The sequence below is a fragment of the Mustela nigripes genome, chromosome 10 (assembly GCF_022355385.1).
Source record: "Mustela nigripes isolate SB6536 chromosome 10, MUSNIG.SB6536, whole genome shotgun sequence".
Taxonomy (NCBI): Eukaryota; Metazoa; Chordata; class Mammalia; order Carnivora; family Mustelidae; genus Mustela; species Mustela nigripes.
In genome coordinates, this window is record NC_081566.1 from 42,405,870 (window position 1) to 42,680,752 (window position 274,883).

Below are 274,883 nucleotides of genomic sequence, written 5' to 3' on the forward strand. Positions count from 1 at the left end.
AGAGGGTTCCTCTCAGAGGGTGGGAAGGGGGCTCACAGAGCCCAGGGTCTGGGGCCTGGATCTCTGGGTCCTCCTGCTGCAGGGCCCAAGACCCTTGCCCAGGCCCCCAGGTAGGGGGAACAGGGGTCAAGAAGGAGTCGGCTCTGAGCCATGCTGCAGTTCGAAGCCCACGAGCACCTGGCCCGCATCACTTGCGTCTGGTCAGCAAACTCCCTCTCTCCCCAGATCCCAGGCTCTTCGCACCCAGCATCAAGGCCCGGTTCCCGGCAGAGACCTATGCACTAGTAGGGCAGCAAGTCACCCTGGAATGCTTCGCCTTTGGGAAGTGAGTGGTGGAGGAGGGAGGGGGCAGGCCAGGGCGCACCTTGTCAGAGCCCCTTGGGGGCCCACAGGACCCCAGGGAGAGGGCAGGCAGGGTCTAGCAGAGAGGGGGCAGTGGGTAGGGACCACCCCTCATGAGCACAGTCTGTCTGAGCAAAGCATCATGATGTCAGGGGCCTGACACACACTGGATGCTCCCAGCAAAAGGGCACGGGCTCAGGGGACAGCCTGAACAGCATCCCAGGCTGAAGGCAGGGAGCACCATGCATGAACCCCAACCTGGCCTGCCTGGTTCAAGTCCTGGTTCCGTCCCTGGCTGGCTGCAAGGCCATGGGTAAACTACTTAACCTCTCTGTGCTTCTGCATCCTCATTTGTACATGGGAACTGTTATAAAAAGTACCTGCATCGTAGGGTTGTTCCAAGGATTAAGTGGGTTAACACATGTGACATGTCTAGAACAGTGCCTGGCATTTAGTGAGCGTTCTACGCATGCTGACAGTTCTCTCTCTCTCTTTTAAGATTTTATTTATTTATTTGACAGAGAGAGAGAGATCACAAGTAGGCAGGGAGGTAGGCGGAGAGAGAGGGGGAAGCAGGCTCCCTCCTGAGCAGAGAGCCCGATGCAGGGCTTGATCTCAGGACCCTGAGACCATGACCTGAGCCGAAGGCAGAGGCTTTAACCCGCTGAGCCACCCAGGCACCCCTGACAGTTCTTTTTATAAAAACTGCAATAGAAATCCTGCTCTCCCAGAGAAAGGATTCACTGGAACAGGGCTAAGCAAATAGCAGGTGCTCAACAAATGTTTGGAGAACAGTGTGATTTGCACACTGGTTCTGTTTCCTCATGTCTCCTGTGGATACCCAGGATGTCCCTGTTTTGTGAAAAGCTATTGGGCTTCCAGAAAATTCATATTTAAAGCACATGGGGCCGCCTGGTTGCCTCAATCCGTTAGGTGTCTGACTCTTGATCTCAGCCCAGGTCTTGCTCTCAGGGTCCTGGGTTTGAGCCCCATATTGGGCTCCACACTGGACATTGGGTGTGGAACCTATTTAAAAAAAAAAAAAAAGTACATGGACGATTAATATATTAACCCTTTCAGACTCACTGATACCTTAGTCCGTTTTAGTACACAAGTTACTAATAAGTAGAGCCCTTTTGAAAAGTAAAGGCAAGGTCTGTTGGGGAGAAGGGGAAGGGGACCCACTGAGCCCCAGGTCACAGGCCACTGCTGAGGAAGGCTGTCCCAGAAGAGGCTCAGTGGCCAGTGCAGGGTGGGGGCAGGGAGGGCAAGCCAGCTTCAGGGTACAGACACAAGGAAGGTTGCTGGTATCGAAGTACTGCAGGGGAGAGGAGACGAGAGGAACCCTACTTTCTGCTTCTCCCCTGCCTGAGCTCTGAGCCTACCGGCGAGAGGCCCCGCCCTCCCCTCTTGCCTCTCTCCCTCCGGCCTCCTCCCCATCCCCACCTGCCCAGCACCTCCCAAGTGCGGGAGAATCTGCGGGCACTAGGGAGTCTGCCTAGCGCAGCCCACCCGCTCTGGCTTTGTTTCCTCTGCCAGCCCCGTGCCCCAGATCAAGTGGCGCAAAGTGGACGGCTCCTTGTCCCCCCAGTGGGCCACCGCCGAGCCCACCCTGCAGATACCCAGCGTCAGCTTCGAGGACGAGGGCACCTACGAGTGTGAGGCGGAGAACTCCAAGGGCCGCGACACCGTCCAGGGCCGCATCATCGTGCAGGGTACACAGCCGGGACACCCCTCCCCCTGCCTTCACTCTTGCTCCCCTAGGAAGCAGATCCGAAAGTCAGGGAGGGGCCCCGGGTGGCCCCTGGCTTAAGCCTTCCCGCCCCAGGATTGCACTGGGTGTGGAAACAGAAGAAACAGACACTCAGAGCCTCACTTAGGGGTGCAGAGAGCACATGGAAGGCTTTGGAATGCTTTTAAGTTGCTCAAACAGCTCCGACACAGACGGCAAGGGCCCACTTTCTTCAGCCTGCTTCTCCCGCGACCTTGTTGTGGAATGCCGAGGGCGCCCTCTGCTGTCTGTCACAGGAACTGCAGCCCTCAAATCCGGGTCCATGGTGAGCAGGAGGCTCCATCCAGCTCATCCCAGGCCTTTCTCTCTCTTGCTGCCCCGCAGCTCAGCCCGAGTGGCTGAAGGTGATCTCAGACATGGAGGCTGACATCGGTTCCAATCTGCGTTGGGGCTGTGCGGCGGCTGGCAAGCCCCGGCCCACAGTGCGCTGGCTGCGGAACGGGGAGCCTCTGGCCTCCCAGGTAGGAGACTGGGGACTTCCCACATGTCAGCTGTGCTCCGCTCATCCGGTTCCCTCACCTTCCGGACTTTACTCCCTGACTGCACCACCCTGGGCCGTCTCTCTGGGACTATGAAGGCACCACGGGCCGGGTGGTTCTAGGTGCTTCTTTCCACCCCAGATTCATATGGCCACAGGATGGTCACCCAGATAGAGTCCTGACTGAAGGGCCCAGAGACCTGGATCCAGGCACAACTGAGTCACACAATCACTGTGTGGTCCTGAGTAGGTCACCGTGTCCCTCTGGCTTCAGCGTGCTGATATCCAGGGGCCCAGGGGGACCCGAGTCCTGGGATTCCAGGAGGTCCTGAGATGGGACTGGAGGCAAATGAGTCGCCTCGACAGGGGAGGGGAGGGAGTGGCAGCCTCGAGTCTCTACTGCAGGCCCCCCTCATGCCCTGCCCCTGCTGTCTTTGGTACAGTCCCGTGTGGAGGTGCTGGCTGGCGACCTGCGCTTCTCCAAGCTGAGCCTGGAGGACTCCGGCATGTACCAGTGTGTGGCAGAGAATAAACACGGCACCATCTATGCCAGCGCTGAGCTGGCCGTGCAAGGTACGGGCCCAGGGAGGCGGGGGACGTCGGCAGGGACACTCAGGCAGGGGCTTTAAGCCTTCTGAACGGAAGTGTTTCTAAACACACATATGCAAGGGGCAGCTTGCCTTCATTTTCCAATGACTTTGGAGCAGAGCAGAGGGATCGAAGAAAGGAGATGAGACACTCGACTGCAAGCTTCCAGAAGACGGGTCTCTGGCTTGTACCGTGTCTGGCACGATTAGCGTTAAGCGTTGGCTGCCGCAAAAACAAGGGGGCAAAAATCATTGGCAACCAACTCAATTAGATTTGTGTTTAAACCAGCCCTGTCTGCTGTGCAACCTTTGGCAACTTAATCTCTTTGTGTCTCGGTTTCTTGATGTATAAAAGGTGGGCAATAGAACTTCCACCCTTGTGTGGCTGTTTGGAAGAGGAAATGAGATAGAGGTAAAGCAGAGAGGACCTGGCCCTCACCGAACAGGTGCCCAGTAAATGTCAGCTGATGCTAGTGTTCTTAGTTATATGATTTGAGCGCTTGGGGCCTTGGTTTTCTCATCTGCAAAATGGGTATAGTGATACCTACCTTGTCAAGTTGTAGTGAGCTTGACTAAGACTCATTCGTATATTCGTTCCTTCAACCAATATTTATTTTTTCAACACCTTCTAAGGAGTGAACATGAAAAATAAGGTCTCTGCCTTCCAGTAACCTACAATCCAGTGGAGAATGAGGGACAATCACAAAATCATGTAATTAAATAAGTTTGGACAGCTGAAAGAAAATTATGGTATAAAGAAACCAGCAGAGCGGTAGGAGGATGGTGGGCCAGTTAGATAGGGTGGCTCGACCTCTCGGAGGAAGTCACATTCGGAGTGTGACCTGAGTGTTAACAAGCAGCCAGCCATGCAAAGATCTGAGGGATTTTTAATCGAAATGTATGGCCAGTGCAAAGGTCCTGAAGCTGGAAAATCTTCGGTATCCTCGAAGGAGAGAAAATGGCCCAGATGATTGGAGCATAATAAATGAAGGAGAGAGGGGCACCTGGGTGGCTCAGTCGTTAAGCGTCTGCCTTTGGCTCAGGTCATGGTCCCAGGGTCCTGGGATCGAGCCCTGCATTGGGCTCCCTGCTCGGTGGGAAGCCTGCTTCTCCTTCTCCCTCTACCTGCTACTTTGCCGTCTTGTGCTCCCTCCCTGTGTCAAGTAAATAGATAAAAATTCTTTAAAAAATCAAAGAAATCGATGAAGGAGAGTGACGTGAGACGTGGGTGGAGAGGTAGGGTCGTGTCTGTGAGCCCTTGTGAGGGGCTGGGACTTCTTCCTGAGTGTGTTCGAGTTTCTCCCAAGACACGCCAGCCCGCAGAGTGGAGGAGGAGACTGGAGAGAGAAAGTGCAAACACAGGGAGACGGACTAGGGGGTTTTCAGTAGTTCTGCAGGAGATTCGGTGGCTTGGCCCAGCATGGGGGCAGTTGGGGGGCGGTGACCCGCCGGGGCTGGACTCCGCATGTATTTTGGCAGTGGTGCTGCTGCAAGTCACTTGTGGATTGGCCTCGACGGATGCGTAGGGTGTAGCATGGGGCCGGCGGACCTCTTCATCCAGGCAACGGGCTGTGTTAGGATTCCCTGGGTGACTGCAGGACACTCCCCTCTCCTTCCAGCGCTGGCCCCCGACTTCAGGCTGAACCCCGTAAAGCGTCTGATCCCTGCGGCCCGCGGCGGAGAGATCGCTATCCCCTGTCAGCCCCGGGCAGCTCCGAAGGCCGTGGTGCTCTGGAGCAAAGGCACCGAGATTTTGGTCAACAGCAGCAGGTACAACCCCTCCTCCACCTGAACCAGTCCCTGGTCCTCCTCACCCACCGTGCAGGCGAGTCCCCTTCCCGTGATGACGACGACAGTGTGACCCTAGTTGGCCAGATCTGCTTTGTTCCTGCTGCAGAGTGACCGTAACTCCGGATGGCACCTTGATCATAAGAAACATCAGTCGGTCAGATGAAGGCAAATACACCTGCTTTGCTGAGAACTTCATGGGGAAAGCCAACAGCACGGGCATCCTCTCTGTGCGAGGTGAGGGGCGGACGGCAGGTGGCTCAGCTGCCACAGGGTGCCTGTCCCTCCTGGCCACCATGCTCTTGTCTTCCCACCTTCCTCCACGTTCGGTTTTGAGGCTATCCTGGGACTGGACTTCGTTTGGGACCACCCCTTGCCACCATCCAGAATCTACTCCTGCCTCCCTCTCACACACTCGTGAGGCTCCTGGGAGGTCAAGATCCTGGTGGCCATGCTGCCTCTTCTCTTCCTCGGGGCTTAGAGACCAATGCTCTCACCCTGCCCTGCTGCCCCTGCCTGGGCCTCTTCCCTCTCCATCTACCCCGGGATGTCGTTTCTTTTGGCAGATGCAACCAAGATCACCCTAGCCCCCTCGAGTGCGGACATCAACTTGGGGGATAGCCTGACCCTGCAGTGCCACGCCTCCCATGACCCCACCATGGACCTCACCTTCATCTGGACCCTGGATGACTTCCCCATCGACCTCGATAAGCCCGGGGGGCACTACCGGAGGGCCAGCACGGTAAGGCCTGAAGCCAGACAACACTTAGCTCCTCCCTCCTTCTGGACAGACAGGGGATTCAAGATGTCCTTAACCGTGACTACTCCAGAGCCTTTCCCCATTCCCTGAGGAATGCCATGATGGCAAACTATCCTAGGATTCGGAGGAACCCCCTTCCTTGGATGGGCAGTTCCCTGGATCCCACCTGAAGATGACACATTTAGAAGAGGATTAGGAACAAACCTGGAATGCCAGGCACCCAGCAAGGCTCCTTCCCCATCCTGACCCCAAAGCAAATGACATCATCAGCTTGGACCATGGTTGACTGTCTCCATAACAAACTGTTGTTCAGTCCCGTGGTACTAACAGAGGAGAAGCGGATTTCTTCCACTGAACAAACCAAAACCCCAAGATGCCGAGGGGGTCCATGGACATAATGGAGCAGGAGACTCCAGGCCCCACCTCATGCCTCACTGCACTAGCAGGGGCCCCCTCCTCTGACCTGCCCCCCCAATTTCTGTCCCCCATGTGCAGAAGGAGACAGTTGGGGATCTGACCATCCTGAACGCCCAGCTGCGTCACGGCGGGAAGTACACGTGCATGGCCCAGACGGTGGTGGACAGTGCGTCCAAGGAGGCCACAGTCCTGGTCCGAGGTGATGGGGTTTCCCACCCCGGCCCTGCCCCCACTCTCTCAGGGGCCGGCTGGGCTCTTCTGACCTGTGCTCCCTAACTCCCCTCCTCTCCCAGAAAGTTGTGGGGGAAGGGCTTCTGAGAGAGAAGGGCTTCTAAGTCCCCAGAGCCGGAGCCAAACTTATCCCATGGTTTTTTGAAGGTTCTAAATAGAATATTCCTCCTCCAAAGCCACAATTTTAAAAATCCCCTTCCTAAGGCGGGAGAACTCTGCTGAGGCCAGCAGTTTTCAAAGCCTGGTGGTGGCAGGCTTTGGGATCCATACACATCTCTGCACGAAGGCCTCTGTGAGCCCCTCCAGCCTGGGACACATCGCTCCAACATCCCAGACTGCACCTGCCACTCACTGCTGTCCCCATTCCTGGCCCTCCCACCCCATGCGTGTTTAGTGCGCCCTCTGCTGTCCACTTCTGGGTATTGCACCAGCCCGAGCCCACCTGAAGGAGACTGGTTCAAATTTGGAGCAGCTGAGTTCTGACTCCCTGTGCTCTGACCCCCTGATGCAGGTCCACCAGGTCCCCCCGGAGGCGTGGTGGTGAGGAACATTGGCGACACCACCGTCCAGCTCAGCTGGAGCCGAGGCTTCGACAACCACAGCCCCATTGCCAAGTACACCCTGCAAGCCCGCACTCCACCTGCAGGGAAGTGGAAGCAGGTTCGCACCAGTAAGTGTGAGGCTCCACCCAGGTCAGTGCTGATAAGGCCTGGCTGAGCCTGGAACTTGAGAAAGGGAAAAGCTTAGGTCCTCCGCCTGCAGGGAGTTCCCTGACCCTTGGGAGAGGCGGTCCCACGGGCGGTAAGAGAGTGGGGAAAGGGCTGGAGAAAGCAGCACTCAGTCTGTGTCCTTGGAACGTTGACAGACCATCTCTGGCATTCCCACTGATGCACACAGCATCAGCAAAGGTCCTGGGATAGGGAGTTCTAGTAGTTTTCCCATCCTTTCTAAAAGAGGTGCTGAGCACTGAGTATGGCAGGCACCACCATGAGGGCCGGATACAAGGTGAGTCAGGCCCAGTCCCTGCCCTTTCCATATCGACTAACTAACCAGTGCCAGCACACTGATTCTGGGTCCTTTGCAGATCCTGCCAACATCGAGGGCAACGCTGAGACCGCCCAGGTGCTGGGCCTCACGCCGTGGATGGACTATGAGTTCCGGGTGTTAGCCAGCAACATCCTGGGCACCGGCGAGCCCAGTGGGCCCTCTAGCAAAATCCGGACCAAGGAAGCAGGTCAGACTACTGGGGTTCCCAAAGAGAAGTCATGTCTGGGCACAGCCCCAAGCCCTCCTGGAAGGGAACGCCAGGGGAGGAGCAATTATGGGAGTTCCCACCCTGCTCACCAGGCTTCAGATGAGAAAAAGGGACACAGTCAGGGCAAGGCCCCTGCTTCACGCGACGCACTCTGCCCTGGGCCACAGCCTGGGCCTGTCGGGGCTAGAAGAACCATCCAGTCCAAACTCCTCATTTTAAAAAAAATGAGTCAGCCTTACAACTGCATATGAATCTAGGATGATCTCAAAATAAAAGGTTTAAGTGTATTTTTTAATGGAAAAATCAAAGTCTGGAGGAGAGTCTGGACTTGAACTCAGGACCATGGGGGTGGGTGATGGGCAGATGTCCTTCCTGGCAGTGCATGAGCTGCTGAAACCAGTTAATGAGGAAGGTGTGTGTGTGTAGAGAAGCAGTCCGTGTCTCTAAATCCTTTAGAGCAGGTGGAATGTACTATCTTCCCACAAGCTTCCCTGAAAGGCAGGTGGTATCACATCTTAAAAGGGGAAGGAAGGAGAGAAAAGCCAGGAGGGGCACCTGCCCACCCAGATTTTCACAGCTGAAGGTCCAAAATGAGAGCCTTGGGGTTCTGCAATGGGCAAATGGAATCAGCCCTCCCAGGCTTCCCGCCTCCCATGTGTAGTAAGGGTCTGCCTTCTTATGTCCTTTAAACACAGCTTCCCATAAGCCCCAGGCTAATTCTCCAATCAGTCAACATTTTTACCTGGTACCTCTCCAGAGTAAGGAATTCCAGGAAAAGCCCCTTCTTTGGTTGAACTTCTTAGAGAGACAAATGAAGGGAGGGGAGTGATCTCCTTCATTCGGGTATCCCAGGTGTTGGTGAGCAAAAGACAGCCAGGATGCAGAATTAAGATGATGGGCTTTCAAATCAGAAGAGTTGAGTTCAAATTTGAACTATTCCATTTATTAGCTGTGTGACCTTAGGCACGTCACTTAACTGCTCTGGGCCTTGGTTTTTTGTTTGTTTTTTTTTTTAAGATTTTATTTATTTATTTGACAGAGAAATCACAAGTAGACGGAGAGGCAGGCAGAGAGAGAGAGAGAGAGGGAAGCAGGCTCCCTGCTGAGCAGAGAGCCCGATGTGGGACTCAATCCCAGGACCCCGAGATCATGACCTGAGCCGAAGGCAGCGGCTTAACCCACTGAGCCACCCAGGCGCCCCTGGGCCTTGGTTTTTCCACTTGACAAGGGTGATGAGAACGCCCAGCTAACAGGACCACGTGGGCAGTGTGGTTAAGCACCCCTTGCACATCACAAGACCCTAAGCTCCTGGCATCAGAATCAAGTGATAAGTTTCCCATTGCTGGATTCTCTGTAGAACTCTTTTGACACCCAGCCAAGTTACCCCCTGCCAAGATTCCTGATCTAATTAAGTAGAGTCTTGTTTTAATATCAGCTTTGTTGAATACTAGAGACAATTAGGAAATTAAATCTGCCATGGAGAGAAAAATCATAATAAAACCCCCTGCAACCTGAAAGAAATTTTTTTTTTCATTAACTGCAGTTTCAGATTATTTATTCCCCTCGTTTTAGAGCAAACTGGAGTAGGTCTCTGTTATTTAGTTTAAACTGACAGAAGATGACAAAGATCATTGTGGAGCAGCGACTATAACAGAGCAAGGACTGGTACACGAGCTGGGCACCATCGTCCTTGAATTTATTCTTCTGAGAGCCCTTGGAGAGAAACATTATTATCCTTATCTTACGGAGAGGGCAATCAGGCTCAGAGAGGTTAAGTAACTTGCCCAGGGACACACAGCTAGTTAAGTGGCAGAGGTGGGACCTGATGTCAGGTCTCCCTTGACTCCAGAGCCCACATCCAGAGGTCCTGTTGGAGGACAAAACTAGGGGTGTCCCCATGCATCTGCTGCACAGGCACAGGCGCGAGGCTGCTGCCCTGTCACTGCGCATTCACCAGCCACATCTGTGTCCCTTGGCCCTGACAGCCCCCTCGGTAGCACCCTCGGGACTCAGCGGAGGGGGTGGAGCCCCTGGAGAGCTCATCGTGAACTGGACGGTAAGCTGCATGGACAGAGGCAGAACTGTGCCTCCAGCTCTCTGGAGGGACAAATCCTGCCCACCCACCCCCTGTCCCCACTCATCTCCAGATTGCACCGCATGTAGACAGGACCCAGACTGAGCCGCTGTGCAGCCCCGACTCCGGGTGAATGGCACCCCCTTCCCTCCCCTCGCATCTACTGCAGGAGAAAACTTGCCAAGGCCCCCGAACCCTGGGGCTGCCCCTCTTGGCCGAGGCTGGGGTGGGGGGCGGGGAGGCCGCGCAGGGAAACGCACGGCGGCCCCTCGCCCACGCCACGCTCTCGCCCCCCAGCCCATGTCGCGGGAGTACCAGAACGGAGACGGCTTCGGCTACCTGCTGTCCTTCCGCAGGCAGGGCGGCAGCGGCTGGCAGACCGCCCGGGTGCCCGGCGCCGACGCCCAGCACTTCGTCTACAGCAACGACAGCGTCCGGCCCTACACGCCCTTCGAGGTCAAGATCCGCAGCTACAACCGCCGCGGGGAGGGGCCCGAGAGCCTCACGGCGCTGGTGTACTCGGCCGAGGAAGGTGGGCCACCTGTCCTGGGGTGTGTGGGGCAGGGCGCAGCCCACACCCCAGCTCAGTTCCACGTCAGGGTGGGGAGTACGGGAGGGGACAAGGGGGCATCTGGCCTCATTCCCTGGCTACCCTGTCTCCCCACAGGCCTGGGGGAGGGGGAGGGGGGCTCCATGGGAAGAGGAGTGGCCTGGGGGAGGCTGTGGGAACCCCCAGGTGACCTTCTTCCAGGGCCCTGGGTTCTCAGAAATCCTAAGCAAGGGCAGGCCCCTGTTGGCAGCTTCTCTGCAGGACACGGGGAGGCCCTGGGGAATCCAAACCCCTTCTGTATCGGTCCCCAGAGCCCAGGGTGGCCCCTACCAAGGTCTGGGCCAAGGGGGTCTCCTCCTCAGAGATGAACGTGACCTGGGAACCTGTGCAGCAGGACACGAACGGCATCCTCCTGGGATACGAGGTGAGCACTGCCCTGGGTCCTGGGATCGGAAGGGGGGCTAGGGGCACCTCAGAGCTCACTAGTCGCTCCTCCTGGGATTACTCATTCACTGCTGTCGTCGTCGTGCAGCCCTGGGGAGGTAGCCTGAGCCAAGCCCCTCCCCAGGTCTAGAGCGAAAGACTGACCTGTGGATAGACTTGAAGTTCAGTGCTTGCCTAGAGCCAGCCCTGGAAGCTGGGAGAGCTGCACAGGTTCCGGAAGGGACATAGCCTGTCCCTTTCACACCAGAGCCCAGTTAGCTAGCATCGTCAGCCTGCAGAGGAGAGCATGGTCCCCTCCTCGTGCCCGTTGGTCGTCCTGTCCCTGGGAACGGTGGGCCCAGCAGTTTCCGGCCTGAGCTCTGAGCCCCCAGTGACTTCATGCTGGAGCACCTTGTGGAGTGGACAGAGAGCAAGAGGGAGCAGTAGGAAGAGCAAGAAGGGAAAGGAAGAAATGTCACCGCCTAGGGGGAAGGATCAGGCGAGCGTAAGGGCAAGTTTGGACGTTCCATTCCAGCAGCCTTAGCTCTGGGTCTGAGCGCAGTGGGACAGGCAAGCTGCACTGAGGAGGTAACACCACCAAAGTGTCCTTCTTGTGGATGAATATGTAACCAGTCCTGCTAATATGATGATGGTTTGCGTCTTTACCCGGCAGCCGTCATCAGCTCGCCGGTGGGGGCGGGGACTGCTTTGCAAGTACAGACACTCGTTTCCTTTGCTTCAGCACAGCCCCCCCCGGGATCCTGGAGAGAACTCAGTGGGGTTGGGTTTCTCCAGCCCCCCACCCCCGGGAGGAGTCTGTGCCCAGCCCCACGCGTCCCCTGGCCCCTCGCCGCTTCATTCCACCCAAGTCTCCATGCTGCCCCTGGACCAGGCTCTCTGTGGCTGCCGAAAAGGCAGCAGCCCCCTCCTCCGTCCGCCTTAGCTCGCTTCCCTGGCACTTCTTTCTCCTCTCAAGGAAGAAGAGAGGCTGGGAGCCTTCTGAGTGGGTGTGAGTCCAGTGGTCAGATGGTCCTTCTTACCCAAGGTCACCTCCTCTTGGTCCTCGGGTGCTTTGCCTCCCAGTCTGCGGTAGTAACATCCCCTCACTGATCTTGCGGTTTGTCCAGAGGCTGCTAATGATAGTGGGAAGCACGTGGCCCTGCTGTCTTGGAGCACGTGGCCCAGTGTCCATGTTATGAGACCTGAGACTGAGTCACGAGGACCAGAGGGAGCAGGAGAGGAACAGAATGTTGGTGGTCAGGGCCAGGGTCAGGGTCCCCCCCTCCCCGAGGTGGGGGCTTGGCTGCTGATCCTACAGGTTCCCCTTGCCCCCTCCAGATCCGCTACTGGAAGGCCGGGGACAAGGAAGCAGCCGCCGACCGCGTGAGGACCGCGGGGCTGGACACCAGTGCCCGAGTCACTGGCCTGCACCCCAACACCAAGTACCACGTGACCGTGCGGGCCTACAACCGGGCAGGCACTGGGCCCGCCAGCCCTTCTGCCAATGCCACCACCATGAAGCCCCGTGAGTCTCTCCCGAGGGTGGGAGCACCTCTAGGACCACCCACTCCCGGGTGAAAAGACCAATGTTCTAGGCCACAAGCCCGGGCCTGGACAGAAACAAGGCAGCAAGACTAATGAGATTAGGGGCATGTGGGTGGCTCTGTTGGCTAAGCGTCTGCCTTTGGCTCAGGTCATGATCCCAAAGTCCGGGGATCAAGCCTCGCATTGGGGTCCTTGCCTATCAGGGAGCCTGCTTTTCCTCTGCCCCTCCTCCCACTCAGGCTCCCGTTCTTTCTCTAAATACATAAATCTTTTAAAAAAAAAAAGAAGAAGAAGAAAACTAATGTAAATAGGGCGAGCATGGGGCGCCTGGGTGGTTCAGTGGGTTCAAGCCTCTGCTTTCGGCTCAGGTCATGATCTCAGGGTCCTGGGATCGAGCCCCGCATCGGGCTCTCTGCTCAGCGGGGAGCCTGCTTCCTCCTCTCTCTCTGCCTGCCTCTCTGCCTGCTTGTGATCTGTCTCTCTGTCAAATAAATAAAATCTAAAAAAAAAAAAAAAAAAATAGGGTGAGCTCATGGGCTCTGAAGCATCTCTCTTCTCCAGCCTTTGGAGTTTCCTGAAGTTTGTTTCTTAGGCAGCTGTGATGGAATGTTCTGGGTGTAATGGCTGCAGGCCGACTCATAGAAAAAGACTGGCTAAGGCAAGGGGGTGGCTGGGGAGGAAACACTGGGAACATTTCTCAGTCTTCTCCCTCCTCCCGCAGCTCCACAGCGCCCTCCTGGCAACATCTCGTGGACTTTCTCAAGCTCCAGTCTTAGCATCAAGTGGGATCCTGTGGTTCCTCTCCGAAATGAGTCTGCGGTCACGGGCTATAAGGTAAGGGAAGGGCTCCAGCAGGCACCGAGTGGCCGGGCCCTGGGCCTCTGCGTTTCCCGCGGCCACAGGGAGCTGCAGTGTGGAGCAAGTCCGAGTCCGACGGAAGCAGAATTTGGGGTTGTTGGCGCCAAAAGATACAGAGAGCTTGTAGCAGAGACAGAAGAAAGGGGGCTGAAGGAAGGATGGCGGGAAGGCAGGGCTCGAGGGGCCTAGGTGAAGTCTGAGGGTCCTTCCAGCCCTAAGGAGTCTGCAAAGATGGCTCAGCTCCTTGCAACCTGTCCTTCCTCTAATGAGGAGTTTATTTAAGGGTCTGCTCCCGGTCAACAGGTAACGGGAAGGGTGAGGACCAGCACTGAATGGGCACGTCCCGGTGCCCAGAGCTGGGGAAGAGAGAAGAACCAGCCGGTGTGAGTAAGCTCTACCTTGGCTGCCCTCCTCCCCACAGATGCTGTACCAGAACGACTTACACCCGACTCCCACGCTCCATGTCACCAGCAGGAACTGGATAGACATTGCCGTTCCGGAAGACATTGGTCATGCCCTGGTGCAGATTCGGACCACAGGGCCTGGAGGAGATGGGATCCCAGCGGAAGTCCACATCGTGAGGAATGGAGGTGCTGGCTCTCCCCCGCCTTATTCCCCAGGAGAATCAGGGTCCATGCAGATGCCTGATGAAGGAACCATTCCCACACAAACCAACCCCAACTCAGCCAGACCCCCAGGGCACAGGGGAAGGTGGGCAGGAACCGAGTGTAACCGAGTCCCAGCACTGTGCCACCCCCTGCCATCCCCCCCGCCCCCACGTCCCTGAGGGCCAGGGAGGAGCGAACGCCCTTCACCGGGTACAGAGCCAGTCTTTAGACCACAGAAGCAAAGGTCTTACAAAATCCTGTGGATCCTGTCCTGGGGGTGGGGCAGGGACAGGCTGGCCCCAAGCCCAGCGGACACAGCCCCACTTTTCCACCTGCTGGTTTCAGGCACAAGCATGATGGTGGAGAACTCTGCAATCAGCCCGACCCCACATCCCGGCACCATCCTTGCCCCGTCGATGGCGATGCTGGTCCTCGTAGGCTACCTGGAGCTCTGATCTTGGCACCCTTCCCTCTCCGCCACAGCCGGACCCCCGCCTCTGACAGACACAGCCAGCTGGCCCTGGCCCTGCCTGATGCCAAGGTGGCCCAACACTGTGCCTGAGAATGGCTGGCTTTCAGTACCTACTTTAAACAGTGCCCTTTTTTGTAGGAGGTAGGATATTTCATATTCTGCCGCAGGATAGAACCTGTGCAAGGATTTTTTTTCTTTAAATCAAAAGACGCCAGGCAGTAACTTCCATGATGATACTGAACCCTACGCCTGGGCCCTCTGGGGCGCCTGGACAGAAGGAACAGGCCCATGGGAAGAAGGGGATTTGAAACCACGTATCGGCACATTGGGGAAGATGGCGCTCCTGTCCCGCAGATGGACTCCGCCGCCTGAGCAGAGTGCCTGGCCCAGTGGGAAGACACCAATGGGCCACAGTAGGACAGAGCATAAACATCAATGTCCCTCAGTATAAGGATAGAGCCAGACCCAGGACCAAGAACTCCCCTACTTTCCCAAGGGGCTGTACAGCTGGACCCTGACATTGTCTTCAATGCCCCTAGGGGCCCCTGCCACGTACCCAGGTGGCTGAAAACCAGTGCCCCAAAGTCCAAGGCCAGGAGCCTGAGTCCCTGCAGCTCTGGGGAAGGGTCCTCCAGACTGCCAAGGGTGGGAGCTCAAAGGGGTTGAGAAGCTGGGACACTGGGTAGAAAGGGGCACCAGACTTGGCCTGAGGCACAGCCCAAAGGCAGGTGACGCTGCTGTCTTAGCCAACACTGCCAACCTGATCCTGTCACCCCCAGAGTGACAGAAGCCACCACTGGTGGCCGAGTGCAAAAGGGCTTATCTTGGGGAGGTCCCCCACTCCACCAAGACCCATCCTGCACGGCCCCTCCAGGGTGTGGGCAGGAGCCGGGAGACAGGGCTCACGCGCCCACCCTCTTCCTCCTGCTCAGCCTGCAGGCTTCGGGCCGCCACTCTCCAGCACCGACTCCCGCAAGCCTGGGACAGGAAGGTGGCATCTGTTCTATGCGTTCTGCAGTCGGGAGTCTTCTGAGAAGGGCAAAGGATACCTACGGCCCTGCCTGCTCCCAGGGATGCCCTGGGCCACCTGGCCAGACCTGACCCCCAGCTGCCTCCGACTGCTCTTTTGCATTTCCCCAGGAGAAAAAGGCATTAATAAATCACGCGCTCTGGGTCCATTCCCAATCATAGGACATCAGAGCTGGAGGGGGCTTTCGAGCTAGACCTGCCCCAGCCCCTCACTTTACAGACGAGGAAACGGAAGGGTCAGGGACCTCCCAAGGTCACACAGCCTGTCCTACCTTCCTATTCCGAGCTGTCTGTCCAGAGGAAGGGGGCAGCTCTGAATGGCTACGGCCTGGTTAAGAAGGTCTTAAGAAGGGCAGGGAGCTATGAGGAGGTCCAGGTGGGTGATTGTGGGGTGACTGGCATGGCTGGGTCCTTCACCAGGAGGCAACGATCCTTCGCCTTCTAGGCCAAGCTCCTGCCAGGCCCTGGACATGCGGTGCTGGCTTGAGGCCTCCTGCTGCCCTTACCCTTGTTCCAAGTAAAGGGGCCAAAGCAAGGACAGGGATTCCCCAAATCCAGGCAGCAGTGATGGCACAACCAGGAAACCTCCAAAAGCCCACGCTCTAACAGGTAGCCCTTCACATCCGGGAGCAGCGGGACAGGCATCTCATAAGGGACAGACCCGTGGAGGACCCCAGAGCCTGGCTTCTGTAGTTTACAGTTAGAGCTCTATTTTGTTATGGGTTTTTAACTTTTAAGTCCTGCTCTATTTTCCTGGGCAGGTTTCTGTTGATGTTTACCCGCTACGATTTTTTAAAAACGTTAGCTCACACCCCTTGTCCGGGCTACCGCTGCACCCACCATCCCGCCCCTGGCCCCGGGCCTGGAGCCCCTGAGCCGCTGACCAAACCCTCCGCACCTGCTCCTGTCCTTCTGCCCCCTCCCCCCGCGAGGTGCTGGGGGCTCAGCTAAGTGACCGCACTCTGAACGCAGAGACCCCTTCCTGGCCCCCAGTTCCATCAGAAAGGGGATGCCGAGGGTAAAAATCAGCCTTCCTCCGAGGCTTAGCTGAGGCTTTCCTCACTGCCTGGGGCTGTGGCAGGGGAAGCAGGGGGACAGGATGTGTAGCTGCTGGCGGGAAGGCTGAGCCAGCACAGGGCTTCACCTGGAGCGGGACGCTGATGTTCCTGAGCTTGCTTGAGGCAAAAGACACTCGCAAGTGAGAACCTTCGTTCTAATGAGGCCCCTTGGCAAAGGAGAGGAGAGCAGACTGTCTGGAAAACCTAGCAAGGGCTTTTAACTAGAAAACTCAGCCCAGAACTTGCCAGGGGTATGAGAGCTGCGCCGAAACTCGTGTGCCGGCAACCTCAGGTGTCAGGCCGGGGACGGATGCAGGTCCAGTGAGACAGAGGGTGACTGGAGGCCATGCAAGTGTATAAAACAGAACAGTCCTCGGCTGAGGTGGCTTTATACAGAAGAGCCCCTGCCTGCCCGGGGGGCGGGGGGGCCTCTGATTTCCACCTTCTCTGCTCGCTCGGGCTGAGTCTTGCGCCTGCTGTGGTCAGTACTTGATTCTGGATCTCTCCTCTCCCACTGACCAAGCCTGGGAGGAGGCGACAACAGGAAGAGCCACAGACAAGTACTGCACTGCACAGCTTAGTGGCCAGTAAGTGCCTTGAGGACTAGGGACAGAGACAGCCTGCAGACGCCTCAGGGCCGTGGGGGACAGTCTCTCTGTTCTGCATACGTTCAGGCTCAGCCTGCAGGGCCCTCTGCCCCCTGGTCTTGGCTACTTGGTCCCCGTTGCTCTAACAGTCTCGATGTAAACCTCACCCTCAAAGGGACAGGATCTCTCTCCTGCTAGGGGCTTGGGGGCGAGCAAGGTCAGGTTATCCATTCCCATTCAGGCCGCCAAATGGCAGAGATGGGCCAGGAAACAGGAAAGGCCACGAGGAGGGGCTCTTTTTGTTTTGATAGAAATAACAGGAGAACCTGAGGTCAGACATCAGGAAGAGCGGCTGTAACAAGAGCCCGGGATGAGGGATGGAGAGGCTGCTCCCTTTCCTAGGGAAACGCTGGGGAATTCTGACGGCTGTCGATCTGGGGTCTGGGCCCGCTGAAGTCTGGAGGGTGAGCGGATGCCCTTGAGCGTCCTTCCAGGACCACGATTCTGAGGTCAGCTCAGGAAGAGTCTTGGCGCTCCGTCCTGCTTCGGCCCAGTCCCGGAGGGGTAATGACCCCAGTCACCGTCACGAAGCATGTTCTCAGCAGCCCCAGGGGCCACGGAGGCTCCTCGAGGCAAGAATCCCAGCTGGCTAAGGATGTTTCACTGCCTTATCTCCTCCCCACCTAGAGGACTCTTTTCTCTCCCGGGCTGGAGGGGTGGGCTAGCGCTGCCAGACGAGCATTAGCCTCAAACCTGGTTCCGAGGCCCGGGTGTGGTGCCCTGTTTCCCAAGGTCAGACCTAAGCTGGGTGTTGTCGTGGGATGCAAGAGGTTGCTGGAGAGGCCCCTGGAGGGGTGTGAGGGATTAGGTGGGCAATTGTACGGCACTTCTAGAAGCTCCATGGAAAGAGGTGTCCGGTAACTGTATATAGGGCTGTAGGCTTTGAGAAGGCAGGAGAGTAAAGGGAAACTGGAGCAGGGAGGAAAGATAGGCCAGAGAACTGCCCCGAGCCCCAGGGAGCCTAGCGCCCTCCGATGGGGTACACCCTGGCTCGGCCCCCAGACTCCCAACTTACCCAACCCCATCCAGGGCCTGCAGAATTAGGCTCACGGCTGGGCGAGGGCTAGGGCTCCATCAGACCCTCCTGACCAGACCCCGTCTTTGTTGGATGGGAACCACTTTGGCCAGCCTGTTGTTCGCCTCTCTTGTACATGTTGTGACGGTAGTTATTTATTGGCTCTGGTAGCGGCAGTGCTTAAATAAAGATGATTTCTCAGCGTGCTGGGGCAGCTGGCTCCTGCCGCGTGTGGGTCTTTATCGTCCGGCTAGAGCCCACGGCCTGTCCTGTTCTCTAACCCAGGCTGTGGCCGATGCCCGCCCCCTTCACACAGTCAGCTCCAGGGAAGTCCCAGCCACTGTCCCCTGCTGCGTCGTGCCGGCCTGGGAGGGGGAAGCATGAGGCCGTGGGAGAGTAAAGCGGGCCACGCAGGCCAGAAGCAGGCCTGTACCAGCCCATGCTGCCTTCACCTGCCACCGGGCGTAAACGGTGTTCATGGACGGCACCTCTTCAGGCTTCCCTGGTTGTTAAGACATCTGACAGCAGTGACTCAATGGTACCAAAGGGAAGCCCTCCTCCCGCGGGCACACAGTGACTGACCCCCACCTAGCAAGAAGGTGCCTCTCGTCTCCGCTCTCAGCAGCCAAGAGGATGGGGATTCCTACTCCCATTTGACAGCTGCAGCGACCTCTCCTGCATTCAACAAACACTCGTCGCGGACATACGTGCACAGCGACACACATGCACACAGACAGCCCTGTGAGTGTTTGAGTTCTTCGGTGCAGAGCGGGCAGGGCTCCGTGTCCAGGAAGACGGTGACGAAGGCGAGCAGAGCCCCTGCCCTCAGTGCTCAGCAGCAGCCGCCCAGGCCCACGGGGATCCCCCCCAGGGTGGGGGGCGGCTCGGGTAGCAGGACAATAGGCTAATTCCTTCCCCCTTGGGAGCACTGGCCAGTCTAGAACCCAAATTTTACTCAGCATGTCCTTGACCCTCCCTCCAGAGGAGACCCAGAATTCAATGAACTGAACGGAGTTCTTGTCTTTACTGACACATCGGAGGGTTTGGTTTTTATTTCCCCCCTTTTCTGTTCAATCCCTTCACATTCGAGAGTCAAAATTTACGAGCCCCCAGCACAGAGGGCTGTGAGCCCAGAGCTGCACAGTCTCCCATCCCATGCGTCCCTGCCGGCTTGCCCCACGTATCAGACCAGCTCCGTGGCTCCTCGTGGGTCTGGCTCTTCAGCTGGAAAATGCACTGAGTGCCACAGTGCCTCCCTTCAGCTGGAAAATGCACGGAGTGCCTCCCCAGCCACACTGCACTGAGTTCATTAGATCAAAGATACTGTTTATCATCAAGACTAGCAAGCTCTCTCCCGCGTGCTTGAGCAAAGCGCCCTGTGCTGCACTGAGGTCCTTGGTGACCTCTGCCCCCTCCTGCCCGGTCCCTCACAGCATGCAGCATCCCTCCAGGCACAGCACTGCTCCCATCGGACCCTCCCATTCACGGGAGTCCGCTTGTCTGCTCCACTACGCGGTCGACAACAGAACCGGGTCCAGAATCCGGGTCTGCTGAAACCCAGCCCCTCTGAGTTGGGGGGATGGGGGAAAGAATGTGTGGAAAATCTAAGATCTCTCCAAAATAAGATTAGTCGTTAATTGTAAACTACGCATGGGCCGAGGCCAGTGGTCCTCCACCTCCACTCTCTAGCAGAATTACCTACAGAACTTCTGAAACACAGAGACACTTGGAGCAGATTTATGTGGATCTGGGACACTGAAAGGGCCCAACAGTATGACTCCCTGGCGGCGGCGAGCACACTTGCCTCCCGAATGCTACTCCCCACACTAAAAAGGGAACTCAGAAGCCCTTGGAGAAACTGCAGGTTTGGGTTTGGAGAAAACAAAGTCCCAATGTGGATGTGAGATGTCTTGTTCTAGAAAGCAAGGACATGATCCAGGTCAAGCGGGGCCACAGAGGAAGGACAAGAGCTAGCTTGAAGGGCTCTCACCAGCCCAAACTGGAGACGATTTCAGCATCAAATGTAGGACAACAGGCATGGATTATACATGATTTGCTGAAAAAGATAATCCATGGAGATCACACAAACAACAAGGGCAGCTCTTTTATAGAAAAGACGCAGGCTAATGACCAGAGCAGGGCACATTAGCATCACCATTCTACAGCCCCCCCCCCCCCCGGCAGGCAATACACAAGATCATGAATGGATCCTAAGGCATTAGTGATTATTAGGAATGTCACAAAGTACCCCCCCAACAAATGACTAATTACAGAGGAAAAAATATACACCTTTGCAGAGACCTAGCAGTCGGCACCTTAACTAAATCATCACACTTATCAGGAGCAAGCCAGCCCAACGCCAGGTGCCTGAGGCTATGCAGGGAGCACACACCGTCTGTGGGGGGCTGTGGTCAAACTCTGGAAGATCTGTTCCTCAGGAACCTACTCATGTGACCATGACAAACCTGGCTCATGGGTCTCTACCCAAGACAACCAGCTTGATTCTTCAATAAAATCAATGTCAGGAACAACAACAAAATGCAGGTGGTCTCTTGTAAAATAAGACTCAAGAGAAACCACCAAACATGGTCTGTGAAGCTTCCCTTGATCCTGGATCAACAATGAACAGGCGCTAAGATTTCAGAAGCCATGAAGATGAGGTATCAACCATAACTAAGATTAGGGGCCTGTTAATTTTCTCAGGTGGGATGGAGACACGGTAGTCCCACAGGAGAACGTCTTTGTTAGCAGACGCATATATGATTTCGGAGTAAAGGCTCACAAAGTCTGGGACTAACTCACAAGTGGTTCAGTAAAGTCAGCATCAGTAAAGTCAGATAAACGTAGAAAAACATTCACAATTGGTGAGTTTAAGTAGAGAATCTATGGGTCGTCATCAAATTTTTCTTTCCACTTCTCTATGGGGTTGAAATTATTTTAACTTTTTTTTTTTTTTTTAAGATTTATTTATTTGACAGACAGAGGTCACAAGGAAGCAGAGTGGCAGGCAGAGAGAGAGAGAGGGAAGCAGGCTCCCTGCTGAGCAGAAGGCCGGATACAGGACTCCATCCCAGGACCCTGAGATCATGACCTGAGCCAAAGGCAGAGGCTTTAACTCACTGAGGCACCCAGGAGCCCCTATTTTAACTTTTTTAAAAATTAAGCTCTACGCCCAACATGGGGGACCGAACTCACAATCCTGAGATCAAGAGTCACAAGTTCTGCCAACTGAGCCAGTCACGCACCCTTGAAATTATATTTAACGGTAGACCAACACACAGCCATCAGCCACAATTCAAAGTGATCCTATTAGCATCCTTGGAATTGGGGTTCAGGCATCTCATTCTTCAAAAGCTCATCCGGGTTGACTCAGACACACAGCTAGAGAAGACAACCGCTAGTCCAAGTCCTCTCGTCCACTGCCACATGTGCAGCTGGAGGAAAGTGAGGGGGAAGAAATGCTCCAATTCTCTCACAATTAGCTCAGCTGGTGGCCAAGAGCCTTTGCCCCGACAACCCCACAAGCCGATTATCTCACACAGTCTGAATGGCCTCTGTGGGTCTCGGGATTGATTTCCTATGGAGGTAGGAAGGTCTTAGTCCTTCCTTTGGTGGCCTTGGCGGCTCTAAGAAACCAACACACTTGAATTCTCTAGGAACACACACTTGTGGGCACTGGAAGAGCGAGGAGAGGAGGGAGCAAGTCCAGGAACCGTCGGGGGAAAGCTACCGCACGGAGAATCCAGTGCTCCACCAGGGATCGGCTTAACGCTGAACACAGATGGTTTGCCCAGGGATTACAGAAGGGGCAACTTGAAACATTTAGTGACCGTTAACATACCCAGGTCAGATGCCTTGGCTCTGCCACATGAGGACATACGTCCTTCTCCAAAGCAATGTGGGCCATGTCTGTTCTGAGAAGTCGGAGGAAAAGGAAAGCTGGACTGATCAGGGGGCCACTCACACAGTTGGAAGAGATTTTTAACTAAAGAACAGAGGTGGTGAGGTCTGCAGGCAGCTACTGTGAATGATTTTTATTGAAGAGGAGAAGAAGGTTTCCACTAGGAAAGCTGTTTACATGTCCTTCTACAAGATTACACAGCTCAGAAGAAGGGTCGGAGGCGGAGAGGCATCAAGTTGTGAGAGGTAGTGAATGCAAGCTTGGAAGCCAGAACTCTCCCCAGGAGCAGCGGCGGGGCCTAGGGTTAGGCTTCTTGGGGGCCCAGTGGCAGGAAGATCAGGAAGAGATCCCTCTGGAACGTTGCCCAGCGCACTCCCATGACGTTGCCCCTCTCCATGTGCCCCACTCTTGGGGCAGTGGAAGCCCTCCCTCCTAGCCAGGCCACAATCAGACCGCCAGATATTCCTTTAAAAAGCTAGCCTGGCTTCCTAAACTGGTCCGGGTTCTTGGACAGCCAGCCTTTCCAGAGGAAGGCTTTGAAGGACTCGAGGCCGTCACTGCCATGCATCAGCCTCAGCCCGCTGCCCAGGGCAATGACCAGCAACACGCCACCTACCACTCCACTGGAGATTCCTATTCCCAAGGCTATGGCCACCTTCTCTTCCCACAGTGGGTGCTGAGGCTTAGAACTGTTGTCCAGATTCACTTCCAGGCCCTGATCGACTAACTTCTGATTCTCGGTAAGGGACTGATGGAAATCCAGGTTCACCAAGTGAGGGGGAAGGACCCGCAGCCCGAAATAGAGCCTCTTGACAAATTTCAAGTTCCTTAACAGCTGCACATCGCACCGGTATGTCCCAGAATCATACTCCTGAATAGACTCAAACTTCAGCAAGTGCGAGTTGGCCCGGAAGGGTCTGAAGATTTCATCGTCAGTTGAGATGATGCCGCGAGCCAGCCTCCAGGTGAACCGGAAAGCCTCCTTCCCCACCTGCAGGATGTCTGAACTCAGGCAGCTGAGCTCGAACGCCTTCCCTCTGCGGGTGGTGAAGTGCAGCATCCCACAGATCCAGTTCATCAAACACTCCACACGCCGAGACACACACTTCCTTCTCGCGCCATCAGGGCCCACCTCGCAGACCGTCTCTTCCTTATAGCCAAGGCCACAGGTGACTGTGCAGGTGGTGGCACTGACAATAACCCGCCCCACGGCTTGCTGAAGTTGCTTTGGGATGGCCAGTGTTTTCGGTGAAGTCACCACCAAAGGCCGACCAAAGGCCAACACCAGGCTCCCAAGGAGGAAACCAGCGGCCGAGGTCCTCATGTCTCCCCACCGTCAGCCGGCACCCGAGCTGTCCCCGGCGAATCCTCTACATCCTCACTCCGTTCCTTTGACGCAGGATCTCCCTCAACATCAAAAGATGGGCTGCACCTGTGGTCAAGGACACGCTGCAACTCGATCGACACGGGTCCAGTCCTTATGAACAGGCGAGGCCACAAGGCAGAGGAAAAAGTCACCACGTTGCTGCTTTACCAGCTCTTGCTCGCCGGTGCCCACCTCTCCAGTCTTCATTCTGTCCACGCCCTTACATGACTTAAACCCACCCTCTTGGGAAGACAAAGATGAAGAGACTTCAGCTTCTGCAGTGAAGGTCCAAATTACCTCGAATGCATCGCGAAGCTACTCCTCCTCACCCCACCCCTCCTCTACGAACATGGGATCCAAATTAAAGAGCTTCAAAACCCCAATTAAATCTGACCCAGAAATCAAATACCAGGTCTAAAAAAATAAATAAAAGAGGATGACCTTACATTAAGTTATTACTGACTTTAAAGGCTCCTAAACCTTCTGTAAAAAAGGATTAAGAACTCTGGACTGGGAGGCAAGCAAACGAGTGATCCTTCCCGAATTTCTATTTCTATTTTCTCCTTTGTAAATTAAGACCGCCTGCGCTACTTCAGGGGGGTCACTTTGGGCAATAAGTGATAAACTGTACATGAAAACACTTGGTAAAGTGTGAAACTCTGTTCATGGGTAAGGAATTTTAAATAGAAATGAAAATTCACGGAAACAAGGACCAAGCTGCCCTTTTAGAATCCGAATGTTTATGGGCAAGACGGGCAATCCCGAATACAGCCCTCTCCCATTCTAGACACTCTTCCTTCACAAGGGCACTGAGGTATTTTTGGGGGGAAGGGATACATAACCCTGCCCACCTCATGGCCTACTCCCTTACCTCCACAGAACACAGGAGCACATCACTCACTTGGGTCAAGGTTGCTATGAAACAGCTATGACCTCAAAGACGGATTATTAGGCTCAGAGCAAACCAAACCAAAACTGAGTGGTAGACACTTAGATGTGACAATGATTAAAACCAAAGACTTTTTTTTTTTTTTTTTTAAAAACCAAAGACTTAAATAGACTTTATGAGTTTGAAAGTAATTTAATCTAGGGGAAAAAAAGTCAAATAAAGAATACTTACACTTTAAGGAAGGGCCTTGGAAGGGAGGCATGCCCTCGCATGTGTTTCCCCCAGCTTCGTGGCCTCTACTGTGTACTTACACACACCAATGGAGTTAAAGAACTGAGAGAGAGCATTCCTAGATGATCTTTGTGATTTAACACCAACTCTTTGCTTGAATCACTTATTTATAGTCTTGTCCAGAGGCAGAACTCTACACTCCCCAAGCACCCCCTATCCCTCCTGGGTCTGCATCTCTGCACAGAAAGATCTAACATCAGCACAGTAAACAGGATTTCCTGTCCTACAACTCAAAGGGGCTACTGAGTCTCAGAAGCAGCGTCCACAAACCAACATCCACACCTGTTCTTAATAAACATTCGATTTTATTTACAAAGCATTAAAGCTTCAGCAAGAAGTAACCCAAGGCTAAGTCTCCTCTTGTACAAAACTATGGAACATTAAAAAACGAAATGGTGGGGTGGGAGGGGGTGGGGTCGGAGGGAAGGAATAACAAAAGAGAAGAGAATATGCACATATTGTACAGACGGAGAAAAATCAAACTAGAGAGAAAGTTTCAGGAGCCGAAAAAAAATTCTGAAAGCATAAATAATTATTAGGAATTGCTGCCAGAGATCATCCGACAGGGCTGAAGCCCATTTTCTCAGTAGCCAGTTTAGGAGGCAGATGTAGCAGAAACCTCCCAACGCAGGCACAAGCGGAGGACACCAAGCTACCCTGCCCACGGAAGCTAGGCAGAGACCCTCTGTATCACAGAGTTTGTGCAAGATGGAGCTCACGGTGCACAGACACAGAGAAAAGGAATGGAAACAATGTTTGCAAAACAAAAAACATGTCCAGTGAGCCACCTGCCGATCTCAACCACTGGTCTGATGTGAAGAAATGAAATTCACAGAAAGAGAATGGGAGGGAAAAAGCGGTGGTGGCTAAAAACACAGGCATTTTGAAACCGACTAGCAGGGAGCTCTTACTTCAACTACTGGATATTCTGGTTCTAAAAGATGGAGCAGCAGAAAGAGGCTCTTCCTGATGTAAGTCTACTTTGATTGCTATCCTAAAATCCAAAAAGTAATCCCCTCGCGGGGCGGCCCACAGGGGCACTGGCTGCTGGAGGACTCACACAGAGCAGAGCACAGAGACGCTCCTCAGAGGACGCTACGACCACAGCCACGACGACCACTGGGTCAGGCACCTCCGGGCAGCTCCGAGCTCTCTGCAGAGAACCCCCTGCACACCTGGGATCTGGGTTCTCCGAGAATTTCTAACACCTCCTGTACTCGTCCACCCAAACTACTACCTTGTATATAAAGAACAGCAAAAGCAAGAAGCAGAAAGTAAAAAAAAAAAAAATTTTAAAAAGCTAAGCGACCTTTCACAGAAAGGAAGAGACTGAAAACATGTCATACGGAGAAGGAGCAGGGACACAAGGGGACACACTGTCCCGACTGAAAGGAAGGGACAGAGATCCACACGCAATGATAAAAAACAATTTTTCCTTGATCTTTGATTTGAACTGTGTTGCTGCTGCTTTGATTCTGGATGGTTTGACTTCCGTCCTCGTGGAGATTTCCCCCGCCCCAATAAAAAAGCAGCTTGTGGAGAGACACCTCAAGTTGTCTCCCTCTCTGGACGCCAGCACAGGTGAAGCCACATGAACTACTGATGATTCCTTGCTGCAGATGGACAAAACCAGCGCTCTTCGGAAACCATGATTACTGAGCATGAACTACTACCGGAGCAAAACACGCCAGGAAAGGAAAACAGAGAAAAACCTCAACCCTCTTACCGCCCAACTTCTTGAGCAAAATGGGGTATGTTAAGAAGAGGGGGTTTTCCCTCATCTTTCTTCCCTTTCCAAACCCCTGAAAGCTTTCAAGCACTTTCCTTTCTGCCCAGCCTCCGGACAGCAGGGAAACGCAGGAGGGCATCTGGTGAGAGAGTGAAGTTTAAAAATGGAAGACAGAATATGCAACAGAAGTTTCTCTAGGATACCGGCAGCAAAACTTCAGACGAGAATTAGTCACTTGAGGACATGCACGGAGGATGGAAGGCAAATAGGATAGGAAATGTCAGGTCAGAATGATCCTGGGCACAAGAGTTAGAGGAGCAAAACTGGTCTCTTTTCTCCAGCAACATAACTAAGCATTGAAGTGTGAATGAGTCCAAACTCCTGGTGCCGTCTTCACAAATCCTCATTCCTGAGAGCCTATGTGGACTTAAGCTTGAAGGGGAGGGCCGCGTCCTCTTCTTCCATAATTCACTTCTTCATTCAAATATATGAGTCCCTCCTTGCACCTCCTGGGTTGGAGGCAGAGGCCTTTGTTTTAAATTAAAGTCAATCTCAAATGACTGACCACAGTGTCCAGAGGCCACATGATGGCAAAGTGGGGAAGAACGAAGCACTTCAAGCGTCTTCATAACAGTTCTGAGATCGCTCCCCCTGCTAAAGAGAGGAGACACAAAAAGACGTCTTTTAGCATCAACTGGGACCAACAGCGGGCAAGAACAGAAGTACTGACAGATGCTGGGTGATGCCCGACAAGCACACGTGGGCTAAGAACTCCCCCCCCCTTTACGTTAAAACCAACTCAACTCTCATTTACTCTTTACTGAAGCAACAAATAATCCATATCCCAAACCCCCATTCTAGCACTTTCCTCGGGACTGCCCCAAGGGGGGGCGGGGGAAGAATTCCACATGTTTTCTAAACTGCTAACCATGTTCCAACGTGCCGATAAATGCTTTACGATCCAAGGAGTGCAACAAGGAGAGGAAAGGAAATTCTAGGGTGCCACGTCTCTTCATCTTTCCTATATTAGCTTCATCAGTCACTAAATAATAATGTGCAACAGGCCCTTTTCCAAGCACCCCTGTGCCTTCACTGACATTCTCCTCACCTTAGAATCCCAATATGGTGAAATGTTAACGAAACCTACTGCCGGCATTTCTATGCGCCAACGTCTGATCAATAAATAAAATCCTCAAAAGTAAAATCCAATGAACACTTCCATGATTATTCCATAGAAGCTGTTCAACCTCTGAGGGGACATCCTTAAATGGGCTGCTGTGAAATATTAACTAGGAAGTGTAAGAAGAGAACAAGGTGAAGAAAATCCTCCCAGATGCCATCCGGAATTGGGGGGTGGGGTGGGGTGGGGTGGGGTGGGGTGGGAACATGCCACTTGGTAATTATAAAATGAGCAAAAAATAACTGTCCAAGTTATAAAAGAAAAATACCCATTCGTAAACTTTGCTTTTAACCCGACTTTTGAAGTAAAAGTTCAAGCACAGATGAAACTGGTAATAAAAATATATTCCCATTTGTCTGAGGACAGATGAGAAATTAGGAGACACAAACTCTTCTAGATGCTACATTGTTAAAAATCAAATTTAAACTTTATACAGTTCAGTTAGAGAAAAAGTTTCTTCAGCACTTCTTTTTCAGATCTCTCAACATAAAACATAACAACTTCTTGAATTGATTATTTAAAAGAATCCTTGCGGCGGGGGCATCTACTGCGCAGGACAGGACACCGTGCCTTGACTGCATTAAGGCTAGTTTGATTGACTATGCCCAGAGGTACCCTGACCAATCTTCTTTTAGCCGTTTAAAAATGAATACACCATTAATGTTTTAAGACTAAATCACAACAGGAAAAGCTGGTTTGATCACAAATCAATAGTATTAATAAAGAGCATTCAAAATGACTAATGAGGCACGTTATACTGATCATCTGAGGTCAGTTAATGTTTCTGTAACATCCTCATTCATGTGGACCAAAAAAAAAAGAGGCCTGTTGAGGCATTAGGCAACAAGCCAAAACCACAGCAAGCAGTAATACTATGAGTAGGTAAAATACAGCAACACAAAAGAGCTCCAGGCTGTTTAAAATTTTGCCCCAAGGACCCATAGTATTTTGAGGCAACATAAAGAAAATCTCCAGTTACATAAAATTAAGAAAAACTGGGCTCATGATGAGCAGCTGTTACTGGTACCTCCCGAGGGCCGCCAAAGCCAAGGTGGCCTAAGAAAATGCTGAGTATGAACTCTCAAAAATTACCAAATATTTCCTTAGTCCACCAGTAAGATCACAAAGAATGAGAAAGAATACCTATGAGCTATCTGATTTCAGCAGTTCATAAATTAGTCTTTCAAAGACAGATGTTTAAAAAAAAAAGAGCAGGAAGAGGTGGGGAAAAACCCTCACTCCCTGCCCAGCACTCAACATGATCAGACTGAGGAGGTGGCTCAGGACTGAGGTGGCAGCCGGCACCAGGAGGGCAGTAGCACGGCCACACGCACAGAAACCCGCATGGTGTCCATGTGCCCCCATGTGCCCCTCTGCTCGCTCTGGCCTTTGCCACCCCCAACAGACACAGGTAGACACCCGTGACTTCATGCCTGCCTTTCCAAGAGGCCTTTAGACCTTGTATGTGATGGGCCACAACTCTGTCACACTCGCTGCTGGTGACATTTACCGCCAAGAAGCCCTAATTCTCAGGCAATGCTTGAGCCCCCATAGGGCAGCATATGCCCTGGTGGTTCTGCTCAATGTCAAGTTTCTGTTCTGAGGACTGTCTTCCAGAGAGAATCTAGTAAGGAAACTTAGGGGAATCACAGAGATGGTGCTGACGACGTTGGTCTGGCCTCTCCGAAGGGTCCCAAGCTCAGGGCTGCCCGCACTAGGCAAGCTTCGCTGAGGGGTCCTCATGCATCAGCCGTGTGTCTTTGTGCACGCGGGTCCCCTGAAGGCAGCTAACACGGATGAGCTATTTGACAGGGAAGAATTTTCTGTAACCCAGGTTCCAGAAGGCCAGATTATCTCTGCAGAGGTCTGTGTCTCTCCCAGTCTTCCCACGTAAGCTCCTGCGGCACTGTGTGACAGACGGTGCCCGCTCTGTCAGGGCCCGGGGGGCTTACCCCAGAGCTCCTTCCGTAACCGGTCAACTGCAGATTTTGACGAACCGCTGCCACTGATCTAGGCTGACCAACGGCATAGCCCGTGCCTATAATCCCTTGCAAATGATTTAGCTCTAATGGAAAAGTAGGGCACGGGGGCAGAGGCGGAGGTAGAGGCGAGATCCGCTGAGCCTTGAATGTGCAGACACAACCTTCAGACAGAATTGATTTTTGAAGACGCTTGGACCTCAGGCACTCTGGATCAAGTTTCGTGTCTTTCCCTCTCCCGGAAAACCTACAATGACCACAGACCGCTTTTTATGGGAAATCTCTGAAGTGAATATAGAACTCAACCGCCAAAGAGGTTTTTTTTTGTTGTTGTTGTTGTTGTTGTTGTTGTTAAACCTCAGTGGACTTTGAAGGGAAGCATGGCAGGAGAACCAAGTGAAAATCAACAGCCTGGGCCAGCCAGCCTTTGCCTGCTCTGGACCCTCTAGGCCGACCACAGCACCGGGTGAGGTCCCACTTTTGCCCTGAGAATCCCACACAAAAGATAGGAGATCGTCCCGAAACTCAGGTCTGACGGAGTTATGAGACACCCAGAGTCACCACGAGGGACAAGCAGCCTCCGCAAAGCTCCGGCCCACGCTGCAGCCGGTCCCTGACACTGGAGGCAGCCCTGCGGAGGGAAGAAACCATGATGCCCCTGATCTGAGGTTTTTTAAAAATCCTGCCTCTCAGCACTCTCTGGTTTAATCTGGCCACTGCAGTTCTGGAAATTTCCATTCAGGAAAAGGTCAAGGAACAGGGCCAGAGAAGCAAGGAGAAAAATGGGAGGAAGGAAGTGGTTTATGTGGGGAAGCGCGCCCCGCACAGGGTCTCGAGAAGCTGGTGAGATGTCTGCATCCTCTAGGCAGCTGTTCGTGTGTGTATGTGTGTGTGTGATCAAAAGCGGGTACCATCCCCCTGGCCTGGAACCTAGAAGTCTCCTCTAGTTGCTTTAAAGGGTGAAGCAGTTGAAACAGCGCCTCTCACTAAAGCTGGCCAACTCAAGCACCCGATAAAAATACCGCACAAAGAGTCTAGTTTACAGCACTCTGCTCTTCAAGATACAGCTTCTAGCCTTTACTGAGATCAGTACCTCATTTAACCTTGTCAGCAAAGTGAGCAGGAATACCCTTCTAATGGGCCCTAGATCCTGGCAAGCACTCTTGCTAGGAGCTCAAAACACTGACTTCTAAGATTGAAGCGTCTATATTACATACAACTCAAAATTTCACTGCGAACTAATTCAGCATTAGGAGAATTTTAGGAAATAAAGATGGCTGAGTAAACGTCCCCACATTTGATGCTGACTCTCATTTAGACATTTCTGAAGTACAGCTAGGAAACACCACTGCTCTTACACTCTGTGCTCTAAAATCTGACAGCGATTCATGGTAAACCCCTTGGGGAAGGCCAAAGATACTGACTGCATCAACTATAATTAAAAGTCACTATACCAGAACTCTGTATTAAAGGAAGGAAAATGTGAGTTTCCAAAAACTTTTAAATGGTTTATAGGCCATACCCATATTATTAAAAAGCAAATGATTAATTACTCACGGGTTCTGAAGAAGCTAGGAGACTATGTCTTACAATATTTTAATTAATTCAGTACGTTTGGTCACATCTTATTTATTTACTGATCTTTATTTTAAGTGGGCCTCATGCCCAGCATGGAGCCCAAGGCTGGGCTTGAACTTACGACCCTGGATCAAGACCTGAGCTGAGATCAAGTCGGATGCTTAACTGACTGAGCCACCAGGCGTCCCTGTGGCCACATTTTGAATCACCCTGAAGCATTTCAGCTCTCTTTAAGCCAGAGGAATCTATTTCAATTTAAACTACACTTTTCTGTACTGGCATCTGCTTGTACAAAAAAAGGTTATAAAGGGATCTTCTTCTTCTTCTTTTTTTTTTTTTTTGGACATTAATCTATTACTGACCTGCAATCTTTATTGGCAATAGCCATGTAACTCTTCCCAGCTATTTAAAAATATACGGAGAGCCTTAAGTGGACTCAGTGTGGAGGTGCGGACTGGTTATCAGTGGAACACCGTAAATACTGGTGTTGAAACACGCTGGTGCTCTGTGCCATGTGCTGGCCGTGAACACCTGAAGTCTGCATCTAGCACATGTGAGATAGAAGTACTCAGAGTGAGTCACTGAGTCGGCTTAGCTTCCCGACAGAAGGGAATTCATGTTCACACGATTAACTGACTGCGGGTGGACCTCAAACAAGGAACCATCGCCCGTTCTAGTCATGTGTCCCATCAGCACACCGGGGGTCACACCCTAAAGCTGAAAATTTTAAAGCAAGAGGAAAAAAACCAAAGTACAACTGCTGGTAGCTGATCAGTCCTGTCCCGGAGTCTACTGAGCTAGCCACGGGAAACCGAGAGCACTGTTTTCACTAAAGCAGGGCTCGTACACAGAACAACATTTTCCAAAGGCCGGCGATGTCGGAAAAGAAATGGACTCCACTTGATTACTATTTTCCAAACAAGAGACCATCTAGCCTACATTCACAAGTATTTGACGGGAAATTAAAATTGTTCTCCGTCCCCCTCAATCATGTAAAAGTGACAGATCTCTGAAAGTTTCAAAGGCGCAGGTGTTAAGAAGCTACATGGCTATTTTAACTGCTGTCTTTTTGGTAATAATCTCCTATTTGGAAAAACATTCCACCTTCTTCCTTAACATGATGGTACTACTGACAAGTTTTTGTTACTGCTTCTAGGCGACGGAGAAAGAGCCACCACCTCTGGGATTTGACCAGTTTAAAGAAAGACAAAATGGGCGTCTTCCCCACAAAAATATTCATACAGTATCTGTGTGCAGTACAGAGGAATACAGACTCCCAGAAACTTACTGATGACCCAAGATTAAGAGCCACTGAATTAAGCCCAATCTGTTTAGCCTACCCTCGGTGTCAGCCTAACACTCTGCGAAGTCTACCAGCGGGAAAAGGAGGGAAGGAAGGAAAGGCTGCGGCTAAACGGAGTCGGGGCTGGACAAAGCAAGGCCGCGCAGCAAGCCAGACAGCACTCCCAGTGTGTCCTTACCTGCCAACGGCTGGCTGAGCTCCGCCTGCACTTTACCCTTCGCTGATCCTTCCAGAGGTAAACCTCTGTCCCCTTTGTAGAGTTTCGGTTTAAATGGAGAATCTTTCTCTTTACCTTTTGATCCTTTAGGCCGGCCTGCTTGCTTCTTCTTGGATTTGCCATCCCCCTTCACACCCAGTAGTGGATGGACTTCTGTAAAAGGACAGAGAGGCACGGGAAGGGATCCACACGCTGCCCATCCCAGCACCCCACCCAGGCACAGGGAGCGAAGGATGGCGCCCTCCTGTCCCAGACTCCTTGAAACTCGGAGAGACGTGCACACTTAACTAATCACAAAACCATGAAAGAGTGGCTGCTGAATAAGAAATGGTCACTTGGCCAAAGGGCACACGTGGCCTCCATGGCCTGTCCCAGCAGCTTTAACCAAAAAGGCAGCTGAGAGACACAGGGACAAGGGGTCACACTGAGCCAGACCAGGAACACGCACGCTCACTGGCAGGCAAGAACAGAAAGGGAGGTGGGCCTCGGATCCAGGCCAACCAGGGCGACAGTCCTGACTCTTCCACTTCCCAAGACCTTAGGCAAGCCACCTGACCTCTCCCAGCCTAAATTTTCTCCTTTGTAAAGCAGAGACAGTGAAACAGCCTGCGGAGTGGATGTAACACTCAGCAGTGACACATACACGCAGCAGCGCCTGAAACCGGCAGGTGCGCCAGCAGCCATCGGGGAAACAAGGAGCTGTGTAATGAACAGGCCGCGGCCAGCGATGAGACAGAGGAGGATGGTCAGTGGCAAACACACACACACACACACACACACACACACACACACACACACACACCCCAACCTACCCCAAGAGGTGAGAATAAAAGCTTCTGGAGACAGAATGTAAAGGCAGGGAGGAAGAAAGGAGAGATTATCCAGGTCTGACCAGTACTTTACCACCCAATAATACCACTCTACAGAAAAGAAAAGACGGTGTAATGAAACAAACTCTGAGCCAGAGGTCAGAAAATGTCAAGCTGTCATTTAACCAAGTACCAGAAGGCACAATGTCTCCATTTTAAAGGAGAAGTGAAAGCAGATGAAATCATTACAAAGTTGTAAGGAGTTACTTAAAAAAAAAAAAAAAAAAACAAACTCCAGGGAAATTTCCTTCGAGGTTAAAATCACTCCAATGAGAAATTACGACTGTGCTGGAGAGAAGAAGTGATGTCTACCAGGGAACACAGGGAGAAGACGCAGCCCTTACCATCATTAGGTACTCCTTGAAGTTCTATATTGGTTGTTTTGGGTTTCTTCTTCGGTGGCTGGGACCCGTCTGCTGAAGACTGCCTCTTCTTCTCTGAACTAGCCCCTTCATCCATCAGGGAGGTTTGGACCGCATCCGGTGGGGGGCCGTAAGGATTTTCTTCTGGATCTTCTACCTCAGGGGCAATGGGTAAATATAATAGAGCCTTTGAATCTTCCAGCTCTTCATCACTATTGGGAACAGGATCAGGCAAGGGATTGGAAAAAAGAGGAGACAGTTGCTTAAACCATGAACCCTTCCTCTAGGGCAGAATCACCTAGATTAACCATAAGCAACAGGTATGGATCTAGAATTTTAAGAAAGCCAAGATGAGTAAAAGAAAATCATACAACATGAATAACAAAATCAGTAACAAAAATAAATGGTATTATAAATGAATTATCTCAGTTCTTCAGATTTTCTTTCAGGGGAAAAGGGAAGGGATTTCATGTACACCAAAGGAGTTCTCACTTGGAACTAACTTACGGAGGACAGACAGACGGGCTAGGCGCGAGCCGTACACCAGGGCCCGAAGGGGAGAGGGAGGAGCGCCCTGAGGCCTTGCCTGCAGAGGCGGCTCACCTGCTACAGAAGGCAGCAATCGGGTCCACACTGGTGACATCGACCTCCTCGTCCTCAGCAGCGTCAGCCCCTGCAGGAGAGAAACGGCACAGGTGTGAGAAGGAAGAAAACACCTTCTTCCTTGCAGCTTAATGGTTTCTGTAAACTAAAATTCAAGAGAAACAAAGGAGGAAAGCCAACAGTTGGTTTTACTCCATCATTCAACAAGTGGGTGTCGAACTGCCAACCCTATGCTGGGCACTGGGGATACGGCGATAACCAAGAAAGCCACACACAGTCCGTCAGCAGAAACCTAACCAGGGGGGCACCTGGGTGGCTCAGTGGGTTAAAGCCTCTGCTTTCGGCTCAGGTCATGATCCCAGAGTCCTGGGATCGAGCCCCACATCAGGCTCTCTGCTCAGCGGCGAGCCTGCTTCCCCCCTCTCACTCTGCCTGCCTCTCTGCCTACTTGTGATCTCTGTCAAATTCAAAAAAAAGAAAAGAAAAGAAAAGAAAGAAACCTAACCAGGGAGACAGATAAACAGATAATTTCAATTTGATATAGTAAGTGTGATGTGCTAGGGAGGTGAGAAGGAGGAACAACTTATGTGAGTTTGGAAAAGCTTCACACAACATAATCCAGCAGCATCAACACAATCCAGAACATGCCGCCTCCCTGGTGACCTTCCTAAAACATGGCAGTGGTTGGGGGGTAGAGATGCACATGTATTACACAAGTAAGAACCAGCACTTCCAAGCTGGAAGAACCAACCCCAATCCCAATTCCCGGATTCCTGGCACCATCAAATGGTCCAGCAGGCTATGACCCGTGGCATTAATTACTTAGTGAGTAATTAACTTACAACCAGGAATACTAAGCATTTGAACACAAGAACCCCTATTAGATATAAAGCCCTGTGTTAGACAACCATGGGGATTAAAAAGTCAAACCTCACCCAGGGGTGCCTGGGTGGCTCAGTGGGTTAAAGCCTCTGCCTTCGGCTAAGGTCATGATCCCAGGGTCCTGGGATCGAGCCTGGCATCGGGCTCTCTGCTCAGCGGGGAGCCTGCTTCCTCCTCTCTCTCTGCCTGTTGTCTCTGCCTACTTGTGATCTCTGTCAAATAAATAAAAAGTCAAATCTCTATTCTAAAGGAGCTTCCTACCTAGTTCAGAAATTGAGATAAAAATAATGAGGGACGCCTGGCTGGGTCAGTCAGTAGAGTAGGCGACTCCTGCTCTTGGGGTTGTGAGTTCAAGCCCTGCATTAGGCACAGAGTTTACTTAAAAAGCAAACAAACATTGATCACTATCAAAATCCTAATCAAATATAACATCTGAACGCTTACCTTGGTCTAGGCCCTACCCTGGTGCCTTACACAAATTCTCTCATTCCCGCCAACACTAGAAGGCAGGTTTATTATTACCACTATTTTACAGATGAGGAAACTCAGGTTTAGAGAGTAATAAGCAATTTTCCCCAGGCAGTCAAACTCCAGAACTCGTGCTATTTACCTTCCTCTTCCTGCCGTGGGGGTGACGGTATCTAACACGGACTGAGCACCCGGCTTGTGCAAGTGATCATATGATCACGTGATCATCCTTAATTCACCAGGAAACACAATGAAATGGCAAGAGAGCTGCTGAACCCTGGCAAAAAAGCTCACTGAAGCCCTCCGCTGGTGCAAGCCACAAGGAGACTCTCAGAGCACTGGCAAAACTGTGGAAGCGTGAAGAAAGAGAGACTGCAGTCGAGAAATTTTACCTGTCTGCTCAGGCTCACTCTTATCTTCATCTTCAATATCAAACTCAGATTCCCTTTCCTCATATTCCACATTTTCATCCAACTCCTTGAAGTCTGGGGCAAAGGCACTCCAGTTTTCCTACGCCGCAAACAGAAAACACTACTTAACCGTGTGAGCACGCAGGGATCCGCGAGCTCGACATTACTGACAGGAACGAAAGATTGGAGCACACGCGAGACTCAGAACTCGGGAGAATGAATCTGGCAGGTAAGAAAAATGAGGTATCTCTAGGTTTTACTGTCTTAAGGTATTTAGATCTTAAACTTTCCAAGTTCTTAAACCACAGTTCTTTCATGAGAAGTGCCATCTTTAATCTTCTCAAGATGTAATTATCAGGTAGAACGCTACATTTTCTTAGGAGTATAAGGATTACAAACATAATAAAAGTTGTTCAAAATAAAACCATGATATAAAACAGAAACTAACAAAGTTGAAAGTAAGAAAAGCAAAAGAAAACTCACTCTCAGGTAACAGAGGAATGTAACAGAAAGTATACCAGACTTTCTCCCTGAAGACAGAGGTAGTAAATCAGCTTTGGACCAAAACCTTCCTATCAAAATAAAGCAAAACTGAACCGATTTAATTAGGTTACAAGAATCACATGCAAAAGAAATTAAATAGGTCGTTTTTAGCTTACAACCTATAAGGATCTGTGATAGAAAGGAAGGATATCTAGCTTCAAAGCAACTGAAGCAGAAAAAATACTTACTACTTGGTTTTGTGCCCAGATAGATACCACTCCACTTGAAATGGATGCTATGATGGGTCGAACAGGATGCCACTAAATTGAAGGAAAGAAAGGAAAATTGGCTCTAAGAATGGGTCCGAGATGGTCTGTTACACATCAGTAACAAGAGCAAGCTCCAGTCCTACTCACAGCCACATCCAAGAGGAGCTCTCCTCTTGTCCCGTGGAGGATCTTCACCAGGTTGCCAATGCTTTTCTCCCAGATGTACAAGGCATGCTGCCGGGCCGAGCCAGCCACTATGTACTCTCCATCCCCAGAGAAACAACATTTCTTCCATGGGGTCCTGAAGGACAAAGAAAGCACCCAAGGAGAACCGGAAGCGGAGCTCAGGTCATGTAAATGCCCCATATTCTTCTAGGTGACCATACACACCTATTTACCAAGTCCTGCAACTTCTGCATGGGCTCGGGCTCTCCATCTCTTCCACAAGTTAAGATTTCTCTGCCATCATAAACTCGGATTATCCGATCTGCTGTGTTAATTAAAAAGCAACTAGAGAAAGGATAAAAACATCAACACAGGAAGTCAGAAATCCATTTCTGTAAACGTTTTCTGTTCCTACCTGTTAGAACAGTACCACAGAAAAACGACTCCAGTGAGAGGAGACTCCGTGATAGGCTGGAACACTTATATATTTACTTGCCACCTTCCAAAGCGAAAGAGAATTTGAAGTGAAGTTATGTTGTATGCTTTCTGTGTACCCCTGAACCCTATGTGCACAAAATGATCTTCAGAAATTTTTTAAAAATCTTGAGTATTTGATTAAAATCCAAGACCTCTAAACCAAAACCAGCTTGCTAGATTCACAAGGTCGTACTTACACATACAATGAATGCTTCATTTCTCTGGCCTATCTTATACATAATACAATTTTCCTAATGAGCTGATAAACTGTCATTTTTAAAATGTTAACTTCTGAGGGGCCTGGGTGACTCAGTGGGTTAAAGTCTCTGTCTTCAGCTTGGGTCATGGTCCCGGGCTCCTGGGATCAAACCCCGCATTGGGCTCTCTGCTCAGTGGGGAGCCTGCTTCCCCCCCCCCCCGCCTGTCTGCCTGCCTGTGATCTCTGTCGAATAAATAAATAAAATCTTTTTAAAAAAATAAATAAATAAAATGTTCAACTTTTTACTATAATGACATTGGAAATCTCCCTAAAAAAATAAATGATTTCAATATTTTCCTACGGAAGTCACTAAGCTTTCCTGAATTCAAAAAAATTTTGAACATGAATGTCCAAAGTAGAGGCTGCCCCTATAGGAGACAGGACTGTCACCTCTCTTCCTGATGCTGACAACCTAACTCATTTCTTTTGACATATCTACTTCTAGCTGGGTAATCAAACTTACCCGGAAAACATCTGAAACTAAAAGGGTAAATAGTTTTATGTAAATAGACTGTATGTTCAATTATGGTGAGAATTCTGCAACATCACTTCGGGTTATAAAAACAGCTGATCTTTACCCAGAGTGTACCGTGTGGCAGGCATTATAGCTCTAAGCATTTACACCCAGATATCTTTCCTACAAAGGGATGGCCTGCTTGTCTCCAGAAAAAGAGGATGTGACTGCCAACTCAGTGCAATAAATTTTATGAACGTGAAAAACCAGATACTGACAGTTTCTAGTTATTTTTAAAGTAAACTTTCTTAAAGATTTAGGTATCATATACACAAAAACTGTGAATCTCAATGTATTTTTGCATTCTACTCACTTTTAAAACTGTCCCTAAAAAGACAAGGTCTCACCTCCCCTTCCGGGCAAACTCTATGGACTTAATCGCTGTGGTATTGCTTGTTCCAGTTGTTACTCTGAAGGAAGCAACAAGATCCTGAGAATCTGTTTTTAGGACCAAAATCTAAAGTTCAAAGGAAAAAAAAATGTTAAGCATTTTGATAACTTACAGTTATTAGATCTGGCTTCCGTTTCTGAGACTGAGTAAAAATATAAACACCTCGTGTATTCAACCTGATGAACTGATACTGCCTTTTAACTCTTCAAACCATGTCTTAATATGTTCTTAAAATACAACGTTTAGTGTTAAAGACAAATACTGTATGAGTCCACTTACATAAGGTACCTAGGGGAGCCAAATTCATAGATCTAGAAAGTAGAGTGATGGTTGCCAGGGGCTGGGGAAGGAACAAGGAATAGGTTTCTGCTTAGTAAGTACCGGGTTTCAGTTTTATAAGATGAAAAAAATTTTTGGAGATAAGTGGTGGTGATGGGTACACAATAATGTGAATGTAGTTAATACCACAAAACTACACACTTAAGAATGGTTAAGATGGTAAATTTTATGTTGTATTTTACGTTATGTGTATTTTACCACCATTTCAAAAAATGGCCACTTTCTAAGGCAGCCATGAAATTATAATAGCCTATATACCCCAATCACCAAAAACAAAAAACAACAACAAAAAACCCAAAACAAGCCTATACAAACTCTAAGCTTAAAAGGGACCTTAAAGAGGAGCCTGCATGGCTCAGTCATCTGAGCATCAGACTCTTGGTTTCGGCTCAGTCTGGGTCTCAGGGTCAGGAGATCAGGTCCCACACTCAGCAGAGAATCTGCTTCTCTCCCTTACCAAGTCCCTCTGCCCCTCCCCTCTGCTCATGCACATGGGTGTGCACCAAGCTCGAATCTTTAAAAACAAACAAACAAACAAAAACCCAAAATAAAACAGGGACCTTAAAAGCCCAGCTAACTTCTTACTCCACAAAACTATAGGTTAAGCTGGCCTGAATTATACAGTATTTACAGAACTATTAAGACATTTTCATCAAATGTGTTCCATTTTATAATATGGCTTTTAAATTTTATAAATGAGTCACAGCCCTTTGTTCTTAGCAAAAAGGCCCTTCTACCCTTTCTAGCCCAAGAAGTCTCTGATCGCTCTAAATCAACACAACAGGAATTATCTCGAAGGCGTGAGATAAAAGCAGGCCACAGTTGCCAAAAGGAGGAGACATGCTTAGTCCAGGGATAAAAAATATTTCAAAGGAAGCAGAACAAGTCAACATGAAGTAAACCAGTGCACAGGACGAATGATGCTTATTTCACTAGCTTCCAGGCTTACCTTGCCTTTTGCATTTCCCGTATAGATATATTCCCCTCGCCTATCAAAAGATGCAACCACGTTCAAATCGGAGTCATCGTCTACCGGCAGAACAACATGCTTGGAATCTGAAAGGGTCAACATGACAGGAGCAGATTTCATGGGACACACGAGAACCTTGTTCCTGTTTAAAAATATGAACAGTACATTGGCTGTTGCTTTGGTATCAGAAGGCTGATTCTCCTGCCCTCTTCCCTGAGCCCTGTCACTACTTACATCAACTCTCCCAGCTCAAGCAAATTTAAAAGAGTGAAAAAGCCTGAAGTCTAAATGTCTAATAACAGGGAAATGACTGAACATAGCTGTTGGGATCCTAGTTTGACAAAATAAAATGCAGTCATTAAAAATAAATATGAAGTAGCAGCAAACTAGAAGAAGAAATATGAATGCAATAAAAAGGCAAAATGCTAATGAAAACTGTGTAATATACATAATTTATGTACATCTCATCTGCACAGAACGTGCTTTGTGAGCTATATACAGCACTAGATCACAAGCATTATACTTAGGAGAACTTGACTACTAAAGAACCAAGAGAAATGAAGACAGTTACGTCTGGATAATGGAATGGTGGGTAACTCTTTTTCTTAAATGTAGTTTTAAATGTAATTTCATTTTTTTAAAAAAGTAGTTTTAATATTCAAACTATTTCCCTCTCAAGAAATTCAAATAACCAGGGGAGAATGGAGGATAAGGGGCGGGCGGGCGTGCATCTGTGTGTGTGTGTGTGTGTGTGTGTGTGTGTGTGTGTGTGTCTGTGTGTATATAAAGCTCCAGGTCAAGGACCAGTTAACTATTCTTCTTCCTACCTCTGCCCACTTCCAAAGCCTGAACACTGCCTGGTTTTTAAATTATATGATACAGTAACAGTCTCCTTAAAAACTATGCAGTGGAGCCAACTTAGACAGAAACATCGTTTTATGCAGATGATGTGAAGAGATGTGTGCTCTTGCCTCCTAGAGCCCCCCACTGCAACTGTCATAAGCCTCGAGCTAGTCCACAGAGAATGAGACCCTGCCCCAGGGGGAGCCGTGCAGATGAAACATACTGATCTCGCGGATGGTACTGGACTTTCAGGATGGGTGAGGGGAACCGAAACCTCTGGTCGCAGTCGCCAGAAAGAACGTCCCACTGCGACACTATGTTGTCCGTGGAAGCGCTCACGAGCTTATGGCCGTCTCGACTCCAGCTAGGAGAAAAAGGGGGTAGTTAGCACACATCGTAAGTTCAGGTACACTGTACCAACTCTTAAGGATAAAAATACACGTGTCACATCCTGCCCTAGCTGTAGGAGCCAACAGTAATTCTTTCTTTTTATATTTACTCAAATCCACAAACTTTCCCAACAAAACAATGACTAATGTCTTCATGACATTTTTGTATGGAGTAACAAATGCTTGTTAACAGTTCAAGACAACAGTAACAAGTGGCTCCAGGAAATAAAAGACTCAAACTTTTAAGAGTCTACAGTCTGCTTGCCCTTAAATGCTGAGGTAACAAGTATTTCAGGGGTCGGGGGTGAGGGAGCACCTGAGCTTTCTGAAGCTGTCCCAGAAACGGCACCACCACAGCGTACACAAAACAACAGAAGGAAGTATCTGTTACTTAAAATAACTAAGAAAGGATTTAATTCCTCCTGCTAAGTATAGCTAAACACCCTGAACATTATACATAAAACAAACACAAAAAGACTGGGGGCGCCTGGGTGGCTCAGTCGGTTAAATATCTGCCTTCAGTTCAGGGTGCTGGGATCGAGCTCTCCGTCAGGCTCTCTCCCTCTGTCGCTGCTCCTGCTTGTGCTCTCTCAAATAAACAAAATCTTTATTAAAAAAAAAAAAAAAAAAAAAAAAAAAGACCCTGAAGGGCAGAGGAAAGACTGACTGGCTAGAGACTACAGGATATGAGGAATGACACATTAGAAAGTTCCTTGGACTCTCTCTCTACCTGCCTCTCTGCCCTCTCTGCCCACTTGTGATCTCTCTCTCTTGGTCAAATAAATAAAATCTTTAAAAAAAAAAAAAAAAGTTCCTTGGATTCTCTTTTTTGCCTTACATATATCCCAGACTGAGTGATGGAGAAACCAACAGCCCAACCATACCAACAGGCTCACACAAATAAGGCCTCAAGGAGAGCCTGCTTTCATTAACCAAAGGACCAGCAAAGGACGGCACAGAGAGACACAAAACTTCTAGGAGATAATGACTCGACTCCAGCAACCACTGTGCAAAAAACTGCAGCCCCACTTCCATCCCAGTCAACAGAATCTAAACAGAATCTAGACCTCCACTCTTTCCTAGTCATAGCAAGGCACCCTTCTCCACTAACTGCACTGGTCCCAGAGAAACCTCAGCAGGCAGCCAGATTTCCATACCCACCAGCCTAGAACGAGGGGTCCCACAGCAGTGGAGGCCACTGGAGAACAGGAAGAAGGTACTCCTATTCCTCCCAGCCAGCATGGTTCAGACCAGGAGGCCAGGGGGGAACCTCCACTTCCATCCCCACCTAGCACAGTGAAGCCAAAAAGCTTGGACATCTAACCCACCTAGCAATTAACAAGACATCACCCTTTCTTCTCTGCTGGTACAGTGTCAAAGGAGGCCAGTTAAAACACAAGATTTAAGTACGCCCTACAGTCTTACAACACAATACCCAAAACGCCCAAGCTTCAATTGAAAAGGACTATTAATCCAAGAACAACAACAAAAATCTCAACCTGAATGAGATAAGACAATCAACAGATACTAACAGTGACATAATACAGATGTTAGAATTATCTGACAAGGATTTTAATGCAGCCATCATAAATGTGTTTCAGTAAGTAATTACGAACATGCTTGAAATAAATGAAAACAAAACAAAGTATCAGCAAAGAAATAAAAGATGTAGGGAAGACCTGAATTTTAGAAATGAAACACAAACTGAAATAAGTAATCCTATAGATGGGTTCAGGAGCCAATGGAGAAGGAAAGAATCCGTGAACTGGAAAAGAGAGTCAATCTGAGTAAGAGAAAAAACAGACCAAAAAAAAAAAAGAGCAGAACCTCAGGGACTTGTGGGACTGTAATAAAAGATCTACGATCCACGTCACCAGAGTCCTAGAAGAGAAGAAAGAATGCGGCTTTCAGGTACTGAAGGAATAAGGCCTGAAATTTTCCCAAATCTGGCAAAAGACAGAAAACCTACAGATTCAAGAAGCTGAGCAAACTTCCAACAGGGTGAGTCCAAGATACAGAGACAAACCTCTGAAGCCTAAAAACAAAGAAAGAGGAAGGACATGTTGCCTATGGAAGCAAGTCACGTGCAGATTTCCCACCAGAAAGCATGGAAGGAAGGGGTGCCCTCTTCCCGTGCTGAGAGAAAAAGAGCTGCCAACCCAAATTCTATTGTCAGCAAAAATATCCTGCAGGAGCAAAAAGGAAAGTCAAGACCTTTGGCCAGATCTACCCTAAAAGGATGAGTCAAGGAAGTTTTCTAAATGGAAAGGAAATGATAAAAGAAGGAATCTTAGAACATGAGGGAAAAAGACTATGAAAAGACTAAAAATATAGGTAAATAAGATCAATTTTTTTCGTTCTAGTTTTGACATATGAACCAAAAATTGTAACACTGTCTTATGTGGGTCTCAACATATACAGAGGAAATATTTACAAAGGAGGGTAAACAGAAATAGAAATTTTACCATTTTACCATTTCTACACTTCACTTGAACTGGTAAAATGTCAACACCAGTAGGCTGTAATAAGTTAGGTGTACACAATGTGGTATCTAGTAACCACTGAAAAGTTACACAAGTACCCTCAAAAATATTATACAGTTCCCTCTTATTCATGGGGGATTCTAAGACCCCCCAATGGACGCCTGAGGCCACCAACAGTAACAAACACCACATAGACTGTGTTTTCAGGTAAGTAACATACCTATGAGAAAGTTTCATTTATAAGTTTGGCACAATAAGACAATCAAAGTTGTCTGTGGTCTCTCTCCCTCAAATTCTCTTCCTGTGCACCCTCCTGTGTGGTGTGGGATAACGGAGTGCCCATGTGAGGACATGTAGCACAGGGAACGACACAGGCACCGTGATGCAGCCTTAGGCCACTACTGCCCTTCTGACATGTCAGAATCATCAGTTGCCTAACTGTGGCTGATCACAGGTAACTGAAACCACGGAAAGGGAAACCACAGATAAGGGGGACTGCTGCAGATAAAATGGAATTCTGAAAAATGTTCAAGAAACCCAAAGGAAGGCAGGGGAAAAGTGAGAAACAGAAGGGACAAAATAAATAAATTTTTATAAAAATGAAAAAGAAAAAGAAACATAAGGGACAGAGAAACCCAAAACCAGTATTTATTTACCCCAATTTTACAATGAAGAGGAGTTGCGGCCGAGGAACTCGGCTGTCAGTGTATCTCCGTGGTTAAGGATGCAGGCTCAAGAGTTAGGCTTATGCTGAAACCTGGACATTACCACCTTGTAGCTATGCGATCCTGGGCAAGTTATAGACCGTTCTGAGCTTTCATTTCCTCGCCTATAACACGGGAGCAATAATATTACCTACCCAGCAGAAGACTGTTGACAGAGTTAAGATCAGTATATATAAAATTTCTATCCCAATACCTGGCACATAATGACGATTCAAAAAACATGAACAATTATTTGTATCAGAGACAAGATGAACGTTTGCCTAGACCTGGGACTCAAGGGCCAGAGAAAGGCAGGGGTAAAATAAGGAAGTGACTATAAAGGGATCAAGTTCAAGTCTGCATACCAAAGGACTCTGGTGCCTCTCTCCCACCAGCTCTAGAACACCTGCAGTCATGCTTAATTCTCAGAAAGGCAAACAGAAAGAAGATCCTTCTAGAGAATGCGAACCTAAAAAAAAAAAAAAGAGGCCTGAAGATGCCCTTCTTTTTTTTTTTAAGAGTATTTGTCAGAGAGAGAGAGAAAGCGCAAGCGAGCACTGGAGCGCACACACAAGCAGGGGGATGGGCAGGCAGAGGAGGAAGCGGACTCCCTGCTGAGTTGCAAGCTGGAGCTGGGACTCTATCCCAGGACCCTGGGATCACGACCTGAGCCAAAGGCAGATGTTTAACAGACTGAGCCACCCAGATGTCCCTGAAGATGCCCTTCTCTTAGGATTCACAACAAGAAAGCCAGTGACACACCCATTTCAGTGAATGATAGGAGGGTAAGACAGTGGGCTAAAACTTGCAGGCAGTATAGCAGGATGTCCATGGATAATTTCTGAAATCAACAAACCAAGAAAAAGTAACATAATATCTAGAAATATGAAGATAAATACCAGAAAAAAAACATCAAAAAACGAAAGCACACAGGGAACCAGACCATACTGGGACTGAGGAGAAAAAAGGGACAGCTTTCCTTGCTTCTTGTAAGTCTTACAGTATAACCTGACTACAGGACAGAACGTTAGTTATCACTCCATTTTCTTAAAAGATTTTATTTATTTAGGGGTACCTGGGTGGCTTAGTCATTACGTGTCTACCTTCGGCTCAAGTCGCAATGCTGGGATCCTGGGATAGAGCCCCACATCGGGCTCCCTGCTCAGTGGGAAGCCTGCTTCTCCCTCTCCCACTCCCCCTGCTTGTGTCCCCTCTCTGCTCTATCATAAATAAATTCCTTAAAAAAATTTTTGAGAACAAGGAAGAAAGTGAGAGAGAGAGAGAGAACATGAGCAAGGGGGAGGGGCATAGGAAGAGTGGGAGAGGGAGATGCAGACATCCTGCCAAACAGGGAGCCCAGTGTGGTGCTCCATCCCAGGGTACTGGGACTGTGACCCAAGCTGAAGGCAGACGCGCAACCAACTTAGCCACCCAGGCCCCCCATTTTTTCTTTAAATCCTTTTGTATTATAATACCCTTTTCTCTTTTTCCCACCGTAAGCCTGTATTTCTGTTAAAATAGAAAGGACTCTAATTTTGAAAATGAAATTATAAACAAGTGAAAACTAAGAGGGGCTCTCCCACTGAAAAACATAATAATAATATAGCCAACAATTCCAAACTCTATAAGCAGGTACAAAATTAGAAGCCTGGGGAAAAACACAAACACAAAACACAGAAGCTAGGAGTATGGAGTAAAATGGCATTCAAGGTTCATGAATCACAGCACTTACCGTCTCGCAGTAAAGATACTCACAGGACAAATATTTGCAATAAAATAATAGGAGACACACAGCCATGATCTCAAACTTAAACCACTTCCCCCTAAATTCTACATTAGTATCTTCCTCTAAGCCAGAAGTCTGAGGATCATCCTAACTTTGCCACTTGGCTCAGACTCATCTGACTACGACCAGGACTCGAACTTCTGTCCTCTCCTCTATCAGTACCGCTCAGTCATAGTCGTGGGGCTGCTGAGCTCATCATCTCTAGCCGAGATCTCTGTGCTTCCCTTATCTTCATTCTCTGTCTCCTTCAATCTCTTTAACATTTTTTCTTAAATAAAAAGCTCATCATACCACTTTTCTTCCCTATGATGTCTTAATGGATTCATAGTTACCTACAAGATGAAGTTCAAATTCATACTATGGTACACAACATCCTCCATGAGGATCTCCGCTTACTGGCTCTTGCCCCCATCACATCTCCCACGCCACAATCCAGCTATCTTGAAGCACCTGCAGTTCCCCATTTCTCGTGCTTGTTTGAAGCTAATGGACCTTTGCCTGGGCAACGTCCTTTGCTTGGAATACAACTGGCAAACACCTATAACTTACAAGTTTGAGGTTAGATATTATCTTGCCTAGAAGCCTTTCCTGACTACTGTTCTCCTCCAGGACATGGGTCATCTCCTCCTTTGCACCTTCACCTCCACTGAACCCCAAACACATTTCTTACACAGGAACCATGAAGCTTCAGGACCTGTACCTGCTGCATAATTCATGCTCAGTGTTGTCGAATGAATGAATATGTAAGTGAAAAAGTTTATGCACAAAGACATTTACTAAAAACATGTAGCAGAGAAACTATAAAAAAAAGTTAAATAAATTATAATTTATCCATGAGAAGATATATAACTGTAAAAAAAAAAAGTTTGTAGAGGCTATGAAAGTAGGAAACTGTCTGGTGTTACAGAGGAAAAAAAGCAAAATATAAAATAGAACATAGCACAATTATAAATTCTGCTCTTTTTAAAAAGATCTTATTTTATTATTTATTTGAGAGAGAGAGAGAGAGATCACAAGTAGGCAGAGTGGCAGGCAGAGAGAGAGGGGGAAGCAGACTCCCCGCAGAGCAGAGAGCCCAATACAGGGCTCGACCCCAGGACCCTGAGATCACGACCCGAACCGAAGGCAGAGGCTTTAACCCACTGAGCCACCCAGGTGCCCCTAAATTCTGCTCTTTAAAAGCCATATATAAAAACGGACTAAAATCTTTATGGTAGTAATTACTTGGGTGGTGGGACTACGGGAAATACTAGTACTTCTTTTTCCTTTGCCGTATTTTCCATAGTGTTCTAAATGATAATATATTATTTTATAATAAAAATAAATGCATTATTTTAATAGGTAGGAGTGGCTAATACTCTCATTTTGCATATTACAGACAAGTTTTGGCCAAATCTGGTTCATTAGCAGCCAATCCTAGACTGGGATTCAGGCCTCCTCCCAATCCAGTGCTTTACAATACAGCTGCCATTTCCATTTACACAAAAGAAAATGGGTTACAGCTCCATAAATCTAGACCTGATTATGGGGTGCCTGGATGACTCAGTTGGTTGGACATCTTACCTTTTTTTTTTTTTTAAGGTTTTATTTATTTATTTGAAAGAGAGACCGTGAGAGAGAGCATGAGAGGGGATAAGGTCAGAGGGAGAAGCAGACTCCCCATGGAACTAGGAGCTTCATGTAGGACTCCATCCCGGGATTCCGGGATCACAATCTGAGCCAAAGGTAGTTGCTTAACCAGCTGAGCCACCCAGGCGCCCAACATCTTACTTCTGATTTCAGCCCAGGTCCTGATCTCGAGGTCGTGAGACTGAGCCGCACATGGACTCCTGTTCAGTGTGGAGTCCGCCTGTCCTTCTCCCTCCCCTTCTACTCTACCCCCAGCGTACTTGCACACACTTGCTCACTCTTTAAAAAAAATAATAAAATCTTAAAAAAAAAAAAAATCTAGATCTGATAAGATGCCTTTTTTGGTCCAAGCTCATTTAGAAGAAGAGCTGCCCTAAAACAAAACTTTCCGAAGCAAACACAGTAGTCACCAAGAGTAAGAAAGAGATCAATGGGAGTTGATCTGGAGTTGATCACTGGAGTTGATCACTGGAGTTTAGCTCAATCTATTTGATAGATTATCTCAACTATGATTCAGTGAAGGAACAGACATGCATGTGAGCACTAAGACTGCTGGAATTCAAGAACTTGGACAAAGCTGAAGCAGATGACTTCTGCACTTCCCTCCTAATCAAGATTGTCCATTCTAAATGAAAGGCCAATATCACATATGCTACTACAGCTGCAATCTGTAAATATCTCATTTCAGCACTGAAATATTCTCAGATAGAACCCGACGCAGATCCATAAGTACACTCAATTTCTCCCTGACAACAGTGCTCCAAGGATGGAGCACCTGGGTGGCTCAGTGGTTTAGGCCTCTGCCTTCGGCTCAGGTTATGATCTCAGAGTCCCGGATTGAGCCCCGCATCAGGCTCTCTGCTCTGCGGGGAGCCTGCTTCCCCTTCTCTCTGCCTGCCTCTCAGCCTACTTGTGGTCTCTCTCTCTCTCTGTGTCAAATAAATAAATAAATAAAAATCTTTAAAAAAAAAAAAAAGGTGCTCCAAGGACAGCATTTTTTCAAGATCTACAGATGCTATGAGAAATTATACTAATGGCTGAACACTTAAAACTCTAAGCATTAAAATATCTAGTACAATTAGATTGGCAATTTCACAGTCACCACTCATCCCCCTAATTCAACTCAGATTCAACATATTAGTGTTACAATTTCTTACCATAAAGAACAAACGGGATGGATGTGTGCGCTAATTATTTTAGCAATGCCTCTTGTCAAGAAATCCCAGATGACAATTCGGCCATCGTTACAGCCAACCGCAAGCAGTGTGCCCCACCTGTTAAAGGTGCAAGTCAGGGCCATGCTGATACAATCCAAGGTTCCATCGGCTTCCTAAAAATTAAAACAAATACAAGAATATAGACAATGCCATCCAGGTACCCAAATTATTTCTTAAAGACTCTCTATCACCTATATGACAGTTCTCTTTAAATTATGATGTATGCCAAAAGAAACTATGTGTCTTCTTGTACCTATTAGACTAGCCAAAACAAGGAAGTAAGTGATAAACACATGTGATAAATCCCATTCATTACCAGTATGACTTTGAACCCACCGAGCAGGGCAATTAGGCAAAATATAACAAGATTCACTGAAAAGAGTCATCCTACTGACCCTATAATCAGTTCTTGGGATTTAGTCCAAGAAAAACAGTTTAGAACAACCTGTATGTGCAGTATTAGGAAAGTCAAATACATTATTTTGTGTTCGTAACAAGCCATTTAAAATAACCATAATGACTACACTGAAACACATTTCAAGTATTACAAAATATTCTTACATTTTAAAAAGTAAAGTAGAACATACATATTACTACTATGCAAAAACACTGATTGATTGAAACTAGAAAAGCACTAAGGAAAAAAACCCTACATACAGGTGATAGTACTGACTGTGAAAAATTCTTCAAAGAATGGTTTTTAATTTACTGGGAAATGAACTGTGTAAAATTAAAACATTATGGTGAGATTTCCCACCAATATTGCCTATATATTTCCTCTATTCTCAAAATTAAACACTGAGTTCCTTATCATAGCAAGAGGTATCATCATACTTAAAGCTTCTACTGTCAAAGAAAAGTGGTGGGGAGGATCAAATAACATTTTCCACTCAAACACAAAAGATAGCAAGTTATCATACTCCTAAATTCACAATAAGATTATACTCTTTAAAAAAAAGACTATACTCTTACCTCCGGATAATTCTGCCCAAAGGACTCTGCAACAAAGCAAAGAAAGAGTTCATGGAGCATTTGCAACAAAGCAAGAATCCTCCAGCTCACAAACTGGCGGACACAATGGTTTGCGAAGTGTGGATGGGAACTGCCTCTGGCTCAGGGACTCCAGAGGGTCACACCTGTTTTCATTATCATACCAAGATCGCTTCTGCCTCTTTACTCTCCTGTGTCCCACTCCTGAGGCCACAGCACCAGTGATATAACAGAGTGCATGCAAAAGTAGATGCAAGAATTCTACCAACCTCTACTTAGGCAAGCAGTGAGAGCAACTTGTAACTGTAAAGCAATGCTCTTCTCACTAATTTTGTTTTACAAAAGTTATTTTTAATAAAAATGTTATTTATGTAAACAGGTAATGGAGTTATGTTGGCTATTTTGAATTACAAACTTTTAAATATCCAATCTGTTAAACTATCTGAAGTCGGATGAGCTCTCTAGAACCTTCATTCACAGCAGCCAACCAGAAGTGGCCCTTTACCTTCCTAACAATGACATTTATGTTGTCACATAATCTGGTAGTTGATTAAAGATGCAATTCTCTACTCTCTATATTAATTTCTTAAGCAAATGACATTTGGCGGCTAACACCCCTAGCCATGTTTTTCCTGTCTGAAATGCAGTGTTCACACAAGTCGCAAACATCTCGAACAGCAGATGACGGCAGGATGATACCGCCTGCTTCTCCGAAGTGTCCGGGTCAGCATGTACTTTTAACATTACCTAAGTATGTTATTACAGTGGTTTTTAAACTATACTGAGAACTACAGATCCATGAAAGCTGTTTCACACATAAGGCATCCAAATCAGATTTCATCTAAAAAAAGTCGTCTACTCTTTAAAAAAAAGTCTGAAACCCAGTTTTATTAGACTGTCCTTTATAAAAGTGTAATTAAAAACGAAAGAGCAGGAGCTCCTGGCTGGCTCAGTAGAAGAGCATGCAACTCCTGATCTTGGGATCAGGAGTTTGAGCCCCAGGTTGGATTGTAGGGATTACTTAAACCAAAACCAAAACAAACAAAACAAAACAAAACAAAAGGAAGAGGAAGAGAGGAGGGAGAGGAGGGAAAGAGGAGGAAAGAAAAGTAAAACTACAGTAAAAACATGAAAACCACTAAAAAACAAAAAACAAACAGCCCTACAATAAAGAACACTAAAAGATGGAACTAAACGCAATGTCCCCAAAAGGTAATTACCTTGATGTATTTAATGTGAACCAGATTTAAGGTGGCTGACTGCATTCACTTATGAAAGAATGAACTGAAATCCTGAAACCAGTAGAGAGGTTTTATTTTTTTAAAGATTTTATTTACTCATTTCAGAAGGAAAGAGCGTGCGAGTTAGGGGTGGGGGGGAGAGAGAAGCAGGCCTCCAACCAAGCAGGGAGTCCCAGGTTCACGACCAGGGCAGAAGGCAGATGTCCAACCGACTGAGCCACCCAGGCACCCAGATCGAAAGGTTTTTGAAGAAATTTTCCTAAGTTACTGAAGTAATACATCCAATACAGAAATGTATAATCAACAAATGATCGTTTCCTCCCTGCAACCCACTCACCAAGGCAAAAGCTTCCATATATTTCCATATGCTTATATAAGTAAATCTAGAAGCATATATTTGTATGAGCATTCATGTGTATAGTCCTGTTTTTTAAATAAAACACTACATCTATAATATGACTTGTTTCCTTAGCAATTTAGCTCAGAAATCTTTCCAAATCAGTAAGACAGATCCTTACATTCACGTGGTTGAGGGAAAAACAAACAAACAAAAAGCATTTATCCAAAAATTAAAAACAAAACAAACAACAAACCACAACCTGAAAAGACAAAGTACTGGGGAAGAAGCGGAGTACTTTTCTTCTGTAAGGTGTTTAAGGAGCACAAAGAAAAAGTGACAACATGTGAGAAAGACCAGGCTCATCGGGGGCGGTTCTGTTGGAGGACCAGAATCAAAACTGCGGTCAAGCAGGACTACAGGAAGCAAGGCCCTTTCCTCAGAGAATGCTCAAGGTCACCTTTATACTCTTCATCTTGCCACCATCTACCATTTTATGGGACAATTATATTTCTTAGGTTTTTAAATCCATACTGGGGGAATAAAGGATGCCCAAAGACGTGGCTGCCGAGGAGAAATAAAACCCTTGTCAGAGATTTAACTTCATAATACACTTGATACAAAAAACATGAGTGGCTTCTACAGCAAAACACGCATATCCAAAACTGACTACAGAAGAAAAGTCCTTGACTGGCTCAATGAGTAAAATACACAATGAAAGGCTGTTAAAGACACAGCATCAAAAGGGAGGAGGGGGGCAGACCCATAAGGATTTTGTGAGCAGTTTCTCCTAGTCTCAAGCAGCAGAAAATTACTGTATTATTCAAGCTATTCTGAGCGGGAAAAAAATACTAGTTTTTTTTTTGTTTTTTTTTTTTTTTTTTATAAAGCCAACATAACTGACACCAAACCCTCAGAGACAATACAAAAAAGAAAAACAAGAATTTTCTCAACACAAATGGGACACAATATTTCACCTTCACACTCAGCAGACTTGCAAAGTAACCTCTAACAGTATATACAATTATAACCAAATTCAAACCACAAAGCTTCTGGAGCGTTTGCTATTTGACCATGTAAGAAGACATTGCGACAGAGCAAGAGAAACAAGGATGAGGGTCTAGGGTACTCCAAACAGTCTACCAGCAAGATGCACTCTAATGTACATCCTGAGTCAAGAATGTTTGCACAACAGCCACACTATCCTATCTGTAGATACTGAAAACACATTTGCTAGAACTCCATAATCACTTCTAATAAAAGGAATAGAGGGGACGCCTAGTTGGTTAAGTGGCTGCCTTTGGCTCAGGTCATGATCCCAGGGTCCTAGGATCAAGTCCCACATCGGGCTCCTTGCTCAGCAGGGAGCCTGCTTCTCCCTCTGCCTCTGCCTGCCTCTCTGTCTGCCTGTGCTCGCTGGCTCTCTCTCCCTCTATCCCTGACAAATAAATAAATAAAGTCTTAAAAAAAAAAACAAGGAATACAGGACTACAATAAATGATAAAATCTACCAAAAACACAATTATCATTCCAAAAGGTGAAATATTAAAACCATTTCAATAACTATCAGCAACTAGGCAGGGATATATCATTACTAGTTAATACCATACAAGAAATGAAATAACTGGTTTAACCACTGAATATAAGGAGATAAAACTATTTCTCTTTTGCTGTCACTGAATACCACGAAAACACAAGAGACTCTAATAAGAAAACTAATTAATAAGAAAATAGGGAAGGGGCTTCTGGCTGGCTCAATAGAAGAGTGAGCAACCCCTGGTCTCAAGGTCATGAGTTCCACCCCAAGTTGGGTGCAGAGTTTACTTATAAATAAACAAACTTTTTTTTTTTAAAGACTTTATTTGACAGACGGAGATCACAAGTAGGCAGAGAAGCAGGCAGAGAGAGAGGAGGAAGCAGGTTCCCCGCTGAGCAGAGAGCCCGATTCGGGACTTGATCCCAGGACCCTGAGATCATGACCTGAGCCGAAGGCAGAGGCTTAACCCACTGAGCCACCCAGGTGCCCCAACAAACTTTTTTTAAAAAAACAAGAAAATAGGGTAAGGTGGCTTATACAAGAAAAATATTCAAACATTAATAGATTTTCTTTACATTAGCAATTAGAATCCAAAAATGGAAATACAAAGAAAAATTCCACTCATGATGGCTACAAACATAAAATATTTAAGGATCAGGTCGTAAGGTAATAAGGAAGATACAAGACATGTATGGAGAAAACTATAAAATCTTAAGTAAGGCCATAAAACCTAAATAAATGAAAAGACAATCTACATTCTGGGATGGGAAAACTTAATGGCTTTCCCTAAAAATTAATAAATGTTATATAATTCCAGATGGAATAAAGACAAATGTGAAAAAAAATTCTAAATGTACTGACGCTGCTGAAATATGATAAAGGTGGCATTTCAATTTAGTGGAGGATTTATTTAACATATAGGGAATGACAAGGGACCATATGGAAGAAGGAAAAAGTAATTCCTCTCATATAACATATCAATTTCAGGTAAATCGATGTTTTTAAAGAACAAGAATCTTAGAAGAAAATCTAGGAGACCTCATGTATTATCTAGGGTAGGGAAGACCTTAACCAAATGAAGAACACCAAAAGAAAAGAGAAATAGGTTTGATTAAATAAAAATTTAATATTTTGCATGGCAAAGTTCCTATAAACAATTAAGATTTAGAAACAAACTTTCGGGGTGCCTGGGTGGCTCAGTGGGTTAAAGCCTTTGCCTTGGGGCACCTGGGTGGCTCAGTGTTAAGGTTAAGCCTCTACCTTCGGCTCAGGTCATAATCTCAGGGTCCTGGGATCAAGCCCCACATCAGGCTCTCTGCTCAGCGGGGAGCCTGCTTTCTCCTCTCTCTCTGCCTGCCTCTCTGCCTACTTGTGATCTCTGTCAAAAATAAATAAACTCTTTAAAAAAACAAACAAACAAACTTTCAAGGCAGATGACTGATAGTTGATACCTGTATTGCAAAGCAACTTATACATCAGTAAGAAAAAACAACCCAAAAGACAAAAAGAACATAAATAAAAATGAGATGCCACTTTCATCCATCAAACAGGTAAATTTAGGGGCACCTGAGTGGCTCACTCTGTTAAGCTTCTGCCTTGGGCTCAGGTCATGATCCCAGGGACCCGGGACTGAGCCCCAAATCAGGCTCCCTGCTCAGCAGAGGGTCTGCTTTTCCCTTTCTCTCTCCCTCTGCCTCTCCCCTGGCTTGCATTCGTGCTCTCTCTCTAATAAATAAATAAAATCTTAAAAAACAAACAACAACAACAAAAAACACAGGAAAATTTAGGGAGAGAACATCTGGGGGTGCAGGAGAGGGCACAGAGACATTTTTATATGTCACCTATTAAAAATGGGAATTATGGGGTACCTGGGTGGCTCAGTGGGTTAAGCCTCTCTGCCTCAGCTCAGGTCATGATCCCAGGGTCCTCGGATCAAGCCCCGCATCGGGCTCTCTGCTCAGCAGGAAGCCTGCTTCCCTCTCTCTCTGCCTGCCTCTCTGCCTACTTGTGATCTCTGTCTGTCAAATAAATAAATAAAATCTTAAAAAAAAAATGGGAACTACTATAGCCTTTTGGAAAACGGATCTGACAATATCCATTAAAAGCAAAACACAGGGGTGCCTGGGTGGCTCAGTCGTTGAGCATCTGGCTTCATTCAGCTCAGGTCATGATCCCAGAGTCCTGGGATTGAGCCCCACATCAGGCTGCCTGCTTGGCTGGAAGCCTGCTTCTCCCTCTCCCATTGCCCCTGCTTCTGTTCCTTCTCTCGCTGTGTCTCTGTCAAATAAACAAAAGCTTAAAAAAATAAAAGGCAAAACATATAGAGTCCTTACCTCAGCAATTCTACAAATGGAAATCTAATCTCCATAGATGTAAACACAACAGTGGGACAGAAGTACTAATATTTCAAGTATTGTTTTTGGTGGCCAAAAAACAAACAAAACCTACCCAAACGAAACAAGGTAAATGTCCATTAATAGTGGAACAGATGAATAAATTACATTGTATTCTAATACAAATTATGCTAATTCTCTTAGAGAAATTTGCATTGGTGTTACTAAGTAGAAAAAAGGCAAACACAAAGCGTGTATTATATAATCTCATTTTTTATTATTATGTGTGTGTCCATGCACACACACATATATATAAGCATAGAGAAAAATACGGAAGGAAATACATGGGATTATCAACAAAAAGGAGGCCGCAAGGGGAAAAAAAAGGATCACTTTTTTTTCAAAACGCATGGGAATTTTACCGTTGAAATTATACATCGTGGGGCGCCTGGGTGGCTCCGTGGGTTAAAGCCTTTGCCTTCGTCAGGTCATGATCCCATGATCCCCATGATCCCATGATCCAGGGTCCTGGGATCAAGCCCCGAATCTGCTCATCGGGGAGCCTGCTTCCTCCTCTCTCTCTGCCTGCTTCTCTGCCTACTTGTGATCTCCATCTCTCAAATAAATAAATAAAATCTTAAAAAAGAAATTATACATCGTGTGTATCTACATGAATGTGTTAAAATCCATCAGATCTAGGGGTGCCTGGGTGGCTCAGTGGGTTAAAGCCTCTGCCTTCAGCTCTGGTCATGATCTCAAGTCCTGGGATCGAGCCCCGCATTGGGCTTTCTGCTCATCGGGGAGCCTGCTTCCTCCTCTCTCTCTGCCTGCCTCTCTGCCTACTTGTGATCTCTATCAAATAAATAAAATCTTAAAAAAAAAAAATCCATCAGATCTACCATCTCCCAATGTGTACGAACAATATCGTACAGTGTTAACTGAAGAAGGCAAGTTCCAAATAATGTGTATAAAAAGGTTCTATTTCTGTAAAAAAGCTAAAACAAAGCCCTAATAAATTTGTTTAAACATTTGTGTGAGCAAGGAATAAACTATAGAATGAGAAACTCTAGAAAGTCACCATTTGGGGAAGGGGAGAAAGACAGTTTTTCTGGATGCGTGTTTGAACTGTTTCCACTGCTGTGATAAACACGTGCTATATTTGTTCATTTGAAAAGCAAGAGATTAAAGAACCACAGTGCACTTTCCTGACTTACACTCACACTGGCTCATCACTTCTCTGAAGTGCTCAAACCTGCACTTACCACGAGCAGCTACCGCTTACTGAATGCCTACATGTCCAACTCCACACAAAGGTCTTTTATATATTCCCTTTCAGTCCTCTCTATTCGTGATTAAGAGACCACTGCTGGCACCCGCTACACCCCAAGACCTGACCTTTACTGACACCTGCTTGTACTCACCAACCCTCGTCCCATATTTTTGCTCAAGCTCTTCCTTCCCATTCATCTCTTCACTCGGGGGAATGGAAACTGAAACCCTCACGCGACAGGGTCCAGACCACTTTGAGCATAACCCTTGCCTGGTGCCTGTGCAGATGGACTGTGGAGTGACCTCCAGCTACCTTTACCTCATTAGAATACTAAATCTCTACCCAAAGAGGAGCACAAGCCTCATTTCCATAACAATGCCTGTATAGCAGGTTTCCTTAAGGGAGCACTGGTGGCCTTATGCTCACCTCTACACGCAAGGACAAGGCTTCCCAACTAAATATTCATCCAAAAACTAAATATTCATCCAAAAACCGTAAGTAGAAGGAATCCATTCACACTTGCTCAGAGAATAAATGGTTTTGGAAGTTATTCCCATGATCTCCTTACTTGCTTCAAATAAAGTCTACTTTGTGCACCAACTCCACGTGGTGCATCTGTGACTCACCAAGGAGCGAACTCTGTTGGTTCAGTGGCACTATTACATTCCATTTCACTGTTAAGTCACTTCCCAAGTGCACACAGTCAAAACATGGAACAACCAGAACCTGATCCAGAAACCATACTCTTAACTGTAACTACACTAAACAGCCTCTAGAATCTTGCCTGAATTTGACCTCAAGGTTATTAATGTATCATCTGTAAAACACAACACAATCCCCCCTATTTGAAAGTCAAAATGTGCCCATCTGCTTTCCTTCTGTACATTTTCCTTTCTCTTCCCACATCTCAAAGATCCACACCAATTACTCCCTCACGGCCACCGAATGGAATTTAACCAAGAGAAGTGAGCTCAGTGGCCTACCGAAAATTCCACCTACTAAGGATTTTTCTTAGCAACAACCAGTGTTCACTTTATTTGTTCCCAAAAAGCCACCCCTTTTCCCAGAGAAGACAAAAGGAAAATTGGAAGTTAAGCTTCCCACCGCCCTTTGCCAATAAAGCCCACAGGAAGCACATAAAAGGTCTGCGCTGAGTGCTGAATGAATAATTTTGGTATTACACCATCCAGCCCAACCAGGCAGGAAACTTCAGTCTTCACTCTCCACATAGTGTCACAAACCTTTCCTAGTCGCCTCACTTTTACAGTCTCGGCCTTCCACCACATTCGTCTTCCTGACACTGTTCTTCAAAGCCTGTGCCCCGCTCAGACCTTCCCTTCGGCTAAGGGCGGCTGCTTTGCAGCAGCCTTTTCGGAATCTGAGTTAACAACGCTTCCAGCCCAGCCACACCAGCTCCCTCAGGGCCCTCCTTTCTGTCCTGGGAAGATCCTTTCTCCAAACTGCCCTTCAGCTTCCCAGCCCCTTCCAGCTTTCTCCCTCTAGGTGTCCTGAGGTGGAAAAAGGTCTGTTCTCCACACTGCTGAACACCCACCTCCTTAAAGACCTGATTATCACCAGCTCTAAAGCTGCACAGACCTCTTCGCCCAAAGGCGCTATTATTTTTGATCAAAGGCGCTATTATTTTTGATTCCAACCCATTCCCCTCTGTTGTAAGGGTTAGGAGCAGAGTAGCAATTTCCATTCTGTTTCCTCAAACAGGCGAGGACACAGGCAAGGGCATTCTTCCAAAGAAATGCAATTCGCAGGTGTCTAGATAACCAATCCCACCCGGCCCTCATCTGATCCCTTCACCAATGCAATTGCTATGTGTCCTTGACTCCAGCCTCGCCTCCCGCCTCCCGCCTCCCTCGCAGAGCTGCCACAGCCAACTTTCCAAGACCCGAATCTCACCCTGTCACTTAGCTGCTTAAAATTTACTTCACCCAACAATATACTAAACTTATAAGTATAATTTCAAAAAGTGATTTCATTCTGGCCCCTGCCAGTGTTATCCTCGCCATGTCTGGCTAACTTCGCATCAGCACCTAGCATAGAAGCTCACATAACCTGCCCTAAGCACCAGCTGTAGAGCACTGACCATTTCTTGAACATACCGTATGCAGTCATGCCTCAGAACATCTGTCCCAACTACTCCCCGCACTGCTAATCAGCTTCTCTAACTTGTCCTTCCGGAAAAACCCTTCTCTATCTGCACTGTCTGGGTTAAATGACGCTTCCTCTATAAAACCATCCCCAAATTCTACTGCCAACCTCTACACTGCAGAATTAATTGCTTTCAGCTGAACTCCCATAATGCATTCACTTATTACGGTTCCATATTAGACACAATTATTTATGTTTCACTCCTTCTAGCTCTACATATTTATTCAGGGCAAAGGCTGTATCTTATTTTGAGGTCTTTCAAACAGAAGGACCCACCCCCACCATAAGTGGATAAATCAATTTAGTGAGCCCCAACAAGTTTTTTAATAGATTCGAACAGAAGACATCAGAGGACACTGAGCATAAAAGGAATTAAGTATAATTTTGAGAAACTTAGTTATATATATATTTGTATATATGATGGGTTGTGTGATAGAAAATAGATTTCCTGGGCACCTTGGGTGGCTCAATTGTTTGAGCATCTGACTCTTGATTTCGGTTCAGGTCACATTGCAGGATTGTGTCATCAGGCCCCTGCACCGGGCTCAGCACTGGGCATGAAGCCTGCTTAAGATTCTCTATCTACCCCCACTCCCTTCTCCCTCTCCCAAGAAAAAAGAGTTTTCTTCCTGTGAGTTGTAGTAAAAATAGTTTTGAAAAACTCTTACGTAACTTTCTATCTCCAGTGCATATTGTCAGATACCCAGCAAGAGCTCAGAAGTGACTACAGAAGTAAAATCACTACCTTGAGTGCTACATTAACAGCACGTTATCATTCCTTTCCTTTATCTGGACAGATATTCTTTCCCACACATGCTCCCACAATCACAATCACTTCTGTTCCTTGTGCTTTTTATCTCCAACTTTCTCCTTTAAAACTCAGTAATTTCCATAGAAATGTAGATTTCCAGACCCAGCTTTCTTTTAAATTGTCTAGCCTTCTTGGGGTGCCTGGGTGACTCAATCAGTTAAGCATCCCAACTCTTTCAGTTCAGGTAAGAATTGCAGGATGGAGGGACCGAGCCCAACATCACGCTCCACACTAGGCGTGGAGTCAGTCTGCTTGTCCCTCTCCCTATGCTCCTGCCCCCAACATGCACACATGCACATACTCGCGTGCACTCTCTAATAAATAAAATCTTTAAATATAAATAAACTGTCTAACCTTCCAATGCTAAATATTCCTAAATTTCACCCTCATGAATCTTCTATATCATTCAAGGAAAATCTTTCCCATGACCATTTCTTTCATGTACTAGCCTACCTATCACTTTTCCCCCATGCTGAAGTTTTTAAAAATAAGGGTCGACCTCTGACCTCCACTCCGTCTCCCACGCCTTCCAAAAATGACTGTACTCTGGCTTCCACTCAAGTTGCTGATGGGTACCAGTGCCTAAGGACTACACAGAGCAGCCCTTTCCCAGCTTTCAGCATTCACCTGCTCTACAAGTGGCTTCTGAGAGCACGACAACGTAGATCTACCTCCACGTGGATAAATATAGGGAAGCACTCAAAAATTTGCCTAGCTCATAATAAGTAATATATAATTCTTAACTTATTATCACTTATTTGTCCTCTTGATCCCAAAATATAAGTAACTGTCCAAGACTCTGCCCTCAGCAGTTTTCTTTCTGCCCCTCCCACCTTCTCCCCTGGTCTTGTCATCCACTCACAAGGTTTCCTCAACAACCCACCTGCAGGAAAGTACACATCTCTTTCATAAATCTAAACCTACCTCCTGAACCCCAGATCCCCACTCAACATGCCCAATGCTGTCTTTCCCCCATGTCCTTAAATGTTCATCAGTAACACCACCATTGGCTCCCATGATTTTCACTTCATAGTTCCTCACCACTGACGCCCCTACCACACACAACGATTCTCAAATTCTGTCAACTCTTACCTCCTCAGGGTCTCTCTGTTCCATTTCCTAGCTCAGGCCCTCTTTATCACTCATTTACTCTAGCCCTCCAAACTGGTTTCACACCATCCAAGCCTCAATGACATGCTGCTGTCAGATAAATCTTAATAATAAATAAATAAATAAATCATAGCTCTGATCGAGTTACTTACCAGGTCAAAACCCTTCAATGTATCTGCCCTACTTTTCTTAAAAAGCACAGACTTTTCAGCTGGGCATTCAAGAGTCCACAGACAGCATCTGTTGGCCTTCCTTTTATTCACAGCACCCACAACCAGGCCAAGCAGGAACATTCTTTGGGTGTTCTCTCACTGATGTCTTGGCTCAAACATTCCTAATAAGCATTTCTCCTTGTACCTTCATGCTTCAGTCCGTCACTATTTCACCAGTCTTAAATGTCTACTCAAAAGTCCAACTCCTGGGACGCCTGGGCGGCTCAGTTGGTTAAGCAGCTGCCTTCGGCTCAGGTCATGATCCCAGCGTCCTGGGATCGAGTCTCACATCGGGCTCCTTGCTCAGCAGGGAGCCTGCTTCTCCCTCTGCCTCTGCCTGCCATTCTGTCTGCCTGTGCTCGCTCTCTCCCCCTCTCTCTCTCTGATAAATAAATAAAATCTTTAAAAAAAGAAAAAAAAGTCCAACTCCTCCATAGAATTTTTGTTCCTGGATGCCCTTCTTGCCCAGCCTAGAAGACATTCACTCTCTCTCCTAAATGTTCTTAGCACTCGGTAATGACCCTTAAAGGCCTATGTTCTGCAATATATTATGGCTATTTGGATAATCACCTTAAGCTCCTTAAAGGTAAGGACCACTTCTTTAAAAACCTTTGTAGCCCTTTTAACATTCAATACAACTTCTGAGTTTTGTTTTGTTTTTCTTTTAAAGAAACTTAACTTTACATCAAGTCTTTTAGGAAATCTGGAAATATAGACTATCGTGCTAAACACCTAATGAAAACCTCGAAGACAAGACCTAAGTTTTTAAACAGCTTGGGTCAGGGATAGGGAGGAAATGACTCAGAGAGCGTGACAAAAAGCAACTGCTTCTGTAGTTCTGTGTTGTGCACACCGTCCCTGTTACTTGAGCAGCTTAAACAGAAAGTCAAGATGACGATTCCAGGGCCAACTGTGCCATTTACTCACTTGATGCCTTCCAGTCACTGCCCACTAAGACTTTTTTCATGTGTCCAATGAGGGACTTCAACTAGAAGATCTCCAAATCCCCCTCCTTAAGCACCCCGAACGTCTACAAAACCATCTAACTTTTCCAGGCGCCCAAACCCCTGACAAGTCTTCCAAGCTTCCTCTCAAGCCTCACATCCTCACACTCCTTCTTCTCCAGAAACTCCGGTCCTGCCCGCCCTGGGCTACTTCAGCACCTTTGATCCTTGTCCTCAAATCGAAGTCACAAGCGGTCTGCGCCTACCACTCCAGCACTGATCTGAAAGCAGCCTCGGGAAAGGCAATGCAGCCTGCTTACGCCGAAGCTGGGCTTCCTGCTCCCGCTGCTGCTCGGGAACAGGAGCGCCCCGGGATCCACGGCACAACTATGTCCCTGAGGTTGCAGCCCGCGTCCCTCCCGCCCAGGTTCCCTCCTTTCCAGGACCGAAGGGTTTCCTAAGACGCAACCATAGCCCTCCTCACCCAGCAACTCGAGGTTCATCCCTGAGGACTCCGGCAGCCTGGTCTCAGCTCCAGGAACGACGCCTTTTCCCCCCGCCCGTTTCTGAGACCTGCGTGTAAGTGGGGGGCGCCGCAAATAGCTTAGCGCAAGCTCCGGAGACTTTCTGGCTTAGAAGCCCCCGCGGCTTCCGCTTTCTTCCCCCGCCTTCCTTGTTCGTTTCAAATGGGCTGTCCATATAAACGCCTTACCCAAAAAAAGAACAAACTCTCTCGGAATCATTTGAGAACGCTCTTGACTGAGGGACAAAAATATCATTGTCAATGAATACTTTAAAAAGTACGAGTCCTTGAGGCCATTTTCTGCCGAACCATCTAAGTGAGCTATATATTTCAGGCATATCGTTAGACTACTAGTCCTTGCGGTGTTGTGTGTTCGGCGGCCATGTCTCCGCCGGCTGCTTCCGACGCCGCAAGAAAGGTTCCGGGCCAAGTCCGAGGGACGTAGGAGAGCGGGAAGGGTCGGCCGCGGTGCTCGGGTGTGGAGCGTGGCTCTTAGTCCCCAGGGCGCGTACTCCTCAGTACGTATGCTTCAGTCTCCTGGGAGTGACTTCCTACGTGTAAGGCTGTGCCATGGGGCCCACGGGAATGTACGATAGCATTTGTTAGGCCTCCATCCAAGGCTTTACAGCGTGCCCCCAGCCCTGAGCAGGACGCCGAACACGGAGCGGAGGGAGAGGCGGGCTGAGTTCCCCGGCGCTTCCCTGCGGGAGGAAAGGAACGGCGTAGGCTCTCCCGAACAACAGGACTGGAGCTGGATGGCCCCCCGCCCCGGGTGTAGACGTAATGCCCCTGATCCCAGCTCCCCCGGTCGCTCAGCCCGCCCCTGGGGCCGCGTCTTCCCCTCCGGGCCCCAGGGTTGTTGTAGGTAACACGGAGAGCGGTCCTGGGCGTCCCTGCAGGGTTCGTGGGAAGGTTGGGTGAGGGCAGCAGGCGCCCCGCAGAAGGTTAGCTGCTCTAACTGACGAATCCCTTTACCCAGAGTTATTTCGTCCTGAGGCCCTTCGGGCAGGGGTCAGCCCCGTGTGACCGCATTCCGTAACCGAGGCTCCGATCGCGGGAGGCGGGTGGCGTTCGTCCGCATCTCCGAAACGTGGCGACCACGACATCCCAAATACTGGAGTACCAACGGCGGCAGATACCAGTGCTTCCCGGCACGCCCTGGTCATCATTCGTGATCACCGGCCCCCTCGACCTCCGCCAGCCGCAGGGCTGGGGAAATGTCCCTGTTAGGTTTATTTCGGGATGAGCCTGAGCAGCTTGTCCCATGTATCCACGCGTGTTTTTCTCCTCTGCGAGGTGGGCTGCTCATGAACTTGGCCTGTTGTTCGGATGCAGTACTTGTCTTGTGGGATATTTAAGCGAGGAGTAATGTGATCCGAGGGATGTTTAAGGAGGAAAAGGAGGACGGTGTGAAGTAGGATTGGTTTAAGGAGTAGAAAGCGGGTAGATCACTGCAGTAAGCCCGTGGAGAGCTGAGGAAGACCAGACCCACGGCGAGGACAGAGGGAAAGAGGTAGGCGATGTTTAAGAGAGGGGTAGGAGGCAGAACTGGTAGAATGGGAAAGATCTCTTGTATATGGAAAGCAAGAACGTCAGGAGACGGGCTCAACTTCTAGGTTTCTACTTTGATGGGGGGACTCCGTTTGACAGGGCAGAGAATGCAGGGAAAGGAACAGCTTTGGCAAGGTTGATGGAGAAGCCAGACTGGGTTGTTAGGTTTTTTTTCCCCCCTTTTTTAAGAGGTGTGCTCTTTTTTTTTTTTTTTTTTTAAGGTTTTATTTATTTATTTGAGAGAGAGAGAGTGCACGCAGAGGGGTGGAGCAGAAGGAGAGGGAGAAGTAGGCTCCCCCCTGAGCAGGGAGCACAATGAGGGGCTGCATCCCAGGACCCTGAGATCATGACTGAAGCCAAAGGCAGAGGCTTAACTGACTGAGCCATCCAGTTTCCCCATGGGACATGTTAGGTTTAAAGAGCCTTTGAGAAATTCAAGTGACCATCCTGACTTGGTGTTCAAAGAAGAGGTTTAGGGGCGCCTGGGTGGCCCAGTGGGTTAAAGCTTCTGCCTTCGGCTCGGGTCATGGTCCCGGGATCCTAGGATCAAGCACCAGCTCGGGCTCTCTCTCTGCTCAGCAGGGAGCCTGCTTCCCTTTCTCTCTCTCTGCCTGCCTCTCTGCCTACTTGTGATCTCTGTCTCTCAAATAAATAAACAAAATCTTTAAAAAAAAAAAAAAAGGTTTAGGCTAAAGATGAACTATACTTCATCAATTCTAATATGCACATGTCCCCACATTTAAAAATCTCTTCTATTTAATTATCTCATAATTATTTAGCAGTGGGCTTTTATCTTAGTGCAACATAAGATAGTGTGTTTTTTAAGTTATGGTATCTCTGATTTGATGAAAAACAGTATAATTAGCGGGCTCTGCTTTACAAGTGTTAGTTGGAGCTTATTAATACTGCCAACCACAAAGGAAGGTACCCCGGTTTGTGTGTTGAAGGGGAGAAAAGGAAATTGAACACTCTTCCTTCTTGGCCTGAAGCAACTTGTCACTGTCATTCAGACTCTATATGAGAAAAACTTACTTCTTGGCTGGGTTGAAATTCCATCTCATTAAAGACTTTTACAAATCTCCCTAAATTAAGCCAGCTGGTACCTACCTCTCCTCCAGGTAAAAATCAGGAATTCTCTGAGTGGAATGCCTCCCAAGTCAGCCAGGATATACTCTGGCAGCTGGTTCAAATCACAGGGAATATGGTAAGGGCCAAGAGACTTTTGTCACATTTCAAGGACTTAAGCCAGTCGTTCTCAGCCTTAGCTGCACGTTGCAACATCTGGGGCACCACAGAATAATACAGGTCCCCGAGTCCCACACCCAGATATTCTGCATTAATTGTAGGATCTACCTAGAGCATTCCTAGGCATTGGTAACATTTAAAAGATTCTTAGTGATTCTCATGTTCAGACAAGGTTGAGAACCATTTCTATTACAAGAATGGGGGTGCCACCAAATCATTAGGGAGTGAAGACTTTTCCAAGAAAATGTACTCATGTACTTATGACCGCCGTCTGTGCTGTCAGAGATTAAAGACTTGAAAGGCTTTTAGAGCTAAGAAAGCAAGCATGAAAGAGATAGTAACATAGACACAGCTCTCAGTTCTGGCAAGAAGGATTGGAAGGAAAGAAATAGTTAGATGTATCTATGTATCTATACATTCACTTGAAGATACACTCCACACTTTTGTGGGAAAAGGCATAAGCCTAAGGTTGATCGTTGCAGTATTATTTGTAATTGCAATATTTTGGAAACAATCTGTTTGTACATTTGTGGTACAACACACAATGGCATACTCAACAGCTGTTTAAAAAATGAGGAAGAACTCTGTGAATTTGATATAAAGTGGTAGCCAAGACATCTCTAAGTGAAAAATGAAAAGCACAAATGCAGCCCTAAATGAGAAGGGAATATAAGAAAATATGCTGCCTCTGGCCATTTGTGCAAAAGAAACAGTACAGGAAAGATAAATCAGAAACTAAGGACATTGGTTTCCTGTAAGGGATAGGTGGGAAAAAGAGGAGTAAATGAGAATGGGGTAGCAGGAGTGAGGAGGTGGTGATACTCAGAGTATATATCTGTGTAGCTCTGACTCTTAGAATGCTAGTGTTTCCCATACCCCCAGGATAAATAAATAACTAAAACCAACTGGGATGTGGAGAGAGCCCAAATGGAATAAAAAATATTAAAAAATGAACCTACTGTAAGTCCAAAACATAGCTACACTAAAAAGGTTGGGAAGAACTAAAATGAGCCCTTGGTTGGATCCACAAGCCTAGAGACCCCAAAAAAAAAAAAAAAACCCTGCAGAAAACAGCTCCACTGAGAAGTACAAAATTGAATGGGCAGAAGTTTGAAGAGAAGCATAATTTTCATAGTCTCAGAATATCTCCCGCAAGAGATCTATTAACTATAAAGGGAAAGATAGTCATTTTCAAGTGTGAAATCTAGCAGAAGCCACCTGATCCCTTGATCTGGTGATAAAGGTCAACATCACCAGGAACAAGACAAAGCAAAACCATGAACCTGATACGATGTGTTGAGGACACAATGTTATCTGTCATATTCAGCCTAATCATGAGAAAACGTCAGACAAACTCAAATTATGGGACATTTGACAAAATAACTGATCAGTACTCTTCAAAAAAGTCAAAGTTACGAAAGACAAAGGTGCTTTTACAGACTGCAAGAGACTTAGGAGAAATAACTACATGCTGTGTAGGTCTGGTCAGGAGCCTAGAATAGGAAAAATAAATGAGCAAAACTGGTAAATTCAAGAAAGGTCTTTAATTAGTAGTACTGTACCAATGTTAATCTTTTGGGTTCTGACAATTGCACTATAGTTATATAAGATGTTAACAGGGGACGTTGCAGGAGAGATGTATGAAAACTCTCAAGACTATATTTGTGACTTTTCTGTAAGTCTAAATTCAAGATAAAAAGGTGGGTTCTTTTTTATTTTTTTGGTAAGAATGTTTTTAGAAAAGGACATTAACTCCTTCATCATCAACTCTTACTGAAGATGACTGACCCAACTCAAGTGCACACTTTGTACAGCCTTCGAGATCATTGCCTCATAATAGAAAGGAAGAGACAGAAGACTTAAAAACCCAACTTATTCATACTCAGGCAATTCCACATAAAGTTACTGGATCTGAGGAGGAGATAAAGAAGTCGGGGTGGGGACTGTGGAAAACAACACTCACTCTAAGTTACGAACTCCAAAAACAAGAATCTCTGGTTCCAAGTTTTGACATATGGGGTCTAGAAATTCATTTTGGAGGCTCTTCCTCCAGGGCTAGAGCAAGGAGTAGCCTCTTGGCCGGAGACCCGTGCAGTCATCCAACGCCCTGCATTTAGAAGGGGCCCACCCTTGGTTTAATGTTCTGCTGTTGCAATCTTGAAATCCTTCACAATCTTTGAACAAGGGACCTTTGTGTTTTCATTTTGCGCAGGGCCTCACAAATTTAAGTAGCTAGTTCAGTCTGCCTCCACTTGTCAACCATAATTAGCAGAAAGAGAAGCCTCGTTCACATGGTGCACCCTGTACCTCCAAGGCCACAGTTGATTACTCTTGTAGCTAAGCCCCTGACCCAAGCTGAACCCAATTAGATTCCTTCCCAAGAATTTGGAATGTGGACTAAGAGGCCCCCATAGTCTGGCACATCTGTTGAAGAGAACAGATACGAATGAGAGGCCACTGGTGTCCAACAGGTGGGAACCATGGGAATTGGCTTCAGATTGAAAAATAAAGCAGAGATTCAGAAGCAAATCAAACATAATACTTTCTGCATCAAGTTCATTACCAAGGATATACCACATGAACATTTTCTCATTTCAGTTAAGTATCCTTGGACCTTTAGAAAAGATAAGCTTTAGGGGCGCCTGGGTGGCTCAGTGGGTTAAAACCTCTGTCTTGGGCTCACGTCATGATCCCAGGGTCCTGGGATTGAGCCACACGTCCAGCTCTCTGCTCTGCGGGGAACCTGCTTCCTCCTCTCTCTGCCTGCCTCTCTGCCTACCTATGATCTCTGTCTGTCAAATAAATAAATAAAATCTATTAAAAAAAACTATTTATTAAAAAAAAAAGATAAGCTTTTTTGCTTGTGCTACTCCAAGACATGATCTGTTGATTACAAAAGTCCTAACTCATTCCACTCCCCAACAAGGCAGAATGCTCAAACCCCATTTCTGTTGGGAGGCAATAGGGAAGGGAGTATCATTTCCAAACTGAAAAGACTGAGAAAATCGTTTCTTTCTTTCTTTTTTTTTCTTTAGATGGTATTTATTTATTTGACAGAGACATCACAAGTAGGCAGAGGGGCAGGCAGAGAGAGAGGGGGAAGCAGGCTCCCGCTGAGCAGAGAGCCCGATGCAGGGCTCGATCGTGGGACCCTGGGATCATGACCTGAGCCAAAGGAAGAGGTTTAACCTATGGAGCCACCCAGGCGCCCCGATGAAAACATTTCTAAAATCAAAACAACCATTCAAAATTCTTTAAATAAAGAAAACCCGTAGTTGCTCCTTGTCAAAAACAAAGGAAAACATTGCATAAAGGGAAAAACAACAAAAAGATAGTATATAAAGACAACATACTGGTTTCTTCTCAATTCTCTGGGTCTCCCATCCAATGTAATGATTTCAATTGTCTTTATTGAGTTGGATGCTAATATTTCAAGCCCTTTAAAAAAACATTGGCTAAAACCCCTGATGGGGTTTTCAGTGTAGTTCCCCCCCCCTTTACCTATTTTTCCTTCTATACCTCCTATTTTTACCTTTTTTCTTTTATTTATTTGCTAGAGAGAGACATCGAGAGAGGGAACACAAGCAAGGGGAGAGGCAGAGGGAGAAGCAGGCTTCCTGCTGAGCAGGGAGCCCAACACGGGGCTTGATCCCAGGACCAGGAGATCATGACCTGAGCCAAAGGCAGATGCTTAACAACTGAGCCACCCAGGTACCTCTCCTTTTTACTTTTTTGAAAGATTTTATTTATTTATTTATTTTAGAGAGAGAGAGAGGGAGCATGAGTGGGGCGGAGACCGGCAGAAGGAAAGGGAGAATCCTAAGCAGACTGCCCACTGAGTGCGGAGCCCCAATCCAATCCAGAGCTTGATACAGGGCTTAATCTCACAACACTGAGAGATCTTGATCTGAGCCGAAATCAAAAGATGCTTATCCGACTGAACCACCCTGGCACCCCTTACCTTTTTTCTATTCTAAAGAAAACTTACATAACTTGTTATACAAGCCACACTGCAAGCTCTGGGCACTTCAAGGAAAGAGAACTGTTCTGGTTCGCAATAAAAATGTGCGGAGGGAAGGAAGAAGAGTTTAGTCCCCAACGTCTCCCACCCTCGGCAATCTATAAACAGAATCTGGATTCCTCCTCGTCCCAGGCCAGAATCCAAATACTGAGGGTGTTCATCTCCTAGGGGGTGTGGAGACTTCTGATGTAGCGCACCGAGAGCCTGGGAGGTTCTCTTGCAGAGGCTTCTTCGTCCTGAGAACCTCAAAGGGGTTCACGTCCAGAATATAGAAAGAAATACAGGCGCATGTGGGTGGCTCAGTCAGTTATGCATTTGGCTCTTAATTCTGGCTCAGGTCGTGATCGCAGGGCCTTGAGATTGGTCTATATAATTTTCTTAGTATCTTTATCAGGTTTTCTATTGATATCACGTGAGCATCATAAAATGAGTTGAAAAGTTGCCAAGTCTTTTTTATTCCTAGTTTAAATAGGTTTTCTTTAAAGATTTTATTTATTTATTTGAGAGAGCGTGAGGGGGGGAGGGTCAGAGGGAGAGGCAGACTCCCTGCTGAGCTGGGAGTCCAAATTAGGACTCATTCCTGGGACTCCAGGATCACGACCTGAGCTGAAAGCAGCTGCCTAACCAACTGAACCATCCAGGTGCCCTTAAATATATATATTTTAAGTCAGTCAAAAGTGAATGTCTTTAATATTTTTAATAACTTTATTTTTCAGAGCAGTTTTAGGTTGACGGCAATATTGAGCAGAAGATACAGATTTCATTACATACGCCACCTGCCCCCACACATGCCTGAACCCCCCATTATCAACATCCCTTGCCACATCCTCATCCAACGTAAGGTGTTATCAGTTTTCTGGATTTTGGTTATTCCAATAAGGGTGTAATGGTATCTCTTGTGGGTTTTTTTTTTTTTTTTTTAAGATTTTATTTATTTATTTGACAGACAGAGATCACAAGCAGGCAGAGAGAGAGGAGGAAGCAGGCTTCCCGCCGAGCAGAGAGCCCGACTCGGGGCTCCGTCCCAGGAAACCTGGATCATGACCGAGCTAAAGGCAGAGGCTTTAACACACTGAGCCACCCAGGCACCCCTTTTTTTTTTTTTTAAGATTTTTATTTATTTATTTGACAGAGAGAAATCACAAGTAGGCAGAGAGGCAGGCAGAGAGAGAGAGAGGCGGAAGCAGGCTCCCTGCTGAGCAGAGAGCCCGATGCGGGGCTCGATCCCAGGACCCTGAGATCATGACCTGAGCTGAAGGCAGCGGCTTAACCACTGAGCCACCCAGGCGCCCACCCCTCTCTTGTTTTAATTTGCATTTTGCTGGTGACAGGCATTGTGGGGCATCTTTTCATATGCTTATCTCTATCCATGTATCTTCTTTGGTGAGGTGTCTGTTTAGATCTTTTGCGCATTTTTCGACCAGGTCGTTGAGCGCTAAGAGTTCCGTGTATATTTTGGATAACTGTCCTTTACCAGTTGTGTCTTTTGCAAACATTTCCTCCCAGTCTGTAATTTGTGTTTTCATTCTCTTAACAGTGTCTTTCACAGAACAGAACATTCTGACTTCGATGAAGTGCAGTTTATCAATTCTTCCTTTCATAGTGTTGTATCGAAAAGTCACTTCCTTGTGCAAGGTCATCTGCATTTTTTCTATATTCACTTCTAGAAACTTTGTAGTTTTGCATTTTACATTTACTTTATTTATTTATTTATTTATCTGAAGGAGAGAGTTGGGGAAGGGGCAGGGAGAGGGACAAGCAGACTCTGCACTGAGCGCGGAGCCCGACATGGGGCTCGATCCGCCACTCTGAGATCTTGACCTGAGCCAAAATCAAGAGTCAGCTGCTTAACTGAGCCACCCAGGCGCCCCACATTTAGTTTGGGGATCCATGTTAGGTTAACTTTTGTGAAAGGTGTATGATGTGTATCTAGATTCATTTTCATTTAAGTAAGTTCTATGCCCAACGTGGGGCTTGAACTCATAACCCTGAGATCAAGAGTTGCATGCTCTACTGACTGAGCCAGCCAGGCACCCCTAGATTCAGTTTTGTTTTGTTTTTTAAAGATTTTTATTTATTTATTTATTTATTTTAACAGAGAGAGAAACAGCAAGAGAGGGAACACAACCAGGGGGAGTGGAAGAGGGAGAAGCAGGCTTCCCACGGAGCAGAGAGCCTGATGTGGGGCTCGATCCCAGGACCCTGGGATCATGACTTGAGCCAAAGGCAGACACTTAATGACTGAGCCAGCCAGGTGCCCCTAGATTCAGTTTTTTTACAAGTTGATGTCTGGTTACTGTAATACCATTTGTTGAAAAGACCATCTTTTCCCACTGTATTGCCTGTGCTCCTTTGTCAAAGATCAGTTGACTGTGTTTGTGTGGGTCTAGTTATTCTTTCATTGATACGGTACCGCCTTGATTAGTGTGGCTTTGTAACAAGTCACATAGTGTCAATCCTCTGACTTTGTTCTTTCCCTTCAATAGTTTGTTGGCTATTCTGGGTCTTCTGCCTCTCCGTATAAACATTAGAATCAGTTTGTTGCTATCCACAAAATAATTTACTGGGATTTGGATTGGGATTGCACTGAAACTGTAAATCAGATTGGGAAGAGCTGATCATGACATTACTGCGTCTTCTGATCCATCGGTATGGAATACCTCTCCATTTACTTAGTTCTCCCTTTATTTCTTAAATCAGAGTTTTGTTGTATTCTTTACATAGATCTTATACATATTTTGTTAGATCGATATCAAAGTATTTCATTTGGGGGGTGCTAATGTAAATTGTGTTGTTTTTTTTTTTTAATTTCAAATTCTACTTGTTTCTTCCTACTATATAGGAAAGCAATTGGTTTTTTTTTTTTTACTTTTTTTAATTACTTATTTTAATTAATCTATAATATATTATTTGCTCCAGGGGTACAGGTCTGCGAAGGCAATTGACTTTTGATATTCACCTTGTTTCCTGCAACCTTGCTATAATCACTCATTAGTTCCAGGCAGCTATGGGCAATTCTTTCAGATTCCGTACATTGACAGGTCATCTGCAAACAAAGACAGCTTCATTTCTTCTTTCCCAGTAAGTATGCTTTTTATTTCCTATCTTCTGTTTCTGCATTAGTTAGGACTTCTAGTGCAGTGTTGAAAAGGAGTGGTGACAGAGGACATCCTTGCTTTGTTCCTGATCTTAACAGAAAAGCTTCTAGTTGGGCGCCTGGGTGGCTCAGTGGGTTAAGCCGCTGCCTTCGGCTCAGGTCATGATCTCAGAGTCCTGGGATCGAGTCCCGCATCGGGCTCTCTGCTCAGCAGGGAGCCTGCTTCCCTCTCTCTCTCTCTCTGCCTGCCTCTCCATCTACTTGTGATTTCGCTCTGTCAAATAAATAAATAAAATCTTTAAAAAAAAAAAAAAGAAAGAAAAGCTTCTAGTTGCTCATTATTAAGAATGATACTGGGAGGAGCTTCTGCCTTTGGCTGAGGTCATGATCCCAGGGTCCGGGACTGGAACTACAAACTGCCTGCTAGTCTTCTTAGCTTAGCTGAAGGCTTATCAACTTTAGTGATCTTTTCAAAGAACCGGCTTTTGGTTTTGTTGATTTCCTGTTTTCAATGTAATTGCCTTGTGATATAATATGAATTATTATTATTTCTTTTCTTCTGCTTACTTTGGATTTGATCTTGTGGAGTTAATCTTAGAAAATACATTATAAACCCTAAGGAGTGATTGTAGAAGCAGCTTAAATGTCAGCAGCATTCTTGTTTCCGGGCTGTTGAACGCAATGGCCCGGTAGGAGCCGGATCCCACGATCCGCAGGGTCAGGGAGTAAGTTAGGAGCTATGAAAGAATGTAAGCCTCAGTCTCCCCTTTCTTCACCTGGCAATTGCCAGCACAAACATCCCCCTCCTCCCTGATCCCATGACTGACTCCCTGTGTGCCTGTGCAGGGGACAATGCAAGCCTGCTTCAAGACGCTCGCCCTCCCTTTGTACTCCTTTCCCACGCTTGGAGGCATCGTCCTTGCTTTTCTGGTAAGAAATGAGACCAAAGCTATGTGCAGGACTCGGCTGCCGCTGCTCTTCCCTGCAGAGCCGCTCAGATTGGTGTCTGAGAACTTTATTTCAGGGCGCAATGACAGATCTACTCTTTCTTTTGGAGTTTTCTGTTTTGGGGGGGGGTTTGTTTGTTTGTTTGTTTGTTTTTTAAGATGGAAGCTTAGATTATTGGTTTTAGACCTTTTTCCTTTTCCAATATATGCACTCAGGGGTGTCTGGGAGGTGTCTGACTCTTGATTTTGGCTCAGGTCATGATCTCTGGGTCGTGGGATCAAGCCCCACATCGGGGTCTGCACTGGGCTTAGAGTCTGCTTGAGATTCTCTCTCTCCCTTCTTCCCTTTCTCCCTCTCTCTCTCTCTCAATAAATAAATAAAAAGAATATATGCATTCAATGCTATGAATTTTCCTCTAAGTACTGTTATATTAGTCAGGGTTCTCCAGAGAAATGGAGTGTGTGTGTGTGTGTGTGTGTGTGTGTGTAATATATAAGAGAGATTTATTCTAGTAATTGGATCACATGATTATGAAGGCCAAGAAGTCCCATGATATGCCTTCTGGAAGCTGGAGAACCAGGAAAACTGATGGTATAATTCAGTCTGAGTCCAAAGGCCTGGAACCAGGTGGGACTCGTAGTGTAAGTCCTGGTCCAAAGTTAAAGGTCTGAGAACCAGGAGTTCCTGTTCCAAGGGCAGGAGAAATGGACGTCCCAGGCCAAACTGAGAAAGTGAATTCGTCCTTCCTCTGCCCTCAGTGGATTAGATGATACCCACACTGCGGAGGGCTGTTCGGTTCACTCAGTTCGCCATTTCAAATGCTAATCTATTCCAGAAACACCAGTCTCAAGAGCTCAATGGTGGGCCACCTGGGTGGCTCAGTTGGTTAAGCGTCTGCCTTTGGCTCAGGTCATGATCCCAGGGTCCTGGGATCGAGTCCTGCATCAGGCTCTCTGCTTAGTGTGGAGCCTGCTTCTTCCTTTGCCTGCCACTCTCCTTGCTTGTGCTTGCTCTCTGTCAGAAAAATTTTAAAAATCTTTAAATTTTCCACCTCCATGGGCCAGGCCTTACCTTCTAAAATTTAATCTCTTATAGGAGCGCCTGGGTGGCTCAGTGGATTAAAGCCTCTGCCTTTCGGCTCGGGTCATGATCCCAGGGTTCTGGGATCGAGCCCCGAATCGGGCTCTCTGCTCGGCAAGGAGCCTGCTTCCTCCTCTCTCTCTCTCTCTGCCTGCTTCTCTGCCTACTTGTGATCTCTGTCTGTCAAATAAATAAAATCTTAAAAAAAAAAAAAAGTATTAAAATTTAATCTCTTACCTCCTCCAGCTCAACAGACCCACCAAAGACAAGTGGGAAACTTCCCAAGCTACCCAGAGCCCTCATTCTCTGCTCTGGGTGATGCTGCTGTGGTGGGTCTTTGGGATCCAGCCCGTGGGGCTGTCCAGCCAGAGATCCTCCTCCTCTGGGCCTGGGGATAGAGAAGTTACCCCTCCCCAGCTGGTGACCTCTACCACTTGTAACCCTCAGGCTGCCTCTCTGCTCACCTGCCTTGGCCTGTGTCCCTCACTGTGGTTTCCGGTTCAGCAAGCCCTCCTTCCTATAGCTTCCTGAGCTGTTCTCGTGTGTCAGGGCCACAGACTCCTCTTGAGTGCCTGGAATGGGATGGGGAGGCCATACATGAGATACCAGACTCCATGGCTGCAAGAGAGATGAAGAACCCCATCGGCCAGCGTGCTTTTTTTTAACTCAGAGGGCCAGTGGGAGCTATAATTAAGAAAGGAAAACTAGCCTAGGGATCCGGAGACATGGGTGTTACTGTGGTCCTACCCGCCAGCTAGCTGTGTGACATCCTTTGTGCTTGGGGTCTCATATCCTCTGCTATAAAAGAGGAGCCTAGATGGGATGCTTTTTGGGGTGGGGGTATTATTTATTTATTTATTGAAGACAGAGAGATTGCAAGCGGGCAGGGGACAGAGCAGAGGGAGAGAATCTTTCAAGCCGACTGCAGGCTCAGCAGAGCCTGATGTGGGGCCGCTCCCACAATCCACGAGATCACAACCCGAGCCGAAACCAAGAGCTGGACGCGTAGCCGACCTCGCCATCCACATGCCCCTAACTGGGATGCTTTAAGCGGTCTTCCCAAGTCCACCTCTGTCTCTGAAAGCCTGCTGATCGGCTGCGCAGGGATCCCATGTCTCAGCAGAGAAAACATAACAGTCGGGATACGTACGGCGGTTTCTCATTCTACCTTACTAGGCCTTCACAAGGCCACATGATGAAGTGCGTCCACAGCTGGTGAGGCTACTAGAAACCGGAGGGGGAGAAGGTCTAAGTCTGGGGCCAAAGAATGCAGGCTCCACGATCCGCCTCTGCTTCCAGCGCTGGGGCCAAAGACAAAGGCTGTGCCCTCTCTTGATAAAAGGAGCCAAGACCTTGGATTTCCTCTCTGCAGCCTGGAGCTGGGACAGGTGTGAATCGTGGCCAGCAGGTCTCCACGGGAGATTGCTTGGCTGCTTCCTGCGCTTGTCAGATGCCGCTGGGCTCCCCCTGCTTCCTTCACTTCTCCCAGCTGCTGAGCCAAAGAGGCCGGGAGGGCGCCCTGTTACTTCTTATGCAAGCGTCTCTGTCTCGGAGTCTGTGTCTCAGGAGTCTGAGCCCTGGGAGTGTGACACATGGCCTGCAGGCTCCCTCACCCCCGGGCCCCTGCCAGTCTTTCCAGTCTGCCTTGGCTCCAGTGCCACCTGCCCCACCACCCTTTGGCCTCACCAAACTCTCCGCTCCCCAAACACCAGGTTCCCCCTTGGGCTCTGGGCAACTCTGTGCACGATGTTGCCACGTAGTTAGTTCAACACACATTCATCCTGCTACGGTGTCCGCTGCAGGGAAGGGAGAGCATATTGGAAACGGGGAACCGAGGGACGTTGAGGGAAGGGACTGTGGAAACCATGGAAGCAGGGTGAGAGGGAACCAGCAGATCAGCTAGGACTCCCAGCGCTGGGACACTGTGAGGTCTGATGGGTAAAGGCAGGGGCCGTGCGCGGGAGGGGCGTGTGGCGGGGCTCTTGATCTCTGGGTCCTGAGTTCAAGCCCCATGCTGGGGCTAGAAATTCCTGTAAACCTGAAGCCTGTAGTTGCAGGAGAGCCATGAGACAGGAGCTATGATCTCCAGGGGGAAGGCAGCCACTGCTGAAGGGGAGCTAGGATGAAAACTGCCCAGCTTTTCTCCTGCCACCCTCCAAACTCCCGTGAGCACAGCAGAACTTCACTGGAAGTGCAGAGCAAAAGGTGGGGTCCACAGAGGCAGGGGAGCTGAGCAGTGAGGGGAAGGGTGCAGAGGGGCCAAGAGAGCATCCCGTGTGGGCCGGGCGGTGTGCCAGACACCAGGCAAAACAGAAGAGCATTTGTGGTCCTGCCATTTCCAGTCTCAATAGAGGGCCCTTGGCTTGCATCGATGAATCATAAAAAAGTAATGAATATACTCATTCCTTTCAGGAACACTTTATAAAACACTCATAAAAATTAACCACAAGTCAGCCCGCAGAGCAAGTTTCAACAAATTTTTTAAAGACTGTCATCCTACAGACCACGTCCTCTGCCCACAATGTCGTTGTTTATAAATCATTAACAAAAACACAAAAAAACTCTTCCTCGCACTTGGAAATTTAGAAACATACCCACGTAAAACTCAGAGCAGAGAGGAAATAGTAACAGCAAATAGAAAACACCGAAACCGAACCATAACAAACATGTTTCAGAGTAAAACTTACGGGATGCAGCGACAGTTATAATTCAACGGAATTCTACTGAAACGTCAGTGTTTGTGTGAGGAAGGAAGAAAGTTGAAAATTCATGACCAAAGCTTCCAGCTTAAGAAGATGGGACAGGGGTGCCTGAGTGGCTCAGTCAGTTAAGTGTCTGCCTTCGGCTCAGGGCACGATCCCGGAGTCCTGGGATCGAGTCCCTCTTCGTCATGGGGCTCCCCACTCAGCGGGGAATCTGCTTCTGCCCCTCCCTCTGCTTGTGTTTTCTCTCTCTCTTTCAAATAAATAAAAACTTAAAAAAGATGGGGGAAAACAGTGGACTATGTACTCACCCTTAAAAGGAGAACCAAGATGATAAATAAAACGAGAAGGCATTAGTGGGCTGGGAAACAGAGGTGCAGTGAGAGAAACAAGCCAACCGGAAGTTGCTTCTCTGAGAAAGAGGCCACTTCGAAGTCCATTCACGCATTAGAATAACCTCTCTCACAGTGAGAACAAACTGACAGCCAGTTAGTGACAGCCAGTTAGCTGGGATAAAAGTCAGACATCATGAGGGAAGAGAAAAAAGTTCTAGAAGATGAAATACAGGTAACACCATTTTTTAAAAAGATTTTATTTATTTGAGAAAGATCATGAATGGGGCAGGGTGGGGAGGGACAGAGGCAGAGGGAGAAGCAGGCTCCCCACTGAGCAAGGAGCCCAATGCAGGACTCGATCCCAGGACCCCGGGATCATGAACTGAGCCGAAGGTAGACCCTTAACCGACTGAGCCACCCAGGTGCCCCAGTAATGCTGTTTTCAAGCTCAAGAACAAGCAAAGCCAAATTATTTATTGCTTAAAACACATGTATATTTGGAAAAGCTTTTTGTTTTTTGAGCAAGAGAATGACAAGCACAGCGGTCACCTTGGGGCAGGAGAGACCCAGGGCATCTGGGAAATAGCACAGGGGCTTCAACACTGTGGTAATGCTCTGATCCACAGGTTCTTAGGGAAGTTTACATGGTTTTAAAATTATCACGGTTCATAGTTTGCAAGGATGCTATGCATATATTTTTAGCAGGCATTAAATAGAAATTAATAGTTTTTAGAAATTGTAAGCAAATCCTGCTCAGTAAGAGGTCTCAGATTGACCATTGCTTCTGCACGTTCCCAGCTTGGAACCCGGGGCAGCTTTCCTTAATCTCAGAGCCTGTGGTTTCGCACTGAGCCTGGAGTTGACTCATCTTTCTACCTTTTCAACTCCTGGATTCTACGCACAGAAAGGCCGGTGTTTAGCCTATTCTTAGGTGCTTGAACATCTTTAAGTTTGATCTCCTGGGGACCCTGCTGAGACAAGGCAGGCAGGCAGAAGAAAGGAAAGAGAAGCCAAGGAGGTCTTCTCTTTAATGTCCTTCCCAGAGTCCCAGCCATGACCCCTCCATGCTCGGGCTCCAATCCGTACATCTATTTTCGCCACTTCGCCTCCCAGGAGAGCCAGAAGGGAAGGGACAGATGCTGAGCAGTCCAAAAAAGGTGAACTGTAGGGGATGTATGTCATCCGAGGCTGTCCTGAACGTAGATCCCTTTTCTTTTCTTTTCTTTTTTTTTTTTTTTAAAGATTTTATTTATTTATTTGACAGAGAGACATCACAAGCAGGCAGAGAGACAGGCAGAGAGAGAGAGAGAGAGAGAGAGGAGGAAGCAGGCTCCCTGCAGAGCAGAGAGTCCGATGCGGGGCTCGATCCCAGGACCTTGAGATCACGACCTGAGCCGAAGGCAGCGGCTTAACCCACTGAGCCACCCAGGCGCCCCACGTAGATCCCTTTTCTAAAGGTTCTTTGATTACCTTACAGGAATGACCTCTCCTCCACTGAATGCAGTTTTGATGGGCAGACAGATCTTGACTCCTGCCTCCCACCGTGGAATCTGGAGGGGACAGAGCCTTCCAGCTACAGCTGTGACATGGGCCTGGGACCTGTGCTGGGCCAGTGAGAAAACTCCCCCTGGCTGTTGCCTCACGAGGGAGTGAAGGTGGCTCTTCACAGCCACAGTGAAGCCCTTGGCAGCCACCTGCAGATCTACTGTGGCTCCTATCCACTGAGTCTGTGGGCCCATAAGAGCTTTCCAGGACCTGTTTCCTTTCTCTTGAATCAGCCATTCCATTCATTTTCTTAAATTGAAAGAAAAATAGATGTTCACAGTAGATTAACAAAAGAATAACAGAAAGGCAATACACTGAAGTTGGATTTCTCTCCCCAGGAAATCTACTGTTACCAGTTTGAGGTGTCTCCTTACAAACCTCTTTCTAGCCATATACACAGAAAGAGATGGACTAGATTTCTAGAGAATTTGGGATTACGGGAAATGGAAGGGATATATTACCCCAAAAAGGGATCATAGGAAATATATATTTTTTAAATTTTTAAATTTTTTAATAAACATATAATGTATTTTTAGCCCCAGGGGTACAGGTCTGTGAATTGCCAGGTTTACACACTTCACAGTACTCACCATAGCACATGAAATATATTCTATAAAGTATTCCTTCCCTCTGTGACCAGTATAAACATCCCTGTCAATACACAAGAGAACTGTGTCCTTCCTTTTAATGGCTGCATAGTATTCCATTGGTGAGCACAGTTTAATCCTCATCTGTTGCCAGACGTGAACACTGCCTCCAACTTTCTAGTATTACAAATAATGATGCGGTAAATATCCTTATACTTAAAATTTCGTATACCTGTGAAAATATTCCAGTAGGTAAGGACTGCATGGAAATCATTTCCAGATCAAAGGATATATGCATTTAAAATTTTTATAATAGGCACTGCCAAATTGCCCTTCTGCAGCTATACCCGCTTCCCCAGTAATGTGAGGAAGTGCTCATCCCCCAAAGTAATGAATAGTTTAATATTTTTTAGTAATTTGAGAGATGGAAATACCTGTTTCTCACATGCATTTCCCTATTGAGGAAGACGCACATCTTTTTCAAAAATGTATTAGCCAATTTGCTTCTTGATTTTGTCCTTGTTTATTTCTTCAGGAATTAGAAGTATGAACATTTTATCAGTTATATATTGTAATTATTCCCTCCAAATAAGCGATTTGTCTTAACTCTTGGTTTTGGTGTCTTGGCTGCCTATACATTCTTTCTAATTTCTTCTTTTTTAAGATTTATTTATTTTAGGGTGCCTGGGTGGCTCAGTGGGTTAAGCCGCTGCCTTCGGCTCAGGTCATGATCTCAGGGTCCTGGGATCGAGTCCCACATCGGGCTCTCTGCTCAGCAGGGAGCCTGTTTCCCTCTCTCTCTCTGCCTGCCTCTCTGACTACTTGTGATCTCTGTCTGTCAAATAAATAAAAAAAAAAAAGATTTATTTAATTTAGGGAGAGAGAGCAGAGGGAGGGGCAGAGGCAGAGGCAGAGGAAGTCTTATGCAGAGCATAGAGCCCAACATGGGGGCTCGATCTCACAACCCTGAGATCATGACCGGAGCTGAAACCAAGAGTCAGACACTCAACCGACTGCACCAGGTGCCCCCACATTCTTTGTAATTTCTCTAAGTTTTGTCTTTATGGCTTTTGGGTTCCTGACCACACAAGAAAGTTCTCCCTGTCCCCAAACGACCCATGAACATACTGACATGCATTTTCCTGCAGAGGTAGCCTGGTGTAACAGCTCGTTGTGGCAGCAGAAATCCTGGAGCTGCCCTTCGTAGGTTCAGAGCCCAGCTCTGGCTTTATCAGTTGCGTGACCCCGGTTGTCTCCCTCTGCCTTTCCTCATCCCTAACATGGGGTTGTGGTGGGGGGGGATTAAGTGAGTTAATATATGTAAAGCAATTAGAATGCTGCCCGGCGTATCGAAAAACTCCTTCCTTTAGAGTTTTTTGTTTTGTTTTGTTTTACATTTATATCTTCCCCTTTTCTTTTGCATGAACTTTTCCTCAGGTGGGTAGCCATTTTTATAACATTGTGTTTTTCTCTGGCATGAAATGCTACCATTAGAATGGACTGAGGAGCAGGCCGTCCAAGGAGGGCCCTGCAAGGCTCGGCCAGCGCAGCCCCCCACCATAGCTGCCCCTGAAAGGAGGCTCCTCGGTGAGTATTGTGGGGCCTCCTTGGGATCCTGCTAAAGGCAGAGGGTTTTTTTTTTTTTTTAAATATTTTATTTATTTGACAGAGATCACAAGCAGGCAGAGAGGCAGGCAGAGAGAGAGGGGGAAAGCAGGCTCCCCGCTGAGCAGAGAGCCCGATATGGGACTCGATCCCAGGACCCTGAGATCATGACCTGAGCCGAAGGCAGAGGCTTAACCCACTGAGCCACCCAGGCGCCCCAAGGCAGAGGTTTTGAAGTTGAATTTAGTAATGTTCAGACACTTGGTGGCCTCTCCCCTCTGAGCCCCACCCAAACACAGGCCCAGGAAGGCCACCCCGGTTACCCTGAGCAATTGCCTGCTGGGGGAGGTGTTCGTGGGAAAGCACGCCCAGGCTGAAAAGGTGTTGCCACCAGCCGTCGTCCCCCAAAGTCGTCCCCGTAAGAGAGGACATGAAGCGAACTGTCCAGCTGAACTTTACCTGAGGAGAACAGAGAGAAAGTGCATACAAGATGGGCTGCATTTAGCTGCAAAGGGTACCCAGAGCCTGTGGAAAGTTTCTCCCAGGGGAGAGGCTTATGGAGGGGCGGGCTGGGAACCGCTCGGGTTCCACAGCAGCGGTTCCACCCCCGCCCCAACCAGATTCCGGCACAAACACACCAGCGGGCTGAGGTGTGCTGCCCCCTTCTGGCCGGACGGGCGCTTGCAATCAGAGCATGCAAGGGTAGCAAAATAGTGAGGCCGCCCCAGGAGCAAGATCCCTGAACTCCAAACAAACCCTGGTAACCCCAGGATCCCGTAACCGCACACAGTCTGCCGCAGAGCTCTGCGAGCTGCCTGCTGACCTTCCACGGAGACGAGAAGCAACGGGTGGTGGCCCTCTCCTGCGAGGGGCCTGCTGGCACCCAGCAGGCAAGGCCGAGTGGGTGGATCCGAACAGCGGATGAGCCCAGACAGAAAATGCAGCTGGGCCAGTATATAGATTCCATCCCCAGATTCTCTCTGCGACACAGGGGGTAGCCCGGCTCGGTTCGTGCAGGAACTCCCAGTGCTGCAAGCCCCCGCTGAAGACAAGCTGGAGAACAGGGTGGGAATCCCAGAAAGGCTCTCAAAAGACACTGCTATCACCCTACTGCCCCCTTCCATCTCCTACCCCATGCTCTCAGAGTCATAATGCCCGGCACCCAGAGACCCAGAACAGCGTGCGGGGAGTAAGAGGCCCCAGCACCCTCCAAGGCCAGCGGAAAGGCCTCTGACTGCAGAGGTCCCCCGTGGAAATGGAATGAAAGGGGGAGTCCTTCTGACCCAGGGAGGGAAGGGCAACAAAGCCAAAGACAGGTAAATGTCAAATGTTAATGTGACCTTTATTCTACAGCACATGTGGCATCTGTGTATCCCCACAAGGAGACAGGACACTCTATAAAACCAAACCTGACCATCCAAAACGACATTACATGAAGATTTAACCCAGAGTCATGTCTCTTAAAAAACACAATATGGTCTTGTTTGCCATATTACGCCAAGAGACAGCACAGGAAGGGAGAGTGAAGGACTGAGGTTTGTGCCAAGGTAACTTCCTCTTGTTATTGCACTTTTATTCTACACACTTAGTATGTTACACTTTTATTAACACTGTAATAGACATTAGTCCTCTGAAACAAACACAAATATTACATAAGAATAAAAGACAACAAGCTGTCCAGACTGATTTCCTTCCCAACCCTCTGAGTCGGGTGGCCTCCCCCCACGCCAGGTCTTCACATAGTCTCCGCGGGCATCTCAACTGGACTGGATGTTAACAAAGCAGATGAAGTTAAAAATAAAACCCTTTTAAGAACAGTAGTGCTCCTTGCAACCCCCAAAGGAGTTCGCAGTACAAGTTTCTGAAGGTTACCCCCTCCTCACCCACTTTTACACAGCACTAGCCCTAACTGCTCCCCCCATATTTAGAAGGGTAAATCCACTTTTTTTTTCTTTTAAAGAAAAAGTGGGTTATTTGATCCAGCAAATCCAGAAGTCAAGCTTTGAAAACTCAAAGAAAGCAACTACTCTTTTGGCGAAGGACTCGAGGGCCCTTTATCCCACTCCGAAGCTGTACGGACTTCGGGGATTCCCTGATTAGCCAGATGGAACACCAAGCATGCCTTCTCTCCAAAGCAAGGCCACAGGGGACCTCTGCCCTCCAAGTGCTACCGTAATCACCAACCCCTCTTGGCTTTTCAGTGCTAAATAATAAGCCAAAAAAATAAAGTGTCATTCAGTGCAGTTATCACTCTGAAGCCTGCCACCCCAAACCCCTTCTCTCGTTAGGAAACAACTTCCAACCCCCACTTTGGCAGCTCAACAAAGATGCGTCAGAATGCACTGGCTTGCTGACAGGTGCTGGGGGCGGGTTCTACCATTCCCTATTTCCAGCCGTGCCAGTAATATGTCTTTTCCTTCACTGTTTCCTTGAGTTTTAGTGTTAAAAATTAGGAGAAGCTGCTTCCTAGGCTCTGTCCCCTTGAAATTGGAGTCACGAGTGATTCTCTTTGGTCTGGGAAAAACCAGCACAGCCCTCCTTCCTAGAGGAGGAGAAGCCTTGCTCAATCAACGAGCCACTCTCTACAGAGGATCAAGGAACTAGGTCATGCCTGTGGAAACCTCAGCCAAATGAGCATTCCCCAACTCCTGCCAGACTGACCTCGCTCGCCAGGCACAGTGTCGGCCGCACAGGGGCCCCGGGCTCTGCCACCTCTTGATTGCTCTGCAAGAAGGTCCCTCACTCAGTTCTGAAATGACGTTAAGTGACCGGACTTCAAGCATGCTGAAAAAGGCCAGGTGATCATTTTCGGGCTGGGGTAAATCGTCCTAGTGAAGTCGATGAGAACAGAACACAGTGAGGGTGAGCCGCCCCATGCTTCCCCTGCCCCCAGCCCCCATCTCACCTCACCCCTTGGGAGCACATGCAACCAAGGCTGGGGGCTAAAATCTTGAGGACTTTGGTATTCTTGAGCCTGCTACAGCCCAAGCGCCCCCAGACTCCTTTGAATACCTAGTATCTTCCCAAGTAATATACAGTACAGTACATTTCATGGCATTCCATCACTTTAACAATAATGGGTGCCAAGGGACAAAGAATCCCAAATCCGCTGATGTTATAAAACAAAAGCAAAGTATGCATGTGTTATAGGTCTGTATTCCCGCACTCAGCCCGCTGAGTGTTCAAATAACAACCTCCTAATATCTCTATGTGGACTTTGGCTGGCCTGGAGATCTTCAGGACTATCTTACATTTTTTCTCAAAATACTTTTTTTGTATTGAATTGTTAACACAGTTACTGTCTTACTTAGCATTGGTCCCTCCCATCCGCCCTCCTCACTCAGGCAAAAAATGCGGGAATCTGCTAGGAGACCAGTGTCTGAGAGCAGACTAAGCTGCAGGGAGGGGACAAACTGAAAAGGGACACTGGGTAGAAGCAGCCCCCCCCCACCTGCCCCAGCACCAGCCCCTGCATGAATGGGGAGTAGGAACTAAGACTTTGGAAGAATGTTAGGAATGCGGCTTCCCCAAGGAAAGCACAGACTCCTGATTTGAGCTGGAGTAAAGGAGGATTCTGGGAAAGGGAACGAGAGAAGACCTTTCCCGAAATGTCATACAAAACACTTAGGCTGCTCTTTTGGCAGGGAGATGCTACGCACCTCTCCTTTTTAAACTTGAAAATCTGGCTTCCTGGAAGCCCCATCATCGTCCCCAGGAGGACAAACGAGTTAATGCAGACAAGAACAGAGTGACTTGAAGAAGTAAAGCTATAAATGGGTGTTAATTCTAACAGGTCTACTGGACATTCCACCAGAACAAGGCTCGAGCTACAGACCCCAAAGACAGTGGGTCGGCACTTCGCTGTTGCAAGTAAAAAGGTTCTTAGCACTATACGGAGTTTCTGACCGAACCCGAGTGCTTGGAGCTTCCTACGCTCAGAGCCCAGCAGAGCCAAAGAGTGAAAACTGAACTTGAAGAGTTATAGTAAAACTTTCTGGTAGATGCCATTTACACTCTTAATGTTTAAGAGATGGCCATTCTCTCAGAAACGACCCGACAGGCTTCTAGCAGCAAATCTGCCATTTCCTTACACACGTACTCAGGGACCTGGTTCACAGCCTTGGGGGCCAGGCACAGGGGAGAGAGCGCGGTGCCCGGAGATCAGCAGATGGATGGAGGTTCCTCACCTCCCTCCACTGTCTTCTTTCACCCACCTGGTGTTCTAAATCGAATGGACCATCTCGGTGGAGCAAGGCTTTAAGTCAAGGTCTGAGATGCATCAACGTGTAAATTGCTCCCCTTCAGAATTTTCTCTTCTTAGGCACACTTCCCAACACACGCTCCAAAAATCTGACTTCCTGGAAGCCAGCACAGCTCCCAGCTGCAGGGGAGGGGAACCGTCCCAGACGCGAGCACACGGAGGCAAGGGGCACACACAGCTACAAAAACGTTCTCTTCATCTGGTGCTTCCCCTCTTACGTTATAGTCAAAGTAAAAAGAAGGGACAGGTTTGCAAAAGAAATCTCAGTTAAAAAGCTCATGGAGGAGTTTAAAAACATCAGTGTGTTAGATTCAAACACAAAAATGGGAATTTTTGATTCTCCTGGTATCCTTCCAATGGGCTTGCAGGGAAACCCACGGCCTCCAGATCACCACCCACGTCTCGGGTCTCCCCAGTTACTCCCCACCTGTCAGTTCTGCTCAATCATGCCCAGATACCAAGTTCACTGGAGTTTTCCCCATCTTGAGACCAAAAAGAGGGAGAAAAAAAGATCAAAGGGAAGAAGAAAAGATTCTGTCCTGGGATTAGCAGTAACTCAAAATCTAATCACATATGTGTGTGTGTGTGTGTGTGTGTGTGTGTGTGTACACAAATGTGTACCCAACATTTTTTTTTTTTCCTGTGGCCTCTTGGTGATGTGACCATGACACCCACCCCCAAAGTCAGGGCTATTCAGTCCTATAAATGTAAACACGCCGGCACTGTGAGGAACAGACAGCTCTGTTTCTAGCTCCCTTGTGGAGGCCTCTGGCTGTGGCAACCTGAGATCTGGTTGCAGGGAGCCATAAGTTACAGTTTAGCTCCTATGTTCTCACAATCCCAGTAGGAAGTTCAAATTTTCTAAGAGTCCTGATGACTGGACAGAACCAAACTATTCCTAGCCAGAGCCAAAATTATGAAAATTATAGCTTTGAATACTATTGCCACTGCAGTGCCCTGCCTGTCTTAGCAACATACAGGGAACAGACAGTTGGTACATTTGCCTCCTTTTCAGTTCTGAGGCTGGAACGTTGTATCCTTCGGCGTTTACATGTGCTAGACAGTCTTCTGCCGAGAGCATGGCTTGGGGCATCAGCAAGCTGCACGTGCCCCAGCACTCAGCCAGCTGTTCACGGTCCGGGAGGCCTCTAGGCCTCTTTGCCTGGGAAGGTCTCAAGCTGCCCAGCAAGCATCATTTACTCTCTGAATAAATGTCACATTCTTCCCATGGCCGAAAGGTGAGGGGAAGGAAAGAAATAGAGAGTAGAGGAGAAAGTTCTTTGCTTTCAAGTAGAATCGTCGAGTCCCCTGCTTGGCCGCTCAGAACTCGACTTGCACAGCCGGTCCATGATACCCTGGAGCATAGGTTGGACGATGCCCAAGAGAGGCCTCTGAGAGGGGTCCCCGTCCCAGCAGGCCTCCATCAGCTGCCAGCACTCCTCGTCAAACACGGGCAGACGCTCTGGTCGGGCCCCTGGGGAAAGGCACATGGAAACAAGGCCACGGTCAGGGAGAAGGCCCGTGCCACAATGAGGCCCAACCAGCTCGCAGACCGATCGCCCAGGCGGGGCTCAGGAGCTCTGGCTTCAGAACCCAGAAGTAACACTGACAACAAACTGGAATGCACTGGCATAGGAAGCTGAAGAACTGGGAACATTCCAGAAAAAAGCCTTCTGGAAACAGTTCAGTACCACACTGCCTAAAAGCCAAGGCCTGACTTCAGTGTCTCTCCTGGATTCCGTGATGGTCTGTGGTCCCACTGCTCTCAGAGGTGGTCGGTGGTGGGCGGGGAGGCTTGGTAGTGGTCAGAACAAGGTAGGGCTTGTGGCGCTTACCTCTCCGCACATTGTTCCAGAGATGGTCTTTGCTGGCACACCTCTCAAATGCTTCAGGGAGCTTGACAGAGCCCGAGCAGATATACCAGAAGAGAATGCCAAAGGCGTAGACATCGACAGAGTTATCGTACTTCCCTACAGTGAGAAGGGGTGACAGCCGTGAGCCCGGGACAGAGAGCGGCTGCATCCCCGCTCATGGGGTCTACACAGGTCCCCATACCTTTTTTTCTAAACCTTTTAACATCCACTGCCTCCCCTAACAACCCTGATAGGCAGGACGCCGATCTTTTTATACCCAAAACCACAGTCCTGGGAAGGCAGATACCAGGAGGGCTGAAGCTAGAGCCTGACAAAGGAGGAGGACAAGCCTTTGATTTTGATGGAACAGCCAAGAAGATTCAACCTAAAAGGTCGGATTAGGGAAGGAAGGCTGGGAACCATGTGGGTGGGTAGAGTGAAACCAGAATCTAACGGTCTTTACAAGTCAGACAGAAAAGTCTGGATTCAATGGACAGCAGGAAGTCCTTTATGTTTTAGGGCAGCAGGTGACAGGAAGAATGTATTTTAGAGTCTTCTGTCCGCAACAATCGGAGAAACAATCCAGGGAAATGAAATATGAAGGAGCCAAAATAAAACGAAAGCATGCGAAAAGAACTTCTTTGGGAAGTAAATCTAGAGAAAGAAAAATGATGGGCATGTGCTTAGCTCTGCTGTGGGTCCAGCTGACCCTGACCCTGACAAGCCCAACTCTGTGAAGTTCAGGGGCAGACCCGTGCGTGAGGCTAACAAGAGAGGCCGTGCAGATCGCAGGTTCGAACGCACGCTGATGAGGGGCCTGCCGTGACCTTCACATCTGCCTCGGCAATGCCACAACCATCTCCCGTCCCCCAGGCCTGAGCCCTCAGCCTCGTCCAGTCCTTCTCTGCTGCTGATCCCCAAGTCTTGCCCGCTGCTCCGCTGCTCCCCTGAGCAGCCCTGGCACCGGGCGCGCTTGTTTGGTTTCCGTGCCCCGAGCAGCCTCCTCCTGGACACCAGCCCCACAGCTCTGCCTGCCTTCGCTCTGGCCCCTCGAACCCCCTCCACCTCCTCCTGCTCAGCTAGCCTTCTGCAGTCGCATTTTCACTCACACCTGTGCACAAGCTCAAGATCCTCACTGCCCCACACCGAGCCTTCACTCCTCTGCACATTCAAGCTCCAGCATTTCATCTCCAGCCTCATCTGCTGTCACTCCCCATCCAGATCTCTTCCTGTTACACTTCTTTCTGTTCTGCAATTTTCCTATTTCCCTTTCCCCAGCCTCCAGAATGTTCTCTGCTTCATGATGTAGGGTGAAATTTTAGAGCCAGAAAAACCTAGATTCCAATCCCAGCTCCATCAATTCTAGCTCAGTGTTTTGGGGTGGCTTTCTGAGCTCACCCATCCGGACTCGACGTCACCTGTGACATGGGCACAAAACGCATCACCATCACCACAGAAGCACCGCAAGGGTTAAATGGAACAAAATATATGAAAAAGCATACTTGTGCTGCCCAGCCCAAAGAACATACTTCCCACAAGTTCCCTTCCCACAGACTGATTCTTCCAGACCTGACTCAAGCTCTAGGCAACATCTCACTTCTACCGTAAAACTATCAAACATTTCAACCTTCCTTTGTCGCTTGTCTGAGAACCAACATCACGTCAGGGGGCACCCCTTCTAGGATTCCCTACATGCTGTCCTCTGCTGCTTCCTAACAATCTTACCTCTCCACATACATCTCTGTCACCTGCAAGTTCCTCAACGATCAGGGCCAACTCCTGAGGTACCGGTCACTCTGTCAGTACCTTAGGGTCAACCAACTGGCTGACTATGGCAATTATGGCGCAAAGAGCTGGAGACACAGCCACCAGGAGACCTGGGACCTCCTGTGTGCGTTCTTCCTTCTTCCCACTCTACCTCTTCCCTTCTCTCCCTCCCTGCCTCCGGTCTCCCTCCCCTCCTTCTCCCTTGCCAGCAGCAGACCTGCCAGGAGTACTTGTGGGTACTATTGAGCCCAGGGGGTAGCTGTCAGGGTTACAGTTCAGAGCCCAGATGCAGCCCACTCCCTGGCCCGCAGCTCACCTGTGAAAAGTTCAGGGGCCATATGGATCGGTGTCCCCACAATGCTGCCTGACATCATGGCTTCCGGCTTGCAGAATCCTAAGTCAGTGATCTTTGCACGGTTCTGCTTGTCCAGCTGCCAACGAAGCAGGGTGAGAGTCAGCCTGCACTGGACCCTGCCCACGGCACCAGCTGCGAGCACATGCTCAGAAGCAGGTGTCCACCTCCAAGCAGCACTTAGCCAAGCGCCCTGTCTCCAGATTCATTCCCACTCCTGTCTTCACCCCAGACTGTCAGCAACCTGATGGAAGGGGCTGTCTTTTTCATCTGTGTACCTCGCCCATCTCAGAAGCTCAGTAAGTCTTAGAAGAATGAGTAAGTGAAAGACACCGAAGAAAGTATTTCAGTTCCTGATGATTCCCCTCTGACCTCCAGACCCCAGGGCAGAAAGTCACTAAGGAAGAAGGCCAAAGTCCTCTGGTCAGCTGAGGAGAGTTGCGTGAATTCCCCACAGTTTCCTTTCCTGAAGATCCAAGAGGATAAAGCTGTGTCCCAGTTGACTACTGGTAGGCCTCTCCGGTTTTAGCCCATGATTTTAGGGCAATCTCTCCCATTCCCCGCACTGCTGTCATCGTTCTGTATCATTAAGTGTTGCCGGATATCCTTAACAATATCCAATACGGTTTCAAGAGGAACAGGTCAGAAGACTCTTCCAAACTGAGATACGAGACCTGGTGGGCTCATGACCACCTTCCCCTTGAAGGTGCATTTACCCAGTTCAGCCCTCAGCCAGCACCTCCGGCCAAACCCTAAACCACCACCAGACCTGGAGTCCTCAAACACAGCAACATCACAAAAGGACGATTCCAAATTAAAGGAGGACAGGAAAACAGGACAACAAAGTGCCCCGTCTGATCCCTGGAGTGAGCCTGGAATCAAACAAGCAAAGGCACTGCATCTGAACAACTGGGAAGTATTATTATGAACCGCTTATTAACTAACAGTGCCGTACTGATGTCAATTTCTAGGAGATACAAGCTCAAGTATTGAGGAGTCCTGTGCTATCGGCAACTTACTTCCTACAGTTGAGTAAAAAAGTACGTGTATGTGTGTGAGAGAGAGAGAGTGAAGAACAGAGAGAGACGAACCCAGAGGACAGCATGAGTCCGGATGAATGATGTGCAGGCTCCTTCGGACCGCTCTGTTCTGTACGCTCACATGTGTCCAACAGGATTGGGAGGAAAAACTTTTAAGCAAGAGAAGCTCAGCCTAGGAGGCAGCCTGGCACTCCCCAAGCTTGTGTCCAGGCTGCCATCAACCCGTCCACTGTCAACTCCACAGCGATCCTGGCAGGCGTGTCCCGCAATCCCGCTCACATGGAGGTGGACCCCCCAAAGGCCACTCAAGCCACAGAGACAGGGCACAATCTCGGGGAAACAGCTCTACTTACCAGGACATTTTTGAGCTTGATATCACGGTGCACGAGTCCCTGGCTGTGCAGGAAGCGGACCCCTTCCACCACATCGAGCGCTATCTGCAGACGCGTCTCCAGCGTCAGCCCAGCCTTGGGGGGACAAAAAAGCTCACTCGTCACTAACAAGACAACTCCTCCGTCCAGCTCCATCCCACATGCTTAAACCCACTGAGAGCTCCTTCTGTGGGCCACTGCAAGGCAGCCTGCACCGGGCACACTGAGGACAAGGACAGAGAAGCAGGCAGGAAGAAGAGAAGAGGAAAGCAGTTAGGGCAAGGAAGCCGAGGGAAAGCAAGGAAGGACAAGGTGTGAGGCCAGATAACACCTCCCGGAGGCGGCACGCAGGCGGCCGGATGACCCTGCAGGGGACTGACTACAAGAGGCGCAGGCCACAACTGGAGGCCTGAGCTCATTTCCAAGGCTTGAACAGATTCTGGGACTGCCCTTGAGGCTCAAAGGAGTTCTAGGTCTCCGGACACCTGACTGGCTCAGTCGGCAGAACATGTGACTCTTGATCTCAGGGTTGTGAGTTCAAGCCCCATGTTGGGTGTACAGATTATTTTTAAAAAGTTAAAAATTTTAAAAAATAAAAATATTAAAATTTTTTAAAAAAAGGATTTCTAAGCCTCTCGGGCAGAATGCCTTCTACTGCACTGTAGGCCTGCTTAGCCCAGGTTTGGCTTCACAGATTCAAGTATCAAAGTCACTTTTACCATGCATCCAATTTAGGGCCTCTTGAACTCCAGAGAACGTTACATCACCCATCCAGAAGCTCAGCCTCTTCCTTCTACCTGCCCAAACTGTACCCATCAAGGTGGATTTATCACACTCAAACACCAAATCTTCACGAAATATTCACCGACTGTAAGTCTCTTAAAAGCTTCTGACTACCTTCTACGCCCAACATGGGGCTTGAACTCATGACCCTGAGACCAAGAGTCACATGCTCCCCTAACTAAGCCAACCAGGTGCCCCGGCAATTACACTTCTTGATATGCCCTTACAGTGCATAGCACAAAATCTCGCACAAAGTAGTCACGAATAAATATTTGTTGACCCAACAACAAACACTAGCTGTATCCATCGAGAGCAAAAAAAGAGGAAGAACAGCAAAGTTATAAGATGCTTTTCCGTGCTTCTGAGTCGTCTAGATTTTACCCCTACCACAAGAGGCAAACAGCGGTGCATTGGCAGTATTCTGGATATAAACTAGGCCAAAAAATCGATTCTGAGAAACTTTTAAGGTTTTTTGGAAACAAGGGCAATAAAACTTGATTATTTCCAAAAAACGTCTTGTGAAAGCTAGAAGGTCTGGATAAACAAGAAAGGAAGACCGGCCAGGGAGGACCCCGCGGATCTGGCTGCTGGCTGCGGTTCAGCCCCGCACCCCACCTCGACCCCCACCCCCGACCCTGCCTCACCTTCAGCCCAGTGTAGAGGTCTCGGTGCAGCCGCTCCATGATGAGCAGCACAGCGATGCTGGAGCCCCCGCCGTAGCTGTAGTCGATGACCGAGCCGTGCAGATCAACCAAGCGCTCGTGCTTCGGCAGAGACCTGGTGGGAACGACAGTGTCTAGGGCTGCCACGCTCTGGCTCTGACCCTGCACAGCGTGCCGTCCCGTGGCCAGGAGTCCCCTTGAGACCACACGTAGTCCAGGGCCAGAGCTCATGGCCCTCAGTGCAGAGGGAGGGTCAAGAGAATGGCCCCCTAACAAGGAATTAGAATTAAGGAATCTGAACACTAACAGGACTTAAGGACTGAGAAGTCAAAGGGAAGGCCAAGTCTGAGAAACTGATACGGTGGGGAGAGGGCAGAGGCCATGAAGGCCTGCAAGAGAGCAAGCACATTTGTGGGCCCGACACGGAGACACTGGCTATGACGTCTGGGGACCCGGGAACAGAGAGACACAGCGTGCTGTAAGTCTCGGCACAAAGTTCGTCCTGGGCTTCTGGCTTATTCCCTAGGTCTTCTCCCACTGAGACAAGTGACAGGAGAACCTACCTCATGTAGTGAAACTCCAAAGCCAGGTCATTCCAGTGCTTCTCGTCCGGAGGGACGACCGACTTGAGGGCACAAGGGAAGTGCCCTCCCCAGTTGTCACACAGGTACACCACACCATACTGGCCCCGGCCTAGCTCCTGTCCCAGTTTAGGTTTACCTATTAAGTAAGGAGACAGAGATAAGGCAGGAGGAAGGAGAGCTTGCTGGGCAACCTCCCTAAGACTGTTAGACGTGCAGGGCACCTGGCTGGCTAGGTCAGTGGAGCATGTGACTCTTGAGCTCAGGGTTGTGGGTTCAAGCCCCACACGGGGTATACAGATTACTTAAAAGTAAAATCTGGAAGACTGCTTATGAAAAAAATATATTAAATATCCTGATTTTAAAAAAAAAAGATTCTTAGGGAGTCTGGGTGGCTCAGTCAGTTAAGCATCTGCTTTTGGATCAGATGACGATGTTGGGGTCCTGGGATCTAGCCCTCCATCAGGCTCCCTGCTTAGCTGGGAGTCTGCTTCTCCCTTGACCCCTGTGCCCTGCTCATGCTCACTCACTCTCTCTCTCAAATAAATAAAACCTTTATTTTTTTTTTTTTTTAAGATTTTATTTATTTATTTGACAGAGAGAGATCATGAGGAGGCAGAGGCAGGTGGCGGGGCGGAGGCAGGGGGAAGCAGGCTTCCTGCTGAGCAGAGAGCCCCATGTGGGGCTCGATCCCAGGGCCCTGAGACCAGGACTTGAGCCGAGGGCAGAGGCTTAATCCACTGAGCCACCCAGGCACCCCTAAGTAAAACCTTTAAAAAAAAAATCTTAGACATGGATCTAGGAGTAAGAAGTTGTAATTATGCTGGGGGAGAAATTCTGATGCTACTGGAAACTAGTAGAAAGTAACCTAACAGGGCGCCTGGGTGGCTCAGTGGGTTAAGCCGCTGCCTTCGGATCGGGTCGTGATCTCAGGGTCCTGGGATGAGTCCCGCGTTGGGAGGGAGCCTGCTTCCCTCTCTCTCTCTCTGCCTGCCTCTCTGTCTACTTGTGATTTCTCTCTGTCAAATAAATAAATTAAATCTTAAAAAAAAAAAAAAGAGAGTAACCTAACTGGTCCGATTTTTAAAGATTTTGTTTATTTGACAGACAGAGATCACAAGTAGGCAGTGAGGCAGGCAGAGAGAAAGGGGGAAGCAGGCTCCCTGCTGAGCTGAAAGCCCGATGCAGAGCTCGATCCCAGGACCCTGGGATCATGATCTGAGCTGAAAGCAGAAGCCCAACCCACTGAGCCACCCAGGTGCTCCTAACTGGTCCTATTTAAATAAACTTAAGTCTTGTTGTCTAAACTGTATGAACAGCAGGACCAAACAGACATCAGGAATTCAAAAATACATCACAGGGTGCTGAGGCAGCCTTGCAAGGAAGCAGCTTTAGACACTGGGATTATCCGAGATAGAACATGAGAATGTCATACAACTAGAACCTTCTTCCCATTTACTTTCCTACAAGGAAAAAAAATAGGGACTCACGATGCAGCAAGACGTCCTGTAAAGAACGACTTTCCAGAGAAAGGCGGGCCAGGCGTGGGGCGTGATCCTTCCGAACCTTCAACCACAGATCTTCTGTTTTTTCCAACCGGCCTGAATGGCCAGCTTCTAGCTGGGAGGGAAGCAGAAAAAAGTCATGTGACTTGTCAAGTCCCCAGCTTGGTTTCCTCACCTGCTGTATGGGGTAATAACAGCTTCTAAAGGGCAACTGTAAGAGTTATACAAAACGTCTGTAATGTGACTGGTACACAGTGGGCTCTCAGTAGGTAATACCTGTTCCTCCTGGATGCGTACCCCCATCTCTACAACGCCCCCCACATACACACGTGCATACACACATACACATGTGCACACACATACACAGGTACACAAGAGCACACACATCCACTCCAAGGGGACAAGCAGATGTCACATAACTGTGAACCAGCATAAAAGTTACAAAGTCCTCCTTTCTCTGACTCATTCCTAAAATACTAGGCAACTTACATAAAATTCCTATCTGAGGCGCCTAGGTGGTTTGTTAAAGCCTCTGCCTTCAGCTCAGGTCATGATCCCAGGGTCCTGGGATCGAGCCCCACATCAGGCTCTCTGCTCAGCAGGGAGCCTGCCTCCCCCTCTCTCTCTGCCTGCCTCTCTGCCTACTTGTGATCTCTGTCTGTCAAATAAATAAAAATCTTAAAAAAAAAAAATTCCTACCGCTTGATTTTCATTCCTCACTCAGTGAAATGAGGAGAAATGAACCAAGTTCCCTCCACGTTCCCTGGAGTTAGAAAAACCTCCACATGAAAAACGTACTGATGACACTTTTCATGACACAATATTACTGTTTCGCTAGGAAGAAAATACACTGATGATTCTATAAAAATTCCATGGACAGCAGCGGGCAAAATACTCCCCGACAGTAGGTTCTTCTCCCTCTTCCCGCACGCCCACCTGCCGCAAGGACGCTGCAAAAGCCTCGTGAGAACTGTTGAGCCGGGTCCGGAACTGGCTGCAGATGCTCTTGGCCAGCTTGGAGGCACTGAGGCTCTCGATGGCTTCCTGGGCCACCTTCCTCTTCCACTCCAGCGTGATGGCAGGCGGGCTCACCCACGTGAGGCGCTGGATGATCTGCAGGACGAGGTCAGTGAGAAGACTCAAGGGAGCCTGCAGCCGCCAGAAAGAACCCACGCCCCTCCCCTGGGGGATGGCCAGCCTAGAGCAGGCCATGAAGAAAGGAGCCCCATGAAGGCCAAGACTCCTCTCCAGTCCCACTGACACGAGAGTCAGGGCTCAGAGCAAGGGAAAGCATCAAAGAACACCAAGCCGAGTCCACATGCTCACAGGCCCTCACGGTGTCCACGCAGCACCCGGGGTGCTGAGAGCTCCCTTTCTGAATTCGGGATGGAGAAAGAGCACCATCAAATTCCGGAAAAGAAACCACACAAACGGCCCGTGGCAACCAAGCCTGGTTCTGAGAAAACATTTAGGCTGGGAGAAAGGAATATGAGGAAGTGAGTGGAGGAGAGCTTTACGGCTGCACAAAATTTCACTTAAATGCACCACTTTAAGCGTTCAAGGGGCACTGTTCCTAGTTATTTCAGAATAGGCATAAACCAGAACTCTCCTGGGCAGACAAACCCGGAAAAATGGCCACCCTACCCCAGGAGAACTTTCTAGACATCAGTCGCTATTGGAGGAACTAAGGTTCATCTGAGCCAACGGGGGTGGGAAACGCTCCTCCAGTGGACTCCACCTGTTTGATTTGCTCCCACAGCATCCTTGTGACCGACGACCCGGAGTGAAATGTAACTTCAACGTGATAGGCGGCATTTAAGATCTAAAAGAGAGCCACAAAGGAAATCAGTACGCCTGAGCACAGTGGCTGATTAAAAAAACGTGGTAAATACTATTTACTTAAAGCACAGAGTCCCGTTGCAAGGTTCCCAAATATGTCCTTCCATAAACTTGCAGGCTACACGGGTCGATCACCTATTGTGCGACTCTCTGGGCCCCTTTACTTCCATCTTCACCAACCAGCTCATGCCTCAACCGTGATTTTGCAGTGCGCAAGCACCTCGACGGGCAGGGATCATGCAACGGGAAAACAGGGTAAGATTCAAACTGGATGGGTCAAAGGGTGCCCGGGACGTTCTTGGCTAGCTCGAGGCTGGGCTTGCGGGCGGGCTCTGTCTCCTGTGCCCTCTGTGATGTGGTGGCTACCGGGTCTTAGAGTACCTGTTTGAGATAATTACTGGTGATGTGAACTGAGACATCCTGGGACTTCTCCAGGCTCTGCAGACAGCGTTCCAGGGTCCCGACGAAGCTCTCGCGCAGGTAGTCCACCGAGCTGATCAGCTTGTTGGCCACCGCCTGATTGAGCCGGGAGATGATGAGCTCCTGGATCTGCCGGATGCAGCATTTGATTTCTCGGGTGCCCACCGCCTCTCCATTTTCGGGGACGATGACATCTATGGAGGCAGAGACAGAAGCCAGCTGGCCGTGAGGGAAAGGGGCGGGCGCTCAGAAGAAAGGCCTCTCCTCATCAAAGCCAAGGAGCCACCACGATAGCCACCAAGGCTCTCAAACACATGGCTGGCGGACAAGCTCTGACCCTCAGTGTGACACGGGGCCATGGGACCCATGACTACTGAGGGCATTACTGAGAAGGAACAACCGCATCTAGAACAAGCCTCCTGATTCTGTCGCTTTCTGTCACATTTTATAGGACAGGAGAAGTATTTATTGAGTGCAGATTATTTGAAAGGCACCATAATAAGTATTTTACATACGCAATCGAATTTAATCCTCATGAAAACTTTGTCAGGTGGGTATTACTGGTCATTTTATATGTCAGGAAACAGCCTCGAAGAGAGGAGAGAAGGGAAGGGGACAGTACAGGAAGGACAACAGCTCGCGTCTGAAACCCAAGCTCACAGACTGCCTTGGATCTTTGTACCATTTCACACTGCAGAACTCCCAGAAAAATCCAGTAGTTGGGGATTCAATGCTAATCAATTACTGAATAAAAAGCAAAACTGGAATGTTGTCACCAGCCTGCTACTACCTCCCAGAATTAGAAATCTGTTCTGCAAGTCAGAGGACAGAACTAAAGACAAGTTACCCACAAAACCTCCACTCCTAAAAAGGCACTCTCATGTCTACTGTGGGAATTAGAATTGGTGCCGCCTCTTTGGAAGAAATCTTATATATATCAAAAAAATTTTTTTCTAACCTATCAAAATTTTAAACTAACCAACCAACCAACAAAAATATCTACATACCCTTTGACCTACCTATTCTGCTTCTAGGAATTGTTTTTCTAGAAATATACCTTGACAAGCCTCAAAGATATGCATGTAAATAATAATGCAGAGGAATCTGTAATAGCAAAAAACAAAAAAGAATGAGTCTAAATGTTCATCAGTAGAATTATAGTTAAATAAAATCAGCCACATCTATTAGAAGACAAATCCAAATGTACCTTTATGGAAAGATCTCTAAGATATGAATTCAGTGCAAAAGCAAGGGGCAGAAGAACATATGGAGGAGACCTGGGCGGCTGGAGGACAGTATCTTTGTATCTCTGAGTGAAGTACTATGCATGTAGGTATTATCTTTAAAAAAAAAGTATTTTCTGAAGTATGTATGTAATATAGCCTGCATGCATGCATTACCTCTATTTTGCTATTTCTTAAGGTTTTATTTATTTGACAGAGAGACGGAGCACACAAGCAGTAGGAGGGGCAGAGGGAGAGGGACAAGGAGACACCCCGCCAAGCAGGGAGCTTGCCATGGAGCCCAATCCCAGGACCCCGAGGTCACGACCCGAGCTGAAGTCAGACACCTAACTGACTAAACCACCCAGATGCTCCACATTACCTTTTAAAACATAAACCAGGACCAGAAATTGGGCTCCTGAGGCTATGTGGTGGCTCTCTTCTAAATCTACCCATCATTGCCTCAGGGATCCCCAGGAAGAGCTCCAAACGAGGTTAAGAAGCAGACATGTAATTCCTGTCTAACACACAGCTAACTCAGAAAGTGGCTTCCCAAATCGGCCAGGTGGTTAACAGAACCGGACGGCTGGTCTACTTGTGCCCCGCTCCCCCGTGTCTGTTGAACTGACCACTGCATCCCAGACACCACACACGGTATCCCCGGCACATGACCAACAGGCAAACATCTCCCGGTCTGCCCAACTGTTCTTCCCCGCGCACTACAGTACTAGCGCTGATGCCCGGCGTCCTCAGTCAGAAGCTTTCCGAGATCTCCACTGCAAGTCCTGAACCACCTTTGCTCATCTTCAGAAACACCTATGAGAAGGCTTCCTGTGCTTGCGAAAGTGGCCTGTCTCCTCTGTGAGTGTGACACAGCCATACTCCATCATACTCTGTGAGTGTGACACAGCCATACTCCACTCAACTCCCAGGAGGTAGTGCACGCACACAACTCTGTGTGAACTGCTGTAAGAGACAGGATGATAAACAGGATGCCGTTCTCTAGGACTGGAGAAAACAGTCAGTAGGACATAAATAACTGTAATAAAAGAAAATGAAATACACCAGAAATTTCAGGTATGCATGAAATGTGATGAGAGTTCAGACGGATGCGAACACTATTAGCTAAGAAAATTAAAGACTGGGGCACCTGGGTGGCTCAGTGGGTTAAAGCCTCTGCCTTCAGCTGAGGTCATGATCCTGGGGTCCCGGGATCAAGCCCCATATCGGGCCCTCTGCTCAGCAGGGAGCCTGCTTCCCTCACTCTTTGCCTGCCTCTCTGCCTGCTTGTGATCTCTGCTTGTCAAATAAATAAATAAAGTCTTCAAAAAAAGAAAAGAAAAGACTTCATGAAAAATGCTATTTAGAAGAGGCTCTGAAGGGTAGATAGGATTTGGAAATTCACAAACAGAAGACTTTTTGGGTTTAGGGCAGGGTGGGGGCCATGGGAAAGTAAAGGAAGGGCTGCAGGACAGCAAACAGCTGAGAGCAGGTGAAATGTGCCTGGTGGGAAACAGGCCGGGGAGAGTTGGCCAGGGCTGGGCTCTGCAAGATCCCTAACACCAGGCTGAGGAGTCAGAACTTAGTCCGCAGAACAGGGAGCCAACACAGCTGGACTGGAGAAAGGAGAGAAATGTGCCGGAGAGCAACAGGAAACAGTAGTTCAGGTGGACTGCAAAGGAGGGAACAGAAAAGCTAAGGTAGATACGGAACACGGAAGAAGATGCATCAGGGCTTGGCCACTGCCCAGATGCGGGGACAAGGGAGAGCAAAGATCTGGAGACCGTGCTGCGGCCCCAAAGCCGGCTACCAGGAAGATGGCGGTAGCAGGAAGCGGGATGGATTCGGAGGCAGTGAAGCACGGAAATGCAGAGTACGGGCTTAGGACTCAGTCAGATCCAAACTCCGCCTTTACTCTTCTGTAGCTGTGACCTTGTGCAAATGACTTAAGCTGCCTAAGCCTCAGTTCTCTCCTCAAGAAGATGCCAGTACACAGAATCCACAGAGGGACTGGGAAAAAACCAAAAACTGATGCGAGGTTCCACGACAGAAATTTGGATTAACTGGTCTGGAGTGCTCTGGGGTGATCTCAAACATCTCTATTTTCAAAAAGTGCCCAGGAGATTTGGCTGTACCGCCGTGATTGAGCACCTCCAGGGTAACCTGCACACCACAGCACCATAATTCACAGGTGGGAGGGCTAATGTGCCTGCAAGGCGGGTTACGGAGCAGTCAGTACACAAAGTCAGCCGCACCAAAAACCTCAGCCCCAAAAGGCCTGATGAACCATGTTGGGTCAATTTTGTTATTAGCCATTCATGAAGAAGGGATTTCCAGAAAAGCTGAAAACACATTGGGAAACACTCCTGAGCTGGGTTTCAGAACAGCCTGGAAAGAAAATGAGACCGCAACACACATCAAAAAGAACCAGTAAGGAAGCACAGGCCATGCCCAAGGTCAAAGCCAAGGTGAAAGCATGACTTAGAGACTGTTCTTCTGGCAGCTCTTTTCCAGCTCCAACAGGTCAAGAGGATACAGATAGAAACTAGAGATTAAACAGCGCTATTAGGAAGAACTTACCAGAAGTCGGACTACCACTCCCGGGAGAGCGGCCTCTCTGGCTAAGTGATTTAAGGAGGGCTCCTACTAATGACAGTTGGGTAGATGAGGTTCTCCTGAGTTTCCTTTGGCCTTCGGAATTCATGGGACTCAATTTCCAGCTAGAAAACGGTTAAGGAATCCTGTGGTCCCAGCAGCCCACGCCAAGCTCTCCAGCTAGGACCTACCTTTAAATTCCATGTTGGCAGCATCCTCCAGAAGTTCCTCCTTCATGGCGTTAAGCGTCTCAACAATCATGTCCTTCATTTCCTCCTGCTTCCGGTTGGCAATATTCATCAACGACTCGTACAACTCATTTTCCTTTTTCCGAGTGTATTCTAGACGTTTGGGAGTGATCTGCAGGTCCCGCTGCATGTCAAAGGCCTGGTTGATAAAGATGTCGAGGCAGTGGCAGTGCACCCGGTTCAGGGCCTTGGCCGTGTCCACCAGGCGGGTCTGTAGCACCTGGTGAGAAAATGTGCTCAAGTGCCTCAGTTTCTCACTTTGCTCCACCAACATGCTCTGAGCTTTAGTGTCTTGGCCGGAGGTCCCACAGTTCCAGTGACTGCTGCTCAGATAGCCCAGGTCCACAAGCTGGTGATGGAGGGCTGACCTTTCATTCTCTAGTCTTCTGGTAGGCGAGGCAATGATTTCCGAGCCCAGCTTCGGCACTTTGAAAAAGAATACGGGAAAGGAGAAATACTTCCGGATTTCCTGAAGCTCTTGCTCGTCCCTCTCAGACAGTTCATCCTTGTGGAGTGCATAGGTTATCACAGGCAAGAAATCGTTCACCAAGTCACCCAGAACATCTACTGCGGGCCGGAGGCCTTGGCATGGTGCGACCACGATGTCCACGTCCTGGAAGGGGAAGGGGGGGTCATATCAGCACCTCGGGGTCAGAACCAATCCTCGCCTCCCCGAAGTCCCATGCTCAGACCAAAATCCATATCTATGATGGGGCAATGGGGCTTCAGTACGCTCCAGTCACTTGCCTACCTCCTTCCTGAGTTCCCAACACTCCCTGGCGTAGCCTAAGAGGCAGGCACTCATCTAGAGAGAGACAACAGCCTATAGAAAGGATGGCAGTCTCTTTAGTCATTTCAGATGTTAGTTCTAGCGTCCTTTGTTGTTTGGAAATCCTTGGTGCCCTCTGATGAAGGAGTAAGACAAATAATAGAAGGAGAAAGAACTGACGTGGACATGATCAGATTGGGATTGAGGCTGCCTGGAACATTCCTCCCACTGTCCTCTTTGTTCATATTCCCAGCCCACCTTTCTAAGGCAGCTAACTCCCAGGCTAACTACAAAGCAGCCTTCCGATCTCCCTGTACTCTTGTCATGTTCTTAGTGAGTCTTCCCTAGTACACAGTCCCACTTAAAACCCACCTGGGTGAGTCAGTCCGTTGACCTTCTGCTTTTGGCTCAGGTCATGATCCCAGGGTCCTAGGATCGATTCCCACATTGGGCTCCATGCTCAGTGGGGAGTCTGCCCCCCCCACCTCTCCCCTTTGCTTGTGTGCATGTGCTCTCTCTGACAAACAAATAAATCTTTAAAAACAAATAAAAAATAAATAAAACCTGTTTTCCCAATAGCCTGTCAACCCTCTGAGGGCAGGGAACATGTCTACCTTGTTAACTACTGGTAATTCCAGTGCCTAACACATAGCCCTCAATATTTTTGAATCAATCAAGCAGCAAACTAAAAGCCAGGTTTGCCAAACATTATTATATTATTGTCCTATTCTGAAGCTTGCAGGTATCCCAAAGTCTTAGCCCCATAAGCCTTGGTAATATCTTTATTCTCATGGTCACCTGGTATGACAGAGACCAAGGTTTGCGTATCCAGTACTTGGTCCCTGCATTATTGGGAAGGCAATGGCCTTTACAGACAAGGCTGCCTGGTAAGTGTGTGGGCATTTCAGGAAAGTTCTTTAGAAGGGGTTTGATCCTGCCAGGAAGTACACTTTTTGGCCTCATCCTTTTTGCCTGGAATAAGAAGGTCATCCTACAGTCCTAAGGCAAACCTAAGGGTAGAAGTCAGCACTGAGAATGATGAAGCAAAAAGAAGTAGGGGGCCTGGGTCCGTGATGATGGCAGAGCTACTACGCCAGCCTCGCTTCAGGCCTCTTCCATGTGAGGGGGGAAAAAATTAGCTTCTATCTAGTCTAAGCAAGCCCATTTTTTTGTCAGTTATGTATGATTGAACCCACCAATCACAAATGATACACCAAAGATCCTAAAGTGAGTTTCAAGAATGATCTCTGGTTTATTTTATTTTAACAATTTTACTTATTATTTGACAGAGAGGGTACACAAGCAGGGGGAGTGGGAGAGGGAGAAGCAGGCTTCCCACAGAGCAGGGAGCCCAATGCAGGGCTCGATCCCATGACTCAGATCATGACCTGAGCCCAAGACAATCACCCAGTGACAGAGCCACCCAGGCACCCCATGATCTTTGGTTTAGAAACAAACCACTAGGGGCGCCTGGGTGGCTCGGTGGGGTAAGCCTCTGCCTTGGGCTTGGGTCAAGATCTCAGGGTCCTGGGATCAGGCCCCGCATGGGGCTCTCTGCTCAGTGGGGAGCCTGCTTCCCCCACCCCCCCGCCGCCTGCCTCTCTGCCTACTTGTGATCTCTCTCTCTCTGTCAAATAAATAAATAAAATATAAAAAAAAAAAAGAAAAAAGAAACAAACCACTACAGGTCCTGTTACAGCAAGTAGTTTTTGCTTTGTGTTCTACTTCTTTCCTGAGGATCTTGAGGCACTTAAAGAGCATATGTTTCCTTCCACTGCACATGCTGCTCTTCTATATCTTTGAAATTGGGTTGCCTGGGTGGCTCAGTCCTGAAGCATCTGCCTTCAGCTCAGGTCATGATCCCAGGGTCCTGGGATTGAATTCCGCATCGGGCTCCCTGCTCAGCAAGAAGCCTGCTTCTCCCTCTCCCACGCCCCCTGCTTGTGTTCCCTCTCTCACTCGCTAGGTCTCTGTCAAATAAAAAGAAAAAAGAAAAAGAAGACACCATCTACTCTGTCTGGCATTCCAGACCAAAGGTTGAACTGGAGACTCACACCTGTACCACCACTGCAGGCACACCAAGTGCGATGGCTTCAGGGACTCACAAATTCAAAATCATTCCTCACAGAATTCTAGCACATTCTACAGACTTACAAAAGAATTCAACACAAACCTGTTCAAGTGTGTGTCCCTAGCATTTATCAGATGTTGCAAAGATACTTGATTTGAAATGTAAACAACATGCACTTGTTTGTGTCCGTCCGGACTCCAATTCTGTTTTCATTCCTTACCTTACTGAGTGGCAGGTATTTTTGATGAAAAAAATTTTAAATAAAAACCTGGGTCCTTTTCCTTTTTGATCTCCTTGCCTAGATAAGTAAGAAAGGACTGGGAAATGCCAGCCCATTGTTCCTAGTCCTGTGTTGTGTGTGTGTGTGTGTGTGAAAAAGAGACAGAGAGAGAAAGAGAGAGAGAGATCTCCTATCCCCCGAAAAGCTTTACAAGATCTCATCCTCCCCAGTAAAGACTTAGTCAGTCTAATTCTCAGGTAGATCACATAACCGTTATTTGGCAGGCCACTGTGAACTCTCCAAAGCTAAAAGTGCTTTTAGTATCTCACCATTTCCAATTTGAGCAAACACTATAAATCCAGCTACTTTCCATCCAAGCCTAGGCCAAGAAGAAACTGCTGTTTCATCTATGCCTCGAACTGCATGAAATGTTTTCTGGTTGGTAGACTAGTCTGACACTCATCCCACTGTTCAAAACAAACCCCCTTTCACTACCCTGAGTCACACTGCTAGAGTATGAATCACTTCATGAGGCATATTCAAAAAGTGGGTAAGAACTTTTACAGCTTAGAGTAGAACACACAATTGCCTAAATGCCAACATTATAATACACATAATAATTTGATAAAGGCTAGGAGAGAATCCCAAGAAATGAAAAGCTACAATAAGAGAGAGAATGACAAGTGAAAATGTTTTTTATAATTTTTATTTTAGGGCACCTGGGTGGCTCAGTACTGAAGCATCTGCCTTCAGCTGAGGTCATGATGCCAGGGTCCTGGGATCGAGCCCCCCATCAGGCGCCCTGCTCGGCCGGAAGCCTGCTTCTCCCTCTCCCACTCCCCCTGCTTGTGTTCCCTCTCTAGCGTCCTCTCTCTCAAATAAATAAATAAAATATTTTTAAAAATTTTTATTTTAAAGCTGCAAACCTCTCTTCAATATATGTATACATTTTGAAAGATAAAGCCTGATCAAACTTATTATAATATCATGAGAAGCAAGCCTAAATGAGCAAAACCAAAGTAAGAGTTCCTTAGAAAGTTTTCAGGAATAATTTTGTTTGCTTGCTACTTTATGATGGATTTTCTTAAAATTCTAAGATAAATTCATAGGTTTTCCTCCAAGAACCATTCTGTGTGTGCAAGAAAACCAAAAGCTGGGCACCTTGATGGCTTGGTGGGTTAAGCCTCTGCCTTCGGCTCAGGTCATGATCTCAGGGTCCTGGGATCGAGCCCCACATCAGGTTCTCTGCTCAGCAGGGAGCCTGCTTCCCTCTCTCTCTCTGCCTGCCTCTCTGCCTACTTGTGATCTCTGTCAAATAAATAAATAAAATCTTTAAACAAAAAAAAAAAAGAAAAGAAAAGAAAACCAAAAGCTGTGGGGTCTACTTGCAGAACCAATACCCTTCCTAGGGGACTGCAGATTTTATTTGCTCACAGGGGCAATTTCATTTTTTAAAGGATTCAGGGCTTTCTAATGGAAGGTACTACCTGATACACTGACAAACAGAAAGAAGTTGTCCACTCCTAAATATATCTTGTACTAAACAAAAACAGGCAAAAGACAAGTGCGACGCTCTCTCTCCTCCTTCCCCAGTGAGTCAGCGTGTGCAGTTGGTCTCACCTCGCTAGTGACCGCGAGTGCGGACACGGGCAGGAGGAGCTGCTGCCTGACCTCCTGGCGGTGGCCCAAACCAGGCTGGAAGGCGCTGTGTGATTCTGTGACACTTACCGTGAAGGGATGACTCATCCCTGACAGTTATAAACAAAAAGGGAAGCCAGCACTGTCTCCTGGAGACAGGGAGTGAAAAAAGTCATCAGTAATATAGAGAGGAGGAGCCAGGGCCGTTGTGGGCCCTATTCTGGCCCCCGGAGAGGGAAGTTTGCCCTCGCACGGTTTCGTGGAAGGCCGCCTGCCTTCCTAGTACCTATAACGGGGCTTGGCATTCGTGAGCGTCCAACAGATCCATGTGGAATAAACGGATAAATAAGTGATGCCTTCACTACCTGCTCCAAACCATTTCAGTAATCATATATAACATTTCCCATCTTTCAACCCTAATTGCACCCATTTAGCTGTGATTGCTGTTTGCTTCTACTCCCAGAAGAAAGCAGTGAGTAAGCATTTTGTTCCTAACTCAATCAGGGAAGAAGAATCTCAGGGAAGAATGGGAGTGCCCCCCCAAATTCCCACTGGAAGTCACAGGGAATTCCTAAAGGGAGTTCTCCTGTAGAATGCATTCTGCACAAGTCTACAGAATCCACAGAAATTGATGTGTTAACCATCAATTTTTCTTGGCAAGATTAAGAGAATGAACAGAAAGGAGACTGTTACTCTGCAAACACTGACCTCTTAGGTTTAGTCTCTGATGTACAAGGACATTGTCTGAAATGCCAGGAAGAAATGGCCCAGTCCCTGAAGAAGCCTGACCACTTCCTAATGACACTGGCTCTCACGGCTCGTGGCACATCCTGAAACTCTGTTCTGGCCGAGAATGAGCGCATTCACTGATGGTTCAAGCAGAAGACAGTCACGCTCTCAGGCAGGTCACAAAGGTCTTTGCTTTCTCCACAGTTCTGAAGCCTCAGGTTCCCATTACGGAGAAAAGAAGCACATTAACTATGTAAGATAGTTCTGCCCGTGCTCAGCCGCTGACGCAGTCTCAACCTCAATCCCTGTGCCCACAGTCTACCTACCTTTACTGGCCATTCTCCTGCCATTCTCATGGGGCCTTCCAGAGGTTTTCCCTATCTGTTCTTATACAGGTGAAGCATTCTTCATTTTTACCTGGTTTCCAGAAGGATCACTCTTAAATGCTAGTTACATCTTAAGGAAAATACCTCTCTGCTCTTGTTACATTGTACAAAACACTTGGCTGCGTACACACTTCGTGGCCTCCATGCAACCTTCCTTGTAGCTACTCCAACACCCAGTACCCAGGGATACAGGCAAATGCAGGAATCTGGAGCTTCGTTCTCTTGTCATTTACTAGATTCCACAGAGCAGAGAGACAAAGTGGGAGGAGGCAGAAGAGAGAAGGCAGAAGGGAAACTTTTTATAACTTGAACTTGTGTTATTTCGCTTTTTTTTTTTTTTAAAGATTTTATTTATTTATTTGACAGATCATAAGTAGGCAGAGAGGCAGGCAGAGAGAGGAAGGGAAGCAGGCTCCCTGCTGAGCAGAGAGCCTGATGCGGGGCTCGATCCCAGGACCCTGGGACCATGACCTGAGCCGAAAGCAGAGGCTTTAACCCACTGAGCCACCCAGGCGCCTCTATTTCGCTTTTTTTTAAAAATTTTTTTTTTTTAAGATTTTATTTATTTATTTGACAGAGAGAAATCACAAGTAGACGGAGAGGCAGGCAGAGAGAGAGGAAGGGAAGCAGGCTCCCCGCTGAGCAGAGAGCCCGATGTGGGACTCGATCCCAGGACCCTGAGATCATGACCTGAGCCGAAGGCAGAGGCTTAACCCACTGAGCCACCCAGGCGCCCTATTTCGCTTTTAATAGCATCTTTCTCTTCTGCTGTTACAAAGGCTCTCGATAATGAATGGGGAAGAACTTTGTCTCTAACTGGAGCAGAATCATGGTGATTCTTGGAACCAGAAGGACTTCGGCTTGACAAAAGGAAGGCGTTCCAACATGGTTGTCAGGCATGGGACGGGTGACTGAGAGAGGGGGAAATTCTCTTCTCAAGGATGCTGATTAGTACATTCAAAGGGAGGAGGAAACTGGCTTACTCTGTGCCAGACACTGTGCTAAGTCCTCATACGCCATCTCACTGAAGACACAGATTGCTACCCTATCTTGCACAAGAGGGAACCTGCCCCGTCACCCGGTCTGTGAACTGACAAAGCCAGCATGTCAATCCAGGTTGGCCTGACTACAAAGAGCACACTCAGTCACTGAAGGTCCCACAGGGCGTCAGGAGCCACCTGGGCTGATGTCCGGCAAGTTCTAAAAGACGAATGGAGGATGGACAAGATGACTTCCGGGATCCTGACAATAATAGTATTCCAGGTTAAAAAGTATATCCTAGGAAGGAAAGGCTCTGCCATGAAACCAGTCACAGGGACTGGTTGAGACACCATGAAAGGAGTCAAAAAGAGAACATTTTCAATAGCCCCACGAACCGAGTTTCTGCCTAGTGATAGTACTTCCAACCTGAGTCTCTGAATTCCCTGCCCCCACCACCATCCTCAACACAAGGTGAAACAAACCGAGATCTTTGACACAGTGAAAATGGAAGCCTCGGGGTGTAAAAAAAAGGTAAATGATTGGCGCCTGGGTGGCTCAGACGGTTGAGCATCTGCCTTCAGCTCAGGTCATGATCCTGGGATCCTAGAGATCGGGCCCTGGGTCAGGCTCCCTGCTCGGTTGGAGAGCCTCCCCGTCCCTCTCCTGCCTCTCCCCCACCGGCTCCTGCTCTTTCCCTCTTGCTCTATCTCAAATAAATAAATAAAATCTTAAAAAAAAAAGAGGGAGATAGGATCCTGGAAAAAAGAAAAAAAGACAAAAGAGGAAGATTAAGGCTATAATCTCTGCTGGATTTTCTCCCCAAGAGATAACCTTGGAAGGCCACAAATGAATCACTGGTGGTGAAATGAGAAAACAGCCTCAGATTCAAGCTGTTCTTTTTACATTTATTTTAGTGAGCACAGAGATTTAAAAAACAAAAAACAACTTGCCTCTCAACCACCCACACCCTCAATAGGTAAATTAACCTGCACCAGGTACTATGGGTTTCTTGGCCAAGAGCAATGCATGCAGGTATGCAGGACGCCTAGGCTGCCCACAGCTGTTAGTGTGTGATAGGGGAGAGGCAGGAGGGATGTTCAGTATGAAGGGGACAGGCTCACTGCCTAGAAGGAATTTATATTTTTGCATTTGTCTGAACTTCCAATACCCCCCCCATTTTTTTTTAAAGATTTTATTTATTTGACACAGAGAGAGAGAGATCACAAGTAGGCAGAGGTAGACAGAGAGAGGGGGAAAGAGGCTCCTTGCTGAGCAGAGAGTCCGATGCAGGGCTCGATCCCAGGACCTTGAGATCATGACCTGAGCTGAAGGCAGAGGCTTTAACCCACTGAGCCACCCAGGTGCCCTCCAATACCCTTTTTTAATGTAACACTTTATTTAGTTCCCCTTTCTCTTTGCCCCATAAAATCAGGGCTTCTTTATATCTCCAGAATGCTATTCTCCATCTTATATATGTTACCCAACTTTGGGTCTTTTTCCTTGGAATGGCCATTTTTGACCCAATTCCATAAATCATCTTCCCTGAAAAGTTATCTCCTTGCCCTGAGGACCTTCATCCAGCCTTCTTTCCGTTTTGTTACCAATCAACTGTTTTCTTTCAATCCAGAGACATTCAAGATAAGATAAGGTATCTAACTAAAGGTGAACACACAGAGCAGATTTAGTTTTATCCGGCACCATCATAAATGCCAAAAACTAGACAAAAATTGAGAGAAGCTAGTTTTCCAGCAACAAAGAATGGTTAGTAAATTTGGGGGTTAAAATTTTACATAAACTATTGTCATGTCAAGTAAAATACTTTCACGATCTTGGGTTGTAACAGTGTTAACTGCTGAGAAACGACAAATAGCAAGGTCTGTACAACAGTGAAAATAGATTATTTCCATTGCTAGCTACTGACGGAAACTGAGGGTTATAAAGAGAAAGCTTTACTACTCCAACTGGTTAGAGTTAAAAATAAAGTTTATTTGCAAGTCATCAGACCGTTCCTGGAAACACTACAGTCTACCTCAGTTCCCCGAAAGTTACCCCATCACACACACACCATCCTGAGCCAATGATGTTGTCTTCGTGTGGCAATCTGGCCCCCAGACGACACAGACATCTGTGCAGAGGATGGAGATAAACAGGCCAGCAGAAGAACTGACAGCTCTGTCGGCCCCAGCATGAGTGAGACACTGGCCATGCTGCAGAGTCCCCACCTCGGACTGCAAGAGTTTAATCATCCCGGCTCCTTGCTACCAATTTTCTTATAGGTGGTCCAGGAAACCACACACACACACACACACACACACCACACAGACACGCACACACACACTCATATCAGACTGAGGCAACCCCAAAGCGGGCACTGTGTTCCAGCAGACTCGTAAGAAGAGATGGCAGTATGCCGGCCAGCAGGGGTGACGGTGGAGAAGGGAAGCACCTGCGTGTGCGGAGACTGACTGGGGAGCACCGTGAACGCTGCAACGTGTTGCCAGTGGGAAAATGACTGTTTTTAACACTAAAGGAGGCTATGGAAATGAACGGCTTGACGGTGTTCCTCTGCTAATGAATTATGAGCTGAGACTCTCAGGGGACCTGGAGCTCAAAAGCTGGGAGTACCAAGCCCTGTGGGTCCCTGTGGGTCAGTCTGTTCTGGAACACACTGAAACTGGCTAATTTATGAGGCCTTTAAAGCGCCATATTAGAAGAATGACCATTGTATAAGAAGGCAGGGGGAAACTCTGCTTTGATAATCTGACAGCTGAAAATGAACATCTCACTTCCCCTAATTCAGTCTTGGTTACGTTGAGCCAAGTTTTCCTTTCCTCACCACCCCCTTTGCAAACCAAATGGAAGGGCTGTTCAGTCAGAGCTAACTCCTTGATCTTAAATACAAGGGGAGTAAACAAAAAGATCTTTCTCACTGGGACACAAATCTTCACAGTAGCTGGGAAGCACACCCCTCCCCCCGAGCTCCACCCGCTGAGGCCCACGGATGCAAGAAGACAGGAGCCTGACTGTGCAGGCCGAGGGGGCCCGGGCGCCACAAAGGCTCCGAAGGCCTCTCTAAGGCACAGCATCAAGGGGTTCCCAACTTAGAACCACTGGGGTCAGCCGCTATTTCTACATCAAAACCATTGAGGAATAAAGCAGATCCGGAGGAACACTGGCTAAGGAAGCCTCACCAACCACATGAAACAGAATTCAAGAGGCCAGAGAATTCCTCAAGACAAGAGAATATTCCTCAAGAAAGAAAACAGGGGCACCTGGGTGGCTCAGTGGGTTAAGCCTCTGCCTTGAGCTCAGGTCATGATCCCGGGGTCCGGGGATTGAGCCCCACATCGGGCTCTCTGCTCAGCCGGGAGCCACTTCCCTTCCTCTCTTTGCCTGCCTCTCTCCTACCTGTGATCTGTCAAATAAATAAATAAAAAATCTTAAAAAAAAAAAAAAGAAAGAAAGAAAGAAAGAAAACACATACTTCAGCTGTGCAGAGGGAAAAATGATTTGGTACCTTGACTTCCCAACCAAGAAGCCGCCTCAACTGTTCCCTCAGTGGCGTGCTTAGCGCATGTCAGGAGCAGCCGGGCGGAGTGGGGGGGCTCTCCCCACTCAGATGTGTGCCCAGGGGACGGCTCTCACTCTCCTGCCTGGCACTCCCTTGAACTGCCTCAATTCATGGAGCTAAAGTAAATGAGCATTAAAAATTAAAGTCAATAAAATGAAGGGACCCAGAGAAATCAATCCAGTCACGTGCCTCTCCTGGCCATGGCTCTGTTCACAGTCCAAGATTGCTTTTAAAAGGCAAGAACAGGAAGAACTGCCCCCTGACCGATAGCCATCAGACCTACTTAATAGTGGTTTTTTGTTTGTTTTGTTTTTAAGGATTTCATTTATTTTTTTGACAGAGAGAGGCACCGTGAGACAGGGAACACAAGCAGGGGGAGTGGGAGATGGAGAAGCAGCCTTCCGTTGAGCAGAGTCCGATGTGGGGCTCCATCCCAGGACCCCGGGATCACGACCCAAGCCGAAGGCAGATGCTTAATGGCTGAGCCACCCAGGTGCCCCATTTAACCGTGTTTTTTAAGTTGCAGGTCAGAATGCAGCAGCTCACAGTAGCAATTTTGCGGGTTGCTACCATCAGTTTTAAAAAGTGAAATCAAATAGAAAAGAGAAGATAATAGTGTGTTTTACAAAAAGTAAAAGTATTGTTTCATGAAATGTTATTTCTATGTGTATAGCGGTACCTGGGTGGCGCGGTCGCTTGGGCATCTGCCTTCAGCTGAGGTCATGATCCCAGGGTCCTGCGATGGAGTCCCCCATCTGGCTCTCTGCTCAGCGAGGAGCCTGTTTCTCCCTCTGTCCCTCCCCCTGCTCATGTTCTTTCTCTCTCTCTCTCAAATAAACAAATATATTTTTTTAAATATATATGTGTATATATGTATTAGGTCCTGATACAAAGTATTTTTTTTTAAGATTTTATTTATTTATTTATTTGACAAACAAAGATCACAAGCAGGCAGAGAGGCAGGCAGAGAGAAAGAAGGAAGCAGGCTCCCTGCTGAGCAGAGAGCCCCATGCAGGGCTCGATCCCAGAACCCTGGGATCATGACCTGGGCTGAAGGCAGAGGCTTTAACCCACTGAGCCATCCAGGAGCCCCCAAAATGTTATTTCTGAAGTAATCTCTATACCCAGTGCGGGGCTCAAAGTCACAACCCCAAGATCAAGAGTAGCATGCTCTATCAACTGAGCCAGCAAGGTGACCCCAGTGAATGAAATTCTAGAAAAGTCTGAAAGCCCACGAAGCACTAGAACCTGAATGAACCAGATCAGGCCAGTATATCACAGAGAGAGATTATGTGTGACTCAAGTACTGACAAACTGTGAAGTTCACAGGTCAACCGAGCAGCCTCAGTTAATGAACAAGGATTACTGTCAGAGTTGCAACTCATGTTGCGCAAGAACGGGCTCGGCATCCTGGACCTAAGGAGTGTGAGCCCTCAGTCTGAAAACACAGGGAAGCCACTGCTGAAACTCCACTCAGAGAAAATGCTGGCTGGTGTACATAGCCCCTCTAGCATTTATCAAGATAAAAGAAATCTGGTCTCTGGAAGGAAATGAGATGACAGCTTCTAGTTCTGAAGTGTCAAAGGCCATAGCCACAACCAAAGGACTCATTCCCTGACTGGGAGGATCAGGCCTTTTAGAACAGGGTAGGTACAGAGGTTATAAGAAGAAACAAAACTTCCTAGTGCTGCTAAGCCAGCCCTTACTTCCCGGCACAGCTGATCAAGGTGACGGGACTCTCTGTTCTGAGCAGGTGTGCATTCTTTTCCTCTTACCCACTCCTGCCCCCTGATACAGTCACATTCTTTGCTGATCCCCACTCGGTGACATCACATTACCTGGTCTCAGCTATAGAGCAGGACAGGAGGCCTAGCACAAGAGCTGAATCCTTCCTCAGTGGAGATCTGAATACCAGATAGTTGATATGATCTCTTGGATGTGGGAGTAGATTTCAAGAGGGAAGCCAAGAAGATATACTTTAAGATGACAGGATCTCCGTATCTCCTCACACTGAGCCTGACCTGTCCTTAGGTTCTCTAGTTCCTTAAAAAGTAGGAGACAGGATCTGTCCCCCATAATAATAATGGCTAGGTCTAAGGAAAAACTCACTAAGTCTTTACTCCGCCTCAACTCGAATAAGAGCATTAATAATCAATCCATCATCTTATCATTCCTTTTAGAAAGGGACGGCTGGAGGCAATTCTAGCAAGACTTCAGGCCCTGATCATAATTACTCTGCAAAAGCCCAGTGGAGATGCAAGGAGCACAGGGGACAGGGAGATAAGCAAACTGCTCAGGGTCCTGCCTGCGGTGTAGACTTGCTGCCAGGGCCCTGTCTGTCACCTTCCTGGGTGATATGCTCTATCAGCTAATGCTCAGGGCCCAGAGCATTGCCAAACCGCTCTGTGAGAAAGCTCAAGTACAGGAAAAGCGGGTATGTCCGTGTGCAGCTGTTGAGACCAGTACCTGTAACAGCGCGTGGTGCATCGTGACCTCCAGTTCAGCTAAAACAGGGGCGGCGTCCTCCCCGTCCTCTTGGACCTCCAGGTCCTCCTCAGGGATGGTCTCCCAGTTGCCCTGGTGAGCAACCAGCGTGTGCACCAGCTCGTACTGGCCGGGGAGCGCCAGGCCGACCCGCGTCTGAGTCCCATAGGTGAAGCGGAGACGCCGGAGCCTACAGCTCTCCTCCCTGGCCGGCCTGGTGGTGGGAAGCACGTGCACCCCCAACAGCAGGTTCAGCAGCTGGCACTTGACATTGCAGTCCTGGCCGAGGATCAAGATGCAGGGAAGGCAGTCCACAACCTGCTGGAGGTACTTCTCTTCCTTAGGTGGGAAGGCGATGCAGCTCAGCTGGCCTGCTCGGGGAAGGGGAGGGCGGGGAAGGAGAAAGCAGTACAGAGAGACAGTGAGGACGGGCAGACAGAGACCCAGCCAGGATGGCAGGGTCCTACCAAAGCAATTTCTCGGAAGCTCCTGGCTGGACAAGAGACCAGGAAAACATCTCTGTTGGAAAAGGTTCCTCAAATATCGAACAGGAATCCCTTCCCTGGCTTGTCCCCAGAGCAGGTGTCTATACCTAGAAAGGCAGCAGGGACCTGATCCCTCCCCACTCCTTTTTCATGCAGTGCAGGGCCGGCCCAAGGAGTACACCAGGACTCAGCCTCGGTCTTGAGATCCTTTAACTGGCAAAGCCAGAGAAGACTAACGAACTAGGATGTGAATCTAAGGGGACGCTCTACCTGAACATGTCAAAGTAAAGACCTTCGTGACAAAAACCTAATACCTGCACACAGAAGGCCCTTGTAAATGTCTCTACCACGTGCCGTGTTAGCTGTTACTTTCCTCATTTATGACACCTTTCATAACTAAATGTGTGAGCTCATCTTTGTGTGTGAGAAAGAGCTGATCTTTACACACGTGTACATCAAAATAAATTGTCCTTCAAGTCTGCTTAGTTCTAGAATCTTCCCCAGTTCGTCTCTCTGCTGGCTGCTGACAGCATCCCGGCTGCCGCGTCTGTTCGCCTCTAACTTCGGGTGCTCGGGGAAGATCAGTAACTCCTGACCAACGGCCACTGCTTCCGTTTACGGAGGACAAGGCATGCAGTAAGACAAAGGGAAGAGCTCCCTGTCAGGAGACAATCCGGGTACATCTAGGAGGAATGTGATCTGTCTCACATACATCCACTCAGGACAACCACACTCACGTAAATGGCGAGCTTCCACAAACACAGCAGGCGGCGTTCAAGAGAGAACAAAAAGCTTCCTAAAGGAGGAGAAACCTCTCTTTGGGTAATTCACTGACCTGCACCTCTCGGATTCAGAATGCAATCATTCCCGACCTGCTCCCGTCTGTGACTCAGGCAACCCCTGAGTTTGCCAGAAAGGCACAGCCACAGCGATTCTTAGGCTGGAAGAAGGCTGATCTCTGGGCCAAATACATCTTTACTGAAAGGCTGTGTGGTACCAACTGAAAAGTACTCCCCTTCAATATCGTCACTGTGAGCTGTTAAGCCACTCGTAAGCTGTTTACTTCGTTCACGGGAGGGAGTCTGATTTAAGGGGCTCTTCTGCTTCAGCCTGGATCTATTCTATAACAAGTCCTCAAACCCCCTTCCCTGCCACAAATGGCACCACCAAAAGTTTTCAAGAAGGTTTTGCTTTTGCCCAAATTCCTCTCCATGCTTTTCATTAAAGCCCTTCCTTTCATGTGTGTGAGTCCAACACCGGGCCTGCATGTGCAGGTCGGACACCGAGACAAGGAAATCGAGTCTCCTGGGAAAGAGATGGGCTCCTCTGAAAAACCAAGGAGTCGTAAGAGTGCCTAACTGTGTGCAAGGCATTTACCAAACCCAAGTGTAACACACCAGACCACGGGTCCAATCTTTGATCCACAAACTAAAACCAAGTAGAGAGGGGTGCCTGGCTGGCTCAGTTGGTAGACCAGGCAATTCTTGATCTTGGAGTTGTAAGCTGAGGTTACTTCAAAATAAAATCTTTAAAATAAACAAAAGCGAGGGGACAATGCCAATTGTGTGTATGTCGACTGAGCAAGTAGCAACAGGCTAGTCCTTAGTCCTTTCATATCTGGTTCACAACTCAACAACACTTATCACAGTCTAATCTGGTCATCTGTTTATAATGTCAAAAGCAGGAAGGACCATCAGATTTCTCTGTACCCTGGACACCTAACACAGTGACTGACCCTTAGCAAGTACTCAGGTTACGCACTGGTTTGCTCTGTGTAAGAACCATTTACTGTAGAAAATTATCTACAGAAAGCTGTAAGTAGTTCCACTGAGTTAGTTCTCAGAGAAGTCTAGGGGCAAAACTATCGTCCCTAAACACCTTCATCTCAATGCAGAGAGTGAACACAAACAACAGAACAGGACCTCCCCCAGCACCTCGCAGAACTGAACTACAACGATGCCAGCCTGAGCTGTGGGAACAGATTCGCCAGCTAGAATCGCTCTCAGCCATACTTTCTATCCTTTCCTCTTTTCCCAGTGCTGCTCGGAAGCTCAGAGGGCCATCCAGGTGTAAGGCCACGCTGTGACCTTCATAACTCCTACAGCAAAAGTTGACACATAAGAAAAAACGAAACCCAAGTGAGCATGGAGAGTGGATAACTGAGAACTAACACCAACTCATCACTTTTCAGGACCAGAGGGCGAGATCACAAAACCTCTGAGACTAAGCATCAACTCTAGGAAAGCCAGTAAAACATGCTGCCTCAGCCAAAGCCACAGCAGACACACCCCATTAATCATCTGACCCAAATGATCACCCTCCCCTCCATCTCTGTAGGGACAAAAACAGCCACTGCAAATACACCAGCTAGGTTCAAACCACCATAGACCAGTGCAATGGGACAGGAGTGCACTGCACTCAGGCTCTCCGGGCAACGAGTGGACTGAAGAAAATCCTCAGTACAGGTATCGCCATCTGTTTTTCAATATGTCATATTCAAGCCTTTCACTTCCGCCACCGGTCTTTAGCTTTCCACTGATTTCCGACATAGGTCTACCAGATTGGAACAAGGGCACGGATGGGCCAGAAACAAGGTCAGTGCTAGATCGCTTCCGTCCTTGCCTCTCCCGGGAGGGGTGCAGCAAGCAAGAGGAGAAGCAGGGAGGGGGGCAGAGATTGTGACTCCCAGGCTCCACTCGTCACTAGCTCTGTGACTTTGGCAATTCACTTGCGTTTTCTCAGCCTTGGATTTCTCATCTGTGAACTCAGGGAAGGGCATGACATCATCGTTAACATCTTTCCAGTTCTAAAATTCCAAGACGCCATCAGGTTTTAACTGGTGCAAGACACACCACTGGGGGGGGGGGGGTTGGTTGTTTTCAATCTTTAATTATCTGTGAATTTAATCTGCAAGCTTTCCCTGGACTATTTTAACAGCAGATCAAAAAGCTGACTGATCTAGCCAGGGGCTTGGAGGACCTACAGAGAGTGCAGCTTCAGCAGCTCTCTAAAGGAAGAGATTCCAAACGGTGGCCCGACCGTAGGAGGGAGGAAGGAAACCTGCTCCGGAGCAGGAGCAGCTGCCTCACTGACAGTTTAAGGACTTCCGAGTTAATCGAGTTTTCTTTCGTAATTAATCTAACAGCATCTGCATCTGGGGCCGCCAGAAGGGACCGGCAGGCCGTCTCAGCGGGAGCCCATTAACCCCGCCAACACCAGCCACAGGCAAATTCAACTCACATTGTCTTAAGAGCAAGCCAAGGCTCTTATTTTTATTTATGTATTTTTTGATGCTTCTTAAATACAGATCATCTTGATTAGGGTTACTTCTAAACAAAGGTTTCCAACTAGAAGAGGGAGGAGGAAAGCATCTCGAGTAGCAACCCATTTTGTTTGTTTTCCATCACAAACTGGGAGCAAAATACATCCCAAAATATGCCTCTTTGGCTTGCTATTTTAAGCTGGTTATTTTTAAATAAACAGCAGATGCAGGTGAAACTCTGAAAACTGAGAACAAGTTCCCCTTTCATAGGAAACATTTACACTTAGAGCAATACAAGGGAAATGTACCAGGAAGAGAAAGATGAGTCTAAATCTCTAGAAACCCTTGTCGTCGTCGTAGTCTTCTTTTTTTTTTTTAAAGATTTTATTTACTTGACGGAGATCACAAGTAGGCAGAGAGGTAGGGGGCATGCGGGGGTGGGGCATGGGGGGTGGGCAGGCTCCCTGCTGAGCAGAGAACCGGATGTGGGGCTCGATCCCAGAACCATGAGATCATGACCTGAGCTAAAGGCAGAGGCTTAACCCACTAAGCCGCCAGGCGCACTAGAAACCCTTATCTCAATGCAGACCATTGACCCCTGCTCACAGCAGTCCTAACTGACTTCCCACCCCCAACATCTCTGTCTTTAGCTAGAGATGATGTTTAAGGTGGTGGCATGGCTCTTTCTGGAAGGTTTTGCCTGCAAGAAAAACTTGCATGTAAGAGGGATACACATTATTAAACTTGTTTGTTTTTCTCCTGTTAATGTGTCTTTTTATCACAGGGGTGTTGTGGCTAAGAAACTGGAAGGGCAGATGAAAAACTATTTTCCTCCCCACAGTTCTGTTTACTTAGATCTTTCTAAGAACATCCCTTAATTAGCTTCATCTCATTTAATGCTGGCAATTCTACCCAAGGAGAACCATTATTACCCCCACTTACAGATGAGGAACCAGCAGCTTGAAAAACAAAACATAACAGAGCCATGTTTCTCCATTTTTCTAAGCAGATGAGAGACAGAGCACAGCACAGTGCAGGAGCTAGGCCAAGGTCTCAGGGTCCCAGCTCAATGCCTGGGGGTAAACAGAGCCCATGAAGAGGCAAAGAATATGCCGTCCCAAGGGGTATTTTGAGTCAAGGGACTGGACACACAGGCATTCTCACCTCCTCCCCTTTTTCTTCCTGAAAGCAGGAGATAAAAACCCCCGTCTGGATGGTGAACTCCCTATACCAGAAGTAAAGCAACACTCTTATCATCGGAGACCTGGAGTCAAGGCCAAGAAAAATCAGTACAAATAAGGCTTGTTAAACTAACCCTTATCTTCCTAGTCACTTTTCCACCACTAACTGCCTTACCCCAAGCCCCTCTATCTTGTCACATTTTCATAACTTACTTCTCTTTGCCCATCCAAATCAGTACATTAAATGTTCAGCTCTGCTTCTTTGGGTCTTCATCTCCTATAGGGACGTATCCATGTACATTTCCATGTATGTGTAAAATGTAATAAAATGTGTATGCTTCTCTCCTCTGGATCTGTTCACATCAGTTTAATTCTTAGGCCTGGCTGGGGACTCCAGAAGGACAGAGGAGAAATTTTTCCTCCCCAGTACCCACTACCACATTTTCCCCAGTTTGGAGCCAAACACGATTTATTGATTGCAGGATCCCAATTTATTTTTTTTTTTAAAGATGTATATATTTATTTGAGAGAGAGCTCAAGCAGAGGGAGAGGGAGAGAAAGAATCCTCAGGTGGGCTCCGTGCCCCAGGAATCCAATGTGATGTAGGCTGACTGAGTCTCTATGAAAACTCTGTCAAAAACTCTCAAAATTGGGGCGCCTGGGTGGCACAATTGGTTGTGCCTCTGCCTTCGGTTCAGATCATGATCCCAGGGTCCTGGGATAGAGCCCCACATCAGGTTCTCTGCTCAGCAAGAAGCCTGCTTCCCCCTCAGCCGCACCCCCTCCCGCCTGCCTCTCTTCCTACTTAAGATCTCTGTCTGTCCAATGAATAAATAAAATCTTAACAAACAAACAAACTCTCAAAATCATGAGGAATAAATAAAGCCTGGGAGAAAAAACACAGTAGCACCATTAGCTGGTGCACATTTTTTAAAGAAAACTGTTATTCTAAGATCTCCAGAGTACTTTTCTAAAAGAAAAGGAGGGGGGCATCTGGGTGGCTCAATTGGTTGAACATCCAACTCTTGATTTTGGCTCAGGCCATGATCTCAGTCAGGGTCGTGGAGTTGAGCCCCATGTCGGGCACTGCGCTCAGCACAGGGTCTACTCCAGATTCTCTCCCCTCCACGTGCATGCTCTCTCTAAAATAATAAATAGATAAATCTTTTTTTTTTTAAAGATTTTATTTATCCATTTTGAGAGAGAGAGAAAAAGAATGAGCAGCAGGAGTATCCGAGGGAGAAGCAGCCTCCCCGCTAAACATGGAGCCCGATGTGCTCAATCTTGGGACTCCAGCATCGTGACCTGAGGGGAAGGCAGATGCTTAACTGACTGAGCCAGGCATCCAATAAATAAATCTTTAAAAAAATAAAAATAAATTTTCAGAGAAACTTTTAATGCTCCTCTTATCAGCTTGTATTATCCTTTGCTTTTGAGGTTAAGACTATTATCAAAAGGAAGAATTGGAGGGAAGAAATGCTAATGACCTTTTGATGTCTCTAGTGACCCATTAGGATACTTTGTTTTTGGAGTAAGGGCAATGGATCTATGTCCATGCACGTTCTTTGTCTGTTTTCCATTCCCATCACTGGAGAGGTGAGTGAAGGCAGGGTCAGCTGCAGTCCACGGCCAAGGTAGGGAGGGCATGATATGGAGTAGGTGAACGGAGGTGAATGGGACTCTGCCATGGCTTCTCATACTATTACAACTCACTTGGTTGGCAGGACTTCAGAATCAACTCAGGTCCCAAAAGTTACCGCTGCAAGCCTTGTTCCTGGTACCCAAGGACTCCCCTCCACTGGGTCCAATTTGTTCACCTCGCTTTTAACAGTGAACCTGTAGTCCTCTCTCAAAGTGAGTGACATGTGCAGGATTTTATGGGAGGATTTAATAATTTGCTCAAGTAATCAGTGACACAAATATGCATTTCTACAAATAAGCTGTGAGACACTGTTATTTCTTATGAACTGTATGTGCCAAGAGTAGAGAAAAGGACAAGCTCAGGAGCTGAGAGAAAGAATTCTGCCATGAAACGCTTGTTTATCATTCCCAAACCAGCTCTGAGCACCAGCTCAACTTAAAGGATTCCAAATTACAGGGGAAACATTAGGAGCCCAGGAGAATTTAAGGAAAACATACACCCAGGTAGTCTGGCTTTTGGAATCCTCAGGACCAAGTCGTACAAGTACACTGTGGTGGAACAGAATGGTTTTTGGAAATTAGACGTTGAAATGTTCTCAAGGAGCCAAAGCGTTTGTTGGAAGCTGAGACGCCAAGCTGGCTGAAAAGTCAGTAGGTTATCCCACGGGGAGGCCACGGTAAGGTCTCCGCGTTTTTCAGAAGTAGATGGTCCAGGTACCTGGAAGAGGGAGACGGCCACCCCCGCCCTGCTCCTCGGAAGCTTACACAACGTGGGGGCCCTGGAATGAAGAGCCCACACTCAGCCGCCTACTGACAAGTTCTGTTTTGGGCAAAACTGCTGCTGAGGCTGGTCACGCTGCAGGGGGAACAGAAAGGCAGCGGGCAGCGTAGGTTATGGGAGGCAGAGGTAGACGCAGTTCCTCCGAGGAAGCCAACCCCAAGGTTCACAGAGGGCTTAAGCGTCTGTCACTTGGGAGGTAGCCTCTTAGACCTGGCAACCCTTAAGAATGATTCCATGATGGGGAGGGGTCAAAAGGACACAACAACCAGCTCACAGCGGGGCTCAGTGATCCAATCAGGGACAGTCAGGCATAAAAATGTTCTTACATAATAGTATGAGATTATAATCCACTGAAGAAATCCATTGAAAAAACTGAATAAAGGGCTAAGGAAAAAAGGAAAAGGAAAACCCTTCCTTACCACGGGAATACCAACTAAGAAATCCGGAGGGATGAAGGACAGGGAAACCCCACTGAGTCGGGTGGGAGCTGTCAATAATGGGTGCTGAGGTCTAGCGGAAGGCCGTGTTTTCAGGAATGGGATTCTCAGGGAAATCTTAGAACACCTTCCACTAAAGACTAATTGATTGCAAAGGCAAAAAATGGTGACTTTAAGGTGGAGAGACCTAGAAGACAGCCATGGGACCAGGGATCAAGCTTAACATCCCCAGGGACGTGCATGGTTGGCTTCGGGTACCCCTGATGTGAGGCACATTCCATCACTTCCGTGCTTAGTCTCGATAAAAGCTCAGGACCGAGTCTAGTGAGGAAAGACCAAACAGATCCAGGTTGAGGGTCATCCTACAGAATATAAAGCCTACCCTTTAAACCTGTCCAAGATCTAAATGCCAAGGAAAGACCAAGGACCTGTTCCACATTCAGGCAGTCTGAGGACACATGGCAGCCAACGCAACACATGTCGCTGGACAGGATCCTGGATCAGAAAGAAAAAGAGCCATTCTTGGGGACAGTTGGCAAAACGTGAGCAAGGTCCGTGCACCGGATGGTGGCACAGCATCACTGCTCGGGCCCTGGCTTGGGGAGGTGCATGCTGGTATGGAGACACAGGTCCTCACTGCGAAGAATGGCACCCTGGGGTGTCACAGAGGAGAGAAGACCACCTACCGACAGTGCGCTTTCGAAGGCTAGAGAGAAACAGCAGATACAATAGAGGAAGACAGACAGATTGGGAGGGCACCAGCGAACATCAGCAAACGCAAAAGCAATAAAACGTTAACTACCGGGGAATCTGCGTGAGGTGCGTACAGAAGTTCTCTGTACAGTTTGGCAACATTTATGTAAATCTGAAATGGTTTCAAAGTAATTTTTTTTAAATGAGCCAGAAGGATACCTAGCAAAGCGTATCCAGTTCACAGGAAAGGAGATGGAGAGAGAGTTGTACTTGACAAAAAACCCCTCAGGGGAAAAAAAAACATCAAATACGATCATACCAGAACTGAAATAGGAACCGTTTCCTCCCTGTCCCTACCTTCGCCCTGCACATCACCTCCTCTCTCCCCCATCTTCCTGTGATGGTGACCTGTGGGCTGTTCAGAGTCTGGGGAGTTCGAGGTACTAATCTAGGTAAGCAGTTCAGGTTCAGATTTAGAACCCAAATCCTCAAGGCTAAGCAGTACAGACAAACGTGCCCCAGGACCAGTGCTGCTGAAAGTTACCTGCAACCATCCAGTGCACTGAACAAGAAGCCACCAGAAGCTGCATGACCCAGCACTGCTTGCAGAAGTCCCTTCTGGTTATGCAGCAGGAGGGAACACATCTCCACCTCTTCTGATCACATAACTACTTGAATGCCTCAGTTACAAAGCACGTTTCCAAGCTGGGGCAGCAGAACTCCACTTCTCTCCGGGGAGGAAGAGGCTGCAGAGCAGGCTAGTCACTCAGAAGAAACTGAAACAGACTCCCCCAGTGAGAGCCTGAAGAGTAAGAACAGCTTCCCTCCTACTGGCTCTGTCCCCCTATATTTCCCCTTGTACCTGCCTATCTCCAGAATATTAAAAGTTAAGGCTCGGGGCACCTGGGTGACTCAACAGGTTAAGTGTCTGCGTCTTGATTTTGACTCAGGTCATGATCTCAGTGGTGTGGGATGGAGCCCTCCACAGGGCTTCACACTTGGAGGGGAGTAAGCTTGAGATTCTCCCTCTCCCTCTCCCCCTCTGCCTGGCACATTCTTGCTCTCTAAAATAAATAAATCTTTTAAAAAGGTGGGGGGTGCATCTGTGTGGCTCAATAAGTTGAACCTTCAACTTGGTTTCTGCTCAGGTCATGATCTCAGGGTCCTGGGATGGAGCCCCGTTCAGACTCTGTATTTAACAGGGAGTCTGCTTAGGATTCTCTCTCTCTCTCAAATAAATAAATCTTTAAAAAGTTAAGGCTATAGTATGTTGTACACAATATTCTTAAAAAATACACTCCATATGGGCTCAAACACTGTCCCTCTAATTTAAATAAAGAATGAGCTTTTATTCAAATTAGTCTTGAATCTAGCTGCATTTATGACAGGGCCTTCGTCTTTGCTCTGGAAAGTTTGGCTCGATTAAAAAAAAAAATCCTGGGAAATGTAATCTCCGCCCCCATTACATCAAGTGGAAAGGGTAAGAAACAGCAAGCTATAAAACATGTCCAGCATAAATAGGCACTAAAGGTCTTAATCTGATGAAGCTAAAGTTGGACTTTGGAATTTTTTTTTTTAACATCTGAATAAAGACAAGGGATAAAAGCATTTTTTTTAAAAAGTGTGAGATTTGTGTGGTTTTTTTTAAAATCAAAGGCTTTCATGAGTACATAACCTAGCATCATTCTTTGCGATAGTTTTGAGGCATTATTCGTTAGACAAGTGAAAAGCAAAACAATCCTCCAGTCCTGCTTCCCATCTTCCTGCCCAGAGAACACCACCCCAGGGAACGGAAGCACCTTACAAAGCCCAACTCCAAAGAGAGCTGTGGTCAAAAGGTTCCCACCGCTGCATGACTCAAGGCTGAGGAGTGTGTCCCAACCATTCCCACTGCCTGCCACACTGAAGATGGCGGAAAAAGGCACTGCACATGATGGGCACTTCTACCGGGGGGCCCACAGGTGACATGAGGAATCCCCATGTCTGACCAACTTCCGTTCGGAGCATTTGGTTTGGACTCTGGAGGAGTGCCCTGTCTAAGGGGGCTTTCTCAGAGAGGCTGGCTGACAGATCCAAGCAAGGGGCACGGAGCCCCACCAGGGCTACCTCTGTTCTCTATTAAGATGTCAGATTCTAGGATCCTCGTTTGGCAAAGAACTGAATCCATTTTCTTTTCTTTTTTTTTTTTTTCTTTCAAGATTTTATTTATTTATTTGACAGAGAGAGAGAGATCACAAGTAGGTAGAGAGGCAGAGAGACTGATGTGGGGCTTGATCCCAGGACCTTGAGATCATGACCTGAGCCGAAGGCAGAGGCTTAACCCACTGAGCCACCCCGGTGCCCCGAACTGAATCCATCTTCAAGCACAGGGTGGCCTCGACTTAGCCTGGCAGCCCTCTGGGGCACTCCAGGCAGACCTTTGAGAGTCAAGAAGGAAAACCACATCTCCCACATGGACTCGCCCTCTATCCCTTGCTATGAGTATCGCCACTGGGCTCCCTGGACCGTGCAGGAAGCAGAACCCTTCGTTCCCTAGAGGTGAACTACTTTCCTCCCAGAAGCAAGGAGCAAACTCACCTGAGGTCTGAACACCGTTAGGGAGAAAACCACATGTACCCATACACCTCATACTCTTCTCGCTGGCCTCCCTCTGAGCAAGCTCGGAGAAAAGACAGCAAGATGAAAGCCTCTGTAACAGTCATCTTTGTGAATGCATTCTGGTCTTGAGCCACACAAACAAGACAATCACCATTACTCCATCAAAGACAGAGTGGGGTTGATTTTCCTGAACTCCTATTAGAAAGTTAGTACAGCACCTCAACCCCTCTGACAGTGTCATTTGACTTTACCAATTTCCATATGTCTTATCCCATCCCTCAAAGACAGCCCTTGGTTAAGTAGGTAACCAATTTGTAGAAAATCCTCTAGAGGGAACATGACAAAACAAGAATCTCTCTTTCCGTAACATCATCTGGGAATAACGTCAGCTGGTGGGTCAGCGCTTCCCCATTGCGCGTCCTGTGCCCACACTGCATTGGGCATTAATAAGGACGTTGAGTGAAGAAATATTCAGGATTTACTTCCCTTGTCACGGTGATGCTCCGGCAGACTGGGATCACATGCAACTCATTCCCTGGGGCATGAAAATCATTTGGGTATCAGCATAGAACGCAGCCGATATATTCAGTCATCTCTCAAATGCACCATTGTTCTGTTTTAGGGGTCCAGCTAGTAAAATGTGGGCAGAAACACAAACACCCCTATCTTTAATGGGGAGGAAATGTCCTTCTGAGGTGGGAAAAAGCAACATTCCAATATCTACCAGTCATGGAAATGATGTGACAGGAGTTTATTTGCTCCCTATGTATAAAACAATACTGCAGGCATTACAGGGGACACAAAGAGGAATAAAACACAGTCTTTACCCTTAGGAGTCCACAAGCTAGTTAGCGGGATAAACAAATATATCCACAGCAACCATGCAAACAACAAAACAACATACATACAAAAGCATGTTCTGTATGTCCAGAACCTATAGGAATTGAGCAAAAGGTACAAGGTGAAATGCACATTTCCCTTCGACAACGTATTTCTTGAGGTTTTATTTTCAAAAGACTGTTTTTGAGAAGTACATATACTGCAGGAAGTAAGACGGAGAACAGAAGAATAGAGAAATAAAAGGAGGTGCTGGCAAGGTGGACAGAGCAAAACCAAATTTAAAAACCAGAATGGATTTTTGTTTAAATCCATGTTTTCCTCAAAAACCACTTCCAAGGCTGAAGAACTAAACATACAAAAATCAGTGACATTTCAGACTAAACTACACACACAGCAAATCTTAGAGGTAATTATGTCTTTTCTTTTAAAGGTAGGCAGGATTACCTACACCTTTTCACAGTGGGCTGCCCTGTGCCATGGGAAACAGATCATCCAAGAGGACAAGATTAGGAAGGGAAAGGCTGTGAAGGGAAAGATGCAAAGAGCCATCGCTTTGGGGAGACAAGGAGGGTCTTCCTCCCAGGGAACAGGAGGTAGCAAAATCAGCAAAGAGGGGCCGGGTGCCCTAAATGTCAGGGACTAGAAAGGGGAATAAGAAGCTGGAGTAGGCAGGGTCATGTTATACTCAGTCCAATCAGAGAGTCTCCCACTGAAGTCAATTACAGCTCCATAGTTGGGCTATGACTCATTTGTAACAAAATCTCTCCATTGCCAGGGTGCATTTTATATTTTCATGGCCAGGTCAGAAAAGAACAAGGAGGGAATCACAGAAGCAGAACTGGACTGGGGAGTTTAGAGACGCGGGGCTGAATCTGCCTCCAGCTCAAAACTGCTCAGTCCCACATTCCATCCTTCTGTCCTTCTGCTCCTCTTTTTCTTCCCCCAACCCACCATGCTCCAACTCCTATTCCAGTGCTCACCAACTACATACACACACACATACTCAAACAGCCACTTGCATTTAGCACTAAGTATATGCCTGCGCTAAGTGCTTTAAAGTAGATCATCTCTAAATGTCACAACAACTTTGGGATATAGACATTAGCACTCCCTTTTTATGTATGTATGTATTTAGATACAATTCACCCTCTTAAAGTGTATAATTCAGTCTTTTTTAGCATATTCACAAAGCTGTGCACCCATCACCACAACCTAGTTCTGGAACATTTTCATTCTCCAAAATGAAATCCCACACCATTAGCAGTCACTCCGCATTTTCCTCTCTCCTCATTCGCTGGCAATCACTAACAGACCTTCTATCTTTATGATTTGCCTATTCTGGGCATTTCACACAGATGGAATCATCCGATACACAGCATTTCATACCACTACCATTTCACATAGGAGGAAGCCAAGACTCAACGAGGTTGAGCAACTTGCCCAAGGCACACAGTGAATAAGAGGCTGAACTACAAGAGGAAACCCAGTCTGATTCCAATGCTTGTGTGTGCTTTTCAACCACTATCAAATCGCTTCCATACAGGAAGAAAATTGAGAGAGAAAGCAAAAGTTTCCAACCTGCTTGGGGTCATGAAAGTCAGACTTAAGAACCACAATTACAGCACCATCCCCACTGAGGTTACATCGAAGAGTCAAATCTGATCAGGGCGAACTACTTTCAAGAAAGCACACCTTATCCCAGTCTCCAGCTGTTTCACCCCACAACCTGACGTCCCACCACACAGCCCCAGGAAGAAGGCAGCTCCGTGAAACCAGGCTTTAAGCAATCACCTCTCTCCCCAATTTTCTGTCTCTCCCCCATGTCTCTGCCACTTAATTACCCATACTGATCTCCGTCTAAAGAGTCCAAGAAAAATGTCTATTTCAAATAAGCGTACTACTGCCCTCCCTCTTCTTTCAAAGTCTGGCAACCAGTTAAACTAAGCAGTTTGCTAACCAAAGGCAAAAAGCTATAAAAACCTAAGAATTGTAAGTCCCATGAAATGCCTATAATCTAGCCATACCTTAGCTCTCTGCCATTTTTCGGCCTTAGGTATTGCCTAAGTATATGACTGACATCAGACTGTCCCTTTCTAGAGGACCAACTTAGGTCTTCCTCGTCCTTTTCATCCTTCCAACAGAAACAAATAACAGGTGCACTGCAATGATGATAATTCTAATTCTTTTTTCTTTTTTTTTTTTTTTTAAGATTTTATTTATTTATTTGAGAGAGAGAGAGAGTGAGAGAGCACGAGAAGGAAGAGGGTCAGAGGGAGCAGCAGAGTCCCCGCTGAGCAGGGAGCCTGATGCGGGACTCAATCCTGAGACTCTGGGATCATGACCTGGGCTGGAGGCAGTCGCTTAAGCAACTGAGCCACCCAGGTGCCCTCTTTTTTCTTTCTTAAGAGAAAAGTATAGATGGGAAAGACTGATTCCCACCAGCCTAAAGCCACAGTCAATGTCTTTATTTGACTCTTTTTGTCCTCTATACCAGATACTTAAATGTTTACTGAATAACTATGGAATAGTATGACCCACTTATAATACCTACACAGCACAGTAACAGGCACTATGCTAAACATGCACAGTACCATATATTAACTCCCAACAACCCTAAGGGCAAGCATTACTGTTAGAATCCCTGGGGCTAGAAGAGGAAACGGGCACAGCTGTGCCCAAGGTCATCCAGTCACGAAGGAGTAGAAACAGGACTGAAGGAATGCAGCACAGAGGACAGCATTCCAACTCGACACATTTGAGTCATTCCAACGTCTTCCTATGTTTATGATCTGCTACAACAGCTAAGAAATCTGTTGGATCACAAAATAAGAAAAATACTTTACAAAGTGCTACTTTGTAACACTCCATTCTGACTTTTTTCAAAGAACTTCTCAAAACCTTTATCTCATTACTTCTGAAGCCTCTGACAGAGGAAAATAACAGATAAAGGGGCTCTCATCCCCCTGGAGTTTGGTGAAAAGAAGCCAACGATCTGGGCGGCAGAGGAGGAATGGAATTTTTACTTGTAATTCAGTCTGCTTTGCACAGGGCAGGCAAAGGTACTTTTTAGCTCCTAAAACATCATGCACATTATATACTCTCTAAACTGCCTCTGAAGAATACAAAACTGTCAAAATTAAGGCGCCTTTAGCTGAGCCTTTAGCTCAGGTCATGATCCCAGGGCTCCTGGGATCGAGCCCTGCATCAGGCTTCCTGTTCAGCAGGAAGCATGTTTCTCCCTCTCCCACTCCTCTTGCTTGTGTTCCGTCTCTCACTATCTCTTTCTCTGTCAAATAAATAAACATCTTAAAAAAGAAAGAAAGAAAGAACGAAATGGGCAAAGGAAAAAAAAGACAAAACAGAACTGGTGGTTGCCAGAGAAGAGGTGGGTAGGGGTTGGGTAAAATAGATAAAGGGAATTAAAGAAAGTTTTTTTGAGTGTTCCTGCTCTTAATATTCCAAGTTCCTATTCAGAAACCAACATTCGCAAAAGAAAGTTGAGACAGCCTCTGAATGAACTTGACCTTGCAGAGATAGCCTGTAAAAGGAGAAAACAAGAGCTAGCTGTCTTCTAAGGAGAGTTTCTACTTTCCAACGCAGTGACCTGAACAGCTGAAAAAATGGCATTCCCCAAATATACATAATAAGGGCCACGTCACTAATTTTCCCTGATATCAGCTCATTTTCACCTCCAAAGACAAAACTGTCCATACTGAAAGGAATGGAAGCATTTTATGGAACAAAATCAAATTGTTCTCAGTCCAGTCATCAGCACGCTACCCTGGTTTTTATTTCAGATGGACAGACTCCAGAGGGTGAAGAGAATTAGTTAAATACAATACGCAAAGATTAGTTCATGATGCAGTCAACTAGAAAAGCCAATGAGACAAAATACAAAGGGTACATTTGTCTTTCTTAACTTGTCTTTTAAAGAATAAAAATAAGAGCACGTCAAAGTGCCTTGAAAACCTCCATCTCTCTGATTTTTTTTTTCAGTAGTGATTCTAAAATAAATAGTTGTTTTAAAGTAACAGCAATAGAGGACTCTTTTAGGTAAGCTGTAAGAAAAACTTGTGAGCAGGGAAGCTGCTGGAAAGCACTGCTGGGGGGAGAGGTGAAAGTACAAATTCTGAGGATCATCTCCGACAACATCAGCCCGTCTTGCCAGTTCTCTGATAGCCTCTATAGGTCTGTTTTCAGAACAGCAAATCTCTGGGCATACAACGCCAAAACCACCCCTCCAGAAACGCTATCGTGCCATTCCTCCCATGCTTATTACATCCAGGCCAACTAAATGGAACAGTATTGTTTAAGATCATATCAGAATCTTGCTATCTTACTTTGATCACCATTTCTGGAGTCTCAGACAACTTTAAGATATCAAACAGGCAACTTTGGAATTGCAGGACCCAACACAAACTCTGAAGACTTCAACAATTCACTCTGTCCTGAGCCTCTTGTTCAAGTGTGTTATCGGCATCTAAATGTGTGCTTCGGGGCACCTGGGTGGCTCAATCGTTGGGTGTCTGCCTTCCGCTCAGGTCATGATCCCAGGGTCCTGGGATCGAGCCCCGCATCCGGCTCCCTGCCTGGCGGGAAGCATGCTTCTCCTTCTCCCACTGCCCCTGCTTGTGTTCCTGCTCTTGCTGTCTCTCTCTCTCTGTCAAATAAATAAAATCTTTAATATTAAAATAAATGTGTGCTTCCCAAAGTGTGTTTGTAGACCATTTGCAACAGAACCCCCAGTGGCATTCCATGTTTAGATCCTCAGGATCCACCCAGAAGACCTAGGCTATCTGTGGGGTAGAGCATGAGACATTTTTAATACTGATTTGGTTTCAGTGCACATTTAAGTTTGAGAGTCACTAAGTTAAATCCCCCGACTTATTTGCTATGTTGGCCCCAGGGTACTTGCCCACATGGGATGCCAGTCCCTTCTGCCTTCCAATCTATTTCCTAATTAGACGCAATACTTAACAAACCCTCCGGTTCCCCCACCAACAGCAGTTGAAGAGGAAGCGAGAAATCAGCAAAGATCAAAGCCCCTGCAGGATTTTCAGTGCTTCGGGGACTCCAGCACACCCCGGGGAGAATCAGGCAAGAACGCTCAGCACCACCACCACCAACAAACCCGACCCCTTCCCTCTCGAACTTCTTCACCAGAAGCACGAGCAACCGCTGGCACCCCTCAGACAGCTACTTGCTTCAGCGATCCAGCCCCGTTTAGAGTACAGTCCTACTTCTTCACAGACTTGCCACGCGATTGGTGCAAAAGCACTGCACATAATCACACACGCGCGCACAACACACACAATCCACGCCAGCTCCCTGGCCTCCTCGGGCTCCCGGGGCTCCCCGCCTGCTGCTCTTCCTCTGCCTGCCCACTCCTCCATCCCTAGGCGGGTCTCCGACCCCGGCGGCCCACCCCCCACTCGGAACGACCCTCCCCGTTCCCCCGGGGACCCCGGCCCCTGCGCACCGCCCCGTTGGCCCGGCGCCCCGCAGCCCGCTCCCGGAGCTCCGGGCGGCCCCCGCGCGCCCCTCGCCCACCCCCGCCCCGAGCGATGCCCGCCCACGGCCTCGCCGAACCAGACGGCCCAGGCCCGGGGGCCCCGCCACGCCGCCCCGCTCCCACTTTCCGCCCCTTCCCGGCCTGTTCTGCAGGGACAGGGGTGCGGTCCGCCCTCCAGCCGGCCCCTCCAGCCCCGTCTCCGCCGCCGCTGCCCTCCTTACCCGCCTGCAGGCCGGGCTCGGCGACGTCGCCGGCAGGGCCGCGCTCGGCCCCGCCGCCGCCACCGCCCGTGGGGGAGGAGGGACAACTGTGGCTGTGGGAGCACTTGATGTCGCGGAAGAACTTCTGGGTTTCGCGCAGGTTCTGCCTCAGACGTCCCAGGTAGCGGCGGTAGCGGCCGAAGCCCCGGCACAGCTCGCGGATCATTCCGCCGCCGCCCGGGCCGGGACCCGAGACGGGCTCGCTCCCCCACGGCACCCCGTCGCCCTCCATCTCTCCAGCCTCCTCTGTCCGGCCGGCTCGGTCCCCGGCCTGCTGGCCCCCGCTTCCCTGCTCCCCGCCCCCCTCCCCACCCCAGCGCTTCGGGGGAGGAGGAATCCGCCTCCCGACGCCCCCGCCTGCAGTCGGCCGGGCTTCCAACCTCCGTCACCGCCGCTGAAAACAAACCAACCCGCAGTGCGCCGCCAGCGGAACCTTTGTCTCCACTCTCCGGGAGAGTGAGGGAAGGATCACTGGGACGCGCCGGTCCCTTTGCGAGGTCTCCTGGGACTTGTAGTCTGGGCGGGCCGAGCTCGGAGACCTGGAGATGGTGAATGGGACTGATTCCCCGTGGACCCTCACCGGTTCTTGTTATCACACGCGCTCCTCATTTCAAAACGTGTTCCCGCGCCCTGCATGGAGACGAGAGAGAGGAGGCTGCAGAATTCGGCGTCAGTAGAAGTGGGGTGTCTTACTGAAATCAGAGTAAAAGATTTCAGTAGCAAAGAGAAGGAAGGAAACAAGACGGAGGCCAGTAATACCTCCACGGCTGCCCTAAATGGTTCTCACTTTCCAGATACAGTAGATACTGGGGAATTTGCTGAAAATACCCTAGAAATAGGGAAACGTTCCTGTTTGTATTGCGTCCCCTTCTTCTGACTTAACTTCTCCAGGTGTGGAAAAAGGGGGATGTGAAAGGGTTCTTAAAGAGCTTTAAGCTGAAGTTCTTTGGTTTCTGGAAGTCAAGAGACTGGGCTGGGTAAGGGGAAGTTGAGGTTTGCAGCTTTTCAAACCAGTTCTGATTATCTTAACTTGGCTTCTGCTAATATAGGCTTTTATTGACACAGACTGCCACGGAGCCCTGGGCACAGTTAGGAAAAACACAAAACCGAACAACCACCTCTTTCTCGCCTGCTGCTTTCTCCTCTCTTCTTCAGGCACAGTGCCCTCCTTTCTTGCTTGCTGTAGGAAAACCCCATCTTTCATCCAGGCCACACCTGTGCTCCAACAGGGTGGATGGCATAGGTTGAATATAAGAAGAGACTTGAGTTTGACCCTGAATTCCTCTGATGTCTGGTCTTGGACCTACGAAGCAAGGGGTTAGACTAGTTGATCTTCAAGCCCTTTTGACTCTAAATTTTTATAAGTCTTGTTTCAAAATGTTTGCTTCTGGTCTCCCAGCCTCTCATTCCTTGAGTGCAAGTGCTTTTGGCAAAGCAATGTCATGATAATTGGGCTAATTCGATGTAAAACGTGAAGGCATTGCATTTCCAGGGGCTTTTAGGTTCTTATAAAAAGGGGTCACCGTTTCACATGAGTCTCTGCTTGGTAAGTGGGTGTGAAAGACCGCAGGTCAGGAAGGAGCCTCAAATTCTTTCTCATGTCCTCCCTCCCTTTTAAACTTGCTCATACATCCTCCACTGGCCACTCCTCATTTCTCAAGAACTCCATGCAACTCCTAAAAGGCTCCGTAAAACACGAATGAAAATGCAAAATGGAAAGTTTAGTAAAAGATAGTTGATACTGTTTAAAAGAAGTAGCTGCAGGGGTGCCTGGCTGGTGTACTTGGTTGAGCACCCAACTCTGGCTCAGGTCATGATCTCAGGATCCTGGGATCGAGCCCCACATTGGGCTCCGCACTCCACAGAGTCTGCTTGAGATTCTCTCTCTCCTTGTTCCTCTGACCCTCCTGCGTGGAAGTCATCAGGGAGAGCATTATGTCAAGTAAAGGCCATGAAGCTCATTCTTTTATTTATTTATATGTATATTTCTTTACGTAGGGCCTGAACTCGGAACCCTGAGATGGAGACCTGAGTTGAGACAAAGAGTCAGTTAACTGACTGAGCCACCCACATGCCCCTGCTCGTTCTTTAAAAAACTATTCACTAGTACTTTAGTTTTAAAATAAGTAATATAAGACTGTAGTATAAAGTGCACAAGCTAAAAGGTTATACAGGGAAAACTAAGTCTTTCTTCTACTTCCTGTCTCCCAGTCACCTAGTTCTCCCAGGAGGTAACCCCGTTGCAGATATAGGAATGTACCTTTGAACTCAATTGAGAGCATACTATTCTGCCCTTACAGACTCTTTCACACTAGAATATAAAGATCTGCCTCCTTCTTTTTAGCTGTATAATATGCTACCATGTGGATTGGTATGGTTTATTTAACAAGTCCTCTGCTGACTGGCGTGCAGTCCTCTGCTGTCTGGGTGGCTCAGTTGGTTAAGCAACTGCTTTCAGCTCAGGTCATGATCCCAGAGTCCTGGCATGGAGCCCTGCATCAGGCTCCCTGCTCCACAGGAAGCCTGCTTCTCCCTCTCCCACTCCCCCTGCTTGTGTATCCTCTCTCTTTGTCAAATAAATAAATAACTTAAAAAAAAAAAAGCCTCCATCTTTCTCCAGGACTCTGGAATCTATCCCCACATTGGGCTCCCAGGAGGGAGGCTGCTTCCCCCTGTTCCTGTGCTCCTCTCCCTGCTTGTGCTCTCATTCTCTGTCAAATAAATAAATAAAATGTAAAAAAAAAAAAAAAAAGTCCCCTACTGATGGGTCTGTTGGGTTTTTTTTTTCTTTTAAATATTTTTTATTTACTTATTTGACAGACAGAGATCACAAGAAGGCAGAGAGGCAGGCAGAGAGAGAGGGAAGCAGGCTTCCTGCAGAGCAGAGAGCCCAATGAGGGGCTTGATCCCAGATCCCTGGGATCATGACCCAAGCCGAAGGCACTGGCTTAAGCCACTGAGCCACCCAGGCGCCCAGGTCTGTTGGTTTTTTGAAGTCTTTTGCTACTACAAACAATGCTACCATAGGGAAACTTACACATACATAATTTAGAAATTCGAATATGTATAGGTCTCATCTCTATTTCTGCTTTGTTTCCTGCTACTTAAAATATTAAATATGCAAAAGTCAGTGAACTCTTCCTAAATCCCAGTCAGCTACACATAAAAACACGTATTTTATTCAAATATCTAAGGACAAACGGAAGAGAATAAAGATTTGAGTGGTATCAAGAGAGAACTTAGGTTAGAATAGGAAAATACTCGTCAAAAGTGAGGAGAGTTAGGGCAGTTAATGAGGACGAGCACACAGATCTACTTTTGTTCCCTCTTACAGCACCACAAAAATGACAGTAGTGGGTTTTTTAAGCGTGAACCCACAATAATGAGAAGAGCCAGTAGGAAAAACAAAAAAAAAGGGAGAAGGTAGAAAGCAAACGGGCATGCGTTAACAAAATTAACCTGCAGAAACCTGAACCTTAAATCCAAAGTGGAAAAAGCTGAGGCCCAACCTGATTTGTACCTGCCCAGTCCCTCAAGTCTCTAGACTTGGTGGCAGTGGCTCCCCGCACCCCCTCTCCCCGCACCCCTGCTGCCCACCAGAGAGGTACAGGACAGCAAGGGCTGTCACCTACAGGTGGTACCCTGGGCAGGGATTAAAATAAGAATTTCGAGAGCTGTTCAAGATGGCCAGGTTACCTCTCCCTAATTCAATGGCTGCGTCCTTCCTCTAAAAGAAGACTGAAGAATTTATTCTCCAGAGAGGGTCGAAGAGGTATCTCTGTGTCATCAGTGGGAGATAACTGGATTTATGGATACTGGATGCTCAGATCCCCAGGCCTCTTCCTCCATTCGATTCCTACGTCTCTGGCTACTGGACGTTTACCTTCGAGAGAGGAAATGCGACGTGTCTTCTTCAAGGACTCTGACCAACCCAAGAGGGATAGCCCAAAGATACTGACATCAGAACAGAGACTGGGGCACCTGGGTGGCTCAGTCGGTTGAGCGTCTGCTTTCAGCTCTGGTCGTGATCCTGGGGTCCTGGGATCCGGCCCTGAATCTGGCTCTGCATCTGGCTCCCTGCTCGGTGGGGAGCCTGCTTATCCCTCTCCTCCCAGCTCCTGCTCGCTCTTGCTATCTCTGTCTCTGTTTCTCAAATAAATAATAAGATCTTTTAAAAAAATAATAGTAAAAAATTTCAAGTCCCACATTGGGCTCTCTGCTCAGCAGGGAGTTTGCTTCCCGCTCTCTCTCTGCCTGCCTCTCTGCCTGCGTGTGATCTTGGTCTCTGGTCAAATAAATAAATAAAATCTTTAAAAAAAAAAAAAGAAGAAGAAGAAGTAAAAAAATAAATAAAATAAAGAACAGATTGCAGGCTCCCTGCTCAGCAGAGAGCCCGATGGGGGGCTCGATCTTAGGACCCTGAGACCATGACCTGAGCTGAAGGCAGAGGCTTTAACCCACTGAGCCACCCAGGCACCCAAGAACAGATTTTTTAATTGAGATATAATTGACATTAAAGTTTCAGGTATACAACATAATGATTCAATATTTGTACATATTCAACATAAGTCTAGATAACGTCCACTACCATACCTAAAGAACTTTTTCTTGTGATGAGAACTTTTGAGACTTACTCTCTTAGGAACTATCAAATATGTGATACAGTATTATTAGCCCCAGTCACCATGCTGCAGGTGACATCCCTGTGACTTATTTGTTTTATGTCTGGACGTTTGCTTCTTTTGACTCCTTTCACCTATTTTGTCCCATCCCCCTACTCTACCTCTTGCAACCACCAATCCAGAGCACAGATTTTTTTTTTTTTTTTTTTTTGGCTTGTTCACTGCTCTCTCTCTCTCTAGCACCTAGAGCAGTGTCTGTGACTTAGTAGGTGTTCCTTGGACATTTGTCAATGAATGTTCACCGTAGATATTTTTAAATATTCAAGACAGCACAAAGGAGAACATAAAAACTACTCATATTTTTGCTATCCAGTAAGAACAAGTTCCTCTTGGAACTATGACAAGTTCCTCTTGGTTAGATTATCTGATTTCTAGAGAGATTTCAAAGTCTTTTTTTGCTTGTTTTATATTTTAATATTTTTTTTGAAGATTTTATTTATTTGCTAGAGAGACAGTGAATAAATAAGCAGGGGGAGAGGCAGAAGGAGAGAAAGAAGCAAACTCCTTGCTGAGCAGGTAGCCCCATGTGGGGCTCGATCCCAGGACCCTGGAATAATGACCATGATCAGACACTTAACCCATACGAACGACAGGTACCCCTATGTTTCATTTTTCTTATGTAAGCTCCATGCTCAATGCCCTGCGTGAAATCATGACCCTGAGATCGAGAGATCAGCCCTACCAACTGAGCCAGCCAGGTGTCCCAAGACTCTGGAGTCTTGATCCTCATGTTCACATACGTGGAAATCCGGTGCTTTTTGTGGAACACCAAAAGGCAATAACATTCATTTCTGCAGTGTGAATTAGGAACAAGTTCAGCAAGAGAATAACTGTTCTCTATTCAGCAACATAAAATCACAATCACAAATCTGAGGATTTAGGGGGTGCCTGACTGGCTTCCTCCGTAGAGCATATGACTCTTGATCTTGGGGTTGTGAGTTTGAGTCTCACATTGGGTGTAGAGATTACTTAAAAAATAAAATCTTTTCTTTAAAAGATTTTATTTATTTCTTTGACACAGAGAGAGAGATCACAAGTAGGCAGAGCAGCAGGCAGAGAGAGGGGAGGAAGGAAGCAGGCTCCCTGCTGAGCAGAGAGCCCTACGTGGGGGGCTGGATCCCAGGACCCTGAGACCATGAGCTGAGCTAAAGGCAGAGGCTTAACCCACTGAGCCACACAAGCACCCCCAAAATAAAATCTTTTTAAGTAGAAATCCAAGAATTTAAAAACCTACAAATTAAAAGAAAAAAAAATACAACAGTCGACATTTTGAGTTTTCCATAAGTATTTCTTTACTACTGTTCAATTATTGTCATCTTCTGAAGTGATAGTCAGGCAAATGATAGTCAGCTCCAAAGAAGAGGAAGGAAATGATGGAAGGAAAGACAAGAAAATATAATTTATTGACTTAATTTGATCCCTGAATTAGAAAAAGGTCACCATTATAAAGTTTAGCTGCAGGACATATCTTCCTCTAGCTCAAAACTGATTTCCAAGGGAATATGCTCTGTTCTTGACAATCTGGCTTCTCTTCTTTATTTTGTGTATTGCTGGTGCTAGAGCAGTGCTTCTCAAAGTTTAACGGACATAGGAATCATGCAGGCATACTGTCAAAATACACCTGATTCAGTAGGTCTGGGTTATACCAATGCTGCTGATCTGGGGACCACACTTAGGGTAGGTAGTAGGGGTGTATAGAGAGCAGGAGTGAGCAAAGCCTCAGGGTTAAGGACATAGGTCTTGGAGTCAGAGACCTGCATTCATTTTTTTAAGATTTTATTTTTTTTTAAAGATTTTATTTATTTATTTGACAGAGAGAGATCACAAGTAGGCAGAGAGGCAGGCAGAGAGAGAGAGAGAGGAGGAAGCAGGCTCCCTGCAGAGCAGAGAGCCCGATGCGGGACTCGATCCCAGGACCCTGAGATCATGACCTGAGCCGAAGGCAGCGGCTTAACCCACTGAGCCACTCAGGCGCCCTAAGATTTTATTTTTAAGTAATCTCCACATGCAGCATAGGGTTTGAACCTCACATTTCTGAGATTAAGAGTTGCATGCTCTACTGACAGAGACAGCCAGGGGCCCCAGAGACGTGCATTCAAATCCTGACTCTACCCTTTCCCATTTGTATGTCTTGGAGACTTTAACTTATTTTCTATAACTCTTAGTTCCTTATCTGAAAAATGGTGAGCACCGAAAGAACAGTGCTGGGGTGCCTGGCTGATTGAGTCGGCAGAACCTGCAACTTTTGCTTTCTAGGGTGGTAAATTCATGCCCCACGCTGGGTGTAGAGATTACTTAAAAATAAGACCTTGGGGAAAAAAAAAAAAGCAATGACAGCGCTCGCTTCGGCAGCACATATACTAAAAAAAAAAAGCGATGCCAATTGTAAATCTCAAAATACGTTGTGAAAATAAATTTAAAGCATTATCTAACACATAATAGGAGCTCAAAATGTGACAACTGTTTTTTATCAATTATGTTATCATTATTACAAACCTGAATTCTAGTCCTAACACGTTAGTATATAAACTTGGGCAGGAGGTTGGCCCTTTTTTTTAGGATTTTTATTTATTTATTTGACAGACAGAGATCACAAGTAGGCAGAGAGGCAGGCAGAGAGAGAGGGAAGCAGGCTCCCAGCTGAGCAGAGAGTCCCATATGCGGCTCCATCCCAGGACCCTGGGATCATGGCCTGAGCTGAAGTCAGAGGCTTTAACCCACTGAGCCACCCAGGCGCCCCAAGGTTGGCCCTTCTGAGTCTTGGTTTTCTCACCCATCAAATGGGATATAATAGTGCCCACCTCAAAAGGTTATTGTGAAGATTAAAATGGGGAAGAAAGTATAAAAAATACTTAGCACAGAGCCTACCAGATGAAAGGCACTCGATAGAAGATCACTGAAGTTATGATTGCTATAAACCTTGGTTTTGCCCCTGGCTCTGTGATTTTGGTTAAAGAATCCTAAAGTTGTGTTCAACATCTCTGTGTGGGAGGATGGAATGAGCTATAGTAAATGAAAGGGTTTTGGGAATGAATTCCTATAAAAATTTAAGGAAAAGCATGAGAGTCAGAATCTGACCTGAGTTCCAGCCCAAGATGTGCTAATATGTTACTTTGTGATCTTAAGGACATGACTTCACCCGTATAGTGGGGCTAGTAATCTTCACAGGGTCATGAAGATTACATGAAATAATGTGTAAAGCATTTAGTACCTTGCCTGGTATATAAAAGTGCTTGGTAAATGTTTTCTTTCCTATGTATAGTAATTACATTCAGGGTTATTCATTTTTCCAAGGAGGGTAGTATTTCTAAAAATATTTCAGTTTTGTTTGTGAGATTATCTCCATGAAGATTTATTAGGTTGAAGATTAAAGGTCTATAAAACTGAACTTCTAAATGTATTCTATTTAATGATACATCAAATATCATCCCAATGCTGAATATTTCATCAGTGGTGTCCCTGGCCCTGGCTGTTGGAAGGCAGGGCCTGGGGAGGATAAATAATCAATTAAAAAGAATTTGGTAGAACCCTAAAGAGAGATCATCTTTGTTTTACCGCCAAGTAGAACAAAGTTTCCAGAATTTTTTAGAGGAACAGAAGTAACTGACCCAAAGCTTTCCAGCAGAAACCCCGGACATACTGTTACCACCATTCATTTCTCATTAGTAAGAGAAGATTGCTACTGCTTTTTCACGTCTAAATGGTTTTCATCCTTTCTGCACTATATTGCCTGACACTTCGGTGGAACCCATTTTAGACTAATTTCCTTACTTGCCCAGAATAAAACCCTGCAACAAGTTGTATTCTTTTTTTTTTTTTTAGATTTTATTTATTTATTTATTTAACAGACAGAGATCACAAGTAGGCAGAGAGGCAGGCAGAGAGAGAGGAAGGGAAGCAGGCTCCCTGCCGAGCAGAGAGGCCGACGTGGGGCTCGATCCCAGGACCCTGGGATCATGACCTGGGCCGCAAGCAGAGGCTTTAACCCACTGAGCCACCCAGGCACCCCAACAAGTTATATTCTTGTACCTCTCTGCTCATCTTGGATGAAGATGGATTGATGAAAATCTACCAATAATACCCTCTCCTAGGTCAACACTCTCTAGGTAGAGAGGTTTTCTAGAAGATTCTGAAGCCTGTGTTTTTTGGTTTTCGGGTTTTTTTTTTTTTTTTTGAAGCCTGTGTTCTAAACATATTCTACCTGGCTTAGTCTGTGTCTATATGTGCCAAACATGATGCCTGATACAAAGAGGGTGCTCAGTATATATTGGCCAAAAGAATCTATTGCTTTCATACCTTCCTCCTGCTACTTCTTTGCCCATGAATCCAGCTCTTCAGGGAAGTGGTTTCAGGGAGGCGGGAGGAGCATTCTGAAGCAAAGGTGGATGGAAGGCCGGCATCCTGGTCACGAGACCCTTCCCCACCTCCAAACTGTCAGGAGAGAGACCTCTATCTAAAAAGTGCTTCTATCTGTCTTCTAAATGCTTTGGAAAACAAGCCCTGGAACCTAGCTGAGCCACCTTTCTAGATGCCAGTGTTTGGGGTTCCTAACCTTTTCCTGGAGCTGACTCCAGTCGTGTGGTTGGAGGACCCCTCTCCCAGGAGGGCTTAGTGATCCATTTAGGCAAGTTTCCTAATGACACGTGCACACACTTCCTACATAGGAAGCATGCAACTTTTTTAAGGGCGTGGAGAACAAAAGGAGGAAAATAGTATAACATTTAAAACATCATAAATAATAAGTAGGACCTGGGGCACCTGGGTGGCTCAGTTGGTTAAGCATCTGCATTCGCCTCAGGTCATGATCCCGGGGTCCTAGGATCAAATTCCTCATGGGCTCCCTGCTCAGCAGAGAACCTGCTTCTCTCTCTCCCTCTGCTGTTCCCCCTGCTCGTGCTCTCTGCATCAAATAAATAAATAAAACCTTTAAAAAGTAAGTAAATCAATCAATCAAATCTTAAAATAATAAAAATAAAATAAAATAAAAAACAAGTACTTTACAAATAAAATTTTCAGTGGTCCCATATCCCAGCATAAAACTTACAATTATTGCCTAGTACTCCCTTCTCATTTTTTTTTTAAGACTTTATTATTTATTTGACAGAGAGACACAATGAGAGAGGGAACACAAGAAAGGGGAGAGGCAGAGGGAGAAGCAGGCTTCCCGCTGAGCAGAAGGGCCAATGCAGGGCTAGATCTCAGGACCCTGGGATCATGACCTGAGCAGAAGGCAGAGGCTTAATGACTGACACCCAGGCGCCGCACTCCCTTCCCATCTTTATCCACGCTTTATATCAACTTTAGTTCTCACAAACGATCCTGGAACGATGGAGATTTTATCTTTGTTTTATAAATGTGGAAATCAAGACTCAGGTCAAGTGATTTGTCCATATAGCTAATAACACGTGTTTGTCCAACTCCTTATCTATCTGGCTCAGGACAATTTCTCATTCTAATGCTTTCATTTTATGTTCTGTAAAAGTCTTTTTGTGTTCCTATATACTTATCATACGGATCTCTTCAACAGCAGCTAACATTCCATTGCATTCTCAGACCATTGTTACTCACCCACTTCCTATTCTTGGGCGTGTAGGTCCGTTCAGGTTTTCCACTGCTCTAAACAATACTGCTTTATATTTTGTTGTTATTGTTGTTGTGTTGTTGCTTTGTTTTCTTCTCTTGAATTATTTTCCAGGAGGGCATTACTGGGTAAAAGGGTATAGACATTTATATATTTTAAACTATTTATGTTACTGAATTATACTAAGTCATTGCATCTTGAAAGGGAATATTATCTTCTTTCCCCAGTACCCTGTGAGAGGCATAAGGCAAGCCTTGGTGCACTCACCAGTGAAAACAGCCCTTTGTCCCTCTAGCTGCTTGGGGATGCCCCAGGGCCATATGAGACTCCCTGAAAACGATTTATGACATAATCGAGAATAAAATTTCACATGGGATAGTGTGATCCCCTCCTTCCCAGGAAAGGCTTTCTCAATTAAATTGTCTTTTTCTTTTTGCAGTCACAAGATCAGCAGGTTTTTTCCAGCAACGGACACTTCTCTCTTGATTCAGACTATAGCTCTCCGTTCCCGTGTTGGGAAAAGGGGCATGGCTGTGAGAAAGCCTTCACTTCCACTCTTGGTTTGCCATTCCAAACAAGGTGCAAAAGGGCCGGGGTATAGTACACCAAAGAAAGGGAGACCCGACGGAGCTGAAAAAGGTTTCAGAAACAGTCGAGGAGAAGTAAAAACGAGGAAAAGTCCCACCGGAATAAGAAAACGCTGTTTCAATGAGGGGAAGGTAATTTTGAGAGATATACTAATATTTCTGCTTCTTAATTCCCTCACATGGCAAAGTACCATTGGAACTTATTGAAAGGTTTAGGCCGTAATTATATGGCTCCTAAAAGGCACTTAAATGATAGCCGTTTTTAATATTAATAAGCATGTAGCCATTAGCATAGTCTAAGCAACAGAGCAGTGGGCATTGTGGGAGAAGCCACTGAAAGCATGCAGAACTGGTTGGGCTAGCTCTCCCAAGTCAGGTGTCAAGTTTGAATCCTCTTGGAGCCTCAGTTTCCCATCTGTGAAAAGGAGGTTACGAACTTACCTATGAAGTTTGTTTTATAGCCCAGATGGGAGCTTGTGACAGGAAAATAGTAGGTGCTCAATAAATAGGAGATATTATTTTTAAACACTGTTTTTTAAAAATATTTTATTTATTTATTTGACAGACAGAGATCACAAGTAGGCAGAGAGGCAGAGAGAGAAGAGGCGAGGAAGCAGGATCCCTGCTGAGCAGAGAGCCCTACATGGGGAGGGGGGTGCTCAATCCCAGAACCCTGGGATCATGACCTGAGCCGAAGGCAGAGGCTTTAACCCACTGAGTCACCCAGGTGCCCCAGCTCCCCAGCGTGGAGCCTGATGCAGGGCTTGAACTCACCACTCTGAGATCAAGACCAGAGATACCCAAGCACCCCTGGAGATATTATTATTTCACAAATCTATCGATAACTGTGATAAATGTGATATATGTGACCAACTGAGCTTTCTTCAGCAGCACATACACCAAAACCGGAACAACAAAGAGAAGATCTGCACAGCCCTGTACAAAGATGACATGCAAATTCATGAAGTATATCATATTTTTCTGATTTAAAATAAATCTACATGTTTGTTGAATTAAAAAAATAATAAATGTGATCAACAAAGTCTTCCCCTACATCAGGGGTTCATAAACTTCAGTGTGCATAAGAATCACCTTGGGTCCCTGGGGCGTGTGGACGGCTCAGTGGGTTAAAGCCTCTGCCTTTGGCTCAGGTCATGATCCCGGGGTCCTGGGATCGAGCCCTACATCAGGATCTCTGCTCGGCAGGGAGGCTGCTTCCCTTCCTCTCTCTCTCTCTGCCTGCCTCTCTGGCTATTTGTGATTTCTGTCTATCAAATAAATAAATAAAAAATTTTTAAAAACCCACAAAACCTATCTTAAAAAAAAAAAAAGAATCACCTTGGGTCCTTGTTTCAAGTGTAAGTTTTCAGGCCCCCCCTCCCTGGAAATTCCCTTTGGTATAGGATCTGGGGATCTGAATACATAACTAAATTTCATAAAATTGATTTATGTTGCCTGTAATCCACGAACCAGACTTTTGGAGAAACACTCTCTTATGGTCTCAGAGAATAAAAAGAAAAAAATATTTTTCCCATATGCCATAAAAACTCTATAATATGCAGATATAAGAATAAAAAGATCCGAATATTGAATGATTTTATTTTCAAGATGACTTGTAGCACCTGGGTGACTCACTAGGTTAAGCTTCTGCCTTCAGCTCAGGTCCTGATCTCAGGATCCTGGGATCGAGCCCCCCAGGCAGGCTCCCTGCTCAGAAGAGAGTCTGCTTCTCCCTCTTTCTCTGACCCCCACAATGGCCCCCCGCTTGTGTGCGCGCTCTCTCTCTCTCTCAAATAAATACATAAAATATATTTTTAAAAAGATGACTGAGGCGCCTGGGTGGCTCAGTGGGTTAAAGCCTCTGCCTTCGGCTCAGGTCATGATCCCAGGGTCCTGAGATCGAGCCCCACATAGGGCTCTCTGCTCAGCAGGGAGCCTGCTTCCTCCTCTCTCTCTGCCTACTTGTGATCTCTGTCTGTCGAATAAATAAGTAAATAAATCTTTTAAAAAAAAAGATGACTTCTATAGTTCTTACCTACTTAAACACTTCTGAATCATTCTAAAACAACGTATTATCCTTTATCCATGATACGGATGAACGTGTGTAAACACTTCTTTCTCAGGGTCATGTCGGTCCCTTAGGAGACCTGTCTCCCCTCTGCACTGGGGGACTTAATGACTCCCCACCTTGGAATGTTGACACACATTACTATTTCAGTCTTTTGTTGTTTTACATTTTGTTTGTGCCTTTTATTTCCCCACCTGGACTTGAATCCAAAGGCAGGGGCCCTGGTCTTTTCTGGTTCTCTATCTTCCATAGGCATCTTGTAAAGCCTTTGTACATGCTATGTGTTTCATAAATATGTCTGAAAGAATGCACATATATTTAACTGTAGACTAGTCCTCAATGGTAAATTCTTTACCACAGGAGTGGCTTAGAATTATAGCTGTGAAGGGTGAGCTTTTAGGTTTTTTCACCTTTAGAGCTAGACAGAACTCAGGTTGCCGATCTCAGGTCCATGAAAGAAAGTGCTAGAATCCCTCTGAGCCTGTTTTCTCATTTGTACAGTGGGAATAACATTTACCTTGCAGAACTGTTGTGGGGATTAAGTAAGAGAGTGTTCACAAGGTTCCTAGCAAAATGCACAGCACCCAAGTTCTCTTTCAATGGTATGACTGTTTATTCTTATTATGATATCTGAAAGTACCACATAGACGAACAGATGTAATTGCCATAGATATCTCTCTTCAGATGTAAAATAATAAACCACTGATTCTCTCTGAGAAAAGCTGCTATTTTCTTTCTTTTTTTCCCCTCTTTTTTCATTGGATTTTATTTTATTTTTATTTATTTTTTTTTTTTAAAGATTTTATTTATTTATTTATTTGACAGAGAGAGATCACAAGTAGGCAGAGAGGCAGGCAGAGAGAGAGAGAGAGGAGGAAGCAGGCTCCCTGCTGAGCAGAGAGCCCGATGCGGGACTCGATCCCAGGACCCTGAGATCATGACCTGAGCCGAAGGCAGCAGCTTAACCCACTGAGCCACCCAGGCGCCCGGATTTTATTTTTTTTAAGGTCTAGCCTTTTCAGCTTTAAGTCACAGATTGTCCAGAGGTTTTCTATGGATTCCCTATAGAGATGGGAAAGGACACAAAGCAGTCATTTACTAATCTCAGACTTTTTTTTTTTTAAAGATTTTATTTATTTATTTGACAGAGAGAGACAACAAGAGAAGGGAATACAAGCAGGAGGAGTGGGAGAGGGAGAAGCAGGCTTCCCACCATGCAGGGAGCCCGATGCAGGGCTCCATCCCAGGACCCTGGGATCATGACCTTAGCTGGAGGCAGACACTTAACGACGGAACCATCAAGGAACCCCAAGTCCCAGGCTTTCACACAGAGCCGTACAATCAGGGCTTATGTTTACACTTCACAAACCTCCTCTGTCCATAGCCACGATTGCTGTGACCTTTCTCCCATACTAAGGAGCAACAAGCACTGAGAATGAAGACTATGCATCCACCTGAAATGAAATGCAGGAACTTCCAGCTTTTTCTACTACAGACAGGAGATGTACCCGTCCCAGGAATGAGCTGGACCCTGGGATCCCCCACGCAGGTCTCAGGGATGTTGTGAGGGGAAGGGATACAGGAATGGCAATCTGTTCAGTGTTACTCTTTTAAAACATGACCAGTTGGGGTGCCTGGGTGGCTCAGTGGGTTAAAGCCTCTGCCTTTGGCTCAGGTCATGATCCCAGGTTCTGGGATGGAGCCCCATATGGGGCACTCTGCTCAGCAGGGAGCCTGCTTCCCCCTCTCTCTCTGCCTACTTCTCTGCCTATTTGTGATCTCTCTCTCTCTCTCTGTCAAATAAATAAATAAAAAATCTTTTTTAAAATGACCAGTTAGGTATCAGAGTTTCCATGCTGTGGAGGAAATAACATGTACAATTTTGAATAAAATCGTAATTACAGTTCTGTTTCTGAAGGCAAAAAATGGAAACACCTAAGTATCTAAGAAGGGTTAGTAAAACAATCCATGATACGATCACTTGATAGAATGGGTAAGAAAGCGCTTAAAATATTTACTTAGACATATTTCCATGTGGAATTACATGGAAGATGTAATAATATATGGATAATGATTCTGAGTACATTTTAAGTAAAAACAAAAACCAAAAAACAATAAAATTTAGTATGGACTCAGAGCTTTCTCCAACTCACAAGTGATGCAGACAGAGCCTTCCCGGTCTTGTCTGCCTCTGAGAACAGCCAATAAGAAGCCTGTATTTAGGTGGTGGGATGGTGATGTCATCGACAATCTGGCCAATCTCCCTGACGATCATTTGCATAATTACTTCTATTCCAACGAAACCCAATTTTTTTTTAAAGAGGAACATTGAGTGGAAGTGGAAATCTCTAAGAAAAAGGGAGGAAAATTATATTAACAAAGGAATATTTATAATGATGTTGGAATCACAGTTCAGCGATGGAAATTATTATATCTGGTCTCAGTAGAGTACTTTTCACCTTCTAAGCAAAACACTCTTCTTAGTATGTTAAATCTTAAAATAGCTGACCACTATTAGCCATTTGATGTTTAAAATTTTTTTAAAAGGATTCCTTCAGAGTAGGAAACAGAATTTTCTTGGATAATCTGCAAACCTCTTTCTAATGGTATAAAGAGAAGCCTTTTGAAAATAGAAAAAAACAAAACAAAACAAAAAAACCCTGCTCTATATTTACCTGTTGATCTTGGCACTTCATCCTCTATAATTAAAGCCTCTTCCATTTATCAAGCTAATTGAACTGGCTGTGGACAAGGGAACAGGATTCCATAACCCTGATCTTTATCCTTCTTGTTTATACACTTACTGGCTTGGCAAATTTGATCGTACCAGCAGTGCCCCCTTTTATTAGCCTAACTGGGATTTCCTTCCACAAAAAGCATTAAGCTTCAAGGAATAATTTGGCTTTTTTCCTGTGGCAGACTGGGGGGTTTAGATAAGTTTGTTAATTATTTTTGTTTCATTCAGGTGTACTGAGTACATCTATGTGTCAAATGTTTTCATGTTCATTGTCTAGTTTTGTCCTTAGCACAACCATGTGAGGATAAATGCTTTTAGCTCCTGTTTAGAGATAAGAAAGCCAAGGGCAAGAGAAGTTAAGTGGTTCCCCAAGAACACACAGGGCGTAACAGAACTGAAAGTCTTACAAGGATGGTCTGACCCCAACACCTGAGACCTTCCCACAACACCGTGTTATTTATTTGTAATTAACTAGTGGTGTCAAAGCAGAATAGAAAATGCTACTCTTGGGGCGCCTGGGTGGGTCAGTGAGTTAAAGCCTCAGCCTTCAGCTCAGGTCATGATCCCAGCATCCTGGGATCGAGCCCTGCTCCGCCTCCCCGCTGCTTGCCACGCTGCCTACTTGTGATCTCTGTCTGTCAAATAAATAAATAAAATCTTAAAAAAAAAAAAAAAAAAGCTACTCTTACATACCGAATGCAATCTCTTGCATTGAGAATCTGCAAATTTTTATCTTATCTTTAGCATCAAAACATACTAAACACATACTAAAACATACTAAATAAAAAACACATGTCTGTGTTTTTCCAAAGAAGCCTAGAAAAATAGAATGATCAATCTTTTAAAGAGACTATCAATCAAAGTCCTTTCAAGTTCTATTTATCTTAGGTACTCAAGAATTTACTATGGCTAATGGAAATTGGAAATTTGTCATCACCTTCAAACTGGCAGCTGCAAGTCACACGGATCTCTCTGCAGACCTCACCCAAACTTCTTGGGCAGTAGTGTATTCATTCTATAATACGACCTCAGAGAAAGTTATAATGGGCGAGAAGCAAAGTTAGAACCCTTGAAGTGGGATGTATAACACTTCTGAAACTGGATGACGTCTCTGATAATAGCTATGGCCCTCAGTCTGTGTCAGGCAACGCCTAAAGGCTTTACATTTACCACCCAAAACCCTCTAAGGTAGGTACTGTCGTGATCCTCCCTTCCAGATTAGGAAACTGGGGCATAAAGAGGCTGGATAAGCAGGCTCCCTGCCGAGCAAGGACCCCGATGTGGGACTTGATCCCAGGACGCTGGGATCATGACCTGAGCCAAAGGCAGCCACTTAACCAACTGAGCCACCCAGGCGTCCCCAGAGTCTAGAGCTCTTAACCGCTATGCAACACTGCTTCTCCAAAAAGGAATACACAGCACCAGCTGATTTCACGAACCGCACCGCAGACTTCTTTGTTGACCTGCACGACACCTTGCTAAATATGCCTACGAATAGGAAATTTGTCCATCATGCTATGTGTGTTTGATAACATAATAGTTTGATAACATAATAGTTCAAGGTAAGACCAACTTCGACCTCGTATAGAAATGGGGCATAATTCAAATGATAATGGTCTCTGCTTTCTTAAAACCTCACAGTAACTCCCTCTACTTTTTTCCTAGCCTCCAGTCAGGTCATGAACGCGTGCTCACCATTTGTCCAAGGCTACCACTTACCTCCCAGCCTAAGACTTGCTCAGGATCTGGAGGGGTCCCTCGCAGCTCTAGAGCAAGTGAGGAGTCAGGTAGGGGGCAGCAGACAACCCTGCCTGCCATTGAACACATGGGAATCTGCTCCCGCTGGTTCTGCTTAGTCCTGCCATGGGCTGCACTGGCATTCTGTCCTTCCCTCATCATTGAAAACGCTAACATCAGAGTGCCCGGGAAACTTTGTGTTTCTGCGTTGTGCCTGATACCCTGTAGTGGGTATAGGGGGTGGTTCGGAGTTCCCAGCCCATCCTAAATTTCTATCTTCTAAAAACGGAGCTGCCTAAGTTTAGAAAGTAGCTGCCTGACGAAGTAAATTCTTAACAACTCAGACTCTTCTAGGATACACATGAAAATGAGTGGCTGGAATGGGAAAAAGGAGAGTCAGGAAACTCCTAGGACTGAGGCAAGACTAGCATCGCATGACAGGTATAAACGTGATTGGTAAACTGTAAAATGCATAGTAGGGATCATCGCTGTACTTGCAGACCGAGGGGTCCCTCCATGGCAGTCTAGCGTCTCCGTTGTTAGCTTGCATCAGAATTTCCTAGAGGGCTTATTAAAACAGACTTCTGGGGGTTCCAGGGTGGGTTAAGTGTTCGACTCTTTTTTTTTTTTTTTTTTTTAAGATTTTATTTATTTGACAGACAGAGATCATAAGTAGGCAGAGAAGCAGGCAGGCGGTGGGTGGGTGGGAAGCACGTTCCCTTCCGAACAGAGAGCCCGATTTGGGGCTCCAACCCAGGAGCCATGATCTGAGATCATGGCTGAGATCATGATCTGAGCCAAAGGCAGAGGCTTAACCCACTGAGCCACCCAGATGTTTGACTCTTGATTTCAGCTCAGGTCCTCATCTTAGGAAACTGGGATGAGCCCTGTGTAGGGAATCTGTGCTCAGCGGGGGGTCTGCTTAGGATTTTCTCCCTCTCTCCCTCCATCCCTCCTCCCCACTGTCTCTCTCTCTCTCAAATAAATAAATCGTTACAAACAAACAAACAAACAAACAAAAAACCACCGAGGTTTCTGTACTCTATTTCTGATTCTGTAGTTCTTGCTGGTGTTTAAGATAAGATTTGGGGGATGCTGATGCTGCTGGTTCTGGGACCATCCTTTGAGAACCAGTGGTCTCTGCTGCTGCATGGACAAAAAGCATTGTATCCATAGTAAGCACACAGTAGACACTCAGATGGAGTTATTACTCTGCTCCATATCTTGGTAGCCCCAATATTTACTCTCTTCTGCCTCCAGGTTACTAGCACAGTTTGGCTGAGATTCAGGGGAAAAGGAGGTTGCATTTTTTTTCTTCCTTTCCATATGTATCAACCTCCTGCTATTAACACCCCTTCTGATTTAAAAGCCTTTTCATAGTTTGCATTATTATGTTAACTAATTCAGTACTTTCTAATTTCTGAGCATAAAGCTAAAACTCCTATGAGATAGCTACTTAAAGTGGAAGGAGGGCTGAAGGGACCGAAGAGCAGCCCCTCCCTCCGCATTTGCAGCTCTGAATGTGGGCATGGGTGTGTGCTGCGGACCATACATCCTAGAGGGGATCAGTATCTCCCTCGCTGAAGGGCTCTACACACGTAATGTGCAAAGTTAGAGCAAAACGCACTGATGATAAACATTCCTATCTCGCCCCCTCCCTGCCAAATAGAACGAGTGGGCGGGGGAACTCCCAAGAGAGCCTTTTCTGGGAGGGTCCCTCCGGCTCCTGCCAAGACCGCGTCTGGGGTGGCGCGCCGCCCCGCCTCTGCTCCGCAGCCCGCTCTCTGCAATGCCAAAACGCAGCAGCAGAGCCCTCCAGATCCCTCCAGGGGGACCGCGCGGTGCAACCAACCCTAAAAACGTGGCCGCGCGACGCCCCCTCAGCCCTCCGGGCTTCCCATTGGCCCGTTGCCGTTGTCACTCGCTCCTTGCCTCGCCTTCCCCCTCGCGGGCGGAGGCAGCGGGCGGGGTAGGTTGCGCGCTCACCGCTGGCTGGGGCCGCGGTCGCGGCTTTGCAGCAAGAAGCGCGGCGGGCGGGGAGCGGGGCGCGCGGCCGGGGAGGGGCCGGGCGCGCTGCGGGCTGCGCGGCCGGCCCATGCGGGGCGGGGGCCGGCGGCGGGGCCGGGGGGGCGCAGCAGCCCGCGCCGAGGGCGGCCGCCGAAGACCTGCCCGGCCGGCTGCGCGGTGCCCTGCCTCGCCCAGCAGCCCGGCCCGCCGGGAGGGATGCGCCGTGCCGCCCAGCTCCCCTCCGCCCTGTCCGCGCCCTGGAGCAGAAAGTTTGGGGGGCCGGGGGCTGTCTTCCTCCTCCCGCTCCAATGACTGCCCAAGGACTCCTGCCGCCCAGCCTCGACTGTGACCTGCCTCCGTTCCCCAGGTCGGAATGAACTATTCCAGGCTGTGACCAAGGCTCCGTGTCCTCGCCCCTCCCTCACCCTCCTTTTAAAAAGATTTATTTTTTAATTCAAGATATTGTGACCCGCCGACTCCCTCTCCTCGTTGCTAATTGAGACCCCCGGGCCTCGTCTTCTGAGTGTAAGAGGGGGTGCGGTCTCCCCCAAGACGGCGCGCTGGAAGGAGAGAGTCCCCTTGCCGACCCACGGCCACCATGAAGAGGTGCAAATCGGACGAGCCGCAGCAACAGCCGGGCGAGGAGGATGGAGCTGGGCTGGAAGATGCCGCGGGCCCCCTGCCGGGCGCGGACCTCCGGCCTGGGGAGGCCGCGGGTGCTAACTCCGCAGGCGGGCCAACTTCAGACGCGGCCGCGGCCGCGGCCGCGACGCCCAACCCGGGGCCCCGAAGCAAGCCTCCTGATTTAAAGGTGAGCGCAGACCATCCCCCGGCAAGCCCAGCCGGCGACTTAGCTTTCCCCGCCCCACGCAGAAGTGCTTGCCCAGGATGAAAGTGATGGGGAAGCCAGGCAAAGGTCAGAGAGGATGCTCGGCCAGAACCCTGGGCTGGACGTCAGGTACCATTGGTGCCTCCGTCTTTCAGCTCCGTTTCAGGCCTCTGTGTTTGTTCCTCATTATTCAGCAGACGTTCTAGTGACTCACCCACCCGAGATGGTTTGAATAATGTGTGTGAAGTGCTGTTCGCAGACAAAGGGCTGGAGAAATCCAAGATGCTAACTGAAAAGTTGACATCACTTTCCCTCCTGTAAGATGGCAGGGGAAGAAAATTGCAACGTGGGAGGCGGAGCAGAGGACCATCCCTTTCCTTTGCTGCATTAGTTTCCTCCTTTTGGGACCTTCCTGGATGAAGCTCAGTTTGTCCATCTGTGAAAGGGGAGTGTGGATTTCTTGCCGTTAGGTGGAGCCAGAGGTTAAGCTAGTGCTTGGAGATCCCTGCCTGCCGGCTGAACCAACCCCCAGGGTGGAGAACTGACAGGTGGCCAAGCGGTACTTGGGCTGGTTTGGGGCACACATGCTGAGCCGGCAGTTAGAACCAGAATCCGGAAGAGCCGATCACATGCAGCCTGGGAGCCCTTTATTTTCCTGGCCCGCGGTTGCCGAGACAATGATCGCGCTATGTTGAATATGTCTCTCTATTAATTAAAACGGCAGCAGGGATAAATAATGCACCTTTGCGGGAGCTGCTACAGGGATTGCAGGCTCAGGATTTGCGAGCCGGCTCACCACGGGGCTGAGCGAGATGTCAGCCCAAGGAAGGAACTTAGATGCCTTGGAGATTGATGCCTCCGGGGAGATATTCTCCAGAGGGGGTACAAGGTCTGGGCTAGGGGAGCCAGAGGACTCCATTATGTTAAATAAAGCCTGTATCCTATGGCAGCAGCCACTAAAGAGCTTACCAGAATAAGCCAATGACATTCCTCGTTTGGCCTGAGCAGCTCAGAGTCAGGAAGTCGGAGCGCAGGTGAGTGGGCTCTTACCTGTGTGTTACCTGTCTGTGTGCCTCGGGGAGGGCTAGGAAGGGAGACAGCTAGCTCCTTGTGTGTACTTCCAAAAAACTGGTAGTTGTGGGAGTGTGACCTCTGGGGCTGCGGCTGTCCTTTTCAGAGGTTGGGGGCAAGCCTTATGTCCAAGAGCCTGCAGAGGCTTGTGCTGTGAGTCAGGCCCAAGGAGCCCCTGGTGCCTGTCCCAGCTGTCACCTGTGAGCCCACCCCGTGTGGTTCCTATTTTCAGTGAGATGATGAACAGAAATGGGTCCCCTTAATGTGGATGTGGAAAGGAGGGGAGCCTTCTTCTGCAGCCTTTGGCCTCCAGCCTCATTCTGGGCCCATCCAAGATGAGTCCGGCGAGTAAACCTCGATTCTATGGCCAGATGGGACCCTTCCCTGAGTTGATGAGAAGCTGCTTGGAAACTCCCCCAGTCTCCAGCTCAGGCCGGCAGTGCAAACTGCCAGCTCCATTCACTTCCCTTGGTTGCCTACACGAGCGAAGGTGGGCTGGTGGTGGTGTGGGGGCTGCGGTGTCTTTGTCTCTGGATAATGCTGCCTTAAGAAGCTCGTTCATCTCCACCCTCCTATATCATCTATCTCTTTTCTAAATCTCTCTCTTTTTTTTTTTTTTGGCGACACCTTCACTGTGGCTAGGGCAGACACAGCAGCAACTCCACACCTGATATTAACTGCTAAACTTCCCTGAAGCAGAATTGAGATTCGATGTGAGAAACGGAGCCTCACTCCCCTACCCGAAACATCTCACTGAGGTAGATCACAGCCATGTGGACCCAGGCACAAGGAGCAGAAAACAGAGCTGCTGCAGGCTCAGTGGGAGCGTGGGGTGACAAGCAGGGCCTTTTCCTGTTTATCTCTGTCTGCTTTATCAAAACATGTTTACAAGGTAGGGACTTTGGAACCAGATAGGAACTTGTGGGCCATCGGAATTTGATTTGCTGTGTGACCTCAGGCAAATCACTCAACTTTCCTGAGCCCTTTTCTGGAAAAAAGGAATAAGGATATTGAAGTGTGTCCAAACTTGGTTTCCAGTGCTGGAAAAGTTGTTTCGGTGGCACAGTTTTCCAATGAGGGAAAAATTCCGTGACTGGCTCTAGCATGGGGTAGAAGCAGGATTGTTTTGGATTTGCTGGTGGTACCGGAAAGGGGCAACTTTCATTTTTTTTTGTAACCTCCCTTTGCCCCGTACCTGGGTTTGGCCTAGGAAGATCAGCAGCTCTGCTTTGGTTTTCATTTTAAACTTGGGAGGTAGGAACTTTGGGTCCTTTGGTCCCAGTTCTGTTTTCTTATGACAACTCCAGGCATTGCGATCGATTAAGTGCACTGGAGGAAATTATCTTGAGGAAGGGGCCAAAAAAATCAGAGGCTTTGTCTGAACTACCTCCAATAGCAATTGGGGCAGGGAGGAATCTTTGCCAAAGAGATCTGAATGCCCAAGCTATTAGGAGCCACAGGTTCCAGGGGCCCCTTTGGCCTCTGTCCGCAGCCCTTCGGTGTTGTAGAGTGTATTACTCTGCAGTGGAAATTTCTGCTACAGGGGTCAGGGGTCATGGTTATGGGATGGGAGGGCCAGTGAAAGAAGGAAAAATAGTTTACACGACAATCTTAAAGGAGCGATTATATAATTGTTACTGGAAAATCACCTGAAAAGGGACACTGCCTCACAGGAGGCTCTTGGGGATACTCGGGGACCTTCTTCGCTGCTCCACACACTTGAGGTGACACCCCTGCAACATGAAGCGACAATCCAGAGTCCCAGTGCCCAGCCCCTGTGGCCTGGGAGTCCCCGTTTAACTGCTCGGGTTCATGTATTTGTTCTCATCATGGGCTGCTGCAAATTCCCTGCTAGTTGGGAGGACAGGCCAGGATAGCTGGTAACGGAGAGAGCTGGCGGACCCAAAGGACCCCGGAATTCTCCAGCGGGATAACCCAGCTCCGGCAGGAATGGGAGTGGGGAGGAGCTGAGGGAAAACTGCAGAAAGGGACGCGTGGAGCGCACATTCCTGTTAACAATACAGCATGTGATGGCTCTTGCTGAGGCCTGGGATGAGTGGCTGAGTGTAAGAGTCAGCTGGTTCTGTCCCTAAGGTCTAGAATCCTCAAGGCAAGGAGGAAATCACCAGCCTCGGCACCTCTCCCACCCCTTCTGCTGCCAGAGGAATCAAGCCCTTCCCAAAAGGAAGACTCTGGGTGTGCTGGCCAGAGTCCTTCCCCTGATGTTCTTTTCCCCTCACCAAAGCCCCTTTGAATAATTTCCCCAGGGATTTCTGGGCACTATTCATCTTTTTCCCAGAGGGAAAAAAAGGGGGGTGCCCTGAGGTCTGTTACTACAGTCCTGGTTCGAAGTGCTTTTGACTCAAGACTCATGTGGGTTCCAGCTCATGTTTTCTCATTACCACGATGACCGACCTTCCTGCCTGTTCGCAGTGAAGATGAGAAAAAGCAAGAAGCCGACTAGCTGGGGGGCACGTCCCAGCCAGAGGCCGTGGGGTTCTCCTCGCTGGCTCACCACCTTTCCTGGTGAGCACAGGCGCATGAGCCCCTCGCGAATGGCCCGTGTTCCTTCAGCACTCCTGTAGACTCTCCATGGGAAGGGGTCAGGAGTCCGCAGATGCTGAGCAACCTCCCTGGGAAAGGCGCTGTTCTAACTGTGAAGTAGGGCATGTCCTGGAAAGTGTCTGAGAACATACATGTGCAGTTTACAGCAAAACAGACGCCCCATCTACCTACCACCCACGTCGAGAAAGAACATTGATATTCCCAAAAGCTCTGCTCGTTTTTCTATTGTTGTATTTGTTTAATTTCTTTTCTTTTTCTTTCTTTCTTTCTTTCTTTTTTTTTTTTTTAAGTAAGCTTTGCACCCAACGTGGGGCTTGAATTCACGACCCCAAGTTCAAGAATTGCATGTTTTCCTGACTGAGCCAGCCAGGTGCCCCTTCTTTGTTTTTGTGTTTTGGGTTTTTTTGTGGCAATGTCTCTTGATCCAGCTGACGGCTTTCCGTGTCTCCACTTCTTCAGTGGAGGAGAAGACAAGCTTCTTCACGGGAACGTGGGTGGAATGAAGGTGTGTGTGCTCTGGGGGGGTCTAGTGGAAGGCTCTGGGGTTAGAGGGGACTCTATGTGGCCTCCTAGTTCTGCTTTAAAGGCAATATGTTCAGGCTGGACGAGAGGCTGGATGGTTTCCTCAGGGAAGTAGGATTGCTGTAGACCTCGGATCAGGGGAAGGGGAAATTCGTTCTTTGGCAACAGGCAGTAAGTAGTTGGGCTTTCAGGTAAGCTCCCAGTCTACAGGATGAACTACTTGCCAGAAAATCATCCATTAGAGGACACGTACACTTAGGGGTGCTTTGAGCATCATTGGATGGAGTCAGAAATACATGGGGTTGATCGGAAGAGATGGGATGAGAGCAAGATATTTTTTAAAAAGATTTTATTTGTGGGGCGCCTGGGTGGCTCAGTGGGTTAAGGCCTCTGCCTTCGGCTCAGGTCATGATCTCAGGGTCCTGGGATCTCAGAGCCCCCTATTGGGCTCTCTGCTCGGCGGGGAGACTGCTTCCTTCTTTCTCTCTGCCTACCTGCTTCTCTGCCTACTTGTGGTCTCTCTCTCTCTGTCAAATAAATAAATAACATCTTTAAAAAAAGAAAAAAGATTTTATTTGTTTGAGAGAGAGAGAAAGCGCCCGGGCGTGTGTGTGGGTGGAGGAGCAGAGGGAGAGGGACAGGCAGACTCTGTGCTGAGCAGGGGGCCTGACCCGGCGCTTGATCCCAAGACCCTGAGATCATGACCTGAGCTGAAATTAAGAGTCGGAGACTTAACTGACTGAGCCACGCAGGTGTCCCTAGAACAAGATATTAAAGAGAGAGTAGGATGTTAATGACCAAATAAGAGAGAGGCTTCCTAAATGGACGCAGTGGGACAGCACGTGCCAGGGTCTTTGTGGGTCCAGGGTCCTTTGTTGTCCCAGCCCTGTAAATAGGGATGGTGGAGGGGTGGCAGGAATGCTGAGGCCGCCTGGTGTTTACCGCACCTGCAGCGAATGCCCCAAGGGCAGTAATATTCGGAGCACCCTGTGTGTGGGCTCGGGGAGAATCCGTGACCGATGGCAAAGCATGTGGCAAAGGCAGCTCCCTGTTCCCCTTCTACATCTCGGGTTTTAGAATTCGCAGCTGCCCTCGTGGTTCTTGTGGGAACTGTCTTGCAGGGCCAGTATTTACAGATTGTGCTGCTTTTTGTGTATCTAACTGTTCTTAGCAGCCAATCCCATGAACAGCCCTGTCTCCCTCTCCCTCAAAAAGGAATTGAAACATCAGATAAGACCTGAATTTTGGGTGTAAGTTTAAAAAAAAAATGTGAGTTTCAGGAGCTGGGGAAGAAAATCTCTCGGTGGTTCTGGAGGTTAGCTCACAATTCCTCTTTGTCTTCCTCTGTCCTCTGAGAAATGGCCTCTCCCTTTGAAATCCTCACAGACCAGGAGGGTGCGTTCTTAGAAGGAGGCCAGGACTGGACAGGGCCCACCTTGATCAACCCAGCACTGAAGCCTCTCTCTGTGTTAAGAAGTTAAAGAACAGGGGCACCTGGGTGGCTCAGTGGGTTAAAGCCTCTGCCTTCAGCTCAGGTCATGATCTCAGGGTCCTGGGGTTGAGCCCCGTATCGGGCTCTCTGCTCAGTGGGGAGCCTGCTTCCTCCTCTCTCTCTGCCTACCTCTCTGCCTACTTGTGATCTCTCTCTCTCTGTGTCAAATAAATAAATAAAATCTTAAAAAAAAAAAAGTTAAAGAACAAAGCGGTTGAGGGATGGCAGGAGTGTTTTGTGGTTGTGGGAGAAGAGCAAGATTTGACTTTTCCTCTCATTCTTTCTCTCTCAAATAAATAAATAAAATCTAAAAAAAAAAAAAAAGATAAGGCTTTGAATAGGAGGGATCTGGGTTAGGCACGAGAGAAAGCTGCTTGTCTGAGCATTTTATAATTTTGCAAAAGGTTGTTGTCAAAGGATTAAGTCCTTTGTAAGAGGGTTTTGTAGGCTTGGATGGTTTCTGGTCAGAAAATATATTATGATGCAGCAACCGCCAGGTAATATTAGGGACACGAAGATACAGATGGCAGAGCTCGTGTCCTCCATTCGCTCCTATGGAGGAGTCTGGCCATAAGCAGGTGGAAAGTCGGCTAACAGGTTTGAGGGAGCGCCGGGAGCCAGGTCAGGGGCACGTGATTAATTGCAAAGGGAGCGGATGATGAGCTCTCTGGAGCTCCGAGCAAGGCTGTGAGACCGTCAGGGATGGCTTCACGGAGGGGGCAGGCAGGGAGGCAGGGGAAGGACCACAAGAGGCACTCAGGTAACTCTTTAAATCTTCCATGCTGGTATATGTTGAGTCAGTTCTGCCTAGAAACCCAGGGATGCGGCCACCTTCCCAGACTTGCCCTGGCACTAGGCAGAATTCTTGAAGCCATCAAGGAAGGAAGACTTAAAATAAAATGGAGAATGGGGAAGTCCTGTGCCCCTGGATGGAAGTCTGTTTCTTTAAGTGTCAGCTGTGATGCTGGCGAAGAAATCAATGATTCGAAAATTCTTCCATCACCGTGTTTCTAATGGAAACCCCAGACAGGCCTGAACATTGGCAGCTCCTCGCTCTTCTCCGGCGTCGTCCTCGTGGGTGCCGGACCTGGGGTCAGGGTTCCTCTCCCGCCCCAGCCCCAGGCTCCCCACCCAGAGCAGCTTCAGGGCAATTGGAGACTTCCGCAATCCACTTTGTATCCCGAGAGTAGGACTCTGTGGGTTTTGACAGCGATTAGCTCTTTAATGCTGGCCCTGTTTCCATAGAGACCCTATAAATAGAGGAACGTTGGCGACCTAGGCTTGCTAAGGCTCACGGTGACCCAGTCACCCCACTGAACCCTCACAGCCGACGCTGTGGTGGGGCAGAGGGAGTTCGAACCCAGGTGGGAGGAAGGGATGTGCGGTGAGCTGTCAGGTTGGGGTAATTAGCTGTAGGTTAGTGTGGCTTGTGAAGAGCCTCGCAGCTTTTCTGGGAGTTAAGAACACAGGGACCTGTAGGAATCAGAAGCCGCTTTGGGCTATTTTTAACCACATGGTACCAAAGACGCTGTACCCTGAGGCATTTTACTTTTGGCCTCAAGCAGCTGGGTTGGCAAATTTTGGAGCACACTTCCCCTTTGGTGGACCCACACCCAGGGAGGAGAACGGATGAAGCCTGGCTGTTTAGAGACCACAGCCTTCTCGGGAAGGATCTTGCAAAAATCTGCCAGTTCACCCTTTCTTCCTGGGAGAGGCATGGCATCCCAAGGGCAGGGGGTCCTCGCTGCCCTGAAAAATAGTCCCGGGGAGGGGATAGCAATTGCCCCGGCCTTCTCGTCTCCTGGCTTTGGCACCTGCCCTGGGAAGCCGTCCTTTCTGGCTAACTCCTGGCTTCCGGGCAGCTCTGAGACAGTTGCGCCTAGTTCTGATACATCGGGAGAGCTCTGTTTATGTCTCACCCCTAACTCTGAAACATCTCAGCTCTCTTCTAATACATGGCTTCGTTTGGCCACCAAAATGGTTTCTGGCAGCTGGGGAAAAGCAAAAGTCAGCGTGGAAAAGCAAGTGACATTTAGTAGCTGGGACCTGTTAGTCAGAGCAGGTGGTGCTTTCTGCTGCGTTGGTGGCCAAGTTCCCTGAAGCTAGTCACCATGGTTTTCCTCATTTCCAAAACTTGCGGCTGGTTATGTATATGTGCTGAGTTGTTGGGTTTGTTTTTGGTTTTTGTTTTTTGGGTTTTTTTGTTTTTTTTTTTTTAACACTTACCATGTTATGTCAAAACTCCTCAACTGCCTCTTCTCTGACACCTACCTGCAGATCACCCCCCTTACCAGCTCCCGTGTTGCCCAGCTTTCTGGCCTAGCACTTTTTAAGGGAAGACCCCTTCATTTGGAGCAACATCCCTGTCCTATTATTCTTGGACTCCTGTTTTGTTCTTTCCCCTCATGCCTACTGTAGACTTTTTAGCAGGCTCCTCGGTGCCGCTGGGGCAAAAGTCCTGCGGTCATCTGACTGCTATCTCTGGCTTTCCTTTACCTGCAGAACAGATGGGGAAGGTGTGAACTGAAGGCTCATGGTTGTAAAAGCCCTTACCTGCGTCCTACAATGTGACATGGGCAGGTCGACCATCACAGTTGGGCAACCCATCCACCCTGCTCCAGGCATTTTGGGTTTGTTTTCAACCTGCCTGGGAGACTGTTCTGGGATGCCTGTAAATACCGCCATCTGCTTTAGTCTTGGAATCAGTGTGTGAGCCAGCGAAGGTAAATTAGACCGGAGGTCGGAGGCTTGTCTGTGTAATTTGGAATGAGCAACTGCACGTGCTGAACCTCAGTTTTTTTTTATCTGCAAAACGGAGACGCTGACACTAGTTCCATTCTCCCTCCGGAGGTGAGGCTAGCCTCAGGTTAGAATGATGGTGTAGATTAGCGCTTTGCAAAATGCTGTGTGATTTTAAAATAAACTGACCAAGGATGTTAGGGTTCGAGGCAACAGGGCAGACAGTGGTGGCTGCTGGCCACAGCGCCTCTGCTCGTGTCCTGGGGCCTGGAGTGGGAGGAGACGGCTCTGAGCTCTGGGACCTCTGGCGAAGTCTTTTGAGGGGAACCGAGCAGATCTAGAAGATGGGCCGTGGAGTTGGAGAAGCTGGGTCAGAAGTGGTCGGGAGAGGATAAAGAGACTTGGAACGGAATGCTAGGACAATGTGGACTATGCAACGGGACTGTTTGGCAGGAGCGGCTGGGCCAGTGCCAGAGCCAGCTAGCCCCCTCCGTGAGGCCTGGAGGGCGGTCTGGTATCCGCTTGGGCCTGGGGACAAAGGAGGGTCCTGGCTGTCCCTGCTCCGGAGGCCACAGGATCTGGCCATTTCCAAGTCGATGGCAGAGTGTGCTCCCCAGTCCGTCGGCCCTGCACATGTCGGCTCTGCCCAAAGCAGGTGCCTCCTGGCCCTGCCTCAGGCCGCTCATGCAGGGATGGTTCTTCCCACGGGGGAGCCTGGTCGCCAAGGCTGCCCCAGCGTTCAGTTCTTGAGGAGGAATGGCGGTAGCCTTCATTGCCTCGTCGAAAAGTGGAAATGTTGCCGCTGTTGTGTTTATTAGTGTCTGGGAAAAATCAAGTAAGATAATGGAGCAGGAGAACAAAAAGGAAGTCATTGAAAACTGTAAACCGTGAGTCCATGGTGTGTGGCGCAGAGGTAACCTATCTGGTCTGTGGAATGGGTAATGGCAGGGCCCTGCCTATTTTGGGGATGGTTGGGAGACTCCGAAGAGGCCAAAAATGGAAATCCTAAACTCTACGAACAATCCAGAGGTATAAAGAAATGGTAGGAGCTGGGTCAACTCGTTCAGATCTAAACGTGGGTTCCCCCCCCCGGTTTCTGCATGGTCTAAGGTTTTCTGCTCTATTTGTTTCTAGAAAAAAAGAAAATTCAGTCCATGTAACTCTTTGAGCTGTTTTTTGTGTGTTTTTTTTAAAGATTTTATTTATTTATTTGAAAGAGAGCACAAGTGGGGGGGAGGTGTGATGGGGGAGAGGGAGAAGCAGGCTCCCCACTGAGCAGGGAGCCCAGGACTCGATCCTAGGACCTTGGGATCATGACCCGAGCTGAAGGCAGACACTTCACCGACTGAGCCACCCAGGCGCCTCATCTCTTTGAACTGAACTGTTTTTTAAAAATGAGTTTGTCTCATGAGGTTATGGGTTGTTCCTCACAGACGAAGACCTGCTATGGCTCCCTGAGCCCCAAATGACCAGGTTCTGAGTTTCCCTCTTAGGAGCTACAGAGTGTGGGTTCTCCTCTGGTCTTGCACATCCCAATCCCCTCTTTGTCTCTGCTGCTCTCTGCCTGGGGCTTGGCTTGGCCAAATCAGCCAGCCCCCCCAACGGACGCTGTCTGGAATTAGACCACACGCTGTCTTGCCCCGGCCTGAGCTGTGCAGCCTGGGGGAGCAGTAGAGCGGAGAGGGAAGGCCGGGGCCAGAGCCGTCTGGGATCCGCAGCCTAAGTGGTTTGTGCCAGTCTGAGGGAAGAGACACTCATTTGGAAACCACATTCTAAAGAAGTGGTCACATTCTGACTGCGTTACAAGACATGCCCATAGAAGTGAAGTTTATTATAAAAGGTATTATAAAGGATACAGATGACTAGCCAGATGGAGAGGTACCAGGGATGGAGTATGGAAGGGTCCTGAGGGCAGGAGCTTCTGTCCTGGTGGGACTAGGGTGCACCACGCTCCCCCCAAGTGGATGTGTTCACCAACCTGGAAGCTCCAGTAAAGGCTATTTTATTGCCAACTATATCAGAAATGAGACTCTGTCCGTGGATCATGTGGTTCTTGATCTCTGGGTTGTGAGTTCAAGCCCCACACTGGGTGTAGAGATTACTTAAGTTAATACAGGTTTTTAAAAAGAAGAATTAGGGGTGCCTGGGTGGCTCAGTGGGTTAAAGCCTCTGCCTTCAGCTCAGGTCATGATCCTGGGGTCCTGGGATCGAGCCCCACATGGGGCTCTCTGCTCAGTGGGGAGCCTGCTTCCCCCTACCCCGCCTGCCTCTCTGTCTACTTGTGATCTCTGTCAAATAAATAAATAAAATCTTAAAAAAAATTAAAAAGAGGAATTAGATTGGCTACAAATAACAGAAAATCATGCTAGAGTTCCAGAGACAAAGATAGGTTTATTGCTTTCATGCAGCCAGAATCGCAGGGTAGGCATTCACAACTGCTCTGGTGTTACCATGGGGTCGTCATGTCCCCAAGCCAGTTGTTCATGGCTCTCCTGTGTACGTGCAGCCCTGCATCATCATGCTGGTCATCTCGTATTTGCAAAATGGCTGCTGCAGGTCCAGACATTACGTCTACATTCCAGGTGGGAAGAAGTAGGAAGGGTAAGGATCTTTATCAGGAAGGCGAGTGTTGCTAGAAACTCTCACCTGGTTTTCTATTGGCTAAAGCTGTCATGTGGCTACTCCTAGCTGCAAGGGCATGTGATGGAGGAAGAATTTTCAGCAAAGTGCGCGAAGGCCAGGCAGTTTGTTTGGTAAGAAAGGGGACAGATATGTGGTAGGCACTTAGCAGAGTCCACCGCAACAGTATGGTCCTGATTTTCCCAGAGAATGTTGGGACGAGGCCTCTCTAGAAACGGTGTCCTGGTGGTCTGATGGAGACAGGGCGGCTTGAAGGAGAACCTAACTTAGAGGGAGGGAGGTACCAGAGGATGGGGGTAGGGGATCAATCCAGAGAGATACAACCCCGGAAGCCAGGTGCTACTGGTGTGTGCCACCGAGCCGCGGACTAGCCACAGGATATCATGCCTAGTCACCCTGAACCATGGATTGGTTGGGAATGTCCTGTGGGGGGTTGTGGGGGGTGCGTTTGGCACTAAAAGAGGACCGGGTCATGGTTTACCACCTTCCTGCAAGGTGCCCTTTTAGACCCTTTGCAAGGATCTTCCAAATTCAGACAAATGTTGTAGGTCCACTGGTCTCCCAAGAACAGACCCCACCCCCCACCCTAGCTCTGTCCTCACCCACTGGGCATTCCAGAGCTTTCCACTCACCAGTTCTTCATCTCTCCCCCTTAAGAAAATCCAGCAGCTCTCGGAGGGCTCCATGTTTGGCCACGGCCTGAAACACCTGTTCCACAGCCGGCGCCGGTCCCGGGAGAGGGAGCACCAGACGTCTCAGGATTCCCAGCAGCAGCAGCAGGGCACGTCGGACCATGAGTCCCCGGACGAGAAGGAGCGCTCCCCGGAGATGCACCGCGTCTCCTACGCCATGTCCCTGCACGACCTGCCCGCGCGGCCCACCGCCTTCAACCGCGTGCTGCAGCAGATCCGCTCCCGGCCCTCGATCAAGCGGGGCGCCAGCCTGCACAGCAGCGGCGGGGGCGGCGGCGGGGGCGGCAGCAGGCGCACCAAGAGCAGCTCCTTGGAGCCCCAGCGTGGCAGCCCCCACCTGCTGCGCAAGGCCCCCCAGGACAGCAGCCTGGCCGCCATCCTGCACCAGCACCAGGGCCGCCCCCGCTCCTCCTCCACCACCGACACGGCCCTGCTGCTGGCTGACGGAGGCAACGTGTACCTCCTGGCCGAGGAGGCCGAGGGCGGCGGTGACAAGGTGAGGTGGGTCTGGAGGAGGGTGCTGAGCTGGGGGGCCCCGCCTGGCGGGTACCCAAACTTAGCGGCCCATAGACCTCTCTGTTCTGATGCAGGAGTCAGAGGTAGGACTGAGCCCAAAGCCAGAGATAATCCCCAAATGGCCCATTTCTGTGTTTCCACATTTTTCAAAAATTATGATTTGCTGCCGCTGATATTAATTCTGGCTTATTTACCTTAAACATGCTATGCGGAAGCCGTAGGTACGGTTGGTTAAGAGCACAGACCAGCACCAGCCCTGGCTCGGCCACTTGCTAGCTGCGCCAGTCACTTAACCTCTGTGTACCTCAGTTTCCCCAGTCAAATATGAGGCTGATAACAGTAGAGTTGCTGTAGGATTGCATGGATTCATATTTATATAAATACTTGGCATGAAGCCTGGCACAGTATCATTTTTATTATTATTACCAACCAAAGAAGATAGGAATCCATGAAGGGTTGTTTGGTAAGGAGAACATCTAGTTTGACACTTCCCGAATTTCTGTCTTTGTTCCTTCAGTCACATGACAAGTACTTATTGAACACTTGTTAAGTGTCATAACGGTGAATGAGAGGAAGGTGCTATGTTCACGTAACTTTCTGAGCAAGGGGAGGGAGATGGGTAGATGGACAGAATCAGGTGATAAGGTTGTGGTAGAGGCTATTGAAGCTTTGGGGGTTCAGAGGGAGGGGAGAGCCATTGGCAAAGACCTTCTGGAGGAAGCCATTGAGTTGAATCTTGAAGGAGTATAATTTAGCCAGGGAAGAACGAGGGGGAGGGGAAGGGGAAGGGGGGGTACAGCAGGCACAGAAACCGGCTAGTGGTGCAGGGGGCTTAGGCTCCACTGTGGTCGGAGCGTCCAGCTCTGTCAGGGGCTGACAGGTAGGCAGAGCCCGGATCCTAAGGGCAGTGTGAAACCATCCATGGGTGTTAGGCAGGAAGCCAGGGAGAGGCGGTCTCTCTGGACCTCAGTGTTGGACTGGGAAATTGGATTGGGAAGAGAACAGGCGTGAAGTCAAGGAAACTGTTTTTGGAGCTACTCGAGGAGTCTAGGCTGAAGTTAGGATGGAAAGGGGACAAATTCAGGAGGCATTTGGAAGTTGGAATCCATAGAGTGAGAAAGTAGAGAGGAAGACCAAGGAAAGGAAAGAGAAGAGGCGGAGTCCAGGGTTCCTGGCTTACCAGCTTGAGGGAGGGGACGTCCTCCAGCTGAGGACACATGGGAGTAGGAATAGGTTTTGAAGGCAAGTCATGAGTTCACTTTTGGGCATGTGAGTTACAGGTGCCCTTTGGAGCCATCCAACTAAAGAACACCAGCCAGGAGTCAGGTTCATGGGGGAGAGGTCTGGGCTTGGGCTGGCACTCTGGGAGTCAGCCCTGAGCTTGAACTCACGGCATGTGTTGAATGAGCGGGAGGCCAAGGACGGATCCGACATACAAAGGACAGAGTAGCCAGACGTGTAGGTGTCGTCCTGGGGGAGACATGACGCGGAAGCCAAAGGAGGAAGGAGTTTACAGGAGGAGGGAAGTACTCAACAGGGCGAAATGCAGCAGGAGGGACAGGTCACATCAGGGTTCAGAAATGTACACAGGCAGTCGTAAGCAGTGGGGGTCATGGGTAACCAGCAAGAAACCTGTTTCGGTGGATCGAGGAGATGGTGGCAGTGGGGGCGGTGGCAGTGGGGGCAGCACGTGTCGCTCCTCTGGGAGAAAGGATGGTAGACACAGGGAAAGGATGGTAGACACAAAACCCACTTTGGGTTTTGTTGGTTTTTTAAAGATGGGTGGGGAGAGTTGTGGATCACCAAGGGCCTTGCCAGCAGGGTAAAAGGACTTCTGACTTTTTTCCCCAAGTGAAATGGGAAGTCATGAAAAGGTTTTTGCACAGATAACGTGACACCTTTTAAGAAGATTGCTGTAGGGGTGCCTTGGGTGGCTCAGTCGGTTAGGCGGCTCCCTTCGGCTCAGGTCATGATACTGGGCTCAAACCCTGCGTGGGCTCCCTGCTCAGTGGGGAACCTGCCTCTTTTCCCTCTGCTGCTCCCCCTGCTTAGTGAAGCTAGTGAAATCCCCCACCCCCACCCCAGGCATGAGCTGGCAGCGACTTGCAGCTGGGTGGGTGTGGTAGAGGTGGGGAGAAGGGGCTGGATCCTGGATTTGCTTCTGAGCTCGAGCTCCATCCGTCTCTGATGGACGCAGAGCTTGACAGAAAGGAAGCAGGCAAAGACGGCACACAGGTTTTTGGCCTGGCAGCTGGAAGGAAGAAATTGCTGTTAATTGAGTTGGGAAGACAGGCAAATGGAACGTGTATCTGGCAGGGGCCGTGGGGGCAGAAATCGGAGCGAGGTTTTGGACGGGATGTGTTTGAGATGGCCTCTGACATCCATGTGGAAATGCCAAAGAGGCTGTTTAGTGTGTGAGTGTGGAGTCTTGGGGAGAGACCCAGGCTGGAGGCATGCATCCGGGAATCGTCCGTGTATAGACAGGATTTAAAATGACGGCACTGGACCATTTGCAGGCATCGTTCCAGCTGTGGAGCGTGTGTTCCAAGAGTGAGCTCTGCATGTCGGCTGAAAGGCCTTGTGGAGTGGGGACCCGGAGGGTCCGGGTGGAGCGAACAGGGTTAGGAGCTTGCATTGAGCAGCCCGGCCCGCCTCTCCATGCTGTGCCAGTGAAAGCACTTCACAGAGCAGATTAGAGCAATCCCGGCAAGCAAGGGTCCCTGGGACCACAGCTGCCTCCTGAGGAGGGAGAATGTGAACCTGGTTATTCTCCTGCTGCCTGAGCAGACGGAGCGGGTGGGCAGTGGCCCCGTTAGAAGCTGGTGGTGAAGGCTTGTTGATATTTGCGGACTGGGGGTGCAGGGGGCTTGGAGGCAGGTGCGTCCGCTGGGGAGCTTCTCCCCAGGCTTTTGCCTGTGGCTGCTGCTTGGGCTTTACACTGCCCCTGAGATGGCTGGGCTTCTCTTCTTGCCGCCGGCGGAAGACTGGGGCTGGACACTGTTGGGCGAGCTGCGGGGAAGGACGGTTCCCTGGGTTCAGCGTGGTCACGGGGAGAGGATGGCTCCTGGGATTGTCTTCTCTCCGTATTTAGTTAGAACTTTTCAGCTTTCCCAAGCTCTGCCGTGTTATTGCCTGGTGGATGACATCCCTGTGAAGCTGTCAGGGCGGGCACTGTCTCCGTTTTCCAGCTGAAGAGTTGGGCCTAGAGGAATCAGGACACTGCTCGCCTCAGGACACGCGGCCACTTCCCGGCAGAGAGGAGACCGGATCCCACATTCTAGAACGTTTGCCAGGTTGGACAGACGTGAAGTCATTACAAGCGCTAAGGGCCGTTTTATGCGGTATCCACAGGGTGCAGATTCGCCTCGGCTCAAGCGGACGACATTATGGCTTGTTTGCCATTCCCCCTTCTGTGACCCAGCTTTCCTGCCCTGTAACTGTCCCACCAGGGATACGTGAGTCGCTGGGGGGTTCCTGAGGAGGAAAGGGGTCCTCTAGCCATCAGGAAAGCCTCCATTAGCTGACTCCCCCAGACCCAGAGGCCATTGGTAGGGGTGAGATGTGGTGCTGGTTCCGCCCCAGTCTCTGGGCATGAATAGAAGGTATTCTTCTCTCTAGTAAACACAGCTCCCCACATGCTCTCTGCAAGCTCGCTGGTGATTACTAGCATCTATTTTTAATTCATAAGCCTCCCCCACTACCCACACCCCTTGCCATTGTTTGGAACTCACCAGTTGGCTTTCGGACCAGCGCGGCCCTGGCGGGGGTTGAGTTACTGGAACAGCCCAGGGGCAGCTCTGGCTCCTCAGCTGTCATGGGGAGGCTCGCCTAGCCCCCACCCAAAGAGAGCAGGGGGCCTCCGAGGACAGCAGGGGTGCAGCAGGGAGACAAGACAGGGGCTCAGAGTCTTGGGTAACCACTCAGCCTTGGTGACCTCATCGGGCTGTCGTGCCCTCCAGATCCAGTGAGTTGTTTTTGACATCAGGCCTTAAATGATTTCCCCTTAAAAGCAAAAACAAATGCCCATCCCTGCCCCAGACCCTGCTTCCTACCCTTTTTGGAGCCACGGCCAGGGTAGCTTCTCTCTCTGCCCGATGGCTAGAAAGCAGAAAAAAATGGTCAGCCTTTGTTGGAGCACTGGCAGGTGCAGAGAGAATGCGGTGACATCTGGGTTCTTTGTCTGTGTATAGAGCCACCTTAACCCCTGGGATTCCTGGGTCCCCAGGCCTCGGCAGGAACCACTGGGTGCAGGTGCCATGGAGTTGGGCCGCCTGGATCCCTGGCAGATGAGTTCGTTCTCTCTCCCTACCTCCCCACCCCCACCCCCACCCCGTCTCTTTTTGCTGAGCAGCAGTTCCTAGAAAATGTGTACTCTCAGAGAAACCTAGTAACTCTTCCTGTCCTGCCTTGCTTTCCTGCTCCCAGCCTTTCAGGGAGTGGATTAGCCCCTGCAGGGGTCAGAGGCTTCTATTCCCTTTTCCTCGTTTCTTCCACACAGGTTTGGTCACTGCTTCCCTCTTGGCCTTAATCAAAACGTTCCCCCAGCTGTCGCCATGCGTCCCATACCCCTTTTCTGGGCTTCTGTAAGGTGCGTGGGGCCAGAGGGTCTCGGGAGAGGGAGAGTGTGGGAACCTGGGTTTATGGCCAGCGCTGCCAGGTGTGCCCCTGGCCTTGCTCTGGCTGCCTGTCTGTCCCCTTCTGGATGGTGTGGTTGGTGTACTCTGAGGACAAGGAGCGGTATGCGGCGGGAGCCTGGAGCCCACACAGGGAGTCTGGATAGCCTTAGGAGACCAGTGTGGAGCCTTTGGATGACAGGCCTGCAGGGGCAGGGTGGGGGAGGCCAGGTCCACAGCAAGGTGCAGAGAGCGGATCATGTCATGACTGGATACTTCCTGTGGCCTCCGGGAGGTCTTATCTCCAGGCTCCAGGCTGGGCAACCAGTGGTGTTCAGCTCATCACCCGCACCAGAGCAGACTCTGGACATCCCGTTCCTCAGTAGACTGCACCAGACTTACTCGACAACAAGCTTTCTTCTCCGCCCTGGGAGCACCCCTGTTTACGCCAAGGGATGGCACGTGAGGGGCCACCCTTAGCCCTAGGCACTTGCCAAGAAGACTGATGGTGGCAGGTGCCGAGGGGCCCTCGTTTGTTTATGTCTGAGAGCCTGCCGGGGCAGAGCAGGTGGGGCTGCTCTGCTGAGAGCGGGTTTTCAAACTGTGGCCCCACAGCAGCTGGGGGAGGCCGGACCATTCGTCTGTGGGGCCTCCTCGTATGTCTGAGCTCGTAGGCCGGATAACATGGGAGGCCGAAGGGGCCCCGCTCTAGGGTCAGATGGGTCCCTTGGCCCGTCCGCACAGACACATCCACCTTCAGAGCCATGTGGCAGTCCGCCCGCCTGCTCAGGCGTTCCTGCACACGCTCGGGTCTGTGCCAGCCGGAGCTCACTCCCAACTGCTGGAGAGGACTGCCACCTACTCTGCTCCCCGCTGCCACCCGTCCCGTCCCCTCTTCCCTTCTCTTCTTCTCTGCATGGAAAGGCTCCTCAGGTGGAGGGAGAGCAGCAGCAGCCAGCCCAGCGGCCTCCCAGGGACTCCGGAGGCCGTGCCCAGGCTGCCAGCTGCTCGCCAGGCTAAGGTGGGCCAGCGCTGTGATGTGCCGTGAACCTTTGTTCCCTGTCTCAGTGATTCAAAGACCCTGTTTGCCAGGGTCCTTCGGGCCCCACACAGCAGTCTGTCTTGTGGTACCTGAAAAACAAGGGGTTCTTCTCTTAGTTCGAGTTCCTCATGTTCGGGTGAAGCCCTTTGCCTGGTAGGGGTCCTGTCCAAGCAGGAGAGGGGCTAGAAGGTGACGACCCTCCCCCTTACCTAAAGCTCTGACTGAGAGATCACGAGCCACAGCCTTCTCTTTTTGAATAGGATCGTGGGCTGAGTTTGTTGTCCTAGGAGGCACCTGGCTGCTAGAATTCGCCTTTATTCATCTATTCCCCACCAACATCCATGACTTCCCTTCAAGTTGGAAGGTTCCACTCTTCTCCAGATTAGCCCTGGCTTCTGGAAGTACGGAATTCCGGGGAGGGGGGTGAAATTAGATCATGTCCAAGTTACCTAATAAGACCCAGGGTCTTGCCTCTTCAACACTCTTATGTCTTAGCCCAGCCTCTTCCCTTGGGACCCTTAGTCCCCCTCAGGTGCCCCCCCAGTGGAAGGCGGGCCTGAGGTTTGGGTGCAAGCCCCACACCGAGCGGGTAACAGCAGCAGCAGCAGCAGGAGCTCTCTCTCCTCCGGTTCCAGACGCGAGGAGCTGGCGCTGGCAATGCAAGCCTGGGTCATGGGAGCTGGCGCAGGTCTCCACGGTCCCTGTGTGCATTCCTCCCTGGATCAACCACATCCCTGAGATGCGAAACATGACCCTGGTCCCCTCTAGCGCCAGATGAGGCAATGGAAATACAGTAGTGTTAACCTGATCCCCTCTCTTGCCTCTTCTTTCTTCTCACGGGCAGTCTGGACTTTCTCTGTTTATACCCTGCAGGGCAGAGGGCTCTGAAACAGAAGCAGGGGTGAATACACACCCCCTCCTGCATTCCTGCTGGGCTCCAGGGACCAAGGGCTCCCCTGCCCTGCAGTGTGGGGGCTGCAGGCAGTGAGTGATGTTTCTGGAAACAGTAGCTTTTTCTGACCTTCCTCTCTCTCTCTCTCTCTGCCAGGTGCTGGGATGTCTGACTGTTTTCGCCTCCTCCCCGCCCCCCCAGTCCCCACTTCCCTCATCTTCCAGAGGCCGACTCTTGTGCTTCTGCTTCTTTTGTCCTCTTGGACCTTCACCGCAGTCTGGTTTTGGGGAATTCTCACAGCATCCTTTCCACCTCTCCAGAGAGCCCACTCCTGGGACCCCGGAGCCGGGCCAGGATCCAGGGCTGGTGAATAATTGAGCAGCATGCTCGGCAGAAGCTCAGGCAGATCCAAAGCGATACCGTGACCTCCTTCGGGTGGCTGGAAAGACAAGCGCTCTGTAATCTTAACTTCATTATATAAGGTTTCTTCACTGCCAGAGCAGGCAGCTTCAGACCCACATGCGATCTGGGCCCCATGTCTGAGTCCTGGCTTCTCCGGGGGGGAGGCCCCTAGGACTCGCCGCCTGAGTCCCTCTGAGCCCAGCTGGCTTCGGCACGTGGTGGAGCAGCATGTCACGACTTCCAGAACACTGTCGCTTCCCGTTCTCATTTAATCAGGGCAGCTTGTGGGACGTGAGGAGCCCTGGAGTCGGCAGGACGCCCCAGGAGTTCTGCATTTCAGTCCTATGCTTTCAGAAAGGAATCATTCCGAATTCTTCTTGGCAGATGGAGTGGGGGTGTGAGGGCGAATGATCTGCTTTCCTAAAAACTGTCCAAAAAGAAGATGCTGCATCTTCTCTGGGTCACTTTCTCCCAGACCTGTCCCCAGTGTCCCCACTGCCCAGGAGAGGGAGTGGCTATGAAACGGTCATCTTTTTCTCTCCACCTGACACTAATTTTGATTTTCCTAAAAGTGACCAAGGGACGTGGCCTCCTGCCTGCTTTTCTTGCTCATGGGGCCCAGCCTCTCCCCCCAACCCCCGCTCCTTAGAAACATGCTCACCTGGGTTGCGATAGTTCGATAGTTTGTCCTGAAGATGGTGAAACTTCCTGCCTTCCCGGGGGTGCGGGGTGGGTGGAAATGCAGGGCTCTTTGTCATTGCTTGAGTTTCTAGGAAAATGTACCTTCTGGTAGGGTCGACAAGCAAGTATTAGGGGATGGCCTCGGAATGCTGACCCCTTCCCCAAGCCCCATTTCTAAGAGGTGAGCAGTAGAGAAGCAGCAGCCTCCCACGGAGGGGAGGGACCCTAACTGAGATTTTCACAGCGCACCTGGAACCTGATTATTTTGAAGGTCTCACCTTCTATTCTGAGCCACTCAATGTAGCTGTCTTTAGCTCCTAAAGCTGATGACTTCTCAGGTTTCCCATCCTTCAGAATACAGGGTTTGTGCTTTTTTTTTTTTCCCCCTCCAAGAGAAAGAAGAGTAAGTAGGAAGATAAAAGGGGAAGGGCTGAGGAATCATAATAACGGCCAAGGAAGAGAGCAGAAAAGTGTGATGCAGAGTGTTAGAGAAAGAAGGGGCCTGGCTTGAGAATTCTGAGGGGAGTCTGAGCAGAGGAGAGCTCAGCAGTGGAGAACCCGGGGCCCTGCTGGGCCAGCACAGGAGCCGGGCTCCCATCCAGTGCCCAGGGTCCAGTGTCCCCTCCTGGGATGCCACCGGCCCCTCTGTCACCCCAGACTCAGGCTAACTGGGAAGGTGGAGAGCATGCCACCGGAGACACCTGCCCCGGGTGTCTCATGTGCGGGAGCCACAGGGATTGCCCTGTCTTGGCCGACCTAGGGCCTGCGTCTCAGCCAGCCAGAGGGCTCCCTACCAGCAAGTGCACGTGGTGACATTCACCCAGGAGCACCTTCTCTTTGCAGAAGGAGGTTGCTCTTGGGTTCGTGTCTTTTCCAAGCCCAGTGCTTGAGTGCCCACTGTGACCCTCCCACACCTGCCTACCCCTCTCCACTTGGCTTCAGGTGGCAACTGCTTTTCTGGCTCTTCCCATCCCAGGCCCCGTTTCCCAGGTACCTCGCGGAGTGACAGTGCGGTGTGTGAGCGTGTGCAAGGACATACACATGGGGCGAGGGAGCCTCAGCCTTCGTCATCTTGTGCAGTAAAACCTACAGTGTGCCAGGCGTGTCCTCTTTGAGCTTCGCTGCAGCCTGGGGAGTTGATCAGACGTACCATTTTGCAGCCAGGAAAACTGAGGCTTGGGGATGGAGAGCCTCCGGGGCGGGGCTCATTCACCCACTCCTCCCGCCTCCAGATGCCCCCTCCCCGGTCTCATTCCTGAAGGCCTCCGGGCTCCTGCTTTGGGGGTCCCGCTGCCTTCTCCTGGGCTGGTGGAGGAGCAGGTGTAGGCCCCATGGAGGCCGCATCGCTAGTGAGCCACGGGCAGAGGTTTTAGGGCAGATGTCGGGCTCCAGGCCCTCTGCTGTGCCTCTGGAAGGATCAGGCAGCCCTCACGGAGCCCAGCCTTGGCAAGTCTTCCTGGGATGCATTTCCCTTCAGTCTTCCAGTCTCCCCTACTCTGTACACATCCCTCCCATTGGCCTCGGGGACACGGAGCCTCAGGGCCTATGTGGACTTGACCGAGGTCCCAGACTGAGTGTGGAACTCACACCCAAATCCAGGGCTCACATCCCCTCTCCTTCCACCTCACCACGACGCCTCGGGCTCCCTGCTCCCTGCCCCCGGGGCCGGAAGTTCTGTGTCCTTGGCAGGTCTGGGAACATTTCCTACATCTAAAGACAAGAACAGACTCTAGAGGAAAAGGGATCTCTCTTCCTCTGGCTTGCCAGGCAGCCCTCCCCCTGAATTCTGTTTGTTCCTTTTCTCTTAGCAGACTGTTGGTTCACCCCTGCGCTCCACCCGCCATTGCCCTGCTGTTCAGTTATGGTGCGGACGGGTGGGCTGTCCTCCAGAGCCAAGGAGCTGAACCCTCCCAGGAGGGAGATGGCGGAGGCCTGTGGACCGTGACTCTCCTTGCGTCGTCTTGGTGGTACATTGTGTTGCAGGAACGTCTTTCTGGTGCTTCCAAGCCTTCACGATCCTGGGCAGTCCCAAGAGTGAGAGCTCATGAGAGAGTCCCAGAGCTTAGCTTTCCCAGCCCCTTCCCCGACTCTGGACTCCTGCAGGCGCAGCCTTTTTCTGCTCTGCTTGTAGGGAAAGGTTACAGATCTTAGCTTGGTGGAGCCTAGAAAGGAGGGAGGCAGGGGAGAGGTGAGTGGTGGTTGGTTTTTGTTTTTTTTAAAATTGTTCCATTTATTCAACAAATATTTTTTGAAGCACTTCTAGGCATTATGCTGAATTTGACTTGACACATAATATACAAAAATAAGACCTTTAAAATTATGGCTTTTTAAATTGGTTGTGGATGTTTTCCAACCAAAATTTCTTAAGTAGTTAGTTAGAAAACACTTTTGCAGGGGAATCTGGCTGGCTTGGTCAGTGGAGCATGCGACTCTTGATCTCAGGGCTGTGAGTCTGAGCCCCACTTTGGGTGTAGAGATGATTTAAAAACAAGATCTTACAAGAAACCACACACTTTTGCAGTGAGAAATACTGGGGAAAAAAATCAGTAAGAGCAGGTCTGGATTTAGAAAAAGTAAAGTCTTTTGATGACAGTTTTGAAGTAGCCAAAAGGTTCTTGTCTAGAACGCATTAAGAGTATGTGCAAAAACAGCTTTTGAAAATTTTGGTCCCCAAACACTTTGCTGTAGATATTATTTTATAGGATTGTCGTGAGGGTTGGAAGGAGAGGGATGTCTTTGTACGAGAAGACTAGGCTGTGTGTGGCCGCGTCCGACAGAGCCACAGAAGATGGGCTGTGTCTGTTGCGGCTTGATGAGCTAAGTCATTCGGTCATTCTGCCTATGGAGGGAGGGTCAGGGCTATGCTGGGCACAGCGAGGGGCTCGGATATATTGAAGATGTGATTCGTGCCTTCCTAGGGGAAGTAAGACCTAAGCCTATTTAGACATAACCATTACGCAAGGGGAACGATGCATAATGCCAGAGCATAAAGTAAAGATCGAATGCGGTGGGAGGGGGATCATTTGCAGATGTCAGAAGCTGCTGGAGGTGTTTCCCGACTGCACCCAGCTGAGCTGGCCTCCAGAAATTGGGACCTTGTGATGGGCTTTTGCTAGTTTCCTGTCGTCACAAACTCCCAAGTCATCCGCCACCATTAATGTTTGTAGGTTTCACGAGCCCAGGGTGTGGGGATTTCTGGTCTTGGTGTTTTTGGCTGCGTGCCCTGGCATTGGGCCCCAGAGATAGGCCCTGGGCTCTCCTTATCTCTTTGCACCTTCTTGGGACCACCCTACCACGTGTGGACCCTCAGTATTAAAGCCCTGAGTCCCTGGGCTGGCTCAAGGACGTGCAAGATCTGTGCCCTTGGTGATTCTGCTTCGGAAGCCTCCCTGAGACACCCAGCCCGGCCCTGAACGCTGCAGGCCACCCAGTCCGCCAGCTCACGGTGTGCTTGCCTCAACCGTGGCCCTCTGGCCCCCTCTGCTGGCCACTCCCAGGATTTCCTGCTGGGAACGTCAAGATGAAGTCCAAGGAGGGAGGAACTGCTGTGAGTTTGCCCTCTGTGTTTGATGTTAGGTGTTTTTACCTGAGCCATGCTGGGGGTGTTGGGGTGGGGTGGGGAGGAGAGCAGGGAAAGGGGAGCAGAAGCCAGTGGAGAAGTAGTTGCGGTGGTGTCTGAGCAGAGTGGATTTGTGGAAGAAAATCAGAGAGCAGAGGAGTCCCGCGGGTGAGGTTGCCTGGGTCCTCTCTCCAGCAGGGAGCTCTTGGGTAGGGAGGGTGCCTCGGGAGTGATGGTGCCGTAAGCCAGGGGGCAGGGCAGCAGGGGTAGGGGGCTCCAGGTTGAGCTGGCTGTGTTAGGATCTGTCAGGGAATCCCCTCCAGGCTCCAGCCTTTCTGGCTTTCGAGACCTTTCAAGTTTGGAAGCCTGGCTAGGAGCCCTAGTTCCTCTAGGAGGTGAAGAAAGGGAGTTCGTGGGACCGTGACTCTGAGAGAAGGGCTTCTGATGGCGGGAGGCATGCACAATGGGAGGGGGCGAGCAGAGTGTCCATCTAGGTGGGTGGTGATGCCGGTACACGTGTCCTTGCGTGCTGCCTCCCCGCCTCCCCCACCAGGGGTGGAGTTGTTGCCTGTCAAACCTGGGGCTCCTCGTGCTCCCTGAACTCACTGTAGCAGCAGCTGGACTTGAGGATGGGCAGAGCAGGGTGGGGGGGGCACCTCATCACATCTGGGTCTACCTGCTCAGTGATCCTGCCTGTCTCCTCCCAGATGGGAAGGAGCAGCCTGTGAGCCCCAGGGGAGGGGAAATCTCCCAGAGCAATCCGCCCCTAATCCCCGTCAGGCTAGAGATGGCCGCTGCAGAGGCTGGGAGCTTGGGCACACCCGCTCGCAGACCCCGGCTTCCCTTGGCAAGCCCCGTGCTGCCCAGGGACTGTGACTCTGGGGGACTGGCCCAGTCCGGGGAAAGCTGGAGCCTCAGAGGTCCTGGCACCCCCTCACCTGCACGGCTTCGGGACGCGGGACCTACACAGGTGAGGCCCCTAGAGGGTGTGAGGAGGCAAGTTCACGGGGCAGGGTTGGGAGAAAGCCAGCAGCTCGTGCTCACTCTCTGGTCTCTCAAGGTGTGGCCCCCTCCCCATTACAGAGAGCTCTTTGTGGATGGGATGGGGAGGAGAGGGTGAACACCAGGCTTCCAGGCTTCCACACGCCTAGCCTGAGGAGTGTCGGGAGGGCCCCTGGGGTTGGGTCAGGGGGTCTTTTGCAGGAGCATGGCTGGACCCTGGCACAGATGCCTCTAGAAACTGGTGGCCATGCATCACTCGTCTTAGAACCAGAGGAGCTAATGGGAGGTTAAGTGGGAGGCGTGTGCCTGGTTGTGATCGCTTCTGTCTACAGAGAAACACTGCCAGGGAGAGAGTGTTGGGAGGGTCCCAGAGCCCTGACTCCAGGCGGACAGTGGGGAGTCCGGAAGGAGCTAAGTGCTGGGTGCCCAGAGCTTTTGGAGAACTTGCAGGGTGGAGACGGGAGGAGGCCCCAGGGCGGGAGGGTAGCTTCGGGCAGTCCCAGGAAGCTGTGGATGTGAGGAGGTGGCGGAGTCAGGCTCCTTGTCAGTGGGTCCGGGGATGAGGTGGCTGAGGAGGGGGGGGCATGGATTTGACCAGAGCCGGTAGGTGGGCTTGTCATAAGGGACGGGAAGCCGAGGGCTAGGGGAGAGAGATAAGAGGGTGGCCCTGAGGGCCCCATGGGAGGCAGCGCCTGCTGGCTGGAGGCATCAGCTAAGGGTGGCCTTCACCCCAGCACCCACTGCCTTGAGTTTGCACGTGTGGTCCAAAGGGATGTGCTCCGTGCCCTCAAATCTCTCACTGCAGCGCGCAGTTCCTTATAAAGCCGCCAAGGCCATGCCATGCCAGGAGGGAAGGGGCACCATGGGGAGGGCACCAGGGCCATCAGGCTTCTGTCCCTCGAATCCCCCTGGTGGTAGCTGGGGCCTCGCTGCAGGTACTCACTGTACCCCGGCGGACAGACCCGGGGTACATAAGGCCCCACGTGTGCCCCATGAAGTGCTCTCAGCATTTGCCTCCCCGCCCTCCGGAGAAAAGCCGCTTAGGATCCCAGGCACCGGTGGAACCGCCGGGCAGGCTGGTACTGTCCCCTTCCCCCTCCCCCTGCGCCTTTCCCACGTGGGGGTGCCTGGGTCAGCTGGGATGGTGTGTCCAGCGCTGCGGCTGGGCCACTGCCCTCCCATCCCCACAGGGCAGAGAAAGAGCCAGCGGCCCCACGGGCTGGGCCTGCTGATTTGGGAGGGTGGGGGCAGCCCCTGGTCCTACTTCTAGGACCAGGGTTTAGGATCATGTTTCCAGCTCCGGCTGTAATGTCAGGTTGGTGTGGGAGAAGTCAGGTCGCTTTCCTCTGTGCTTCCCAGTCAGGTCAAACTGCCTCTTCAGGCAGAAGGGTGTTAGCTGGCCATGACTGTCCTGGCCCTGGCTTGCCTCCCTTCCCCTCTCAGAGGTAGATGGACTCGACTGGTAGAGTGAATCTGAGTGTTCTCCCTTCCGAAAGAGGTGCTCAGATTGGAGGCCCCGGGGCGAGAAGTCAGCAGAGGGCAGCATCTCCGCTGAGTCACGTGGGCCCAACAGTGGCCATCACACTGGCCTTCAGGGCTCTTAGCCTCTGGAAGCCCAGACCTGCTCAGGACAGCAACCTGCCTGGACCTCAGCCTGCTGGGCCAGACCCGCAGACCCTCTTGTTCCCCCTCCAGGAGGGAGCCCAAAGACCACCTGTCCCAGGATGGCAGGGGCTGCCTGTTCTCCTAAAGGGACATCGACACTCTAGGGCTCTTCTCCCCTCCCTTCTCCTCTTTTTTCCTTGTCTAAGAGTGACCTTAGTGTTGGCTTTCTGGTCCCCGAGCAGAGAGCTATGACAGGAAGTCCTCATTTTCTGGGTCAGCCTGCCCTGGGGACCCTAAGAGTGGTAATTTGTAAATCCGGGAAGGGACTCTTGTCCCCTGGGGCGGGGAGTCAGGCTGAGAGCCCTCTGCGGTCTCTTGGGGACCTGTGAGCACAGGGGTGGAGCGCTCTGACCTTGCAAGTGGTGCTTGTCGGCATGGTTCCCCTTGAAGATCACTTCGTGTATTTTGTCTGTTGCTAGAGAACTAGAACCACTATCCCCATCTGACAATAGCTGGTCCCTTTCCCTCCCAGCGCAGAGCTTTCTGAAAGCCGGATGCTTTCTGGCCTTGGAGCATGTACCGTGTGCTCTTGGCTGCAGGGATCCGGGCGGCCAGGCTGGTTGGTTGCTGTGCAGGAGGGCGGGCTCTTACCCCAGGTCTGGACCCAGCTTCACAGAGGGCTTGGGCTCAGGCCTGGGAGGAGGTGGGAGCCCCGGGAGGCCCAAAGGAGCCTGAGCCCATCTGGCAGTGTGCCTAATCCGGCTTCATTCAGAGTTGCCGGAAGGGGGCAGGGAGGAGAGAGTCCACGGTTCCAGGAAGCCACGTGGAGGGGGTGCTTCCAGGGGCAGGAAGCAGGGAGAGGAAGAGAGAAAGTTGCACCCTGGATGCTTTAGGCAGCATCCCATCTCCGGCTTTTCCAGAACATTCACCAGGACTTCTTGGACCTCAGTCACGGTTCAGAGCAAGGGCTATGACCTCAGCTCTGACCAGTAGGTACAGGGAGTGGGGGGCATGACGTGGCCTCCTGGGGATGGGACAGCACTGTGGGAGGAAGCATGGCCCTCCCTCCACTATTCTTCTGTTGTGAGAACTGGCCTGGCCCGTGCATAGGGCTTCATCTTGGAGTCAGGTGCCTCAGGGTGGTGGGGGGAGACGGTGGTGCTGGGGCTACAGTTCCAGGAACGGTGCTGGCCGCGGGACGTGGACAAAACGCTAGGTGGCCTGTGACAATTTTGAGAGAGGCGCGGTGATACCTGGGTAGCGCATTCACTGCCGTCCTCTGGCTGGGGGCCCCAGGGAGTTTCACCCTCCAGTGACCAAGGCTTGAGCGATCTGGACTCGGCCCCAGAATAGGGGGTTGGGAGTGCATTAGAAAGAGCTTCTGTGGGCGCCTGGGTGGCTCAGTGGGTTAAGCCGCTGCCTTCGGCTCAGGTCATGATCTCAGGGTCCTGGGATCGAGTCCCGCATCGGGCTCTCTGCTCCGCAGGGAGCCTGCTTCCTCCTCTCTCTCTCTCTCTGCCTGCCTCTCTGCCTACTTGTGATCTCTCTCTGTCAAATAAATAAATAAAATCTTTAAAAAAAAAAAAAAAAAAAGAAAGAGCTTCTGCCCTGTTGAAAATGAGACCACAGGACAAAGGACCCAGGTAGCCTCCAGCAGGCCCACCCTAATAGGACGTTACTTGGAGCTGAGGTTGTAGGACCCCTAGCCTTCCATATCCAGATTTGGTAATCACCACTACTGTCTAGTTTCAGAAGATGGTCAGCACCTCCCGTAGGAAACCCAGACCCGGGAAGTAGCCACGGCCTGCTCCTCCCCTGCCGGCAGCACTTGACCACCGCCAGTCTGGCTTCTGTCTCTGTGGGTTGAGCCATTCTGGCATTTCACATGCATGGAATCCTTCAGGGTGTGACCGTTTGTGTCTGGCTTCTTCTGCTTTAGTGTGATCTTCTCGAAGTTCACCCGTGTTGTAATATGTAGCCGTGCTACTTTGTTTCTTATATGGCCAAATCAGATTCCACTGTACGGACATACTCATCAGGTGGGCCCATTCGCAGGCTAATGGACATCTGAGTTGTGTCCACACTTTGGCTCTTGTGAGAAGTGCTGCTGGGAGCATCTGTGTATAAGTGCTTGTTTGAACACCCATTTTTATTTTTAAAAATATTTTAATTGGGCACCTGGGTGGCTGGCTCAGTTGGTTAAGCGACTGCCTTCAGCTCGGGTCATGATCCCAGAGTCCTGGGATGGAGCCCCACATCAGGTTCCCTGCTCCATGGGGAGCCTGCTCTTCTCCCTCTACCTGCCACTCCCCTGCTTGAACACACCCACGCTCTCTCTCTCTCTCTCTCAAATAAATAAATAAAACCTTTAAAATATTTTTATGTTTATGTTTTTTTAAGATTTATTTATTTTAGAGAGAGAGAGTGAGTGTGCAGGGGGTAGGACACAAGCAGAGGGAGAGAGAGTCTCAAGCAGACTCCGCTGTGATGTTCGCCGTGATGCTCGGCCTGATGCGGAGCTCGATCTCACGACCCTGAGATCACAACCTGAGCTGAAACCAAGAATCGGACTTTTTTTTTTTTTTTTAAGATTTTATTTATTTATTTATTTGTCAGAGAGAACGAGAGAGGGAGCACAAGCAGGGGCAGCGGCAGAGGGAGAAGTAGGCTTCCTACCGAGCAGGGAGCCCTATTTGGGGCTCAATTCCAGGACCTCGGGATTATGACCTGAGCCGAATGCAGACACTTAACAACTGAGCCACCCAGGCACCCCTGAACACCCATTTTTTAAATTTCCTTGGATGTAGACCCAGGAGTGAAATTGGGGGGTCATATGGCGGACCCGTGTTGAACTTACTGAGGGAACCCCCAAACTGCTTCCCTCGGTGGCTGCACATCTTTACGTTCCCGCCAGCGGGGGGGTGAGGGCTCTGGTTTGCCTCCATCCTCGCCAGCACTTGTTATTTCCCTTTGAAATGTACAGCCACACGAGCGAGTGTGAAGGACCAATTTAGTTTGGGTTTTGAGCACCTGCTGGATGCCCGGAGATGATCCTGTGACCCCTGCTGTCACTCAGTGTCTGTTGTCACCCTCCTGACAACCCCTTGGGGGGGGGGGCATCACTTCCCTTTCCCAGATGAGAAAATGGAGTCCCAGAAGAGTTCGTGACATTTCCAAGAGCACACAGCCCTTGGGGGACAGAACCAGGACTCTAAAGCTAAATCCGCGTCCCCTTGCCCTGTTTCACCCATCCCCCCTCCCGCACCCCCCCCACCTGTTTGTTCTGTGTATTTAGGAGTCTGGTTTTGGTTTTGTTTATTTATTTTGTCTTTTAGATTCCACGTGTGAGTGAAATCATACGGCATTTGTCTTTCTCTGACTGATTTATTCGCTCAGCATTACACTCTCGAGCTCCACCCGTGCCCTTGGAAATGGCAAGGTTTCGCTCTTCCTTCTGGCCCAGTGGGATTCCGTGGTACACGCGGACCCGCTCTTCTTCATCCATCCGTCCGTCCGTGGGCCCTTGGCTGCTTCTCTTCCTGGCCGTTGTCCGTAATGCTGCAGTCTCAATGGCCTTTCTTTATGCTTTTTGTTCTGTGTGTGTGCTTATTTTTTTTTTTAAGATTTTATTTATTTATTTGACAAACAGAGATCACAAGCAGGCAGAGAGGCAGGCAGAGAGAGAGAGAGGGAAGCAGGCTCCCTACCAAGCAGACAGCCCGATGCAGGACTCGATTCCAGGACCCTGAGATCATAACCTGAGCCGGAGGTAGAGGCTTTAACCCACTGAGCCACCCAGGCACCCCTGTGTGTGCTTTTTTTTCCCCCGATCTCTTTCTCCTCCTCTGCTTTTTCTATCCTTCATCGTTTCGTCATCTTATGCCAGCTTTTTCCTTCCTTTGTTAAAGTATTCTCCCTCTTCTACCTCTGCCTGCTGTCCGCCACCTCCTTGGCTTTCTGTCCCTTAATCACTCTATCCCAGTTCAGTCCTGAAGGGGTCCTGCTGGCATTGGGGGGGGGGGGGGGTCTTGGTGGAGGAAGGAGAACTCCCCACCTTCCTCCAACTCCAACACGCGTCATCCTCCATGGGGAGAAGGGCAGAGGGGGGCTGTTCTGTGACTAGAGGCACCCAGCGGGATCCAAGTGTGGTCGATGCCAGTGGAGGGGCGGGAAGGAGCTGGTGTCCTGCTATGGGACCACCAGGCTCAAGTCTGGGTCCCAGGGCAGGGGGGAGAGGCAGTCAAGGGGGCCAGGACCCCAGCCCCAGGCCACTGCAGCCCGCCATCAGGCCCCAGCTCATTCAGCCAGGAATGTCTGTTCTCCTCTCATTCATGGGCATTTCATAGCTGGCTTCCACTCTGCTTTTCCATTTGTAAGCTAGACAGACTCTAAGTCACGGGAGGAGATGCACTAAGCTGCCGGAGTAAAGCCAAAGTAGGGGGAGAGTTGCTATTTTATACACCCTCGGAGTCCTGAAGCACTTCTTTCTTTTCACGGCATCCCTATCTCATTAGCTCCTCCCACACCCCTCCCGGCCCTGCAACAGATGCTCCGCTCCTTGTAGAGACAGCAAACCGCCCAGTGCTGAGCATTAAGCCAGGCTTCAGCCAGACCCCAAACTTTTTGGATGTTTTTTTTATCCTCCCACCAAGAAGGGTAAAGAGAATTGAGCATCTTTGGAAGCACGGTGGCCTTAGCAAAGGGCCTGATTATTTCATCTTAAAAGTCGCGTGTTCATTTGAGCGTCTGACTCTTGATTTCGGCTTGGGTCATGATCACAGGGTCATGGGTTCCAGCTCTGTGCTGGGCTCTGCTGAGCATGGAGCCTGCTTCAGTCTCTCTCTGCCCCTTCCCTTGCCTCCTCCACATGGGTCCTGCTCTCTTAAAAAAAAAGTCCTATGTTCCTAGAGAATTGAATTTTTTGTATTGCAGTATCTATACTGTCATATCAATATTGAGTCCATTGATTGGTATAATCTCTTAATTAAACTTCATCCCCCACCCCGCCCCACCCCACCCCAAATTGTGCTGCCTAGATCTGGACAGCATTTATGAGTGCCTTCTGTATGCCCCACACTGGGCTAAGTGCTTGCTAGACATCGTCTGGTGTAATCCTCACAAAGACCTAAGCCTAGGCAGGATTATCCCATTTCTCAGGTGAGACTACGGAGGGTCAGGACAATGGAGAGGCAGACTGTTTGTCTTCACTGCAGGAATAGTACAGGAGGAAGGGGTTTAACTGCGGGATGGGGCTTTAAGTCGGACTGGTGTAGCCGTTAGACCTTGGGACAGATCATTTAAAGGAGACTGTGGAGTTGGCCCCTCTGGTGTACAAGGTCAGAAAATCCGGGGCGCCGGAGTTCTGGAGGTCTGAGCACCTGGAGGGAGGGCCAGGAGACACCAAGAGACCCAAAGCAAATGTAAGGGGAGGAACTGGAAAAGGGATCGACATTGTCCCCAGCATCCCCAGGGGCGCTGTGACCTGAAAAGGCCTCAGAGGAAGCCGGCAGAGGCGCCACCCTCCCCTGATTTTGGCAGGGCTTTTGTTTTCAATAGTGTTTTCCAATAACTTTGCACCTCGGCAAAAGCCGAGTGCAGTGACTTCTGCCTGTAATTGGCACAGGCTGCTTCCGGTTCCGGTGTGTGTGACCGGGCCACTCTCTTTGTGTTTAACCCCTTCCCCCACACATACCTCATCCCGCCCCACACACACGAAGAGCGAACGGTCCGACCCGGCCGTCCTGGGGGTTGCTGTGTGTAAAAATACATGGGGTTGAGCCATTTCCTGCCGCTTCCGTTCTTGCATGGCGATAAGACACTGGGGACCCAGCTGCGGACAGAGAGATCCTCCAGCAGCCGAGGGGGAGCCGGCCCTGCGAGAGCAGGACTCCAGACCCGCCCGTGTTCGTCTGACCCCGGGTTTCCCATCTTTCCTATCTCCTGCGCCCTCTCTTTCCTTTCTCCCCACCGCCCCCATCCCTTCTCAGCCTCTCTCCTCCTCTCTGCCGTCCTGATGCACTTGGGAAGCCTGTCTGCTGGTGTGGAAAGGGGCTGTCCTCTCCTTCCTGTACATTCACCCACCCCCGAGCTGGGCCCTGCTGCCCCCAGGCCCCCTGGAGCCATCCCTGCTGCCCTTGGCCCTCGGGGTTGCTTCTGGGACTTGAATCTCCAGGCCCCGGCCCGCAGGGTGGGTGGGGCCGTGCTCTCCTCCCGCAGCTGGGAGACTGGGCCGGGCCGGGTTCTCCCAGCAGCATGAAGCGGAGGAGGTTGCTGACGGCTCGAGAGACCTGGAAGGTGATGGAGGGGCTGGGAGGGGAGTCTGCAGAGGCGGGAGACCTACCGAACTTCATCAGGGAAGCTGGGGTGGGGAGGGCTGGGAGGCTTCCTGCGTGGGGCCAAGGTATAGGCTTCCGTCAGCACTCCGGGAGAGGCCTGCTGCAGGCTGGAGCCTTTTGGGGAGGTTGAGTCCAGAGGAAGAACTTGTCTCATGGCTGACCAGTCAATCGCATGACTCTCCACTGAAGCCTCGGATTGGCTTGGTCCATGGGAAGGGACAACAAGCGTCCTGGCTCCGAGGTTCCGTCATGTCGTATCTGGGTGTCCCTGGGCAACTTGCTTGAACTCTGCGCCAGAGGAGGGGTAGATCCGCCTGGACTGCCTTTTAGGGATGTTGTGAGAATCATGTAGATCACAGATGTTTCCAAATACGAGCCTGGCTGGCTCAGTTGGTAGAGTGCGCAGCTCTTGATCTCAGAGCTGTGGGTTCAAGCCTCACGTCGCGTGTAGAGATTACTTAAGAAATAAAGTCTTTTTTTTTTTTTTTTTTTTTTAATGGTAGTTGGGAAAGGAATACTGTGTTGTTATTTTGGACTCCTGCCCTGAGCCTTCCTATTCATCTTGCATCTGCCCCCCAGGCAGAGAGACCAAGTCCACAGGTGTCCACGGACACGTGAGAGATTCCTGCCGCGTCCTCTGCCGTGGTTTCACGATTCACCCATGCTTGCCCTGCTTGCTTCTTCTCCAGGTCGACAAGGGAGACCTCGTGGCCCTGAGCCTCCCTGGCGGCCCAGGCCACGGTGACACCGATGGCCCCATCAGCCTGGATGTGGCAGACGGGGCCCCGGACCCCCAGAGGACCAAGGCCGCCATCGACCACCTGCACCAGAAGATCCTGAAGATCACTGAGCAGATCAAGATCGAGCAAGAGGCGCGGGACGACAACGTGGCCGAGTACCTGAAGCTGGCCAACAACGCCGACAAGCAGCAGGCCTCGCGCATCAAGCAGGTGTTCGAGAAGAAGAACCAGAAGTCGGCCCAGACCATCGCGCAGCTGCACAAGAAGCTGGAGCACTACCGGCGGCGCCTGAAGGAGATCGAGCAGAACGGGCCCTCGCGGCAGCCCAAGGACGTGCTTCGGGACATGCAGCAGGGGCTGAAGGACGTGGGCGCCAACGTGCGCGCCGGCATCAGCGGCTTCGGGGGCGGCGTGGTGGAGGGCGTCAAGGGCAGCCTCTCGGGCCTCTCGCAGGCCACCCACACCGCTGTGGTGTCCAAGCCCCGGGAGTTCGCCAGCCTGATCCGCAACAAGTTCGGCAGCGCCGACAACATCGCCCACTTGAAGGACCCTCTGGACGACGGGGCCCCCGAGGAGGCGGCCCGGGCGCTGAGCGGCAGCGCCACACTCGTGTCCAGCCCCAAGTACGGCAGTGATGACGAGTGCTCCAGCGCCAGCGCCAGCTCGGCCGGGGCGGGCAGCAACTCGGGGGCCGGGCCGGCCGGGGCGCTGGGGAGCCCCAAGTTGAGCGCGCTGTACGGGGCCCCCGGAAACCTGGACGCACTGCTGGAGGAGCTGCGGGAGATCAAGGAGGGACAGTCTCACCTGGAGGACTCGATGGAGGGCCTGAAGGCTCAGCTGCAGCGAGACTACACCTACATGACCCAGTGTCTGCAGGAGGAGCGCTATAGGTAGGTGCCCCCGGGGCCCGGCCTGAGGGGATGGGTGTGGGCTCATGGGCTCCAGGGGTGTGGGCGGATCGGAGGTGCACTTAAAAGGGTCCCAGGCTGCTGGAAGGAGCCAGAAGAGGCCCTGGGAAGGCTTCCACAGACTGGCCAGAGCAGCTGGAAGATACGGTTATGGGACTTGTGTATGGGGAGATGGTGCTGCCTGTGTCAGGGGCCCTGAATGCCCCTCCTCGGTGGTTACGGGGTCTGTGTCCAGGAGGGGAAACCGAGGCAGGGACCAGCTATGTGGCCTCTCCTCTGGAAAGTCTCAGAGCACTGACTCTGGAGCCAAGTTACCTGGGTTCAAACCCCAGCTCTTTTCTTTTCTTTTTTTTTACGATTTTATTCACATAAGAGAGGGAGAAAGAGTACAAGCAGAGGAGATGGCAGGCAGAGGGAAAGGGAGAAGCAGGCTCCCCGCTGAGTAGCGAGCCTGACGCAGGACTCAATCCCAGGACCTGGGGATCATGACCTGAGCAGAAGGCAGACGCTTAACCGACTCAGCCACCCGGGCGCCTCTGCCTGTCCTCCACAGCTCTACTCTGCCATTGACCTTAAGCAAAGTACTTAATGCTCTCCACACCTGGTCTTCGGTCTGTGCAGCGGGAATAACATGAATCCCTACTCCAAGTGTTCATGAAGGTTAAATGTCCACACCTGTAAAGCCGAACTATGTAAACATCCGGCACAGTCAGCTTAAACCTTTGGCGGATGCCGGAGTCTCTGGTCCTTGGTTCCCCTCTGCCCGCTCCACCCCTGTGCTCGCGGGGCACTTGGCACTCGCTCCCTGGGATTCTTGGCCATCTTTTCCTCAATTAGCACTTTCGCTTTTCTCCTTTATGTGTATGCAGAGGGTTTGGGCAATTGTGGGGGAACCCTGCCTGAAAACTAGTCCATGTAAGGGTCACCTTTGGACGTCGTGTGCCTGCAGAGCAGGGATCGTGTGTCTGTCCCACTGAGTCCCTAGTCCCCAGGAGAGCGTCTTAGGCCCGGGCTCAGTGGCTCACCTTGAAGTCAGTTAGTCCTTGACTCCTCCATTCATGAGCTGTGTTACTGAGGCAGGTTCCTTCACCTCTCTGTGTCTCAGTCTTCTCTGTAAAATGGGGTGACACTGGTACTTGTCTCATGGGGTTGAGGGTGACAAGGAGCCTATGACATAAGGTGGGTGAAGTCTTGGCCCAGTGTCTATAGTAACTTCCATTGTCCTTGCTGTTAAAAGGAACAGGGCTGAGCATGCTGGGTGGGTGGTGGTGGAGGAATGAAATTGATCCTGGGGAGAGGAGGGGAGTGAGGGGACCAGGGCTGCTGTCACACACCTTGTCCCTCGGCTAGGTATGAGCGTCTGGAGGAGCAGCTCAATGATCTGACCGAGCTCCACCAGAATGAGATGACCAACCTGAAACAGGAGCTGGCCAGCATGGAGGAGAAGGTGGCCTACCAGTCCTACGAGAGGGCTCGGGACATCCAGGTGCGACCCAAGACTGACCCCGGGGCGGGGGGGCCCCACCAAGCGGGGGACGATGGGTGCCTGGGCATGTGGCACATGGGGTGCGGCGGAGATGAGAGGGCTGCAGTCGGTCACCTTCTCGGAGGGGCAGGCCGGGTGCAGCCCGGGGGGCCTGCCTGCCCTGAGCCCCTGTGTGCACACCCCTGCAGGAGGCCGTGGAGTCCTGCCTGACCCGGGTCACCAAGCTGGAGCTGCAGCAGCAGCAGCAGCAGGTGGTGCAGCTGGAGGGCGTGGAGAACGCCAACGCGCGGGCTCTGCTGGGCAAGTTCATCAACGTGATCCTGGCGCTCATGGCCGTGCTCCTGGTGTTCGTGTCCACCATCGCCAACTTCATCACGCCCCTCATGAAGACACGCCTGCGCATCACCAGCACCGCCCTCCTGGTCCTCGTCCTCTTCCTCCTCTGGAAGCACTGGGACTCCGTCACCTACCTCCTGGAGCACGTGCTGCTGCCCAGCTGAGCGGCCAGCCCACCCCCGCCCCGTGCTCTCTCCCTGGCCCCGAGACGGCTCTGCTTCTCCAGGAGCGACCCTGGGTTGCCTGAGCCCCTTGAACTTCACGTGTCTGGTTCGGCCTCTCGCCCAAACTGTCCATTCCAGCAGCTCCTGCCCCCTTCTCTGTTCTCGCTTCTGTCTGATGCCTTCTCCCTGTTGGTCTGGAGGGAGCTTCGAGCACAGCCCCGATGGAGGCAGTGGGGACATCTGTGGCCAAATGGAGCAGAGGGGTCACCAGAATGGGCTGCTGGGATGATGTAGTCACACGAGGACTTCTCCCAGCTGACTCAGGATGCGGCAGGTCAGGAAGGCCGAGAAGAGTGTGAGCAGGAGAGGGCCAGGCCCCAACCTGGAGGTTCGACAGACAGTTCCCTCCTGCGGGGATGGTCAGGGGAAAGGTCAGAGGGCAAGGGGGTGGGGGGGCTCTGCTGGTCTCAGAATGCCAAGGAGAAAGGGTAGGGCCCCCCAGCCTCTGAGCACCTGCTGGGCCAGAAAGTAGGCACAGTCTACCCCTCCTTCCAGAGCTGGTTTGAGGCTCACTTCTGCGCCGGGCCTTTCCCAGGATATGAAGGATGCAGGCTCTGGAGGTCAGGAGGGCTGTGGCTTTGGACTTGTGCTTTCCCTGTGATTCTTTCTGCCTGTCACTGGATCTGCTCTTTTCAGGGAAATAGGCCCCAGAGGCCCCGAGCCTCAGCCTAAGTAAGCCCTTAGGCCTCTGGGAGCACGTTGGGTTCTATTTATTCATTTATTTATTTGTTCCTTCGTTACCTTACCCACACTGAGCTCCGGGGAGAGGGCCTGCCCTGTCCTCCCCCGGAAGCCAGGCCTTGTTCTCGGCTGTCCAGCACTTCCATACCATTTCGCCTCTGGATGATCCTGGCTGGGGGAAGGGGGGCCGAGCCACCCAGCCCCACTCTCCCAAAGTAGCCCCTCGGCCAGGACGGGAGGAGAGTGGCCTTTTATACATCTATTTATTTTGTATGTGTGTATTCGTGTGCAGGAGGTTGTTTGTTGCTTTATTTTTTTAAGGCTCTGGAGTGTTGTGTATGGTTTCTCTTCACCTCCCAGCCTTCCCACGGCACTTCCAAGAAGAGAGGGCATTTCTCGCAAAGCGAAGGAGAAATCCCCTGGAGCGGTGGACAGTAGTGCCCGTCAGCTGTGGTGGACCTTCCTGAAAAATAAATATCCTCTAAATTTTCAAAGCATCCTGTCTAGTGTTGGTTGATGGGGCCATCTCCGTGGAAACCACCGCGTGTCTCCCCACACCCAGTCATTCTGGGTAACAGACCAGGCCTCCCCTGTTGGCCTGAGGCCGCCTTCTTCCAGGATCCATCACCAAAACAACCAGGAACCACCACCAAACAAACCATCATGCTTTGGGGGGCCAAGGCGGTGGCCTCAGAGATAAGGGAGTGAGGTGATGCCAGCCCATCCGGCGGCCCAGAACCCTTTCCAGGGGAAGGGGGTTGGGAGAAAGATGCTTGAAGAAGACCAGCAGCCTCAGGCCCCAGCAGCCATAGGCTGGCCCTGCGCATGGCCACGAGAGGGCAGCAGAGTCCTTACTCACGCTTTTCTCGGGGTTCAGTCCCAAAGAGGGGCATCTGTTGGAGTTACCACGACCTTATCCTACTGTCCAGCCAGAGCACAGATCACCCGCTCACCAGGAGCCACAGGGAGACCGGGCCCCCAGTCTCCGCCCTGCAGCTGCAGCTCCTGACCCTGGTAGTTCAGGGTGCTCACAAGGCACGGATTCCCAGAAAAAACCTTGTAGGACCTTGGGGGGGGGGGGGGGGGGGGGGGGGGGGGCGAGGAGGAAGCTGGGTGCAGGAGGGGTATTGGGAAGGCACCCACCCCAGAGTCCTGGCCATAATTAGCACACCTGTGGCCAATTTCCCATCCCCTCTCAGGCCTCAGTTCCCACATCTGTACCAGGGAATGGTTGTGCTAAGTGCTGATTTCAAAGGGCTCTGATGTTCTGGGGTTCTGTGGGCCTGAGAAGTCACAAGTTGCAGCTCTATCTGTGGCCTTGGGCTTGAGGGGGCCCTAGGAGTCCTAGCTCTCTACCTGGGTGCTGGAGGCTCCACAAGGGCAGAATTGGTTCATCCTTACCGTCTGTAACCATGTAGAGTCTCAGCAGGTGACCTCATGGAGTGATCCAACACTTCGGCGCTCCTGGGCCCTGCACCCCCCTTCTCTTCCAATCACACACACACACACACACACACACACACACACACACACACCTCCCTTGGGGGCCGGATTCCTGGGCCCCAGGTGGGGGGTGGCTGCTCCAGGCTGCAGACATTGTCCACATTCCTCCCCAAGGTCAGGTGCCTTCCCCACACTGGCTCGGAAATGTCCCTGCCAGCCCCAGTCGGCCCGGAGAGGGAGGAGGGACTTAGGGAGGACGAGGGTCCTACTCGGCTGACAACTGAAGCTGCAAGGTGACAAGTCCAAGAAAAGGGGACAGATCAGCCCCAGTCACAGAGTCCTCCACAGAAAGGAGGGAACCACCCAGGCCCCATTTTGACAGGGAGGCATCTAGAAAAGCCGTGCTGTGCCCTGACGGGGGAGCTGGGTTCTGTGCCTCCGAGGGTCACCGACACTTTCTTGTTTGTGTCTGAGCCTCTCCTTCCCTCTATAAAAAGGGGGTGCCTTGTCTCCACTCCGCATCTGCCTCCTTTTCCCACCACACAGTTTCCCGGGGCAGCCTGTTCTGCAGGGGACCATCCTTCAGACTGCAGGACCAACAGAGCCAGGCCCCTTCCCGGAGGATCTGTCCTGTGAGGCCTAGCCCCACACATGGGGGTCCAGGCAGCTTGGTCAGACCACGTGCAGCCCCCGATGGGGACAGTCGCAGACACATTTTTGCCTGGTTGGTGCGCTCGCCCTCCAGCAGTGCTGGGCTGATGAGCGGCCGGCCTGGAGCAGCACTGGGGACTGTGCCCGCACAGAGCTGGCCTTCCTGGTGGCTGGGGAGGGAAGATCCAGGGGCAGCAGCGGCCCTCGCAGGCACCAAGCCCACTTGACAGCACAGCAGAGGCTGGTGACTCAACCTTGCTGCTCCAGGTTCCTCCAGTTTTCTTGGGGTGATTCTAGGGTGCGGAGGGAGGGGGCAGAAGGAGAGACCGGGGGCCACAGGGTGGGGAAGAGAGAGCTGGGGCTGGGGTGCATGGAAGTTTCCTGATGGCAGGAACTTCCCCCATTGGAGTGGAGGCCATGAAGGCCATGAAGTGAGGTTCAGATCCCAATATTCTAGCCTGGGTTTTGGAGCCCGTCAGCCTGGGCTCCAGTCCCAGCATGGCCACCCGCTCACCCTAGACAAAGCTCCGGCTGCTCTCAGGGGCATCTCCTCAGACATGGATAGGAGGACAGGCTCGCCGGTCTAGGGTACAAGAGGGAAAACCTGCGTGAGGCTTCAGCACAGCACCTAGAATGGGGCCAGAGACTAGCTCAAGGCAGTTGTAATGACTCTTCATTTCTGACCCCAGGGGCTGTTCAAGTGTGAAAGAATTGCCCGGAAGTGTAAGACAGACCTTGCAGAAAATGTCAAGGCTGAGGGTGATGTGGGGCTTTGGCCTCTGATCCCTCACAACTCCCCTCTTCCAGGAGCTGAGAACCTTCTTACAGCAGAGGCCTCCCACCTTAGTCTGATGGACGAAGCTGGCCCAGTCCCCAGGGGTCAGGCCCCAGCTTGAGGGAGGGGACCCGATGAGGCCTGCTCTGCCCAGGCCAGCTGTCACCACCACCCCGGTCCCGCCAGCCCGGTGTGGGCTCCGGAATCAGCATCCAGAGCCCCAGGTTTGAGTGGAGACTCAGCCACTCCCTGTCTGTGAGGTCATGGGCCTCAGTTTCCTCATCGGAAATGTGATGATATTTGTGTTACCCAAGTGGCAGCACTTTCCTGAGGCTCAGAGGAGACATTCCATGTAGGTGCCTGCTCCAGGCCACCCCCAGCTCTGTCCTAGGGGAGCTACTTGTAAGGCTGCTGCTGGGCCATCTGGGGCCTCCAGAGAGGGCTCTGACCTCCTTGTGGGCAGCGCCGGGCAGGGCTTGAAAAAGTGGCTGGTAAGTGACCCCTCTGCCTGCCGGGTTGTGGCCAACCTCCTAGTGCAAATGAAAGGAGGAAGCTCGGCCCCCACCCAGTGTGCTGGCACGGCCTTTGGGGAGGGAGGGGAGGCCAGGACTTGCCCCAGCGCATCCAGACCTGCAGGCAGGACCTGAGTCAGCCAGAAGGGCCGTCTAGGTTGGTGAGGGCAACACTGACTCCCACACTCAGCTCCACCCAGGAGCTGCTCCTCCCGGGAGCCGCTCTCCCTCCCTGGCAGCCCATCCCTGGCCTTCGACTCCCGTCTCCCAAGGCCAACTGTCCAAATGACATATCCTGGCCCCTGCGGGGCTGCCCCGGCCCCCTCCACTATGCCCCAGCCTCCAGGCAGCCACCCACCAAGTTGGCTGTGCTTCCAAATGCACCCAGAAGACATGACCCACACTCCTAGTGCCTGGGCTCTGCTGCTCGTGCATCTTCCCGCTAAAGGCTGTCTGTATCCTTGACTGTTCCTGCAGCAATTCCAGCTCATGGGCGATGACCCTGAAGTAGATGCTCCAGAAAGATCTGGGTGTCTCTGGCTGGTCTGGGGGCTCTGGTCTCTGGTCTCCTGCAGGAAGGCTGAGTTGGCTCGTTCCCACCCTCTTGGGTGCCCTGAGTAAGAAAACACTCACTTTACTGGAGTTGGGTCCTCTTGCCCGTGTTCTAGTTGAGGTCAGCCCCGAGCACCCGGATTTGGGGTGGAGGGGAGGAGAGGGTTTCCCACGAAACTGGGCACTGAATGAACTCCTGCAAAAGACAAATCACCAACACAGACCAGTTATGTGTCTCTGACCGGACCTCCTTCCTCATCTTCTCAGCCAGGCGGGCCTGGTTGGGCCTCAGTTAGGAAGACCTGAGAGATGCTATATGGTTGCTTAGAAGAAAGGGACTGAAAGGAGGTCCCCTTCCTTCCTCTCCTTCCTCTTCTTCCTCTGCTCATCCCGGAACTCTCATCAGAGTTTGGAGGCTGAGGGTCCAGGTGTGTGGCCTCCTTACCACCCTGCCTGAGGTTCAGTGAAATTTCAGAAACACGATTTAGAGCAGTAAGTAAAGAAAGACACGGTCCCTGGCCTCGAGGAGCTCATAGCCTAGTGGACACATGCGCGTATGCACACATACGTACACACACACACACACACACACACCTCTCTGAAACACGGCAGAGAGATAAATGCTGGAGCCGGGACTGGGGTGGGAGGTCCCGGGAGAGAGGGCGTCAGGAAAGTTTTGGAGGTTTCTCAGGGTGGGAAAGAGGCGAGAAAGCTGAGTGTCCCACAGCCGATGTTTTGGGGCAGGTGCCAGGTCTGCAGGCCGGGTACCAGGCATCATTTTGTGGCAGGAAGGGGTATGTGGCTTAGGCCTCAGCACTGCCCAGACAACTCCCCAGAAGCTGGGAGGCTGGGAAAGGGCTTTCTGAGTCTGCTGCACCGGGAAGGAGCAGGAATGAGGACAGCTGTCAGAGAGGAAAGGAAACGCCCACCCAGAACTTCTGGGGCTTGGGGGCTAACACTCAGCCATGCTGTGTGATGCCAAGCAGGTCATGGAAACTCTCTGGGGCGTCAGGGTCTCCAAGGCTACAAAGAAGAAGAACTTAGGAAGGAGAGGTTGATGTTGCTAATGAGTCTCTGGGAAGATCCCAAAAGGGGTCCCTGCACAAACCTAACTCAAGGACAAGCCCCCTGTAGAGTGGAGGAGAGTCTTGGCTTGGCTAAGGTCACGAACCTAACTCAAGGACGAGCCCCCTGTGGAGTGGAGGGGAGTCTTGGTTTGGCTGACGTCTGTGAGCAGCACCTGTGCTGACAGGGGAGTCAGAGGGAACAGGGAGAGGCCCAGGACCCAGTTCTTTTTTTTTCCTTTTTCTTTTTTTAAAAGTTGGCTCCACAACCAGTGTGGGGCTTGAACTCACGACCATGAGATCAAGAGAGGCACGCTCTACCCATTCAGCCAGCCAGGCGCCCTTGAGGCCCATGTTCTAACCACCACAGGGGTCCTCACTGCTGGATGCTCAGGCTGGGGGGTGAGGTGCGGGGGGGAGCCCAGGGTGCGGTGCGGGGGGAGTCTCAGGGGTGTGAGAGGAGCCGGGTGGGCTCCTTGGGGACATCCTGGCCTCCCTCTCTCCCTCCCCCACGGGTGGGGCTACGGATGAAAGAGATATCAGGGTTGTCCTCTCTGCTTGGCAGCTCTAAGATTGAAAAGGAGGTAGTGGCTTCCACACACAGCCATGGTCTCCTCAGGTATGATTTGACAGTGGGGGAAAGCCCCAGCCTGGCCCAAAGTCATGGCCGACTCGATCCCTTTTTCTGTCTGGGAACTTTTCAGCTAAAAATGTTGTGTGCGCTGATTCATTGGATCTTCACCTCAACCCTGGAGGGTGGCAAACCCTACAGATGAGGAAACTGAGTCTCAGCGAGATGAGGGAACTTCCTAATGGGCACAGCTGGGGATGGCAGACCGGGGACGGAGCTGGGCTTGCGGACGGCACCATCGCTCTGAACTAAAGTCTGATGCCCATGGATGGGCGACCTGTTGTGGCAGGTGACCTGAGAAGGGGTAAAACCAACAGGCAGTTACCTCTTAGTATGAATGAGTTTATCCCATTAAACACTTTCTTTACTCTGCCAGAGAAAGATAAGATAAGATTGGGTGGTGTTGGGGGGGTGGGGAAGCTGAGGAAAAAAAAAAAAACACAAAAAACTTTCAAAGAGTTGGGAATGGAAGACAAAACTTATACAAACTCCATTGACTTCCTGTTTTTCAGAGCTGGTGCCTTGAAGCCCCAGAGTGTAATGCTAGGTTCCAGAAGTGAAAGGCCCGGGGTGGGGGTTGGGGTGGGGGAGATGGTCCCAAGGAGACATTCATGTCTGTGTTCACCAAACCCGTAAGAGTATTTGCTTTGTGTAACAGAAGGAGGATGCTGGGGTGAGCTGCCCCCGGACTTTTCTTCTTTGAGCATCTTGAAATCTACCCCTAAAGAAAGATGAAAACAGACGACAGTACAGCTTGGTAACTGCTAATATGGGGTCATGGTGTAAGGAAGAGCGGATAGCTGCCAGAGGGGAGCTGGGCTGGCCAAGTTTTCTTCACTTGATGACACATCCTTTGTCAGATGTTTTTCACCCAACCCAGAGCCTCATAAACCTTCCAGCTGGCAAGTCCGCTTCGTGGCCTTACTTAAGTCCCTCTTGCCAACAGCGCCCGGTAGGGCTGGCCGTGCCTGTGATCACCCTGTGACCTCAGCAGCTAGCTGCAGGGCCGTGCATGGGGCCTTGATGGAACCTCTGGCCGATGCTCCCATTATACAGATGAGGGAATGGAGGCCCGGAAATGGGAATTGACTGCCCAAGGTCATCACAGTCAGGGGTTGTTGAGCCTAGGCTCCCGCCTGCAGGAGATGTCCCCACCATGACACACACACGGGGGAGGAGTGGGGCTTGAGGGGGAGGCACCCCCATGCTCCGTGCATGGTCCTAGATGGAAGGTCAGGTGGTGTGGGGGAAGCGGAGGGGGTGCTGGCCCCATCCTGAACGCAGGACGCTCTGAAGCCAGGGAAGAGGGACAGGGGAGGGGAGAAAGCTCTTGTCAGCAGGGCTCAGATGGTGGCCAGGCAGGAAGCTGACTTCTAAGACTCAGCATCATCCTTCAGTCTTATTGGACCCTCACAAGCTATGGTTATTTAAAACAAAATTTAAATGAGAGGCACCTGGGTGTTCTGCCTTCGACTCAGGTCATGATCCCCAGGTGATGGGATCAAGCCTTGCATCAGGCTCCCTGTTGGGTGGGGAGCCTGCGTCTCCCTCTGCCCTTCACCTTGCTTGGGTTCCCTCTCTCACAGTGTCTTTCTATCAAATAAATAAATAAAATCTTAAAAAAAAAAAAAAAACAAACTTAAAATTAAATGAGTCAATAGTAAGCAAAATTAGAAATTCATTTCCTTGGCTATACCAGCCACATTTTGAGTGCTCAGTAGCCATGTGTGACCAGCTCCTGCTGTGTTGGACAGCACAGGCCGAGAACATCATGGCAGATGTTTGTACTGGGAAAGTGCAATTCCAGACATGTTACAGATGTAATCTCATTTAAAAATATTCTTCTGGGGCGCCTAGGTGGCTCAGTGGGTTAAAACCTCTGCCTTCGCCTCAGGCCCTGATCCTAGGTTCCTGGGATCGAGCCCCACATTGGGCTCTCTGCTCGGCAGGGAGCCTGCTTCCCCCTCTCTCTCTGCCTGCCTCTCTGACCACTCGTGATCTCTCTCTCTCTCTGTCAAATAAATAAATAAATAAAATATTTTTAAAAAAAGAAAATAATAAAAGTATTCTTCTGAGTTTCATTAATACATTTTTGTTGTAGAAAATTTAACAAGGAGGGGTCCCTGGGTGGCATCTGACTTCAGCTCGGGTCATGATCTCGGTGTCCTGGGATCGAGTCCGGCTTTGGGCTCCCTGCTCAGTGGGGAGTCTGCTTGTCTCTCTCCCCCTTCCTCTGGCCCTCCTCCCACTTGTGCACATGCTCTCTCTTTCTCTCAAATAAATAAATAAAATCTTAAAAAAAGAAAAAGAAAAAAAAAAGAAAATTTAACAAAGAAACTCAAACCACAAGTGATCCCCCCATTAGCACTTGACCTACGGCCTCCCAATCTTATTCTTCCTTTAAATGAAAATTCAAATCACGCACATTGAAAAATTGCAAACAGTATAGGGGCACAGAGAGTAAAATTATCCCTCAAGAAACCCCACTCCAGGGGCGCCTGGGTGACTCAGTGGATTAAAGCCTCTGCCTTCGGCTCAGGTCATGATCCCAGGATCCTGGGATAGAGCCCCGCATCGGGTGCTCTGCTTCCTCCTCTCTCTCTGCCTGCCTCTCTGCCTACTTGTGATCTCTGTCAAATAAATAAATAAAATCTTAAAAAAAAAAACAAAAAAGAAGGTAAATCCATGATTTGCATTTACATCTTTAAAAAAAAAAAAAAAAGAACCCCACTCCAGAGGAAAGCGCCATCAGGCCATCAGCAGCCTGGCACACCGTCCTCTCCGCCCCACCATCTCGTGGACTCGGAGGGGCCACCCGTTCGCTGTCTCTTGCTGTCAACAGCTTCAAGACTCCCAGTCCTTCCCCTTCCATGAACCCAAAGCTGCAGGCACAGCCGAGGAATCTCAAGGCTGGGGTGGGGGGGGCGGTGGTCCCTGCCCTCAGAGCAGCTCCCTCAGCTGCCTCTGCTTTAGACCCTCTCGGCACCTTCTGCCGGAGAAGCCCCTTCTTCCCCTTCCCCCCTCCTCGGCTCCCTGCTCCTCGGGTTCTGTCCTTCTAGCTCCGGGGCCGGCGCCATTTCTCCCAGCCATGGAGCCAGCAGAATATAGCAGAGGGGTCAAGGGCATGGCCCTGGGATCAGTTAAGGGTCTGCAGCCTGCCAGGATCCCAGGACCTTGCCCGGCGTGGCTAGGCTCCCTCTGTCTGTTGTTCTCACCTGCGGCGGGGACATGACCCATAACCGTGCCTCCTTCCGTGTTGCTCTGAGAGCTGAGTGAGAGGATAGATGTAAAACACTGCGTCGGGAGATGGATAGTGTCATCGTCTTACAACAGATAGGACGGAGGCTCAGGGAGGTCTAGGCCCCTCTCAAGCTCCTGGTGGCAGGAGGGGGCAGAAACCTGGTTCTTGTCCCCTGTCTGTCTGGCTCCAAAGCCCCTGCCGCTGTCTCTGCAGGGCATTCCCGGTCTCAACCTGCCCCTAAGCTCCAGAGCATATGCATCCGGGTCCACAGACAAGCCGCGAGGCAAGGGAGGCAACAGCAGGACTACAAGGTGGGCCTAAACCTCTGACTTTTCCCGAGCTGGTGGCCTCGGAGGGCCACAGTCCCCTGGGAGGACCTGTATGATGGTCCTCCTTCCGGCAACTTCCCACAGCTCTATGTCTCCTCCTCTGCAGACCTCAGTTTCCCCTACAGATAACAACCTTGTCTGTCACCTGCTCTTATGTGACCTCCGACTCTAGGAGACATCAGGGACCCAGACTTGGGCTTGATGGGGGTAGGAGGCCAGCTGTGCCCCTCATAGTTTTACTTTGCATTTTCCTGATGATAAAGAGTTTAAGTGCATTTTCACGTGGTTGTACACTATTGGGATATCTTATGAAGTGCCTATGTATGTCTTGTGCTGATTTTTCTTCTGAGTCGTAGGCACTGGAGAGGGGCAGGGGTGGCCACTGTGGACACCAACCCCACATTACCTTCGCTCTCCCCAAGCTCCCCTGGGCCCCAAGGTAGGGTGGGGTGCTCGACAGGCTTGCTGGGTGAGAGCAGGTTTGGAAGGAGTTTAGGAAGGGTGTGGCTGGCAGGCTCAGGCTCAGGTGTGATCACTAGAGAGGGGGGCACACCTTCCAGCCAGGGCAGGGTGGCCTCTCCCACAGGCCCGCCGCATGACCCCCACAAGCCCTCAGCAAGGGGTGAGCAGAGCTGGACACCTTCCTCCATCCACGTCCACCCGATGCCAGCTCACCAGCCCTGCCTTCCCAGGTGGTGGGTGAGAAGGGCCAGGGATCTAAGCTCCGATGGCCCCCAGAGCTGGAAGGATGGGAGTGGGGAACTTGTCCTCACAGGCCCAGCTGGCCAGGGGCTCTGTTCCCCCAGCCACCCTCCCCCAGAGGGAGCAGGAGTAGACAATGGCCACCGGTGACTCACCCATGAGCCATCTTCCCAACCCCACCCCCCACCTCGGGGCCCATCCCGTGAGAGCCCAAGCTGTCCTCCTTGGGGGCTGGAGACGAGCCTTCCTTGGTTGCCAGCGTCCTCTCTCCTTGCCCAGACTGCTGCCCGCTCTGCACAGCACCCTGCTTCAGGGTCCCTGGAGGGAGGGCTTTGATCCCAGCAGCCCCAGGTGGTCGGAAGAGACTCCTCTGGGAAAGCCAGCAGAGGCCGAAGGGGCCTGCTCTCTCTGGTCTGGCTACCCTGCCCCACCCCCCTCCCCAGGGCCTTACCCACTGTCTCTCAAGTCCCTGCATGGTCCTTGTTCTTTCTCCATCTTCTCCCGGGACAGAGCTTAGAATTCGCCTGCAATTTATTTCCTTCCAGGAGGCCAAACAGTTGAAGCAGTGAGAAGTCCCAGTTAATCCACCTCATGCAGGCCAGAGCTCACTGTTAGAAAGTATTTCCTTTTGCTGAATTATGATCATCCTCTCTGTAGAATCCACTAGACAGCACTTCAGGAATGTGATGTCCATTCCCAATCCCCATTTATTCTCAGATTCTTCGCTTGGAACCCAGTGCCCTCAGTTCTCAGTTCTTCCTCCTCAGATTGGTTTTAAAACCTTTCGACAGTTTGGCCCTTGTCCCCTGGAAACATTTCCATTGATCTGAGTTCTTCTTGGAACATGGTGTCTAGAAGGAGGCGTGGCACTGCGGCCAGAGCCCCGTCACACGGAGCGGGAGTGGAACATCACCTCCCAGCTGGCACAAGGAGACTGTCAGGAGCCCTGTCGTCTGGCTGGCTGCGCTGAACTTGGGAACCCTCCTCGGCGTTTTTGGAACCACGCAGCTGCTTAGCCATGTTCAGGTTGGATGGCTATGCGTCGGTCACCCTGGCCCATGTGACTGCTGTCTCCACAGGCTTGCAGGACTCTCTGTCTGCCTGGTTGTGAGGGGCTCTCCTGGCAGATGGGGCCCATGGCGGGAGCCCAAGCCTCGGGCTGTGGCTCTTCATAGGTTTTTAATTAATTAATTTATTTAAAATACTTTATTTATTTATTTGACAGAGAACTACACAGCAAGAGAGGGGGAACACAAGCAGGGGGAGTGGGAGGGGGAGAAGCAGGCTTTGCACCGAGCAGGGGGCTGGATATGGAACTCGATCCCAGGACCCTGGAATCATGACCTGAGCTGAAGGCAGCCGCTTAAGACTACCTTCTTTCTACTGAGCCACCCGGGCGCTCCTCTTCATGGGTTTTTACTCGTGGACTCCCTTGAGGGCCTGGTGGGAAACTCTGTATTCTCTTCCCAGAAAAATGGACCTCCTCAAAAATTCTGCAAATTGGTACCAGCACATCCTACGTGCCATCACTGGACTCCAGATCAGGAATCTCCATCCAGAAGCTGATGTCTGAAAACTGAACCCTGAGACAGTCTCCCTGTCCACACTGTGGGGCCCCGGGCACATTTCAAGAGCTGTGTTTGACAGCTCACCAAGGATGCTCCGTGCATCACCTCCGACAAATCCCGGAGTAAGGCCTTATGACTGAACACACAGGAGGTCAAGGCCCATAGAGGTCCAGCGACTTGCTCAAGGTCACGGAACCCGTCTGGACAGAGTCCTGCTAGACTCTTCTACTAACATGGGGCCTCCCGCCTCCCAGTGGGGGGCACACAGAGGAGAAACAGCTGCTGCTGGCTGTGGGGAGACCGGTCCTGCACACGCCCAGTGAGCAGGTGAGCTGTAGGTTTTAGAGGTCTCCTTCCTGGCAAAGGCAGAGAAGGGCCAGGCAGCCAGGCTGTGACTTGTAGGAGGGGAGGGACAGGGCAGAAACCAGGCCTGGAGCCTGAACCCCAGGAACCCAAGGGACAGAGAAAGAGACCCTGGACCCCTTCCCTCCCTCCCTCCAGGCGCGTGCAGACCCTTCCCTTGGCAGGAGCGCCCCCCACCCCCACCCTCCCCGCCACACTGGTGAGAATGAAATGTGGTCAGGGAGGAGGCAAGGTTCAGGATAGAGTACAGCCGAGTGGATGAGGTTTACACACAGACACCACACTTGACTAGTTGAGGTCAGGATTGAATTGCCAAGACATTCTTGCTTCCCCCAACCCCCTTACTTGACCCAGAAAACTCAGCCAGCAGGGCCCAGCTCACTCCCTTCAGGACGCTTTCCCCTTGTGCCCCTTGGCAGAGGGTCTTGCTCCCTCCACCCAGCCCCGTGTTCAGAACCTGCTCAGGCACTGCCCAGTCACTCTCTGACCCCTCTAGGGGTTGTGCCCCCAGCAGGCTGGAGTTCCGGACCCCGTATCTCCCCTTGGCCCCCCCCTGGCAGGAAGGGCTCAGTTCATGTCGGTTGCAGAAGCTCTAGATTCCAGGAAGGAGAAACTGTTCTGTGACTTTAAGCTGGGTTCCAGACGTCCAAGGTCAAAGTAGACCAGTCCCCCCTTGCTTCCCTCCCTCACTGGAAAACCAATAATGGTGTTTACAAACCCTCTGAAAAAGCATCTAACTGCTTTTCCAGGGTTGTGATAGGTGAAGGAGAAGGCTCCAGAGAGAAAAACTGTCCAGGTTCTTTTCTCTGTGCAGCAGGTGACAAAGTGGAGCCTAGGAGGGGTCTGGAGCTTGCCCTGTTTCTCTGCAGGTTTGCGGCCTGGGCCAGCACTGGGGCGCTGCCGAGGGAGGGCCTCAGCTTCGCTTGGCCCTTCCATTATGAACTCTTGTCACGGTGAGTTCATGGGATCATATGGGTTTTATGTTTCTGTCTCCTCCACCGGACTCGCAGGCTTTCCAGAAGGCAGGAACTGCATTTCCATCCATCCGGGATCCTCGGGGCTGGGGACAATGTCGAGGACGCAGTTGAGAAAATTTAAAAGCATGGTCGCCTCCCTGCCAGTCCTCTTTATGAGGCACAACTGTCTCTTCACGGAAAGGGCTTCTTAGAGCTCCCTGAGGCTGGTGGGAAGAGGGACACATCACTGGTCCCTCTTCCCTTCATTCTCTTAGCTGGAGGGGAGGGCGCTTCTCTCGGTTGCTCCTGAAGCCAGTTCTTGGTCTCTGCTTATTTCTAAACCCAAACTTCTTGGGTCTTCTGGCTGCCTGGCCCAAAACCCTAACCCTCAAGCTGTACCTCCGCACAGCCCCACCCAGAGTCCCCCTGAGCCTCCCCACAACCCTTGACTCAACCTCAGCTACGACTATTTTTAGCAGAGCTCACCAGCAGAGGAGAGGAGAATGACCTCATGGCCTCATGTTTTTGACATCCTTCCCTGCCCCCGCCCACTGTCATCTCCCCACTGCCACTTCCCTCTTGAAATAATAGCAACCTAAGAGGTGTTTCGCTTTCTACAGCTTTGACTTTTCATCCACGAGCACCTAGGTTTCTGGGAGGGTGGGTGAGTCGTGGGGCCCAGCTCATGGAAGATCCTTTGTCCCCCACCCCCACTCCCCACCCCCCCCACCCCCACCCAGGCTGGGACCCTTCGTCCCACACACCCACACACGGAGAAGCCAGCAGCACATTCGCTTTCTGAAAAGCTGTCCAGGATAGGGAATCATCCACCCCTTCCTGGATCAGAATCCTGATGTCTGATTCAAATTCTTCTCAGTCTAACCTAAATCTTTCCTGCCATCAGGGTTGCCAGATTTTGTAAATAAAAACACAGAACGCGCATTTAAATTTGAATTTCGGGAGTGCCTGGGTGGCTCAGTTGGTTGAGCTTGGAGTACTGTTGATCTCAGCTCAGGTCTTGATCTCAGGGCCGTGAGTTCAAGCCACGTGCTGGGCTCCATGCTACGTGTGGAGCCTACATAAAAAAATAAATAAAAAGAAATAAATTTGAAATTCAGATAGACAACAAATAATTTTTTAGTTCAGCATATTCCAGGCAATATTAAAGGGCACCTGCATGGCTCAGCTGGTTAAGCATCTGACTTTAGCTCAGATATGTGATTCCGGGGTCCTGGGATCGAGCCCGCATCAGGCTCCCTGCTCAGCGGGAAGCCTGCTTCTTCCTCTCCCACTCCCCTTGCTTGTGTTCCCTCTCTCCTGTGTCTCTCTCTGTCAAATAATAAATAAAATCTAAAAAAAAAAAAAAATAAATAAATACTTGTTCGTTTATTTTCAAATATCAGTTAAAAAGTAGTAGTAATAACTCATTACATGTTTACACGAACAAAACATTTCTACAAAAATAAACTTTATCCAAACAAACAAGCAAAAATAGTGAGAGGAGAAGCATTGTTGTACATTGTTGCAAATGTTTTAAATGTCTGGCTTCATGAAAGAAAGCTAGATTCTTTTCTTGAAAATTAAAAAAAGTTAAATTGTGGTAGAAAACGCATAACAAGAAATTCACCATCTTAATCATTTTGTAAAAGATTTTATTTATTTATTTGACACAGAGAGAGATCACAAGTAGGCAGAGTGGCAGGGGGAAAGGAAGCAGGCTTCTCACTGAGCAAGGAGCCCAAAGAGGGGCTGGATCCCAGGACCCCAAGACATGACCTGAGCCAAAGGCAGAGACTTAACCCACTGAGCCACCCAGGTACCCCACATCTTAATCATTTTTAAGTGTACACAGCGTTAAGTACAATCACATTCTCGAACAGAATTGGATTCTTACATCTCTTTCAGCATTCCATCTGTTGTAACAACACACATCAGGAAGGCCCTGGAAAATTCCACAGTACACTTATTAGAGAATCAGGAGGAAAAGGTCAATGATATAGTCATATTGTTAATAAAACCGTTTTAACCTCATGTATCCTTGTATCTTCTGGAAGGATTTGGGGAGTACCGCTAGGGGTCCCCCAGACCACTATTTGGGAACTGGGGTTCTAAGCAACACCAGAGACTTCAGTGAGGATCAGTACCAGTTCTTTTGCCTAAAATTAATCCGAGGTGGGGATGTGCTGACACTGAACACATCATTTAACGTGATTCTGTGCTGGTTCTTCTTTCTGAGCTAAGTTGTGGGGGTGGAAGGAAGCTGAGGCTGGACCTCACTCACTGCCCCAACAGGGGTAGAAAAGTGGGTCTAATGAGATGCTGATCCAAGGGGCCTGGGATGCACGTGGACTAAGTTGACTCAGCTGACAGTGATGCTCACCTAAGGCCATGGGACACACGTGGACCAAGCTGACGCCGCTGAGAGAGAGTTGCAACCCTGCCTCATCTTGAGGCTCTGAGAGGCATCTAAAGAAGGTAAACCAGGGGTGGCTCAGGTCACCATCTTGGGGTTGTGAGATTGAGCCCCGTGTCAGGCTCCCTGCTTGGCGGTGAGTCTGCTCCGGATTCTCTCCCCGCCTCTCCCTGGGCCTCTCCCCCTGCCCCCTAGCTCTCTCTAAAATAAATAAATAGCTCTTTAAAGTAAATAAATAAATAAATAAATAAATAAATAAATAAATAATAAAGAAGGTAAACCCCTCCAGGCAGGGAGAAAAGAATGGAGGAGCCTGATGGTAGCTCTGGTTCCTTGGGAACGGGGCTGGTGAGCCTGCTGCTTGCTGCCCCACCCTACCCCCAACCAGGGCTGGCAGGGAGGGAGGGATGGAGGTAGCCAGCTCTCTCTCTCCGTCCCTCCCTGGTGTATGTCTACTCCTCGTGACCCCCCTGTTTCCCATGAGGGCTAGGTGGGGTAGGAGTGAGTCTGACATAGGCTGTGACTTTCCTGCATTGTGACTGGGTGGCCTCAAGGGAGAGCCTGCCCTGGGACCCTGGGCGCCTGGAGCACCCCCTCACCCCGTCCCCCTCTCCCCGGTCAGCAGGGCTTATCCCTTTACTGACAAATCTAGTGACCAAAGAGTGAGGACCCCAAACAGCCAGCGGTCTATCCCTCGTCCACGCAAGCGGCCCGGTCACAGCCAAGTCCAGAGGGACCTGAGCGCCTTACACATTTTCCGTGCCAGACACACACCCTTGGCACGCCCACTGGTGCTGCTCACGATGATCCTCCCGTAGGTGTTCGTTTATAGCTGCAACTTTATTATATAGGAATTCCTGGAGGGAGGGGACGGTCCCTGGACTGCGTCTGTATTTTCCCCTGGCACCTAGAACAATAGTAAGTTCTCAATGCGTGTTGATGGGTTTACGAGGGGATGGGTTTTCACTGACTTAACTATCCGATTTCCCTTTATAAGGGGCTGGGGCCCGCGAAGCAGGTGGAGACCCTTCATTAAACATTTATTGAGCACCTACTCTCACTCCTTCGCTTTTCTTGGATGAGTTATTGGTTACGGGGTGTGTGGATGGGCAGTCTCGTTGAACCCCTCCAGCAATATGGCTGGTGAGGCCTGAACTAGGAAAGTGACTCTCTGAACTGCCATGTGCTCTGGCTCTAGAAAGGACGCTCTAAGCCAGTGAGATGGTCTCCGTGGCACCACTGATGTGTGTGGGCTTCTCTCCAGAGTCGCGCCGGAGACGGCAAGCCCGGCAGTCATTGAAGACCATTGCCCTAGCACTCCTGACCCACCTGCCACGCTCTCTGAGTTAGCTTCCTGCAGAACTGTGGCTTCCCCCTCTGTGAAACGACCCACAGACGGTGAACGTACTCACCAGCAAACCCAAGTATCTGGTTGGTTTGCCAGCAGTTGCATTTTTCATGGTAAGTCAGGGAATTGGCATTCTGATGTATCTGGAGCTTTGCGAGTCTGGCCTGTTGTAAGCAAGGTTTCTGCAGCAGAGCCGGCGAAGACCCCCAATGGTGAAAAGAACTCAAAAGAAATATGGCCACCAGGTGAGGATCCACTGTGGGGGGGGTGGGTGACCACAGCTCTCCTTAGACACCACCTGGCCCTTCCTGTGGCTTTTTCATTCCCAGGGAACTGGGCACTGGCAGGGTGGGAGGCAGAGCCTGGAGTGTCCCTTAACAGAGGCAACATTCATGCCAGCAGCAGGCCAGCTTCGAGGATGAAGCTGTTCGGGACACAGCAGTGATCGTGGGGGGTGTGTGGCCAGTCCTGCCTCCCTCGCTGGGTCCTCAACTCCGAAGGCAGAGCTGACCATTTCCACCCGGAAATGGGGCTTTGGCCTCATGGGCTGGGAAAATCCTGGCCGGCAGTGTCTGTTTATCAGGGAAGCTGAGTCAGACCGGAACGCAGTTCCCTGAGAAGCTCTGCTGTTTCTAGAATTCCATTGGTCAAAGGCAGCCTCCCCATCGCACGCCTTCCTTGTCTCTGGGGAATTCCTCTGGGGGAGGACGATGACAGAGTGGGGAGGATAACGGAGGGGAGAGACTGTCCCTTTCCCGAAGACAGAAAGCTAAATTCAGAGCTTTTGCCCATTTATGGACTTGAAGCCCCTTCCCCCACCACAGGATGACTCATTTCCCCCAGGAGAGGGGAAATGGTGACATCAAGAAGGTGAGATTAGCTCCGGGGAGAGGATTGGAGCCTGGAGAGACCAGGGAAGCCATGACTGAAAAGGATGGGGCCTTCCAGTGAGGGGAGAATTTTAGAGCCAGAAAGAGGCAGAATGACAGAAAGGCCTGAGCTCCAGAGAGAAGCTGCAGGCCCAGCCGTGTGTGATTCCTGTCAAGGCAGCAGCTAGAAGGCTGCCCATGGAGGGCCAGGGAATCTGCATTTTAACGCCCCTGGCAAGGGGCCCCAGTGACACCAAGAGCTGAGCGCTTATTCCAGGTGAGGACAGAAGCTACCACTTACCTGAAGTAAATTCTCAGCCTTTGGTGTGATTGGAGCCCCATGCCAGGCGTGTTGAAATGCAGATTCCCTGGCCCTCCGTGGGCAGGGCTCAAGCCCCAACCCTCCCGAACCTCCCCCGGCCCAATCTCCCCCTATCTGAAGCAGGAAGTTCAGAAACACAGGAAGGCACAAGGCGACTTCCATCCCTTTGCCAATGTCAGAGGCAGAGCCCTGGCCCAAGGACAACATTCCTGGCATTTTTATGAAATCCATGAAAGCCTTTGGAGACGGGCAGGGCCAAAGTGTCAGCCCTGGAGGGTCTTGAGAAGTGTCTAGTACAACCTTCTTGTCGTACAGATAGGGAAACCGGGTCTCAGGAAGGTTCGACTGTCTGGAGGACCATTTCTCTCCAACCTTCTCCCCCATCCATAAGAGAAAGCCCTTGGTCCTCTTCAGGAGGAGAAAGCTGATCCCAACCAGGCAAAACTGCCCCCTCCTCAGCTTTCAGGCTCTCCAGCAACTGATGGGCTAAGGAGACACCTGCCCTCCGATTCTGTAAAATCCTAGGGTCTTCCCGAAGGGGGATGCCACAGATTGCCTAGTCAGCACCCAGAGCAGAAAGTTCTTCAAGCAACAACTGGGAAATCTCTATCGCTCATCCAATTCACAACTCTTTCCCAAATTCCAGACTCTTCATACCTCTTATCTGCATTGAGGTCTAAGTGCTCCCTGGCTTCCCCCACAGCCCTCCACGTGTAACCTTTGTCTCAGCGGATGGAAGTCCTCCTTTCAGTCCTTCAGCTTAAAAATCTCGTGGTGTCGACCCTCACCCCCCACCCCCAGCTGTTCTCAACACGCAGCTAGAGGAACTTTAAAGAAAAATGTCCAATCGAGCCCCTCCCTGCCTTTGTTCAGAACTCTCACTGGCTCCCCATTCCACTCAGAATAAAAGCCATGGCCTGAATAATGGCTCACGAGGCCCAATGTGATCTCTGTCTGCCCTCACTCCCCCTGACCTCTTACCTATCCCTGCCACTCTCTCGCTGGCAGTTCTGGAATTTGCCTGACCTGTTCCCACCTCAAGGTCTTTGAACTGGCTGTTCTCTACCCTGGAAACACTGTTTCTCCAAATATTCACAGTGTTAGCTCCCTCCCCTCCTTCAGGTCTTTGGACAAATGCCACCTCTGCCATGAGGCTTTCTCTCATCATTTAGAATTTAGGTTTAGAATTTGATTCCCTCTTCCCTTCATCCCTGTACTCCAACCCTATTCTTCTAATACTTAGGACTTATGAACATACTGTATAATTTACTTATTTATTGTACCTTTGCTTTGTCTGTCTACCTCCATTAGAATGGCAGCCCCAGGAGAGCAGAGATTTGTCAGTTTTGTGCACAGACCTGTCCCCCAGAGCCCGGAGCAGTGGACGCTCTGGGAACTCTGCGGGCAAATACTTCCTGAAGGAATGAAGCAGCACATTCTGTGGCCGATTGCCTTATCTAGCTGAATCCCGCGCCTCAGAAGTGGCTACCCATTGATTTCCACCCTGCTTTGAGGGCCACGAGCCTACAAGTGTATTGACATTTCCAGAAGATCACCCCCTGTCATCTATGAGGTGGTTTCCCATAAAGCCCAAAAATGCCCTCTTCAGCCTAAACATGTCCAGGCTCTTCAGCTAATCTTTTGTCCTGAGTCTACCCTGGTTGCCATTTTCCCTTCACGCGAGCCCCCCCACCCCCTCCAGGAGGACTCAGGGCAGCCCCCACTGGATGAGCCAAAGGAGAAACCAAGGGGTAGTCTTGACAGTGGGGACAGGCTACCGTGCCCTGGGGGTTTCCCTCCGTCCACCCAGAGGAGTCTCGGTACTCCCCAGGCGGGGGATTTCTACTTGGACAGTCTGATGGACTTGCCCCAGGGAAGGGCCAAGAATGGGACAGGATTCTGACTGAAATGTTTCTTGTCTTGCTTTCTTTCAGAAGGCCCTTCCTGTCTCCCGGTCGCCCCCCCTCCTCTGTCGCTTCCCACCCCACCCCCCCCACCCCGCCTTGTCTGGGTTATTCACATTCCGGAAGCGCTGATGTGGCACTAAATATTCCTAGGGCTCCAGCCTTCTGCCCCGGGGGCCCAGCATCATCTCTCTGAGCCTGCTTTCTGGAATGTTTTTGGTATGAAGCTCCCTGGCAGGTGAGAGGAGAAGGGCCCTGCTACGGGGAATCAGCCTCTCTGGAGCTGGGGTACCAGACCTAGTCTTCCCACCTAGATTCTTCCCCAGTGGGCTTCCCCATGCCCGCCCCCTCTCCTGCCCCCTGCTCCCACCCCTGACTTCAAAGACACTAAGCAAACAGACCCCAAGGAGGACAAAGACCTCAGGACCAAACACCTCTGTTCCTTTTCCTTACCAGAAATTCCACGCACCCCACCCCCTTCCCAGATAGGCTGATAGGACAGGGCTGCAGGGGCTGTGGCCTTTCCCTCCCCCACATTGCCGGGTTCCCTCCACTGTGGCCTGCCCCTTCTGGCCCATCCTGTCCCCCCCCAACTTCAGCTTCTCCCCCCTACCTCCCACCCACCCTCTTTTTCTCAGTTCCCTTTTGGAGCTTGTGGAGAGCAGGGGAAGGCATTTCGGGCTGAGGGAATTGCCAGATTCCTTGTGCCTGGAAAAAAGCCTGGTGCATGATAGATGCTCAGTAAGTATTTATAGGTATTTGTAGCTCCGTTTCCCGCCAACCCGTGCTAGCTTTGACATCTGGATTTGGGTTCTGGTTTCTCCACTTGCTAGCCGGGCAAGTTACTCAATGTTTTTGAGTCTCACGTTCTTCTTCTGTAACATGAGAATGATAAAACATTGCACTGAATTAATGACACTCCCAAGAGCTTAAATACCACATATGAAGTGCTTGATGTGGAAGTCCTGCAGAAGGGCCACCTGGGGGGCTCAGTCTGTTAAGTGTCTGCCTTCGGCTCAGGTCATGATCTCAGGGTCCTGGGATTGGGCTCCCTGTTCCTCGGGGAGTCGGCTTCTCCCTCTATCCCTCCCCCTGGCTTGTGCTCTCTCTTCATCTCTTGCTCAAATAAATAAAATCTTAAAAATACAAAATAAAATTAAAACTACCTAAAAATGGTTGCCCCATTATTATCTCTTAAGATGAAATGCTTTTCGGTTATCCAAACTCCCTTTCAACATTACCTGAATTGACCACAATTTCTCTTTTGAATTTTATGTATTTTTTTTTAAAGATTTTATTTATTTATTTGACAGAGAGAGAGATTACAAGTAGGCAGAGAGGCAGGCAGAGAGAGAGGAGGAAGCAGGCTCCCTGCTAAGCAGAGAGCCTGATGCAGAGCTCGAGCCCATGACCCCGGGATCATGACCTGAGCTGAAGGCAGAGGCTTTAACCCACTGACCCACCCAGGAGCCCGAATTTTATGTATTTTTATGCATGCCAACTTGCCAGCCAGGCTGCAACCCCCTGGAAGACAAGACTTTGTTTTTTTAGTAATTTTTAAAGATTATTTATTTGACACAGGGAGAGAGCACAAGTAGGCAGAGTGGCAGGCAGGAGAGGGAGAAACAGACTCTCCGCTGAGCTGGGAACCGAACGCAGGACTTGATCCCAGGACCCTGGGATCATGACCTGAGCCAAAGGCAGTCGTTTAACCGACTGAGCCACCCCGGCACCCCTTTTTAAATAATTTTATAATTTTTACTTATTTATTTGACAGGCAGTGAGAGAAGGAACATGAGCAGGGGGAGTGAGAGAGAGAGGAGAAGCAGGCTTCCCGCTGAGCTGGGAGCCTAATGGCTCCATCCCAGGACCCTGAGATCATGATCTGAGCCAAAGGCCAGACGCTTAACTGACTGAGCCAACCAGCCACCCCCAGAGGCTAAGATCTTAAGTGCGGTACTGGGGACACAGCCATTGGCTTAGTCTTCATGGAGCTTGGCGCACAAACAGGGCTTGACTCCAGAGCTGAAGGAGTGAGTGAGCCCAGCCAACTTCACAGCAGAGCTCGATGCTTCTTGAGGGTAAAGACTCCCTGTTTTTCGGGACCTACAAGATACGGGACGGCAGCACCCCGGGGGGTGGCCTGTGCGACTTCTAGTTTGCTCTCGCATCTTGACCCCATTGGTGGCCTGGCTTCCGCCCTTCTCCCCCACACCCCGCAACCATGCCTGCCCCCCAGCTGCAGGGAGGCAGCGAAGGCCCAGATGGGGCTCCCCGGCAGGCACAGCAGGCTGGCAGGAGGACAGGTGTGCCATGGGGTTGACTCGGACCGGGGGCGTTCCAGGGGCCAGTGAACGCCAGCCCGCTGCGGGGAGGGCAAAGGGGAGGGAGCCCGCCTGAAGCCGGAGGCAGCCGGCTGCAGGCCTGCCCTTTGTCCTTATCCTCCCTTTCATCCTGGCCCTCGGAGCCTGGGAGTTTCTCAATGGAGCTGGCGTTTGGGGAATGCTCCGCAGGGGGCTGAGAGGGCCGGCCCACGATGGGGGGGCATTCCAAGCATTCTTTACTTCCTGGAGGAGGCGGGCGGCGAGGGGCGGGAGGGGTAGCAGCTGCCCCGCGCTGGAGGAAAGGGGATTTCTTTGGTGGGAGAGAATAAAGGTGGAGCAGGTGTCCTCAAGCTGCGGGGAACAGAGATGCTGGGGTGGGGTGGGAGAGGGAGGGGGTGCGGGCGGGCTGCAGAATCCGCACCCCGCTCGTCCTTTAGGGCTGCGGCTGGAAGGGCAAACCGGGCGCGTCTGTCCAGGGCTCCCCAACCTGTGCACTTAACGGGCCGGGCCGGGCCAGAACGGCGGCGGAGGGCCATCTCACGGGAGCCTCTGGGAGCTAAGAGCTGGGCATTTGTGGTGGTTGTGTTCTGTGTGTGTGTGTGTGTGTGTGTGTGTTTTAAGTGAAGCAGGTGCTCCAGTTCCCACATGTGGCAGCCCAAGGAGAGCATGGGTTAGTTAAGAGGAGGCCCAAGGTCTTGCACACCACCTGCCCAAACAGAACAGAGGCTATTTTCCAATCATCGTTCTGGTTTTTAATGGAATGGTTCCTTCTGGCCACAGAGGAAGCAGCAGCATCAGGTAGACAGAGTCAGGGCGTGGAGTGAGGGAGCAGGGGACGCCCCCCCCACCCGCCCCACACCGTGCAGTGGGACCCGTGGCTTGATACCCAATCCCCTTCCATGATCAGTAGGGAATCATGGTGAAAGGTCTCCCTGTTCACAAAACGTAGACGTCACAGTGGATTTTCCCAGAACATAATATTCACATTATTGAAAACAGCCAGATGCTGTTTTTTCAAAGACAGAGAGCTGAACACATAAAAATAAATAAGGGCATTCCAGGGTCCGGAAAGCCCTGAGCCATTCTCAGTAACAGGAGCAGCTTGGAGGCCAGAGAAGTTAGAGTCCTCAAGGTCCAAGGTGGGGTCCCGGGGAGTCCGGGCCCCGTGAGAAGAAGTCCAATAGCAGCAGCTTGAGCCTTTTCAAGTCTTTCAGATTCCTAGCAGTGACTCCGGGAGGCTTGGGCCGGGTTTGGAGGATGGGAAAGGGGAGAGAACCTTTGAGGAGACGGAGGTTGTGGCCTCTTACTGCAGAGCTAAATAAGGAGGGGCACCCCCCCTAGGAGACCATTCCCAGGAAACCCCGGGCACATGGGGGCTGCCACCTTCCAGTTTCAGGGGCAGGTGAGGATGGGACCAGCACGGGAAGAGTTTCCCTCCCCCGCCCTTGGCCAGCAGTCACCATGCACAAAACTTAGTGCAGGGGAAGGAGACCGGCTGAGAGGGCTCTTTCCTGCCATCCGTGTCTCTGCCGTGTGACAGGAAGGGGGCCACCTGGACTGACCTCAGGCCTTCCCCTCTTCTCTCTCTACCAGCTTCCCCTCTACTGTCTTCTCCTTTCCACAGGACTGAGGACCTGGACCCCCGATGTGCCCACTTCCCATCCAGCCCTCTCTAGGGCTCGACTGCAAACCACCTCAGCCTTCCTGGCCAGGAGGCTAGTCTTGGGAGGCCGGGGATGCTGCAGTCCCCCCTCAGGGTCCACCCAGCTGCATTTTAGAACCTGCCCAGGGCGGGGCAGTGCCCACCCCCCACCCCCCCCTCAGCTGAGCTTTGAGCAGACCCCCAGGGCCTGGCGGTAGGCCTCTGTCACCTCCTGACAGTCAGTCAGGGAAAAGCAGCTATCCCCCAGGGGGTCCTGCCACCAGCGCCTCAGGCCCCTGCTGCCAGGGCCCTCTGTGGGGGGCTCCTCAAGCCCCAAGAGGTTGTCCACAGACACGCAGCCCCGCAGCAGGGGCTCAGGGAGCCGTTCAGGCAAGTCCAGCTGGTCGAATGACTCAGAGGACAGGATGCTGTCCTCACTCATAGCCCCGGAGGGGCGGCTGGCCCGGGCCAGAGGACGAGGGGCGGATGCCAGTTCATCCAAGGAGCCAAAGGTGCTGGGGGTTGGGAGTTCCAGGGTGGCACAGGAGAACTTGCCGTTGTGTTTGAGGATGCCTTTGCGATGGAGGGGCAGCCCTGAGGTTTGGGGGCGCTTCTGCTCCTTGGAGTCCCCACTCACGAACACGTCCCCCGCATCCAGGAGCTCCCCAGACTCACTGGGCTCAGGGGAAGAGTAGTAGCCAGATTCCCGCTGCCGAGACTTCTTGAGGATGCCCTTCCTGGGGAGCAGGGGGGGAGCCTGGCCGGGGTCTGCAGCGCCTGGGCTGGGCTCGGGCTCTTCCCTCGCCCCTTCCAGTGAGGGCAGTGGCTTCTTCTTGAGAATGCCCTTGGGCAGCTTGAGGTTGCCCCTGGCAGGGCGAAGGGCGGGGTCCTCCGCTGGGTTCCCCTGGAGAGACTGGGCCATGTCGTTCTCTCTGCGGGACTTCTTCAGGGAATGCTGGCGCTCCAGGTCGGGGGCGATGCTCCCGCTTCCAGGTGCGTGCTGTTTGAAGAAGCTGCAGACCTTGGCCCCGTTCTCCAGGAGCGGGCGGGAGGACCGCCGGAGCCAGTCAGCCATGGAGGCCCGGCCGGAGTCGCTGGGGCCGTGCCCTCCCTCGCGCACAGCCTCCTGCTCCCCAATACGGGTGGCATAGCCCCAGTTGACCCACCAGTGACTGGCCACATCCTCCAGGGTGGCCCGGCGGGTGGGGTTCACCATTAATAGCCACCGGATCAGGCCACAGGCATCTGGAAGGCAGAAGACGGGGGCCTCAGACTGGCAGCCACGAGAATGGGCCCCCTGCAACCCCGCTCAGCGGTTCACCCCGATCTGCACTGAGACTGCACACCCCATTCAGATGTGTCCAGTCCTACCTGGGCTCCACACACCCCACAGCCCATCCGGCTCCCCATAGCCTCCAGCCCCTCAGGACCAGGGCTCCTTCTTCAGCCTTGTTCTATGCACCAGAGAGCAGGGGTGCCCCTTCTCTCTCCGAGTCACAGACCCTGCCTGGAGGCAGAGAGCAGACAGCAGGTAGGGGGGAGGCCTCTTCCCTTCCTTGCCCCTGGCTGGTGCTTGCCTCAGGAATGAGGGAAGGACCCTAGGGGCCTGGAGGATTATACCCGGGCCTCTCACTCACCGGAAGGTTTAGGTGGCTCCCGGTAGGACCCATTGCTGATCTGTCTCACCAGTGTCTTATGGTCCTGCCCATCAAAGGGCATGGTGCCGTGCACCAGGATGTACAGGAGGACACCCAAGGACCAGCTGTCCACCTAGGGAGGGAGAGAGAGAGAGAAAGAGGGTTATCAAGGATGCCTGGATGTCACAGGCTGCAGGGCGTCCAGCAAGCCCAGGGAAGAAAGGGGTACCCTCTGGAGAGCCCAGGGTGCCGGGGCATCCAAGGACCACCTCCCTCTAGGACCCAGGAGTAAGGATGTTGTAGAGGGACTAAAGTTCAAGAAGAAAGGTGTTGTCCATTGCCTGCCCATAGGAGGGGCGGCCACAAATGAGAGCACGGTGAGGTCATCCCTTCCAGGCAGGATGGGGTGGTGGAGAGAAAGCGCACCTCTCCAGGGAACCCGGATGCCAGGAAAGAGAATAGCTACTAGGAAGGTGAGGAGGCACAAAACCAGATGGGGATGTGTGTGTGGGGGGGGTCAGTAGGCTTCAGTTCTTGGCCCAGTTTCTGCTGCTCCCGCTAGGACCTGGCTCTTCCCCACTTTTGTGTGTGAAAGGTGGGGGTGGAGGTCTGTGCTCTGAAGAGGAGAAGAACTGGAGAACCAGCCCACCTCTCTCAGAAGACCTAGAGGCACCGGTCGGCGGCGGAGGCAGGCTGCGGGTGGAGAGCAGACACTCACCTCGGGGCCCGTGTAGGGCTTCCCGTTGACGATCTCAGGCGAGGCGTACAGGGGGCTCCCGCAGAACGTCTGCAGGAACTTGCCATGTTGGTAGAGGTTGGACAGCCCAAAGTCCGCGATCTGCGAGAGCAGGTCAAGCACAGGCAGGGGTCATGCCAAGGCCTGGAATGTTCTGCAGCTCTCAGCCCGCCCCTCTCCAGGTCCCAGGGGAACCCAGGCCCTCGAAGGAGGTTGGATCAGTGAGGAATGCCTAGGCGTGTGGAGGCTCCAGGGTCCTCCCTATTCCCCGGGCTCCTTTGTTCATGCTGGACCCCCGACTCCAGGGATGCCCTCTTCTGCCTAGAAACATCCTCCTGAACTGGCAAGCCCACCCCTCCTAAGGCCTCCTTTTCCCGCAAAGCCCCACGGTTTCCAGTGGTCATCAGTCTGCCTCCTCACATTACTGTGTTGGCACCTTCCCTGGGCTCACCTCCTTCTGCCCCCACCCTTCCTGCAGCTCTCAGCACAGGCGGGACCCACGGATGGGACTCAACCAACACTAGTGACTGAAGGAGGGGTCGACCAGATGTAGGGAGAGTATCACCTTCTCATGCCAACACCATGGCCCTCAGAAGCCAGCCAGAACCATTAAGGCTTTACCAGGCCAGGGTTGGCAAGCCCGTCCCAGCAAAGGGCTCATCTCTGCCCCTAGCTGGGCAGGAAGGCAGTGGAAGGGACCTGGGGTCACCTGGTATAGCTAAGATGCAATGGTGATGTCAGAACAAAGATCAGCATTGTGGTTAGAGCCCAGAGGAAAGAATCTTCTTTCAGGATTCCCTGAGCTGTCTGATACTGAGGGCTTGAGAGGCCCCAAGCCCATCTGCTCACTCCCCAGAGAGACCCTTTTCCCCAACTATCCTCAGACAGAAGCAGAGGCCAATGGCCTGCTGCTCCCTACCTCTTCACCCCCAGCAGAGCGCCATGTGTGCCCAGGGTGGGGAGGGGCTGTTTATGAAACCCTGGCTCCTGGTTTATGGCTTTATTGGCCTCTTATCAAGCAGTTACCATTTGAAGCCCATAAAGAGGCAGATGATTGGTTGAGATGGGAAAGTTCATGCCTGTCTGGTTCTGTGAGTTTCCTGGCTCTGGCTCCCCTCCCCCTGCTTAGCATCAAAGAAAGCCCCACCTGCTCCGGGAACTGGCTGGGTAAGGGGAATAAACTCAGTGTCAGGGGACTTCAGGGCACGGGTTCAAGGGCCATTGAAGGGGAAGGACTGTGTGTTGGGTTCAGGAAGAGTCTGAGGAGTGTCCTACTGCAGAGTCAAGAGCCCGGCCAGGCACCTGCAGGGGCCAGCCCTGGTTATGTTCCCCTTCCAGCCCTGAGCTCTGAGCTGATGCCACCAGCACCTCTCAGACCTCAGCTTAACTATGTAGGCGTGGGAATTTGGCAGCTGCAGGAGACAGAATGCCGGTGCTGGGGTGCTTGGTCTATGGAGGAAAGTGCCAAAGGGCTACCAAATGGTAGCAGATTGTGTGTGTGTGTGTGTGTGTGTGTGTGTGTGTGTGTGTGTGTGTTTGCATGCACAGACAGCTGGGGAGAACTCAGGCCGTGGCCCTCTCTCCCTGCTAGGCCCCAGCTTGCATGCAAAAAGTTGACCCTAGATCTAGGTTCCTATCAGTCGGTTACGTCAAGAGCACTGGCCCGGGAATCAGCAGACCTTGGTTCTAGCCCAGATGCAACCACTCCCTTGCCATGGGACCTTGGGTAAGTCACCCCTTATCTTGAAGCCTTAGGTTTTCATCTACAAAACAAGGTACTGGAAAGGATGATGGCTGAGTTCCCTACTGGTACCACCATCTAAACCTGAGCTTCTAGAATCTCTGTGCGCTTAGAGATAGACACTTGGGTGAGGAAACAGGGCAGAAAGGCTGGGGTGGGGCAGGGAGCTGCGGGAAACAAAGAAGAGAGCCTCACCTTAATATTTCCATTGGCATCTAAGAGGATGTTCTCCAGCTTGAGATCCCGGTGGACAACCCCATTCTGAAAGATGGAGGGAGGAAAGGGAGTCAGAGGGAGGTCTCCAAGAGGGACAGGAGGACATGAAGGCCTAGTCTGGAAAGTGAGGCCCAGCATGGGTAGCATGGGTAGGTTGGGAATGCCCATCTCGTGGGAACACAGGACCATGGATCACAGAGACTTCCACCCCTAGGAGCCACAGCCAGAGACGCCAACCTCCCCAGGGCCCAAGTCCAGATGAGTTTTTGCCTCTGTTTGTCTCCCTGTGGGATCCTGGACAGTCCCAGAGCCCCAGGGACCCCCTCGGAAGAGAGCTGGCAGGTGGAGCTCACCAGGTGGCAGTAGTGCACGGCGGAGACGATCTGTCGGAAGAAATGGCGGGCGTCCTGCTCGCTGAGCCGAGGCCTCTCGCTGATGTAGTCATATAGGTCGCCCCGGCTGGCATACTCCATGACGATCACAATCTTGCTGCTGTTCTCAAACACTGCGGCGGAGCAAGGTGGGAACATCAGGCCATTCCAGAGCGCAGTGCTCCCAGTGGGGGTCATATACTCCTCCCCCTGCCCCAAGGCCGATAGGATCTTTCTGCAGGGCTATCTGCTCGCGGGGTGGGGCAGGGGCAAGTAAGGGCAGGAACAGGACCGCTGAAGCTCCCATCATTTTCCCGGAGCCACGAGGTGAGGCCAAGGGAACTGGCTTATCCTTCCTCTCTTTGGAAGTTCGGGCTTTTGAGGATTCTTTCCATCTCTCTATCTATTTGAGAGAGGGAGAGAGAGAGAGAGAGGCGAGGAGCAGAGGAGCGAGAGGGACAAGCAGACTCCGTGCTGAGCTTGGAGACGGACACGGGACTCGATCCCATGCCCCTGAGATCATGACCTGAACCCAAATCAGGGAGTGCAATGCTTAACCAACTAAGTCAACCAGGCGCCCCAGGCTTTTGAGGATCCTTAAGACCAGCCTGCAAGGGGCACCTGGGTGGCTCAGTGGGTTAAGCCGCTGCCTTCGGCTTGGGTCATGATCTCAGGGTCCTGGGATCGAGCCCCGCATCAGGCTCTCTGCTCAGCAGGGAGCCTGCTTCCCTCTCTCTCTCTCTCTGCCTGCCTCTCCATCTACTTGTGATTTCTCTCTGTCAAATAAAAAAATAAAATCTTAAAAAAAAAAAAAAAAGACCAGCCTGCAAATTCCCAGGAAGGCAGGGACATCAACGGATGAGAATGACAAGTCATGTCCTCTGGTTCAGAATCTGCTACTTTGTGCCTGGGGACAGTGGGCAAACCTTGTCCAGATAAACCAGTAGGAATTCAGGTTTGGGGTTTGAATCCTGGCCCCCTCACTCACTAGCTGGGTAACCCTGGCAAGTTATTTAACCAGTGTGCCTCCCATTTGCTCATCTGAAGAGATATAATGATAAGCTCACAGGGCTGGGGAAGACATCGAAAGAAGTCAGTGAGAACTCCGGGGCTCCTGAGCCAGGCTTGGGGTCCGACATAGCAGCAGGCACTCGACAAATAGTGCCTAGTGCTGATTTATAATCAGTACCCTCGTGCGTGAACTTGGAAAACAACACCCATCATAACGTTTGCCTCCAGGATCCGAGGAGAGATAAAGGTACATGAATGTGGTTTGTAAACTATATGGTACCAAGGAAGGCTGATCTAGAGATCTGGTACCCTCAGCCCCTTTGACTTCCTGGCAATGAGCCCATCCCAGGTCACATGCCTCTCAGGCTTGTCCTGGCTCCAGCTGCCTAGAAACGTAGGGAAGGATTGGTTCGTCAAACTGGCTGGGTGTGTGTCCGAGCACGTGTGTCCATGACGTTGCCATAGGAGTCTCTCCTGCTGATCCAGCCCCAGAGCTGCTGCTGTCTAGCCTGGGAGAAGGAGCTGAGAGAGGCGGCTTCTTCCCAAGGAATCCCAGGTGCCAGGTGCCTGGACACAGGGCCAGGAGGACTGAGCCCTTCCCCTCTCCCACATGGGCAAGCGGTCCCAACTCACAGTGACCCTGTCTCCTGGGGGTTACCCAAGTGAGAACCTACTCCTCTGGTCCTCCAGATGTCTGTAGGGATGCATGCCACCTTTGTGCCATGAAGAGCCAGCCAGGGTACATTCTGGAGAGCTGCTTGTTTCCTAAAACCGGAGCCTCCCCCTAGTCCATATCTCCCGAACACTGGGGCAGGCTGGGGATGGTTGGGGAGGAGGCACTGCCTGTCTCACAGTAACTGGGACACCCCTGCTACAATCATGGAATCTGAGGGGCGGGAGAATCCACATCCTAAGCTTTAAGACTCAGGTCCCACATGTAGCTTGGAGGGATGGGTGTGGGGGAGAAGTTACTCTCTCTGCCCAATCACCAAGCTCAACCTGGCTTAACCGACACTCTGTCATCTACCCACTCTTCCCTGGGGGAAATACAAAGAGCTACAATTAGCCTTCTCAGCCACTTGCCGGGCTCCTTGTGGAGCTCTGGCCATGGGGCCATGTCAGTGGCTTGCCCTTAGTCTTCCTATGGACAAAACCCAAGAAAGACTTCTCCCTTACTTCCCACCAGGAATATTCAGACAGAGGGCAAAGCCACAGGCCTCTTCCCCTCCCTCCTGGGGCTACCAATACCCCTGGTTCCCATCTCACTGATATTATGTAAAGGCTGGAAGCAGACGAGTGTGGGTAGGAGTAGGCTCCCCCTCTTCCCCTCGGCACCCTCTCTTCCTCACTTTGTTGTCTGGGTCACAGGGAACAGAGCCAGTGGGGTGGGAAGGCGACACTGATGTCAGAGCAAGAGGAACCTAAGAAAGATGAGGAAAGGTGGGAGCCAGCCCCATGGCAGGAATGATTCAGAGTCCGGGGCAGACTGTAGGAGGCCTGGCTGTTGGGACCTGAGACAGGTACAGGTCTGTGTGTGCCCCAGCCTCCCCCAGGATGCTGGGGCTCTCACTGGGTTGGGGAGGTAGTGTTCCATTATGGAAACCCCAACAATGACAACAAGAAAGCCTACAGTCCGTTGAGTTCCTCCCGTGAGCTGAATCCTCAGTGACACTTAATTTCATCTTTGCAGCTCCCCTGTGACGTAGGTGGGACAGGCCTGTTTGACAAATGAGGAACAGAAGCCTGCCCAGAGCCTATTTAAATTAGTTGCCCAAAGTCCTAGAGCTGGGTTTCAAATCCACCTTTTGTGCAACTCTGAAGCCTGTGTCTTTTTCACTTCTTTGTGTTCTCTGTCCTGACTGCTCCTACACACACGTACGCATCCACACACTCTGCCTCGATGCCCTGCCCCTATACCTTCATGGATGGCGATGATGTGGGGGTGGTTGAGTGACGACATGATCTCAATCTCTCGCCGAATGTGCATGAGGTCTTGCTCGTCTTTGATTTTGTCTTTCCGGATGGACTTGATGGCCACCTGGGAACAGAGAGTGCGGGAGCCTGAGGAGAAAGCTCTGGCAGGTAAAGGCATCCCCAAGGATACTCCGGGAGCTCTGCCCCAGGCCGTATGCCGGTGCTACGTGCACCCAAAGCAGCCACTCCGTCCCACGCCCAGATAGGTGACAGAGAGACTGGAGAGCACCGGGTTAGGCTAAGTCCACACAGCAGGAAGGAGTATGGGACGGTGACCTTATTCAGAGTCCGCAGACGAACAAGGAAGGTACAGCCTGCATCTGTAAGGCCAGTGCTTTATGACTTAGAAAGCAAACCTACCATATGACACCGTGAAGACAAGGGTCGGCCTGGTTTTGCTCAGGACCGGATTCCTGATGCCACGCAGGGGCCCTGAGCAAGCATCTGTCACCTCGTTACTAAGGCATTGGCCCTCCCAACCACCCGGGGAGGCAGGCCCAGAAAGTTTCATGGTCCTCACTGACAGGTGGGGAAACGGGTCCGTGGAGAGGTTAAGTGACCTGCTCAAGGTCGTGCAGTGAGGAACCAGCAAAAACAGGAATGAACTTTGAAAATATTATGCTAAGTGAAAGTAGCTGGACACACAAGTACAGATGGACGATTATCTTTTTTTTTTTCCTAAAGATTTTATTTATTTATTTGAGAGAGAAAGCACAAGAGAGAGGGAAAGGGAGCACAACCAGGGAGAGGGGCAGAGGGAGAAGTAGACTCCCCGTGGAGCAGGAAGCCCCGGGGATCATGACCTGAGCCGAAGGCAGAAGCTTAACCCACTGAGCCACCCAGGGGCCTCTGTCTGATTCTCCATCTAGGAGGTAACCAGAATAGACAAATGCATGGGCAGAAAGTAGAACAGGGATTCCCAGGGTGGGGGGTGGTGGAGGTGGAGGGGGTGGAGCTATTGTTTCACGGGTACAGAGCTCCTGTGTGGGATGATGAAAAGATCTTACAAATGGGGGGGTGTGGATGTTTGCATGACATCGTGAATGTACCTAATAGGTCACTGAATTGAACCTTTAAAATGGGGAAAATGGTAAACTATACATTATGTATATTTTTAACCACAAAAAAATTATGAAAAAAAACCATACCAGTCCCTTCAGTCTAGGTAAGGAATGTTCTTCTCCTAGCAACAAACAAACAACCAGACAGTGAGAGTCCCCTGGGCTTTGCTGTCTCTTCTGCAAAGGTGAAAATACCATATAAGGATGGTGGGGGGAAGGGCTGGTAAGTGCGGTGGGTTCAGGAAGGGTGGGGTGAGGCGACAGGAAATGAAAGCAGTGCCAAGATGCCAGGCCAGTAAGCAGAACTCTTAGAGCTGGAGGAACCTCTGCTTTCCCTGCCCCATCCCACTGAGCAGCCAGGGGGACAGAAAGAGAGTGACAAGGGCCCTTCCCCAGCCTGGGGGAGAGGCAGGAGACCTGGGGTTCCTCCTCCTGCGGGCTCTGTCGCAGTCCCCGGGAGCAAGTCCCACCCCCTCTCAGAGCCTCGGTTGTCTTTTCTGCACAACCACAGGCTGAACCAAGCCCTGTGAAGGGCTTTCTGGCTCTGAGGCGGGGGACCAGCCCTACACATGCGGGGTTCAGGGGTGCCCTGAGGAGATGGGCGGGGGCCGGCTGGGGTGCCACAGGGCCGGGCAGATCCTGTCCAAGGACACGAACTGTAAATTCAAGACTTCCTCTTCAGGGGAGACGGACCTGTTACGACCAAATGTGAAGGGCCAGACTGAGGGAAACCGGCTCCTCATTCCACATCCCAGGAGGGTTGGCCTCCCCTCAAGGTTCAAAAGGAGACCACAGCTCGAGGGGAGGGGCCTCTAATCCACCCTTTCACAGGGCTCTGGAGGCAGACAATGGCTTCCGGCTCGCGGGGACAGGGCAGTGCTCCCCATCGGACAAGAATGCGGAACAGCCTTAATCCCATAAGGGGAGCTGCGCACAATGGCCGGCCCGGTCACCGCGGCAACGGGCCAGGGATGGCGTGCCCTCCGCCCCGCTCCTCCCCTGGAGCTGCATCCTTGAAAGAGGGGAGGCCCAGCTCCTGTGCCCTCCCGGAGCAGAGCAGGGAGGACAATGGCAGCAGGAGGGACCTGTCACCATGGAGCCTTCTTCCCAAGATGCTGGAGAGGCCCATGCTGCAGCTGCAGGGGCCGGGGTGGGACGGGGGTGGGGTGGGGGTGGGGGCGGCCCCTCAGGGGCTTTCTTCACAGTCTGCCCCCGCTTCTGCTCCAAACCACCCCAATGAGCTAAGCAGAAAACTCTCCAGCTTAGAATTGGACAGGGAGGCAGGGATGGGGAGGAAGGGGCTTCAATTCTCCTTCACCGAAGGGGAGATGTTACAGACCCGTTCTTTTCTAGAATTCTTTGTTTTAAAAATCAGACAATAGATAAAGTCCGATGAGCTCTTCCAATAAAGAGCCATAAACCTTGTGTTAATAGGTGGTATTAAAAAAAAAAAAGACCATATATAAGTCACATATCTAGATAATGAAACAACAAACCTATACAGCAAGGAGATGAATCATCACAGGCTTAGGGGAGGGGGTCTCATAAAGACAAGGCCTAACAGAAAGGAGGTTCCAAAAAGAGGGTCTAAGCCATGCTAGGAGTCCCCAGGCCAGTAGAGGGTACAAATGTTGAACCCTGAGATCCATTTCTTTGAACTCTGGAGGCCTAGGATTCCTCAACGGGATTGGTAATCCTCAGTGAACCTCAGTGAACCTCAGTGAACCTCAGTGAACCTCAGTGAACCTCAGTGAACCGGTCTACCTTCCTGCAAACTTCCATTCTGGCCTCAGGGAAGTAGATCAAGGACCTTCCCCCAGCCCAATATCCTCCCCACCTCCGGTTACCCACATGAGGTCCTAGGAGACCACAGCTGGTGGGCACTTCCTATGAAGGTGACAAGTTCTGTCATCAGGCCTCTGCTAGCCTCCAAGCGGGGTGACATACAAGAAGAATGATGTGTCACTGTTCCCCAACCTATTCCTGCCCCACAGGATGGGCCCCTCACCATCTACTGGCTGGTCTCTTCAAGTAAAGGAGACAGAGAAACAGCTGGCGCCTAGAAGGCGCTCGGCATACAGAAAGCACTCAACAGCTGCTTACCGGTGAGCACAAATCACAAATCCGTAGTTACTGGCTAAGTCATTGGACTGATCCCCTGACCGATAGGATGGCTACCCAGATAAGATTTTTTGTCCTGGGGCGCCTGGGCAGCTCAGTGGGTTGAGCCTCTGCCTTCGGCCCAGGTTATGGTCTCAGGGTCCTGGGATAGAGCCCCGCATCAGGCTCTCTGCTCAGCAGGGAGCCTGCTCCCCGCCCTTTGTGTCAAATAAATAAATAAAATCTTTAAAAACAAAAGAAAAAAGATTTTCTGTCCTTCTTCCCAGGTGTGGGTGGAAAACCAGCTTCAGTGACAGGACTGATTTGAGGGACCTTTGTTCTCCTATGCTAGTTGAGCAAACATTGTCTAAAATTAAAATACCCTAAGTAGCGCCAAGGAGGAGGGGAACAGTAAGCTGAACGGACCTCCCAGAGGTAGGAAGGCCGCAGCCTAGAGAATCCTAGTTCATCCTGGTATAATTATTAATAGAGCCCCTGTAGGGGCACCTGGGTGGCTCAGTTCCTGGATTTTGACTCAGGTCATGATGGCTGGGTTGTGAGACTGAGCTCCGGCTTGGGCTCTGTGCTCATCAGGGAGTCTGCCTGAGATTCTCTCTCCCTGCCTCCCTCCCTCCCCTCAAGTTTTGCGCTTTCTCAATCTCTATCCCTAAATAAATAAAATCTTGAAAAAAAAAAAAAAAAAAAGCTTACCCTAATTAAAAAAAAAAAAAAAGAACCCGTTTATTCTCCAAAGTAAAAGGACCCAAGTTCAGGTGGTGGGTTTTATGACCCCCCTACTCAGTGGGGCAGGACACCCTGGCACGACAATTACATGATAATAGAAGTGTGAATGCCAGGTCAGTAGAGTGAGGGTCAAGAGCGCAGGTACCTGATTCTTATTTGTCCCCATGGAACCATGCAACGCGAGACAAGCCACTTAAATGATCTGGTTAACTGGTGTGGCTGGTTTTGATGTCCTCATCCGAAAAATGAAAGGGCATTTATTCTTCAAACATCCGCTGAACACCTACTACGTGCCTGGTGCTATGCTAGGTGTTGGAGATTTAGACAAAAAATGGATCGTCCCTGCACCAAGGCCCTCAGTCCCGTGGAAGGACCGGCAATTAAACCTACTGTGATGAACAGGACAGTTGACGTCCCTGACTGCCCAGAGGCTCCAGGAGATCTCGAAGGATGAGTAGGGTTTGCCAAGCCAGAGTGGGTAGGCTGGGGAGAGGCATAAAGGGCATTATAGGCAGACAGAAAGGTTTGTGCAAAGGCCAGAAAGAAAAGAACCATTCACAAATGTGTACATCAAGACCTCTAATCTCCCTTCCAAACTCCAGCATTTTCTGCTGAGCTTCTTCAGAAGTGGGTCACGGGCTACTCTGCCAGAAGGATGCTGGCCAAAGATTGGTTGGAATGAGCTTGTTCGGAGGCCCTGTGCTATGTCCGTTGTTAACCTGCCTGGGCAAAAGTCTATAGATGCTGGCCCATTTTGCAAAGATAGCAGGACTAATCCCCCATCCCCTTTTGCAGATGGAAGAAGCACTCATGTCCAGAAAGGTCCACTGACTTCCAAGGTTCCATGACACACCAAGGTAGAACCAAGATGGAAGGGTGTTGTCTGCAGAAGCTGCCGTATCAGGAGACCAAAGTTCCTTGCAGGTGCCTTGCCCTGCCTTGGGCTCCCTGCCTCCCACCTTAGAGAAGGGAAGGCCTCAGCCCCTGCCTTGGGGCAGCACCTCCAGGCACCCATTACACTTAGAGGTCCACAAACACACCAGGGAGATGGGTGTTGGGGGCACGATTGGTTAGATGCTGCCTCTCCTGCAGGAACTCAGATGAGGAATAATCTGGACTCAGGAGACCACGGCAGAAAGGTCTTAGAAAAAGAAGATCTAGAGGGGCTGGTTTCAGGTCCCAGGAGACAGGGTGCAAGCTGGGCATCTCCGGTCATGGTTATCACCAGGAGTCAGAGCCAAGATCCTTGACTCCTCTCCGGCCTTTCACGGAGCAGCGGCCATCTGGGAGGCGGGGCAAGGAGCTGGAGGATGACCCACTTAGATAACGGAGGAGAGGTTAGGCTGGCCTGGGCTAGCCTGGGCAGAGTGGGGAGGGGTCTGGGGGTGGCTCACCAGCCCACCAAGCCCGCCAGAGACCCAGGCAGAGAGCAGGAATGGGCTCTGGGAATGAGGGGGACCTGAGCTGCCTCCCCTAAGCACCAGGCTGTGCCTTCCCCCTCCTTGCCACCCTCCTGCCCACTCTGCCGGCTTGCCGGGCAAGGCGCTTCCCTGCCCAGCCCTCCTGTGTGGTTTGGCCACAGCCCAAGGACAAGAGTCGCCTGCAGCCGGAGCCTCCCTCCCCGCTGCTGAGCAGGCAGGTGTAGTCGGGCCTGGGAGGGCAGCGTCACACAGAAGAGGCCTTTGGCTCCTGGCCAGATGGAGCCGTTCCCTGGAGCAGGGGCTGAAGGAGAGACCAGGACTTTGAACAAAGCAAAGACCAAAGTGGTTTGGCTTAGGGAAGCGCAGCACAACCCATTCTCTTGCTTGAGGCAGCACAGACCCAGGATGGGGTACCCCAGGAGAGGGTTGGGCCTAGAGTCAGACAAGCCAGCCCTGCTGGGATAATAACACCATGTGTGTCAGTTCCTGTGCTGAGCACTTGACCGATATCATCTTCTGTCATCCTCTGAGAGCCCCACAAGGTGGGAATTATCATAAGGCCCTCTCTATGGTCCGATCCTTCACTGACAGAGGAGGAAACAGAGATACACAAGAGGTCACAGAGCTAGTAAGCAAGAGAGTCCGGACGGGAACCCTTATGGTCTGACTCTGAGCTCCACAGCCTTCCCGACGAGGTCAAAACCAGGAATGTCGCGTAGTTCACTCATCCGGGATCCCTCATCAGAGTCAGCATGTGTGGGGGAGGGAGTTCATTCCCAGTGACTCTTCCCACCCTCAGCACTGCCTGGAGCTCTGGGAAAGGCAGCTTGTGCTCTGGGTTGGAATGACAAAGCACACGGAGGCAAGCCCGGGCTAAGCTCAAGGCCAACTCCCCGTCCGAGACTCAGAATTGATCACCCATGGCCTGGGGTGTTCAAGTCAGGAGCCTGTGTTGCAGGGATGCCACTAACCAGCCACAAGACAAGTCCCATCCTCTCTCTGGGCCTCAGTTTCCCCATCTGTCAATGAAGGGATCAGATCATCTGGGTCATTTTCAAACGTTCTGACATCCCACGTAGCAGCCCAGCATATATAAGACAGAGAAGCATCCTCGTCCCAGATCACTGTCCACTCGGACTCCCCTAATGTTGCTCATGGCACCCCTGGAGAGAAGCCAGTGTAGACCATCCCAAGGGCTTTGGTGGATTCTAGCATTCCAGGGACCCCAGCAGGTGTTTTTCTTATGCTGAGAGGAGCGGTCAGGGGAGCTGGGGAGAGTCACAGTAGGAAATGTCATTTGGATCCTAGGAATCCAGAGCAAATGTTTGTTTTTCCTTTGATGCCCTCCTGGAGTAGCCATTCGTCCTGCCCACTCTCCCTTCCCTCGGAACAGTCCCATCAGGGCCCTGCTAATCTCATCCAGGCAGGCAGGCAAAGGGAAATATGCTAGAAAGGTAGAGTCGGAATGGGAGTCACCCAGCAGGCCCTTCTCTGCCTCTAGCCCCCACCAACAACCTCCGCTCATTTGGAGGGATGTCAGCGGCCTTCTCATGTCCCTCTCCCTCACAGGAGATCCTGAGGCACCAGGTCAGCCTCTCTTAAGGGAGGACAGTGAAGAGGCAGGAGTGGGTGTGGGGTGAGGAAGAGGAGTCCTCTTCAGAAAGAAGAAACCATTAGCCCCGCAGGCAGCTACTCTCCAAGCAGGACGGAGACCCTGAGCAGGTTTCCAGCCAAAGCACAGGGTGGTCTGTGGATCCGGGTGGTTCAGAGCAGCCCACAGTGAGAGGCAGGAGGCTGGGGAGTACCTTCTGAATTCTCTCTGTTCTGATGTAATAAGAGCTGGAATCCCTGCCTACAGTCACTGAGGTTTGAAAACTGAAAGCTGGTTTATCTCATTCCATAATCAAAGAGATCTCTCTCTCTCTCTCTCTCTCTCTCACACACACACACACACACACACCCAGGTCAAGATTCTGATGGGATCTCAACTTCAATTTCAGTTTCCCAGTTTCTGGGTCACCCCAGCCCCCCAACTCAGTCTGTCCTCCAACAAGAAGCACATACTCTATTTTGTAGCTAAGCCCCTGACAAAGCCTGAGTGCAGGGGTCTCAAGCCTGGAGCTTCACTGGGCCCTCACACTTTAGAGAAAGAGAAAGAAAGGAAAGCCAGGAAGTACAGGATTGCCCAATAGCTGTAACCTGGCAGCAGGCGACTGGGGACAGTGCCAGGCCCTAGCAGAAAAAACATACTCGGCCCTATTGATGAGGCCAGAATCCACTCCTTCTCTCTAGCATCCACTCTCCTTCACCAATGAAATGACTTATTGAATTTCAAACCAGTTACTGAGAAAGCAAACAATCTGGAGAGGCGACTGCTCCCGCAGCTCATAGGGTAAACCATGGACACACACACACACACACACACACACACACACACACACACATGTCTCATAACCAGCACCGGACAGAATTTTGCAAAGGAGTCCCTAGACCACCTGCCCCCCAAAGCTTGTTAAAATGCCAATCATGAAGGGGAGGGGCGGGGGTGGTGGTGGTGGTGGTGGTGGTGGTGGTGTGTGTGTGTGTCTGGGTGTCTCAGTCGGTTAGGCATCTGCCTTTGGCTCAGGTCATAATCCCAGGGTCCTGGGATGGAGCTCCACATGGCTCAGCAAGGAGCCTGCTTCTCCCCCTCCCTCTGCTGCTCCCCCTGCTTGTGATCTCTTATGCTCTCTCTGTCAAGGAAATAAATAAAATCTTAAAAAAAAAAAAAAAAAAAAATGCAGGTTACCTGGCTCCATCCTAGACCGTTGGAATAAAATCCTCTGGATGTGGAGCCAGACAGTAAGTATTTCAAAAGAAGCACCCCAGGTGATTCTTAATGCATGTGAAACATGTTTGTTTACTAACTCTTGGCAAACTTGCTACCCTTTCAGGATTTGCCTTTCCAGATACAAATATCAGTTCTCACTGCAGCTTCTGTGTATTGGGATCAATTCAAATTCACATTTGTACCTCATTCAATCCTCATCACAGCTTGAAAGGGTGGTTGTGGGGTTTTGTTTTGTTTTGTTTTTGTGGTTTTTTTTTTTTCCAGTTTTACAGAAGGGGAAACTGAGTATAGAGATAAAATAAATTGCTCAAGCTCTCACAAATCACGATTACTATCATTGCTACTACTACCCACGTCCCCCACCTCCACATTGACTGGACATCTTTCTGAAAAGGTCCCAAACCCAAAGGTATCTTGGGACACGGTAGACTTTGCACCAGAGCCTGGTTTCACATTTCCCAGAATAAAAACACTCATCCTAATGAAACTTGGAGTCGGTTTTAGAGATGGAAAGGACCTAAGTGTCAAGGCCATCTCCACCCCAGCCCACCCCAGCCCACCCCAGCGCAGCTCCCCACAGTAGGCTGGGCTGCCAGAGTATAAGAGCTAAGTCAAGAAACTGGAACTCACACATTCATCCCAGCTCACACTCATCTACTAAACTCACACTAAGATCAGGCACCTTCTACTTCCTCTTCCATTCCAGTCTTTTGGATGGCATGCTTCAAGCAACATTCAACTTAAGTCTCATCTTCTGAGGGAGTCTTCTCGTCCCAAGACAGGACACTATGCATCTTCTCTGCACCCTGCACCCGCCATCCGCCTCACTAACCGGACAGTCCTCGTATGCTGGCTAGTGCTGGGGTTCTCAGGGCCAACGCATCCCCCCGCGGCCCCCACCACGCGCGCGTGCGCCGCCTGTTGGCCACTCCACCGAGGAGCGCGCGAGCCCCCGGCCCAGCCTGCCTGCAGCCCTCACCGTCCGCGGCCAAGCCCCGCGCCCAGCAGCGCCGCGCGAGAGAGTCGCACTTACCAAGCGCCCCGAGCTCTCCCGCGCCTTCTTCACCTTCCCGTAGGTGCCCTTGCCCAGGGTCTCGAGGAACTCGTAGCGGTGGCGCAAGTTGTGCTTGTGGTGGTGCCGCTTCACCGCCTGCTTCTTCATCTGGGGCTTGGGCGACTTGATGAGCCCGTCGGTCAGGGGCCGGGCCAGCTCCGCGGTCAGGGCGGGGGCGGCCGAAGGAGCGGGGCCGGAGCGCCGGGGAAAAGCCAACGGCTCCATGGCGGCCGGGAGGCGAAGGCGAACGGGGGCGCAGGGGGGAGCCGGCGGCGCGGGGAAAGCTAGAGTCCGGGGTACACGACCCGCACCCGGGCAGAGAAGCCGCAGCCGCACAACTGCGCGCGGCAAGTCGCGGCGTTCCAAGTTGTTATAAACGCTCGGAGCCCTACCCCCCCCCCCCGGGCCACGCCCCCGCGCGCCCATTGGCCTGCTCGCCGGCTGTATGTGACCAGGGCCGCGCGCATTGGCTCACCCGGGCCTCCGGCCCCGACTCCTCCCCTCGCCGAGTCCGCTGAAGGTGTCAAACGAGCCCCCCCCCCCCCCCCACGGGGGGCCCCAGAGGGTCTGGCTTCGCGGAATAGGAGACACCAGCGGAGGCTGCTTGGCTGGTGGGTACTACTGGGGTCTAGAACTTTTGAGCGGCCCTGGAACTGCTGTTCTTGCCTCTGAGTGGCACTCGGTCCTGGTTAGAGACACCTGTTGTCTGTCCTTCTACTGTACTGTGATCTGTTAGCGAGGGGCAACTGACAGTACTAGAAGTATTATTTCTCCATCCTAATTTGCATCTCTCATGCCAAAATCTACGAAGTCACTTGACCACTTCTTTCAGACCATAAAGAGGAAGGGAGGAATGGAGTGGGATGGAGGCAGACTCCAATGTAGCGGGACAGCTAGTGGAGAGATGTTCTTGGGTTCTGAGTTCACTCGTCTTCAGTTAGATCAACCCTAACTGGATCCCAGAAATGTGGTTCTGGAAAGTTCTTACCTCTTCATCAAAGAAGGCTTCTAGGATTGAGAGGCTCCCTCAAGATGACTGGTATTTATGAAGTGTTGGAAGGAGGTGGAGTAAGGCAAAGGGAAATATTCATTCATTAAAAAATGCATTACATGGGGCACCTGGGTGGCTCAGTGGGTTAAAGCCTCTGCCTTCGGCTCAGGTCATGATCTCAGGGTCCTGGGATCGAGCCCTGCATCGGGCTCTCTACTCAAGCATGGAGCCTGCTTCCTCTTCTCTCTCTCTGCCTGCCTCTCTGCCTACTTGTAATCTCTGTCTGTCAAATAAATAAATAAAAATCTTAAAAAAAAAAAAAAAAAAAAGCAGCGGCACCTGGGTGGCTCAGTGGGTTACAGCCTCTGCCTTCCACTCAGGTCATGGTCCCAGGGTCCTGGGATCGAGCCCTGCATTGGGCTCTCTGCTCCTCGGGGAGCCTGCTTCCTCCTCTCTCTCTCTCTCTGCCTACTTATGAAGTCTGTCAAATAAATAAGTAAATAAAATCTTTTTTAAAAAATGCATTACACTCCTATCATTTAACTTGTGTTCCCTGAATCTGTATATAACTGCCCACTCATAGTTTTCCTCTTGTGATTCATGAGATTTGGCTTGGTATTTAAGGCCTGGAACACTAGAATCCCCATTCTGAGTGTCTAGAATCCCCATTCTGAGTGTCAATTAGAATGAAATGAGAATATCCACAGGCTCTCCTCCTTCCTCTAAATGTGAAGTGTAATAGGGAGAAAGAGACATTTTCCCTTGAGTCTTCATGCTAACCCAATGTTTTGAAGTGGGTCTTATTTTGCCAAAAGCTATACAGCCATACAGAGAAATTGGCTGAGCTGGGATTCGGAACCCCACAGGAGGATTGTGTCTCCAGCTGCATATTCAGGACAAGCTGAAGAGCAAGAAGGACTACATCCCCAGTGACTGGATTTTATATTTAGTGTCTGCCCAGTTTCCTCCTTCCACGGATCCTTTGATCCTTTCTAGTGTGAGTTAGGGATGGAGAATGCTTCCTTTGTAGCGGGAGAGAATCCACTTAGGGAGGAAACCAACTTCCCTTCCCCAACTCTGAGGGGCCACAAGAGGTAGCCAATTTGTTATTCCTCCTCCACCAGCCTCCCTCCTTGCTCTGAGTCATCTGCCCAAATAGAATGAGGCCCAGGTACCAGTCCCCCGAGATCCCCTTCCATCCTGGGATAGAAGCTAGCTGGGCCCATCCAGGTGGATTAGGGTCCTTAAGAAGAAGCAGGTGTAGTATTAGAGCAAGCACAGGGCCCTGAGTTCTAGTCCCGCTGACACCAAGCAGTTCTGTGGCCTTTTACCAATCACTTACTCATTCTATAAATACTGGTGCCTGCTAGATGCTGGATATTGGTCCCTGCCCTCAGAGAAGTCTGTCTAATGAGAAATAAACAAGCCAATCCTCAACAGAGGAAGATGTGCTCAGGATGGGAGAACAGAATGCCCTTGGGGTGTATAACAGGAGGGAGCCTTGGGCCCGGACAGGATGAAGTCGTCAGGCGAAGGTTCCAGCAGACGGGGCCTACTAAACAGAGACCTGAAGGGTGGGAGACAATTAGCCAGATGCATCAACACCTCCTCAGAAATAAGATGAAAGAATGATCCAGATGAGCCTAAGACTCCCTTTCAGGCTTCATCTAGACTCCTACCAATTCTTCCAGATACCCCCAATACTACTAGCACACTGCTAGGCACAAAAAAAGGTGCTTGGTAGATGTTTACGAACCAAAGGAACATATGTATGATAGAATTTGAAGACTAAATGACCGGAATGTGAATCCTTCTTTAGGGGGCAAGTCATGCATGATCAAAGAACCCAGAGAAAAGAAATCTGCCCTGTTCTAGCCAGGGGCGCCCTGGTGGTCCCTGAGGGACTAAAGGTGGTAGTGATGAGTGGACCAGGTTGCTGTCTGTCCGCAGAGACAGAGGAGGAGGCAGATGCAGACTGAGAAAGAGCCAAAACAGCCTGTGACTAGGAAATGTGGTTCACGGCTGAAACTCAACTCTCAGACTCCTTACAGGGAGACCTGGTCTGTCGCAACAGAGCGATAATTCCCTGACAGGGCATCTGATTATAGCTGGGGCCTCGGCAGCAGCAGATTTCAGGACATTCCTGGGTCATGTGCTTGGATGTGGCTGGAAAGCTGGGCTGAGCTGGGCCATAGTAATCCTGCCTGCCCCAGCGTCCCCTCCTGGGAAGGGGAAGCCTGGCCCCCTCACCCCCTTGTCCTATCACTGATTGCTATGTGAAGGGCTCTGGGGATAACCATTCTTTGGGCCACATCAGGCAAGCAGTGAGAAACAAGCGTCTGTCCCAGTCCCTACACACCTCACCACCTGTGTGCATGCATGTCTGTGTGGGTTGGAGACTAGTAAAAACAGAAATTCATATGGCTTAGAGTAAGGACTTCTGTGGGATGTGAAGTAAAGGGTGCAGGCGGGAGGGAAGGTGAGGAACACCAAAGCCATATTTTGGGGGTGAGGAGGGTGTAAAGCATTTTTTCTGAAAAAGAAATACACTTAAGATGAGCCTTGAGGGGTGACCCAGAATTCGCTCTCTACTGTCAGGAAGTATACAGTGTAGTAAGGGAAATGAGATGAACACACAGTTTATCCTATAACCCAAGGCAGAAAGTAGGAAGGACCTCAAGAGAAGTACAGGATGCCGTGGGAGGCTGGAAGGATGGGTCCTGCTGTGGCTCAAGGATTTGATGGAGGACCTTAAAGGGAGAAGTGTGGGGAAAGGCCCTCAGGGATGAAGTGGAGGTGGGTGGGTGGAGGTGACACTGAGTATGTGTGGAGGGGCTGGGGCGGAGGCAGCAGAGTAGGGAAGGGCCAGCCAAGCACTCTGCATCAGATGAACTTTAGGGGGTTCCCAAGTCCTAGAATATCTCCTCTTTGGGGATTTACTTCCGTATTAATACCTGAACCCATCTTTTCTTTGGCAAAAAGGATGCTGCAGGCCGGAGGGCCCTTCCAGCCTGAGACCCTAACCATGATATTCCCTTTCCCTGGAGCGCTGAGACAGGTTACAGCTCCCCCAGATGGTGGACAGTATGGCCTTGAAGGTGCTGCCCTTCCCCTGCCTGGAGCTGGTGGAATGGTCTGGATAAGATCCTGTGAGTTATAGGGCGCCTGGGTGGCTCAGTGGGTTAAGCCTCTGCCTTCAGCTCAGGTCATGATCCCAGGGTCCTGGGATCTGGGCTCTCTGCTCAGTGTGGGGGGGCCTGCTTCCGCCTCTCTCTCTCTGCCTGCCTCTCTGCCTACTTGTGATATCTGTCTGTCAAATAAATAAATAAAATCTTAAAAAAAAAAAAATCCTGTGAGTTAGAAGTGGCTCTCCAAGATTAGGAGGTGGGAGTCCAAAGAGATGATTGTAAATTCTCAAGTGGCAGGCAAGTTAGGATGCCTGACTCAATGCTGCTCTCTACTGGCCAACTTAAGCCTAGCAAGCTTTATGGGACACCCAAAGCTGTGACCCCAAGCTCCCGTCTTCTTAGGTAATTATTCCTTCAATGAGCCAATCACTCCATTCATCCATTTGTCGCTTCGTTCATTCATTCACTCAACAATGACAATAATAGGTAGAATAATACCTAACATTTATTGGGCCAGCCCTGGTTCTAACTGTCTTAGATACGGTGTCCTGCCCAAGGCCACCCAGGCCTGACTGGGAGTAACAGCTGAGAGGCTAACCCTGCGGGTCCAACATGGCAGCTCGAGCTCCTAAGGATGGTATTGCTTTGTGGTGCCCAAATGGGCTCTGGAAATACAAGTTGGAACTAATGAGCTGCTTACAATCTAAATTTTGGAAGCCTTACCAGGAATTTGGGGGAATCGTGCGCAGCAAACACTGAAAGCGGTCCCCCAGGCTGTCAATTACAATGGGAAATTGAATCTTATTCACAGATGAGGCTTGGGAGGGACTTGACCCCATATCTTCTCCCCGAGGCAGCTTGCCTGCCTGTCTCCTGCCTGGAGCCACGGGAAGAGCTCAGGGAGGTGAAGAGTCAGGGGTCCTGGGTTCCAGCTCTTTTAACCACCAACGCCCCCATTTGGGTTATGGCCAAGGGATTTCTCTCTCGGGAATGTTTCCTCATCTCTAAAAAGAGATTTGGGTAAACCAACTCTGTGTTTCCTTTCAGCTCTGCTGGGACGCCTCGGCTATATCTAAGGAAGGACAAATTAGAAATCTCCATCCCTCCCCTTCTTTTGCCCACCTCGCTGGTGATTCCATCTCTACAATCGGGGCTCCATTCCCTTTCCCAGCCCCAGACTGGAATGATGTTTTGGCTCCGGGATCTGCAACCCAGGCTCCAGGTTCTGCTCTCCCCCGCGCCTAACTATGACTCTTTTCCATCTCTTGGCAACTGTGTGGGCGAGAATTGTTGTTGTTGTCTTTTACACAGCTAACACGCTGCGTGCTAGCCGCTGTGTACATGAATTCCATCCTTGCCACAGTTCTAGGAAGCAGGTGTTGGCGTATGGTTCCCCCCATTGCACAGAGGAGGAAACTGAGACACAGAGAAATTCAAGAAAAGCTGGCAAGTAGTGGAGCCAGCCTGGAGCCCAGACCATCTGGCTTCAGAAACAGCTCTCTTAGCCCTCCTACTTCAGCTCAGAGAGAATACTTCATTTGCCCAGAGTCTCAAATAGACTGTGGCTCTCTATGTCATAGTTTCCTCAACCTGAAATGTGCCTCCTGACGGCCTCGTGGGCTCTCTGTGGGCCGAAACCATGTGAAGGGGCCAGATTGATGATTTCCTATGTCTGCTTGGGGTTTCAGTGAGCTCGGGTGCTCTCAAGTCTCCTCCCCCGAGTTCTGGCAGAGATCCCTGTGCGTGTGCAGGCTGTGACAACAAGGGGCTTATCAGCCTCCCTGAGCTACAGCAGATCTGATCTGGGTCGCAGGACTGGTAAGATAAGCACTGAAACTGCCCAAGGCCAGAGCTGTGTACTCGGGGAAGGTAGAGAGGAGCCTGCCTGGGGGGTGAGAAGAGGAAGAGCCTGGGGATTACTCTCCATGCTGCTCTGTGGCCTGAACAAGGATATTCTGGGAGTTAGGGGGTAAAGGGGGTGGCTGTTTGTGTAGACTCACGGCAGGGGTTCTAGGCAGGGTTTTGGAAAGGGCCTTCCTATCCTGTTGTTGATGGCAAAACGAAAAGATCTTTCTCTTTTGCTGCCTCTCATTCCTATGTCCATTTCTCAGTCTCGGAGCCTGTATAACACCCATAACCGTGGGGTCTGCGGGCAGGAGTGGGGGCACCTATGCTTAGGACTGGGGTAAAAGAATTCATGGGATTAATGCACTGGGCACCCAGTCACTAGGTATTTTCCACTAATTCTGCTGTGCTGTTGCCTCAGTCATCGGAGAGCATGATGGACTGAGATGGGACAGAAGATATAAAAATAAGAGATGCCTCGGTGGCTCAGTAGTGAAGCACCAGCCTTCGGCTCAGGTCATGATCTCAGGGTCCTGGGATCTAGCCCCGCATCTGGCCCTTTGCTTAGTGGGGAGTCTGCTTCTCCCTCTCCCACTGCTTGCTGCTCCCCCTGCTTGTGCTCTCTCTGTCAAATAAAAAAATAATAAATAAACAAATAAATAAAAGTAAGTCCTCATCCTTCCAGGGTCAGCGCTTCACACCCAGGATTTTATCGATCCTTCCCTGACCCTGTGAAGTCAGGGTCTTAGTTAGGTTGGATCCTGGGGTACAGAGGCTGCCGGTGTCCATGAGGCAAAGGGAACATGAGCCCCAGAAAGGCAGCCAGAGGATGGGGTATCCACACCTGGCTCTACCCCCGGTTAGCCACATGACCTGGAGCAGGCGACTCAGTTTCCCTTCACTCAGTTCGTAATTGGTGAAGAGACCCTGCACGTGGAATGTCTTTGTAAACTGTGAAAGGCTCCCGGCTGCCGGGTTTTATGGTGGTGGCCCATGCTCGGGACTCCATCCTCCACCTAAATGCTCTCCCTTGAAGGGGCCATGTGTGCACTTCCTCCCGGCCCTGCCTCCACAGCCGCAACCCCCTGCACTTGGGAGTGGGCCCCTGAGTCCGGAGAGGGCCAGGCAGGGCAGGGCACAGGAGGTGTGCCCGGGAGGAAGGAGGGGGAGGGAAGATCTGCCCGGTGCCACCTCCCTGCCCCGGGTCTGGCTCCCACTGGCAACCTGAGCCCTTGGCCTCCCAAGCCGCTCCAGGAATGCAAACCCCAAACAAAGCACATTCTTGAGCCTGTCACCAGCTCCTGACCCTTGGTAGGGGAAGGCCAGAGCCAGCATATCTCTTGGCCCTGAATGACACGAGCACAGTCTGGTGCTGGGGGCTGTTAGCACAAGCCGGGATTAATAGGCTGGCTGTCCCCCAGAGCTTATGAAAAGCCCAGTCCTGAGCCAGTCCTCCGGTCCAAGCCTGCTGCAAAGGGAGAGGGGACCCGATCCCTAAGCGAGGGGACTTGGAATACCGCTGATTTCCTGAATCTGATTCTTTGTGCCAGTCACGGGCTGGAGACGGGCTCCGAGGAAGCTGGGGCTCTCCACGCTGGTGCTGTCTCTCGGCTCTTTGGTTTCTGGCTTCATTCAGTTCAGCTGTTACACATTTATTTCATCAGTTATTTGTTACGCATCTGGACACAGCAAGCCCGGCTCTCTGTGATGCTCTGAGCGCCGGAGGGTGAATGGCATCGTATGGTCCTGAGAACCTACAAAGTTTTGTGTGGGGGGGTGGGGCACGTGTGGGGGCAGTGGCTGTGTTCACCAGGTGCACGAGGGGCAGGGACCCTGGGCAGAGGCAAGGAGGGGAGGAGCAGAGGCGGGGAGCTAGGAGCTGTGCCAAGGGACTCAGAGGCCCAGACTGAGGCTGGGAATTGCCTGAAGAGTAGAGGGTGCTCCCGGGGATGCTAAGCTTGGCAAGAACAGCTGGATTCGGAGACAGAGAAAGATTTCCGAAGCATAGGGGCTCTAACAGCAGTGCGAAGGGTGGGCTGGAGGAGAGTGCTGGGGGCGCCGCAGTGGGGAGGCTGTCACTTGCTGCTCATGCCGGAGGATGAGGGGGTGAACCCGAGTGGTGGCCAAGGGAAACGGGGAGGGGCCAACCTGAGGGGATGTGAGTGAGAAGACCAAAGGTGGCATGGTTCTTTGTCACCACGGTTGAGCCGGCTTTCTACAGGTGTTGGATGCAGAGGTCTGAGGTGAACAGAGACCCATCCTGAAGGGTCCCCAAAGATGGGGACACTGAATCCAGATAGGGGAGCCTGGGAAAATGATTTATCCCTTACTATTCCCTTATGATTGTTTGCTTTTAAGGATGTGAGTTGCTAAACAGATTAGGACCAAGCCTCACTTTCTGTTGAGTGGGAGGGAGGGTGCCCCCAATGTCCCCTTCTCATCCTCCAGATAAGGAGGGCAGGGCAGGCCCCCTTCGGGGGACAGTGAGTGGGAGCTTAGGAGTCCATCGCCTCAAGGGCACAGCCACACCCTCCCTTGCAAGGCTGACCAGAGGAGGAGCCTGGAAGGCCCAGCTCCAGCCCAGATAGGCCAGACCACTAGTCACAAGCCTGAAGGTCCTCACTCCAGCAATGCAGAGGGTGGAGGGAAGCTGGGGGGGGAACAGACTTCTCTCTGAACCGCCTAGAAAACTCACCAACTCTAGCGGTCCCCTCAGGTGGCCAGTCTTCAGATACTTCCGGGCCTCCAGTCCCTTATCCCACTGACCCTCTGAGTCATCTGCCAAATACTTCTTCTTCGGAGGGTGTTTTGCATGAAGAAAAGAAATTGTCTTGGGAGAGTCCAATTTGGCTAATGAGGAACTGGTCCTGGGAATTTTTCCCAGTTCTTCTCCTCAAGGAACCATCACCTAAACTCACTCAAGACACACTTCGCAGGCACTGGCTGGGTTCCGGGCATGAACCAGCTGCTGAGTACGTGAGGGCAAGCTAGAAAGCTTGGGCTCCCCCATTTCCGGATAAGGAAGTCACTATTCCCCCATCTGTAAAACAGACCGATCCCAGGCTTGCCCAAGCTCACAGGGATACCAGGATGTGAGGGGCCTCCAGCTGTCACGGCACCCATCTTTCTGGGCTTGACATTTCGAACTCCTTACATAGTACACCCCAGCTGATGTCCTTGTTGCCTCCGTGCGCTATGTCATTCGAGGCAATGGCATGTTTCGTTCAGAACAGTTGAAATCTCAGACATGGCTCAGTCACCTACTAGCTGGGGACTTTGGACAAATTACGTAATCTCTTGGAGCCTTTAGCTTTCTCATCTGCGAAATGGGACACTCCTTACCTCATCGAGTTGATCTAAGGATTGAAGTGAGGGCTTCACCACCTTGTCAGATTGGGAGATGAAGAGGAGAAAGAAGAGGGGAGGGACCTTTCTAGAGAGGGATGGTGACAGGAAAGCCTATGCAGGGGTGGGGGTGGGGGGTGGAGGGGGTGGAGCGGGGCCTGGAGCCGGGCCATCTCTCCCCAGATCTCGAGCCGCTTTCATGGTCCCTCGAGGTACAGACCTCCAAGAGGTAAGTCCTCAGCAGATGCCAGCTCCGGCTCTTAGTGGCCCTCATGGGCTGTGGTGGCCAGTCCCCCATTCTCATAATAGGGAGACCCTTTTTCAGGCTCATCGTGCCCCTGAAATTCTGACCATTTAAAAACACCTCGGTCCCATCCTTAGATCCAGTATTGTTCTGTGTACTTGGAAAGGCCCCTCCTCCAACACACACACACACACACACACACACACACACACACACACACGGCTTTGGCTTCTCTTGGAAAGGGCTTGTAAATGCCTTTCTCAGGGAGGGTGAAAGGGGACAGTGGAAGGTGGGGGGTGGGGGTGGGCAGACCAGGGCTGGACTTGGCATTGGCTTCCCAAACCCCTTGATCCCTCACGGGGGCTGAAGCTCTTCTGGCACCTTCTTCTAACAGTTACTTCAGCAACAAACAGACCCGAAATAGGGGTGCCCAGAAGCAATAGGAAAGTCTCCCCCACAGTCTGCTCACCAGGGGGCACTGGTGGCCATCGGCTGCCTCTGGCCTGCGTGGGAAGGCCAGGCTGGGCCAGCAGGGGGCAGCACCCTTCTGAGGCTGCATGAAAGGAGAAAAGCCCCAGATTCTATTGGTCCTGATCCCCAGAGTGGATCCTCCAGGAGGCTCCCCCTGAGCCCGGAGCCCTGAGCCCTGACAGGTTTTCCTCCTCTGTTCCTGCCTCTCGGGAATGAATTACACCATCGCACAGTAAGTGCCGTCTGACTCCCCGGTAACCCCTCCCGAGGCAGGTTTTCTTTGTATCCCTGGTGCTGGTACAGCTTTTAAAAATAACTGGCTCAGTTGGTTGAGTGTCTGCCTTCGGCTCAGGACAGGATCCCGGGGTCCCGGGATCGAGCCCTGCATGGGGCTCCTTGCTCAGGGGTGGGGGGAGCCTGCTTCTCTCACTCTTCCCCTCCCCACTGCTTGTTGCTGCTCTCAAACAAATAAATAAAATCTTTTTAAAAAGAAGCAGCAGCAGCAGCAGCGGCTGCCTGGAGGGCTCAGTCAGTTTAGCCTTGGGCTCAGGTCATGATTCCAGGGTCCTAGGATCAAGTCCTGCATCGGCTCCTTCCTTGCTCAGCGTGGTGTCTGCTTCTCCCTCTGCCTCTGCCTCTCCCCCAGCTTGTGCTCTCCCCTTTCTCTCTCTCTCTCTCTGATAAATAAATAAATAAATAAATAAATAAATAAAATCTTTAAAAGGGGGTGGAGGGACACCTGGGTGGCTCAGTCAGTTAAGAGTCTGCCTTCAGCTCGGGTCATGATTCCAGGGTTCTGGGATCAAGCCCCACGTTGGGCTCCCTGATCAGCAGGGACCCTGCTTCTCCCTCTCCAACTATGTGCTCACTCACTCTCTCTCAAATAAATAGATAAATCTTAAAAAAAAAAAAAAAAAAAAAAAGAAAAAAGAAGAAGAAGAAGAAGAAGAAGAAGAAGAAGAAGAAGAAGAAGAAGAAGAAGAAGAAGAAAGAGGTGCTCTAAAAGCTTCAAGTTGTTAAGTCCACGAGCAATCCCCTTCCCACTTGGGTAAGATGGCAGTGAACTTCAGCTGAGTGAACTGAGGCCACCGTGAAGACATCAGCTGCCGAGCGCAGCCCTTCCTGCCTCCTAACTGGAGTCTTGCCTACAGCTGTACTGGGAGCGAGGTGACACAGCCGGTCGAGGTTTGGGGATAGAACCTGCTCCGGGGGAACAGCCAAGGACAGCTGGCCACCTGGGGCCCTATTTAGACTGACACCGTCACAGGGACAGATTTCGGGGGTCCCCTCTACCCATCAAGATACCCATCCACCCAACCCCGGCACCAGCTGCCCGAGAGGATAGGAATATAGATTTTAATCATTGTGCTGCTGCTGTTAACCCGGGTGTAGTCAATCCAGACTTTGTGGATTTTGATGCCACAGTGTACACGAGAAGGTTTTGTACAGAAACGCTCCAGGAACGCTGGGGACAAAAGAGCCAGGGAGGGGTGGCGGAAGGAGAAAGTGAGTGAGGAGAGGCGCGGGAAGCAGAGCCTGGGCTGGGTGTCTGCTCCTTCCTCATCATCGCGTTCCCATTAAGGACCGGAGAGGCCTGGGATCTTGCTGGCTGAGGCTGCTGACCTGGACTGGTCCATTTGAACCTGACTTCCCTTCCAGCTCAGCGGCCTCTGCTCCAGAGCCGAGTCGCTGAGCAGATGAGGGCAAGGGCAGGCCCGCTGCTGACCGCCAAACGGGGCAGGGATGCGAATCATGGGAGAGAAGACGGGCTCCGGACTCCTTGCAACCCCTCACCATTTTCATCCCTAGAGACCCTCAAAGTAGCACAGAGCTGGGGAGAAGACAGTGATAGCCATGGTCTTCTACCCCACCCACCTCCTGCTCTGGCCACTGGGGGAGGCGGAACTCAGAGGAAGGGGAGGTAGCCGGTACTCCTGGGCCTTCCTCCGCCTGAGCAGGAGGGGAGGAGCCTCCTCAGAGCTGGGCTGGGCTCCAGCTGCAGGTTGGCGGAGTCAGCGTGTCTTCTTACCGTTTCCTGGGATCGATACAGTTTGCAGGTGGGGGGAGGTCCCCCAGAGCCCCTAGGGCCTGACCCCCCCCAGTTGCGGACAGAAGCTGGCATCCTGGGAAGTCACCCAAACTGCTCTGATGAGACCATGTCTGTCGTCAAGAGTGGAGTGGTCTGGTCTGGGGCCAAGGCGCCAGGCCCGGGGGCAGCTAGGAGTCGGAGACGCACAGGGCTTCCACGGCGTCGCTCAGACCCTGGCTGACGCCCCCCACGGCCAGGAGGCAGTTCTTGATGACAATGCTGGAGCAGGCGCAGCGGGGCGTGGGCATGGTGGGGAGCACCTCCCACTTGTTCTTCCCCGGGTGGAATGCCTCTGCCGTCTCCAGGACCGTGGGTTGGTTCCCTGGAAGTGCCAAGGGAAGCGGACCTCACAAAGGAGACCAGCCACCAATCCCTGCCCCTCAGTGCCTCCACCTCCGTGGCCCCCTCTGGAACCCACAAGCAGAAGCCACGGACCTCAGTCCCTGGACTGCAGAACGGCTCCCTCCGGACCCTGGGCCTTGGCTCTTGGCCGACAGCCTCTTAGCCCTGCCTGCTTTCTCTCCCTCTTTTCATCTCCACCCACTGCTTTGACCCCAAGTCTCTAGACGCTGCTGCTGCCTTTCTTTTGCCTTGTACTAAACAGCTGTCCCCGAGGTCTGGCTCGCATTGAGCTCCTTCCATGCTCGGGCGAAGTGGGAGTCTGCCTACACTGCGTAACCTCTGGGCAACTAGAGGTTCTCTGCCCTGTTGAGGCTGGGATCCTGCCTTCAAAATACCTCTAGTCTCTGTGAGGAGTAGCCCAGCAAATCCTGAACCCGTTACAAAAATCTGTCTAATCAGGTTGCTCTCCTTGTCCACGATGGAGCTGGATATCCAGGGAGTAGAGCAAGCCAGAGAAAGAGGACCAGGCTAATCCCTGCCATGCATTTGTCCCCAGGTGTTCCTGGATAGGGCCCCAGGGAGCTGTGCTCAGCAAGCCTGCTTTCCAAGGTCGGCAGCCTGTTCCGCATGCTGTCTTGGCCTCAGTCCCCCTGTGTGAGAGGCTGGAAAGAGCACATGGGGACCCGTTTGTGGATACGTGGGAGGGCATGTTTTGAATTATTTGGGTTAAAGTGGTAGGCAGGCAGTGTGCAAGAAGCAGCCAGAACCTTCTCCTGCTCACGCAGAGCGCCAAGTGTCCACCAAGCACCCGACCCGCAGTAACAGCCTGAAAGCGCCATCCTTACCGAGTCCTCCGGCCACTATGACCCGTCCGCTCAGAGAGCCGGCCACAAAGTCTGCCCGCCGCTTCTTGAGGAAGAATGAGCGTTCCATCTTCAGCCAGCCCCCTACGGGCCATGGATCGTGGCGCATAAATTGAGAGAGAATTAGATGCTGACCTCCCCCACCAAATATACACCTTGTCCCCAGAGCTCACGCCCGAGGCCCAAGTCTATTCCAACCACCCTTTGTGCTCCGGGCAGAAACTACACCTCCTGCTGTTTGAAATGATGGGCTCCGAGGCCTCCCCCCTTTCCCACCCAGGCTTGCTCCAGTCCAAGGAACCAAAATCCCCTGCAACGAATCACCTCGTTCTTTCTCTGTTCTCGTGGGCTCCGAGCTGGAGAGAAGGCTAACTAGAGGCAGCGAGCAGGAAGGTCGGGATCCTTCTGGGTCTACATTGGTAAAAAGCAGGAGAAGCCCTCCCTCCCCTGGCCCTGCCTGGATGTCGTAAGAAGAAAATAGACGGGAAAGTCTTGGAGACAAATAACCAGCCAGCCAGGAGGAACCCTGTCCAGATGGAGGAAAGCGATCTCAACAGTAGCCCGGAATGGTGAGGGCTGTCCAGATCTCTGAAAGGCTCCCCCTGCTAGGGCAGGGGCCCTGGGCGGGTGCATGGGATGGGGGCAAGGTGCAGGGGAGTCAGCCAGAGAGGTCGTGGGCAGCGAGTAGCCAGTGCCCTGCTCACCTTGTTCCATGTCGAACACATCCATGGTCCGGAGGAACTTGGGCTGCCGGTAGAGCCGACCTTGCCTCAGGCCCCCTAGGCTGTAGAGGCAGTCATCCAGGGTCACAAAGCTGGAGAAGGCCCGCTTGCTGGGAATGTTGGGGAACTTGGTCCAGGAGCGAGTCTCAATGTCAAAGACCTCAAAGGCATTGACTGCATACTTCGACTGTCGTCCCCCTGGGGGCCAGAACGGGGTTGGAGGGGTGTAAGAGGGGGGGCCACAGTAAGTACCTGAGGGCAAGGGCTGGGTTTCCCCTTTTGACTGTTACCGAGCTGTACAGGGAGTGCACTGTGTGTCAGTGCTTCCTGTGGGAACGGACCCCAGGAGAGAAGAGATAGATGCGGGACAGATAGCATGTCCTTACCTAGCACGTAGATCTTGGAGCCTCGGAGGAAGGAGGTGGCAGCATATCTCGGGGTGGGCATGGGTGCTAGTGACACCCACATGTCCTTGAGCATGTCATAGTGTTGGAGGTGGTTGTGTGGACGGAGGTCCAGGCCCATCCCACCAGCCGCGTACACTCGGTAGTCTAAGGAGAAAGGCCACACACATACCCCTGGCTCAGCTTATCTGCACGATGAGACAGCTTGAAGACCAGCACTAAGCTCAGGCCAGGTTCCCAACCACTGCAACCTCCCTGAGTGGGGCTGATGAAACCACAAGTCCCTGCCGGGTTGAGCCTGGGTCTTCCTGAAACCGCATCACGCTTGCGTGTCTCAGTCGTCCTTGGTGTCTGGCCCTTGGCTGAATCTTGCATGGGGTAGACTGTGATGGAGTGGGGGTCTGGACAACCCTTCGCAGGTCTTGTCCTCTCCATGTTCCTCCCTCCTAGGCAGCCAGAGGGAATGCCAAAGAGGAGAGGTATTCGTCTGATGCCTTCCAATAGTGGACTGTTGCTTAGGCATTCCCAGACTGGAATGCTCCAGACCCAGCAGGAGCCTTTGGAAATGAGGTCAGCCCTGCTTGTCGCTGGCCTTGTGGGACACTGGCCTGCTGCTGATTTTCTCTGTCTGCCCCCTGCTCCCCCAGGAGTGCCTTCCTCCTTCGCACACTGGGTGGCATGTGGGCTCCGGAAGGCATCCTGCACTAGATGAGACAGGGTTAGGGCTGAATGAGGGGGAGGCTTTGGAGGACAGAAGACTAGCCCCTTTAAGGAACCCTGCCAGGGCGGTAAGCTGGGTACTCTCAGAGCAGAAGCGAGTTTGCTCCCATTTTCTGTTGCTCATGGCGGCAAGTAGGCAGGTAGGCAAGCACCGCAGTAGGAAAAATAAGCTGTTTCCTGGGGCTTCCCTCCAGGGCCTCCTAAAGACCAGAGACACAGGGTCCCCTGCTCCCTGACCCCACAAGCCACTCGCCTTCCCGGGGACCCACCCGTGCCTGGGATTCTGTCTCCCAGTAGGCAGTCTTCCCAGCTTCTGGCCCTAAGAGGCTTTTATTCTTCAAGGGAATTACAGGGATGAGTACTATTTCCTTCTATTGAGCACTACCTCCAGTTTTATTGAAAAAGGAAAAAAAATCCCAACTGTAGCCTCGGGTCAGGAGATTGGGCCTGCTAATATTGGGAGGGTTTCCCTTACATGAGCTCTGCCTCGCCCATCCCTATGTCCCCCCGAAAACACACCTCCAGCAGAGAACCCTTGGTCCGTGCCCCACCACCACTCCTGGGCCAGCTCCTACTCAGTCCTTCACGGGCACTTGGGTGTCCCCCCACGGCAGAGCTGGGCTGAGAGCACCAGACCAGTGCCTCCCAAGGCATTGACTTTGCCCTACTTGCTATTTATTACCGAAATAATTGTCGTCTGTTTCTTCCACTAGATTGTTAGAGAATTTGTTCGTCCATGGCCCCAGACTTTGCTTCAGTGCTGGCCACACAGGCATAGGAAAGCTTATCAGACCCACTGCTGAACCCAGTCAGTGCCACAGTGAAGAGCAGAGACTCCATCATCACTCATTAGCCCTGTGACCTTGGGCGAGGTATTTAACCTCTTCGGGCCCCACATGGCTTCCCTCCAGAATGAGGGTAATCATAGCGCTTACCTCATCACCCAGCCTGTGAAGATCACATTAAAACACATAAAGCACCTACGGTAATGACTCAATAAATGTGAGTTCTTAATCTCCCAGCAGCACTTCTCGAGGCCGATGCAGGGGGGTTGGGGCGGCAAGGAAAACCCTTGCTCTCTCTTTCCCCCCACAACAGGCCTCCAGGTCTCCTGTCTTTCCTACCCAGGGTTCCTGGAGGCCTCACAGGCCACTGCCCTGAGGGATTCTGGGTTAGAGTTTCTCACTAGTCACCTCCACTGGTCAAGACCTGGACTTCTGAAAGTAGGGACCAGGACTTCGGTCTCTCTCCTTCATCCCTGGGACCTAGAACTATGCAAGGGACAGAGCAGGTATTCAAGAAGTACTGATTCCTGATCTACAGTAGACCCAATGGGTCAATGGGATGGTTTTGCCTGAGGAGGAGGGAGGATTGCATCTGACCAAGGCTATCTGAGCTGCACTGGGGGCCTTCTAATTCCTATTGGACCATTTCTTATAAAGCCCTTTGCACTGGGGCACCTGAGTGGCTCAGTTGGTTAAGCATCTGCCTTTGGCTCAGGGTCCTGGGATTGAGTCCTGGGATCCAGCCCTGCCTCAGGCTCCCTGCTCAGAGGGGAGCCTGCTTCTCCCTCTGCGGCTCTTCCCACTCGTGCCCTCTCTCTCCCTGTCAAATAAATAAACCTTTAAAAAAAACAACAGCAGCAACAGCAGAAAAAAAAAAAACCTAAAAAAACAAAAAACAAAAAACAAAAAAACCACAAAAAACCCTGCATGTTTCAGCAAAAGAGAATCTGGAGCCCCCTCTGTGCTCTGGGCTGTGCTAAACCCAACGAGAAAGAAACAAGGGATTTTGAGAAAGTGAAACGAAGATCACGTAACCTCCTGATCAGCACATGCTCGCTCCGAGACCTGTGAACCTGGGCAGGATGCTGCAGGCGCATGACCCTCAAGAACTTTCTAGTCCCCATTCATTAGCCTCTCTGAGATTAGGAGGCAGAGGGGGAGATAGAAGGTAGTGGGGAAGGCCCTGGAGTCAGGCCTCAAAGCCCCCGTGGTGGGGACTGGGGATGGTTCAAGGAGGCAGAGAAGGTTCCCAGGACCTCAGATATGTGTCTGGGGTGTTGGCCCCTAAAAGGCAGTGGGCAGGGGATAAGGTGTGGGTGGGAGGCTCTGTCGTTCTGCAGAATGAAGGTGTCTGCAGGGACACAGCACTAACCCTTTAGCTCTCCCCTCTGGCCAGGCGCACCCAGCTCTCCGGGAGGAGCCTGGTGGAATTACTAGACACTTCACCTGCTGAGCCTGTTTTCCCATCTGTAAAATAAGGCCAGTGGGTCTTCAGTTTCAGGTCTCTTCTAGGGATCAGACAGGATCAGGACTGTGAGAGCGGGCCCCCGACTCAGTGTCGGTTTCTATCCCTCTCCCGGTGGTCCCCCACTCCCTCCTCTCTGCCCTCCCGCCGCCCTGGCCCCACTCGCCTTTGGCCGTGACAGAAATGCCCATGGCGGCCTCTCGCAGCACGCTCCGCTTCTTCCACTTGCCCTCATCGATGTTGTACATCTCCACGACCTTCAGGGGCAGCTGACTGGTGCCCACACCCCCGATCACCATGATCCGCTTCCCCAGGGCGATGGCGGCCACCCCGGCCCGGGCTGTGGGCAGGGGGGGCAGGGCGGTCCACTGGTCGGCCTCGGGGGAGTAGACCTCAAAGCAGTCCATGGGGATGCCGTTGTCGTCACATCCCCCGATGGCATAGACCTGCCCCCCGCTCTCCAGCAGGGAGCAGTAAACCCGGCGGCTGGGCAGCGGCGCCAGGCGCTTCCACTGGAAGTCCTTGACGTTAGGCACCTCCATCGCAGCCCCGGGGGCCCCGCCCGCCGCGCCCCTGTGCCCGCGGAGAGCCAGGGCGCCGCGGGAGGTGCGAGCCCGGGGGGCCGCCCGTTACTCCGCGCCCCCTCTCGCCGCCTCCATCTGGCTCCCGTCCGCCGGCTCCCGCCCGACCCCGGGCAAGGGCCCCGACGCCGGCCAGCGCTTCACAGTCCCTCCAGACTGCGCGGTCCGGCGGCGTCCGCGCCTGGCCCTGCGGGAGGGATGGGGCGAATCAAGGGCGGTCGGGGCCCCGCGCCCTCGCCTCCTCGCGCCGCCGGCCCGGCGGACTCCCGGCTCCCAGGTCCTTGCCAACTTTAAAGGAAGGACGCGGCGGCCGAGGGCGCCACCCCGCGGTGGCATCGCGCCCCGCAGCGCCCTTTCCCCCGCCCCTCCGGACGGGCTGCTCGGACGCTAGCCGGGCGCGCGCTGGGCTGGGGGCTTTCGGGGGCTCGCGGCGCCCCGCTGCCTGCCAGCCGAGGAGTTAACACCTCCGGGCGCCGCCGCCTCCCTGCCCCTGCCCTCCCGCCCACGCCCCCGCGCCACTTACACAGTCAGGCCGGAGGAACGCGGTGGCGAGGCGCAGACCGCGCATCAGCAGGGAGCGGGGAAACGGGGATCGAGGAGGCCCTCCGCCCCGGGGCGGCGGGTAGCCGGGGAGAGGGCGCGGTGTCCTTCCCCGGCGCGCACGCCGCCGTCACACATGCAGGCGAGGAGAAGGGACGAGCAGCGCCAAGGAGAAGCGGAGCCGCCCGCGGGGAGGAGGCCGGCCCGGCTGCTCCGCGCACCTCCCCACCCGCAGCCGCCACACCTGTGCAGGAGGCCGCGTGCGCCCCGCGGCGGAGCAGGCCGTGACCTCTTTATATAAGCGCTGGCAGCACCCGCCCGCGGGGGAGGGAAAGGGCCCCGCGGGAGCCGCTCACCTTGTCCACGGGGTCAGAGGGGCGGGGCACTGGAGCCAGGAACCCAGATTTCAGGGACCAGACTCCCTCCAGCTTGATGGTGGTGGTGGTGGTGGTGGTGGTGTGTGTGTGTGTGTGTGTGTGTGTGTGTGTGTGTGGGGCGGGGGGGGGGGGGGGGCGGTTTGTGTTTGTTTTGGATGAGGAGGCGGAGAGACCAATTACCCAGTTTATCTACAGCACCCAGACCCGGTTCGTGACAGGCTGGCTCAGTAGTCAGCTTTGCGTTGGGGGAGGCAGGATCAAGTGCTTTAACCTCATAGAAACAAGGTCCGTGGGTGTGACACGTGCAGACCCGACACAGGTGCACCCAGTCAGAGCGGGGCCACTGACCCCGCGCACCTCTGTGTGACTTACACATCGCCCCAGCCTCTCCCGTCCGGAAACAGTAACTGACAAAGCACACACATGTGGACACGTAACCAGAGACACCGAAGTAGATGGAGGAAGGGGGGGGGGAACGCAGCGCTCCCCCATTGCCATGCCTTCTGCACACTCCTTGAGGAGGGGAGGCCTGGTTATGCAATGTTGCCACTCAGCACCGATCCACGGGGCTTGCCAAATAATTTTCTCAAGCCACATTCATAGCCTTTTCAGGATAGCAATCCCTTGTAACAAAGGTGCCCAAGACACCTGTGGGCCCCCTGGTCTGACTGCAAAGCCTGTGGGGTTCTCTTTCTTTCTGGTTCCCTTGAATACAGTCTTGAAACACTCAGGCTTGGGAGTCTGACAGAGGTGGGTTTGAATTCTGGCTCTGAAATTATTTAACTACTCCGAGACCCAATTTCCTTCTATTATTTTAATTTATCTTTTTATTTGGAGAGAAATTGTAGATTTACATGCAGTAGTAGGAAATAACACCCTTTACCTAGTTTCCCTCAATGGTAACATCTTGCAAAACTTCTAGTACAATAATATTACAACCCGGCTATGGCAATTAATGAGGGAAGGTACTTCCTTCACATCACTAGGATTCTTTCTATTCCCCCTTTATACCCACACCTACTTCCCTCCCACTCTTTGCTCTCCAGGCCCTGGCAACTATTAATCTGTTCTCCAATTCCGTAATTTTGTCATTTCAAGAATGTTACATAAATAGGATGATACAGTAGGCAACATTTTGGGATTGACTACCCACCCCTCTCCTGGCATAATTCCGTGGAAATATGCCAGGTTGTTGTATGTTTGCCAATAGTTTATTCCTTTTTATTTCTGATAGAAGTATCCATAGTATTCCATGCTATGGATGGATCCTTGCAGATTTTCGTGAAGATTAAATGACATATTGTTTGTAAAAGGCTCTGTTCTGTTTTCCGGCACATAGCAAGGGCCTGGTAAATCGCTATTAACACCATTGTTACCTACTATCGTCAACAACAGCAGAAGAAGGCAGACAGAGAACAAACACAGACATTTTGCCCCTTGCTCAGGAATGACTTCCTGTGAGAAACAGACGTCACGACTCACAGTAGGCCTATCTTAATATCTTGAGTTCTTGGCTTAGAAATTCCCCTGTTTCTTTTAGTTTGAATTCTCTGTACTTACACAGTAAGCACCTCTAGAACCTTCAGAGGAAGGTTGTGTTCTGTTTTCTCTATCCAGTAAGGACTCATAAATTCCAAAAGAATGTGGTCTGAATTAATGAAGTTTTATAGGAAACACCAAATATTTCTCTTCTGTCCTAGGGATCACAATTTCCCCGGGGAGACGAGGGAATAGACTTTCAACTCCCGACTTGAGCTGTCTTCACAAAACCAGCATAGGCTGATCAGGAAGACTGAAAGCCCTAGCCCTTCCTCAAAGGGGCTTGTGGGGTAGCTCTTCAGTCTCTTTTACCCACCGAGCTTTAAAAAAAAAAAAGAGAGAGAGAAAAGAAAAACATTTATTTACTTTAGAGAGGGGTAGGGAGAGAATGTGAGCAGGGGGAGGGAAAGAGAAGCTCTAGCAGGCTCCCCTCTGAGCATGGAGCCTGACCTGGGGCTCCAGATCACAACTCTAAGATCATGACCTAAGCCAAGATAATGACCTGAGCCGAAATCAAGGGTCGATGCTTACTCCACTATGCACTCAGGCCTCCCTTGCTTACTGAACCTTTTTTTTTTTTTTAAATATTTTATTTATTCATTGGAGAGATGGAGAGGAAACACAACTAGGCAGAGGGAGAAGGAGAAGCAGGCTCCCCACTAAGCAGGGAGCCTGCTGAAGGGCTTTATCCCAGGACTCTGGGATCATGACCCGAGCCAAAGGCAGCCACTTAACCAACTGAGCCACTCAGGTGCCCGCTTACTGAGCCTTTTACCAAAGCAGTGAGGCGAGGCTCCTTGTGCCCCCACCCACTCCAGCGGGGCAGCAGAGTCCCACACTACTTTGCACTTGCAAAACTCATCCAGCTAACCCAAACCCTCACATACCCATTTTCTCACGATCTTTGAAACAACCCTGGGAAAGGTGACCCGGGTGGGTCTTAGTCCGCACTTTCACAGATGGGGAGTCTGAGACTTTGTGACATAAAGTAAAGGACTTGTGGCCTCTTGAGGGCCTGGACCAGTGCGGATCTGGTTTGTGAATTCTAAATCCAACATCACCCCACCCCCCCGCCCCAGGAACTTGAACAGTTAAATCACAAAGGAAAGCTTGTGTATTCTTAAGGACACTGAGCTTTTCCACTCACACCTGGCTTCCGGCTTTTTGTCCAGTTACAGTGAAGGAAGGAGCCCAGGCCCCCAAAGGGTTCCAGCGACTTCTGTCCCCCCATTGCCAGACTGTGTGCTGGGCAGCATCACTGGGAAAGGACTGGACTCCAGCCCCATCCAAGCCTAACGCTCATGTTTTGCAAGCACCACCCTCTGAGAGGGCCACGAGATCTAGGGACTCAGACCCTTGGAAAAGTACTAAGAATGGGATGCCTTTCAGACCATGGCCTAATTGCTTGTTCTGGAAATACTGGCTTCTCTCCATCTCCCCTACTCCTTCCCCCATGGCTCTTCCTCCCAGCCAGGTGACATCCTTTAATCCTTACATTGAGTGCACATTGAGGAAACCTGTAACCTAGCAACCGCCACTTAAGATTCCCTGAGTCACGGGCGTGTTTCCATGTCTGGGCAGAGCGCACCAAGCTGGGGCCTGAAGGCGTGCCAAGCAGAAGCAGGGAGTCTGGTGACCCCTTTGATGCCTCCACAGTCCGCTCTGGAGCGAGGCCACTTTCCCTCTCAGCATCTTCTTCCTCCGGTCAAACCTAAACCCTTCTCGCTCTGACACCTTGCATGCATCAGGTCCGGCTTTCTCTTCTCTCTTAAGAAGTGTTTGACTTTCTGCCTTGGTTACAAGGTGGCACAGGACAGTGGGGAAGCGGGGGAAGGAAAGTTGATGAGAGCCTCTGACAATAAATTCTCTCTTTGATTCTGCGGAGTCTTTCTTACTGTGATATTTCTGCACCAGCCTTGTCAAGGAGGTGCTCACCTCTAGAAAAAGTCACTCCCCCTGCTCGTGTTCTCTTTCTCTCTGACAAATAAATAAATAAAATCTTTTAAAAAAAAAGAAAGAGAAGAAAAGAAAACCCACTTTCTGGAGGTATGGGAGGAACCAGATGCCAGGCAGAGGTCCTGGGCACGAAGGAGGTACATCATTTCTCTCTGTGTGATGGCAGATCCCCGCACCCTGACTTTCTGGGCATCCAGGCCAGTGCGCCCAAACAGCAGGTGCCCGTTTCAGAGTAGACCCCTTAGCAGGGCTCAGCCACGTCTGCGCTGGCGTCTCGGGCAGGGCTTCTTCCCTCCTAGCACACTGAAATCTCACGGGACTGATCTGGAGAACGGCCGGGGCCCTTTCTGTAGAGAATCACCTCATCTTCCTTGGCAGGCGCGTGGCCATATTTGGGGGGTGGGAGTGTGGAGAGCTCCTCCAGGCAGGGCTGAGGCTGCGAGCGGATCCAGGGGGAGGTACATTCCTCCCCGACATGGAAAAACCTCATGGGGCCTCCTCCCGTCCAGTCAGTGTCAACAACAGCCCAGAAGAAGGATTCAGGGCTCCAGAGGACTCGGTGGGAGATGGTGTGACACTGGTGCCAGAGGGCAGAAGCACGCCCCTTTGGGGTTGGCAGTCTGGAGGCCTGCGGGATGGCGCCCTCCTCACCCCACAGTCTTGACTAGATAGAAGAACTAGCCACATGCCTTCAGCCACCCGCCCTGCCCGCTCCTCCTCCAGAACAGAGCACAGGCCTGGGGCCTGGAGGAACTTAGCGGCGTCCATTAAGGGGGCGTCTGCTGGAGAGCGAGTTTCAGGCATGGGATGTTGGGGTGCAGGCAGAGGTCATTTTGGTTTTCAGATTCAGGAGCTGCACTATTTACAAGAGTCGGGAAGCTGCCCCTTTGTCTGCTGTTTAGTGCATAGAGATGTGAGCGCCAGCAGCAAGCGAGACTTTCTGTGAGAGACCGTGGCCCCTTCCCTGCGCTGACAGAGGAGACTGTATGAGGAAATGGGGCTTAGAACAAAGCCTGAGCATCTGGGTTGGAAACAAGGAGGAGCTCCTGCCCAAGAGCGCCAGAAAATGAAAACACCAGCCTGAGGGGAGCTGCGAGGCCATGGTGTCACCGGCCCTGGGGAGATACTGGAAATAGGAAAGACACAGGCCCGAGAGTCAGGAGACCTCTGTTCCAGCCACATGTTGTCGGAACAGGGCTGTGCACCCCTGGACCAGTTGTGTCCATTCTGGTGTCTGTAAAATGAGAAGGGAGAGAGAGGAAGAACACACCGGCTGAAGGTCTCTGCGCATGGACGTGCTCTTTACTCCTAGGGGTATCCAGGGTGGGAAGCCCGGGAGAAAGAAACATGTCACCGAGGTGACAAAGCAGCGGGTTCCAGAATGGACATCCTCACCTTCTTCCGGGTGGCACAAACGCAAGGGTCTGGCTCCATCGACTCTCAGAGGCCCTGCCCGCTGCCCAAAGTCCAGTGATCAGAAAGGACTCATGGAGGGCCTGGTCCTGTTGCTGCCACCACCCCCATTTCCAACAGCTGCAGCCAGTGCGACCGGGCTGGCTCCTCGTGAGCCTTGGGCACCCACCTGGAAGCCTAATCACGCCTCCTCATAGGTCCTGACATCTCTGGGGAGCCAGGGTGCCTGGACAGGGGGCAGAGGACTCAGGGGCTCATGTCAAGTCGTCCTGATTCTGGCCCTTCCTCTAAATGCAAAATTGTGCCTGTTTGTCCCAGATCACCAGGTAGGAGCCGGGCTAGGTCCTTGGGGCCATGGTGGGGAGGGGGGTGGGGGTGTGTGGGGCGGTGGGGGGCTCATACGCTAACCTGTCTCCTGCAGAGGATAGCAGAGCCTTCTCGGCGGCCTGGGCAGCTCTGCGGAAGAGCAGAGGCGGCGGGCTGGGGAAGGCAGCAGCAGACCACCACTCGAACACGAACACGGCTCTTTAAATGCCCATTAGTAAGCTAATATCGCCATTTCCAGAGCCAGCAGCGCCCTCCATTCTTCTTAATTAAAAAGAGCTCCACGTCCTGGCAGAGCTGGGAGAGGGCTCGGAGTGATTTACACACCAGCCCCGCTGCTCCAGCCAGGAAATCAGCGAGGAAAATTGATTGGCAGACGGGCCAGCCTGCCTGTCACGGATGGCGCATGTGTGTGTGCTGGGGGAGGGGGGAGCGAGGGGAGGGGGGCCGGCTCCCCTGCTGACAGGCTCTGAGTGAGCGGGGCGGGGACTCACCCCAGGCCCATAGAGCTCTGCAGGCCTTTCTGCCAACAGAAGGCTAAACAAAGGCTCTCCTGCTCACCTCCCGCTGGGGTCCCTCATCCTGACAAGACTCTCTCTTCCGGAGGACAGGAGCTCAGGCTGTGAGGCTGTTGTCTCATCTCCCAGGAGAGACAGGGGCCACTCCCTAGAGGTTCCCCTCATTTCCAGTTGGATACCGCTCACCTGATAAGGAACATTCCTGGGCTTCTCTTTGGCCACTGCCACTTAAGCTGGCAGGAGGGTTTCTCCTGGTCTTGGCTCTCCTTCCTTGTTCCCCTGCTGACGCCCCATTTTTTTCTGAGCCTGATGTCCTGTGGGGTCCAAGGCTCTGGGCCCTTCTGGGGTTGGGAAGAGGCTGATGGGGCTCCATGGGGTGGACCATTTTGTGATGACGCCAGAGAGCCAGGAATGAGAGTGCAGTCACCCTCGGAGGGCTCAGCCCCTCTTCGGCCTCTGCCTTCTAGCCAGGCCCTGGGGCATCCTTCTGTGCTGCCCAAAAGAGGGGCCGGTGCCCCGGTCCACCATGGTCCGGGCCTCCACCGAGGTACAGAGCGTCTCTCACTCCAGCACCGTCTCACCTCACCCCTTCCCTACCCTCATGTGCTTGCACACATGCCCTCCTCCCCAGAGGCTCTGGAGAAGGGTCTGGGCAGAAGCTGGTTCCAGAGGAGGGGTGGAGACCGGAGAATAGGCATCATCCAGTGCCCAGCTTTAACTCCGCCTCCCCCGGGGAGGCCAGCAATCTGCCGCAGCCCTGAGGTTGCCATCTGGCGCCGTGACCTGTGTTCCCTCTGTGCTAGAGACGGAGACGGGCTCGCTGCACGGGCGCTCTGGGTGTGTGTTTAAGAACAGATGTCCGAGAGCCCAGGAAAGAAGAGAAACAGGCCCAGCCTGGCTGAATCAGAGGGTCTGCCTGTCCTCAGCAGCGGGCGCTCCCAGGTGGGCTGAGGAGCCCAGGGAGCCTGCAGTGAGCTCTGAGGAGACAGCAGCAGGGTCTGTGCCCTTGAGCGCCCTTCTGGAACCCTGGTCTCAGGCCCCTAACCTGGGTCTCCTTCCAGCTAACACTCCCTCTCCTCCCGGTGCTGGATGAGGGCTTGTCACCGTGGGACTATGTCTCCTTGCTCAGCATCCAGGGGCCATTAGTTCTTCCCTAGACATCACTAGGAAGAAGCATAAGGACACCTGTACTCACTCCCTGATCTAGTGGTTGGCTCCCCAGCAGAGGCCACCACCGGGGATCCTGGGTGTCCTTTTGTCTTTGGTGGTCCCAGCCCAGAAAGGGCGATTTGCTTCCTTCGATGACTTCCCTCCCCTGTGCTCCTAGCCTCGGGAATTGCGCTCCAAGAGGTTCCTCTTGCGCTCCAAGAGACTCCGCCCAAGTACCCCCCCCCCCCCCCCCCCCCCCCCCCCCCCCCCCGTGTGAAGGTCCCATCTTAGGGGAGGGGTGAGCAAGCGATTACTTGCAGGCCAAACCCAGCCTACCGCCTACAGCTCTTGATCTCAGAAGGGTTTTTACATTTTTAAATGTTTGGGGGAAAAAAAAAATCCAAAGAAAATATTTTGTGATGGGTGAAAAAATTGTATGAAATTCACATTTCAGTGTCTTTAAATAAAGTTATATTGGAACACAGCCACGCTCATTTACTTACGTGTTGCCTGTGGCTGCTTTCCCGCTACGACAGCGGAGGGGAGTCATTGCTACAGAGAGAGCATATGGCCCACAAAGCGCCAAATATTTACTATCTGCCCCTTTACAGAAAATGTTTCTGTTCCCCCACCTCCCACCTAGGTTATTTTAAGGGAAAGAAGGATACCACCTTTTTTCTTTTCTTACCTACCTTGACAGGTTAAATTAGTACAGCAATTTCTTGAGACGATGGAAGGAACCTAACATTTGTTAGGCACCAACTGTATACCAGGCATGTTTTTTTCCTGCTTATCCTATATCTTTACAGCAATCTTGAGAGGCACAAAACATTGATAGTGGCTTACTTTGTGGGAGCAGGGAGGCTCTGAGAGATTAGGAAATTGCCCGAGCTGTCATAGCTACTCAGAGGAGAATCCTGGATTCAAAACCCAGTCTGGCTGACGCCAAAGCCCATATCCTCTCCAGGCCACCGTGATGCTGAGATGACCTCCAGCAGCCTAGTGAGAGCCCACCCAAATGGCTGCTGGTTTGGAGATCCTCCCCGCTCCCTACCCTTTCCCCGAACAGATAGGGGAAATTGAGGATCAGATTTTAGATACCCAGGCCCTCTTCTGGCTCCCCAAGCACAGGCAGCAACAACAGTAACAACTCCACATGTGCTCCCCTCCCTCCTCCCTCCGGCTTCCTCCTCTCCTACTATCTATTTTCATCACTTATTAGTTTTTCTTCAGGAAGGTTCTATTTGCATTTAAATAGAAAACCTCTGGAATGGCTCTGCTAATTACAAATTCATTTCCTTTTAAAATATTAAGGCACTTTAGTTCATCTCAGGGGTGATGAAAGGCAGAGGGAATGCTTGGTATTGATGAGTAATGAATATTGAGCTGTTTACCGCAAAGCCCTTACAACTCCCCACCAGTAGAGGGCAGAGAGGAGGTGTTCTGAAGACCCATGGGGGTGGTGTGTCTCCCGAGCTTAAAATCAACTAAAAATAAATGTCTAACAGCAGTAAGAAGCCGGACTGTGGCCAGGGGGATGGAAGCTGCTGGTGGAGCACAGGACACCCTCAGACTGCCAGTTCCGTGAGCTGCTTGTAAGCATTTCAGGGCAGGACCCATGACTGTCTTATTCACCCCTCTTTGCCATCTCCAAGCTTGCAGTAGGTACTCCAAGAACATGAAATGAATCAATGAATGAGTCAACCAATCCATCAGTTATGAAAGCGATCATTCAACTACTATTATGAGTCAGGCATTGTACTAGATGATTTTCTTAAGCCTCCTTGTTAGAGATTTCGTCTTTTGCGTTTCCCCCAGAGCTGTGCAGAAGATACATTTAATTTTCCTTTATCTTGAACAATAGTTCTTTGCGTTTTACATACTGATTTACGACGGCATACTCCTATGTCGTGGTTAATAATGATAGTAAAATCGTCAGGTAAATCAAGTTGCCATCATTCTATTTCATAGGTGAGTAACAAACCCGGAGCAAGAGAAGAGGTCAGCCTCAGAGCCCCTAGTTCAACTGGGAGCTCAGCCAGGACCTGCACCCTGGTCTCAGGCTCCCAGCCTGGGTCTCTCTCAGGTGTCACACTCCCCCTCCTCCCAGGGCTAGCTAGGCTACTCCAGTATTCACAGTGTCACACCCCATATTTGGCCCTTGTCCTCAAATTGCTGGGGAGCCTGAAGTGCAGTCCAGCCTCTGGCCAGGCTCAGTGCCTGGGCTCCAGCCAAGCTCTTTCTGAGCTGGTGGCCAAGAGGCCTCTCTTTTCCCTTTTCCACACCTCAGCGGGATATACTCCTTCCTGCATGCCGAAACCCTATTCATTCTTCAGTGCTCAGTTTCAATCCCACCTTCTCCAGGAGCCTGGCACTATCCCTGCAGGTAGGCTCTCCGGTGTTTCCATAGAACTTTCTAGAAGTGCCACTGTGTTACCACTTAACAACTGCCTTGCATGATAATAACCATCACCATTGGTATTCAAAGGGCGACATCGAGTTCTTTACACATTTTCTATAATTTAAGTAATAGTAATAGTTAACAAGCCTATGGTGATCATGACCCATGATGAACTGACCTAAGTTTTATGACGGCGTGTGTGTGTGTGTGTGTGTGATTTAGCCTGTAAGGCACTATTATTATCCACATTTTACAGATGAGGATACTGAGACTTGAGGGCTTATGGGACTTGGCCAAGGTCACATAGCCGGAATAGGGTACTGAGCTCAGCTTATCTGATCCCAAGGTCCGCATACCGGTCTGTGTAGGTGTTCGCTCTTTTTCACCAGATGGTGAGCATTTAAAAGCAGGAGCCCCGTTGTAGATCATGGTCGCAGCTCCTTTGGAGCCAAGCACGACAACTTGTATGTGGTTGATAATTGAATACGTTGAACCTAATCCAGACCAGAAGCCAGAAGTCTTGGATACTGGCTGTACGTCAGTCTGTGGTGCCCCAGACGCTGATCTCTGAATGTGATCATCTGGGTTAAAACCAGCTAGGAAGGAACCCTTAACTTCAAAGCCAGAGAGGCCCAGCTGAGCAAGAAAGGCACTTAGAGACCCTCACCTGTCCCCATCTCCCGCCAGCGTGTGTGGGTGGAGCAGCCCTCCTCCCATTAGCACCACCGCCTGCCCGCCCCCCGACCCCATCCCCCGTGCCGGCAGCAGCCACTGGGAATGCCAAGACCACAGTCCATGTAGACAGATTGAAATAGAACTTACCTGACCAGGGAATAAAGGATATCAGGTGATCATCTGCCAAAGGGAAAGCAGGGGAGGGGGTGGCGGAGGGCCAGGCAGGGGTTGGCTCAGAGGCTCCTTCCAGGAGCAGGCTGAAGCCCCAGAGTCCTGAGGGCTTCCTCTGCAATTGTCAAGTCCACAGCTGCTGTTTCTGGCGGATGAACCGAGGTATAGCCAGGGCTGTCTGCAGAGGGCCCCACCCCGAATACTCGGGAGCTCGGGGGTCCCTGAGCTCCAGAAGGCCTGACCCCACCCCCCCACCGCCTCACCAAGAGGACCCAAGCCCACCAGCCAGAGCCCTGGCGCCTCTGCCTGCCTCCCCGGCTGCCGCGCCTCCGCTGCGAGGGCCCGCTCTGGAAGGGGAGAGGGTGAGGGGCAGACTCGCTCACACACACAGACAATAACTGCCATGGAAACTAACCAACAGAAAGAAGATTTAGGGAGCCAGACTCCTCTGCCAGATGGAAGAGAATGGAAGGCAGAGGGAAAGGGAAGGGCGTTTATGGGAGGGGCAAAAGCCCACCTCAGCCCTTAATCCTGTTGATCACAGGTTTCCTCCCTCTGATGTGGGGGTGCGCTGGGCAAAAGGCAGAGGGGTGGGGTGACCTTTTCGTGCTACAGACCCAAAGAGCCACCCCATTCCTTTGCCTTTCCGTTCTCAGATGGGGTGGCAGTGTTCAGAGAGGGCGAGCACCTCTCAGAAACGCTCAGTGCTGCTGGCCAAGCTAGACGAGTTCTACCAGGTCAGGCAGAACCTTTCAGGACAGTTTGGATCACTTTGCTTGGAGAGGTGGCCCACGGAAGTTTCTTAGATGAAAAGCCTAGTGTTTCAAGGGATTACAAAACACGGCAGCGTTTAAGCCTGGCAGCCTCCGTCCATGATGTTAGAGCAGCCTCTGGTGTGGAGGGAAAGCAGGTGAGGGCTCACGGAGATGCGGTCTGGGTGCTTCTCCTTTCTAGGACTTTGAGTTCTGTTTGGGGGCATTGTCTTTCCAGAGGGGGGAAAAAAAACAGTACTTTTTTTTTTTTTTTAAGGAAAATAAAATCTTAACGAGGGGAACATTTTTGTACTCTCCGGGAAGGTACTGTTGGGGTAAGAATGTGAACTGAGGGGCACCTGGGCGGCTCAGTGGGTTAAGCGTCTGCCTTCGGCTCAGGTGATGATCTCAGGGTCCTGGGATTGAGTCTCGAGTAGAGCCCCACATCAGGCTCCACACTCAGCAGGGAGTCTGCTTCTCCCTCTGTCCCTCCTCCCCCACTTGTGATCGCTCTCAAATAAATACATATATACATAAAAGCTTTTAAAAATGTAGACAGAACACGAGACATCCACTCCCAACTGTTTAGCTGTGAGACCCTGGGCAAGTTCCTTGTGTATACAACGAGACCAGAGGGGTTGTGGAGAAGATTCAATGCGGGGAGTGTGTCACGGACTTGGAACAGCGCCTGGCCGTGTGTGTCTGCCACTGTTGTCGCTATTGTCATCAGGCTTTGGGTCCCGTTTCTGCAGCTCTAGCACTGAGAGGGTAACACGAATCTGTCTCATGGGTATTCATTGTGCGCTCAGATTCAGTGGGGTGGCTGCAGGGGTCTATACATTTGGCAAAAACCATCCAACAATGGATTTTGTTGTATGTAAGTGACACCCCGATGTTCACGTGTGTTTATGTGACCGGGTACATCAGCGTGAGCCTTTCAACGTAGGGACCAGTCACTCTGTCCTGACGCCCTGGCCCTCTCCCCATAAAGAGAATACAGAAAGTGAGCGCAAGAAGTTCGAGACTGGGGGAAGAGGGGGGTTAGCTGCCGAGGGAGGAGGGGCTTGTACCTCAGCCCTATAGATGTTGTCCATAATGGGCCACCTATGGAGATGAGATATTCTGGAGGTTTCCTGAGGCTTCAACATCAGTCTCTTATCTGCAGAGGCAACACCTGGGTGATTGAGCTGCCTTTAGTAACGCGGCTCCTCATTCCATCACCAGGTATAAGGGGGCGAATAGCACTCCAGTTTTTTTTTTTTTTTTAAGATTTTATTTATTTATTTGACAGACAGAGATCACAAGTAGGCAGAGAGGCAGGCAGAGAGAGAGAGAGAGAGAGAGAGGGAAACAGGCTCCCTGCTGAGCAGAGAGCCCCTTGCGGGGATCATGACCTGAGCTGAAGGCAGACGCTTTAACCCACTGAGCCATCCAGGCGCCCCTCTGGTTTGCTTTTCAACATCTGTTCCGGGAGCCATTTCTTCACCATGGCCTCGCTGCCAGAGCTATCTGTCCCTTTGTCTCCCAGACTCCCCTCAGAGCTGTACTTTGGCCCCTGAACAGGGTGACATGGTGACCATGGGCTGCAAGCTGTCACACATTGGCCTGGGGAGACAGCTGTCCATTAGGACAGCCGAAAAGGAACTATGCGCCACATTAAAAATGCCTGAGAGATTGCTACAGCCCAATTAAAGAGAAGGTGTGAGTGTGTGCAAAGCGACTGGAGGGGGTGGAAAGTAGAATATAATTAAGAATCAAGTGAAACTGATCCCTGGGGACAGATTACAGACCACAAGCAAACAGCTTGCCTAAATGAGAGCTGCCTGGTGATGCCGGAGATTGGCCCCACGCCGCCTAACGGATCCAAGCCAAAGGGAAGCTTGCTGATCCCTGTTTGCCCTGTGGGGTGATGTCTCTAAATAAATAAATTCCATAATCCGTAATCTGAGAATAATTTGAACCTCAGTTGGTCCGTTCTAAGCAAATATTTGGAGGGGCTGGCTCTCCTTTCTTCTCTGTTTTGTTCGGGGTTCCAAGACTGAGAGACGGATGTGAAGACGGTGATGGATGAAGATGTTTCAAACGTGAAATCCGTTCGGGAAAATTCCCCTCATCTCTCCAGGGCCGCTCACGTCCAGAGGCAGGGAAGAGAAGGGGAGGAGGTGAGGTTATGACAGCAAAGGTAGTCATTAAGATGACGGTCACCCTAAATGACAGTTCTGAACGTGAAATCCTGGGGACAAGGAGGTCTGACGTGCAGCCCGGAACATTTCCAGTGATGAATACGACGCTTTTGGCAGTGGTCTGATATTAGGTGATGAAGTAAAGAAAGCGTGTTCCAGTTGAAATTAGCAGGCCGGGGTCCAGGTTAAAAAGCAAACAAAGGAAAGCAGCCTAGAGTCAGTTGGGGTCCTGGGATACAGATAAATCACAAAGCTGGCTTTATCTGCAGGTGTCAGGATTGATCAGCCCAGGGTCTATTTCCATCTATTTCCAAGGCTTTTCTCAGCCACCACCATTATCACTCCCTGCCAAAAAAAAAAAAAAAAAAGGCCCCAGCAGAAATATGAAAAAGGTGCTGGATCTGAAATCCTGCCTAATTTAAGCTCTGCTCACAAAGAAGGCCAGAGAGCACAGGGAGGAGTGGAAATCAAGTAAGTAAATGTCAGCCCTGCAGTTGGGGAGAAGCCATTAGCCAGGCAGAGCATCCAATTAGAAAGCATTGAATTAGAGCAGTAAGAGAGGGGGCCTGACATCAGAGGGCATGGCGGGGAGGGCCAGTCAAAGTGGGCAGGAGGGAGCACGAGGCAAGGCAGTCGGGAGAGGATTACCGTAAGATGTACAAACGGCCAGAGCAGATGCCTTCCAAATGACAGAGCCTCCCGTCCAGACAGCCTTCATAAAACGCCCACATGATGCCTTTGTCCTCCCCCAAATCCTGTCTCAGGGAACTCAGCCATCCTATGGGCTATTTTGGAAAAGATTTCTCCCTTCTGCCTGAACCCAGAGACAAAAATGGGTAGCTTTCAGTCACTCCAGGGTTCACACGATAGACAAAGGAGGGGAGCAAATCCCTTGGCAAATAGTGCCCGGGGGATTTCATTTTTCCACTTTTCAGTCCAAACCTGCTCAAGCAGATGCGGAAATACGTCTGTCTGCCTGCGCACACAAGAGAACTCCGTTCTTGGGGAGATGTTCTCATTCAATGTTACGATTATTTTATTTTGTAACAGATCTGGTGATGTGGAGTCTTTTGTCCCCCCTTTTTATAAACTCATATTCCCTTGTCCAGAGAAGGAAAAGATGAACATTTTCCGCCTTTCTCCTAAATTGGAAGATTTCAGATTAAGTCTCTTAAAAAGCCATATATGCCAGGGAGGCCCATGTGTCATTGGTTGCAGGATTTAAAGGGGGGGGGGTGGTTTGAGGATCCACTCTGCAAATGAAAAGAGAAAATAGCTTTGATTTAAGGACAATCAAGTCTCTCTCTCTCTCTCTCTCTCTTTTCTCACTTAACACATATCTCCTGGGCACTTCCTGAGCACAAAGCATGAGACGGCACAGCAGGTATGGTCTGTGTGCTTGGGAAGCTTTCAGGCTCCAGAGGGGATAAAACACAGGACATCCACCCCCAGAGTGGAAGGAGGCATGTGCTGAGTGACATACGACCAGCCTGCTGTTTGGAGGTGGAGAGGAAGAAGAAATCATAATTACCTGAGAATACCAGAGAACATCGTGTTGGTTTTTTTTTTTTTTTAAGGTTTTATTTATTTGTGGGGCACCTGGATGGTTTCAGATATTGAAGCATCTGACTCCGGCTCAGGTCATGATCTCTGGGTCCTGGGATCGAGCCCCATGTTGGGCTCCCAGTTTGACAGGGAGTCTGCTTCTCTCTCTCCCTCTCCTCCTTCTTCTCCTGCTTGTGCTCACTCTGTCTCTCTCTCTTAAATGAATACATAAAATCTTAAAAAAAAACAATATTTTATTTATTTGAGAGAGAGCGAGAGTGTGAGTGCAGAAAGGGGCAGAGAAAGAGGGAGAAGCAGACTCCCTGCTGAACAAGAAGCCCTACTCGGGGGGCTCCATCCCAGGACCTTGGAATCATGATCTGAGCCGAAGGCAGGTGCTTAAGTGACTGAGCCACCAAGCGCCCCCAGAGAACACCTTGTAAGAGAGGTAGGCTCTGAACCAGGTCTTCAAAGGCGTGTTGGGTTTTGGTAACTTAGAGCAGAGGGCATTCAAACAGAGATAAAGCATCCATGTTTTCAGACTATGGGTTGTCAGATAAAATACAGGACACCTGGTTAAATTTGAATATTTAGGATATACTTATATTAACAAAAATTTGTCATTAACCAGAAATTCTAATTTAACTAAGGTCATCTTGTATTTTTATTTACTGAATCTGGTAATCTTATGATAGGAGCAAATGGTCACTGTCATACATCAAGTCCCTACAATATTCCAGGGGCTTAAATGTGTTGTTTGTAACCCACTGCAATGACCTCTACAAAGGCAGCACCCATTTTACAGGTGAAGAAACTGAGGCTTTAGAGGGTTTAAGCAACGTGGGACTCTGGTCAAGCAGTTAACGAGTACTGAAACAGGGCTTCGCCCTCAGCCTGACCGACTCCTAAGATGCCTCGGGAGTGCTGAAAGGCCAGAAGAGGGGAGGCTGGACGAGCCAGAGCGAGCCAGACCTCGCTTGACTGTCAGGCTACAGAGCTGAGCTCCTCAAAAGGCAAGAGAGACTCCCTGAAGGTTTTTGAGAAAGGGAATGAAATGATCAGAGCAGTGTTTGGAATCTTAATCTGGTAACAGACTGTAAAATGGGTTTGGTCCAGGTAAAGAGCAGAGAGAGGAGGACACCATGAAGGCTTCCTTTAAAAAAATTTTTTTTTAATTATTTTATTTATTTGGCAGACAGAGATCACAAGTAGAGGCAGGCAGAGAGAGGAGGAAGCAGGCTCCTGGCTGAGCAGGGAGCCTGATGTGGGGCTCAATCCCAGGACCCTGGGATCATGACCTGAGCTGAAGGCAGAGGCTTTAACCCACTGAGCCACCCAGGCGCCCCTGAAGGCTTCCTTTTTACAGTGGTATATAAACCCCTTCTAGGCACCAAGGGCATCCTGATGAAAAGGAATAGCATAGTCTTTGTTTTCTAACCTAATAGACTGACAAGCAGCTGATTTCATTACAGGGTGATGAGCTCCATGAGCGAGGAACTTGGCCTGCTTTGAACTGAGCAAATAGCATCCTGGCAAGGAGATGAAGACCTGAATTAGAGTCATGGAAATGGGAATGTATGTTGCTTTTGTAAACCAAGATTTTACCATATATTCAGGACATGACCAAGTGGTTTAATTCTTTTTAAACATTTTTTAAAATTTATTTTTACTTTTTAAGTAAGACCTGAGCTGAGGTCAGGAGTCAGGAGCTTTTTTTTTTTTTTTTAAGATTTTATTTATTTATTTGATGGACAGAACACAAGTAGGCAGAGAGGCAGGCAGAGGGAGAGGAGGAAGCAGGCTCTCCACTGGGCAGAGAGACCAGCTTGGGGCTCTATCCCAGGACCCTGGGATCATGACCTGAACCAAAGGCAGAGGCCCAACCGACTGAGCCACCCAGGCGCCCAAGAGTCAGGTGTTTAACCAACTAAGCCATCCAGGAGCCCCCTATTTCTTTTCTTTTCTTTTTTTTTTTTTTAAAGATTTTATTTATTTACTTGAGAGAGAGAGACAGTGAGAGAGAGCATGAACGAGGAGAAGGTCAGAGAGAGAAGCAGACTCCCCATGGAGCTGGGAGTCCGATGCGGGACTCGATCCCGGGACTCCAGGATCATGACCTGAGCCGAAGGCAGTCGTCCAACCAACTGAGCCACCCAGGCGTCCCCCCCTATTTCTTAATTATAAGGATAGTTGGAGACGGAGAAACATAGATCACTGAAAGCCAGTAGTCACTCCAAATTCCAATTAGATAAGAATCTCATGCTTGCCTACTTGTGATCTGTCAAATAAATAAATAAAATCTTTAAAAAAAAAAAAAAAAGAATCTCATGCTTGGGCACCTGCGTGGCTCAGTGGGTTAAAGCCTCTGCCTTCATCTTGAGACATGATCTCAGGGTCCTGGGATAGAGCCCCGCATCGGGCTCTCTGCTTAGCTGGGAGCCTGCTTCCTCCTCTCTCTCTGCCTGCCTCTCAGCCTGCTTGTGATCTCTATCTGTCAAATAAATGAATAAAATCTTAAAAAAACAAAACAAAACAAAACCAGAATCTCGGGCTCCAGCCTCCGTTATGGGCTGTGGATGTCTTTGTGTCCATTCAAGCAGAAAAGCGTAATGGCTAAGAGTGAAAGCTTTGACGATCTAAATATAAGAGTTACAACCATAAAACTCCTAGAAGAAAACAGAGGCATAAATCTTCATGGCCTTGGATTAGGCAATGTTTTTTTCAGCTTTACTGAAATACAATTGGCATATATGTAAGTTTCAAGTGTATCCGTGATGATAGGATCGGTACATGTCCATATTGCTGAATGATAACCACAGTAAGGTTAGTTAACATCTCCCATCACCTCACATCATTACCATTTTTTTGGTGGTGACAACATTTAACATATATTCTCTTAGCAACTTTCAAGTATACAACACAGTACTGTTAACCTGTTAACTAGAGTTAGGTGATGGTTTCTTAGCTAGGACACCAGAAACAGGAGCCACAAGAGAAAAAAATCTTTTGTATCAGCACTTCATTTTTCCTTTCTTTTCTTTTCTTTTTGCTTCATAATATTCCATTGTACGAATATGACACATCTTTTTACCTATTCATCAGTTGATAGACAGGGTTTCTTTGTGGGGGTTGGTGATGAAAATGTTCTAAAAGGGACTGTGGTGAGAGTTGCACAGCTCTGTTTGGTAAAAGCCACTGAATCGTACACTTTAAGTAGTTGAATTGTATGGTATGTTAATTATATCTCTAAAGTTTTGGGGGTTTTTTGGTTATTTACTTATTTTTAAGAATTATTTACTTCGGAGACAAACCATAAGTGACTCTTAATCTCACAAAACAAACTGAGGGTTGCTGGGGAGAAGGGGGTTGGGAGAAGGGGGGTGGGGTGCGGACATTGGGGTGGGTATGTGCTATGGTGAGTGCTGTGAAGTGTGTAAACCTGGCGATTCACAGACCTGTACCCCTGGGGATAAAAATATATGTTTATAGAAAATAAAAAATAAAAATTAAAAAATTAAAAAAAAAAGAATTATTTACTTCGGGGCGCCTGGGTGGCTCAGTGGGTTAAAGCCTCTGCCTCTGGCTCAGGTCATGATCTCAGGGTCCTGGGATCGAGCCCCGCATCAGGCTCTCTACTCAGCGGGGAGCCTGCTTCCTCCTCTCTCTCTCTCTGCCTGCTTCTCTGCCTACTTGTGATCTCTGTCTGTCAAATAAATAAATAAAATCTTAAAAAAAAAAAAGAATTATTTACTTCATGGGCACCTGGGTGGCTCAGTAGTTAAACAGCTGCCTTCGACTCAGGTCATGATCCCAGGGTTCTGGGATGGAGCCCTGCATTGAGCTCCCTGTTCAGCGGGAAGCCTGCTTCTCCCTCTCCCGCTCCCCCTGCTTCTGTTCCTTCTCTGGCTGTGTCTCTCTCTGTCAAATAAATAAATAAAATCTTTTAAAAAATCATTAAAAAAAAAGGAATTATTTCCTTCAGAGAGAGACAAAGCGGCACACAAACCCATGTGGGGCGAGGGGAGTGGGTTGCGGCGGGAGAGGGAGAAACTTAGACTCCCCAAAACCTGTTGCAGGGCTTCATCCCATGACCCTGAGATCATGACCTGAGATGAAATCGAGTCAGTCATTTAACCAACTGAGCCACCCAGTTGCCCCTTTTTTTGTTTGTTTTTTCTAAGAGCAAAGTGGTCAGGATCATGTAGATAGGGGTTTCTCTCTCAGTTTCTCTGCTTGATCTTTTTTTTTTTTTTTTTTTTTAAGATTGTATGTATTTATTAGAGCTAGAGAGAGCACAGGCAGGTGGAGGGACAGACAGAGGGACAGGGAGAAGCAGGGAGCCCACCACGGGACTTGATCCCAGGACCCTGGAATCATGACCTGAGCCAAAGGCAGATGTTTAACTGACTGAGCCACCCAGGCGCCCTCTCCACTTGATCTTAAATAAAATAACTTTCTGGATCTTCATTTTCCCTGATCTGTAAATTCAGGATTCTTATAGTCCCTATTTCCCAGCACTGCTGAGAGAAGTAAATGAAATAATGCCTATAAAAACACTTAGCCCAGGGACGCCTGGGTGGCTCAGTTGGTTGGACGACTGCCTTCGGCTCAGGTCATGATCCTGGAGTCCCGGGATCGAGTCCTGCATTGGACTCCCAGCTCCATGGGGAGTCTGCTTCTCTCTCTGACCTTCTCCTCGTTCATGCTCTCTCTCACTGTCTCTCTCTCAAGTAAATAAATAAAATCTTAAAAAAAAAAACAAACACTTAGCCCAGCTTCATGCATAGGATAAGCTTATAATTAAGGTTACCTGTGCCGTTAAGTTTGGGTGAGTACCAACTTTTTGTGTGACCACAGACCCTGCTTACTTCTAGCACCTTAATTTACACAGAAGTATGCTCTGGAAACCTCCTGGGCCTGTGTATATATTTAAGGAAGTTCCAACTGTGTCATTCCTTATGGCATTTCAGAACGAGGAAGTATGTTTATTAATTGTTAAAACTCAATCCTCAAAACAAATAAGCAAACAGAAGACACCCATGGTTTAACTTTGGTGAAAAGTTTCACAGCAGTGATGCCTGGGTGGCTCTGTCGTTAGGCGTCTGCCTTTGGCTCAGGTCATGATCCTTGGATAGAGCCCCTCATTGGGCTCCCAGCTTGATGGGAAGCCTGCTTCTCCCTCTCCCTCTCCCCCTGCTTGTGTTCCCTCTCTCTCTGTCTCTTTCTCTGTCAAGTAAATTAATAAAATCTAATTTTTAAAAAAAGTTTTACAGCAAACTCAGCATGGGGCATTTAGGTCAACCTCACACCCTTGGAGTGGAATTCAATGAAGATATCGTTGGTAAGTATGTGATTGATTAAAAGAGGGTAACACCAGGGCCAGAAAAGTTCTCCCATGGTTTCTTCAGCCTCCATACATGTTTATTTTTCCGTCATTTAAAGGTGAACTTAATTAAACATTTGTATTTATACGTGCCAGGTATGCTGTGAAAACATAATTGCTTATGAACATATGAGAAGATTGGAAAATAATGTAAAAAAGCATAGAGCAAAAACCAAAACATTTAGAGGAACAGCTTTAACAGTTTAAATTCTCCTAATCCGCTTATCTGACTTCAATGGGGAAAGGCTTACAAGTGTAGAGAGGACAGCCAGCCAAAGGGATCTCCACTGGGGCCAAGCGACATGGCTTGTATTAAGAAGAAATGCTGCTTTTTGAATACCAGCTAGGTACAAAGATTTTTCATATATTACCTACTGCACAAAACCTGTGCGGGGGTGGGTGGTGACGATTATTTTAACTCCCATTTTATAGATGAGAAAACGGAAGCCCAGAGTGAGTTTCCCAAGATCTTAGAGGTAGGAAGGAGGTGGTCCCACCAGAACCCGAAACCCATGAGTCTGACGCCGTACGGAAGCTACTTCGCCTTCTTCCATAGATCACTGGGGCTTCTCTCAGACCTGGCCTGGTTCTCCAGTGAAGATGAATCTTAAAGCCACACCCCTCCTCTTCTCTGAGCTAGATCATTTGAAAAGTTTTAACTTTCCCCACAGGGCCCTTCCCCTAAGCCTAGGCTCCTCCAGTGCCTCTGTTCCTCCCCCAGAAAATCCGATGCCACTGGTCTGGGGTACAGCCCGGGGTCAGTGAGCACTTAAAAGGTCCCCAAGTGGGGCACTTGGGTGGCTCAATTGGTTGAGCATCTGACTCTTGGTTTGGGCTCTGGTCATGATCTGGGGGTCCCGGAGTTGAGCCCCACATCGGGCTCTGCGCTCGGCATGGAGTCTGCTTCTCCCTCTCCCTCTGCTCCTCTCCACCCCAACTCCCTCTTCTCCTAAGTTAAAAAAAAGAAAGTCTCCAAGTGATTCTAGTGGGCAGCCAGGTTGAGGACCACTGGATCAAGGGAATGTGTGTGGTAAGGATTCTGAGCCTTCAGTCCAAACTGGCATCATGAAGGGCTCCGAGGAGATGTCCCATGTCCACTTGCATGCCAGATCAGATTTTCCCAGAAGTTGCTGGGCCTTTAAGGCAAAGAAGAAAAATACTTCCCTGCCAGGCCCAAAGGCAGCCCCGCCAAGACTTTTGCACTGCTGGCTCCTGTTAGATAAGAAGCCCAAAGCCTGGGCTCTCTGCCAGCAATCCCGGGGTCAGGCAGTTGCTTCGCCAGTTCAACAGTTGCGTGAACAAAATGCATCATTGCAGCAGTTTGTGGAATTCGAGGCTGGGAAATCCGACTCCCCTCCCACACCTGCCCCGTGGCCTGGACAGCGAAAATAGCTGGTTGAGCAGCCTACCTCTCTCATCTGGCATCTCTCCAACGCTCTAAGAGCAAGGGATGTCTTGGCCCCCAAACAGGCTGGCAGGATCTATGTCATTTCAGACAACACAGGAGAAAGACATCCAAGGAGAATGACAAGAAGGCGATCAGGAGCTGGAGGAGTCAGAAGCCCACGTGGCTTTTCCTTGGGGTTTCTCTGTTGTTGGCAGAACCCACAAAGACAGGCTGCTCATCTCAGGGACTGTGTAAGAGAAAAGCAGAATGTTAACTGTCAACTCACATTGGTTGAAGGATAAGATTCACCCTCCCCTTGTCCCTTTCAGGACCCACCTGCATATGAACACCCAGTTTAATCTCAAAATCGTTTACCCAGAAACCTCAGCGAAACCATGGGCTTGACTTCTGCTGCGACCGAGCTTCAGACCCCTGTTTCGAGCCTCTTGACCTACATTTTCTTTCCGGTCCTTATTAGAATTGTGTTCCCACTAACATTCCCTGGATCCTTCCTCTCTGTCAGCACTGGCTAGGCGCTGGGGGTTCTTCGGGGATCCAGACGGGGCCCCGGTGCTCTGAGTTCACCATCTAGTTGAGCGCTACACATATGTCCCTTACCAGGGATGAGTCTGACTAGGCTAAGAGATTTAATAATAATAATACACCTCCAATCAATTCTTTTTTATTTTATTTATTTATTTGATAGACAGAGATCACAAGCTGGCAGAGAGGACAGGCAAGGGGAGGGGGAAGCAGGCTCCCCACTGAGCAGAGAGCCTGATGCGGGGCTCGATCCCAGGACCCTGAGATCATGACCTGAGCTGAAGGCAGAGGTTTAACCTACTGAGCCACCCAGGCACACCATCCCCAATCAATTCTAATAAGTCTGGTGAGAGGGTTTCTCCAGGTTGGTTGGTAACCTCCTTGGAAGCTTCTGGCGAAATCTGAAATTACATCCCCCTCCTTCCCCCCACGCCCACCCCACCACCCCCATCTCCACCCCACACTCAGAGGGCAGAGAGAGACCAAGAAAAAGCAGACCACTCCAAGTTGGTAGGTGCAGCTTTAACAAGTAAGGGGAACTTACACAGAAGGCTTGTCTTGGGCAGCAGCAAGATGAAAAGATCCCCGCAGCTGCCCCCCACTTCCGAAATTTACAGGGATAAGGCCTTACCTGGGTTCAGGCGAGCATACTGTCCAGGTGTTCTCAACACCACATCACCATCTCAAGGCCACATCCTTGCGGCAGGCTCTGGGGGCAGAAAAGGCAAGAGGAACCCACATTCCGAGGACAGGGGAGAGGGTGAGGAGCCTCAGAGTCCCGGGGTCCAGGTCACCCATGAACAGACAGTCACATCTGCGTGATGACCTTCCCCAACATTCCAACCTCCAGAAGACTACAGCCAGGAGATGCAAATGCAGGAAGAACTGCTGGAGATAGTTGATAGTTGAAAGCAGAGCGGAAAACAAACAAAACCAAAGGCTCGGAAAACATAGAAGTCTGGGGCCATTTAGTGCAGGGCAAGCCGTCTTATAGGCTTCTGTGGGCACCCCGATTTTCATATGGCAGTGAAATATGGCAAATGGTGACAACTATGACTTACAGCTAGATACCACCCCACGTGCTCCGGGTACAGACGGCTCCCAGCCACCCCGCACGACTCGAAGTTCCCCACTCTGCAGCTGGAGGACGCCCCCCACCCCGGCCATGCCAGCCTCACAGCAGCCCTCAACCCCCCGCTGGCAGGTGCCAGGTCAGAATTTGAGCCCAGGTCGATTTCTTTTTCCACCTGTCCCCAAAGGGATGTCCATGGTTATAAACCAAAGACACATGAGAGTTGGCAGGGAGACCCTCATTTGGCAGAGGAGGAAACGAAAGGGAATGTCTCTCCATATATGCACAACTATATTTATTAAGGGTCTTTGCTTAAAAAGGCAAAGAAGGGTGTTACATTTCGGGTGGATTTCCACCATATATGGTCCCCGTAACACTGTCACGGGCTGGGTCGCTGGGGCACAGAGCCCGAGATAGGCTCTTGGGGTCTATGACTTGTTAAAAGGAGTGTTCTTCAGGGGGCGCCTGGATGGCTCAGTCAGGGAAGCATCCGCCTTTGGCTCAGGTCATGATCCTGGGGTCCTGGGATTGAGACCCTGCATCGGGCTCCGTGCTTAGGAGGAAGTCTGCCTCTCCCTCTGCTCGTCCCCCTGCTCCGGCTCTCTCTCTCAAATAAATAAATAAAATCTTGAAAAAAAGAAAAAAGAAGGGTTCTTCAGAGGTTGCCTGGGTGGCTCAGCTGGTTGAGTGGGCAACTCCTGGTTTTGGCTTAGGTCGTGAACTCAGGGTTGGAGGATGGAGCCCTGCCCTGGGCTCTGGGCTTGGTGCGCAGTCTGCTTGTCCCTCTCCCTCTGCTCCTCCCCCCACCACTCACTTTCTCTCTCTCAAATAAATAAATAAAATCTTTAAAAAAATTAAAAAAAAAAAAGAAGAAGAATCTCTCCCTCTGCCCCTCCCCTCTCTAAAAAGAAAAAAGAAGTGTTCTTTGGAAAGACCTGTAATGCTCTGAAGCAGGATAAAGGGAAAGAGCCACATGGAGCTTTGGTCCCAGGCAAACTGGAGCCCTGGCTGGATTCACGGTAGAGGGGTGGGCAGGCAGGGTCCTCTGGATTGTAAATAACATCGCAGGGTCGCCTGGGTGGCTCAGTCATTGAGTGTCTGCCCTTGGCTAGGGTCGTGATCCCAGGGTCCTCGGATGGAGCCCTACATCGGACTTCCTGCTTGACAGAAAGCCTGCTTTGCCTCTCCCGCTTCCCTGCTTATGTTCCTGCTCTCGCTGTCTCTCTCTCTCTGTCAAATAAATAACTAAAATCTTAAAAATAGATACAAAAATAACATTGCAGAGTTGTCCTCTCCCCATCTTGATGCCAAGGGGCTGCCCATTCGTTTATCTGTATCAGTTAGTCTTTGGCTGTGAGCTGCTCAAGGCGGGTATAAACTGAGCAGGAGAAGTGGCCCTTAGCCGCTGAGGATGACTCTCAGAAAGAGGGGTCCTCCACGAGCTTTTGCAGCCAACCCGCACAGCAGGGCTGGGTATGCTGGGCCAGGGAAAGAAATCTGGGCAGAGCGCCAAAACAGCGTCCGCGGACATACTCTGGACAAGGCGTAAGCCTCGGTCTGTGTCTTTGCTTTCCCCGCTGGATTGTCTGCTTTTGTGTCATCAGATCGCAGTTCCCAGCACAGGCCTAGGCACCTGATAGGCTCTCTGTAAAGATCAACAGAATGATTCACAGGAGGAAAATTGCCACTGCTTTCAAAGAAGCAAACTCTAGTGGTCTGGAAAAAACTGCCAGCTAGGTGAGGTATCACTGGGGTTAGGGCCACGCTGGAGCTTAAGAGAGACTCATTGAATACGGGGGCCACAAACTCCCCTCGGCGGCCGGGTTTGCTGAGAATGCAGGTCTTTTCATCAAAGCAATACGGCTTTCCCACTTTGGGAGAGCATATCCCATCAAAAAGAACCTTTTGATGGCTTCTCACAAGCAGGAGACATATGTGCTGTCATTGAGAATTAATTGTCGAAAGCCTAGCCTAAGGAAATGCCCAATTTTCTCCTTTTTGCTACCAGATTTGGTATAAGCAAGAAGTAGACTGGCAGATGATTACTGATGTGTTCTCTACACCTCTCCAAATGGCCTACTTTTGCAAGCAACATCCCACCTTTAAATAAAGCTGCTAGCAAATGCAGAAAGCTGTCTATGTTCTCTTGCCAAGTTGCAGTATTGGAGTTATAAGTGAAATACAGGAAACCTCTAGAATCTGCAAGGCCGCTGCTACTCTGATAAGGAAAAATCCCTCAACCCCGGGGATCTCCCACACTGGGATGTACTCTTGTTTTCCACGCTTGTCCAAAATGAAGAAGGATGGACAACGCTGTCTGACCTCTGAACACGGTTACAGAAACGGAGACCAGATACAGTGGGGAAGTGGACTGGTTTCAAAACAAAAACCGGGAGATGGAAGGCATCACGTGAGACGGGGCTGTTAAAGAGCTATTTCACGAGGCCTCCATTAAAACCAAACAAAATAATGGTAAGCATTAGTGGAACTTGGGGTGCAGAAAGTGACTTTGGGGCTAGAAAATGCATATGAGCACCTCAGATCCCAGATGGGCTCTGCTAGAACCACCCCAAGGTTGATGTTCACATACCCACCCATTACAGTACGTACCTACATGGACCCTTCCTGTTCTGGCACATTCTGGTGGGGTTCCCATGGGTACAACGTGGAAAGTCGAGGGCTTATCCAGATTCAGTTCATCTGGGGGGGAGATGCTGGCAAGGAAAGAAGAAAAGGACAGCCATTGCGATATAAAGCGGCATTTACACAGAGGGAGAACACTGGAGGTCTGGAAGCGGAATGTAAACTGTGGATGTATTTTGTTTGGCCCAGAGGTGGGTTTTTTTGGTTTTGTTTTGTTTTCTGTTTTTTTACGAATTTTGAATCAGTTGCCAATTTGAAGAATTCAGAGATTTCACCTAAACATCCAGAATTTTCGCTTTTCTGGAAGAATCTACCCACGTTACTACACATGGCACATCCTGGTTGGGCTGGGGGGCTACTGCCCCCTCTGGTGTACCGTGCGCCCTGCAAGTCGCTGGGCTCGTGCCTCATTTACACTAGCCTTGCATGGCCCTTGTGAGTTGTGTGAGTTTGAGACCCCCTGATGCTGTAAGCAAATGCTGTGCATAATTGTTTGGTTTCTTTTTTTTTTTAAAGTGTAACAAAATGTACACAAAATTTACCATTTTAACCATTTTTCAGTGTACAGTTCCATTACGAAGCACACTCACACTACTGTGCCATCATCGGCACTGTTCATCTCCAGAATGTCCTTCATTCTGCAAAATGGGAACTCTGTGTCTCTTCAACTCTCCACGCCCCTGTTGGCAACCAGCATTCTACTTTCTGTCTCTTGGAATTGGCCTCTTCTAGGTCTCTCGTAGAAGGGAAGTCCTACAGCATGTGCCCTTTTATGACAGGCTTGCTTCACTTAGCACAATGTCTTCAAGACTCCTCATGGCTTTGTTTCTGACTCAGAATTCTGGGGCTGAGTTTACGGACGAAACTGAGACCCCAAGAAAGCCCTACATTCCTATAAGCAGCAAGGGGCCCAGTTGGAATGGGAACCTGGATCCTCTCAGTCCCTGCTCTGGGCACTTTCCTCTTTGTCACTCTTCTTCCTTCTCTTTCTCCTTCTTCTTCTTCTTTAAAGATTTTACTTATTTGAGAGAGAACGAGAGAGCACAAGCAGGGAAAGCAGCAGAGGGAAAGGGCTCAGTCCCAGGACCCTGGGATCAGAACCCGAGCAGAAGGCAGCTGCCTAACCCGCTGAGCTGCCCCGACGCCTCACGTTGCTCTTCTTAGACCAGATTTCAACTCCCCAGCAGGATGAGTAGGAGAGATGTGTTCTTCACAGGAGCAGAGTCATCCTTGTTCATAAGGGTCGTGAACCTGCCCTTCTCCTGGTAGGCCCCTTGGAGGGGTTGCCCAACATCAGTCTCATGAAAGGGGAAAGAGGTGCCCCCGGAGGAGGACGGTCATGGACATTAATAACATTCCCCCCCCCAAGGGCCTAAACACAGTTGCAACCACAAAAAAAAAAAAAAAAAAAAAAGACAAAAGACAAAACTCACTCTGTCCCCTTCACATACTTTTAGTGAATTCTTGAACTCCAAAGAGGATTTTAACAATGGCTCTCTAGGAAATTGTAGCTGTCACACTGTTCTTATTGCCAGGAAATGAAGAGAGCTGCCCTCATTCATGTCTGAGTATTTCTACTCAGGAGAAGCCCCACTCCCTCACCCCCCCGTCTGCCCCTGCTCGGCACCCACCCACCTGCTTTGACAGAACACCCCAGAAGGACGTGGGAGAGGGCTGCCTACCCAGGCGGGCACGGGAGCCATGGGTGACGGCGGCGCTGGCATTCTGTACCCTCTTAACG

The 274,883-nt window shown here is 50.4% G+C and overlaps 7 protein-coding genes, 2 long non-coding RNA genes and 1 other non-coding gene across 19 annotated transcripts in view; 5 read left to right on the forward strand and 5 right to left on the reverse strand.

The window, feature by feature from the left end:
* CNTN2 (contactin 2) overlaps positions 1-18,148 on the forward strand; it is a 33,020-nt gene extending 14,872 nt beyond the window's left edge. The window contains exons 7-23 of the mRNA XM_059413224.1: positions 226-325; positions 1,882-2,057; positions 2,459-2,595; positions 3,056-3,185; positions 4,819-4,969; positions 5,097-5,224; positions 5,554-5,729; positions 6,243-6,363; positions 6,907-7,065; positions 7,480-7,629; positions 9,636-9,706; positions 10,022-10,256; positions 10,586-10,698; positions 12,036-12,222; positions 12,964-13,076; positions 13,522-13,690; positions 14,054-18,148. Coding sequence (XP_059269207.1) covers positions 226-325; positions 1,882-2,057; positions 2,459-2,595; positions 3,056-3,185; positions 4,819-4,969; positions 5,097-5,224; positions 5,554-5,729; positions 6,243-6,363; positions 6,907-7,065; positions 7,480-7,629; positions 9,636-9,706; positions 10,022-10,256; positions 10,586-10,698; positions 12,036-12,222; positions 12,964-13,076; positions 13,522-13,690; positions 14,054-14,163 — 2,426 coding nt within the window. The 3' untranslated portion in view covers positions 14,164-18,148. The remainder of the gene's footprint in view (positions 1-225; positions 326-1,881; positions 2,058-2,458; positions 2,596-3,055; positions 3,186-4,818; positions 4,970-5,096; positions 5,225-5,553; positions 5,730-6,242; positions 6,364-6,906; positions 7,066-7,479; positions 7,630-9,635; positions 9,707-10,021; positions 10,257-10,585; positions 10,699-12,035; positions 12,223-12,963; positions 13,077-13,521; positions 13,691-14,053) is intronic.
* A 3,411-nt stretch (positions 18,149-21,559) lies between these two features.
* On the reverse strand, positions 21,560-23,551 carry TMEM81 (transmembrane protein 81). The gene has a single exon (XM_059413227.1). The coding sequence runs from the start codon at positions 23,152-23,154 to the stop codon at positions 22,306-22,308; it is 849 nt and encodes a 282-aa protein (XP_059269210.1). The 5' UTR covers positions 23,155-23,551; the 3' UTR covers positions 21,560-22,305.
* Positions 23,552-24,592: 1,041 nt separating this feature from the next.
* Positions 24,593-62,463, reverse strand: RBBP5 (RB binding protein 5, histone lysine methyltransferase complex subunit). 2 transcript variants are annotated; one of them, XM_059413225.1, is made up of 14 exons: positions 62,307-62,463; positions 49,847-49,872; positions 48,815-48,987; positions 40,890-41,030; positions 39,803-39,965; positions 38,471-38,580; positions 37,099-37,218; positions 36,856-37,009; positions 36,688-36,759; positions 35,939-36,056; positions 34,197-34,266; positions 33,576-33,805; positions 32,324-32,515; positions 24,593-26,759 (listed from the first exon to the last, which is right to left on the reverse strand). In XM_059413225.1, the coding sequence occupies exons 1-14, from the start codon at positions 62,323-62,325 to the stop codon at positions 26,731-26,733; spliced, it is 1,617 nt and encodes a 538-aa protein (XP_059269208.1). In that variant the 5' UTR covers positions 62,326-62,463; the 3' UTR covers positions 24,593-26,730. The 2 variants fall into 2 exon arrangements, with proteins under 2 accessions (XP_059269208.1, XP_059269209.1); XM_059413226.1 differs by having other exon boundaries at positions 24,596-26,759; positions 32,438-32,515.
* Positions 62,464-62,730: 267 nt separating this feature from the next.
* On the forward strand, positions 62,731-82,289 carry LOC132025657 (uncharacterized). Of its 4 annotated transcripts, none has more exons than XR_009406659.1 (4): positions 62,731-62,863; positions 63,325-63,858; positions 68,699-68,852; positions 80,951-82,289. It is a non-coding gene; the product is annotated as an uncharacterized LOC132025657 (long non-coding RNA). The 4 variants fall into 4 exon arrangements; XR_009406662.1 differs by having other exon boundaries at positions 63,325-63,641; XR_009406661.1 differs by lacking the exon at positions 80,951-82,289 and adding an exon at positions 78,802-79,303.
* Positions 82,290-82,384: 95 nt separating this feature from the next.
* Positions 82,385-131,516, reverse strand: DSTYK (dual serine/threonine and tyrosine protein kinase). Its single transcript, XM_059413228.1, has 13 exons — positions 131,062-131,516; positions 113,393-113,781; positions 100,505-101,174; positions 96,457-96,689; positions 95,975-96,058; positions 95,173-95,349; positions 94,222-94,351; positions 92,714-92,870; positions 92,133-92,265; positions 90,688-90,801; positions 89,259-89,373; positions 87,158-87,292; positions 82,385-86,796 (listed from the first exon to the last, which is right to left on the reverse strand). The coding sequence occupies exons 1-13, from the start codon at positions 131,330-131,332 to the stop codon at positions 86,609-86,611; spliced, it is 2,796 nt and encodes a 931-aa protein (XP_059269211.1). The 5' UTR covers positions 131,333-131,516; the 3' UTR covers positions 82,385-86,608.
* LOC132026172 (uncharacterized) lies at positions 116,205-118,688 on the forward strand. Its single transcript, XR_009406813.1, has 3 exons — positions 116,205-116,360; positions 116,447-116,489; positions 118,350-118,688. It is a non-coding gene; the product is annotated as an uncharacterized LOC132026172 (long non-coding RNA).
* Positions 131,517-142,825: 11,309 nt separating the features above from the next.
* LOC132026384 (U6 spliceosomal RNA) lies at positions 142,826-142,931 on the forward strand. The gene has a single exon (XR_009406896.1). It is a non-coding gene; the product is annotated as a U6 spliceosomal RNA (small nuclear RNA).
* A 7,689-nt stretch (positions 142,932-150,620) lies between these two features.
* TMCC2 (transmembrane and coiled-coil domain family 2) lies at positions 150,621-188,568 on the forward strand. 5 transcript variants are annotated; one of them, XM_059413230.1, is made up of 6 exons: positions 150,621-150,866; positions 150,959-151,310; positions 163,015-163,545; positions 184,386-185,326; positions 186,695-186,830; positions 187,019-188,568. In XM_059413230.1, exons 2-6 carry the CDS (start codon positions 151,098-151,100, stop codon positions 187,328-187,330), a joined length of 2,133 nt encoding a protein of 710 aa, XP_059269213.1. In that variant the 5' UTR covers positions 150,621-150,866; positions 150,959-151,097; the 3' UTR covers positions 187,331-188,568. The 5 variants fall into 5 exon arrangements, with proteins under 5 accessions (XP_059269213.1, XP_059269212.1, XP_059269214.1 ...); XM_059413229.1 differs by having other exon boundaries at positions 150,621-151,310; XM_059413231.1 differs by lacking the exons at positions 150,621-150,866; positions 150,959-151,310 and adding an exon at positions 151,880-152,362.
* Positions 188,569-210,767: 22,199 nt separating this feature from the next.
* On the reverse strand, positions 210,768-228,956 carry NUAK2 (NUAK family kinase 2). The gene is made up of 7 exons (XM_059413235.1): positions 228,556-228,956; positions 219,310-219,430; positions 216,364-216,515; positions 215,990-216,055; positions 214,036-214,155; positions 213,318-213,450; positions 210,768-212,925 (listed from the first exon to the last, which is right to left on the reverse strand). The coding sequence occupies exons 1-7, from the start codon at positions 228,799-228,801 to the stop codon at positions 211,859-211,861; spliced, it is 1,905 nt and encodes a 634-aa protein (XP_059269218.1). The 5' UTR covers positions 228,802-228,956; the 3' UTR covers positions 210,768-211,858.
* Positions 228,957-239,942: 10,986 nt separating this feature from the next.
* On the reverse strand, positions 239,943-247,412 carry KLHDC8A (kelch domain containing 8A). 2 transcript variants are annotated; one of them, XM_059413236.1, is made up of 6 exons: positions 247,095-247,412; positions 246,157-246,758; positions 243,003-243,167; positions 242,599-242,814; positions 241,877-241,978; positions 239,943-241,011 (listed from the first exon to the last, which is right to left on the reverse strand). In XM_059413236.1, exons 2-6 carry the CDS (start codon positions 246,530-246,532, stop codon positions 240,818-240,820), a joined length of 1,053 nt encoding a protein of 350 aa, XP_059269219.1. In that variant the 5' UTR covers positions 246,533-246,758; positions 247,095-247,412; the 3' UTR covers positions 239,943-240,817. The 2 variants fall into 2 exon arrangements, with proteins under 2 accessions (XP_059269219.1, XP_059269220.1); XM_059413237.1 differs by having other exon boundaries at positions 246,157-246,330; positions 247,095-247,408.
* Between the last annotated feature and the right edge of the window lie 27,471 nt (positions 247,413-274,883).

Bases quoted from the DNA above. Each gene is read 5' to 3' on its own strand.
- TMCC2 (XM_059413229.1), top strand. From the start codon at position 151,098: ATGAAGAGGTGCAAATCGGACGAGCCGCAGCAACAGCCGGGCGAGGAG. The intron at 151,311-163,014 runs GTGAGCGCAGAC...CTCCCCCTTAAG, and splicing joins GCAAGCCTCCTGATTTAAAG to AAAATCCAGCAGCTCTCGGA. The intron at 186,831-187,018 runs GTGCGACCCAAG...ACACCCCTGCAG, and splicing joins AGAGGGCTCGGGACATCCAG to GAGGCCGTGGAGTCCTGCCT.
- KLHDC8A (XM_059413236.1), bottom strand. From the start codon at position 246,532: ATGGAGGTGCCTAACGTCAAGGACTTCCAGTGGAAGCGCCTGGCGCCG. The intron at 242,815-243,002 runs GTAAGGACATGC...TCTGGCCCCCAG, and splicing joins CTCCAAGATCTACGTGCTAG to GGGGACGACAGTCGAAGTAT. The intron at 241,012-241,876 runs GTAAGGATGGCG...TGGCACTTCCAG, and splicing joins CATAGTGGCCGGAGGACTCG to GGAACCAACCCACGGTCCTG.
- RBBP5 (XM_059413225.1), bottom strand. The intron at 48,988-49,846 runs GTAAGAGTATAG...TTTAATTTTTAG, and splicing joins TTGGGCAGAATTATCCGGAG to GAAGCCGATGGAACCTTGGA. The intron at 32,516-33,575 runs GTAAGGGCTGCG...GTCCTTTTACAG, and splicing joins TCAAGGAGTACCTAATGATG to AAGTCCATCCACTACTGGGT.
- NUAK2 (XM_059413235.1), bottom strand. From the start codon at position 228,801: ATGGAGCCGTTGGCTTTTCCCCGGCGCTCCGGCCCCGCTCCTTCGGCC. The intron at 219,431-228,555 runs GTAAGTGCGACT...CTCTGTTCCCAG, and splicing joins GGGAGAGCTCGGGGCGCTTG to GTGGCCATCAAGTCCATCCG. The intron at 214,156-215,989 runs GTGAGGCTCTCT...CTGCTCTCGCAG, and splicing joins ATGCCAATGGAAATATTAAG to ATCGCGGACTTTGGGCTGTC.
- DSTYK (XM_059413228.1), bottom strand. From the start codon at position 131,332: ATGGAGGGCGACGGGGTGCCGTGGGGGAGCGAGCCCGTCTCGGGTCCC. The intron at 96,690-100,504 runs GTAGGTCCTAGC...CTGCCTCCATAG, and splicing joins TGCCAACATGGAATTTAAAG to ATGTCATCGTCCCCGAAAAT. The intron at 92,266-92,713 runs GTAGGTTCTCCT...CGTTCCCACCAG, and splicing joins TTGGAGTTTCACTACATGAG to GTCTCTGCCGAAGCACGAGC.
- TMEM81 (XM_059413227.1), bottom strand. From the start codon at position 23,154: ATGAGGACCTCGGCCGCTGGTTTCCTCCTTGGGAGCCTGGTGTTGGCC.